This window comes from Perca fluviatilis, chromosome 8 (assembly GCF_010015445.1).
Source record: "Perca fluviatilis chromosome 8, GENO_Pfluv_1.0, whole genome shotgun sequence".
Taxonomy (NCBI): Eukaryota; Metazoa; Chordata; class Actinopteri; order Perciformes; family Percidae; genus Perca; species Perca fluviatilis.
In genome coordinates, this window is record NC_053119.1 from 6,631,447 (window position 1) to 6,919,804 (window position 288,358).

Consider the following 288,358-nt stretch of genomic DNA (forward strand, 5'->3'; position numbering starts at 1 on the left):
CCATGTAAACCTATTCTGGTACAACCTTAAAATACAGTTATGAACCTGAAAATGAGCATAATATGGGCGCTTTAATGTTGTGAAATGGTCGCAGATTGGTTATATTTAGGCACAAGAACTAAAAAGATTGTGGTTACAGACGTTACGACCAGGGTTAAAAAATTAGCACCATTTACTAGCCAAATGCTGGTAAAATATGCAAGTGTACATTTGCTTCACTCACCAGCCAAAAAAATAATGGTAATCTATTAGTTGGTCAAAGTGGCTGGTCAAATTTGAACATTCACTAGCCATTTGGCTGGTGGACGAAAAAGTTAATTTTGAACCCTGGTTACGACGCTGAACTTCGTTAAATAAAAAAAAAAACTCTCTGTTTACTTTTATTTTAAAACCCCTGCTTTGCCGGGTGAACCTCCCCAGCCTGTCTCCTTATATTGAAAACTAAATTGCCGCTCTTACATTTCATCACCTTACTTTCTGCTTTGCGCCCGTCATAACCACTACGGCAGCTGGAGGGCGCTGCTACCAGAAACATAAGTATAGTTCATAATTGCTGCTTGAACAAACGACATTTATGAGCATTTTTCGGGGGAGGAAAGTCTTTGCAATTTTATTCTATATCGATGGCGTTTCATTTCCGGGATTGTTCAGGTGCGGCTGGAAATTCCGCCAGATGTCCGTCACCTTCCTCTTTCTTTGTGTTGGCGTTCTAACCTCCGGTGGATTTGTGGGGACTATGGTTAACTGCTCCTCAGATCTCTGCAGGGTAAATCCAGACAGCTAGCTAGACTATCTGTCCAATCGGAGTTTTCTGTTGCACGACTAAAACAACCTTTGAACGTACACATGAGGCACCGTTGCTCCGTCCGGCACCTAGCGCCGTCTAAGACGATTGTGATTGGTTTAAAGAAATGCCAATAAACCAGAGCACGTTTTTCTCCCATCCCGGAATGCTGTGTGGACTTGCCAGACCCTCCTTCACAGCACTGTGGAGGAAGGTCTGGTAATGCAAGACTAAGGTGGTCTTGACTACAAGGCTGCAACACAATATTTTAAAGTGAGGGAGAACTTCAACGAAAATGAAACATGGAGGCATACACTAAAACATTTATTACAAATGTTCACAGGGTTAAAATTGTAGTCTGGATCGATTTCCCCCCTTCAGAGCAGTAATGTAGGTGAGCAGTCTGTCTTTTTATTCAAATTCGGATTTTTGGTCACCTCAGTGGGCTGAATTTAATTTTCATTTGTTGATTATTTTGGCAGTGTCCACCCTGGAGCTGATTACTTCCTGGCAGTCACTTCATAAATACAACCAGTGTCTTCTGCCAACCTGCTCGGCTGATTTCTTCCTCTTCGGAGTCGTCTGTCACATTTCTGTATCACGTGGTTCTTCTCTCGGTGCTGAGCCCAACACCCAGTGTGTCACTGCAGACAGCAAGTGCTGATGATTACTATTCATTATTGTTACTGGGTGGATTCATGCTCTCTGGGAGCGACTTTCTCTTTTTGGGAAACGTAGTGGCCCCACTGTTAGTCAGCAGATTTTAGAACTAGTGCATAGAACTATTGTTGAGTGCGTTAACTTTTCACCTTCCTGGCTGGCTGGCAAGACAGATGGATTCCGGCAGGACCACATATCGCACGAAAATCAATCTTGTCACGTTTGGAGAAATGCTTTCAGCGTCCGGTGAGGAACTGCCGGCAGCTACGGGCGTGGTTTAGGTGTGTGTGACGACCATGGATGTATTAAAAGATCTGGATGCAACGTTGATGGTGGAGCCCTGTTCATTCCTATGAATGAGTTGCTCAGTGGTGTATCCGCCAAAAAAGTTTCTAGACTCAGGGTTTACTTCCGTGATATGCGTCCACTGAATATGCGCAGTAGTCTTTGTCCCGCTGGCCCCGCCCGTGAGTTCCCACACGGCTACTTTGGTGTGACGACATTTCATTTACGGGATTGCTGCGGTGCTGCCGGAAATTCCGCTGGATGTCCCTCATTTTCGGCCGGATGTCTGTTATCTAACACTTCCTTTGTGTTGGCGTTCTAAACTCTGGATTAAACTGGATTTGTGAGGACTATGGTTAACTGCTCCTCAGATCTCTGCAGGGTAAATCCAGACAGCTAGCTAGACTATCTGTCCAATCGGAGTTGTCTGTTGCATGACTAAAACTACTTTTGAACGTACACGTTCCACCAAAACAAGTTCCTTCCCGGGGCTATTTTGCAGCAGCACAGTTGCTCTGTCCGGCGCCATTAGCGCCGTCTAAGACGATTGTGATTGGTTTAAAGAAATGCCAAGAAACCAGAGCATGTTTTTCTCCCATCCCGGAATGCAGTGTGGACCAGCCAGACCCTCCTCCGCAGCGCCGTGGAGGAAGGTCTGGCAATGCGAGACTAAGCAAACGTTAGCAGCAGCTCAGCTCACAGCCCCTCCGCCGACGAGGCGAACATCATCGGAGAAACAGATTTTTTACTCGGAATTGCTTGATTCAGTGTTTAAACCCGTTAATCAGCGGATGTAATTGTTTTAAAGAAGAGGAGACTTCTGTGGATAATTCATCTCCTGGTAAAAACCTCCTGAACAAAGAACACTGAAGGAATCCTAACCGGGAGAAGGTGTATGACGGCATTGCTCCGTCTTTTGCTATTGTTTTTATTAAGAGACGCCTAGTGGCAGAAAATGACATATGTTTAAGTCCAGTAATTGAGTAAATGTACTTAGTAACTTTCCACCACTGTTGATTTATTATATTCTCAGAAGCACAATCTTACAGCAACACCAAAAACAATACAAAATATTTGTCAGATAAATACAAGTAGAAATACAAACTCTTACCTGAAAGCTGTTAAAGTGTGAAAGAGCTAAGGTTTGAGGACAGCAAACTCCTGTTCAAACAGATGAAAAGAAAATAAGATTTGGAGAATTTCATCTTCAGTATTTTTTTCAGGGGGAGGACAGAGCTTTTTCTTTTATTTGGCTGCGAGTGTGCGTGAAATGAGAGCGGCATCTGGGGAAATAAAAGCAGGATGCCCACTGGGCTTTATCGCCCAGACTCTACCTGCCCTCGTCTTGTTCTTCTCCTCTGCCAGGAGATGCAGAAATATTCATTACATGCATGGTGAGTTCTCTCTGGCAGCTCCTATTGATCCGGCCTCTCCTGTTCCACAGCACATATCGATCACATCGACTGTCTCTTTTTTCTTTTTTTTTAAAGTCTGTAATGAGGTGCACACTAGGAGTTTCCTGCCAGACTTTAGACGTTTAAGGTCGAAACGCGGTGTGGATGGAGTTTCTGTTCATTTCCTACTCTGCAGATTCATCATGCTGGGAGATGGTGGAAGAAGTACTCTACAGCAGAGCTGTAATCAGGCCTTAAAAGTTCGGCCCGACGAGGCCTGAACCCGACAGAATTCGGTCCGAGCCCGACAAGTACATTTTGATTGACAGCTTTTTAAAAGCCCGAACCCGTTTACAGCCCGACGTTATTCAAAATGTGTGCACGAACGCACACGGCTCTTTTGTCATTTATACATTGGCTCATTATTCTCATTATGCACATGGTCAAAAGTTTTCCACACCTCAGACTTTGCTTTCTTTGCCGGTGCAACCAAAACGTAATCGCCAGCCCAGAGGCCGGCCTCCATTTCACGTCCTCAGCATCCATTTTCGCGCTAATCGTAACGCATCACCTGACCGCTCATTTACCGCGCAAGCCCGAGCCCGTGTAAAATGATAGAAATTAAGACCCAATGGAACCCGTATGGTCTCGTCAGGTTCGGGCAAAGATCTTCGGCTCTACTCTACAGCAGGGGGCTTTTTTTTTTTTTTCTTAACTGAGGGAGGTGGAGCAGGGACCCCCAACTACATATATTGTATAAAATGAAGTTGCATATTAAACTGGGTCTACAATAACATGTAGGGCGGCCTAAAGCCTCTATACATACCTTTTTAGTGCATAATACTAAGCTATTAAAATAATAATTGTTGGCATGATTTTATGAATCATGTTTTAATGTTAAACACACATATGGCAGAGTGAATATAGGACGAACTGTATCTGTGGATGGCTACCTTACCTATAGGCCAGTAAGCTTATATTCAATGTTTTTTTATTTTCATAAATAGGATGATTTATATTTGCTAATAATATGTTGGATTCATTCATCATTTGGTGGACCCCTGCAGTAACTCTGAGGACCCCCCTGTTGACACACGTTCCACCAAAACAAGTTCCTTCCCGAGACTATTTTGCAGAGGCACCGTTGCTCCGTCCGGCGATTGTGATTGGTTTAAGCCAATAAACCAGAGCACGTTTTTCTCCCATCCCGGAATGCTGTGTAGACTAGCCAGATCCTCCTCCACAGCGCTGTGGAGGAAGGTCTGGCAATGCAAGACTACATATAACCTGATACTCATGTGTTTCATTTTGAAATGTTCAGAACAAACTACTTAGCTTTCTGTTGAGCAAGGACCAGATTTGTCCTCGAGCAATGTGTAAAGAGATAACTTGAACCTAAAGCTGAAAACTTGAAATTTGCTTTTTGAAATTCTTGAAATCTCTTGCGAAAACATGTGACCTGCCGAATCTAAAACACATTTCTGCGCTGTATTATCGCTGAAATTTTAATAGAAACATTGAACGCGTCAGTCGTCCTCAGAGGCTTAACCAGTAAAAGTAAAAGTATGCGTTATGCAGAATTGCTCATTTAGGAATAATATGTATAATTGGATTATAATTATTAATGCATAGATATGCTACGGAGCCCCTAAAGGGACATGAGGATTTTTTTTTCTTTTCGTGCACACAAGAAACTTTTCTTGAGTAGCAGTCAGAATGGCTGCAGAGGAGAAGCTATTCATCTTCCTGAAAATATGATGAAATGCACCTGACAGTGTTATCAACAAACCTAAAGATGACAAGGTAACTGTTAACCGATTCAATGCTGTAAATGTAAAATATCAACTCTAGCCACATAACGTTAGCAGTACTTCGTTAGCAGAATTTTGCTAGCTATAGATTTGAGGGGGAAAAATTACCCACGTCTCTTTAGGGTACATCACTTTAATGTTGCAGCTGGTAAAAGTGGAGCTAATTTGAAATACTTAAAATGCTCATATTATGCTTTTTGGCTTTTTCCCTTTCCTTTATTGTGTTATATATCTTTTTTTGTGCATGTAATCGGTTTACAAAGTGAAAAAGCCCAAAGTCCACCCCAAAGGGACTTACCATCTCCAACAGAAAACACTGTTCACAAACTGCTCTAAACAGCTCTATTGTAGTCCAGCCTTTACTTCAGAGACAAACATGGTCACTTTGTAACACACGTTATAATGCTCGCCTAGCTGCTAGCATGGCACCCCCTCATACTCTGCTTCTGACTGGCTAGTAGTCCTTACCTAGGTACTGTCAGGGCACGCCCTCATACTCTGCTTCTGACTGGCTAGTAGTCCTTACCTAGGTACTGTCAGGGCACGCCCTCATACTCTGCTTCTGACTGGCTAGTAGTCCTTACCTAGGTACTGTCAGGGCACGCCCTCATACTCTGCTTCTTACTGGCTAGTAGTCTTTAACTAGGTACTGTCAGGGCACGCCCTCATACTCTGCTTCTGACTGGCTAGTAGTCCTTAACTAGGTTCTGCACATGTGCGACTCCCAACAAAGATGGAATAGAAGTAAGATGCCTCACTATATAGCTAAAACAGAGAGCTCAACACACAGGGTGAAAAGAGGAGCTGCAGCAATGTGCAGTACAACAAAAAGTTGGTGTTTTTTGAAAATTAAACCATGTAAACCTGTTCTAATACAACCTCTAAATACAATTATGAACCTGAAAATGAGCATAACATGGGCACTTTAATATACTGCTTAATCTATGCTAACATATCATAATTTATTAGTTGATTTCGATTTTGTATGTCTCACATAGCAAGACTGATCTCCACAGGTCTGCTTGGGTGGACATATAGAGGGAAGAAAAAAGGCTCTGGCTTGTTTGGATTTCTTTAAAGCAATCACAATCGTCTTGGGCGGTGCTAAGCTACGGATGCAGCGAGGCTGCCCTCTGCAAAAACAAATAGCGGAGATAGCGGAAGAGGAGGAGAACACATACCCTGTGTCAAGAAGAGTCTCCCATTGACGGATCGACGGCATCTTTGCAGCACAAACACTCCCGACTGACTGGAAAACCAAGAAGACGCTAAAACCCCCGACAAACACAACAACACAACCGTGACTCTCTCATCCAAACCCGCTCAAACAGACCCAAACATGGCACCAACGTGTGAAACATTCCTTTATTATAAATAGATCATTTGTATAAAAAACGGGCATGCTTCAAGTCAACCATGGCATTTAGACACTTCACAACCAAAATCAGTTTAGCCGAAAAACAGCAACGGACTCGTCTCGTAATGCAGGTTGACGGTCGGACGACAAGAAATTGTTACAACCACAAGTTTTTTTGTTTTTCTTTTTTAAAACGCACAATTAGAATAACAACAAATATGATTGGTCCCCACAATTATTTCTAAAACACTTGTATTTTTTGTTAATTATTTTTTTTTTACTTTCAGGTTACCATCCTCCTGCTTCCTTCGCGGCCTCTCTGATGGTTTATCTGTTGTGATCCTTTCAAGTCTCTGGCGCCGTTCAGGCCTGTTCCCCTGCTGTCTGTAAACATAAAAATGCCACAGATGTGTTGGTTCATTTTCTCACTCCTCCGGGTCCTTCGGATTGCTCAGAGCACCTCGCGATGACTTCTGGCAGAAATCTGCTTCTTTTAAAATGTCCCGGGACGTCCTCATGTCAAAGCCGTCCTTTTCTTCACATGGCGTGGTTGGTGTAGCTGACGTAGGTGGTTTTCGTTGGCGGCACTGAGGAGAGAATAGCAAACAGCAGATTAGTAAAGTGACACTTGGCTTCAATCCCCCGGAGTTAAACGGAGTTCAGAGGCTGAATTCTGATCAGTGGAAGTCAACGGATAAAAAGGCAGGAATTGTGTGGAGCAGATCTGCTGAGCAGCCAAACATCAGACGCTAACGATTCTTAAAAGGGTTCTCACCACCTTTCCTCTTTCCTCTAACGGTAAAGCTCTAAGAATAGCTAACTCAACATCAGGTTGTTTGCATGAAAGCTCATTCTGACCTTTTTAAAAGTATGTGTAAAGCCGGGGAGACACTCGGACCGATTCAAAACCTGAATTTGTCCTCCATGAAGTCATTTTAGAATCAGGACGAATATCTGCTAGATCGGTTATTTCACATTCAGTTTAATAATAAGTTGTATCTTTATAGCACCTTTTTGAAGTGAGACAAGGACTCTTCATGTATATATAAGTGCGGAAACAAATAGCACACAAACAAGAAATAGTGGTACTATGGTTATCTGCTCCTCAGATCTCTGCAGGGTAAATCCAGACAGCTAGCTAGACTATCTGTCCAATCTGAGTTTTCTGTTGCACGACTAAAACTTCTGAACGTACACATGTTCCACCAAAACAAGTTCCTTCCCGAGGCTATTTTGCAGAGCCCAAGACGATAGTGATTGGTTTAAAGAAATGCCAATAAACCAGAGCACGATTTTCTCCCATCCCGGCATGCTGTGTGGACTAGCCAGACCCTCCTCCACAGCGCTGTGGAGGAAGGTCTTGCAACGCGAGACTACTTTTTGAGAGATCATCAACTTCAAACATCAAAACTATGGCTAAACTCCTGCAAGCATCCCCTCGAGGCTGCAGTGTTCGTTACAGCCACAATATGAAGGAACGTCATGATAATTTAGCTAGCAATAGAGCCTAAAGGCCGTTACACACCGGGGGCGTGACCAATAAGCGATGCGAAAATGCAAAATAATCGCCTGCGAATCTAAATAGCCGTGAAGATATCAAGTGATTGTACAGTAGCTAGAGTCTGCAGTCTGAGCATAAATAAATGCTGCAGCTCCTCAAACCCACCGGAGGTGAACTGTCTAGTTTCCCCAGCTGCTGAGTGGAGTGGTGGGGGTTAACGTTAGCTCCGAAGACTCCAGCCCTGTCTCCCCCCGAAGCAGGAAAAGCTAACACAAAGCTACTGTACGCTATTTATTGACTTTCCTTTTAGCAAAATAGTCAGTGAATTTAATTCCCTGTGGAAAACAGTGTAGCCAATGCCTAGGGCTTTTATTGTGAAAAGTAAGAGTGGAAAGAAAGTCTCGCTGCCTTTGTAGTTGAAAGGAGTAATAAAGTTTTCCGTCTGTACAGTCTGTGGTTTCAGACAGCAGCCTCCGTGTTGTTGTATTATGATCCTCATAGGTAAACAACACAACGTGATTGGTTGATGTCTTTGGTTTGCGTCGCGAAAGCTCAGAAAAATCGACCTCGTTTGGGGAAAAAATTACGTTGCTTTATCGCTGTGAAATATTTGCGCTCTGTGTGAAAGTACTCGTGATAAAAACAACAGTTCGAAAAAATATACTTACGTGCGATTAACACGAAAAAAAGTGTGTAAAGGCCTTAAAACTGTAAAGTTTGTCCTGCAAGAAGTTAAAGCAACACCAAAGATTCTTTTGTACCTTAAAATAATGTTTCCAAAATCGTTCCAGTGGTTCATCAACTCGTAACAGGGTGAACGACACTGCTGCATTCGCTTTGCGGCCCTCTACCAGCTATAACCGCACTATGCAAGTTCGCCAGATCGGGTAGCGGATGTGTAGTTTGAATGATAACGGTAATGGACAATTCCGCTTCCAAACTGTAGGGGGAACGAAGAGGAAAAGTGCTTTGGTGTTGCTTTAAAGGTGCAGTAGGTAAGCCTTATAAAACTAACTTTCTGTCATATTTGCTGAAACTGACCCTATGTTACCGAAGTTTTTGTCACTTTTGCCGAAATCTTTGTCATTTTTTCTGACGTTTTTGCCACTTTTTCCAACATTTTTGGGTGCTTCTTTTCTATGATGGCTGAGAAACTTTTTGACTTCTTTAGGACTTTATGTCGACTTTTTCGATTAAATAAAAGCCTATCAATAAACTAAACATGTCTGGCCCTTGATGTGGTTCTTATTTTCCAGTGTGGCCCTTAGTGAAATTGAGTTTGACACCCCTGAGATACACCAATCAGGGGCGGGGGGGTAGGGTGTCTATCTGCGTGTCAATCACTGCTCATCCACATGCATTCATTCTCCCTTGTGGGGGGAGGGGCTTAGGAGACCGTTTTGGGCTTTAGGAGAAAGGGGGGAGATGGACTGAGGAGTTGTTGATGTTCAAATTCTTTGGCTAAGTCCTGGATCTTCAAAATCCTACCTACAGCACCTTTAAGTGGGTCACCAATTTTTTTGTGGATTTATCCTCTGGGGATCATGAACATTCAAACAAAATGTAAATGTAAAAAAAATGAGTCAGTTTTTGAGAGTTAAGTACATTTTTTTGGGAGGTTTGATTTGTCGTGACTCCCCCCCTCACCGAACACTCTGCAGGATAAAAGAGGTTCAGGAAGCTCTTCTCCTGTGCTTTGGTTGAGACAGTAACCCTGACGTGGGAGCTGCTGCTTGCTAGATTAGGCAGATCAGTTCAGTCAGCACATCTCCGATGAGTAAACAAACAGACGCCTCGCACTTTTTCTGCTGATGGACCGAGATGCAGCTTTGAAGTCAAACTCTGAGCTGTAAACACTTTTCATCAGATCTGGTCTCAGGTGACGTCCAAACAAACTTCAAGTCAACTTCCTGTTAAATCCTCATTACTGCAGAGAAGGCTGCACTTCACCTCCACATGGCCGACTTTACAGAGAAGTTAAAGTGCTCATATTATGCTAAGTGAAAAAGCCCAAAGGGACTTACCATCTCCAACAGAAAACACTGTTCACAAACTGCTCCAAACAGCTCTATTGTAGTCCAGCCTTTACTTCAGAGACAGACGTGGTCACTTTGTAACACGTTATAATGCTCACCTAGCTGCTAGCGTGGGACGCCCTCATACTCTGCTTCTGACTGGCTAGTAGTCCTTACCTAGCTATGTGCGACTCCTAACAAAGATGGAACAGAAGTGAGATGTCTCACTCTGTAGCGAAAACAGAGAGCTTAACACACAGGGTGAAAAGAGCAGCTGCAGCAATGTGCTGTACAACAAAAATATGGTGTTTTTTGAAAATCAAACCACGTAAACCTATTCTGATATAACCTCTAAATACAATTATGAACCTGAAAATGAGCATAATATGAGCACTTTAACACACTTCTTCTCACAGCACCTTTGTTTCAATTATTGTTCTTTAAACTTTTAGGTTAGTCTGGGGTTAGCACTGTTGGAATTAGTGATAGACCAAGTTTTTTTTGGCAGTTTTCAGATTATCGGTATCGGTGTTTAGGTGTCTGGTAAGTTAATTAATTAAAAAGTTAATTAATTAAAAAGTGGTGTACTTTGGCCGGGCTACAGATCTGTGTCCGTCCCCCTGCGTCGGTTTCACTCCCCACTGAGTCTGACTTAATGTCCCGCCCAAAACACTATCTGACTATATTTTGCTATGTTTTATGTTGAACGTTTTTAATTTATTAAATAAGAGCTTAGAGCATTTAAACCCAGTTTGTGTTGGAGTTTGTAACATTCCAAAATCTTAATTTTGACTTCACTGTAAATGCAAAAAACAGCAATGATTGATCACTAGTTGGAATATCAACTGAACATACTACGTGACAAATCCCAGTTTTAAAATCTCTTCCATCCAAGCACTGAATAGACTTCAGAGGGCCCAAAGAAACACGCAACAACTCAATATTTAGAGCCACATCAAACCGTTGGGCTTCATTATTGATCAAGGTGACGGACGCTTTTCTGGGATGAAAAAGTAATTCAACATCCAAGTTCCAACAGTATTCTCCCCTGAAAAATGTGCTTTGTGACCATTTGTTGGTTTGAAGATAGATACAAATAATTATTATATGCAGTCACATCCCTCATCAACAAAACGGAAATAAAACTGAAAAATGTTTTGTAAAATCTGAATTTCCATGAATTTATGACCGATTTATCGAGAGTTGTACCCGACTCAGAATTCTCAAAACTCAATCGAAACGGATTCGGCTGTTCAATCTGAATATTTGACTATTCGTTCCTTTTCTTATATAGACTTTCAAGCAAACCTTTATTTAATCGCCAACTATTTAACATGGTTTAGTGGGGGCGCTCAGAGTGACCGCAACGTTCACGTAATATAGTCAACGACCCTCCGAGCTAAGGGAAATGTGCAAAGAAATCTTTTGCCGACACGACAGACAAAAGAAGACACTATAAACAGAATCACCATCACTTCCGGGTAGACAAATGGCAGTTGATTGGAATTGCGGAGATGTATGAAATCGACAAATTTATTTATTTCTGTTGTCATTTTCAGCCTTAACTGTAACGTTTTGGGCGGGGTCATTTTCTTTAGACTGTGGTCCAACAGCTAAATTAGGTCTCCAAGCTAACGTTAGTGAAAGGGATGAGATATGAAAGCATCAAACATGCTTTTTAGATGAAAGAGATGAGAGTATATCCAGTTGTTCCTCGTCCCCGTTTGCTCAGCGCTGCTAAATTGTATGTACGGGACGCAGTAGAGTTTTCTACCGGGAAGTTGTGGTAAAGAAACATTGTGATTGGGTCTATTCTCCCTGTCATGCAACACTGTGAGGATATCCACTGTAGCCTAGAAATCTAGACGCACCCTAGTGTCAGCAAATGTAATTTGCAGCCAGGGGGTCTAGTAACTCTCCGTTGGCTTGCGAGCTGGAAAAGCCAAACTCTAGCCGGGCCAGTCACATCGTGTATAGAGTCGGTGGGCGGTCTTAACATAAGGACGGCAGAGTTCACGGAATTTCGCGCGCTCTTGTAATTGCTGCATCGAGGAAAGGGCTACTGAAGCAGCGTTTGGAATAGAGCTTTGGGGCGACTCTGCAAGCTTTGGAGTTAACTTTTTTGAAGAAAAGCATAAAAAAGCACTGAAGTATTCTTAAAATCGGTAGGGTTTTGCCCCCAGATACGGCAAAAGTTTAATCTATCAACTAGCTCCGCTACCTTCTTCGTTGCTCTGCCTGGTTGTAGCGCTATCCTATTACGTACAGAGGGAATTTGAAAGACAACCGTTTATCCCGCCCTCGGATTGAGCCCTGCCAATGGTGAGTTCCCAGACCCAACATCTGGATGTGGGTCTGGCTTGTCAGGCTATATCCACCGAATGCAAGTCTGAAACATTTCATTCTTCTTGTTTCGGAGGCAAAACTATTTACAATTCAAATAAAACATGGGGTGTCTGATTTATACTGTTTTAATCCAAATAAATGCTCCAAATAATTCAAAAGAATAGCCATTTAAGGAAAAAATAAAAACATCAACATAACCGCTGATTCCAAACTTTTGAACACTTGCGTGTTTAGAATACTTGAATACAAGTTTTATTATAATAACGTTATGTTTAATTTTCTATACTGTAGCCTACAATGACCTATCGTCACCAGTGCAAAAGGATTAAACCATGATGCCTGCTTTCAATCAGATTGTCTGCACTTTCAAAACATTCAGTTTACCAATCCCCTGCGCCCACTCACCGCTGGCCTCCACACCCTCGCACAGCTCCGTCTTCACCTCGCCGTTGGGACGCTCGGCCGCCAGCTGCGACAGCTTGCTGGTCATGGTTGCCACGGTGACGATGGCCTTGAAGCTACGCTTGCGTTTGGGGACGTTCTGCTCGGGGTGGAAGATGATGATGTAGACCTTGGGCATGTAGAGCATGCCCAGAGAGACGGAGGCGCTGAGGCTGAGGGAGACAGTCAGCGTGGCCGTCTGGATGTACATCTGAGGGGACGACAGAGGGTTGGTTACTGACAGGTGTCCAAGAGATTCAGAAAGACAGCAGCACCCAGTCTTTAACAATCACGAACATAACTCTATAGCTCTTAACTGTTGTGAAGTCCTGTTCTAGTGGTGTCTTAAAGGTACTGTATGTGATGTTAATCCAGTGGATTGGATTAACATCAAAAACCCTGTGACTGTGCCTTTTCTACCTGATCCAAGACGCTTTTTAAAGACTTTTTTTAGCTAAAGAAGGAGGAGCATTTTTCTCAACACATAAAGGAACACTTCATCATTCAGTTTATCACAAACATTCAACATCAACACATCTGGAGATACGGGGTTTTCACTGGACAGGAAGGGGAGGAAAAACTGTCATCTGAAAAGTAACTGAAGCTGACAAAATTTGTGGAGTAAAAAGTACAATATATTCCAAAATATGAAGTTTTACCAAAGTCAATGTACATATCCTTTGTTTTGGATATGTTCAATTGAAGGTGTGACTCGCACCACTGGACAAAGTCTTCAATGATTGGCTCTTCCCTCCCCTACCTGCAGATAAACCTGATGATCTGAACAAGCTGATGATGTTCTGAAGGACCGAACTCAGCAGGAATAATTCCATAAGTGTTCATTAAAACAAACAGATGGTCGACTGCTCGGCTCATTTACTGGCATCAATCTAGTGGTTAGCGTTTCTGGCTGATCATTTCGTCTCCTTGGGCAGATATACTTTGGCACGTAACCAAGCGTCGTTTAGAGTTTTTACTCTCCAGCTGACTGGTGGGAAAGTCAAAGCGGTGAATATTTGGCTGCGGTTTTTCACTTTGCAGCTTTTTTCGATCAATAAAAAAACATCAATTTCTTTTAATCAGAAGTTTTTGAATCAGGAAAGGGAGCCACTGAGACTTGAAATGTTAAAGATCTGTAAGGGATTAGTTTCACTGATCAAAACGATCACAAAATTGGAAAAGTGGAAGCAACTGGATATAAGGAGTGATTAAAAACTGTTTCAGTTAGAGGGGAACAAGTGTGGCAGAGTCCTGCAGCGGCGCAGGTTTCGAATCCGACCTGCTGCCCTTTGCTGCGTGTCATTCCCCATCTCTCTCCCCCTTTCATATCTATCCACTGTCTAATAAAGGGAAAAGCCCCCAAAAATAATAATAGTAATTAAAAAAAAAAACACTTATGCTTGATCAAGGGCCCGGCCCGGCCCGAGGATAGCTGCGGAAAATATCGGCTCAAGTTCGGGCTCGGGCAGAGAATCTAAACTCTAGAACAGAACAGCTCATTGACCAGAGAATCCACAGCGAGCAAGTCGGCGCGTTGATGACATTTCTATCAGGTGGCTGGCACGAAAGAGGAAGAAAATAAACATCCGAGGGTGAAGAAGAAGAAGGGTCACTTACATGGAGAGACCACGAGATTTAAGAAATGATGTTGCTAAGAGCCGACGCTGAAAAACATCAGACAGATTGAAGAACGGCAAGCGTCTCGGTTGTTCATGACCAAATTACGAACTGACTCCGTGACCGCGGTGTGATCCGTGTCATGTCCCGCCTCCTGCACGGACGTTCTCCTGTTGTGTGCAACATGTGTGAAACGGAAACTTCATATAATGTGCGGACCTGATTCTTCGGACATTCTCAGGAGTTCATATGTGAAAACATCTTATGATATGGGGAAAAAAAAATCCCATATCTGTATCCATATATGTTTATGTTGTTATCATTCATCAATCTACGAAATAAATATCCACAACAATACATTTTATTTTACATTAGGTTTGATGTTTGTATTTAAAAAAGCTAATAGATGTCATTAAAGGTCCCATGGCATGAAAATTTCACTTTATGAGGTTTTTTAACATTAATATGCGTTCCCCCAGCCTGCCTATGGTCCCCCAGTGGCTAGAAATGGTGATAGGTGTAAACCGAGCCCTGGGTATCCTGCTCTGTCTTTGAGAAAATGAAAGCTCAGATGAGCCGTTTTGGAATCTTCTCCTTATGAGGTCATAAGGAGCAAGGTTACCTCCCCTTTCTCTGCTTTGCCCGCCCAGACAATTTGGCCCACCCATGAGAGAGAGAGAGACATCATGGCTTTCAAACGAGCAAAGTTGGTCAAGGCCACACCCCCACCCTCCACCTTGCCCCCCTCCTCCTCAATAGCTACAGACACAGAAATGGCACATCCTAAGGAAAGCTCATTGTGGGACTGGCTCTAGTGGCTGTAATTCTGCACCAAGGCTGAATTTTGGGAAAGAGACTTCAGATACAGTATTAGGGGACCACTAAGGTCTATATAAAAGAGACTTCAGATACAGTATTAGGGGACCACTAAGGCCTATATAAAAGAGACTTCAGATACAGTATTAGGGGACCACTAAGGTCTATATAAAAGAGACTTCAGATATAGTATTAGGGGACCACTAAGGTCTATATAAAAGAGACTTCAGATACAGTATTAGGGGACCACTAAGGCCTATATAAAAGAGACTTCAGATACAGTATTAGGGGACCACTAAGGCCTATATAAAAGAGACTTCAGATACAGTATTAGGGGACCACTAAGGTCTATATAAAAGAGACTTCAGATACAGTATTATGGGACCACTAAGGCCTATATAAAAGAGACTTCAGATACAGTATTAGGGGACCACTAAGGCCTATATAAAAGAGACTTAAGATACAGTATTAGGGGACCACTAAGGTCTATATAAAAGAGACTTCAGATACAGTATTAGGGGACCACTAAGGTCTATATAAAAGAGACTTCAGATACAGTATTAGGGGACCACTAAGGTCTATATAAAAGAGACTTCAGATACAGTATTAGGGGACCACTAAGGTCTATATAAAAGCATCCATGTCATGGGACCTTTAACTAATAATGCAAAGATGAAAGATTTTATAATCAATAAAAACATCCAAAGTCGTGACGTAGCTGAAACGAGTCGCAGCTGCATCCACATGGACTTTGTGGGTAAATGGCAGAGAGCATCTGTGTGCTTTCCCTTGTGACAGAAAGCATTAAAGTGGCATTTGGTTTCTCTCTCCTCGCCACCGCTGAGGCAGATAAAACTTGTTTGGGGTTAAAACCGGTTAAAACCAAACGTCTGGCTGCGGCAGGAAGAAACAGTCACTCCTAACACTGAGATAACGCACCATGCACGCACGCACGCACGCACGCACGCACGCACGCACGCACGCACGCACACACACCATGCAGAGCTCAATCAGCTGGTAAAAACCTCTCCCCACCCTTCCAGCATCTGTCACAACCGACCTGTGCACTAACCCCAACACACAACGCCTACTGTTTCAACCACTCAGAGAGACCACCCGTGTCGCCATGGCAACCGCCTCACGTAAAGTCGAGGCTAATGCCCCCGCTGAGTGTCAAACGGACAGTGGGGAATCCTCAGCGGGGGCTCCGCTCAGCCACCAGGAACAAAGAGGAAAGAAGAGGCAGGAAGAGGAAGGAAAACATGGTGACAGATGGCGAGTTTCCCCTCCCCAAGAGCCCAAAACAACGGCGATTCCAGCGACGCATCAAAGAGTCATTATGAAAATGTATGACAGACAGCGAAGCATGAAGTCATTTGTGGGGCCTGAGAGAAAAAAACAAGCTCTGACGTGATTTATGTGGCGTCTCCGACACAAGCTGTTATCACGAAACCACGTTTGAAGGACGGAGAAGGCTGATGAAGAGTAGGGGAGGAAAGTGAGGAAGTGGTGAAGGGGCCACTCAGTCGAGCAGCTCATTGTCCGGAGAATTCACAGCGATCGAGTGGGCATGTTGATGGCGTTCTTATCCTGCGGCTGGCGCGAATCCGGAAGAAAAACCAACATCCAAAAGGCGAAGAAGAAGAAGAAGAGTGATTTACACGAAGATGCCAACGGAAATGTCTAACTGAAGAGACAACGAGATTCAGGAACTTCTGTCGGTAAGTGCCGACGGCTATATCGTCCGACAAATTCAAGGAACGGCAAGACACTCAATTGTTTAGGAGCAAATTACGAACTGACTACTTGACCGCGGTGTAATCTGCATCATATCCAGCCTCTTGCGCGCTCTACCCAGGCGCCACCTGTCGCCTAAACACAACGGAGTATTTCCAGTAGGTTAGAACTCATCTGAGACGGACAATCTACGGTTGTTAATGTCCGCACTTGAGTCTTCAGAGTTCGTATAAGGAAACGTCTTTCAGAGTCAATCGAACTTTAAAAGTTTAAGGTGAAAATGAAGGTTTCGGGAGGTTAATGGAGGGCTGGAACCCTGGGACTGTGCAGCTCTCATGTCTGTGTGGCCCGGACGCCACCTTCCTGGCCGATCAAAGCAGAAACGGTTTAATGCTCAGAACTGTGGGAGTCTGATCTGAGAGCAGCTGAGGCCTGAGAGAAACTGGAGCAGCAGATCTTTAAACTGAACGTCGGCAGCAGGACAGAAAGGTTATGGGTTATAAAACACTAAGACTATTCAATTTAATGACCTCGTTTTCTACCAGTTTGGAAGACATCAGTGAAGTCATACCTGCAGCCCAGGTTCTCCGTCTACTGAACCCATTTGCAGCTGATCAAGTTTCATGATTCAACATCATGACTCAGCACAGACTCTCTGCTATGTCCCCTGTCCTATATTTGCATTCTTAAATTCGGTCCTTTCTCTCAAAGTACAGACTGTACCTCAAGCGGAAATAGAGATCATTTTCTACATTCTGTGTTGGCATCGGTGAAATCTAAGTCACAGAACTTGCTGTACTTCAGTGAAACCTCCAACCCAGGCAGATTATACTGTACAACGGCAAAGAATCTGGATGTTCCTGCTTTTAATGTCACTCGTCTGTCATTTGTTGGACTGAAGCTGAAGTGCCCTAAAAATCAAGTTCAATGAAATGACATTTATAGAAAAAACTGCAGAAAAAAGCACTGCAGTAATCGTAAATCTCTCTAAGCAAATGTTTGTCTGTTTGATTTTTTGACATGACTCTCACCGGCTTCCCGCTAAAACACGGTCAGTTCAGACAGAGCATCACAAAAAATGTTAGATCTTTGGTGGAACAATGCTGCGTGCCGATTGGCTCACTGTATTGAAACTGGGTATTGAATGACGAGGCATTTTGCGACACGCGAAACTTTGGAGGGAATTCGGTCGGTGACTAAAAAGTTTTGAATTCTGTAGCCAGCCCTTTCGTTGGCAGTCATTTAGTCGTTTCCTGTATAACGGTAGTTTAATTTAAAAGAAATATAGACCATTTATGATCCATCTCTGTGTTAAAGAGAAGCCTCAGTCCCAGTTTTTACGCTCGTAGAGCAGATCTCCACCGAGCAAACGCGCCGCTTATGCGCCGCTCTCGTTTCCGGTGTAGCCACTTTCATTGGTTACAGTGGAAGCGTAGTTTGAAACATCCGTATCCGTTACGCGTGCAACGTAGCCGGCCTGTTCATTGTGATAATTGCAGTTTGTAGAAGTTTCAGTTTTAGGAGACATTAGTATTCCCGTCCCTTTCTCTTCTCTCTCTCTCTGCTGTAAACAGGTAATATGTTCTCTTTATTTGGCCAGGGCGACCTTTCCCCTCACACACAATAAAAAACAACAGCACTTAAACGACAGCTATGGATGCCAGGCAATAACACTGCGGCTGGTATTGACTTTCTCTCCACAAGTCTGAGGCTCATGAGGAGGATAAGCGGTGGAGCAAAGCTAATCCCTGCTCTCACACACAGGTTCTTTCTTTTTTTTTTTTCTTTTTTTAAGGAGGAGCAGAATTAATTGTTGAGGCATCAACAGCAGGTTTTTGTATTGTTCGCAAACCAAAAATAAACTTCTTAAACTTTTTTAATGATGCGGTTTGCACAGTTACTCAGCGCTTTATCACATAATATAATATTTATTAACCACTTAGTGTGAGAGTGGGCAAGTTGTGTTCTTATGCTTTTGTGTTATGGTTAGGACATGCTGATAGGAAAGACGTGATGGTATGAATGATGGGTGAGATGTGTGTGTGTGTGTGTGTGTGTGTCACGAGATCAGTTTGACATATATACTGTATGTTTTATAATGATGCACCTTAATAAGTTTTACATAGATACTGTATGTTTTATAATGATTCACCTTACTAGAGTGGCTCTATAATCTCATGTATGTATGTAAATGCAATGACAATAAAGGCATTCATTCATTCATTCATTCATTCATTCATTCAAAATAACACACATCTCAGTGAGCCTTGTGACTCTGTGTCAGGATCGTTTAGGGTTGAGACCTGTGGAGATATACAGGCCTATTTCAGAGACACAAACAAACTCATTCAGTTCTTAAAAATTGTTTTAAAAAGGTACTGTGCTCGAAATAACCGGAAGCGAAGTAACATTACAATCCATGATTTCGACCCAAACCACGACCTTTTTCTAAACCCAACCAATAGTTTTGGTGCCTAAACATAACCAAACTGCGACTGTTTTACAACGTTAACGACATGCTTAAAACCACGAGCTTACATTCTGTGGTTTAGATATGAGGACGGAAAACAGTCCTGTGGCTCGTATCTTCTGTCAACAACAGAGGCGCGAATTTATGAAGACGCTCCCATTGGTCATTTTAGAACAGAGGGGTCAAACTCAATTTCACTTAGGGCCACACTGGAAACTAAGAATCACATCAAGTCATGTGATTCTTGTTTAGTTTATTCACATGCTTTTATTTCATCGAAAAAGTCAAGGATCTTTTACAGGATTATTGCGTGTCTCATATAGCCTTCTCACTTACAGCTTGGTCCACATAAAGCCCCAAAGAAGTAACTTAGCCATCAAAGAAAAAAGCAAAAAAAAAATGCACCAAAAGCGTCTGCAAAAGTGACAAAACATTGAAAAAAGCTACAAAAACTAAAGCGGGCCAAAATTTATTGTGAACCTAAATTGATATGCGGGCTGGATCAAAAACTGCGAGGGGACAGATTTGGCCTGTGGGCCTTGAGTTTGACACATGTTTTAGAAGGTAGGAATAAACGGCCTATATAGTCATTTTAATCAGGAGAGACTTCATATAAGAGTGAAATAAGATTAATGAACATGGTGCATAATGGGTTGATATCTTTAGAATCTAATAATACGATTAGACTCCATCACAATGTTAATTTATAAGGGGTATAGAGGCCGTAGATACATAGGAATATACCCCGCCCCCAACCACCCAATGGAGTCTAGCCACTGGTGGAGGTGTTAAAGGGATAAAGGAAGCCTAAAGATCTGGATGGATGTGATTTGAAGCGGGGCTTGGGATGGAGGAACCCTGGGTGATGGGAATGATGAGTCAAGTCTGGTTGGTTTAACTGAAAGAGTAAACGCCCACATTCAGCTGATGACAATGCAGCTGATTAGGTTGGGAGAGAGAGAGAGAGAGAGAGAGAGAGAGAGAGAGAGAGAGAGAGAGAGAGAGAGAGAGAAAATGTGAAGCATAGAAGTCTTCCTGAAACAATTTACGCTGAGCGTCACGTGGTTTGGAGGACTTGTTGTTCCAGTCATATATCATTGGTCCAGAACTTGTGTAGCCTAGCTTAGCACAGAGGCTGGAAGCAGGGGGAAACTGCTAGCCTAGCTCCATCAAAAGAGAAGCAAATATGTGGTCTTCACATGTCATCTTGTGTGGTTTGTAAAGTAAGGCGATATAACCCTGCATATCAGAGAGGAGTAAAGCATATTTTGGTGTGATTCTTTGTCTCCTAAGTACTGTAAATCCTGGCAGTGTGAAGTGTGTGTAGACGCTGATAATAACAGTAATAATAGCACCGTAAGCATAATAAAGTAGCTCATCAGTTGAGGTCAGAGGAGCTGGATTCCCAAGAGGAGCTGCTGTGGGTGGAAGCTGCATGTTAATCTTCTCTGGGATCCTCCGGCTGAATATCAAAGCCTGGTTCATTATGGATGGAGGCAGCGTGGCTCTCTCCCAGAGGCCCCGACTCTCCTGCTCCGTCTACCTGCCTGTTTAGTGAACGCCTCCCCGGGCAGCTGGGGCTGCGTTCAGGAACCTAGCCCCTCTGATGTGCTTATTAGTGATTCTCTGGCTTCCCTCTGTGTTGGCCTCAGCTGTGGCCAGCACAGCTGCTACTGTAAATGTCAGCAAGTGAGCGTCCTCATAGATAATTAGGCCATTTTACACGGGAGGGTGTGCTTTAACGTCATGATTGGCACGACTGTGATGCCCTAAAGACCGAGGCGCTTGCGTCGAGACTGTGCATGTGCATTTGTGCTGATGTTCAATCTTGTAACCAGTTTATGCAACTGAGCAATCAGAAGGAACATGTGGTACTCAGTAAGGCCAATTTATAGCCTAGAAATCTAGACGCACCCTAGAGGAGGGTATTTTGAATAGAGAGGGAATTTGAAAGACAACCGTTTATCCCTCCCCTCGGATTGAGCCCTGCCAGTGGTGAGTTCCCAGACCCAACATCGTGATGTGGGTCTGAATTGTCAGGCTAGCCAATTTATGCTTCTGCGTTAAATCGTCGCCATGAATACATACATAGGTACATGGAGATCAGGGATCGACCGATACTGTTTTATCAAGGCAGATACCGATACGATTATTAGTAGTTAATGACACAGATAACTCCAACACAAAACTTTGTTTGAATGCTTTAAGCAATTATTTAATAAATCAGAAACGTTCAACATAATACCCAGCAAGAGATAGTCAGATAGTGTTTTGGGCGGGACATTAAGTCAGACTCAGTGGTGAGTGAAACCGAAGCAGAGGGACAGACACAGAGCTGTAGCCGAGCCAAAGTAGACCACTTTTTAATTAATTAAAGGTCCCATGACATGGTGCTCTTTGGATGCTTTTATATAGGCCTTAGTGGTCCCCTAATACTGTATCTGAAGTCTCTTTTATATAGGCCTTAGTGGTTCCCTAATACTGTATCTGAAGTCTCTTTTATATAGACCTTAGTGGTCCCCTAATACTGTATCTGAAGTCTCTTTTATATAGGCCTTAGTGGTCCCCTAATACTGTATCTGAAGTCTCTTTTATATAGACCTTAGTGGTCCCCTAATACTGTATCTGAAGTCTCTTTTATATAGACCTTAGTGGTCCCCTAATACTGTATCTGAAGTCTCTTTTATATAGACCTTAGTGGTCCCCTAATACTGTATCTGAAGTCTCTTTTATATAGACCTTAGTGGTCCCCTAATACTGTATCTGAAGTCTCTTTTATATAGACCTTAGTGGTCCCCCCCTAATACTGTATCTGAAGTCTCTTTTATATAGACCTTAGTGGTCCCCCTAATACTGTATCTGAAGTCTCTTTTATATAGGCCTTAGTGGTCCCCTAATACTGTATCTGAAGTCTCTTTTATATAGGCCTTAGTGGTCCCCTAATACTGTATCTGAAGTCTCTTTTATATAGGCCTTAGTGGGGGAGGAGCTAATTTTAACTACTTTATATACTTCATCATATTCGGATAACTCATCATGCAATTTGACAAATCTTTATCTGCAAATTTATTAATCAGAAACTCCAGATAAATGTCATAAAAAGTACAGTATTTCCCTCCGAAATGTAGCGTACAAGTGCCTCAGGAGTTTTACTTAGATCCAGTACTCGAGTAGATGTACTTAGTTACTTTCCAGCACTTGCTGATCCATTGAGCAGTTAGTGTAGTAAACAGTGAAAAGGTAAATGACTGCATCCATGGCAAGAAATAACCTCTTTAATAACAATAACAATGTCAATCAGTGAATGGGTGAGAATAAGATATGAGGGAGACCTCGTGCCTGGGTGTTCTTAGGCCTGAAATCATTCAATCTGGGGGTTGCTGTAATCCAAGGGAAGAGGTTTTCGACCCGACAAAAATCCTCCATTACCCTCCTAAATGCTGACTTTATAGTGAAGTCTCAAATTTGACATTCGTCTGTAAAAGTGTCCTCTTCTTTTTAGAGTGATGCAGAAAACCAGAACAGCTCGGCAGAGCGAGCAGTAACCTGCATCCTCAGGCCCAATATGTCAGAGAAACGATGATGATGATGATGAAACTCCAGGCAATTACTTTCGCCCAACGTGGATGTATAGCATTATGGAGTTCGACTTTTTCTGTTGATGGATGGAAGAGAAAAAAAAGTCAAAGAAATCTGGAGTCTGGCAGTCTGGAGACAAAGAGTTCTGGATGCTGAGAGGAAAGTCAAAATGTTTATTAATACATCGTTTTCTTCCAAGACATGTTACAGTGAAGTATTTGCAGAATGGCATTACAAGAGGATGGACTACGAGTCCAAATTCATCCGGAGTTAACATCATCTTGATCTACAAAACAATGGACTGCCTGCGTTGTTTTGTTTGGATCTTTTTCTCTTCACTCTCGTTTGAGGGCAGCAGCTGCAGATGTTGAAAAAGGCCAAACTTACTGCTGACCGACAGCACTGATCCCTCACTAAATGAACAGACTGACCTCTGACCTCCTGTGTATTTACGGCCCTGAATGCATGTCTATTTCCTGACTGTTGACATTTAACTTGGAGAACAACTCCAACATGACTTCATCTCTTTTCGTCCGGTGTACACCCAGTGAGCGAGACTTCATCTAAACTAAATCTCCTCTCAGCAACATTTGAACCGCCACTTCAGCTTCTTTTCATGACTTGCGGTTCAGCCGCTTTAGGTTTTCACTTGTTTTGTCTGAATCTTCAGTCCTTGCAGCACGTTTACTTCAACTTTACTCAGTGATTAAGTTTGATTTATGGTTCTGGGTTGAATCTACGCTACGGAACCGACATTACGCTGTGGCCTTGCGTTCACCTCCCGAGAAATGTAACGCAGACTGCAATAACTGTGATTGGTCTGCTTGGCCGTGTCTTGGTAGCGTCACATTTCCCTTAGTCAATATCAACGACGTTTCATTTCCGGGATTGTGCAGGTGCTGTCGGAACGTCCGCCGATGTCTGTCACCTTCTGCTTTCTTTGTGTTGGCGTTCTGAACTCCGGTGGATTTGTGAGGACTATGGTTAACTGCTCCTCAGATCTCTGCAGGGTAAATCCAAACAGCTAGCTAGACTATCTGTCCAATCGGAGTTTTCTGTTGCACGACTAAAACAACTTTTGAACGTACACATGTTCCACCAAAACAAGTTCCTTCCAGAGGCTATTTTGCAGAGGTACCGTTGCTCCGTCCGGCGCATAGTGCGGCCAAGACGATTGTGATTGGTTTAAAGAAATGCCAATGAACCAGAGCACGTTTTTCTCCCATCCCAGAATGCTATGTGGACTAGACAGACCCTCCTCCGCAGCACAAAATAAAGGAGAGGGTTAACTTTTCCTGCTACAGCTTTCTGACCGTGGTCAGAAAGCACAGGGGAGACACTTTGTTTCTCCGTCTCCGCCGATGGAGTCGGAACTCGCTCCGGAGCTAATCCCGTTCACTCTCTCACTCGCTCTACCGCACACTCCCCACACACACACGTACCGGCTTTGCTATACTCTTAAAAAGATGTGCTACAATGAGGCAGACACACCAGCGCACAAGTTCAAAACCTCTCAACGGTGTAGGCCACTTACGTAGGCTGCAGCATAGAGCCTACGTACAACTATATCCTTTACACTTAAACTGACACTTCAACTTCACTAGTGATTATTCTCTCTTCATCTGAGATTTTTGACTTTGCTCGTTTGAAAGCCATGATGTCTCTCTCTCTCATGGGTGGGCCAAATTGTTTGGGTGGGCAAAGCAGAGAAAGGGGAGGTAACCTTGCTCCTTATGACCTCATAAAGAGAAGATTCCAGATCGGCCCATCTGAGCTTTCATTTTCTCAAAGGCAGAGCAGGATACCCAGGGCTCGGTTTACACCTATCACCATTTCTAGCCGCTGGGGGACCATAGGCAGGCTGGGGGAACTCATATTAATGTTAAAAAAACTCATAAAGTGAAATTTTCATGCCATGGGACCTTTAAACTGACACTTCTTGGTGGTTACACCCTAAATCGAAACTCCAAACAGCACTTGACCACCATTTTAACTGCCACTTCAGCTTCTTTTACTTCTTTCAGTGCTTCAACTTGAGACAAAACTTTCTTTTAGAATCTTTAACCAAAGTTACTAAAGTAAATAATGTGCACTTATTGTTTTCAGAACTACGGATCCATCAGTGCTCACACTTCATTCAACACCGACATACTTCAACTTTGAGCAGTTCTGTTTCAACTGCCCATTAAACTTTTCCAGAACTTGTTTTCTAATACCTTTATCTTTAGCTTACACTGCCAAACACAGACGTATTTAAATCATCCTGTGTCCTGTGAAAGAATTGCTTCTGGTCTAATGATTTCACAGAATAAATCAACTTAGACGTGAACGGAACCAGACTTGTATTTACATTTTAAATGCTTTGTTGACGTACATGTTTTTATCGATTTACCAGGTCTCATTTTAATGAAACCCGCCACATTGTTTTCCTGTTTACTGCAGGCGGGACGGGTCAGCTTGAGCTGCAGCAGCAGATTAATAAAGAGTCGAACAGCAGCCACAACAGTGTTCACTGAATAATGTATAAGAACGCCCGAGGTGCTTGTTGGGTTTCTCTCAACAATTAACAATGTGGACGCTCCAAGGCTTTAAAACAAACAGTCTGTCTGCATTGGGATTTCTCTGTACAATAAAAAGTTCTTCTTAGGACATTGTATTCCCTTCCTTTTGGCTGCAGTTTTTCGGGGGAAAAAACCCTGAAATTTGATGCAGGAAAAAGTGTCTGGTGTCTGCAGACTTCTGTACTCTGAAGCCTCGAGGGGGTGGAAGCCGCCGGCTGCTTGATGTCACACCTCAGTCTGTTCGGGGATGGTGATGTAATCTTCATCTGAGCGTATCTACTTGGCTCAGTCTGAATCTGCTTCGTCAGTCATTTCTCCGTGCAAAAACAACCCGAGGTAAAAAAGCCTGAAGCCGCGGGGCGCCTGGATAGCTCACCTGGTAGAGCGTGCGCCCCATGTACGCTAGCGAGCTTACAGAAAACATTCAGCAGTTACATTGGATGTTTGGAGTCCAGCGTTCGAATCCGCTCAAATGACACAACTCAAAAGTTTGCTTTGCTTTCTGTCCGAACACACCTTCAGACCGCATCACATCCTTGTGGACTCAAAGTGAATGAATTTAGATGATTTTTGTCTGTTTCCAAGGTCAGGAATAAACTGTCCAACTTTTAAAATCAAAATAAACAAGAAGTTCTACAGGTGCTCAGAATCATGGAAAGTTCGAAGATGTCATCTGAGCAAATTCCAAACCGCTCTAAAATGTCATGGCCAGTCCATCAAATAGTTGTTGAGCTATTTCCCTAAATAACAAAAATTTCAACCTTGAAGCTGTGTAGGAAAATCAGGGGACAAAGTTAGTAGACTTTATCCATTAGAACGTCTGCACACATTTTCATGGCAATCTATCGAATATTTGTTGAGATATTTCAGTCGGGACCAAAGGTGGACAGACTGACCGGCCGATTGAATGTCTGAAACATCCCGCTTTGTTAAAGCTTTGGTGCGTAACTTTTTTTTATAATAATAAACATCCGTTACATTCAAGCCATTGCCAAATGACTAGGCTACAAAGCTAATTAAGACGGCTCCACAAAAGTCTCTCTGTATTTCTCAGCATGGCTGGGTTTAGAAATTGGTGTTGTCCGGCGACTTTCGCTCGCAGAAACTCTGAAGAGTCCATCATGTTTTTTGGAATCCTCCGTGTCCTCCTTGGCTACGTAGCAACTGCGTGGAAGGAGGGGTGGGGGGTTGTGCGCGATCACGGAAGGCTTGTATCATGTGGACGCGCCGACAGAATTGTTGTCATTAGAATTCCCCATGGGGGAGACAGAAACTACGCACTATAGTTTTAAGTATGCTTTAAGTATTGCATTGTTTGTATTGTGAGTTTTGCATTTGAAAGTATGTATCTATTGATGAGTTTGTGTTCTCTACTGTCTTTTCTGTAGGTGTCGAGTTTATTGTAAAAAGGTCCATTTAGGGACGTGCATTGCAAACTAGCTTAGGCTATAAATGCTTTGATGTGTGGAATAGGTCTATGCTACATACATGTGCCTATACAAATAAAGAAAGAAAGAAAGAAAAGAAAGAAAGCCACACAAGATACTTATAAGTTCAAGTCACAGAATGGTAACAGGTTAAATCGCTCCTAGGAAAAAGCTTTCTAACTTTGGACATCTATAATAATTTCATGCCTGACCTGTCTAGAACTCTTCAGGTCAGTTTCAGTCTGAGACTCAAACCACTGTGTCACTTTTACAGCTTTTCATCACACAATTTTAAAAATCAGATGTGACGTCCAAATTAGGGTTGTCATCATTCGCGCAGTGTGCCCCTGGTTTAAATCTGAAACAAAAAGTCCTTAGTTACTGAACAGTAGCAGCAGAAAAAAAAAAAGACAGTGACAGTGAATCGCTCCACCTGTCCTCGAGTTCTCCCCACAGACACGATAATGAGCAAAATCCTCCATCTGGCAGCTCGCTTACAGCAAACTCAACCCAAAAACTGTTTGTGTCTCTGAATGTGCTAAATTTAATTCTGCTCTAATTAGTTTTGTGTCGAGAGGCTGCAGAACAGGCTGCGCTGTGCCTGTGCTGATCAGAAACTAATCAATTAGTCAGTCAGATGGTTTGAGACAGTCCTGTCTCCTGAAAAGAAAAATACGTGTTACATGTGTATAAGGCAGAATACAAGACATTGTAGTTTTGAGAATGCACAAGCAGTTTGCAGGCGATTACTGACGAGCAGCTAGCAGTTAGCCCCTGTGACTGATCGCAGCTCTCCAGAAGTCGAAGGAGGATAGTATTAAGTTTAAGCTAATGCTAGCGGCAAGCTCCTCGTTGGATTTGGGGAAGGTTACATTTCAGCAACCTCAGCAAACGTTACCAGAGATAACATGTTAGTCACACATCACGAGACTAATGTTAACATCTAGCCAGCTAGAGCTGATTAAATCTGACAGAAACACTTCAACGGTTAGCAGTCCCCAGATCAAATGAAAATTTGATGCTGCTTCCGTTGACTACTATCTGAAATAAGACGGCAAGCACGCCCATCTCACAAAATCTAAGATTAATGGAGGCTTACTGGGATTAGTAACTGTAAAGCCTCAACCTTATTTGTTATTTATGCATATCAGGAAATTTACAGCGCTCTTGCTCAGATCATACCCATTTTTGAACTCTGCCTTTATTTTGATCTCAACTTCACAGCTGTAAATTTCTGTGACTGCATCTTGCATGGTTGGAGCGCTCTCGCGGTGACAAAATCTGGACGCAAACAGACATATAACCACATGGCAATGTATAAGGGTCACTGTCACGAATATGGCAATATTCTGAATTTAATACAGGTCATGTAAACAGCATATTCTGTTTGGATACATAATTTAAGGCCCTTTTCTGAATTTAGCATTATTCGATTCAGACGTGCGATATGCCGGTATTATTCTGATTTTAGAAGCATTATTTGGACATGTATACAGCGCATAAGGAATATGCGTCTCAATAGGGGTTTTTACGCTTTGCAGTTTGCAGGGCTGCGGTAGAGATGTATGCCCAAAAGAAAAGAAGGAGAAACACACAGCTACTTTTAAACATTATGAAAGACTTGGGTATCAACAGGTTTTTGGATATGCACACACATCGCAACACCAACATTTTCAAGAACATTGTTGAAGGAATGAAAAAGGGAGGCTGTGTGAGGCTTCGCACAGTCCAACAAGGGTGCCACCGGTGGAAAATCCTATTAAGCACGGCTGCATTTAAACGGGAATATTAGTGGCTTTCATTAGCCATGTTAACAGCTTAGTCGGAATATTGTCTTTTTTTGGAATAAGGGCAAAAAAACTGAATATTAAGGGCATGTAAACGTAGTCCGTGTAACACAAAAACATACAGTATGTGTGTGAGTTCATGTAGATGTTGCTGACAGTGTGCGTTCCCATTTATAAACTCTGCTGGAGGGCTGAACATTACATAAAACATGACAATGCATTATTTATCAGAAAAGCACACTCACCCGCTCTGCCGATTGTGCCGTGCCAAAGAAGATGGGGATGAAGGCAAGCCAGATGATGCATGTGGTGTACATAGTAAATCCAATGGGTTTGGCCTCGTTGAAGGTCTCTGGCACGCCACGCGTCTTTATGGCGTAAACAGTGCATGTGACCATCAAGAGGATGCTGTATCCCAGCGAGCAGATGAGCGACAGGTCGGAGATGTCACACTTGAGGACGCCACGAGCGTTCCCGGGATCCTGCGTGCGCTGCTCCCCGTAGTCCACAAAGGTGTGCGGCGGGTCGGCGGCGAACCACACGAGGACACCCAGCAGCTGAACGGAGATGAGCGAGAAGGTGATGGCCAGCTGGGACGCTGGTGAGATGAATCGTGGTGCTGTCACCGCCTTCTTGCCCTGCTCGAAGATGCGGTGGATGCGATTGGTCTTGGTGAGCAGCGCAGCGTTGCTGAAGCACATGCCGAGGCCCAGGAAGATGCGGCGGAAGGAGCAGACGACCACGTCGGGGGCAGCGATCATGGGGAAGGTGATGATGTAACATAGGAAGATGCCCGTCAGCAGTACGTAGCTCATCTCCCGGCCAGAGGCGCGAACGATGGGGGTGTCGTTGTAGCGGACGAAGGTGACAATGACAAAGGTGGTGGCGATGATGCCCAGGATGGAGATGAAGACGGGCAACAGCGCCCAGGGCGAGTGCCACTCCAGCTTGATGATGGGGATTGGCTGGCAGCCTGTGTGGTTCTGGTCGGGCCTCTTCTCGTATGGGCAGAGCTCGCAGGTGAACTCGCTGGCCTGGAAGTGGTATCCCTCGCAGCGCTCGCAGTGCCAGCAGCACGGGACGCCTTTCACCACTTTCTTCCTCTCGCCGGTCCGGCAGGGCAGGCTGCACACTGAGGCCGGCAGGGAGGAGTCGCCGGTGGTCCACTGCAGGGCCTCCATCTGAGGGGAGGGAGGAGAAGGAACCAGGGTGGTCAACATTCATCTTCAAACCGAGAAGCTGAACAGCTCATTTAACCTGGGCTAAATCAGGATATGGATAGGTCAGGATATCAGGATATGTATGCTGCAGGGATGTCACACAAGAGTATACATTGTTAAATGACTATAAAGACAAAAGAAAAAAAACAAACGGAAATTGAATCCAACAGAATTATATTGATATCACGATAATGACAAAGACTTTTGGCTTTTGGAAATTGTTCTCCCAAGTCTTGGCAATCAGGACAATAGCATGGACAGGACAGTTTTTCTCTGCTTCTAAACAAACCAATACGTCTCTACACTGTATTGATCTGAAGATATTAAATATGACATAAAACAACCCAGTCTCACGGCAGTTCGTGAAATGGTCACGTTATTTAATCTATTGATTTATGTTCACGGGGATGTTTTTGTCGTGATGGCCAGCACGAAAATGTAAACTGATTTAAATGGGAAGCATATGTCGTGGTCACAGCACGACTACGATAGCGAGTAGTATGAAATGCCGAAAATCCGCGTAAGGAGGTTGGTTGGGGCAGTGGTGGATGGGTCAAACAATTCTGGACTTTCACCCCGGAGGCCGGATCGGGCGTTTTGTTTCCCTGTTAACCGTCCCGTTATTGTTGCGCGTCCCCCGCGGCTGTGTCCCTCCGTGTGAGGCATCCTTCCCCCGGGGTGTGACGTTTGCTTTCCCCGTTAATCTCCATATAGACCATTTCGTGCTGGCCACCACGAAAAAAAACGCAATTGGGCGGTGGACTGAATGTACTCCCAGGCAGGGCTCAACCTTAACTTTTTTCACCATCCTCCCTGAACCGTCCCGAAATACAATCTAAGCCGTCCCGAAATAAATGTGGACATTCCCGAAATTAATATCCTTGTTTTTATACATTATCATTAGTTAGAATAATTCAAAGTGACCTTTAACATAAATAAAACATCATAAAAATGATTAGATGATTAATCATCAACCTTTTGGCCCAAGTTGGTAAAAACAGGACTGTTCTTTAAGAAGAAGTTGGCCCTTTTCAGGGCCCTATGCAAAAGCAAAACAAGTTTTACACAAGGCCTCCAAAAAGCTAGAAACGGCCCTGCTAGCTGGTGTATCTAAAAGTTGGAGGAGCTGCTGGTCAATATGCACCTGTCATGGGGAGATGCGTAGCGTGTTGCCAAGGATTAATTGCGATGGAGAGATCTATTTGCAGCCTTCTATCCCATAGGGGATGGAAAAGAGAAAGTACTTTAAGTAACGTTAAGTGTTAATGTCAGTGACATGATTTAAGCTATTTATAATCATGTTGGCCCCAATTCCATCTTCCACAGAATTATATTTAGTACCAACTCCATTATTAGGCTTTATACATTAAAGTTAAAATCATCATCATCACTTCAATGATGACTTGGTACACTCTGGTCAACTTCACTGTTTGACAGATGCTGACAAAATAAAAAATTTAGATGATTGGTACTTACGTTCAGATGCAGCTGATTGGTCCAGTGTCCGATGACCTTATACTCTGCCGTCGACATGTTGTTGATCTGATACTGGAAGATGTCGTAGCGTCCGGGAGCGTCGCCGTTCTCGTTGAAGGTGACCGGAGTCCCTGCACTTCCTGCAGAAACACAAAGAAAACCACAGACTGAAGCTCAGACGTTGTTGCCAAAGATTTATTTAGGTGTCTCTGTTAGCTGGGACAGTAACTTTCCATCATTTTGTTATTATCATGTGATTAAGCTTGTGAGCAGTATAGCTTCCTGATGCTAACCGCTTGTATCCTGCTCTTCCATGTGTCTGAACTGCTTTATCCTTGCAGGGCAGCTGGATTCTCGCAATATCACGAGATAACGCAAGAATTGTGGGATCTCATATTGTACAAAATAAAAATCCAACTGGTCAGGCTGCAAGTAATGCATTTGTGTCTGAACTACCAGCTTACCAAACCAATCAGCGTCCGGTGAGGAGCTACTGGCAGTTACGGGCGTGGTTTAGGTGTGTGTGGACGGGTGTGACTCTTCGTTCAGAACAACATGGCGGATGTGATAGGCGGAAGGTTCATCCCATCACCTGCCAGGTATTTTTTTTCTTTTCCAAACAGTTTCCAATGACGGCTTCTCAGATGGTTCTATGTTATCAAACCATCTGGCGCATTGGGTTATTATCCAACATCACTCATTGGCCAGTGTGGCGAATGTACCTTTGGCTCTTTAATCTGAGTTGTGGCTTACTGATTGGCTCCAGGTCCCTCAAAGTGCTCCTTCCTCTACAGTGTTAAGAAAACGTGAAATGCAAGACAAACAGTTATGCCAACAAATGGAGGTGTGGGATGAAATGTGTTTAGCGTGTTTAGCGATATTTTGTGGAATCTGTGTGTTAGAACATATCAAAGCACTCCAGGAGGTTTTTTTCCCTACCACATGCACACATCTAGAGAAATTTGGGGTTTGGATCTTGCTCCAGGACACTTCCACATGTGGAAAGGACCACCAACCCTGCAATGTATGGCATACTTATGATTAGAAATCAATCTAACGAACATGAATCCAAACTAACCACAGTCTCGGTTCTCTCTTGAAGACTCTTCGTGATGTGGTGAATGTGTGGTGAACAAAGTATTTGTTTTTGTATCTGTCTGTGTTGTCTTCTAAAGCAGTAAGCTCTTATTTTCTCTCAGGTTTTTGTGACGACGCAGGTTTGACTCATCTTTTCTTGCCGGCTCGTCACCAAAATAACCACATAAACCTCTTGTTGCCATATTGGCAAAATCAATCCTGCAAAGTTAAAATTGCATGCTGTTTGACACTGTTCACACTTAGCCTGCAGATTGATCATATTTTAGAAAATAAACATCTGAAACTGACTTCAATCAGTCTCAAAAGTTCTTGTTTCCAAAGTTCTCCTTAGCAGTGGAGTAAAAACTGCAATTTTCTGTTGGAACACTTAAAATAATGATATTCAGAGCTTTTACACCCTTATATTATCCTGTAAAGTGGTTTGTCACCTAAAATACTACACCGAATAAAGTCCTATATTCCCATGATTCATGACGCTTTAATTTGTTTAATTCATGAATCTACAAGTGATACAAACAACATCATTTTGATTCTTTACAGATTTTGATTAATAAATGCAATGTCTGGATGCTCAAAGCAAGTTTTGTTTCCTTCTGAGAGAGAAGTTTTATGAATGTCGAAAAAAATGTGTTTTTTTCAAGGTTGACAGGAAGACAAGGGACACTAAATATTAGTGCTGAGACAATTTTACAGATCCAGAGAACCTTATAGCACTCTGTAAGAAATCTACTAAAAACATGTATTGTACACTGACCATCTCACAGTGTTCATCCAAACCTGTCACTTAGAAATGAAATGTATATCTTACAGATTAAAGTTTTGAGGAAAATGTTATGCCTTCTGAATTATTCATTTTGTATTAACACATTTTCGCGGGAAAGGGAAGTTTGAGGTCCTCTGCTAAGCTGCTTCCCCTTGGGACCCGACCCTGGACATACGGATAAAGATGTATGGGTAATGACTCAACGAATTGACGCATCTGGCGATTCAAAAGTTGTTGGTACTAGGGGTGTGACGAGACACTCAGCTCACAAGACGAGACGAGACACGAGATTGGGTTCACGAGAATGAGAAGAGACAAGATTTTAACACTATTGTAAAGAAAACTTCAATAGAGCTCAACAGTGTGGTTCCGGAAGTAAAAATGCCACTGATTAGGATTGAGATTATCATCCATAATGTCTAAACCATCCGAGGTAGACTGACCACGAGCTACGTGGTTGTGAAATGAAAGTTTCTGCTCCTGTAGAGTCTGTATGAAATCAACCTTGTTTTAAGAAAAACGTGTTTTATCTGTGATTTTACGGAGAAAAACTACAGTACCCACAATCCTTAGCATAACACCAACGTCTCCGATTGGTCTAACTTGCTGTTACCATAGAAACGTTTACCGTACCCGTGAAACCGCGAACGGCTAGAGCGAGCTTCTGCCATTGGAGTCTATGATAGTTTCTCTACACGGTCTTGTACCTTTGCCTCTTTTGCTGATTTCAAAATGTTTTTTTGCACCAAATCAAATGTTTTATGCTCACTATTCATCTTGTAGCTTCTTGGCTTGGTTCCAGACTTCAACCAAGCCAACGTCAATGTAAGAACTGAATGGGGAAAAACGCTTCCGGAACCAGAGCCGTTAAAAAAGTGGGCAGTCACTGTTGAGCTCTATTAAGAAATATGACTGGAAAAATAGTCTCTACTCAGAGAACCAAGGTTACAACGTAACCAAGCGTTTCTTTGCAGGAGTAAACAAGGAAGAAGGCTGCTCTTGTATCGATTTTTAAGACGAGGGGAGAACATTTCTCTTTGTTTTTAACATCATTAAAAGTAAAGTTTGGTTTTGCTTTCAGCGAGTCAGCGCCACTGCACGCTGCAGTCCGTGTGTGTGTGTGTGTGTCGGGCGCGAGTATGAGTGAGTGAGAGAGAGAGAAAGAGAAAGAGAGAGAGAGAGAGAGAGAGAGAGAGAGAGAGAGAGAGAGAGCGGCCGTGTAGCATTAGACATTTCTGCAGCAGTCTATCGTTATTACAGTCACCAAAGTCATTAGCTAGCACTTTTATTTTATATTAGCAACACCTAGTGGCTAATATTCACAGGAGAAAAATGACAGACAGCCATCGTCTCTTTCGTCTGGGAACTCACTCCAACCGTTTATTGCATGCAGGCACACACGTTCTGATATGACGTCACTGTGTATTTAACATGGATTTGCTACTCATATTATCAAATATGCTTAACAGGCCGTACCCTCTAACGTTCTAACGCTGGGTTTTACCGGCAGCTTTGTAGAATTGCAACTCCGCTACCGCTCTGCAAAAGTGAGCTCAGAGTCAACTTTGGCAAACGGGTGGGGGATCTTCTATGCTAATTTAGAGGTCCAAGCCAGATGTATTATAAGACCAGCCAGGTCAGACTCCGTCTACTGGCGACAGCTCTGCACTTGTGACTGATATTGCGAGACTATTTTTACCTTGACGAGAAGTCTAATCACATTTTAATCTGTGTTCTTGTCACACCTCTAGTTTATACTGATTGTGTCTGCAATTCGGTAACAATGTATTTAATTTGTTTTCCTTTAATACCATCTGCACCTTGTCCTTTTATACATCTTGGGTGGATTGGATAGCTGTCTGAGCTCCAAGAAGCAAAGTGTAAATGCTTCCGAGAAGCATTCAAGATTGTTAAAGGTCCCATGACATGCTGCTTTTGGGATGCTTTTATATAGGCATTAGTGGTCCCCTAAAACTGTATCTTAAGTCTCTTTTATATAGACCTTAGTGGTCCCCTAATACTGTATCTGAAGTCTCTTTTATATAGACCTTAGTGGTCCCCTAATACTGTATCTGAAGTCTCTTTTATATAAGCCTTATTGGTCCCCTAATACTGTATCTGAAGTCTCTTTTATATAGGCTTTAGTGGTCCCCTAATACTGTATCTGAAGTCTCTTTCCCGAAATTCAGCCTTGGTGCAGAATTACAGCCACTAGAGCCAGTCCCACAATGAGCTTTCCTTAGCACGTTCCATTTCTGTGTCTGTAGCTTTAAATGCTATTGAGGAGGAGAGAGGGGGGGCAAGGTGGAGGGTGGGGGTGTGGCCTAGACCAACTGCCATGCTTCACTTGTTTCCAAGCCATGATGTCTCTCTCTCTCTCATGGGTGGGCCAATTTCTCTGGGAGGGCAAATCAGAGAAAGGGGAGGTAACCTTGCTCCTTATGACCTCATAAGGGAAGATTCCAGATCGACCCATCTGAGCTTTCATTTTCTCAAAGGCAGAGCAGGATACCCAGGGCTCAGTTTACACCTATCACCATTTCTAGCGAACTGGGGGACCATAGGCAGGCTGGGGGAACACATATTAATGTTAAAAAAAACCTCATAAAGTGAATTTTTCATGCCATGGGACCTTTAAAACTACTTAGGGAGCTGGTTCGAGACAATATATAATCAGTATGTATAGTCTGTTTCCTCCGTCATGCCTGTCAACACAATTAAGGCTTCACATTTTAAAATCCAAATTGTTGGGAGTGTTTTGAACATTGCAAAGAACACACAAATGTTCAGTGAATCCTCCTAAAACTTTATGTTTTGTTTTCAGATTCAGCTTCTTATTGTTTTCACTGTATTGTGTTATTATCTTACAGCAGTGCTGTGCTTCTCGCCGAGAGGAAGAGGAGCACACTGGAGCAGAACAAAAAAATAAAAATAAAACAGATTTATAATGAAGTGAGTGGGCGCCGGTTTGATTCTATTCTGCCCCGATTTCCTTCTTCAACATGAATAAAAGCATCACAAATCACATCAGCGTGGCGATGAATCACCAAAACTAGCCTCAGGATGTAAACCCCCCCCCCCCAACCACCATTACCACCTCTTCCTCTTTATCCACCCCAACTATCAGTTGATACAGAATTAACATCCTCGCTCCACATTATTTCAAAATATGGTAATCATGACAAATCTGTGGTGACACATGCTGCAGCTTTGTCATTAAACACAACAAGGCAAACCACAATCAAACAATCTGTTCCGTTGTTTTAAACAACACATACTTTACCAGACTGTTCTCATGAAACATTCGTACATATAGCTACGAAAAGTAAAGCACTAATTTGTAATTTGTATGCACATATTTATTGCAGTGAATGGATGGGTCATAAAACACAACACTTTTAAGCCAGGGAGCAGAATTCGCTTCCAGGGACAAACAAAATACTGTCACCGCTGCCAAAACGTAACCGTCGTCGCTGCATGACGCTCACTTTTTGTCGGCTAAACCCAACTGCCATGGCACCCGGAAAGGACCGTCATTTTGCGGTGTCCTGTACCCAGCTCACAGTGACCTTTGTCGGCTAAACTCAACTAGCAACGGACGCTGATCGGACCACCATCTCGCGGTGCTCTGTAACCGGCTACCAGAAACCAATTGTCGGCTAAACTCAACTACCAAAGGCCGCCGACAGCTTACGGAGCTCTGTAGCAGGCGTCACGTGACCAGCCTGCGGTAGCCTAATTTCGTAAGATATCATACGAATTGGGGTGCCTTAATTTTCGTACGATACCAAACGATCCTGTTCATGAGAATGTGTTGACTTTACAGACAGTAAGTTCTAACTAAGAACACGTTATGCTGAGGATGTTAATGTCTATCCATTTAGATCAAACTGTGAGGCTAAAAAGAGCCAACTTTTCTTCTCAGGAGTAAGTGGAGACCAACTCAGAGCTAAAATATAGTGAATATTGGACTTAGATTTAACATGTCTCCAATGAGACAATCATGTTGTGGTAGGAAGCGGTTTGCCAAATCTTTATAAGGTATGTCAGATGTTTTCAGCTTGTTCCGCTGCATCAAGTGGCCAAAAATCAATGAAAGCAGATTTAATTTATGAACCCAGAGTTTTGGTATGTTTTCCATGGGTCAGGTCCTACCCTGACTTGGGTCTCAGGTTGGGTCTTGGATATTAGTAACCAAGTGGTTACTACTCCAAATTGGTTGGATTCGTCATTTGAGAGCTATGAATATCCATAACAGATTTCGTTGAAATCAGTCCAATAGTTGTTGAGATATCTTACTCCAAAGCGTTGGTCTGATGGACGCACATTGCCATTCTTACGCCAGGAACAGACTGCCCGCGAAGCACCGCGTAGATTCCTGCCTGATCGGGCATCTGGCTATTCACACGGTCAAAAAGCGATCCTTCTCCTCTCCACTCTCCAAAACGTCTCTCTCTCTCTCTCTCTCTCTCTCTCTCTCTCTCTCTCTCTCTCTCTCTCTCGGTCCTCGTGTGTGTTTGGTAGTCATCCAATAACAACCCCCACCAACTCCAGCCAGGCCACTCCACACTGTGTGTGTGTGTATGTCTGTCTGTCTGTCTCTGGTGTGTGCCTGATTGCCTGTCTCCCTCTAGACACAGCTGATAAGTCAAGACAGGCAAAATCACCCTAAACCTGGGTGCTTTATTTTGATAAATGTTGTCCTTATAAAAAGGATCTGTGACGTCTATTATGTGTTTCCACCTCCAAGATGAATCTCTCGTCCTCCATGGTGTTGTAAAGGAGACGTGTACGGTACTGGGGGGTTTCTTTCGGTAAACTGACTGGATGCTCTCGCTGTTTCACTTCCTGCCCGGCCCCGCGACTCACGTGAAAATAGCCCTGGCGTGTACTGTGTGTTTAGCGGAGTGGAGTGGAAAGCTGCTTCACACATGCTTCTGGGACGCGCCGTGACGCGAGTGGTGGAATATCAAGCATTGACCTACATGGCCGTGTTTGCTTGCGGGGGTCGTGGCGCCTCCGGAACGCAGCGCAGATGCGCCGGGTGGAAAATGGGGGTTAGGCCGGTTACACACTGGCTGCGTGGCGTGTCCGTTTATATTTCGGCTTCCATGGTAACAGGTTAGAGCTTACACACTGCCTGCGTGACACGCCGAAAAACGCGTGCCTGCTAGAAATAGAACCGACGCCTATTTTTCACGCGACACGCAAGCGTTTTGGAAGCATTTCCAGGCAAAATAGAATAGGAAAATATGTTTATATGTCGTTTAGACACGAATACATATTAATAAATGACATTTTGATGTTTGAAAGTCTCTAGGTTTTGATATAAATGCAGATATATAAATGTAATAAAAAAAAATTCTAATATTGCACCTGTCAATACACAACGAAATATTCTGTAGCCTATTTTGCCGTCAATACTGCCGACGTTGTCTTTGCTGTAATCAAATCAGTATATATTTATGTTTAACATGGTATTTCATTTTATCAATGGGAAACATCCATGTGTCCAGACAAGGCTAGCAGCAGTAGCACCGCGTCAGACACCTTTCTGGTGTGTAAAGACAGAAAAATCCACGCAGCTGACAGAAACAGAAACGCCACGCTCACGCCAGGCAGGCAGTGTGTAACCGGCCTTAGGATCAGCTGTGATGCATATACGCGTTGTTTTCACTGAAGGGATCACCCCGCTTCCCAGCATTGCACGCTAGTGGGCTTGCCACCAGTTTCTCTTCACTGACCAGCAAAGACAACAGTCTACACCCTCCTACTACCGCGGTGGCTGCACCTGATTGGAAGATTGGTCTGTCTGCTCCCGGATTTTAAAACTCGTTTGGAATACGATCTCTTATTAAACGAAAATAGTTCACCGAGCCAGAGATAGGCCACGCAGTTGCTAAATCGGTCTTCATTTCAGATCGACAACGGTCGGTTTAAAAGACTTTCGCCAGCTTTTGAGGCGTCGAGCCGATGCTGGCTCCGTCGAGTTGCCCGCTCCTCATTTGCATTAAGTTGAATCCAAGCAACTTCATGCAAATGAGGAGCGGCCAACTCGACGCCCCCGCTTCTCCAAAGTCCTTGCGGCGCTACCAGTATGCATAGCACGGCTGCTCCCATAGAAATGAATGGGAAGCGTGGAAATGACGCCGACAGTAGATACGTACCATAAGACATATCTGATCGGTTTCTTAGAGGACCACCAACAATTACAATTTTTGCCAGCCTCTCTTAATGACAAATACGTTTTCCACTGAGGCTATGCCGTGATTTGACCCATAATATACTCAAGGTGACGTGTGAAGTTCTTACGAGCTGTGAACTTTATTTCCAGACTGTCTGGTACCTTGCTGCCGCCAGTGCTGTCACAGCTGCAGTTTGTTATCGAATCAGAGCAGAAAGAGGCCTGATGCTCCATTAATCCACTTGTTTGAACTGAATGGATCCGACAGCAGCAGCAGCAGCAGCAGCAGCAGCTCGTCTTCACTGAAACACAGCGGAGCGAGGCCTCTGAGTTTTATTGAAGCGGTCCCCCTGTATCGATTGTTTCCGTGAGACCTCGGCGGTCGGTCGGCGTGGGCGTTCACAGCTGCAGCCTGGCAGCTGGCCCATTCATCTGTGCGATAACCCGCACACACTCTGCTCTCACCTCTGCATCCTCGCTCTGACTGCAACTCATTCAGGTTCCTGAACTCGTCGTTCAGCCGTTTTGTTGTTCCGTCAATTTTTGATCCCGCACCCGATTACCGTAACGTTTTAGTCATTCCCCTTGAAATGTCTCGATCTCACATGAACAGTGAAATATTTCATTTCCATTCAAGCTCACACATCGGAGAAAAGCTGACATCTGCTTTCACCAGATTGTTGCCATGGTAGATTTCTAATTTTGGTAGATCACAGTAGGTGGCTGCTGATGGTAGATTTTGTGAAAAAAATATAAAAATAAACAGTGTTTAAAAGCCAAGCAGAGGGATTTCCTAAAATGTTGAACTGCTCCATATAATCGAGAGGTTCACATGGTGCAGGAACAAAAAAATGTCTCTTTTTCTCTCTCTGGCTGTTTCCTCTTCCTGCTTTGTTCAGCAGTTTATAAAAAGCTGCATATTTGAAGTGAAGACACAGCGGGAGATGAGAGCTCCTCACATATTCATCACTCACCTACAGTATTTGCACCCCTCCCCCCTCCTCCTCCCTCTCATCCCTCCATCAAGGATCTGACTGTAAAGGGTTTCTCTTCCTGCAGCTCCACAGGGGCAGTCACGTTGCATCCCTCTTAAAAACGGCACCAACAGGCTTTTATCGCCTCTTAGAAAGCATCTGCTGTCCAAATGAATCAGGGGGGAATCTCCCTGACATCCCCCCCCCCCACCTTTCCTTTACGCTCAAACAGGACGTTACAATAGGACGGCTCTAGTAAAGCGAGAGCTAACATTAGCACAAGCGTCTCGATTAGCCTCTCGACGCTCCTCTAAAAATAAGCACATGGGCAAGGAAGCACACGGGTGAGCAAGCGATAAGCCCCCCCGGCCGCTAACCGCCACAGAGCCCTCGCTTCGCCCTGGATTCGCCCTGGATTCGCCGCATTTCATACACAGAATTATGGGTAACCCCGCTGCCCCCGCGCTCAGAGAAGTGAAGCATAAAAAAAACAAGAGGAGCAGCTCGAGTTTGATTTATGTCAACGTTTGATGTATGTGAAGGTTTAACCGAGCATGCTGTTCACAGATTCATGGAGGGAAAGCCCCAAAAGCAGCGTGACGTGTGTGTGTGTGTGTGTGTGTGTGTGTGTGTGTGTGTGTGTGTGTGTGTGTAAAGGCCTTAATAAGCTCAATCAGGCACAAACCACACATGAACCGCCTGCTGAGCCAGGATTCAGTCACGATGCATGTGTGCTGCTGCAGAAGAAGCCGCAACCGGGAGCTTCACGGAGGAGATGTTCCCCGAGGCTGCACATTAACTCCTTATCATCATCTTCAGTTCAGCCCAGAGTCCACAAAAGGGAAGAATTAAGCCCATCTTTGGCCATCCAGAGTCAAGCTAAATCCTCTAGGTCAGGGATCTTCAACAGGGGGTCCAGGAGCCCCTGGGGGGGGGGGTCCTCAGAGTCAATGCAGGATCGGGCCTCCAAATGATTGTTAATTTTTGAAAGTTTTAAAAAAAAATGTAAAAGTCTTAACATGAATCCAACATATTATTAGTAAATATAAATCCCCACTGCTTACTGGCCCATAGGTAAGGTAGTCACTAAGGCCACCTACAGATCCAGTTCATCCTAAGGATTCACTGTGCCACATGTATTACATGTTTACATGTACATGTTTACATGTACTACATTATTATTTGAATAGCTTAGTATTCTATGCAAAAAGGTATGTATAAAGGCTTTAGGCTGCCCTACAAGTTGTTGTAGACCCAGCTTAATATGCAACTTCATTTTATACAACATATAGTAGGGGGTCCCGGCTCCGTCTCTCTTTCAGTTAAGTGTGTGTGTGTGTGTGTGTGTGTGTGTGTGTGTGTGTGTGTGTGTGTGTGTGTGTGTGTGTGTGTGTGTGTGTGTGTGTGTCAAGGTCTTAATAAGCTCAATCAGGCACAAACCATACATGAGCCGCATGCTGAGCCAGGATTCAGTCACATATAGTAGGGGGTCCCTGCTCCATCTCTCTTTCAGTTAAGGGTAGGGTTGGGTACCGAAACCCGGTTCCACTATGGAACCGGTTCCTACGCAACCGGTAGGAATCGGATCGGATTAGAACGCAAATTTTGGGTTCCTCATTTCGGTTCCACTTAATGTGTCGACTGAAATATTTTTCCTCTGTTGCTCCGAAACGGATGTAAAAATATCCCCCTTTCTCTGTAGTCAACCGTTAGCTAGCTACCGTAAATGGAGGCTACTTTTAAAAGGCCATATTTTCCCTCTGGGCTCACCAAAACGGACGTAAAATGCTATACTTATTATATATTTAAGTACTTTAAAACATTAATTAAAACAACTCTATAAAAGAGCCTTTCTTTGATGTCATTTCATTCAGTTTTTCAAGAAACATTTTCGGCATCGGAATCGTAAAAATCCAAACGAAACCCAACCCTAGTTAAGGGGTCCTTGGCTAAAAAACGTTGAAGACCCCTGCTCTAGGTACTGAGGAGTAGGCCAGCATCCTCTCAGATAATATTAGGAATGTTTGGCTCATAACTGAACTGATAAATAACGACTTGTTGTTTTAGCACTGATTTAGAATCTTTACGGACAGCCAACATCTGTTTTATTTTACAAATGACTCATATCCAACAATGTGCAACCTTCGTTGGTACACAATAAGTCATCAAAGGAATAATGGAGATTTTTGTGTTCTTTTGAATTTAATTCTCCGTTCATTTTTGCATTTTGTGTTTCCATTTTATCGTGTTTTTTTTCTGACATTAGGCCTAAAAGCTCAAACAAGTCATTGCGTATTAAATGAGAGTGTACGTCGCTGGTTTATGCCCTCCAGAGCGACAGATATGAGTTATATACGGATGTGTGCAACATAATTTCCTTCAAGCACTGCTGGGAGGGGCACTCGCTATTTCGTTGCATTCTTTGTAATATAATGACAATAAAGGCATATTATCTTATCATGTCTGCTTTCTGATCTGACGCCACTATTGGTTAAATAAAACCATATTCTGTGCTACACCTGCTCATGCCTTTCACCTCCTGGGTTTAACCCCCTCCTGCAATCCACAGTGCAGCCCCACTGACTGGTTATGTTACTATATTTGCAAAATCGTGTACTTACGTACATTTTTTATGCATTTTTACAGTGCCGGGAAGCAATTGATTTTTATCCATTTCTGCAAGCGTTACCAAGCAACAGTAATGCAACTTTGACAGGACTAATGCCGATACTTGATGTTCAAAGCGATGGATTACACACAACTTAAGTTTTGTGTATCAAACTGGTGTGCATTTCTTGAAGACAGCTGTGAGAAATTCTAACTTTTTTTTAAAATGTCCTGAAAATCTAAAACTATAAACCTCACACAAATAAAAGAACAGGAGCACGCAAATTGTCCTGAATTCCTCCTTAATAAGATTCCTCCTCTGGGCTTTAACCTGAAAGATGACTGACTAATCTTCCCGTCTCTGTCACGTTTCCTGTTTCCCCCCGCCCCCCCACCCGTTTGCTTTAATTCACTGAACGAGGCAAGTAGCCGTTTAATGTTTAAAAAACCACGACGTGCAGCGCCTCGAGCCCGGCTTCAACTGTGCACAGATTTACTGTTCCAGCCCTGCGGGTGAATCCCACCGCTGATTCAATGTTTAATGCCTCTCCTCCTCCTGCAGAAATAACATCCAGCAGCTCCTCACATCCATCAGGCCCGACACAGAGAGATGAATCCTTCGGAGCTCAACACATCAGCCACAGAATCAGCTCAATCTCCTCCTCTCTCCTCTGTCTTATGTGTGTCCTCTGTGCAGAGCAGGTAGATAGAAATATTATTCAAATTGAATCCCCCGTCCGCAGGTAGAAGGCTAGGAGGGAGGAAGGATATACACTTATATATAGGAATATAAGAGAAGATGTCAGAAATACTGTAATTTATTGGGAGGATCACAGCGGATTGGAAGCTATATAGGATTCTAACACCAGAGGAAGTATCAGCAAAACTGATACTGTCGAGATGTGGTCAGACACACAGTGACCAGGGGACGTCTTCAAATGTCTCGTTTTGTTCGACCGACAGTCAAAACCCCCAACAAATTACATTTACAATGAAAAAAAAAACAACGTAAAAATGAAAAGTACTTTGTGATGTCACAGAGACTATCCATCCATGTTTCACACCAAAACATTCTCACTGCCAGCGCGTCAAAAAGCAACGCTTGGTCAGATGCCCCTTTGGCGTTTGTTACGGACGCAAAAAGTCTCTTTTAGCGTCCAGCCCTTTGGCGTCACTTTTGGGGGTTTCAAAAAAAAAAAAAATTTTTTTTTTTTTTTTTTTTTAAAAAAAAAAAATTTTTTTTTTTTTTTTTTTAAAAAAATAATTTTTTTTTTTTTTTTTTTTATTTTTTAAATATTTTATTTTTTTTTTTCTTTTTTTTTTTTTTTTTTTTTTTTTTTTTTTTTTTTTTTTTTTTTTTTTTTTTTTTTTTTTTTTTTTTTTTTTTTTTTTTTTTTTTTTAAAAAAGAGACGGCCGCGGGGACGCGCGACAATAACGGGACGGTTAACGGGGAAACAAAACGCCACACGCGAGACGCGATCCCCGGCCTCCGGGGTGAAAGTCCGGAATTGTTTGACCCATGTGACGTCACGGAGAGTCTCTCCGATTTCGAATCGTGTCAGACTTCAGAATCAGAATTGACTTCATTGTTATTGTAAGTACAATACAACATTAAAAGTGCTAGTCTATGGTGCAAACATAAGAGCACACAGATTAAACTAAGAACATACACACGTTTGATTTTTAGCATTTGAAATCTTGTAGTGTGGAAAGAACAGCGATTGAATATTGAGCAGAAACCCGCAATAGCCAATGAGAGCGAGCTGACGGGGAAGTGCCACCAACTGGATGTTGCCTACTTGTGTAAAACTGGAATATGGGGCGCCTAGTTACCTCACCTGTTAGAGCGGGCGCCCATATATAAAGGCTCACTCCTCGACGCAGCGGCCGCAGGTTTGACTCCGACCTGCGGCCCTTTGCTGCATGTCATTCCCCCCTCTCTCTCCCCTTTCAAGTCTAAGCTGTGCTGACAAATAAAGGCCTAAAATGCCCAAAAGAATTATCTTAAAAAAAAGGGACATGGCTGCCAACAGCGCCAATACAACATTGGTTTCCTGAGCCAAGTGGACTAGAGGTCGACCGATTCATCGGTTTTGCCGATTAATCGGCACCGATAGTTGATTGGTGGAACTATCGTTATCGGCAAAAATCCATACCGTTGCTGGAGCGGCTGAGAAGCGCGCGCTGTCATTCATTACACAGTACACGAGAGCTGAGAAGGGTCTGCTGGCATCATGCATTACAATAGCGGCCTCTAGAGGCCAAATAAAAACCATCACTGATGCCTGTGTTGTTTATTTTCGACACGTGTTACTGCGCGCTGCACGGAGAGCACATGCTGTGCGGAGAAGGCTGACATCAGATGCGCGTTTAAAGCATCGGCACAAAAGGTATGTATACAGTACATTTTGTCATATCATTATAAAGTTATTAATTTGTTGAATAGATGCTGCATTAGTAGAGAAAGAACAGCACAGTATGTTTGTTTGCTTTCGAGGCTGAGATGACGCTAAACATTAGTAGTAGGCTAACTTACCTCAAGCGGTTAAACACTGACAAAAATAAACGCAAGTCCGACCCAAATGGATCGTCCACGATCCCAAACGGCACCTCTGATTCATATTTTAATAACAGTTAAACGTAGAGACTTGCTGCAGCTAAAAGCTAACGAATTAGCCGTCACGGGGGTGTCTTTGGTGTCTTTCTAGCCTTTACAGCTGATTTTCTATCCAGCCTGGAACTTGTGCCTTTTTTCGGGGTTGTTGAGCATTAAATCCAAACTGTTACATCCAAGATTTATCCACTTGATGTCCATAATTCAACAAGTTTTCGGTCATTTCTGCCGCTAACTCCGTGCTACCGACAAGGGAATCTCCCATGATGCCTTTGTTTATGTTTTGAACCAATGGGAAGGCAGGTCCGTCACATATTACGCCTTATATGGGCATCCAAGCGAGAACAAAGAGTATATAGTGGGAAAGATAAATCCCTCCAGGTCAGAGATCGTCTGTTACCGTTCTAAACCGTTCTACAGAGAAGAATGGCGTCACTGTTTTGAGATTTGGCATACATTTGGGCCTTTTTTGAAGAAATGTAAATAGTTTGTCCTTTATATGAATTATAATGCTCATTATGTTTATTTTTGCACCGGATGACTCCAAATATGTAGGAGAACTGTTTTAGGTTATCGGCAAATACGGCCCAACCTAGCTATCGGTATCGGTAAAATCCACCATCGGTCGACCTCTAAAGTGGACAGTAAGAAAAGGAAGATGAGCTTCATGGCGACAGCATGAATGCTTGTTTAATGTCTGGTGCAAAACGTACCACAACAGAACAGACAAGTAAAAGAGAAGAGTTGTGTCTTCCCCCTTAACTTCTTCGGTTACACTTTACTCTACATAAGAGTGACATGACACTGTCACGAACGTGTCATAAACATTATAAACAAGTCATAAACGTTTATGACATTACGCTGTGTCGCAGTGTCATTCGGTTTTGGTCATGACAAGTTAGGGTTAGGGTTAGGATTCATGTGTCATGACTGTGTCATGACAGTGTCATGTCACTCTTATGTAGACACCTTCAAGTAAAGTGTTACCACTTCTTCTGGAACACGAACTCCGTTCCCCTGCTTGAAAGCCCTGTGTTTTAGGACCCAACCATCCAGCACTGGGGACAAATAATAAAACTGACTTGACTTGATCGTCAAAAGTTGTAATAAAATGGTTACATCAGTAAAATCCTCTCTTGTGCACCAGGCATAAGGAGCACGCTCACCTTGAAAGAGAAAAGAGAACGTTACATTCAACTTCAGCCTTCAGTAGGAGTGAAGAGGAGAAATTCTCTCCTCGCAGAGTCATGAAAAAGAGAGATAAATGCCACCGTTCAGAAACCAGAGTGCGAAAATGAGCTTTATCAAATCTTTTGTGAAACCCACGGACGGCCTTGAGTCAAGCAGAGAGAGAGGGTTCATGTCACATGTTGAAACATGAAAACTAAATCAGAAATATTGCTTTTTCTTCTCTTCCTCACACATTTTCAAATCGTATTCAGAGGTCTCCAAACTCGATACATTGACCTTATGTTTCAGCAACAACAACAAGGGCTCCTCTGTTGTGTCCGCACAGCTCTGGGATCAGCTGGCAGTGGTGGAATATAACCAAATATTATTTACTCAAGTACATTTTTTTGCTGATTTATATTTCTACTCCACTACAAATTTGGAAGCAAACATTGTATTTCTTCCTCCGCTACATGTGTCTGACAACATTAGTTACTCTTTGCAGTGTGTATTGAGAGGGAACCCTAGTAACTGTTAACGCCGCAGAACGGCATGCTGGGTACAGCTCGCTCTCCATACATTGAAAGTATGCTAGTATGATCGGGAAAATTTACTTAAAATACTCAATGCGAAAAAATCAAAAGAAAAACAAAACCTCAAAATGACTTTAAATGTATGCACGAAAAAAATGACGTGAATGATTATTAGAATAGTCATTTCGACTAATTGTTTGAGCTGCATAAACTGTTGGATAGTTTGATTGATGACATGTTTTATAAGTTCTTCGTATGTTTTGTATGCATAAATCTTTTTTGTAAAGTAACTAAAACTAGGGCTGAACGATATGAGGGAAGTATCTAATTGCGCTTATTTTGACTGATATTGCGATACGATTCACGATGTTGGAAGGAATGATCATTTTTGCATCATTAATCTCATTTTCATTGAAAAATGTTAAAATGAAAATAATTAAAATGATTATACTGTGATTTATGAGAGGACCTGTACCAAACAAAGATTTTTTTCTTTAGTCTGTAGGATAGGATTTGTAGGCCTGGACGTCTCTGCGGCACCACAATACTTAAAGTTTTAGTGTGTAACTATTTAATATTAATGAATGTCTGTTACATTCAAGCCATTGCCAAATGAGTTGCTACAAAGCTAATTAAGACTATCAGCTCCACACAACTCTCTCTGGATTTCTCAGCATGACTATGTTCAGAAGATTGTGGCGTCCGGCGACTTTCCCGCGCAGAAACTCGAGTGAAGATAATGACCTCTTCTGAAGAGTCCATCATGTTGTTTTAATCCTCTGTGTCCTCCTTGGCTACTAGAAACTGTGTGGAGGAGGGGGTGGGGGTGGGGGGCAGTGCTCGATCACGGAAGGCTTGTATCATGTGGACACGCTGACAGTTTTGTTGTCATTACTGAAAATTACTGATGGGGGCGACAGAAACGACGCACTATGGCTTTAATTCAGTATTGAGAGGGAACCCCTAATAACTGTTATCACCGCAGAACGGCATGCTGGGTACACCTCGCTCTCCGTTGCTCACTACAGTCCTAGATGTATAATCAAGACCAGCGGCCCGTAGAGCAGGCGCACCAGGAAATCCAATGATTTAATCGTGCGGCTCCTCTAGTCTTTCCAAATGTTTTTGGGCCGAATGGATCAATTTCTGATATTTAAAGAGGCTTTTCATTTCAATGTATCCACTGATTTACAGACGTCTTTTTGCCATGTAAGTCTGTGGGAAAAGTCTGTTTCAGGCCAGAGGGCATCATGTGACAGACACGGAAGTTGTAATTCCACTGTGTGGCCGCTATGTTTAATTTACGTTAAAGCCTGGCGCACTTCCTGGGGGCCTGACTACAGCACATTCAACAACAGATGAAGAAAGAGAGACAGGAGATGTTCTATTGGAGCAAACTCAGAACAAGAAATACTACGCACATCTATAAAATGAGACAGGTGTGTTGGGGGAGGTTGAGCAGGTCAAAAGTTGCAAAGAAACTTCCACACACCGTCTAACTTGCAAAGATGAATGTAAGATATTTTACCTAAGAAGGTCTAGTACCGAAACGTTGTCAGCTATTTAATTTATCTTTGCAAGTAAGACGGTGGGGAGTTTCTTTGCAACACTGTAGCAAACTAAAACATTTCAGCGATGTAACTTTCAGAATGAACGCTTTTGAAAAGATTGAAATTGAATTGAATTTTGTTTCTGGGAAATAGCCTGGTCCCAAATAGATGGCTGGTAGAAAATGACGCGTGTACTCTTGCTTTGCTAGGGGACACAACTACATCTTGGCAAATGTATTGACAAAACGAAGCCCAGTGTCACAGCCAACACCAGAAGCCTTTATAGAAAAACACATACTTCCTCACATTCTCTTTGAAATGTGACAGTGGATCCGTAAAATTGATGTCTCAGCACATTCGAGGAGAGTGTGAGATCTAATATTCCACCGCTGTGCGAGTGAAGTTTTGTGATTATTTAAGTTGTGTGAGAAGCAGACAGATCATCAGATTGCAGCAGCTCCCACTGAGCTGAGAATAAGGAATCTGGAATTTGAAAACGGGAGGAAATAAAAACCCGGCGACCATATTTGGAGTTTAATAACGAGCAGGAGGATTCCCCGATGACGGCGTCAGCGTTCACACTTCCTGCTGACGAAAGGCCTCCGCCATGAGGAGGAAGGAGATGGAGAGGAAGGAGGAATGAAGGTAAGAAATAAAAGAAGTGTAAATGAGGGAGTGGTAAGTCTTCCTGCTGTTTTTCTTCCTGCATCATATCGTCTTCTCTCACATCTTCCTCCTGCGATTGCTCGTCTTTTTTTCCCCCAACGTTTTTTTCACCTCGTGCGTTAGGGCTGGGACGATATGCTTTTGTCCCTATTCGATTCTTTCACGAGACATGGGTGCCGATACGATTTATTGCAAATAGAGGGGCGGCACAATTGTGTTTCGCCTAGAGCGGCAGAAATGCATGCACAGGTCCTGTGAATATAGCTGCAAAATTTTCACCAATAATTTATTTCATTTGTCCTTTACCCTCTGCACCTCGTCACTTTAAGCATCTTGGGGCGGATTGGATAGCTGGAATTATGGAATTATACTGAGCTCCAAGAAGCAAAGTGTAAATGCATCCAAGAAGATTGTTCAAACTAGTTCAGGAGGTGGTTTGAGACGCAATATACCGTATAGTCAGTAGGGCTGGGACGAAATGCTTGTCCCAATTAGATTCTTTCACGATACATGAGTGCCAAATCGATTTGTATTGCCTTGCAATATTACCTGGCACATATTGTGGAATATGTTCTGTATGTCTGAATGATAAATGGTGCTAATAAAAAAACGTATCTAAAAAAAAAAAAGTCACAGCCAACCATATGGCTCCATCACAAGTCATACAGACTTATGAGATCAAAATGTTCTATACTTTACTGAGAGCAGTTGAAGAAGCTGTCTTGTACAAACGGTGGGATCTGTTGGCCTCTGGGCATCTCCACATTTATTTTGGTGGTTCTTGCTTTTTGTTATCACTGTAGATAATTTTCATTTGTGAAAATAGCCTTTCACAAATAGCCTTGATTTCCCTTGTGTGCATGTGTTGTGAATGTAAAGACTAAATGGTCACATCATCCAGCAAAACTGCGGCGCAGACAGCCCAGAAAAAGGATGTGATGATTCTGATGTGGCTAATAAACGGATATTGATCAGAGCAATTACAGAATGTAAACCATGTGTGAGATTGATGGTGTAGTGTGTGGTCTGGTAGATTGTGCAGAACATGGTGATCCATATCCAAACACAGTGCATCAGTGGTTCTATTGACCCGTCAGGAGATCTCACCGAAACAGGGTAAGACAATCTTTAATTTGTCCTTCGTACTGGCTTGAATCGAATGGGAGAAAGAGTGAATATTGGCAGAGATTGATGATGGAGTTGAAGTTAATTAGCAGGTTTTAAACTGGCCTGAGTGGACACATTTCCAATCAGGAGGAGGCGCGGCTGTGATGCATTTTTCACAGGTTTAAAAAATGTGCATAATACTAACAAAAACAGGAATAGTTGAATTCCTGTAAACCTTTCAAGTAGCACCTACAGTATTCACGTTTGAAGACTTCGTGAGCGTATGAAGTCTGTTGTGTTTATTTTTTACTTGAAAAGAGCTCTAGCCAAACAGTCGCATTATAAGAAATGTTAAAGGGTCATTTCTGTTTTTTCCAACCTGGACCCTATTTTCCTATATTTGTGTGTGTGTGTGTGAGACTGATGGTGAACAACAATCTTTGAAATTGGTCCAGTATTGAGCAACAACACTGTGATTGGCCTCTGCACACCAGGCTGCAATTTAATCATATAAGGCAAATGTGCATCGTCAATTTTCGTCCACTAAAAGTGCTGTTTTTGCTACTGACAGGTTCAGATTGTTAATACAAGTGTCTGACAACATTATGGAAAGGATCCCTACAGAAATATACCTTTTTATAAAAATGTATAGAAATTTTACAGAAAGTGCTCAGAGATTGCTATCATTAAATTCACCAGACTCCATTTAAATAAACATTACTTTTAGCGTGTATAGAGCCAACATATTTTCACATGAAGAAGAGTGGAGATTGTTGGAAAAGTAGAAAGACAAACCACAATTTTATTTTGTGTCTGTCTTTGAAGTAAGTACATTTTTTACGATGAAAAAATAACATGGAGTCTGGTGGGTTTAGCGATAGCAATTTCGTGGATGTTTTAATGTTTAAAAAAAGGATCTTACTCTTTAACAGAAAGGTCGACCCCCTTAGAAATCCTTTCCATAATGTTGTCAGACACTTAGCATAGTAATCTGAGCCTGGCAATGGCAAAACGAGCACTTTTGTGAACGCAATTGAAGGTGCACAATTGCCCTATTACTTGCATTGTAGCTTGTTTCGCTGACTGCCGACAGCAGCGGTCTGGACCAATTTCAAAGATTGTTGTTACCATCAGTCACTTAGACACAAAAACATAGGAAAATTGGGTCCAGGTTGAAAAAAAACGAAGTTACCCTTCAATAAATTGAAAAACACTCAAATGTGAGGGCGAATGATGATGCTGATGATGATTAACAGCTCTTACCGTTGAAGCCGACAGCACGGATGTGGGCCAGCAGCTCCTTGCCGTCGATGTTGGCCATGCGTGGGCAGAGGCCGGGGTATCCGGTGCAGAGCTCGCGGTGCATGTGGTGCAGAGCATGGGCCATGGCGTACACGGCGTCCATCACAAATTGCACCTTCCCCTCCTGCTCGTAGGTGGAGTCACGGCCGACTTTCTCCAACCCTGGAACAGAAACAGATAGGGGACCAATCACTGAAATGATCAAACTAAAAAAAAACAATAATCCATGGATGGTCATGAGATACAATCAAAAGCTCCAGAACAGCTATTGAGTGGATTTTGTGGTCAAATTGATTTGTCAACTGCTAATTCCAAAGTCAAGAATGAAATTTCCATCTCCACTTTAAAGTCAACATGGATGAGACGTATTTAAAGTAATCAGAAAAAAATCAGAATTTTAACATTTGCAATTCAATGATTCCTGGGCGACTCCATCTGCAGATGAAGATAACATCTGTAAGATCTTTACACAAAAACAAAGGGTCAGTTTTTAGATTCATTAATTAAAGTTCTGTTTTGGATTTTGGTTTCCACTGGATTTCACTCATTTAGGCCGGATATTCGGTACCTTCCGCTTTCTTTGTGTTGGCGTTCTAAACTCTGGTGGATTTCTGAGGACTATGGTTAACTGCTCCTCAGATCTCTGCAGGGTAAATCCAGACAGCTAGCTAGACTATATGTCCAATCTGAGTTTTCTGTTGCACGACTAAAACAACCTTTGAACATACACGTTCCACCAAAACAAGTTCCTTCCAGAGGCTATTTTGCAGAGGCACCGACATTGAGTACTTTGCTTAGCCCCACCCAAGACGATTGTGATTGGTTTAAAGAAATGCCAATAAACCAGAGCACATTTTTCTCCCACCCCGGAATGCTGTGTGGGCTAGCCAGACCCTCCTCTGCAGCGCTGTGGAGGAAGGTGTAGCAATGCGAGACTAACAGCATCCTTATGGAGCATCACAGGTTAACTCGCAGGGCTACGAAGTGCATTGACAAATGACCCAAATGAAAAAGCAGTATGTGACGACGTTGGGATGAGAACCTGTTGGTATTTCCCAGTGAATAAAGATAAAAACAGTAGCTTGATTTATTGAAACAGATACACATATTATTATGTTGTAATGAGATCTTCTAACAATGAGGTAATGTGCAGTCTTTCATAATTATAAGATGTTTCTTGATATTTTTATTAGATGTCTATCACAGTTACAAAATACAAAAGTCAAGCATAATTATCGTTTTTTTTTATTTTCCCCTCCATCAACAGACAAGACAATGTTCCTCTGTGGGATTCATCCTCCTCTCACTGTGACAATCACAATCACCGATCACTCATGACAATCTGAACAGTAGAAGTTGAGATTAAAGTGATCAACACACTAATTAATCATCATCTTCAAACTCTGCTTATGATAAGGTAAAATATGGCATAAAGTATTAACAATTGAGAAGGTAAAGCAGAGAGAACAGCGCTGCTTGTGTACAAATTTTACTCATTTCCCATCTGCGCTATTTCTGCCTCTGTGTGCTTCCTTTTCTTTCTTAAACCAAAATGTTTTGGCAGAAAGTAACTCACAAAGGATTATGGGAATGTAAAATGAGACACATTTCCTATAAAACTAACCCATTAACATGAAAAAATACATTTGGCTCCCCTCTCATTAACCGTGATTAAGAGACCGAGCGGAGAAGACATCGTCTTCTTTTACTTGAAAACTCAGTAAAGTCCTTCAAAAGTGTTCACTGAGTAATTAGCGTTATTAGAGCCGCGGCGCTCTGCGATCACTCCGCTGGCCGGAAAGCACAGAGGGAAGTGCAAGCGAGGAAACTAACTGCTGGACTGGACCCTCCATCAAAAGACAAGACTTCTCTGAATTAATAGGAGCTTAGAAATGAAATCCAATTTAATTTTAATAGCAGGCTGGCAACGATGGGGGATCTGTCTGAGGGGAGACATTTGCTCCGGCAGTAAAGACTGATTACACGTCTGTACGGTGGTAATAAACGATCCTCGACCGGCGAACGAAGAGCCAAAGATGTCAAGCAGCAGAAGCAGAGAGGAGATGTACGGCCGCGCAGCAGATGATCGCTGCTCCCTGCAGATGATGAGTATCCTCAATTTTTAAACACTACACGTTTGATCCTGGAAATTCAGATGGTGCCTGAACGCAGCAATTTGAATTTACAAGACGCTCAGTGTGTCTCTGAGTCGGAGAGGTTTTCCCGGGACGTCTAGGGCACGTTCAATCTGAAAACGGTGTGCACCGTTTTGCTACGGTTTTCGGAGTTATGTTTTCTCTCGTTTGGTGGGTGTGTCTCTCGTTTATTGGTTGTGTCACAGGTGATACCCAATCAGCAGAGACGTGTCTGTAAACTTGTGGTAAATAAAGCACACCACAGGGTGTTCAACGCACCTGTTTCAGTTTAAAAAAACGTTTTGCTACGTTTTGTCGAGGTTGAACGTGGCCCTGGTAAAGAAGCTTCTCTGTGAGGTGTTGAAAAAAAAACAGGTGATCAGTGCATCTTAAAGGAGAATTCCGGCCAATTTTACGTTAATGGCACTCTAAAACTTGCCCCGACAACTGACATTTTAGCTCAGTGGAAACTCATAGAGGTAGCTGCAACAACTCCAGTTTGCTAGAACCAATCCAGGTCTGGTTTTTTTCAATCGAAAGTACAGGCATATCTATAGTGATCAAGATTAACGTAAAAATTGGCCAGAAATCTCCTTTAAACTCATGTTTAGATTTAAATCTCATCTGATTTGTTTAGAGTACGGATTGAGTAATCAAGACAACGCATTCTCATGAACGGGTTTGTATTATATCGTATGAAAACTTATGCATAACAATTCGTATGATATCCTACGAAATTAGGCGACCGTGTGATGTGAGTCCCTACACGATGTGAGTCGCGCATTGGGCAGAACGGCCGCCATCTTTGACAGCTAGTTACGGCAAACCCCACCTGGACAAACCATAGTTACCGACCGACGCGATACAAAATGCAAAATATATATTTTCCTATTATTTTTTATGGGCAGTTGGTAGTTGTTTTAAGCCGCTACAGAGCTCCGCGACGCTGTTTACAGAGCTCCGTTGTATAAGCGGCAGTTGGTAGTTGTGTTCAGCCACCAACAGATAACTGTGAGACCGGTACAGGCACTGCCAGACAGGGGCTTTGGCAGTTGAGTTTAGGCCAGAAAAAGTCAGCGTCATTCAAAAAATATCATGTTTTGGATTAAAACACTCACGAAGCACAAACACGAATTTCCTGGGTGAAAGTATTTAGTTTTCGCACTTGGTCCAAGTGGTGTTGCCGTAGCTAGCCGTCAAAGATGGCGGCCGTTCTGCACATGGGCGACTCTCATCGTGTATGGGAGTAGCATCGTGTCTTGACAGACCGCCGGCTGGTCACGTGACGACCGTCACACTTAAGAGTTAAGACAGAAGATGACTGTCAGCTGGTACAGGGCACCGTGAAGTGGCCGTTGCGGTTGAGTTTTGCAGACAAAAAAATGACTGTCCTGCAGCGACGACAGTTAAGTTTAGGCACCAAAACGACTAGTTAAGATTAGAAAAAAGATTGTGGTTTGGATAAAAACACCGGTCCCCTTAAGTACTTCTACCTGGACACGAACTCCGCTCTCCGGCTTGAAAGCCCTTTGTTTTATGACCCATCCATCCGCCTGTGTTTGGTGTCTTAAGCCCCCAACGTCGCCTTCCAGGCAGCGCTGCCTGGAAAGCACTAGGATGTTCTCATTAGCCATCTAATCTTAACAGGTCATTTTGGTGCCTAAACTTAACTGTCGTCATCGCATTACAATCAGTTTTTGTCGGCTCAACTTGCAACGGCCGCTTAAATGACCAGGGCCTCATGGTGCTCTGTACCTGGCTCACAGTCACTTTTTCTCCGCTAGTCTCGCATAGCCAGACCTTCCTTCACGGCGCTGCAGAGGAGGGTCTGGGTAGTCCACACAACATTCCGGGATGGGAGAAAAACATGCTCTGATTTATTGGCATCGCAATTGTCTTGGGCGCCAAACTCAATGACGGTGCCTCAGGAAGGAACTAGTTTTAGAAAGTTGTTTTAGTCATGCAACAGAAAACTCAGATTGGACAGATAGTCTAGCTAGCTGTCTGGATTTACCGTGCAGAGATCTGAGGAGCAGTTAACCATAGTCCTCAGAAATCCACCAGAGTTTAAAACGCCAACACAAAGAATGCAGAATGTGGCGGAATTTCCGGCGACACCTGAACAATCCCGGAAATGAAACTTCGTTGATATAGACAATGCACCATCTAACCTTAACTAGTCCTTTTGGTGCCTAAACTTAACTGTCGTCATCACATTACAATCAGTTCTTTTTCCAACTAAACTTGAAATGGACATTGAAACGACCCGGACCTCACAGTGCTCTGTGCCCGGCTCACAGTCACCTTTCTCGGCTAAATTTTACTTTAAAGTCGGCTAAGCTTAACTGACATGTGACCGGTCTTCCTGTGACCGCCTGGCGCTCGTCGTTATTTCGTAGGATATCATCACGAATTGTTGTGCATAAGTTTTCATACGATATTGTGCAAACCCGTTCCTGAGAATACGTTGTTTTAGGTTCTGTCATATTAACATTGTATCCTGTATTTACATTGTACTGTTATCATCTTTTGTTTCTTTCCCCTGCTGTTTGCAAACCAGCAGGTTGATAGTGAATTGAGCTGATTTGAGCTGATCTACCAGAAATGCCTGTGTTTCTCTTTCACACTAGCCTGAGGAAGACCTTGTAGATCAAAATGCAGCCTTTATGTAAAAGAGAAATAAATAATTTCTGTGGAGCCTAACATAGTGCAGAAGTCTGTTGTCCCCTGGAGATATGAAAAGGAAACATTTTCCAGAAACTGTTTTATACAGCTGCTTTATTTGCACAAAAGAAAAGTTGTTTAACAGCTTCTCGCTCTAAAGACCCTACTAACTTAAACAAAAATCCTATGAATTATCCATCAGCCTCAGATGCTTCATGAATGAACATGATTGCTGAGAGAAAGTGGGAAGTGAGCAGCGTGTTCAGCCATGTGGCAACCTGAATGTCTATGATGGCGATGATGAGGATGGAGAAACACCAACACTGACTGAGGTGAGACAGACAGCTCCATCATGGCTGCTGGCATTTCAATTACACGTCATTTAGAGGGTAAATGTAATTCCTTCTTGACGTGTTTCTGTTTTCACGTCTCTCTCTTGCAGGCACCCGTCTGTTTCAATTAGATTTATAAATTAGATAAACGGCAAACTAATTACAGAGATTACCAGTGATGGGATGAGTCCAGGGGAAACCAGCCTAGCTGTGCCATCTCACACGGCTGAATATATTTACATTAATAGAGGGTTTTTTTCTTTGTTTTTTGTCTGTCGTTTGTCAGTAATGTCAGTCTGTCGGAGTAATGATGATGTTTTCCTCACTGATTCTGATTGAGTCATAAAACATGACAGACGCGACTGAGAGCAACTCAAGCATTTATGAATTCATCCCGCGTCCATGAAGACTATTCTTGACTTTGTTAAATTGCATTTTCTGCTTATTTTTATGTTTAGAAAGTGATTTGCATAAAAAAGCACATCACATGAAAAAATGAAACCACTGTGCGACATAAATCATCTGAACAGACAAATATTCACCGGCACAACATTTATCTTGTCTGTGACATTTTAGATTTCACACCTGAGGAAGACCAAATTGTTGGCTGAAACGTTGTGTGCCTTATTTGCACAGCATTAAGCTGTTGGACGGACTTCACCTTCTTTGAACATTCACTTTTTTGTCCTGCACCAGCAACTACATGGATGTGCACAATGTCGTCTTTTTTGAATATTTTAGATTTCAGACTGAACCATTAAAACCAAGTAACATGAAACATCTGCTTCTTTAATTCATTAATAAAAAAAATAAAAGACTAACAAGTCCCAAGTCAAGACCAAGAAGTCAAGCTAGTTAAGTCCCCAGTCAAGACTGTAAGTGCTTAGCAAAACCCAAAGTTAAGATAGGTAAGTCCAGAGACATGTTATGGTTTCAGCATTTTGCCTTGTGTTTTGTGCTATTTCTGTTGCTTCCTGTATGTTGTATGTTTTTGTTGGTCATTCTGTATTGTGTAGGTTTCGGTTAATTCCTGGGTTTTTCTGCTCTCCCTTGTGTTGTGTCAAGTGTCTGTGTTTAGTTGATTTCATGTTTTCTGTTTGTGTTCTGTTTCCTGTTTTATTTTGATAGTCTGGTTTTCTGTCATGTCTACTTCTGCTTCCTGTGTTTTCCCGCCTTTGTTGATTATCCTGCCCCGCCCTGATGTGTTTCACCTGCTGTATCACCTGTCCCTCATTTGTTCGTTACCTCGTGTATTTAGCCTCTGTGTTCCCTTTGTCTCCTGTCAGATCATTTTGCATCAGTTTGTGTCCTTGCCCTGTGTCTTTGTCCTGTCGAATGTGTTTTTGGAAATCTTCCCTGTGGTTTTTTTGTTAACCTTTTCTTTGGGGACTTTTTGGATTTGGGACTTTGCCTTTTGCCTGTCTGCCTCAGTTTGGACTCCTTGTGTTGGCCTTTGCTTTTTGGATCCCTTTTGTTGGTTTGCTCCCTGTTTTTGTACAAATAAATCCCTGAGCTCCAACCATCACCTGCCTGCCTGCCTTTCTCTCTGCATTTGGGTCCTTTAATATCCTGCACACAACAAGTCAAGTCCCAAGTCAAGACTGTGATAAAACTCCCTCTCATGTAGACTGATAAAGTTGATATGTAGTAGTAGTAGTTAGGGCGGCATAATATATTGTTTTTTTTATCTTCATCGCGATATCAAGCGGAGCAATGAAGACATGGCGTGAATCTGCGATATATTGTGAAAGACACAGATTTTTTTGTCTTAGTTGAAAGAAAATATCAGTAGAAAACTGCACTTTAAAATGTATCTGATGCAACCGGAAAAAAGAAAAACACAACTAGTCCTTTCAAGCTCAGCTGACAAATGTCATGATTGTGACATTTAGGGTCCTATCTTGCACCCGGCGCAAAGCCCGACGCAAGTGTCTTTGCTATTTTAAGACCGTCCAGCGCCCACGTCATTTAAATAACAAATGCACTGTGCGTCTTACAGGCAGGTGTGTTCAGGTGCATTCTGGGTGTATTGCTATCTTGAGCCAGCAGGAAGTGATCGCACCATTGACCAACAAAAACCTGGTCTAAAGTTAATAACAGCAGCATTTCATTGTTATTTTAACGCACAGCGTGCGCACACTATACTTGTTGCACACACAGGGAAGCGCAGCACCACACAAACATGCAGAAGATTAAAAACTAAAATATTACGGTGCAAATCTGCCATCATAATAGCAATGTGCCAAGGTACAAAGGCGCCTGGCTTTTAAAGGGAATGGGAGATGGCACTCTGATTGGTTTATTGCAAATTACGCCCAAAACACACCTGAATTATGAATTAATGAAGACACTAGAGGACCCTTTTTCCCGTCATCAAACTAGCAAAAGTGGATTTGGACACGCCCTTAACGTACCTGCGTCAGGCGCTTCACGCTGTGCGCTTAGATTGTTAAAATAGGGCCAGCAGTTTACAGGGGTTAAACAGTCCCTCCAGAAAAACGGGATTATGCGATCGCATAATTCAATGCATAATCAGCAAAAGTCTGCATATTTATGCGGGGGCCACATTCTTTCAAATACGCCGCACTTTCGCCGCTTAATTGCCAATTTCCGCACAAAATATGTGGGGCTTGCATGATTTCATAGTCCCCGCATTTTCGCTGCAAAAAAGTCACATATCTTAGCAGAAAGTTGAAAAATGTTGCGTTTACTTCACACAAGAGCAGCCATTTTCCCCCGTTACCATGGGAACGTTATGAAGTGACGTAATTATGCGACGTGAACATCATCGAAAAAGTAGGGTGTTGGGGGGGAAATCACTTTTTTTTCTCTTTTTCATCAAACCGCAGTTTTTGCAAGTTCCCGCAATTTCATCAGATAAAATTGCATAAATATGCCGCATTTTCCATCGCATTTTTTAAGAAAACGTGCCGCATAATCAAGGATTTTTGCCCGCAACCAGCAGCTCTTTGCTCTGCAGCTCCACGCCTGAGACATTCATGGTAAATTCATCACTGCAAAAAGGCAAAAAACTAAGCTACAGCCACTCTCTCATTTTCAAAGTGTCGACAAAAACAACACACGCTTTTGCAAAAACGTTTGAGTGTTGCTGAACGCTTAACAGCTGCCCGATCTCTGATATGGAGGCAGCGTTTCTCCTGCAAATATCATTGCTACTTTTACAGATGCAAGAGAGACATCCGGACTCTGTCTGTTCATCTGCATGACTTTTCAAACCAAACAAGCTGCAGCACAAAGCTAAGAGGAAGAGAGAAAAAACATACACAAGAAAACACAAAGACGTGTTCAAATGCAAATTTGGCTTTCTCATCCACTCACGTCTCTTTCAAGGGAATCTGCAACACAGACGAATACAAAGGGAAGGAGCAGTGTCGGAAGAAAGGTGAGGAAACAATGAGACTCTTAACTCAGCAAACACACCGTTCAACAAAGCAGAAGAACCGAATAACAAATTCCCGTTCTCCAGTGGAACGGTGTTTGTGGAGTCTCCGGGTGGAAGAACTGAACTTCGGAGTGGAAAACAAGGTTTCTGCTGAATAAAAGAAGCTCTTTATCCTCCACAACAGTTAAACTGCAACAACAAAAAAAAGAGGTGAAAGTGAACACAAACAAACGACGTTCTGATGACGTAGCTATTGTTTTTTAACTGTACACAATGAAAAGTTTGTCCTACAGGAAATCATACGACCATATGTAACTTTTTTTAATGTTTCTGTCACCTTTCATACAATGGTCTTAAGTGACCTGTAACCAGACTGATCTCGTATGCCGTTTTTGCGTGTTATCAAGACGCATAATCGCTTTTTGGCGTGTTTATCAACGCCGTTCGGCCGCCATTGACCTACATTACGTGTGAATTTCAGCCGTAGCGAGTAGTATGGAAGGACGTAAGTCCGCAGAAGGAAGGACTTACACCCAGGAGAGCCGGGATCGCGTCCCGCGTGTGGTGTTTGTCAACCGTTTTTTTTTTTTTAGGCCTTCCACAATGTTCTTTTCCTAAACCCAACCGTTTAATGTTTTCCTAAGCGTGTGACGTTGGTCACGTTGGTGACATTCTCGCGATAGTACGGCACGTTCTTGCGATAACACGCCATTTGGCTTTAGGAAAGTGGCGTGTATGTTTACGCAAAGTCACGATGCCATGTTGCTGTAACAGCAAATGAGATTAACTGTGAAAAGAACGCAACTTTTATATAGTTTTTAGTAAGGCCTCTGCCCGGGTCTGATTTTTAAATCACAGAATGATTTGGTAGATTTTTTTTTTGTAAATCTGTCTGCCAGTTTTAATAAAGGTATATGGCTCTGCACATATTGAACCTGATGTAACATCTCAATCCTCAGACTTGAAACTGTTATCCTTGAAGGATGAAATATGAGAATAAATATAAGGATTTTGTTTCTGCGGCAGCTGCTGCTGCTCCCGCACAAACAAACCCAACACTAATTATAGATTCCAATCAATGAAAGACTAACAGACGGCTGGAGGCTGCAGAGATCAGGGGCGTTCGGAGCCTCAGAGGTTCCGATCTCGACCTATAGACAGGAAGAGCAGATCGACTGTGAAAAGGCTTTAAGACGGACGCAGATTTATTTGGCTGCAATATCATTATGTTGCAGCTAAAACTAGTTCAGAGCTCCAATATGAACCGGAATCACATCCTTAATAACACCTTTAACTAATCCTTAAAGGGATATCTCAAATAATGTTTATATTAGATTAGATTAGACTTTATTGATCGAAATTTCAGTGCTACAGCAGCAAAATATGAGACACTCAGCACACATACAGAACATACAAGAAATAATCAGTAGGATAAAATACAAGAACTATTCTGAAGAGACCTCCGCTCCACCACACCTTCACATCTACTGCAAATCAAGAGATCAGGAGCTACCAAACACCGTGAGGTGAATTAAAGGTCAATTATGGGGATGTTTTATAGTTCAATTGTGAGGAGGGGATCGTTACATCGACGTGCAAAAGACGGAGGAGAGGGAGGAAGAAAAAAATTGATTTTCTAATGGTGGGGTATAATTACTGTATTGGATTGCGTTTTAAAAGCAACACACTTAATCTGGCAGGAAATGAGGTGCTCAGAGGCGGCGGCGGCTGAGAGCGTGCGGCGGCTGGATGGCGCAGAGTCGACATTAACCCTGAGATGAGGGGTGATAGAAACGTCGCCCTCTGACCTCAGGTCATCTTGTCTCGCCGGATATTTAATAATCCTAATTGAATTACATTCAAAGAGCGAGCGTCTTCTCCCGAGCCGTCTGGAGGGATCGTACTGAGCGCGCTCTAATCTCATGTCAGCCGGGGAGCCGCTGCTTCTCCTTCTTCTCTGCTGGGTAGATGGAAGCAGACATTTTGCTCCACTTAACGTCCCAACATTTATAGCAAAATTTAAACTTTGGGGCCACGATTCATTCAGGGCCTAATGTTATTTCATCTGGCTTTCACAAGAGACTGTCCTCACCTGAAAAATGCTCCCATAGGTCATTTGTTCAAGCAGCAATTACAGAACTCATGTTTAGGTTTCCAGTGGCGGCGTCCTCTAGTGGCCGTAGTAAATATGACCGGAGCAAAGAAGGAACTAACGTGACAAAGTATAGGAGCGCCAAGTGTCCTCGTAAGGAGGCAGGTTGGGGGGGGGGTGGATGGGTCAAACAAACAGAGGACTTTCACACAGGAGACCGGTGGTTCGTTTACTAAAAACTAAAAGTAAACGGCAAGCTTCACATTCAGCGTCACATGCGTAACCGGAAGTAAAGTAACGTCTGATCATAACACAAACCACAATCTTTTTCTAAACTTAAAGGTACACTGTGTAGTCTTTGAAGTATTTTATTAGCTAAAATCAATATTCATTCATAAATATGTCCTCATTGGTGTAAAATGACCTCTGCCAATGATCTGACTTATCCTCGTAAGCGAAGAATTTCTTATCTGTATTTACATTGGACGGGCAAGTCCAAGGAGGATTCCATGTCGTTCCGCTATTTTAAAAAACTATAATCACTGAGAGGGACACAAAATTACGAATTTTTCATTTTTTACGCCAAGACCCGCCCTACGATGCAGCCTGATTGGTTGGGGTTAGGCATTTCACCTCGAGTTGTTAAGGTTAGGATAGCCGATTGGTTAGGGGATAGGACCTGTACAAATCAGGTTACGTTGTCGAATGTAGTCACCTCATTCCGCTCGTCATTTCCGGGTGAGTCCCGACTGCCCTGCCGGGCAACCGAACACGTCAGGTCGGCCAAAATGAACGCCGACAGCCCCCCAGACGGACGACGGCACGGGACACACCGAACAGACTTGAGTCACTGACCTCGCCAGACTGTCCCACGGCCGATAATCGGCCTGGCGTGTCAGCGCCCTTAGAGGGCAGGAAGAAACGGCCCAGATCGCCGTAGGCTTTGAGGGACTTGTTGTTTCACAGATAGGTATTATATTCGTTGGTGATAAAAATGAAACAAAATAATATTCTATAATAATACAACACTTTGAAAGAAGCCATTCTGCATGAGCACTTTAAGTATATTTTGCCCAAACTCTGTAGGGTGATTTTACTTCAGTAGCATTTTCATTCCAGACTTTTACTTTCTAAAGGGGTATTTTTAGACTGTGATATTTCACGGTTTACTTTAGGTAAAGACTGCTGAGCTTACACCGCTCTTTACAGCTCTGAACAACAGCTGCAACGACAGGCACACGCAAAACACACACACACACACACACACACACACACACACACACACACACACACACAGGTGGACGCTGACCTGCTGACTCGGCCGGTTGCGTGATGACTCGGCTGCAGATCTGGAGTCTCTAACCCAATCAGTGGAGGGCTGCCTCCTGCCAGCAGCCGTCCACTGAGCCCAGGTAAAGACTCACAGCGCTATCAGCAGCTGGGACGGCCTGACAGCTATTTTCGGATGGCTGACGCCGTTTTTTTCTGCTGTTTCTACAGTACTACTGCACACCTGTATTTACCCAACACCTTCCACAAATCCTGTTTGGTGTGTCGGACATGTTTGTAAAGGATTTGGCCCTCACCGGCCCCCCTGTTCTACAAAGAAAGAGAGAATTACATCCTGCCGCAGGGTCTCTGCAGTCAGCACTCAGAGACTCAGCAGGCGAGAGCTGGACGTGATCCAAGAGAAGAATTCAGTTCCAGTTATAACAGATTCAAATTTACATCTGCTTTACGTTGAGCCCTGAATCCGTGATGCCTTTAAACAAGGTTACAGTAGAGGAAGAACCGTTTTGTTCAAATGCAGAAACCTTATATTTTTTTTTTTTTTTACAGGTGTACAGGTACAAAACTGTCCTGAGCAGAGACAACTTAAGGACCCCTTAAGTGAAAGAGAGACGGAGCAGGGACCCCTTACTACATATAGGCTACTGTATAAAATTAAGTTGCATACTAAACTGGGTCTACAATAAAGTGCAGGGCAGCCTAAAGGCTTTATACATACCTTTTTAGTGCATAATAACCTTACCTATAGGACTGTAAGCAGTGGGGATTAATATTTACTAATAATATGTTGGATTCATGTTAAGACGTTTTAAATTTAAACTTTGAAAAAAAAATCATTTGTAGGCCCCCCTGCAGTAACTCTGAGGACCCCCTAGGGGTCCCGGACCTCCTGTTGAAGATCTCTGCATTACAAGTTAGGCATACATTCTTCTTTAAAAACCCAAGAAGGTGGCCAGGTTGGCTCAATGGGTAGAGCAGGCGAACATATACACATATACGCAGAGGTCCAGGGTTCGAGTCCGACCAGTGACGATTTCCTGCATGTGTCCCCCCCCCCCCTCCCCTTTCTCACCTAGCTGTCCATTACAACGCGGAAAAGCCCCCCCCCCCCAAAAAAAATTAACTTTGGTGAACACCGAAATAACTCTCAAGGACTCATCTGCCCAATAAAAAAAAAATATTCAGTCGGCTGCTGAAGGAAAAAAACGTTTTGCCTGGCTTATGTTTTATGGAAAGCACTTTGAATTGCCTTGTTGCTGAAATGTGCTATACAAATAAAGCTGCCTCGCGTTGCCTCCATAACTCATAATTTGTGAGTCCTGTGCTTTGGCTTCCTGGCTGCATTTCTTAACGCGGGTTAGAAGCCGGTCTAAATGCATCTTATAGACCGGCTCACACAGTACATACAGAGGACACCAACCCAATGGCCAAAGCAAACTAGCTGATGTTCACGTGTGGCCAGCTGATCACTGTTCAACTCGCAGCTCTCCTCTGACACTCACGACTAACCTCCTGTATCTTATGGTGATTACAAACGCTTTTTCACCGTCATTGTTACACTCCGCGTGATTGCATTCTGGATTAATTACCGGCCGCAGGATGTCAGAGTCGCGGGGTTCTAAAGCCGAGCCCCAAAAATGATTATCCAGCGTGTTAATTGGCAGTCTGCGCCTGGCAGAAATCCACCTCATGAATATAAACGAAGGAGAGGTCGAGTGTCGGAGCGGCCCGAAGAGACAACAGACCCTGTTAACCCTGAGTAACACGCCGACGCTCTCTCAGGCTCTGTCAACATTTAAAATCAAATGAGTGAATATATAGAGTGGGTACTACAAGAGAAAGCAATCTTTGCTTTAAATTCTATTTGCTAGTCTGGTATCTAGGAATCAAGATGACTCATAACTTTTCTTTTTACTTATTTATTTAAAAAAAAAAAACTGTTATTTAAAGTGCACATATTCTGTTTGGCTTTTTCCCTTTCCTTTATTGTGTTATATATCTTTTTTGTGCATGTTATAGGTTTACAAAGTCCCCCCCAAAGGGACTTACCATCTCCAACAGAAAACACTTTGACAGAGAGGAGGGTGAGCCTGGGAGCGAACACTTTCCGTTGACCGCCGCACTAACGCACTTATTTTGACTCACGAAGTAACTTTACATTTGGTAACTGCAGTGCTAGTTGTATTTTACGTGTGGAGAAGTAAATCATTGCAATTATAATCTCGAGCGCGTCACAGTGTGTTTATGCATCTCTCGTTGTTTAGTCCCCCGCGGCAACACTTTGTTGGACTGCTTACAGCCGCAATAAAGTGCAAAAGCCCAAAGTCCCCCCCCAAAGAGACTTACCATCTCCAACAGAAACAGGCTTCTGACTGGCTAGTAGTCCTTACCTAGGTACTGTCAGGGCACGCCCTCATACTCTGCTTCTGACTGGCTAGTAGTCCTTACCTAGGTACTGTCAGGGCACGCCCTCATACTCTGCTTCTGACTGGCTAGTAGTCCTTACCTAGGTACTGTCAGGGCACGCCCTCATACTCTGCTTCTGACTGGCTAGCAGTCCTTACCTAGGTAATTCGTCAGGCGGGCACCTCATACTCTGCTTCTGACTGGCTAGTAGTCCTTACCTAGGTACTGTCAGGGCACGCCCTCATACTCTGCTTCTGACTGGCTAGTAGTCCTTACCTAGGTCCTGTCAGGGCACGCTCTCATACTCTGCTTCTGACTGGCTAGTAGTCCTTACCTAGGTCCTGTCAGGGCAAGCCCTCATACACTGCTTCTGACTGGCTAGTAGTCCTTACCTAGCTACTGCGCATGTGCGACTCCCAACAAAGATGGAACAGAAGTGAGATGTCTCACTCTGTAGCTAAAACAGAGAGCTCAACACACAGGGTGAAAAGAGGAGCTGCAGCAATGTGCAGTACAACAAAAAGATGATGTTTTTTGAAAATTAAACCATGTAAACCTATTCTGGTACAACCTCTTAATACAATTATGAAGCTGAAAATGAGCATAATATGAGGTCTTTAAAGGATCTGATAAACATTAGAAACTAGTTATTGGATCAATAATGTCCTCATTACAGTTAGTTTTAATCTGTTTTGTGCCATTCGACGTGTGCGACTTCAACTTTGTTACTTATGAAGAGCAGGAGCTCCACACACTGTGTACATTTACTGAAGTCACTCTGGGCCTCAGAACAGCTGAGTCAGGAACTCATGGTCCAACCTGATCATATAGTTCTGTAGTTCTGAGGCGTTTGCCTGCAGGGTAAAAACAGAGGAGCACATTTGATTTCCATGTTGTGATTTTGGCCGTCGCTTCAGGGGAGACGATTAATGGGGTGGGTGTGTGTGTGTGTGTGTGTGTGTGTGTGTGTGTGTGTGTGTGTGTGTGTGTGTGTGTGTGTGTGTAAGCAGAGAGAGTTTTTAAGGTGTCTGAAAGTATATGATTTATTTTCTGAGTCAAGTCATTTTTATTTGGTAGCCCCGAGATAAAAAAAAAATAAATCAGCCTCACTGGGATTTAAAGAACATGGAAACTGAGACTGTTGAAGGAGAGGGGGGGGGAGGAAGAAGAGGAGGAGGTGGAGAAGGAAAGGAGGAGGTAAAGGAGGAGTTAGAAGCAGGAAGGAGAAGGTGGAGAAAGAAAGAAGGAGGTAGAGAAGGAAAGGAGGAAAAAATAAAGTAGAGACGGAAAGGAGGAGATATAAGAAGGAAGGTGGGGATAGAGGAAGGAAGGAATAGGTTAAAAAAGGAAATAAGGACTTAGAGAGGGAACAGAGGATATAGATATGCAAAGAAGGAAGAAGGGAAGGTAAGGAGAAGCAAAGGGAGAAAGACAGACACAGAGGAGGGAACGAGGAGTTATTGACAGTCGAGAGAAGACGGAGATGGAGACGTTTTTGCTGTGTAACAGCACTAGTTTCCTCTAGGGTAGGAAGTGGAGAAGGAAAGGAGGAGGTAAAGGAGGACGTAGAAGCAGGAAGGAGAAGGTAGAGAAAAAAAAGGTGGTAGAGAAGGAAAGGAAGACAAGATGAAGTAGAGAAGGATAGAGGAAGGAAGGAACAGGTCGAGAAGGAAAGGAAGAGATGAAATAAGCAAGAAGGAGATAGAGGAAGGAAGGAAGGAGGAGGTAAAGAAAAGAAAGAAGGACTTAGAGAGGGAAAGGAGGAGACAGAGATGCAAAGAAGGAAGTAGAGAAGAGAAGGGGGAAGAAAGACAGACGTAGAGGAGGGAATGACAAGTTATGGACAGTAGAGAGAAGAAGGAAGTAGAGAGGTTTTCGCTGCTGTGTAACAGCACTAGTTTCCTCTCGGGGAGAGGACCTTTGCCCCCGCTGTTCCCACCCGTCTTTTCCTACCTGTGCATTTCTTGGGGCTGCCGGGTCTCTTGCCGTGCATCCCCAGCTTGCAGACAAAGTTCTCCTCCCAGAACTCAGCGAACCAGACATTCCTGCGGTTGTTGGACAGCGAGCGGCTCTTGAAGTACCGGTCGAACGCTGTGGAAAGAAGAGTTTAAAAATGTTACTGTTACGATGATTTTTTACGAGGGCCTGACTTGGGCCGGTCACAGACTGAGGGCAGCTGTAATGTAGAGCCCAATAGTTTCTGTGATCACAGAATCACTGACGGAATTGCGAAATTGAGAATTTAAAAACGCTATAAGCAGTCCCTCCTGAAAAACGCGATTATGCGATCGCATTATTCAATGCATAATCAGCCAAAGTCCGCATATTTATGCGGGGGCGCATAAATTGCCAATTTCCGCGCATGCAAACGCTTGCATGAAATCATAATCCCCCGCATTTTCGTTGCTAAAAAGTCACATAATATATCTTAGCGGAAAGTTGAAAAATGTTGCGTTTACTTCACACAAGAGCAGCCATTTTCCCCTGTTGCCATGGGAACGTTATGACGTAACGTAATTATGCGACGTGAACATCATCGAAAAGAAGGGTGTTGGGGGGGAATCACTTTTTTTTCTCTTTTTCATCAAACCGCAGTTTTTGCAAGTTCCCGCAATTTCATCGCATAAAATTGCATAAATATTATAGCATATTCCATCGCATTTTTCAAGAAAACGTGCCGCATAATCAAGGATTTTGCCCGCAACAATCACAAAAAAACTCCGCATTTTTCTGGAAGGACTGTATAAGACAGATTCCATAGGGGCATTCATTAAGTCAGTACTAAAAGCTAACTGGAGATTTGAAAATATGACTACGTCTAAGTTTCCAACCGTTTTTAAAATGTCTTAAAATATATTAACCCTCCTGTTGTCCTCGGGTCAATTTTGACCTCGTTTTCAAAGTTTCTATGTCAGAAATTTGGGTTTCTTTTCAACCAAATTGCCCAAAAATAACATGGATATTCCATACAATGCTCCTCGCAGGTAAAATTAAGGATCAGTTCACTGCTTTCATTGAATTATGGGCGTTTTTCTCTTCCAATTTTATAGCATTTGAAGAAAAAAAAAAGTGGTTTAAATGGTTTCTAGAACAGTATCCTGAAACTAAACTTTGACCAAACTCTCCCTCTGATCGTAACTCTTAGTCAAAATAATTCATTATTTCAGCTTTTCTAACACAAAAATTTGGTAATAACTAGTAACTTCATATAAAATCAGGTTTATTGACCACGAATTTGAAAAAATAAGTGTAAAACAAGTGGTGATAAGTTGCTGTAAGTGGTGTGTACAGTATACTGATGGCAGTGAAAAAAAGCAAAGGAAATGTTGAGAAAAATGTAAAAAAAAAGGGTTAAATTCCAGTTTTGACCCGAGAGGACAACACGAGGGTTAAACAAGGATTCCCAGAGGCTTAGGTCTGGTTGGCTCGGGGAAACCCTGATGATGATGATTCTTTTCGTTTGGTTTCCTTCTCACCGTCCACCGACGCCCTCTTGGGCAGGATGGTGATGGCGCCCTCGGCCACGCGCTCCTGCTGGACCACCGGAGAGATCTTGGAGCCCCAGCTGTCAGAGCCCACCCACAGGAAGTGACCCGTCAGGTTGTTGCGTTTCGCCGCATCCAGGACTCGCCTGTCAGGGATCACACGTGAGACAGCCGGGAGTCACTTACCCCCCGAAATATGAACTAACAGTTTCTGTTCATTTTTGGGAAACAGTTCTACAGCCAGCGTGTTTTATTTAAACACAGCGGTGTTCGAGCTAGGTACAGACGGAGACAGAGGAAGGAAGAAGGATGTATAGAGAAGGGAAGGAGGCGGTAGAGAAGGAAAGGAGGAAGTAGAAAAGGGAAGGACGAGGTAGTCAAGGCAAGAAAGGAAGTAAAAGAGTGGAAAGAAGGAGGAGGCAGAGAAGGGAAGGAGATGGAGGAAGGAAACAAACAAGATAAAAAGGAGAGAGGGAGGCGATAGAGATGGAGGTAGAGACAGAAAGAAGGTGATATAGGAAGGAAAGAATGAGGCAAAAAGGAGGCGAATAGAAAAGAAGGCGGTGGAGAAGGAAAGGAGATAAAGAAAGGAAGGACGAGGTAATGAAGGAGAAAGAGAGGGGAAGGAAAAGAGGAGGTGGAGAAGAAAAGAAGGTGATGGAGAGGGAACCGAGGAGGTAGAGGAAGGAATTATGAGGTAATGAAGGAAAGAAGGAAGCGGAGAAGGAGAGAAGGAGCCGAACCATATTCACAACCTTAGTATAGAGCGTTAGCATGCTTACATTCGCTACTAAACACTAAACAGTGAAGTAGAGCTGAGGCTCATGGGAATGTCATTAGTACTGAAACCAAACTGGCAATCCATCAAGTAGTTTCTGAGACATTTCACTGAGATGTGGACCTCGCCCCCTCTGTTTTCCTTTACACGTCAATAAATCATTCTAATAAATTATAGATCAAACATGAGATGATTCACATCTTCTTGCGTCTCCTTTTCTTCTCAGCGCGGTCCCAAGATGAGCAAGGTTTCTCTCAGAGCTGCAGATTAACATCAGCCATTAGACTGATAGCGAGTGTGTGCTTGCATGTGTATGTGTGTGCGTGCGTGCGTACGTGTGTGTGTGTGTGTGTATTTGTGTGTGTGCGTATGAGGCTCTCAACTCACTCAGATAATTGGAAGCTTGTTATCTTAATCTGCACCCAACAGCTGGAGGATGAACCGATTAGATACTTTAAGAACATACAGATACAGAAACAGTTTGTTTGTCGCACAGTAAGTCTGTTTGCATTCGCCAGTGTCCTTCAGAAGATGATTTTCAGTTTCTACTGTCTAAAAAAAAAAAAGTCAACAATTCTATAATAAAGAAATAATACCAAAAAAAAAAAAAGAATACTGGACCAAATGATAAAACTTAGGATTTAAACAAAAACTCACTGTGTACAGTCATGCTCAGGATGACAATGCTAACATGCTGATGCTAAGCTGTTTATCACGTGTACCATCTTACTGGAGCGGGTTTCATGCTCAAATTTGCAAACTCTCACAAAACACAGCCGAGCATAATGGGAGCGATTCGTTTTGCAGGTATTTTATAAAAAACCAAAGTGCACATTCATATTTTGACTCGATGATGGTGCTACGGAGGAAAACTTAAGTGATATCTAAAGAGATTAAAGTTCATCCTGAGGGGGAACCAGATTCCGTAGCAAATGTCGCGGAAATCCATCCAATAGAAATTTCACTCCAAACCAGAAATGTCAGGCTCGTGGTGGCGCTGGAGTAAAAGTCAGGGGATCATCAACCTCTGAGGACCAGGAATGTCTGAACAAAACGTCATGACAATCCATTTTACAGTTGTTGAGATATTTGAGTCTGGACCAAATGTCAAAGAACAACAGTCCTTACAAGGACTCGGGTTTACAATATTGTTTAAAATATGGTTGTTAAATATCACGATAGCAGCAGCTCATGTATGAGTTCCCCCTGTTTGCTCAGTATTTCTTTAACTCTCACTTTCTGAAGACAGAGTTGTGCTTCTCTAAGAGGTATCTGTTCCTTTAAACTAAGCGGTGTCGACTTGCAACAAATTCGGTTTGTGTGTAGAGACTTCAAATGAAAACTGATGCTCTTTTTTTTTTTTTTAACTGGGGCCATATCTTGAGAACTGAAAATAATACTTAATTTAAGGGACAGAATGCATCCCAAAACACTGCACCAATCTGCCTGTTGGTCTCTCATCTGCAATCATTACAGCATCAAAGTTTACACAATCAAAGTTTAACACAATCAAAGTTTACACAATCAAACTTGAGTCTGCGTGTGCGTGTTTGTACCGGATGTCGTCCTCGTTTGCGAACATGATGACGGCGCGAGCGTTGGGCGTCTCCAGCAGACGCAGGACGATCTTGTCGAATTCACCTTGTCTCGGCTCCCGGGGAATCTTCAGAGACTGAGCGATGCAAACCCCGCCTGAGAGAGAGAGAGAGAGAGAGAGAGAGAGAGAGAGAGAGAGAGACTAAATATTTAAAAAGCAAGACATTGTCTTTTTGAGACGTCTTTCACGTCCTGTTTGACGTACAAAGACGATCTGAGGTATAAGCAGCGATGCAAGATCTTTCACTTAAATAAAAGCAGCAATACAACAATGTCAAAATAGTTTATTGCAAGTAAAAGTTCTGCTTTCAAAATTCAACTTAAGTAAAAGTACAAACCCATCGAAAACTTGCCCATGTGGCTATATGTGTTATATATGACATTTTTACAATGGTGGAAGAAGTAGTACAAGTGGTATAGAGAACAGGGTTTGTGTTTGTTGACGAGACATTATCTGGATAGTTTTACGCCACTGGAGAAGGCTGATTATTAATATTCAAAGGTTAATTAAAAGCGTGTTTGACCTTTCAGCTCCAGAGAAAGAGATTTTCAGGTGATGATGTCTAATGCTCATATTATGCTCATTCTCAGGTTGATAATTGTATTTAGAGGTTATATCAGAATAGATTTACATGGTTTAATTTTCAGAAAACACCATCTTTTTGTTGTACTGCACATTGCTGCAGCTCCTCTTTTCACCCTGTGTGTTGAGCTCTCTGTTTTAGCTACAGAGTGAGGCATCTCACTTCTGTTCCATCTTTGTTGGGAGTCGCACATGTGCAGTAAGTAAGTGCAGTAGGTAAGGACTACTAGCCAGTCAGAAGAGAGTATGAGGGCGTGCCCTGACAGTACCTAGGCAAGGACTACTAGCCAGTCAGAAGCAGAGTATGAGGGCGTGCCCTGACAGTAGCTAGGTAAGGACTACTAGCCAGTCAGAAGCAGAGTATGAGGGTGTGCCCTGACAGTACCTAGGCAAGGACTACTAGCCAGTCAGAAGCAGAGTATGAGTACCACCTACAATATAAGTGCACAATATAATAATCAATAAATAATATCAATGAGACCATAAACAACATACAAGATGTGGCTCCTATACACAAACATATACCGTGCACAAAAAGATATATAATACATAAAGGTGAGGGGAAAAAGCCCAAAAAGCATAATATGAGCACTTTAATGTTCTGACTTGTTGTTCTGCTTCCTGCTGCAGCAATCAGCTGGTCTCCCTTAAAGGTCCAGTAATAAAAGTTGATGTTTCCTCTCTTGGTCACATCATTAAACTCTCGGCTTCGTCCTCCCTTCACACTCACGCCGCTATAAAAACACACCTGAAGTTCATGATGTTGTCCCTGCAGCGTTGCCCCGGGACGCATAAACGAGAGCCGGGGCAGGGTTTTTGAAGACGAACTGTGTGCCCCTGTCACGAAGGGAAGTACGGTACAGAGGCTGCAGATGAGCCAAACACACACACACACTGTAAAGCCGTTCCAACTTAATTGGCTCTGGAGTGGATTATTTTTCTTCTTTTTAGTTGTGGAAGACGGAGCGTCTCGCCGGCCGAAGGTGGCGGGCGAATCTCGAGGGGGGAAAAAAAGAAACGAGCTGAAAATAATGGCGACTGTTTTGGTCTGACCTCGACTGTTTGAACAGCAGAGCCGTCTTGAGTGTTTTTTTTTGTCAAAGGAGGTAGAACTGAAGCTACAGTTTAACGATTACCGCAGCAAAGAGATGAAAAGGTAAAACTATTTCTAAGCAAGACTCTTTACACAAAGTCAGACCTTGCGTGTGGGATAATCACACGGAGACCAATCAAAGCCCGTGTTTCTGTTGCTTGCTGCAAAACGAAGATGCAACTTCAAGCACACAGTTCAACATATACCTAATCAGCGTTGGAATGTAATAAAATACATATATCGTCGTGCGAATTAATCACACTTAAAAAGGCGTTGAAGCCGACAGGTAGCTGAAAAAAGACGGTAGAATATGACAGAAATGTCGTGGAGTTATCTCTGTTTAAGAAGGAGGAGCTGTGCGAGTTCAGATCGGTTCTGGCTGATCTCGGAGGATCCGGGGAAAAAGAATGGAGATAAAAATAATTTAAGACTCGGCTGCCATTGTCATCATCACACCGTCCACAGCGAGCTTAGAGGCTGTCTGCAGTCTCTCGCCCCTTGCGGCTTCAGTTAGACGATTTCAGAGTCATTACACAGGTCCATCGGGCCATCAGATAGGAGGTGGAGCAGCTCTCTCTCCTACCGGCTCTTTCTTTAAATGAGGTGTTTGGGATTTTATATTTGAAGGTTTGAAGGTCAGGCTGCTGAGAGCGTGAATCATCACATTTTTTTGTACTCTTTTACTCTCTGTACTCTAATCTTTGAAATTGGTCCAATATTGAGCGAGAACGATGTGACCTGGCAGCCGCAGGCCGGGCTGCAGAGGAACCCTATAGGGCAAATGGGCATCGCCAATTTCGTCCACTTAAAGTGCTGTTTTGCCACTGACATGCTCAGATTATTATTATTTTTTAACCCATACAACCCATACCCCGTGTTTTCACAACCTTCTACCCATGAAAGTGCCCTGGAACGGCGGTCAAACCCCTAACTTACTACCCGTGAACTAGTACCAGATGGTTGTACTCCCCAGTTACAGTTTTTGACGTCACACACACATAAACAACAATGGCGACCCCCTGTTGATGCTGTACAGACACCGGAGATGAACGGTCTGTTGATACACAACCATGTGTTGTTTTTGCATCATATATCACTGACTACATCTACGTTGTGGATTTTTCTGTTATTCTATATTTTTCTTATTGCCAACAAAAGTCATGAAAAAGACCCAAACAAGCAATGTTTCAGTCCATATCTCAATACTTTCTGACTTCCTGTCTCTGGCTCCCAGCTCCAAGCCCATTGGCTCTTACTTAAGACCTAAATCTTTTTCTTTTTTTTTATTATTTTTATTTGTACAGGGACAAGTATGCAGCATAAACCTATTCCACACACCACAGCCTTTATAGCGTAAGCTAATGTGCAATACCCGTCCCTAGATTATTATATAGTTACGTATTTTAACCTTACTTGGAGGAAACGGTGCATTTGTTTGGTGCTCTGTGAGTATTTGTGGCAGCAGGACGGTGTGTGTGGGATTGAGTCAAAACTACATGTCACCCAGTGCAACAGTGTGGCTCACTGATGCGTTTTCAACCGTTTTCGGTTGAGCTGTGGCCCTTTACAGCAGACCTTCAAAATAAAAGTCCACAGCGTGCCCTCCTCTTTTACATTCTCTCCGTACCCTCCTCTTTTACATTCTCTCGGGTTGTTCTGTCTTGTGTTAATAAAGTATGATCTGTGATCATCGCTGAAAAACACAACAAAGAACATGCGCACTTAACAATCAGCAATTCCCCCACAGCCTAATTACCTTCTTTCTTTCCATTGCTGCAACCGTGTGTTATCTAATAACACGTGGGAAACTCTTTATCAATAATAGATTCATAAGAACAAGGACACATTTCACATTAACTTTATCTTGATGATGGGGACACTCGGCTGACCTTCACTCTCCTGAAGTTAATGAAACCGTGAGCTGATTTTATCTCTCAACACAACACCGCAAAACAAACTCTCTACCGATATACACACACACACACACACACACACACACACACACACACACAAAGAGAATCATCATGAGAATACAAAGCCAGCACTTTCAGATTTGTATCTCTCCAAAACAAAAGTTTTCTATGATGAAATGTTTAAAGCAGTGGTGGAAGTACTGAATCAAATAAATGTAGTGGAGTACAAAGTAGCAGAACTGGAAATACTGAAACAGTGCTGCAGAGCTGCTGGTGGTCACTAATATAGTATAATAAGTGTGAGTGTTTTTCACAATTTTTGTTCCCAGCAATTAATGCACTTAGAGACCATTAGGACAGGATTCTTCTGGAAGCCATGAAAGTGATGACCACACTCGTTTTTGTGAACGTTATCTAACGGTGAAAAAAGGAACACACTCTCCATTAGGGCCATTAGATCAATTATAAAAGGGCAGCCGGCCTAGAGGGGTACGTGGAGCGTCTAACACATTCTCACTCCCAGCGCGTCAAAGGCGCTTGGTCAGGTGCCTTTGGCTTTTGTCACTGACGCAAAGAGTCTCCTTTAGCGTGTAGCACTTTGGCGTCATATTTAGATGGCTTGGTCAGGACTCTTGGCGCCACTTTATGGCGCTCTGGGTTGGGACGTACGTTTAACTGACGTGCGGGGCAAGAACGGGACAGTAAGGCTTAGGAAAAGACTGCGGGTGAGGTTACAAAATGTACAATTCAGTGACACGTGGGACAAGAACAGGACACGTACCCCGGTCTCCTGGGTGACAGTCCTGTGTTGTTTGGCTCCGTATGCGGATTTTCGGTCTTTCAAACTACTCGCTACTGTTGTCGCTCTTAATACTCAAGCTGCAATCCCCGGTGTGTTCCATACAGACGCTAAAAGGTGACTTTTGCGTCAGTATCTGACGCTGAGAGCCACTGACCAAATGTCAGTATTTTACAAGTTGGGAATGAGTAAGGGTTGGAGCATCATAGTTTGCCACGTGTAGTCTGATCAAGCTGCCGTATTTAACGAGTTTGGACTGCACGAGTTGAATATGCAGGCTTCCAGTTAGCATATTGTGTCAGTGGGTTCCTAATTATCAGTTTAGACAAAGAACAGAAAGTCGAGCTGGAAAAAACTAAACAATCACCAGACAGAACTGGTATTGATATTGGGCGATTCCTGAGGGAACTAACGCAGACAAATGTGTAAACAGTAAAGATGGACACACGCAACATGATGTTAACGAGATTTAGCTTCAGCGGAGACTTTTCCAATATGGGGGAAAACCAAAGTGGAAAATCAGCGACTGAGGCTTCTCCTGCTGCGCTCAAATCCATTAAATTAACTTTGGACGACAAAGTGGAAAATAATCAGTTAACAGAACCTGCATGAAATGCGCGCGCACAAGCACGCACACGCACACGCGCGCACACATACACACACACACAGACACAACTGTGATAATGTTGGAAAGTGCTCCTATTCACTGGGAAACAGATAAGGAAATCCCTGCAGCTTCTAACATCCTGAGGATTTACTTTAAGCTCTGCAGGGAACATCTCTGCTGTAAGCTGTGGCACTGAACTGAAACTCCTACAGATATACTGATTTAAAAAAGCTCGTCATTCAGCATCTCTTTCCAAAAACGAATAAAAACTCAAATTGTTTGTCATTTGGACTGAAGTTATCTGCATTCCGTTGAATACATTTGACATTATGGGTTTCACCTCTAGCTTTTCTTTTACTTTCTTTATGTTGGGACCTTCTGCTTTCTGCCTCAGGGATAAATCTACTGCAGCTCAACATTCACCGCAATTTCACAAAAATAGTTAAAGTAAACAAAACGGAAGACATTTTACACTCCTGCAGCTGCTTTTTATTGTCCCTACATACACAGAGAATAGGACCTTTTAGACATTTTAGAACATTTTCATGCAGGTGCAAGTGAAATGCACAAAGTGATTGATAAGCAGCATACATACAGGTGGTAATTGATTCAAGTGATTGTTTGCAACATTTCTGAAAATAGTCACACTTTCACAATGTCGACTAATTGTTCTCAGCTCTACATATATTGTTCAGTACAGTAGTTTTATTCATAACAAAGCATCATATTTTATAACATCTTTAAATGTTTCGTATGTAAGAGTCTTAATCTATAAAGGAACTGGTAACTAAAGCTGTCAAAAAGGCAACACATACCTACTTTAAACGTCAGAATAGGTTGATTTCCAATGGGTCCCAAAACGATGAACATGAGCATTTTATTAAACGCCGTAATACGGCCACACGGTGGCCATACTGAACATGGGACCTTAACACGTGACCACGATGCGACAGTTCTATTTAAGGTAACGGTCACACTTTTAAACACAAAATGTACGTTGTGAAACCGAAATAGTTAAGTTTAGGCAACAAAAATATTTAGTGTTGGTAAAACATCAGGGATTGGCTTAAAATAAGTGACGTAAAACTAGGGTTAGGGTTAGTCACTGAGTCACGGACTAATGTCACGTCTTAATTGTTTCCTGTTGGCCCCCAGGCTGATGTGGGTGTGGCTTGCCTGCATCGCAGAGTTTGCAGAGCGGAGGTGAAGTGACTGGGAGACGGGAGTCGATGAATGGAGAATGTGTTTCTGATTTTTAGTAGCTTTTCCCCACCAAGTTGTGTTAATGTTTGTCCGCGTCTTGTGTCTTGAATGTCTACAAATTACCTATCAATGGAGTGTCTAGGCTGATTGACACCACACCGAGGACCGGGCTGGTCCGAAGAGAAGAGCGGAACAGCGCCATCTACGACAAAGGTAGGTCTCTCATCCTTAACTTCAGTCTGGTGAATTAGCGTTATTTTCTGTACTATCTAATGCACGACTAAAGCCAAACCAGTCCCTTCAGAAAAACGTGATTATGCGATCGCATAATTCAATGCATAATCAGCCAAAGTCCGCATATTTATGCAGGGGCCACATTTTTTCAAATAAGCTGCACTTTCGCCGAATAAATTGCTGATTTCCGCTCAAAATATGCAGGGCTTGCATGATTTCATAAACCCCGCATTTTCGTTGTAAAAAAGTCACATATATCTTAGCAGAAAGTTGAAAAATGTTGCGTTTACTTCACACAAGAGCAGCCATTTTCCCCTGTTGCCATGGGAACGTTATGAAGTGACGTAATTACGCGACGTGAACTTCATTGAAAAGCAGGCTGTTGGAAGTTGAATTTGACATGTACTTTGAGTCTCTTAAGTTGGTATCAGAAAGCTATCTTAATATCTGATATTATCTGAAATGTCTTTGTTTAAGTATATATTTTTTGTATCTTGTTTGTTTACGTATTGCGATGACTGGATATTTGTAAACTATTTTTTGAAATAAAGTTAAAAAAAAGCAGGGTTTTGGGGGAATCCCTTTTTTTTCTCTTTTTCATCAAACCGCAGTTTTTACAAGTTCCCGCAATTTTTGCAAGTTCCCACAATTTCATCGCATAAAATTGCATAAATATCTCGCATATTCCATCGCATTTTTTAAGAAAACGTGCCGCATAATCAAGGATTTTTGCCCGCAACAACAATCACAAATAAACTCATTTTTCTGGAAGGACTGCCAAACCCTGTTAAAGCTCCTAGACATAAGGATGGTAGTCAGTTTCCCCAGTGGTTGTGGTAATGACGTGACACTAATGTCCATAAAACTTGGCTCATTTCAAAAAGCAACAGTTGACTTTTGGTTTCACATGGGACACGAACCCCCGTCTCCTGAGTGAAAGCCCTGTGTTTCTTTAAACCGTCCACCATCTCCTTTGCGGAATTTGGTGCCCTTATACTTTCTCACCTTATTTTCTCTTGCGATAATTACAAAGCAAGTGGTAGCCACCTAGAAACAAATATAAGTCATTATGAGCTGCTTGCACAGTCGACCTATAAGGTCGTCTTCTGGGTGAGGACGGGTTGCAAATGAGTTAAGATAAGATAAAACTTTATTGATTCCCAGAGGGGAAATCCGGTTTGCTGCAGTAGCACAAAGACAGCAATAGTAGGCAATAGGCAAATGGAGAAAGTGAAAAAAGGAAATAAGAAACTTAAACTTAACTTAAAGAATTGAAAACTCCAAAGCAAGAGCATATGCAGAAGACCGAAATTGCAAGGTAAAGTGAATGGCAGTGATGTGACAGTAAATACATACCGGAGTAAAAATGTATATTTCCCTGTGAAATGTACTGCAGAAGAAGTACAGTAGCACGAAAAGAACCTCAAATTTGTACTTAAATACAGTGTTTGAGTAAATAAAGTAACTTATATAAAAATAAGTACTTAGTGCAAACCTCATACATATGCAGATTTTTCTCTTTCCATAACGTCAATGTGTTTTTCAAACTGAGGCCTTTGCCTTTCACACACAAGCACAAGCTCTAATGCGATACAGATTTGATGATGTGGAAACAAATGAAGCGTATCAGAGGGACACGGGACCAAAGAGAGGGAATAATGCAATTTCACTTTGCTTTTCAACTCAGACGGGGAAAGTCTCACAGCGGGAAGCGACTCAACTCCAAAGCGGACCAAATAAGCACGGCCGGGAAAACATTCAAAGGCACGCCGTCTACTGGAATTATGGGTCATAACAAATATCATTAAAGCTAGCCTCTGGCAAAGCCTTCACGCTGACCTTTAAATTAACAGTTCACCATGTGTGTTTATCGCTGTGTAACCCCCGCTCCTTCTTCTGTACCAAATACTGAGTAGGAGGGACAGATAGAGACAGGACATATGTGCCCGCTCGCCTCTTTCATTCCTCGCCTTTGAGCCGCTGCACGCCACACCATGAAAGGTTTCCTGGGTAACCACATGCCAAGCCTTGACTTGAAAGCCAGATGAAACGAGCAAAGCGGTGTGTCAACAAAGCTCTCAGTCCACCCCAAAAGCAAAAGGTTTTCTCTCATGAGTCGAAATCTCCAAGTTTAACTTTCAATTCATGTCGACATTTATTTAAACTGATCAATTTAACTTTTCTTTATCAGGAATGCCAGTATTCAGTCATCAAGTGTTCAGTCCCTCTGAATTGGTTCATTCTTTAAGACCCACCGTTTTAAACTGATGTTCAAAAGTCATATCGGAGAGGAGAATTTACATTAACACTGGCTCTGCCAACATAATGGATCAGATATTATCAGAACCAGGAGGTATGGACTTAAACTTCCTCCACACCTCTGAAAATATCCACACAACAGGGAATAAAAGTCAGAATTGGGACACTTTCAGCTGCAGTGTGAATGGTCTTCTTTTTGCCCAACTCTGGGCTCGTTATGAGGAGCAGCAGTTTTGGCTCAACTGCTTACAGCGTTATAAGTCATCTGAATAGTGCAGAGGTATGGTCTGCCAATTTCACAAAATGAGCACCATGTCTTTAAATGCAAATGCAAAAGAGAGAACTGTATTTCACCTGCAGAAAAGATTAAAGTGGAAGTAGATTGTGGCCGTGTTGCCACTTGCCAACTCGTTTTCAATGAAAGTAGCTATAAAGCTTAGTGGTTGTGGTGGCTGACTGCCTGCTGCTCACGGAGCAAGACGAGAGGAAGAGTGACAGCGTGCTGTTGGCAGAGGAGCCGTGGACTGTGATTACTCGGAACAGCATACATGGAAATGAAATATAATATATCTTGCTTTTCCCTGGATGGTCTGAAGTCACTACATTTGTCACTAGTCGCTTTTTAGAAATAAAGTCACTAAGAGGGTTGGAAAAAAGTCCCTAAATTTAGCAAGAAAGTCCCCAAGTTAGTTGGAAGTGAGGGGGGCGGTCACCTTAAAGTTGCCATGCTACACAAAACCGTTTTTACTCGCATTTTTTGAAATATGTTAGGTCCATATGTGTTTGTGTTATGTGGTGAATGTGAAAATGAACTGCTACCTCCTCTGTCAGCTCTAGCCACTGACAAGAAATAAGCAGAGAAATCAGACCAATTACAAAAGCTGGTCAGTCTGACATCATGTTGCCTGAGCTCATTACTAGTCATGAGCTCGCCCAGTTGCGCTGGGTAAAGGATGCTGATAGCCTCTCTCATTGGCTAGCAGTTGGCCAATCAGAGTCAAGCAGCTTAGCTCGTTGAATATTAATGAGAACTGGCACAAATCGAGCCAAGTCATCCTGCAGGCTTTCTATACCACGCTAGAATGGCTTGAAACAAGGTAACCACAATTTTTTTACAGAGTCCATGGTAGAACTTCAGACATTACCACAAAGTAATGACATACGTGTAACAGGGCACCTTTAAAGTCTGACAATCAAAGTTCAACAAGTCGTGACAAGCTGTGGTGACTCATCTGCTGTGAGGGATGTTTTAACTGCTAAACTCTTAAATCAAACCTCTAGCTAACCCGAACCAAACTGTTTTAACTGCTAAACTCTTAAATCAACCCGAACCAATTCTGACCACAAGCACAATCATCAGTTTTTCAACTAGACCAGATTTCCACATAAAAATACAACTTTCAATGCCTTTAACACATTGAAATTAGAGGTATTTGTCCGTAGTTTATTTTAACCGTGAATCCAGTCAGATCTCTAGCTGGTGTTTGTAAAGGTAAATAAAAGGAGTGGATTGGAGTGACTGTCATCATTGAAATCGTCAGCTTTCATAGAAAAAATGCTTTACAAAAGATGTCAAACCTGAAACATTTAGGAACCAGTCTAACAAAATATAAAATGAAATGAACAAATGAAAAACCGTGTTAGCTTGGCAGGTGTCATCGAAGGAACAAAACCATAGGTTGTACACCCAACTTACTAATGCTCTCCAATAACAAAATAAAAAAAATAAAAAAAAGAGGATGTTAAAGACTATTTTGTTACCTGTTAGATATGTTACCTGGTAGATATGTTGTGTAAGGTGGCTTTGTACAAAATAAAATATTCCGTATTAAATTCAGGGGGCTCAATTAGATTACATCAATCTGGTAACTTTATCCACTGATTGTGCCTGTTAAATATGGTTATCTTTGACATCCCTATGTTTAAATATCAGGAATACTCTTGAATGCTATGCTCTGTTAATTTGTGCATGGTATGTAGAGTTGGGCATCGAGAACAGATTCCTACTTGGAATTGGTTAAAACATTTATGATTCCAGTAGAATCATTTCTTTATTGGAATCGTTTGGAATTGTTTAGAGGATTTGGTTTCAAATCTGATCATCGCTTCCCAATTTAACATGCGCAAGTTTTGGTTTCCGTAGCGGCCAGCGGCTTGTTGTGTTGCAGCCATGGAGCACAGTAAGCGGCGCTCTAGTGTGGCTTTATTTTACATTGAAAAAGCTGTAAAACCGCAAACCACCATTGAATCAAAATGAAAGTTTCCTCTTATTTGTGAAAATAGGCATGTGTCCCGTTTCAACTCCACCCCTCAAAGAATCGGAATCGACAATCGATAACAACCGGAATCGAAAGGAAGAATCGGAATCAGAATCGTTAAAATCCAAAGGATGCCCAACCCTAATGGTATGGTCCTTTCATCGGAGGATCAGGGTCAGATAAGGTCCTCCTCCTTCATGTGAGATCAAAATAAAACAAGATCTTCCATCGTTACCGGAGGCTTGATCCTTTTGTTTGAAGCCTGCGAGCGCTCTGCAGCATCCACATCCATTACACTCGTTAGCCTCTGCCTGCACTTCAAATACTGCTGCTGCTGCTGCTGCTGCTGCTGGGTGAAGCGCCAGGGCGGCATGGGGCGGCTCTGTCCTCTTGCACTGAGAGGGAGTCGGTGATGAAATCTGCCGCAACACTGTGACTCAGGACCCGTGTGATGTTGCTCAAGGTTGTTCTGTGTGTCCGGTACACGGAGGAAAAAAAAATTAATCCCTGTTCTGTTGACACACAGGGAGAAACGGTCTGCTGATTGATGCGGATGCCAAAACCATTTCTTTTGATTCGCAAGTTTTCATCGACCGTATTTCATAACACTGTCACAACTTTTTTCAAAAGACAGTTGATGCTCGTTGATGCTGGAGAAAAAAAACGTCAGCGGCATCAACCCTTAAATTAGATTAGACTTTATTGATCCCACATTGGAACATTTCAGTGCTACAGCATACATATAGAATATGTATAAAATACAAGAACAACTATTCAAAAATACAAATAAAAAATACAAAGGAAAGAATGTACAAAGGTATATACAAGTGGCATATAAAAATGTACAACATAAATATACAACATAAATAGTATTTATAAAGGTGTAAGTTGCACTATAGTGCAGTATTGTGATGTGTATGAGTCTGAGTCAGTGATGAAGTGTTTGAAAAGTTGTACTGCCTGTGGTAGTCTGATGATGTCACTTTCACGCTCTGGGTCGGGACGTGCTGACTGACATGCGGCACGAGAACGGGACAGTTAGGTTTAGGAAAAGATGGCGGGTGGAGTTACAAAATGTACGTTTCAGTGACACGCGGTACAAGAACGGGACACAAACCCCCGGTCTCCTGGGTGAAAGCCCTGTGTTGTTTGACCCATCCACCCCCCACAGCCAACCTCCCTACGCGTCATTTCGGTCTTTCACATAGACAGTATATAATGGACCAACAGACCCCGTTGCTCTGGACGGAGACCAGTGAAGGATATTAGAAGCACTTTTCCGGTGATCTCTTGCTTTACTGTGCAGCCTCCAACTGAGAGAGACAACGTAAATGTGACGTGAGCAGCGTGTCTGAAAGTTGTAAGTCTTCTGGTAGCTGTGCCAAGAGAAATCTCAATCATTCCCAACAGAGACGGAGAGCGTAGGTATATGTAAGGAGATAACATGGGCACAGGCTAATTATTGCTAACTAAAATGCTAGTTAACATTAGTAATTAATCCTAAACAGCTCATGTAAGTCGAAACTGCCTGCAAGCTTATCCTGTACTATACAGCAATTCCTCTACTGTGCGACACAATCGTTAGCCTATTTTTACAAAAGCGTCTGCTACGGAGCCATAACGTGAGGTACAAGGTAATGGAGCCTTTTATACATTATTGTGTTTCTTTAGAACTAAACAATGGACAAATAGAGTCTTTAAATGCTTCAGATGTAAAGTTATTCGCTGTCAAGTGGCACCAAAATGTATGATAGTCAGTTGAATGCTAACGGGAGGTGATGGCCAGGTAGCAACAAAATGGCGCCATAGGAGGTTCGAGTTCTGAAGCGAAGCTTACCCCCTTGGTCTTTCATGGTACTCGCTACTGTCGTCGCTCTTAATACTACATCATCTTCAAGCGCCGCGGTCGCGCCTCTGCTCTGCCCTGTGCGTCCCATACAGACGCTGAGAGGTGCTTTTTGCGTCTTATCTGACGCTGAGAGTTACTGAGACATTGACAGCTTTTGCACAGCAGGTCTGAACCAAAATTCAGAAACACGATGATGATATTTTGCTTCTTAAAAGAAAGAAAAAGCTTTGGGTTCAGGCAATCTTTGCGAGGTTACGAGAGGATGTTGCGTTTGAGTGTCAGATGATAAGGTTTTATAAATCTTTGTTATAGGAATGAAAAGACTCCTTCTCTTCCTGTTAATCAAGGTCATTTGACGGTTTTCGTTGTGTGCCGGTGACGTCAGCCTGTGCCGATGACTCAGACCATTCAGTAAATAAGATGGGGACGAGCTAGGTGGAGAAAAATATGTCAAACTCATCCTGGGGTCTTCTTGCCCTCAGTCTCATAATGTCATTAACCCTCCGGTTGTCCTCGGGTCAAATTCGTTTTCAAAGTTACTATATGAGATATTTGGGTTTTCTTTCAAGCAAATTGGGCAAAAATAACATGAATGGTTCCACACAATGCTCTTCGCAAGTAAAATTAATGATCAGGTCAACACTCTCATTGGATTTTGGGTGTTTCATTTAATTTTATAGCATTTTAAAAGAAAATGAAATGGTTTCAAAACAGTATCCTGACTAAACTTTGACATATTATACCGTACCAGTCTGTGATTATCCATATCAACATACGTTCCTCTTATCCTAACAATGAGTCAAAATAATTCATATAATTTCATATAAATGAGGTTTATTGACCATGAATTCCAAAAATAAGTGTAAAACTAGTGGTAATAGATTGGCAGTAAAGTTAAAAAAAAGCACAAAAAATGTGACAAAATTGTTGAAAAAGGAAAAGAAAAAGTTAAAAACAACAAAAACCAAAAGTGTTAATTTCAACGTTGAGACGGGAGGACAACACAAGGGATGAACAGACAACTAAAACTTCAGAACAATACAACTCTGACTTTTTTTTTTTTTACCCGTTGCATAAAATAACATCTTTGGTTCGAAAGAAGCCACAGAAACGCGAGGAATTAACTCCCTGCTTGTCTTCGTACAAATATCTCTCACGTAAATTCAGTGGGGAATTACCTTTACATGAGTTTGCATTTCTAAAAAACAAGGGGGAGTTTCCAGTTCACTTCAATAAATTCTTACTTTCTTTACCTTCTTTGTTTGCATTTGTTCTGAGAACAGTTTTTTAAAGTCCAGAGACAACGCTCCCAAACGACCAGCTTTCTCCTCTGAGTGCAGCCGTATCTCACCTAACCATATTTGATTGGCGACCGTGAATGGATGGCGAGCTTTATTTGCTAGAGTAAAAGGTGAGCTGCTGACTACAGATGATTCACTTTGCTCTGGAAACTTGTTCTCGAGGGAGGAAAGGTGGAGGGATCCCTCGCCATGAAATATTCATCCTCTCCTCAGACTGCATGCAGAGCTGGCAGAGGGAAATAAAAAAAATGAAAAGAAATGCATAACAGAAAGGGATATCACTGGGATTGAACATATTTTGTTACTGTATTAGAACTACAGTTATGTCGACAGCCAGTCAAGAAGCCAAGATGTTAACAACGTGAAGGCGACAAACATATTGTCTTGTTCCATTTCTCCTCTGTTAAACAAAAGATGCAGAAACTTTATCTTCTAGACACATAAATGGTGAAGAAATATTGATTCATCATAGTGAGTGATTCAGAGTGCAGTGTTAAAAAAAAAATTTAATTATTATTTGACTTATTAGTTGGGGGGGGGGATTAGGAACATTATAGGGTAGCTTCAGCCCCCCTAAAATGGGCCTAACGAGGTCCAGGATAACAGATGACACCAAATTTGGATGACAAGGAGAAGAAAAACTTTCCTCTTTGAATGGACACAAGTTAAAAAAAAAAATTTTTAAACTTTACAGACAGGTGAGGCGAGACGGAGAGTATTTATGTCTCATACGAGAGGGCGGAAGAACAGAAAAGAAATAGTTGAAAGAATACAAAAGTACAGAAGGATAGATGGAAGAGGATGAGGAGCCGAGAGAAAGAAGAGGAAGAAAAGCACATTATCTCCTGCAGGCGTTCGCACTTCTGAGGAAGAAAAAAAAGAAAAGGTAGAGTTCTTTCACAGCGACTGATCTGACAGAACGTCAGCGAAAATACAACACCATCACATCCTCCATTTAATCTGCTGCACGCACGCACGCACGCACGCACGCACGCACGCACGCACGCACGCACGCACACACACACAGGACAACACAAAGCTACTATTTGACTGAAAACTGTTTGAATGTGAGGAATATCTGCTGATATGACTTAGAAGATGAAGAGAAGAATTCTTTCCTGTGACACTGTGTCTTTATTAAAACATCAAACGTTGAGTCTGAGTCAAGGAGAAAGACGATAAATCACAAACTGTCAGCTGTTCTTTGCATCATTCATGTTTACTGCAAGATACCTGAAGCTCTCAGACTCATGGCAACTCATTTTTAAAGTTATTACATTTCGATTTTTAGCATTCATTAACTAAAAGTAACGGAGGAATGATAAGAATAGTTCAGTCCGGAAAAGAGAACTTCTGGACACCCAAACATTTTGGTGTTTGTTTTTCGTACGTCCTACGCAGCCTTCATTCATGTGTTTAAAATAAAAGTGCGCAAGAACAAATGTTACTCTTAGTAAAGCATGTTCAGCGTATTCACGGATGAATTAGTCTGGAATCAACGGAAGTACATTTCCAGGATAATTGCCTGGATGTCCCTCACCTTCTGCTCTCTGTGTTGCCGTTGTCTAACTCTGTTCGCTTCAGGGGAACAACATCAAACCTCCAGCTAGCAAGCTACATGCTGAAAATGGCAAGTTTTGAAGAACATTTGGATTATGCAACAAGGCAGGCCTGCTTGGTTCTGTCGGTTATTTATTGTAGTTTTTTTTTTTTTTACAAAGAATATGTTTACGGCATTTCCTCTCTAACTGGGACGTTTTTGGACCGATTGGTGGGATTGCTGTGGACGAAGTACACAGGGCGATGCACTGGTACACAAATTATGATTAACCATGTATCATGCTAATTTAAATAGCTCACGTTATTGTAGTGTGTCAACAGTTAATTCATTTAATATCGTATGTGGCGTTTTCCTTTGCGGGGTGCAGCTGTTCCACATAAAACAAGTTCCTTCCCGAGAATATTTTGCAGAGCCACCGTTGCTGCGTCCGGAGCTTAGCGACGCACAAGATGTATTTTTTTTCTCTCCTATATGGTTTGCCTTACAGAACAATTCCGGCGCAAAATGAACCTAGGGGTTAATAACATATGTGTACCAAGTCGAGCGTTCTCTGGGATATGGTTTCATGTTAATCGAATGTGTCTCTAGCTTGAAACAAGCTAGCACAAACCGGTGATTAGCTTATAACGCTAGCCTTCGGGGCAGAGGGTAAAGTCAAAAGAAATCTCTATTTCTACACCACTAACAACGCTCAAAATAGCGCCACACTTCCACGGTAACATAACGAGGGTCCCTACATGTAAACTGACGCATTGAGAACTTTGTAAGTGTACAGACAGTTTAGAAAGATAGTTTAGAAAGACTGTAGCTTTCATGTATACAAGCAGGCGCCATCTTGGGAAAACAGTCATGACCAGGCGAACGACAAATGCCGTGCAACCAGTAACCAGTAACATAGCTCAAACAAGCCTCGAATAAGGCCTTTTTCCGAATATAGCATTTTACGATTAAGACATGTGGGATATGCCGTATTATTTGGGTTTTAGAGACATTCTTTGGACATGTATACAGCGCATTCAGAACAGGCGTCTCAGTCGGGGTTTTTACCGCACTTTACGGCCTGTTGCCTGTTTACGGCTTATGGTCAGCTCTGCGTGTTTCTATGGTTGCTGCCTGTACACAAATCAACCAGCCAACAGTTTGCAAGGCAGCAGACGAGAAAAGAAGGAGAAACACAGCTACTTTTAAACATTATCAAAGGCTTGGATATAGACAGGTTTTTGGATATGCGCACAAATCGCTACGCCAACCTTTTAAAGAAGCTGGTTGAAGGAATGAAAGAGGGAGGCTGTGTTCGCACGGTCCAATAAGCCCACCACTGCTTGTAAACTTCGAAAAAATCCTGTTTTGCATGGCTACATGTAAACGGGAATAGTAGTGGAATATTCACTTACATTAGCCATGTAAACAAATTAGTCGAAATATAGTCTTTTCGGAATAAGGGCAAAAAACAGAATATTATGTGCATGTAAACGTAGTCAGTGACATTGTCCTCTTAAAATCTTGTTTTGTTCCTTAAGGAACTTCTCTTGATTGGGGGGGGCTTGAAAGTTGTACAAACCGATGACGTTGTTCACCTATGTTCACAACATTTCCTGGTCTTAAACTTATGAACTCCTTACAGAGCTCCTCTTGTCACGAAGCAGCTGCTATTATCATATTCTGCCTCAAGACGACAACAAATGACACTCGAGATGCAAAAAAACATAAGAGAAGCTCTCTGAAAACCCTCCGACGAGCCGCGGTATCAGGCGACACAATCCGCCGCAGCTTTTCAAACCAACATCTGCTCGCAAGGTTTTGAAGATTGAACTTGGACGTATAATTAAAAGCTGTGGAGCTGAATTTAGCTGCGAGCCGGGAGTTCAAACAGGAGTCAGCCCGCTGTCGGCCCAGAGTTCCCGCTGAGAGAGCAGGAGGATTCCGGTGCTCCTGAAGGGGAAGCTCTCGGCTCGACTGCGCGGGAAGACTGGTTTCTTTTTTAACTCTCAGAAATCAGACATTTAAGTCCTGCTGCTCTCCTCCTTCACAGGCACCATGGGGGCATCTTCAACTAAACGCAGGAGGACAATCTTTTCTTTATGCATCATTAGTCTTAGCAGCATCACTGTGGATTAGCGTCATTAGTAGTCTCGCATTGCCAGACCTTCCCCCACAGCGCTGCGGAGGACGGTCTAGCCAGTCCACACAGCATTCCAGGATGGGAGAAAAACGTGCTCTGGTTTATTGGCATTTCTTTAAACCAATCACAATCGCCTTGGGCGGCGCTATGCGCCGGACGCAATAACGGTGCCTCTGCAAAATAGCCTCGGGAAGGAACTTGTTTTGGGGGAACGTGTACATTCAAAGGTTGTTTTAGTGATGCAACAGAAAACTCAGATTGGACAGATAGTCTAGCTAGCTGTCTGGATTTACCCTGCAGAGATCTGAGGAGCAGTTAATCATAGTCCTCAGAAATCCACCGGAGTTTAGAACGCCAACACAAAGAAAGCGGAAGGTAAAGCACATCCAGCCGAAATGAGAGACATCTGGCTGATCTTACAGCCGCACCAGAGCAATCCCATTTGCCGGAAATTAAACGTTAGTGAGAGTCATTCAAAACATATCAAAATTGGCCAAAAAATATATTTATACTCGAGAGATCATTGAGGGGCGGCCCTCATTTACAAGGACGTTGAGTTACAAAGACAAAGAAAACAACACAGAAAAGGAAGCCATCACAAGAAAAATAGAAAGACACTAAAACTTTCTGAATTGTAAAAATTGATTCGATAAACAGATCAGAAAAACCAGGATGCAAAAGAAATACAACTATGTTAAGCAATTACAAGTAAAAGTTAGGAGGTCCGAAATCAGTCTTCTAAAATGTCCAAAAGGCACAAGTGAGTTGATTTTTAAAAAAAAGTGCTGTATTTTCTTCCATGAGTCAGGTGCACTGAAGTTAAAAGCAATTTTTCCAAGTTCAGACATGGAACATGAAGTAAAAGCCAGACATTAGAGTGAGTCTGATAAAGTCCCTCTGAATGACAAAGTAATTATGTAAGGTAGTGTGGTTAATATACAAATATACAATGAAGTTTCTATCTATCTATGTATGTATGTATGTATGTATGTATGTATGTATGTATGTATGTATGCATGTAATGGCCGGCAGAGTGACTGCAAGGCATTGCAGGAATACTGTAATAACCCAAATAATAATTGTTACGGAAAACTCAGGAGCAGCTCGACTTCTGGATCCATGGAGAAGGTTCGGGGGACTTAGATGACTTGAAACAGAAGCATTTAATGAACTCTCGATTGAGCAGAATGAGAGAAAAAAATCTCGTCCCAAATCTAGTCTCTGTCTCTTTCCATGAGGCATATATCTCCTGCAGAAGCTGAAATGTTTGGGTTATATAACGATGTTCACAGATGCTCACTCAAATCTTGTTGTTTTTCACCTTCAGTCTGTCTCATGATGACAATTAATAATAATAATAATAATAATAATAATAACTGGTGATTCATCAATCCATCACACACTCTCTCCCTCTCTGTGTTAACTTCCGTTTCTTTCCAACAACGTGTTTCCTTCATCAACTCTCTGTACCTCCTGACTCAGAATAGAAACCTGTGAATTGAGTCTGCACAGCGTGATCCAGTCAGAGACAGACAAAGTGGCGGCAGTTTTCCGAGCTGACAGCGGGTCCCTGAATGTGTCCTGAAGCCATTTTCCCTCTCCACTGTGGTTCCTGCTGTTCCCCTTGCAAGGTTTGACTTTTACAAAGTAAAAAGGTGAAAACTACAATTCCCTGAGACAGAAGGAGAGAATTAACTTCTCAAATCCAAACTCTGATGCTCTGAACGTTTTGAGCTTGAAGTTCTAAACTGAGTTAGAGATTTCGGAAGTCGACAGACTCCGCAGATGATCTCCTCCAATTTAAGGCTGAAGCGCACTTTTCCAGGCTGATTGTGAGCAAACGTGTGCAGGAGATTTTCAAGTTGCTGTTGCTTTTATACTTGAATAGTTGGTTACACGTTACTTGAAGGTATCCACATAAGAGTGACATGACACTGTCATGAACGTGTAATAAACATTATAAACAAGTCCTAAACGTTTATGACATAACGCTTCTTTTAGGAAGTGTTGTTCGTTTTTTGTCATGACAAGTTATGGTTATGGTTATGGTTATGGTTAGGGTTAGGGTTAATGTGTCATAATTATGACAGTGTCATGTGTTCATTTCAGTGTCATGTCACTCTTATGTAAATACCTTCAAGTAAATTGTTACCGAATAGTCTCGCATTGCCAGACCTATTCCACAGTGCTGTGAAGTAAGGTCTGGCTACACCACACAGATACGTTCTGGGATAGGAGAACATTTTTTTAGCATTTCTTTAAACCAATCACAATCCTCTTGGGCGGCGCTAAGCTCCAGGCACAACAGCAGTGGATCTGTAAAATAGTCTCGGGAAGGAACTTGTTTTGGTGGACCATTTGCACCCCGCAAAAAATGAAAAAACGCAACATACAATATTAAAATGAAGTTAACTGTTGACACAATACAGTAATGTGAGCTATTTAAATTAGCTGATACATGGTTAAACCTCATTAGCCGTGTGTATTTTGTCAATAACATATCCCCGCCAATCGGTCCCAAAACGTCCCACTTAGAGAGGAAATGCCGTAAACATATTCTTTGTAAATCTTTACGATCCTTCCCCTAAAGAACCAAGCAGGCCTGCCTTGTTGCATGATAAAACTTTTCTTCAAAATCTGCCTTTTTAGGGTGGAGCTTGCTAGCTCGAAGTTTCCCGAAGAGAACAGAGTTACAGTGAAAACACACCGGGCGCGTAAGCATAGCCGCGTAGTTCAGCTATTTTCATTTCGGCACCCATGTTATTCAATCTGTCCGTTCGCAAGGGGCGCAACCGTTTCGGCGTCACCTCTATTTCTTGCGCGAGACGTGAGCAAATGTGTCAAGCCAGGCAGGTAATCACAAACAGGAAGACCATTGTGCAGCCGGATACTTTACAAAAATAAAACACACACTCACCTAAAGGATTAATAGGAACACCATACTAATACCATGTTTGACCCTATCCTATAAATATGGGCTGACATTTCTAAAGAATATTTCCAGCACCTTGTTGAATCAATGACACAAAGAATGAAGGCAGTTCTGAAGGCAAAAGGGATCCTCCACACCATTACACCCCCACCACCAGCAGCCTGGCCAGTGGTAACAAGGCATGACGGATCCATGTTCTCATTCTGTTTACGCCAAATTCTGACTCTACCATCTGAATGTCCCAACAGAAATCAAGACTCATCAGACCAGACAACATTTTTCCAGTCTTCAAGTGTTTTTTGGAGAGCTCGTGCAAATTGTAGCCTCATTTTCCTATTTTTAGTGGAGATGAGTGGTACCCGGTGGGGTCTTCTGGTGGTGCAGCCCATCCTCCTCAAGGTTGTGCGTGTTGTGGCTTCACAAATGCTTTGCTGCATACCTCGGTTGTAACGAGTGGTTATTTGAGTCAAAGTTGATCTTCTATCAGCTGGAATCAGTCGGCCCATTCTCCTCTGACCTCTAGCACCAACAAGGCATTTTCGCCCCCCCAGGACTGCACCATACTGGATGTTTTTCCTTTTTCAGACCATTCTTTGTAAATCCTAGAAAAGGTAACTGTAACTAAGCAGATTGTGAAATACTCAGACCAGCCCGTCTGGCACCAACAACCATGCCACGCTCAAAGTTGCTTAGATCACCTTTCATTCCCATTCTGACATTCAGTTTGGAGTTCAGGAGATTGTCTAGACCTGGACCACATTGAAGCAGCTGCCATGTGATTGGTTGATTAGATAATTGCATTAACGAGAAATGTAACAGGCGTTCCTAATAATACTTTAGGTGAGTGTAGGTTCATGGTGGTTTTGGCTGTCTTGATTTCTTACAGCACATAAGAGAAATGGGTTTAACCAGCTTTACTCATGAGGGTCACACCTGTGGCCCTGCTTGGCCCCATAAACTGTAAATGGAAACAGAAAATGTGAGGCCCGAGGACGAGTGCTCACACGGGCTGGAAAATGTTTCTGGTGATGGAGCGTTGTAATGTCATCTTTCTCCGTTCCCTGTCCGTATTCACTGTAATAAAACCCAGAATAAACCTTGAAAACCAGGTGAAAGTATGGATATCAGCGTGACCCAGCTCAACGCGCGGGAGGTCGAGGATTTCTGGAGTTCAGGCCTTAGAGGAAAAACCCTGCAGCAGCTGATAGCAGAGAGAGAGTTCAAAGACTTCAAAGGCAAACAGACAAGAAAAGAAAATTTAATCTACGGTTAATAGGATTATAAAGCTGAGGAAATGATTATTTAAAGACATTTTCATATTTCCTACATAATCTTAGTGAAGTGTGATCGGGGAAAGCTCAGACGAGGAACTTCCAGGGGGGGTGGGGGAGTACTATTTTTGCAGCGATACTATGTAAATGCTCCTTTAATCTGTGACAGCTTCTGTCTGCCAATCAAGTCACTGACTCCGCTGACTGGGGGAACTCTGCTGTGAGCGGCCAGCTGGCCCGGCACAGAGCGGCACGGCTCGGCCTGGTGGAAACAGCCACTTACAAGCCGACCCACCCGGGCTCATCGCAGAAACACAACGGGAGGAACAAACAAGGTCTTTTTCAGCCCCTGCTGAGTTTTAGGTCCAGGTGTGTAGCAACGCAATATGTGATAGCAACGCATGATGTAAAAAAAAAAGTCAAAATGTAATAAAATGTCACTTCATTATGTAATAACACCCGCGTTATGTAATCTGCCGTATTTTGTAATAAAACCCCTCAACGCAATGTGTAATAACTGTCTCCGCATTTTGTAATTAATTATTACATAATGCTCTATGTCCTCCTTTCCTTCTCTACCTCCTCTTCTTTCCTACTGTACCTTCTCTTTCCTTCCTATACCTCGTCTTTTCCTCCCCCACATTCCCCCTTTCCTTCTCTCCCTCTCCTTGTCCTCCTCTATGTCCTCCTCTACACACAGATCCTGTTGTGGTCGAGTGTAAAAACCCTTAAGTAGAGGTGAAGCAACCTCCCAGCATCCCACAGGACCAGCTGGTGACATCACAGATGGTCACATGCCTCGTAGCGTCGCCCCCCTGCAGGTAAACACACACCTGGCCCCCCCCTCGAGAGGAAGAAATCACAGAGTGTTCATCCATCTGTGCTCGAGATGCACGCTGAGGGGGAGATCTGCAGCTGTTGTCATGGAAACGGGCTTCACGACGGTGGCTCCGATCCCGTGCTGTGTTGCGGCTCCTCGGCAGGGCCTCAGGTGACATCGGCAACATCTGTTGACGTTTCAGCAGCTGGATGACATCATTGGAGGACGCAGACATTTACCTCACAGATGTTCTTTCACTCGATATCGGCTCCTTTTCTTCCTCCTCCTCCTCCGCTTTTTCTCCTCCTACTCTCCCCTTCCTTTCATCATCTGTGTCCTCCTTTCCTTTACCACCTCCTCCTTCCCTCCTCCACCTCCTCCTTTACGTCTCTACCTACTCCTTCCCTCTGTACTTCTCTACCTCCTCCTTTCCTTCTCCACCTCCTAATTTCCTCCTCTGCCTCCTCCTTTCCTTTTCTATCTCCTCTTTTCCTCCTGTATACATGTTTATCCTCCTTTTAGTCTTTACATTCTTCTTCCTACGTTACCCACAAGGCAACTCCACGGTCGACAGTTCAGTTGCAGATTTGGGTGTTTTCAATGCTAGTCAGCGGCTAATGTAGCCTGCAGCAGAGATGAGTGGCGGGCTAACAGAGGTCTTCTAATCTTTCTAACACCACACCTCCAGATTTATTCCTTTTTTAAATTTGTAGTCTTGAGCCGACGCTGACTCAAGTGACATCACTTGAGGACATTTATCAGGCGTCACACAGACACTTAAGGCTTTATAAATTTAGATTACGTATGCAGTAGCACTCCCCAACACCTGTAAACACTCGTCGTAAAATCAATAAAAGAGTTCCCTTTTAAAAAACATTAAAAATAAAAAACAGAGCAGCCTGTAACGGTTAAACAGCTGTGGTAATAAACCGTTATGAAGCTAATTATTGCCGTGAGACAATGAGGCTTTTCACACCAGGAGCTTAAATAGACATTTAATATTTATTTTTTCAAAGTCGGCCTGATGAGTCATCATCTGTTGGGTTAGAAGATAATTCAAGAAAGACAACTGCATATTAAAAGGACGTGCTTCCCCACAATCTACTCATTAAAAGCTAATCAGCTATCAGCTCTAATCAATACATCCTCTGATCACGTTGAACATTTCATCCGTGAACTGTTCAGCCGGCAACAGCCAGGAGGCTTCATGCCATCAGACCTCATTCCTGTTGATAGAAATGCATATGCAGGCTGCAAATTAAGCCACGTGTAGCAGAGTGTGTGTGTGTGTGTGTGTGTGTGTTGTGTGTGTGTGTGTGTGTGTGTGTGTGTGTGTGTGTGTGTGTGTGTGTCAGCAGCAGAGATGAAAGCTCATTGATGCCCACAGAGGAGCCACAGCTGCTCTCTGAACAGCATCTCGTTATTAATCTGAAGCTTTTTAAAAAACATCGACCGCATCCGTTCTTCATGATTACCGCTGCTGCCGTTTACACACAGATTACAGCCCTGTCGCAGGTAAATACGTAGGATGTTACAGCGGCAAGGCTCACTCATAACCACGGTTACGGTGGCAGAGAGAACCAGAACAAGTGGCAGGCGGATTAAAAATGTAATTGTATTATATCTTTTTCATTAGATTTCATGTTCAAAAACACCAAACTTTTCTATTATCTTATTACAGTGTTGTAAAGTTGTCCTGCGTACTGCACTACATGTTTGTTTCTATTTTATTTTTATTTTTATCTTACAGGAAAACAGCCTCACTGTGTAGTCTGAATGTTGCATCATTCATTATTTGGGTTTTGCACCAGGGGGACTTGTTCTTTGTGCTGTGCTGCACGGTATACAGACAGATGACACTAAAGTCTTTCTTATGGTTTTTATTCGTGGCGGAGTCCGCCTTTCCCACGCTGGATTTAAATTGCCTTCGCAGGAAAAGATGCAACATCTAATCCATGTGTTGCTGGTTTTTTTTCGTGGGAAAACAGTCATGACCAGTCGAACCACGAACGCCGAGCAACCAGTAACATAGCTCAAGCACGGCGTTCGTCGTTCGACTGGTCGTGACTGTTTTCCCTAGATGGCGCCCGCCTTTATCTTTTTAATAAACTGTCTGTCCACTTACAAAGTTCTCAATGCTTCGGTTTACATGTAGGGACCCTCATTATGCTACCGTGGAAGTGTGGAGCTATTTTGAGCCTTGTTAGTGGTGTAGAAATAGAGATTTCTTTTTACTTTTCCTTGTGCCCTGACGACTAGCTACGAAAGCTATTATAAGCTAATAAGCGGTTTGCGCTAAAACTGGTCACATTCGATTAGCATGTAAACATATCCCAGAGAACGTATTAACCCCTAGGTTCATTTTGCGCCGGAATTGTCCTTTAAGTTGCCTCTAATGCTAACCAAACATTTCTTCAAATTAAAAGTGTTGCAACTGGCGAAACACGGGGTGACTTTTATTGTGAAACAGACACAGGAAGTGTGATGTGTTTGTCGCTGTGGTTTAGTCCACATCGCTATTGTGCATCTGGACGCAAAATTACGAATCCCACTATGGCCACGCCAAGACCCGCCCTACGAAGCAGCTCGATTGGTCGGGGTAAGGCATTTCACCTCGAGTGGTTAAGGTTAGGATAGCCGATTGGTCAGGGGATAGGACCTGAACAAATGGGGTTACCTTGCGTAAGCATGGACGCCTGGCCAATAAACGCTATTGAAGGGCGGGTCTTGGCGTGGCCATAGTGGGATTCGTAACATCGCCATCTGGAATGCATCTACAGACAAGATAACGGCCATTTTTGGTGTTTTTAACCCAAACCACAATCCTTTTTTTATAATATTAACTAGTCGTTGGCACAGGACAGTCACCTTCTGTCAGCTAAACTTAACGGCAACGGCCTCTGAAACAACCTCACGGTGCTCATGTTCACCTTTTGTCGGCTAAATGTGACCGTCATATGACCGGTCATCGTGCAACCGGCCGGCAGTCGCCAACATTTCGAAGGATATCATATGTATTGGGAAAAACGTTTCATACCAAGATATCATACTAACCCGCTCATGAGAATGCATTGTAGTATTATACTACACTTGCTGTTGTTGCAAGCTCAAATCCTGGTGGAAGTGTCTGGCTTTACATTCCTCTTTTTTATGGCAAATTGTACTACAGTAGTTGCTGTAGCTACAGTAGACCAACCCGCTTTCACTCCCAACTCGTAAAATACGAACACTTGGTCAGTGGCTCTCACTCACGCCCTTTAGCGTCTGTATGGAACGCACCGGGCATAGCAGCAGCTCGCGCTGTAAGATGACTTTTTAAGACGGTACCAAGTAGTATGAAAGACCGAAAATCAGAGTAAGGAGGTTGGTTGATGGGTCAAACAACACAGGACTTTCACCCAGGAGACCGAAGTTCGTGTCACTGAAACGTACATTTTGTAACCCCACCCACCATCGTTTCCTAAACCTAACCGTCCCGTTTTTGTGCCGCATGTCAGTTAAACGCAAGTCACGCCAAGGGGCCAGACGCGAGTCCCGAGAGCGTCCAAAACTGTCGCCAAGAGTCCACGATGATGCATAAGGAGACTTTTTTTTGCGTCAACAACAAACGGCACCTGCTTTTTGACGCCATGGGAGTGAGAATGTGTTGAGTAGACACATCCACATCAACTGCTACAGGGATAGAAACAGCCCTAAAAACAGAAAACTGCTGGAAAAGTAGACCAAGCAATAGCCACACTCGCAGCAATTTAAGCACATCTGTAGCCACAGCCACCACTGACGCATTTGTCTGTTGACATACAGTATCCCAATGCAGTATTTTTTTTCCCAGCTTCAATTCTCCGTCACTGATCAGATCACTGGATATTATGTAAGAAATAGAAGTAGTTTGATAGAAACAGAAATAATCGAGGTGGAGCACTCCTCGGCTTTTAAAGTTGGATTGCTTTTCTCTTGATCATCACCTAATGCGGTCAGTGGTCAAAAAGAAAACCGAATCTGAATTCAACACACACATATCGCTGATCTCCAACATACATGTTACCGCTGATGAGTCTCACACGCACCCTTAACAAATCTCATTATCATCATCAGAGCTCGTCTTGGTGTGATACCATTTTAATCAGCGAAAGCAGAGAGTCTGATCACCTCGCAGTGACCTGCCGAGGAGAAAACAGCGTCGACTTCTGCTGTAATTACATCAAGAGTCAATTACACGACCTCTCTTCCTGTTCGCTCGCCAAACACACGGCGAGTCTTATCAACCAACAGCTTCGAAAACCACAGTGGCTGTTCATCCTGCCTGTCCTCCATCGCTCTGGGGACATGTGTAGCAGAGAGAGAGTGTGTGTGTGTGTGTGTGTGTGTGTGTGTGTGTGTGTGTGTGTGTGTGTGTGTGTGTGTGTGTGTGCGTGCGTGTGTTTGTGTGTGTGTCAGCAGCAGAGATGAAAGCATGAAAGGTTTTTAACCCTCGTGTTGTCCTCAGGTCAAAAGTTTTTATATCAGAAATATAGGTTTCTTTCAACCAAATTTCCCCAAAAATAACATGCAACACTAAAATAAATATCGATGATCACTACTTTCATGTTCTACTCGGGTCCAAATCTGTGATAATACATAAGCATATGTTCCTTTGATCTTAACTATTGGTCAGAATAATTCAGAATTTCTGCTAATTTGACTCAAAAATTAGGCATCATTTCATGTAAATGAGGTGCAGTGACCATACATTCCAAACAGAAATGTAAAACGAGTAATGGTAATAAGTCGGAATCAAGTTGGCTAAGAAGACGTAAGACAGACCTGGGGGAGACTTTACAGGCTACTTTAGGCTTTATAAAACAGGCAAACCAAACCAGGTCCATGTTGGTCGATGGGAAGACAACACAAGGGTTAATTCATCTCAGCGGATTTTCAAAGTAAAACCAAACTCGCAGATCTAAACTTCTCGGCTTTCGCGGGCTTGGGTTCCTTTACCTGACTCTCTGGAGATCTGGACGAAGGCCTCGACGCCGCTCTCGCCGTAGTTCCCCTCGGAGGCGAGCGTGGACACGTAGTTCCAGCTCATCGCCGTGACGATGTCCAGCATGGCCTGGGCCTGGTAGGAGTCCGGAGGAACGACGCGCGAGAAGAAGTCGTAGCGGGTGTTGTCGCTGAGCTCCGGAGCCGTCGAGGCGTAGCTGATCTGAGGGATCTGTGGAGACACGCAGGGGTTAACCGTTAGCTTCAGAACCACGGAAACAGCAGACACAACATACGGAAATGTTAAACTTATAGATATTTCATATAGGAAAGTAACGCACGCAACGTTTTAGTCAGTTTTTTTTTTACCTCTGATGCTTTTTCTGATGTTTTTGTTTCAACATTTTTTTTCACATGTTCTGTATTTTAAGTGAAGCTACATATAATTTCCGTGTTTTAATTACGGAGCGAAGTCCGGGTAATGAGCTGCCAGAACATTATCTGTTATTTTACGGATTTATTTTCTAGAGTGAAGGGCTGTCGAGAGGTGCTGATCAATGGGAGTAGAATTGAAACTAAGAAAAAAAGTGTTCCGCACTCTGGCTCTATATGAATTTCTTTATTCATACAATGTTTTAGCCCTCAGGCCTTTTTTATGTTGATTTAAAGAAGGCCTGATGGCCGAAAAGTCATCAAAATAAAGAGAGAGAAATGCATATAGAGCCAGAGTGTAAAAAAACTACTAATAGATATCACCATAAAACTTCCCAGGTGATTTCTTACTTTAACACGTTTTTTGTATTATTAGTTTATTGTTGATGTAGTTTGAATATGCAAATGAGTCATTATCTAATGCTAACGTTTTGGTGAATTGAAGAGAAATCTACAGACACAAATGGACAAAGTCAAACAAACGTGTATTTTGAATGATTACTGTACTTTCCACTTGTCTGAAAGAAGACATGTTATGAAGGCATAGGTGTAATTTACAGGCAATAATCAAAACAGGTCAATGCAACCCCCACCAAAAAATGTATTATAATTTCCTTTACATAAATAAAGACATTTGCTACATATATTGTTGCAGAAAAATTCACCAGAATGCAGAAAATTAAGTGTTGGATGCTCAAAATATTTTATTTTCCTCAAAAATGGAGATCTCAACCTCCCCACCAATGTTGAACCCAAAGTTACTCCCTTTTATGAAGGCAAAATAGCCCCAAAATCTCAAAACTGCAGTGCACGACAAACCAACTTTCGTGTCCCGCCTTTAAATGTTGTTCAGTATGGCTCCCGGACATCCTGCAGTAGATTTTTTGAGATTTAAAACCAATCGAGCTTGACCCTTAAATCCCAACCTTCCCCAGCTTCCTGTTGTTCGCTTTTCTTGTCGGAGTCGAGTTTGCGAGCTCTGCGGCGTGAATTAGGGAGGCGGATCAGGTCATCCGTCCTGCAGGCTGACAGGCCCGACAGGCCCGACAGGCCCGGCGGGGCTGCATAATGGTCCTTTACAGAAAGATTGAAGGCCTGATTGATTTCACTTCAATCCGAGCTCAGAGGTCGCTATGTTGGGACGAGCGCCGCCGGGCGCCTCATCAGGATTCACAGGAGAGGAGAAGGGAAGAAGACGGACGACCGAGGGCCAGACGGCAATACAAACGTCAATCGGCTCGCCTGGCTCGGCGACAGGCGGCAAATTAAAGCCCAGCACTGTAAATACAAACCTGTCTGAGAGCTGACGCTATCACACCGCTGCAGGTTAAACCGCCAGAGAGGACGTTTATTTCCAACACAAAGAACACGTCTAAGGTTCCGATGCCGTTTTTTTTTTTACAGACTTTAAACTTTTCCTGTTTATCTGATGGCTGTGTTTCGGATTACTTTGATTCACATCTTTGATTTGACACGAGATAACAACAAGTCCAACAAAGTTTTCTAATCGGATGCGTCACTTTATATTTATATAGCATTATATTTTCACATTATATTTTTTATATATATTTTTCTTTTTATTGTATTTCTTCTGATATTTTGTGAAGAGCTGACTCTAAGAGCAATGCACAAAAATGTAAATGTACCTGAACACAGCATTCTGGGATGGGATAAAAAAAAACGTGCTCTGGTTTATTGGCATTTCTTTAACCCTCCTGTTGTCCTCAGGTCTAATTTGACCCATTTTGAAAAAGTTTCTACATCAGAACATTTGGGTTTCTTTCAACCAAATTGTCAAAGAAAGTAAGGTGGATGGTTCCGTACAACGCTCTTCACAAGTCAAATAAATGATCAGTCCACTACTTTCATTGAATTTGGGTGTTTTATTCAATTTTAAAGCATTTGGAGAAAATAATGCAACGTTTTAGTCAGGTTTTTTTTTACCTCTGATGCTTTTTCTGATGTTTTTGTTTCAACATTTTTGAAGCTTTTTTCACATGTTCTGTATTTTAACTGAAGCTACACATAATTTCCGTGTTTTAATTGTCCTTTACCTGACAAGTCATATTTTTATCTCTGAGGCTGTCCTCCTCCTGAGAACAACGAGACCATCAGTCATTTCAGCAAATGACCCAAAAACAACATTTGTTTTAAGTTCATGTGCCAAAGCAGCCACAAAGTCCGCAGAGGGAGGGAGGAGGTCCGAGTGGATGGATGGGTCAACAGAACGCAGGAATTTTGCCGTTTGTTTCCATCAAACGCGAAGGAGGAAAGATTTTCGGCACAACACTGGGATGACTTCAGCAGTTTGTCCCAATGAAACCTCCTCTGATTCTGGGGAGCGTTTACTCCCCAGTAACCACTGTGGAACGAAGCTCAAAAGACAATTGCTTATTGCCTCCTTTCGCGTTTGATGGAAACAAACGGCAAAATTCCTGCGTTCTGTTGACCCATCCATCCACTCCGACCTCCTCCCTCTCTCTCCCTCTGCGGACTTTGTGGCTGCTTCGTCACTTGAACTTAAAACAAATGTTGTTTTTGGGTCATTTGCTGAAACGACTGATGGTCTCGTTGTTCTCAGGAGGAGGACAGCCTCAGAGATAAAAATATGACTTGTCAGGTAAAGGAAGTTGTATCCAAAATGTCAACTACTGTGTTCAAAACAGCTTTGTCTCAGAGGCTTTTAGACGTTATCTAAAACATTTGAAGGCCATTTGTTTTCATCACGTCATAATTTATATGCATATATGCCTTTATATATGTATATAAATGACATATGGTGAGGATTTTTACATCTGACATAAAAACTGACTAAACTAAAGAAACCTAACTCATCCAAAAAGAAGACAATCACGTGGTCTATTCTTTTTTTTTCCTGATACAAGGTCTTCCCCTGACATTGAAACTATACCGAAAATATCTTAACTCAATATCCACTTACTAGATTTTGGAGACAGATGGCCCGTAGTGTGGAAGATTTAAAATGTCTAAATTTAGACAAATCAAGTGAATTGTGTGGTGGTTAATAATTTACGAAATATTTGTCATTTTCAAATGTAGTTTTCATTTAGTTATTAAATGCATAAATAAAAAGCGAAAAAAAACTGTGTTTCTTTGCTCGATTTGTTTTCCTTTAAGCTTTTCAAAACTTCCGTAGCAAACTCCTTTCTGGAAACCTCCGATCCAGTCAGTGGAAAACTGTAGCGTTTGTTTCTGACTCAAATGTGTGTGGACAGTCGGTGGAAAACTTGTTTCTGACAATAAAGTCAACCGACTGAGACAGACTGTGTGACAGCAGCGACAGATTAGATCAGGAATCATGGAGATTCATGGAGTTGACGCTGAGATGAACGGGGATATTTCTCTCTCTCTTACACACACACACACACACACACACACACACACACACACACACACAGAGTACAGTGTTAAAATACCTGTGATATTTCTCACTCGTATGCGCGATCATGCACACACACGCGCACACACACACATGCACGCACGCACACATGCGCACGCACACACACACACTTGTGTGCACACATACTCGCATGCACACACACACACACACACACACACACACTAAATAAAGACTGCAGCTGCATGAGAATATAATGGGGACCACCATTAGCATTAATGATGCATTGTGGGCTGCTCAGTTAGCTGTTGCTCCATTAAAGCACATACACTACTCTTGTATTTATGTAGAAAATGTCACCATGCTGTGATCTGAGCAGAAAAATAACATTATGACTCCAGCTTTGTGGGTACGTCATCAAGTTATGGCATTAATAATGGCTGTACCTGTAAAATCTTAAGTCACAGAGTTCCACGTGTTATTAGATCAATTGCAGAGAGACTCTCAGACAGAAATCAAACTTGTGCCCCGCTGGTGGCTTCTGAAGGACTTCCTGCTATGACCGGAGGACTGCAATTCTAATTAGCGGCCTAATTGGCCACCCCGCCGTCAGCTCGCCGCACACTCACATCTCCGTCCTCACAACAGCTCAATAATCAGCTCACAAACTTCACTGTGAAGCAACGCAGCGGGTCTTCAATGTCTGCTTTTACTGTCATGGCTGCTGCTCCACACAGAGCTTTTATTTTGAAAAAAAAGGTAAGAAAAGCTCAAGACTGAGCAGATCTGAAGCTCTTATCTGTAGGTTGTAGCCATTTTGAGAAAATTCACTCATTGTATTCATTTTAGGGTTGCTATCAAGGTTGAAAACATAAACAAAATGTTTAAAATTCTAGTCTCAAAGATACCAGAGATATCAAATGTATCAAGCTGAATTTTGAGGGGAATGGGTTTAAAGTTAGCAGATGGCAATCTTATACATGCAAAAAGAAACACAAATTCATTAACTATAGTATTTTTGGAAAAAGGAAAAAGACGACCTCCGTTTTCATCTTCAGTCTTCTAACAACAGTCTTTCCTTGACTTAAAATACCATAACATTCAAGTCCAACATATGACCTCACAAGTTCCTTTCTGTTTTCAGGCAGCATGTGTCATTTTGGACCATATCTTTATTTATTTATTTTTTTACCTTTATTTATTCAGGGAAGGTTCACTGAGAACAAAGGCCTTTGACCGCATTTTTTTTTTTTACCTTTATTTATTCAGGGAAGGTTGACTGAGAGGAAGCCTCTCTTTTGCAGGAACGCCCTGATCCCATTCCCACAGTTCCACATTCATACCTGGAAGCTGCCCAGTACAACCACAGTCTGATCTGCTGGCCACTGAGCAGCTCCACTAGAGCGGTTGGGGTTAGGTGCCTTGCTCAAGGGCACCTCAGTGGTGGAAATGAGGGAAGTCCTGTTCTTTCACTTTCCCCACCCAGATTTTATCCTGTCGGTCTGGGGATTGAAGCTTGCGTCTCTAACCTTTAGACCACCACTGCCCCCCAAATATAATATACAGATTCTTTCAAGTAATGTTTATTATAATAATAATAATAATAATAATAATAATAATAATAATAATAATAATAATAATAATAATAATGGTAAAAATATTATGGTAAAATATTATAATATTGGTATGGTAAAATATAATATTTTCAGAGAGAGATTTTTGAATTACATTTATATCTGCATTTATGTCAAAACCTAGAGCCTTTCAAACATCAAAATGTAATTTATTAATATGTATTTGAGTCAAAATGACATAAAAATCTTTTCCTATTCTATTTTGCCTGGAAATGCTTCCAACGCGCTTGCGTGTCGCGTGACAAATAGGCGCCGGTCCTATTTTTTAGCATGCACACGTTTGAGATGTGCGTGTCACGCGGGCAGTGTGAAAGCTCTAACCTGTTACCATGGGAGCCGAAATGAAAACGGACACGCCACGCAGCTGACACGCTCTCGCCACGCACCCAGTGTGAAGCCGGCCTAAACTGTTTACAAAGCAACGTAAGGTCACGGTCTTTTCAGCGGCCGTTGCAATTCAATTTAGCCGACAAACTGCCGGGCGAGCGTCGCCCTGATGGATGGCGTCCTGACAGCGCCCATTACCCTCAACACCAGACCTTAACTTCAGCTCTCTGACACCCGGCGGCTGGATCAGACCGGGGTCACACACCCAGGACAGATATCGGTGTGTGGACATGTTTACACGTCTTTGCATCGGAGAACACGCTCTCCGTTTCCTGCCGTCTCAGGGTGTTTCCTGCGACAGTGATTGATGCTCGTCATTCCTGCGACAGCCTTGAGCTTTCTGCCCGACTGAACCCGCGAGAGAAAGAAACCCATCTGCGGTGACAGCACGCGTCCATCAACGTTCACTCTGCGCTCCGATTGTCTTATTTAAAGTAAAGCTCTCTTTACTGTCATCTGTCTCTTTCGTGGACAATAAACAGCTTCGCCCTCAGGGTAAAATCCTACATGACTCCTGCTGCTGCTGCTCTGCTTCTCTTAATGTTTCCTTCCCGCAGTTTAAGTCAGAATGACTCAACAAAACTCGACAACCAGGCAGGAACTCCGTTTCTACATGTTGTAATACCTCACATTGAAGAAAACACTCCATTTGTGCTTTCTGGGTCCTCTAATTTCAGAATATTTCTCTAAAAGGAGTTTATTCTGTATCCCAACATCTTCAAGTACATTTACTTAAGAATATATGCACGGTGTAATGTAGCAGCTTGGTCAAAATATTAATCAGAATCATGAGAATGAAGCTATTCAAAATGCCGGCTGCATCATTTTAGACACATTCCCCAAAGTCAGCCAGGCAGATTGGGAATCTTTACCTGAATTCAAAATAAAGTTGACTGAAGTGTGGACAAACAGTGTGAGTTTGTGAAGATGTTGAGCAGCATCATCAGAATTTACAGTCGTACGCTTCGTGTTTCCTTTCACTGCTGTTCTCCACCCGATTTAAAAAAGATGCTGTTTTCATCTATTTTCCTTGATTCTAAAAGTCTGACATAAATATCAGAACAAATGCAATGGTGTCGTTTTCTCCTAAAAATAACTCAGACTGCTTACTGCCACATTATTCATCTGAGAAACAAAACCAGCCAGAAATCGATGGACTGAACCTGTCCTGTCCGGGCCCGAGGACACCGTGTGATGTGTCCGACCTGCTGCCGGCTCTGCCTGCCAACCCGATGGTCCTGAAGCGGCCGGCCGGCTTTCTGGCTTCCGAAATAAACCAGCAGCGAGGAGCAACAGATGGTGCCTCGTCTCAGATGGCCAGTCAGCTGAGTCAGCAAACAAACACACCAGACATTCAAGGTCCAATATTGTGAAAAGAAAGACTTCCATATAAATATCCTACATAAATATAGTGAAAGTATCAAAACGCTCAATCCACAGAAAGACGCATTAAGGCTGTATTCAGAAACTGCCTTTAAACGAGCCGTCAGGACTTCTGTACAGTTGTGATGTCACACACATATATACACATATTACATATATATATATATATGTGTCTAAAATGATGCAGCTGGCATTTTGAATAGCTTCATTCTCATGATTCTGATTAATATTTTGACCAAGCTGCTACATTACAAGTGCAGCTACAGCGCTGTTACAGTCTTTCCCCGGCTGCAATGACGGTGCAGAGACTTCGAGAGTGCAGACAGTGTTGCCAACTCTTTTCCAATGAAAGTAGCTAGCACCAGCTCCAAAAGTCACTAGATGACGTTATACGCTCATTTGCATATTTGTGACATCATTACGCAACCATTTGCATAAAGCTTAGTGGTTGTGTCAGCAAGGTAGATAGAAAGAAATAGAAATCTTTAGCCAAATAATCACAAATTCAATACAGGAATTTAGGTAGTCTTTGAAGTAAAAAAAAACAATTCTACAAAGGGAGGGAGAAAGATTGATAAAGAATTCTCAAAGAAGGCTGGCTTGCCCAGGGCCAGGCCAGCTCAGCGGCGTCTTTCTCCTGTCGCGTGCCGCTGTCTCTCCTACCTACACCGGCCCCCGCACACCCTGCCCCCCCCTCTGCTCCTCTGCTCCTCAGTCAGAGAACAGAAGAGAGAGGTGACCGTTTTGGCGGCCACAGGAGAGAAATACATTGCGTGTTCGCTGGACAATATTGGCGTCTTTTCTACAGAAAGTCGCTAGATTTGTCGCCAGTCGCTTTTGTGAAAAAAAGTCACTAAGGGGGTCTGACAAGTCGCTAAATCTAGCGACAAAGTCGCTAAGTTGGCAACACTGAGCGCAGATGTGGAAGACCTAGAAACGCTGACCAATCAGAGCAGACTGGGCTTTTTTGGAGGAGGTCTTAAAGAGACAGGCGCTAAAACGGAGCGTTTCACACGGTGAATTTAGGTATATTCAGACAGACAGTATGAGAACAAAATTATGTGTTTTTTGAACATTAAAGCATGTAAACATGTTCTAATAGAAACCTAAATACAAGTATGACCCTGAAAATGAGCATGGTATGGGACCTTTAAAGCACACTTCGAATGTCTCAGCTTTAACGGAAGAGTTCACCCAAAAGCATAAATTGTAAATCGTAACCACCTCCCTCGGCTCTCTATGAGCCCAGAAAATGTTTCTATGGAATGGCGTTAAGGAGAGCAGAGCGCCCAAAAATATCAGTGCAAACAGACCAAACACCCGCACAACATATTCCTTTACGGGAGGGTTATCCAAAAACGCTTTGTTTGGCAATTTAGACATTTTATAACCCTTTTTGCTCCTTTATTTGTTAAAGTCTGTTTGCTGTTTGCAGCTGGATTCTCACAATGTATAACCAGATCATGCGACAATCGGAGGACCACAAGATCACACAAAAGTCATTCAAGTAATGCACTGCAGCTGTTTGGTTTCGGTGTGTGTGTCAACACAAAAGTGACTGTTCGAGGTTAGCGTAGATGCTGCAATAGCATCAGTTATATCAGAACCTGAGAGTATTTCTTCTACATTCCATTCCATTCCATTACATGTCATTTAGCTGAGGCTTTTATCCAAAGTGCCTGTCAATTAAGTGTTTAAAAACCTTGAAGGTACAAACTCCAGACAACAAGAAGTAAGTGCAAGTACATTAGCTTCAAATAAGCCAAACTACAAAGAGCCATATGAAAGGGCAGCTGTAATTTTTTTTTCTTCAATTTAATTTAATAATTTAGTTTTCTTCAGTGAAAAAAGAGCAAAGAACGGCACTGAAGGGTTTTCTTCGGCAACAGTTTGATTGACAGATAATTCATCCAATCACCTGAAAGGTATTATTTTGAAAGTGCCTGCCCTTTTCCAAACAGTTTCCAGTGACGGCTTCTGAGATGGTTCTGTGTTAACAAACCATCTGGCGCCTCAGGTTACTTCTTAAACGCCATTGGACAGAAAACCTTTTCTGGGAATTGTTTTTTGGTGCGCTATTCCTTTAACTTTAGATTATATCGTCTCCTCTCCGTCCTGAGGGGATTATGTAAAGTACTCAGCTTTAATGACGGTCCTTCAGTTCAGAAACATTTTCTCCACTTATGGTCGTCTGCTCAGTGGAGAGTTAAGAGGAGCTGCTGCATTATGGATACGCAGTCAGATACTGAGGTATGTCCGTGGGTGTTTCTCGCCCGCAGACGGAGTGGAGTGGACTGATGTTTGAAGAGGATGTGAACTGTGTGTACTTCATGTGTAAACGGCTGTTTTACAGGTTGTCGTCGTTGCTGCGTTCACATCTTCGATCTGTTTTACAAATGAGACGTCTAGTTCTCCCAAGATGTTTATACTGCAGGTGTTTGTCCAAAATGTGGACTTAATCTGAAACGGACATGTGGAAAACCAACCACAACGCAATGAAGATCAGATCAGATCTGAAATGGACCCGAAGACACTTGGAACCGGCCTTTATTAGAGCCGAGGATAATTAGACCCGATCCAAACTGCAGGATCCAGGAGGGACCAAGAGAATCCGTGATGGCCGCTAACCAAAATCAACATTTCAGAAAAGAAACCAACTGCTGGAATCCACAGCAACGACATTGCCGTCTCAAAAATAAAAATGCTCTCTGATCTCACACCTCTCCCGGCCGACCTTCGGCAGAAAAGGCTGCCTCCCCGAGTTGGTCAATAAAGTGCCTCGGAACACACCGAAGCGACGCCGACTTGAGCATACGTTCTGCGCGTGCGCGAGACGTAATACGTCTCTATGACAGCAAGTGGCACTAATGTGTATAGTCGCCCAAAAAATGAAAACCGGCAGCTGATTGGACGAACGCATCACGTGGGTCTGGCTTCTCCGGAATTTCAAAGCCAGACCATAATAGCGGTTGCTGTGTTTCTGAAAACATTTTAAGCGAGAAATAGGCCATTCAGTTGCTGAATCTGGTCAGTTTAAAAGATTTTCGTCAGATTTTGAGAGACTCTACTCCCGCTCATCCCGCTCGTCATTTCTGGGTTAGCACCCCACCAATCAGATTGGTCATTGAGTCCGACTGCCCGCCTTCCGATTATACATGTCAAATCGGCCCAAATGAAGGCCGTCGGCTCCTCTGACTGACGACGGCATGGAACACCGAACAGACTCCAGTCACCGACCTCGCCAGACTGTCCGACGGACGATAATCGGGTTGGTGTGTCAGGGCCTTTAGTTTTGGACGTGTTCCAGTCTGGATCGACAGTTCATTTCCAGGATGTGTGTTGTCGTTGCCAACGACGTTCTCTTTGGGAAACAACAACAAACTTCGAGCCAGCAAGCTACACACTGATAATTTGGATAGTGCAACAAGACAGGCCTGCCTGGTTCTTTCAGGCAATGATTGTAAAGATTTACAAAGAATATGTTTAACTTTACAGCGGTTACTCTCTAACTGGGGCGTTGGGGGGCAATTGGCGGGGATTTGCTACGGACAAATTACACAGCGACATACTGGTAAGAGCAAATGAGGTTCAACCATGTATCCAGCTAATTTAAATAGCTCCATTTGCTGTATTGTGCAGTAACAGTTAACTTCATTTAATATCGTATGAATAATGTTCCATGTGTTCAAACAAGTTCCTTCCCAAGACTATTTAGCAGAGCCACTGTCGCTACTTCTGAAGCTTAGCGCCGCCCAAGACGATTGTGATTGGTTTAAAGAAATGCAAACAACCCAGAGCATTTTTTTCCTCCAATCCAGGAATGTATCTGTGGTGTAGCCAGACCTTACTCCACAGCGCTGTGGAGATAGGTCTGGCAATTGGAGACTAGACATGTTCAGACAGGTGAATGTAGGATTGTACCATTTTGGGCGTAAATCGCTGTTTCTTGCCTTCCCACTGTAAAAGCTTCCCACTGTTGTAGTCTTCTCTCGTTATAACAAGTATATAATAACGTTTTGTTTTTATCTTAAAAGTATTCAGTTTGAGTAGCAAGAACCTGCAGGAAACACTGGGTGTTGCATTGTCCTGAAAAAACTCCTTAATAATTCCAAGTTAAACAGTAGATTGATTTAATGTTTGAAGTAGAAACTTGTTTTGCTCTTTAAATCAGTTTTTCTCACAGCGGGTTGAGTCGACAGGGGAATAACCAACACAGACATTCTCTCTCTCTCTCTCTCTCTCTGTCAGCAGCTGACAGCAGAGAGAAGCTCCAGCAGCCTTTTCTGCATTGTAAGTAGATTTTTTTACATATTATTTATATGGGCTGTCCCACTTTATCACATCCAGGCCTCAAACAATGACTGACCCACTTGCTGCTGTGAAGGCTAAAACACTCTCAGAGGACAGCAGTACTATCTTGATACTTAAATACTGGTTTCTAACATACAGAACTTTACTTATATACGTATACTGTTAGTTTTCATACAGTCCAGGCAGAACAACGTTCATAACAGGCTCAAACACATAAGAACAATAAAGAAAACGACTACGGGGGCTTTCACACCTGCCTCACTTAGTCTGATTGAATTGCACTTATGGAGAAAAAGAAAAACAATTTTGTGCTCTCGAGTTAATCATTATTTTTTGTGAGATAAAGCCGCTTTCAAGCTCTGTTTCTCACTCTCTTCTCGGCCACAACAAAGTCACAAAACCACTGCTTAATGAAAGATATACAGATTTAACGGCTGCCTCCGCACACAGAACAACATCACTGAACAGACAGCTTTTTGTCCCACATTCCTGCTCCGAGACAAAACCCACAATTTGTGTGGCTTTCGTTGGCCGAGACACACACACACACACACACACACGCACACACACCTTTCCAAAGATTACAAAACACCTTCATGTACAGTATGTTGATCTTTCATCCTCTTTCACTTCACTGAGTCTACGTTCACTGAACAATCAGTGTATTATTAATTTTTAAACACATGTAGCAGGAACGCTACGTGGAAATGAACAAGTCTGCGTTTTTATGCACAGCAGCTTCAGTTATTCTTTAAAAAACGGACATTGTTGGGGTCGGGAGGGACTGAAGCGTATATTGTTTATTTAATTTTTAGAAAAAGAAGCAAGACAAGCAAGCAATTTCTTTGGACCCTCTACCCTTGACTTAGAAAAAATACTGCAATACCCTCTGTCAAATAACTCAACATATGGTTTAATAAAGTCCTCCTAAATAAACAGATATTACAGCAGGTGAATGAGGGCACCTGGCACAGGCTTTTAAATGTACAGATATAATAAACTAGTAAGATTTATTAATCTAAAGCATTACAGACTGTACGATTTGAATGTCAAGAGATGCCGTATATATGAGATATGAATGTGTACATGACATATAGAATGCAAAAGTTTTATTTTGACTCATGAAATCAAATCAACGTCATAAGATTGGATCAGTCTATGATCAACTTCTCCCGTACTGATTTATGTGAAGTTATGTTGGGGGGGGGGTTACAGCAGCTGAGTCAGCAGAGAGGAACAAACGAACAAACAAAGTTCTGCAGAGAATAATCAGGTTCACTCTGCGTGAGGACATGCGGCTTCACAGCTGCTTCAGTGCTGGAATGTAAGAAAGTACATTTAATCGAGTACTACTTAAAGCGCCCATATTCTGCTCATTTTCAGGTTCGTAATTGTATTTAGAAGTTGTACCAGAATAGGTTTACGTGGTTTAATTTTCAAAAAACACCATATTTTTGTTGTACTGCACAGTCTCACACTCTCTCACTGCTGCAGCTCCTCTTTTCACCTTGTGTTCAGGTCTCTGTTTTAGCTACAGAGTGAGACCTCTTTTCTTCTGTACTATCTTTGATTGCACTTGCACATGCGCAGTAGCTCAGATCCTAGATCATGTCAGCTAGCTCCATAGACAGTAAAAGAAAGGCTGTTTCTCTAACTTCGGTCAGTTACAAGGCAGTATTAGCTGGGAGACTTCTTCTAAACGAGGGCGCACATGTAAGTAGTTCTTTTGTAGATTATGGTGAACTTGTGTGTGTTGTAGCAGTGCTTTGCTATTGAGAACGATGTAGCATGCTAGTGCTAGCATGCTAGCGTGTGGAAGCAGCAGAGACACAAAATAACACTCCAAATCCCAGAAAAAGTGATTTTTTTCATAATATGGGCACTGCAGAGTACAAATGTGAGGTACTTTGTCTGACAGCTTTAGTTTAGATAGATTAATAGATTTTTGAAATATACAAAGTTGTACAGTACAACATGTACAAGTGCAGCTCAAATGATTAATCAACTGACTTACTGGCAACTAATCATGTTAATAGTTGTACTGTAGTATTCAATTCAATTTTATTTAGAGTGTCAAATCCCAACAGGAATTATCTCAGGACACTTTACAGATAGAGTAGGTCTAGACCTGCTCTAATTTACAAAAACCAAACAATAGTAACAATGTTGAGGTTTGCGGAGTTTTCCCTTCCGTTATAAGGCTAAAGTCGCCTACACATGATCGGCGGCACCGACGCGCACTCGGATTTGCCGCTCTGCGCTGCGCTCAAAGTTAAAATTATTTCAAGTTTGACCTAGTTGCCACTGACTTTTTTTCGAAGCGCAACCAATGAGATGACAGCTGTACGTGACGTAATAGCCAGAAGCGACACATATTGCCAACGATATCAGAAACCGGGAAAAAAAGCTCATCCCCCGTGTCTGAACTGTACAACACCTTTTTAAAGACGCATCACGGTCGAGGTCATTATCTTCACTTGAGTTTCTGCGCGCGAAAGTCGACGGACGACAACAATTTCTAAACACATCCAAGCTGAGAAATAGAGAGAGAGTTGTGTGGCGCTGATAGTCTTAATTAGCTTTGTAGCAACTCATTTGGCAATGGCTTGAATGTAACGGACGTTCATTAATATCAAAAAGTTACGCACTAAAGCTTTAATGAGATGCGTTGGATCATTAGGTAACATTTTAAAGTGCTCATATTGTGCTTTTTGGCTTTTTCCCTTTCCTTTATAGTGTTATATATCTTTTTTGTGCATGTTATAGGTTTACAAAGTGAAAAAGCCCAAAGTCCCCCCAAAGGGACTTACCATCTCCAACAGAAAACACTGTTCACAAACTGCTCCAAACAGATGTTAACACATGTTATAATGCTCGCCTAGCTGCTAGCGTGGCACGCCCTCATACTCTGCTTCTGGCTGGCTAGTAGTCCTTACCTAGGTACTGTCAGGGCACGCCCTCATACTCTGCTTCTGACTGGCTAATAGTCCTTACCTAGGTACTGTCAGGGCACGCCCTCATACTCTGCTTCTGACTGGCTAGTAGTCCTTACCTAGGTACTGTCAGCGCACGCCCTCATACTCTGCTTCTGACTGGCTAGTAGTCCTTACCTAGCTACTGAGCATGTTCGACTCCCAACAAAGATGGGACAGAAGTGCTATGCCTCACTCTGTAGCTAAAAGAGAGAGCTCAACACACAGGGTGAAAAGAGGAGCTGCCGCAATGTGCAGTAAAACAAAAATATGGTGTTTTTTAAAATTAAACCACGTAAACCGATTCTGATATAACCTCTAAATACAATTATGAACCTGAAAATGAGCATAATATGAGCACTTTAACATTTTAAATGCAGAAATTTAACTTGTAACCGTATTCTTTACAGTGTGGTATTAGGATCTGAATAAATTACCTCCATTACTGCCTGTCTCACTTCCTTAGGAGACAGAGAGACAGTTGATCAGAGAGACAGGTTGATCAAGCCACAGGTTGCTAGTCTTCTGGTTTCTTTGTGAGACCAAACTCATCAGCAGGTCTAATTGAAATCGTGCTGCATCTCAAACTCATTAGCATATGAAAAGGCTGAGCTCTCCGCAGTGAGATGAAAACACAGTTTAACTGTTCCATTACACGGCTTACGTACTGATCCTAACTGAGATGTTGTTGGTTTATCTATCACTTCACCTTGACACGAGCCGGGGATGTTTACAACATTAATCTTCATCGCTGCCGCTCATTAGCTCCAGCGTTAGCTTCACGCCGACAATTTTAATTTATGACCATGTAAAGAAGCTGCCTGCTCTCCCTTCTTCTTCCATTTGAAATCTCTCCATCCTGCTGATGGAAACCTCTTTCTGTCGGGTCCGATCATTTCTCAGCTGTAATGATTATCTGGAGCTGCTGGATGTCATTTCACAAAGTCTGGACTTTTCCTCCTTCAGGGGAATGTGAGCAGGTTAAATGAAATGTCCTTCATGAAATCTGTTGCTATTTAAAAAAGCATTACAGCAGTGTTGCACGTTGAACACCATTTACTGTAAAGGTATACCATGTACAGCCTCAAATACTTTCTCTAAACTACAGAGAGAACCAGACTGACGTTGAAGACTAGCACTGCAACTGATGAAAATGATTATTTTCATTATTAATGAGTACTTTCATGATGAATCGATTGATCTTTTGGGAGGACAGTCTCAAGAAAATAATCAGCTGATTAAGCAATACTCAAATACATGTAAATTGTTAATCCTACTTGCAGCCCTCAAACTATCATCACCATTATCATCATCATCGCAGTGTTTTCCCTGGCTTTTTGTGGAAGGCTGATTTATGCTTCTGCGTCGATTCAACGGTGTACCCCCGCAGACCCCTCTGCGTCGCCGTGATATGTGTTGATATGTGCACCACAAACAGTTACCTCCTACAAAAAGATGGCTTCTCAGGGTGTAACACCATTTGCCTGATGGTCTAGTACCGAAATGTTGGCTATCCTTAAAACTTTTGGTTACACTTTACTTGAAGGTTTGATAAGAGTGAAATGACACGAACGTCGTGAACGTGTCAGAAACATTATAAACAAGTCATAAACGTTTGACATAACGCTTCTTTTAGTAAGCGTCATTCGGTTTTTGTCATGACAAGTTATGGATGGGGTTCATGTGTTCATGACAGTGTCATGTCACTCTTATTTAAACACCTTCAAGTAAAGTGTTACCATGCTTTTATATATTTTTTGCAAGTTAGACAGTGTGCAGGAGTTATTATCACCATATCTGTGTCGAAAAAGTTGGAAAAGCTAGAGCAGATTTCACAACGACTACCTTTGAAGTCACTGTTCCATTATCTTTATTATGACTATTATTGCCACTGTTCATCACACCCCCAACCAAAGAGTCTGGGTCTGTCCCAGGTTTCTTCCTAAAAGGGAGTTTATCCTCGCCACTGTCGCAATAGCCACTGCTAATGCTTGCTCTTGAGAGAATTACTGTAATTGTTGGGGCTTTGGAAATTATAGAGTGTGGTCTAGACCTACTCTATCTGTAATGTGTCTCGAGATAACTCTTGTTATTATTTGATACTATAAATAAAATTGAATTGAATTGAATTAAATACACAACACTCAAAAAGCTTAAAGACAAAACACGCTAAAGAAGTCCAACTACAATTCAGAAGTCTTTTAGTTGCATTCATTCGGCTTAGGTAGTGCCCAGAACGGCTTGGGTGCTGCACCTAAACCTTCTAATGGCAGGGAAGAGCGTGCATCATCCGGCCTGTCAAACGTCTGCTTGTCCTCCTCATTCACTGTTGGGTAACGTTAAGGATTTTAGTCTCCACCGTGTTCGGATGTACGACTCTGCGGAGCGAACACACAGTTATTAGCTCAGCTCAATACAGCTAATTACTGACCATTCTTTTGAACAACAAAAGGCTCCAACAGCAGGCAGATGTAATTGTTGGGTTTTTTTGTTTTTTGGGGGGAGGGGGAGGGGGGAGAGGACTGTGATGCGAGAGCAGAGTTCTCATTAAGTGTGTGGGTGAACGCTGGATTTCTGCAGGGTTTTACAGGATTTATAGACGGGGGAAGAGAAGAAAGAAAATTAGCACCTTTTAAAGAGAAACAAGGACGTGGTAAGTGTCGCTGCAGGTGTTTCACATTTTTAAAGGAACGAGGAGTTACAGGAAAACCTTCCCTAAAACCAACTGTACAAAATGGGAGAAAACATGTGGGGAAACCAATCTGACTGGTCTGCAGTGTAGGGTGTTGGCTAGTGTTGATTCACAGATAAAAACACATACATACATATGTGTATGTATAGATATGTGTATACACACACACACTAGGTTTGAACTAAACCTTTCATAATTACTTTGACCAAATATTTAGAAACACTTTGGGTGTCACTTTATTTTACGGTACATTTTTTAAACTTAATAAGACGTACTTTGTCAAAATCAAATTAGACCAAAACTAGAAATAATGTTTTTATTAGACAGTAAACAAACAGTCATACCCTAATTAAAGGCCGAACACCTAAATATTGCTGTAATTAATACATTAAGAAGAAGACATAATAAGCCTCACTTTGTATCAAATTAGACCAAAACTAGAATTGATGTGGTCTTTATTTACGTATTTACGTTGTAACTAGTTGCTATAACTAGAAATGCAAATATTTCTGTATTAAACTCAAATACAAAGTAAGATTATATCTTATTAATGTACTAATTACAGCATCATTTCATCATATTTCACCATGTTTTGGTCTTATTTGATTGAAAGTATGGCTCATTACGTCCTTTTAATGTACCGTAAAATAAAGTGAGACCACACTTTGTTTCAGTCTGTATTTGTTGTTGTACATTTCTTCTTGGATAAAAAAGAAAACACACTAAAGCCCCAGTACACACGTTTTACACCATCTGATCTGACACCCCACTGCCTCCTGGAAAGCACTTTAGGATTTATAGGATACTTTCTGTTGTGATGATATTTTTTTGGCCGGCTAAAAGGTTTTTCTAAAAGCTGGGCTCGTCTCCACGGGGGCTCTTTGAAGTGGGCTCTCTCTTTGCCCTCCATCATCGTGTAATAATCAGGGAGGGGTTTGATGGCCAAACAGCAATAGATAGTCACGCTGCCCTGCAGTAAAACCTGCCGGGTTAGGAAGCGGACAGGAGACGGGAAACAAGTCGACACCGTTTGTAGTGCGGTGGAAACGCGGATCTACACACTTTGGCATTTGAATTCATCTCGAGGAGTCAGACGCTTGGAGATCAGCCATCAGCCGAGGAAATGGCTTAATCAGAGTTTAGGAAGTCAAACACATCTCTTTGAAAATGGTAATTAAAAACCAGCATACCTCTATGAAATTCTTTACGTGTAATATAAATATTTGACCTGCTCATTTTAAAGCTTGAAGGACTTTGGTGGTACTAGAATAACAGTAGTAGTAATAAAAAGTACAAAATTCACCGTTGGCGTTGGTCCCGATGGAGCTCATTTGGACTAATTCGTTTAACCTGCAACAATGGATCATACTTCATGAAAGGATCACATTTAGTTTGGAAGATCCTAATTTCAAAAGTAACTATAGCTGTCGGGGTGCCTGGTTAGCTCACCTGGTTGAGCCTGCGCCCCATGTGCGGAGGCTCTGTCCCCACTTTTCTGTCTTAATGTGTCCTATCAATAAAGGCAATAAAGGCAAGATATTAACACAATAACTAAATGTCTCTGGATTCTTCTTTGCTTTTAGACCACCCAGTGGCCCGTCGCCAAGAGGGAGCGGTGGAGGAAGAATTCAGATCATTTACTGACAGAAAAGTACTAAGATCACTGTGAAAATGCTCCACTACTAGTTAAGGTTCTGCATTCAAAAGTTTACTGAAGTAAACGTCTTAGCAACATAACGTAGGCTACTTAATGTACTTTAAGTAAAAGTACTCGTCACAAACATTCAACATCAACATTCACTGGACAGGAAGGGGAGGAAAAACTGTCCTCTGAAAAGTAACTGAAGCTGTCAGAGTAAAAACGAACAATACTGACCTCTGAGATGTAGTGAGATGTATGTAGTAGAGGTATAAAGTTGCATAAACTTTACTCTATCCCGCAGGAGAAGTTTAATTTCACGTTGTTGTTGGGTTATTTAAACAGGGGTTCTCAAACTTTTTTCAATAATGTACCACATTTGAATTGTGTTTTTAAGCCAAGTACCCCCTGACCAGCGATAGATTTACCAAACAACAGCCATGTGACTGAAAAACATTTAAATGGTGATGAAAAAAAGGCAACAAAAACTTAAAAAAATAAACAGTAAAAGCATGGAAAATGTCGGTAGAAATAAGGAAGTAAGGCAAGAATAGGTGGAAAATAGTAGCCTGGGAAAACCCTGACGAATTTCGGGCAAATTTGAGATTTGCTCTACAAGTCAGTCTGGCCAAGAGCTCATTCAAGCCCATTTCCAATTTTTCCAAATTGTGGCACCAATCACAACCGTTGAGGCGGGCTTTACACCAATCACAACCGTTGAGGCGGGTTCTACACCAATCACAACCGTTGAGGCGGGCTTTACACCAATCACAACCGTTGAGGCGGGCTTTACACCAATCACAACCGTTGAGGCGGGCTTTACACGATGATGATAGCGCAGCGGCGGCGAGCAGTTTTTTTTTTACATTCAACATGATGGCTACCGAAGCGCAAGCGACCCGTTGATACCGCTGTCGGCGCTACGTCACCCGGATCGTTGGTCTGATTGGTTGAAGCCCAATTGCGCCCAGAGGCATTTGAGCGGCGTCTGTTGGCGACGCCCCTTTGGAAATGGGCTGCGAATTAAGCTTTCCCAGACCCACTGGTGTCAACCAAGCTAGGAAAATAGTATCAAAAACTTAGAAAACAGCGACAAAAACTTTGTAAAAACTGACAGACTTGTAAAAAAAAAAAACACAGTAGACAAGAACCTTGAAAAAGGAGGAATTGTTTTTTGAAAAAAGCGACAAAAAATTCGACAAACTAGGAGAAAAAAAGAAGACAGTAGAATAAAGGAAGGAAGGAAGGCAAGAACAGGTTGAAAATAGTGACAAAAAAAATGCTCACGTACCCCCTGCAGTCCTCCAAGGTACCCCTTGCCGTACACGTACCCCCATTTGAGAAACACAGATTTTAAAGGTGATCATGATGATGACAAAAACAAATCGGTCAAACATTGTTTCCTACAAAGTTGCAGTCGTATATAAATGTAACTTCCTGGAGACAGGGTTTGGTGTTTCATTTATTTTTTTGCATCTCATTTTCTCTAAAGAGCAAAGAAATGTGGAAATGCCACCAGAAATAATTTAAACTCTCCTAATGCTACAATTAAATGACCCCCAGCAGGCATTTTAAAAAGGAAATAAATTGCCCTGGTTCTGCTAAATACATACATTGTCTGTCTCTCCCTGTTCCACGAGTGGACTCATTTCTGTGCGTGCTGCCTGCAGCTCATATGTCACCGGAACGAACCCGTTAACGTCTCCGATGAATAAACCTGATCTGAGTCAGTCTGCAGGATTTTGCTGAAGGTATTAAAAAGTGTTTTTACCCCAGAGAACAAACTGAAATGCCATTGAAATGCCACAGCTCTGCTCGCTCTATATTTGGCTCTTAATTTAGCTAGTCGAAGGGAAGCGGCGGCGGCTCGCTCTCGTCTTCTTCTCCTAATGATGCGTTTTTAAATGAGCGCAGGTCAGAGGTCGCTTTAAAGGAAAAGGCCACGACGAAGCGGCTTGATCTCTGCGGACGGTTAGTGTGACTCAGGTAGGAGTTGATGCAGGAAGTGACATCATGTAAAGGTAAAGTGTCCTTTAGCAACATGCTGATGTGAGTGACGAGAGCGTCAGGTAGACGGAGAGAAAGGTCCTTCCTGGGTTGTTTTTTTTAACTTTGCGTGGAAAAATCTGCCAAAACTGACTTATTAATAACCCTTCTGTAATTCTGTTTTGTTTTAGGCCGTCTTTTGCAACACTTTTGTCACTTTAACCACAAGGTTTTGTCACTTTTTTTTATGTCTTTTTCGATTTTTTTATGCGCCTTTTGACGTTTTTGTGTTTTTTTTCTTCCCACGTTTATTAAATCTTTTTCCAACATTTTTGACTTTTTTCAACGTTCTTTTATGATTTGTTTCTCTCCAAATGGAGCTCAGCGTAAATTCTTGCAGGAAGACTTCTAACCCTAATCACATTCTCTCTCTGCTACGCTGAACAGCTGTTAGAGGCATTCACGTTCATCTAACCAATCAGAAGCAGCCTCGGAATTTCACGAGCCAATCACAGCATGACATCCCTGTTTTAAACCTGTCTGTCTCTCTCTCTGCTGCTCAGTTGTCATTCAGGCTAAGAGCACCACCCTCCTCCTCCCCTTGCTCCTCCGGTCTTCATCTTCCACGGCTCCTGGTTCCTCCTCCGGGCAAGAATGCCATCGGCTCCTCGGTTCGGTATTCGGGTTCCTCACACCACCATCAGTGTCTAGACTCCATCCGGGTGGGGGGAGGGATCAGCTTCTGGCTTTCCAACCCCCTAAATATTGATATCATTTTATAATGATGGAGTCTAATCTCCAAAGACTGTACATGTTTTTTTTAATCATGCATTTGTACAATAAATCTTTGCATATCTGCAACGAAGTCTCTCGTGATTGAAATGCTATTAAATTGAATAAAACACCCAAATCCAATGAATGAAGTGAACTGAGCATTTATTTTACTTGTGAAGAGCGTTGTAGCGAACCATCCACGTTAAATTTGGTTAAAAGAAACCCAAATTTCTGATATAGAAACTTTTTGAAAATGGGTCAGATCTTACCCAAGGACGACAGGAGGGTTAAATTAAACATCACACAGAAGCCGAGAGTTGCTGATATTTGTCCATCTTGAGATAACAAATTAAGTTTTTGTTCTGCTCATATTAAAATGTGCAGTAGATAAGACTTATGAAACTAACTTTCTGTCATATTTGCTGAAACTGACCCTATGTTCCAGTAGAACTACATGAAGCAGGTCAATTAAAAAACAAATCCGGCTCCTCTGGCTCCACCTACAGCCTGTAGTGTGATTTGCAAAAATCCACCGCTCCCTGTTCAGATGCACCAATCAGGGCCCAGGGGGTGTCTAACTGCGTGTCAATCACTGCTCATGCACACGCATTCATTCTCCCTTGTGGGGGGAGGGACTTAGGAGACCATTTTGGGGCTTAGCAGAAAGGGGGGAGGGACTGAGGAGTTGGCTTTTTTTTTTGGGCTAAGTCCTGGATCTTCACAATCCTACTTACAGCACATTTAATTTGTTTAAAAAAAAATTAAAATTAAAAAAACTAATACCAAACTAATGATTTAAATCATCTAGATCCTGCTCTCTGACTGGCTGCTCAAATCATATCAGGTGTTCACTTTAAACATCAGCAGTTCAAGCCACTGCTCTATTAAACAGCAGGTAACCATAGCAACAGGACTGTTGCACCAGATGTTTTTAAGCGAGGTAAAACCCCTCAGCGCCTAATTGTCACAAATCGGACTCCTCAAAGTCATAACTCGGTCGAATCTGAACACACAGACAAGTTGCACATATCTGTAGATTCAGTGGGACTCACACTTCCACACAAGGCATAACTTTTTAACCGATTTCCGTCACAAATTAACATCCGTAAATCCGCTTAGAAATCATAGCAAAAAAAAGACACTCTGTACTACAGCAAAACTTGCCTAAGACTCACGACATTTTCAAGTTTTCTTCAGTATCAAAGTAATACAGTGATAGTTGTCCGTACATCCATAGGTACACAGCAAATAGGAACTGCTAATAGCTAATTCGGCATGCCTTTAATGCAGCCATTTTGCCAAAAAAATCAAGTTGGAGCCCACAGCGTACCCAATTATGTAATCACTTCACACAGCGTACCCAATTGTGTAATCACTTCAGAAACTGTTAACTGTTAACTTCAGAAACTGTTAACAACTGTGTATGTGTGTTTGTTGTGTTATGGTTGTCTGTTGTACTGGATGTCTAAAATTTCCCTCGGGATGAATAAAGTATCTATCTATCTATCTATCTATCTATCTATCTATCTATCTATCTATCTATGTATCTATCTATCTATCTATCTATCTATCTATTGTATCTTATACATCCTGTTTACATTCCCCTACGAATTATGGGATCCATAATTTCAAAACTTAATTTTTTGACTAATTATCCCTCAAATAGAAGTACTGTAAGAAGAAGAATTAATATTGGGATACAGAGCGTTAATTAGTGGGCTCCAAAAGGTTCTTTTGACAGTCAGGCTAGCTGTTTCTTCCTGTTTCCAGTCTAGGCTACCCATGTCCCAACTCCAGCTCCGTAAACACACAGACATGAGATCTCTTCCCTCATCTCACTCTCAGAAATAAAGATAATAAGAGTGTTTCCCAAAACGGTGAACTATCCCCTTAAAGTGCTCATATTATGCTCATTTTCAGGTTCATAATTGTATTTAGAGGTTATATCAGAATAGGTTTATGTGGTTTAGTTTAATTTTCAGAAATTAAATTTTTCTCGTACTGCACATTGCTGCAGCTCCTCTTTTCACCCTGTGTGTTGAGCTCTCTGTTTTAGCTACAGAGTGAGGCATCGCACTTCTTTTCTTTTTTTAGGGGGCATTTTCAACCTTTATTTTTGACAGGACAGCTGAAGACATGAAAGGGGAGAGAGAGGGGGGGAATGACACGCAGCAAAGGGCCGCAGGTCGGAGTCGAACCCAGGCCCACTGCGTAAACCATATGGGCACTGCTCTACCAACTGAGCTATCCGGGCACCCGAGGGATCACACTTCTGTTCCATCTTTGTTGGGAGTCGCACATAGCTAGGTAAGGACTACTAGCCAGTCAGAAGCAGAGTATGAGGGCGTGCCCTGACAGTACCTAGGTAAGGACTACTAGCCAGTCAGAAGCAGAGTATGAGGGCGTGCCATGCTAGCAGCTAGGTGAGCATTATAACGTGTGTTACAAAGTGACGCACGTTTGTCACGGTAGTAAAGGCTGGACTACTGCTTGGAGCAGTTTGTGAACAGTGTTTTCTGTTGGACAGTGGCGTAACGAGCCAACCCTAACCCCCCCTATGCAGGATTATCAAGGCGGGCGCCCCTACTACAGCACGTGATGACGGCGCAATGACCACGAGTAGGCTACCATGAATAAGACTGGATAGGATCATAGAGACACAGCATATAAGAGATGACTGACAAAATCAGGAGTAGCCTACGCGCACCACAACAACAACAACAAAAACACTGGTGAATGCGCACCATAACACATGAAAAAACACACAAGGGCAGTCCCTCCAGGATTTCGCGGCCTTTTTTTGAGATTGTTGCGGCCCAAAATGCCTGATTTCACGGGAGCTTTTGTAAAAAATTGCCATAAAAGTTTGTTGCAATGAAGTTGCATAAGACAGTGAAAGTAGCAAAAAAAAAAATTCTTATAGTTCTTTAAAAATAAAAAGGAAACTTGTTTTGGGGTGAATAATAATTATTCCTAATGAATTACTCTGGGCTGAGATTTCCTAGGGAACCTTACCAAAAAGGCTCAGGATGCTGCAAATGTTGGTATAATATGAAAACGGCTGGTGGATTTAAGACAAAAAATAGTAATTTATTGAATAAATCAAATTCAAACATATGTGTCACTGTCAGTGGCTTGTTGATCTTGACATTGTTAGTTAATTTTCTATCCTGGCCACACACACACAAACACAGCCGACAGTATTGAAACAGCAGCTTCGGTGACTTTAAAGTGAAAAATACGTTACAGCGTACATTGATGTAAAAATGTATAGCCTACAGGTTGGCAGGACGGTCTGAAATGTTTTGCATGGTCTTTTGCTGTAAGTTTTGTCGGTAAATGGGAGATGTTCGAGTCACACACACACATCTCGTCTTCATAACAGAAACAAGGAAATTAATTTGACCCGTTCTCACTCCCGCTTGGTCAGTGGCTGCACGTGGGACCGCTCGGATTGTCGCGAGTAATGAAAATGCGATAGGGGGCCCCTGCTGTCAATCAATATCTTCCAGTGATGCGGGCCCCTGATTGGTCCGGGCCCGTAAGCACCGCTTACCGATAGTTACGCGTCTGCTGTTGGAGATGTTAAGTCCCTTTGGGGTGGACTTACTTTGTTAACCTATACCATGCACAAAAAAAGATATATAACACAATAAAGGAAAGGGGAAAAGCCAAAAAGCATAATCTGAGCACTTTAAATTAAATTGTGATTCTAAAAATAATGGACTGAATGTGAACTGTAAGTTCAGCGTCTCTCTGCGTAGGACAGTGACAGGGTGATGACAGGCAGCAGGTTTTCAGCTGATCTGCATCAGGCGGGAGGACCGCCCTAGGACGGGGGGGGACGGGGGTGTAAATGGGGGAGGAGAAGGGTTAGTACACCAATCAGCAGCAGGCAGCTGTCAGGACCAATGAGCATCAGCGCTGAGGCCGATCTGACCTGGGATCAGCGGTGAATTGTCATCGCTGAGACGTGTCGAAAATCTGAATCTTAGCGTCAAATTCACATTCAAGTCGCTGTTAAATGTTAAATAAAAGAGATGTTACCGCCTGAAACTGAAACTTTAATATGTCACTCTTTATATTCTTATAATTAGGGACATTTTTTATACAGTGAGGATAATTTGGACCCTTCTTAACCAACAGAAGAGCTGTGGTGAGTCACTTTGGGATCTGAGCCGTGATCAGACCTGAGCAGTGACCTGCTTTATGATTACAACATAGTTGACAAACTGTGATGTCATCCTGCTAAAAGCAAGTCTGTTTCTTATCACTATTAATAAGCTCACTATTTTAGAGATTTTTAAATGATCAGCCTGCTCTGTAAAATGTCAGATAATACTGAAAAATGCCAGAGGAAAAAACGTCTTCAAATTGTTTGGCAACCTTTACAAAAATGTCCAAAATTGAAAGACAGCCAAAGAAAAGCACCACATTTTCACACTGAGAAGCTTGAACATAGAGTCGTTTTGACAGAGGGATAACCCTGGAAAGTCAAGTGTGGGTTAAACGTGCACAGAATAATCCCAAATCTGCACAGAAATAGCCACGACAATTTAGAGGTATCCCAAAACATCCTGGCTCAAATATATAAAATCAAAAATCCAGAGTAAGACTTAACCCTTCTGTTGTCCTCGGGTCAAATTTCACCCTTTTTTTTTTTTTTTTTGTCAAATTAAAATTGTCAAATAAAAACAACGGGGATGGTTCCATACAATGCTCCTCCCAATAAAAGAAAGGATCAGTTCACTGCTTTCATTGAATTTGGGTATTTAATTCAATTTTATAGGATTTGAAAAAAGATTGCAAAAAAAGAACATTAAAAATTTTTTAAATTTTGAGCCAGAAAAACAAAACGTTGCATGGTCGACGGGAAGATGACACAAGGGTTAAGAGTCTGGAACGACCCTGAAATAAATGTAAAACTCGAAAGCCCAGAATAACCCTGATAAGCCTCATAGCTCTGACAAGTCAACCACTGTGTGGTTAGCAACAGATTAAAAGGGCTGAATTCTTTTTGCAGACTCAGTAAAAAAACATCTGATTCCTGTAATCTCTAACTCAGATTTGCAGCGGCCGGTTCTCCGTCGGTCAGGCGGTCCACACTGCGAGCTGAACTCTACATGCCGGCTGAGCTACGGCTCGGTGTCGGCAGACACCTGTCAGCGAGCATCACGTCCCGCAGCAAAGCGGGGGGGAGCGCCGCCCTCCCACAGCTTAACCCCAAAATGTCACGCCGGCGCTCGGCTGCCACAGAGAGACGCGAAGAGACGATCTGAGGCGCCGGTTGATGGTAATCTGGACGAACAACGGTAGCGACGGCACGCTGTGACTGAATCCGTCCCCGAGGCTGGGAAGAGAAGCGGCGCAACCCGTTTTTCAGTTTTGAACCGGCGTCCTGCGTCCATCTGCCTGAAGCCTGAAGCTGGAAACATACACACATTTGTGACTGGTGCCATGTTCAAGACCAAATAAATCCAGAACAGCAAAACTAACACCCGACACAGCTCCTGCAAAGATGGGACGAGCAGAAAAACTAAATGCTGACGTGAAACTGGAGCTGATGTCTCAGTGACATCAAAAACCTATCAGCTATCACCACTGCCATATCACTACTAAATACAAGTTATTTCATTTTGACAGTTTTTTTACATTATCTAGATGCCTGCCTCGTTTTCAAAATATTATGTGGGCTTGCACCTCCACCACTGGGTGAATTTATACAACAGAAGAACAGCAGTGGCAGGGAGACTAGGGCAGCCACCAGGGGAGACTACTGTACAGTACAGACGTAGTAAGTTTGGCCAAACAGTCTTCTCAGTACAGGCCTCAAATTATTGATATGCACTGTCCCTTTAATAATAATAAAAAAATAAAATAAAAAAATAGTGGAACGATCTCCTTAATATGTTTTTATAAAGTCACCAACAAAACTTAATTGTGTGAAAGTGCACACACTGTCAGAGTAACTGTTCTGAGTCAGTGATGGAGTACTCGAGTCCTGGACTCTGACTCAAGTCCAACTCAAGTCGCCCTTCTCTGGACTCATGACTCGACTTGGACTTACGCACTGATGACTTGGACTCGAGGATTTATGAAATCGAACTCGAGCATTCATACAATTGGACTCAGAAGTTGGATGAACTTTCGGACTACTTTTATGCGTTTGTGTTAATTGCATATACAATATTGATACATATTTAGTCTGTTGCGAAGCAAAATCTATTTTGCCTGAAGACGGTCTAGTACCGAATTGTTGCCTACTATTAATATTTTTGCAAGTTAGACGGTGTGCGGGAGTTTTCTTCGCAACAGTTGACCTGCTCTTCCCCCGCCGACGCACCTGTCTCACGTTGTAGATGTAAAAAAAAATTTCCTGTACATATTTAGTCTGTAACTGGGCCAGTGGGGCCAGTGGGGCCGGTGATGGAGTACTCGAGTCCTGGACTCAGACTGGAGTTGCTATTCTCTGGACTCGTGACTTCTTCTTTGGTAACTCGGACACTGGGGACTTGGCTCGAAATCCTCTGTTGGCGACACGGCTACAACACTGGACCGAGTCTCTGCAGGTGAATGAAGACGTCTGGCTGGGTAAACGTGTGTTTGTGGATTCTGATCATTTGTGTTTGTGTTGTCAGAGGTTTGTGCCAGAGACTTTATTAAAGTCACAGTTCATCGCAGCGTGTTTGTAGATCCAATCGGAGGTTATCTTCCTCTGCAGCCTCTGAAGTGAAGGAAGCTGTCAGATAACTGACTTTATTCCCTCATGCTCACGGATTTATACTTAATCTCATCTGAGTCCCACAGGAGTCATCCAGTGATTCTTGTGCAACAGACACACTGTTGAATACACATGAATACATTGAAAAGATTATATTATGGATCAAAATACAGAAGAGAAAATCTCTGACAGAACACCGGTCTCTATACTGAATGCTAAAAAGGTCAGGAACAGCGCTGAAATTTTAGTGAGAAGCCTGAGCAGTCCAGAACAAACCATGAGAAGTCAGAAATAACCCTGAAAAGTCAAGTAAGAAGCTGAAAAGTCCAGAATAAAGCTAAAAAGTCAGAAGTAACTGTGGAGATAGACGTGAAAAATTGGCACTGAATTCCCAGAATAACCTGGGAATAACCTATAGGGTCTGGGGGGGGATTCTGAATAATCCTGAGAAGTCTGAAATAATCAAAACGAAAATGGGAAAAACTCCAACAAAAGCGCATCACACAATCTCAATTTCCAAAATAGAACTTTAAATATCTGGGGTATAACTCTGTAAAATCAAGAAAAAAGGCAAGGCTAATCCTGAAAAGTTTGGGTTTACAATGAAAACGTCCAAAATAACCTTGAGAAGAGAGTACGGACGACAAAAATGTAAGAATAACCCAGGAAAATAACAACTTGAGAAGTCCGGAATAAAACAGTAAAGTCCTGAATCTGCATAAAAAGATGAGAATTTGTACTTTGATGAAAACATTTAAGGAAACATTCAGAGAAGCAACAGAATAACTTGCAGGAGTTCGATGTTCAGAAAAAGTCAAACTGGGGGGGGGGAGACATGGTGATTAAACCGTCAGTGAAGGACTCGTCCAGGTAATAGCCTCCTCCGCACAGGAAGAAAACCATTTAGCTGAAAGCCGGAGGCATCGCGGGGCGAGGCGTGATTTGTTTGGCTATTCGGAAAAATGCTGTTAAAAGGTTTTGTCTCTGTTGTTGAATTACTTTGTCTTGTCCTTTCCCCCTAAAGCATTTTAACAGCAACAACAGCTCAAACCAGACAGTGGGTGGGATTCAGGATTTAACCAAACAAACTCAAAGTTCGTCTGAAATCCAAAAAACCCAGCAGGGACATCCAACGGTCAGAAATAATCAACATGTCTGTCGTCGAGACAGGCGGCAGGGTTTTTAGTAGTTGTGTGGAATGACAAATAATAATAAAGGTTAAAGTACGGCTGCACAATTAATGGCACTTCGCAAAATGGACTAGTGCAGCATCCAAATCTCATGGGGGGCACACAATATTTGTTAAAGGCAAAGTATGGGTCAAACCTTTCTAAATTAAGAGTTGCGGTTAGCGGAGCCGTCCCGGCCTACAAATCGTATACCACGGACTAAATTACACAAAATGTAGGTAAAAATTACACTAAAAAATGAAAATTAGAATAATGATACCAAACTTAACATTACCTCACATTACCGGACTACCCAGCTACCAGGTCTGCTAGCCCTCCGAGCAGATGCTGCTCTGTCGGGTAAGACTCGTGGAGGTGGGCTGTGTTAACACGGACACGGACTGGTGCAGAAATGGTGGTGCTTTCATCCAACTAACTGCTAACTGCTGGTGGAGTTTGTGACTGTTAGACGTGACCATTCTACATTTCACGCAAATTCACGTCTGTGTTTGTACCCGGTGTTTACAGCCCACCAAGCATTGGTAGCATGCTAATGCTACCAATGCGTTAGCGGAACTTTACGGAGCCTATAATGTGTGTGCACTAAATGTAGCCTGTTTCGTATGTCGTTTTTTATATAATGTTTTTATATATTTTAAATGTGTAACACCATGTGAGCCACGGTGAAAACGTTGTTTCGTGTATATGGTTGAAATGACTATAACCCACATTTGAGTTGACTTGTCTCACTGTCTATTACGTCTGTAAACGGTAGGCGAGGCTTGGGAGTGGACTGTAAAGCAGCGAAGCAAGTGCATTCTTGGAGTTGTCGTCTTTCACCCACATGAGCCAAAAATACATTTTCGGGTTTTTCTCGGTCTAGAAGGCACCAACTTCTAAAAGAAAATTCACATTTCTACTACATAAATGACCCAATTTAATACATCTTTCCAGCGGTGAAATATCCCTTTAACAAGAGTCTGTGAGGCTTTGCATCAAGCCAAATGCTAATTCTAACATGATGATGTTAAGCGGTACACGCAAGAAATGATTCTGTGGTCATGTAGATTTGAATTAATGTATTAGGTAAAATATATTCAATATAATTGTGTTTTTGATTTTGAGGCAAATATTTAATTAAATTTCAAATAGAAATGTTTGAAATAAAATCCACCCATTGTAGTTAAATAAAACATAAGCATTATATTTATCTAATCCCAAATAGAGAGAATATTTAGTTAATTCAAATTAATGTAATCAGGCAAATTTTAATTGAAAAGCACTTCCTGTATATTTAGCTAGCTAGCTAGCATAGATATATAGCTAGCTAGCAGCTATAATGTTACCCAGCATGCCATTCGGCTGTGTAAATTTGTAAATGTAAAATTATTAAGTGTTAGAAATTGTTAAAGTCACAAATAGTTGTGTGCTATGGTGTTTTATCCTGTTAAAGATAGTTAGTTGTGGGTTATTCATTTTAATATATATATATATATATATAAAAATAAAGTTACAACCATGAGTGAGAAGGGTACGAAGTTAACAGGGCTCCCGTTCTGAAGTCACTCGCAGATTAATTTGGCCGTAGTGTTCTCTGCAGCAATGCACCGGTATTACGGTATGTGAAAAATTCATATCATACGTTAACACCGTTATGGTACAAACCGGTAATACTGCCCAGCAGTTATACCGGTTCTGTAGTTTCTGGGCCATAGACTAGTTATTCCTAAGAAAGAATATTTAGATTTAATTCATTGCATTGATTAAATTCAAATCGATGTGCAGATTAATGTAGATGATTATTACTCAATTATATATCATTGATATGTAGAATTAAATAAATTTTTATTAGTACTATTTACACATTAGGGAGTTTATCTTTTTCAAATCAACTCAATATTTTTGTTTAGGTTATAATTAATTCTGTAATGTTTTCTATTTGAATCTACTCATATTAAATGGATAAATATTAAGGGTCTCATTTAATTAATATTTACTCAATACCAGACCATGTGAAATTTTATTAATAATATTGCTTGTAATCTGTTGCCTCATTTTTATTGAGTAGATATGGTGTATTTTTTCTTACAGTGTAGATGCTAGATCGGATCCACTAGACGTGTCAACGTCACAGGACATGCCTCATGGCCCGCCCCATTTTTGCCTTATTCTGCCTCTGATTGGCTTACCCTGGTATTCTTACCCTATCCCTATCCCTTCCCCACTCCTCATGCCTACACCTAACTACGTCGACACGTCTAGCAGATCTCATCTAGCATTTACCACGTTAAGCAGATGTAATGTTCACCATCTTAGTTTTGCATGTTAGCATGTTAACTTATGCCAGTTACCAGGCTAATTTCCTCTTTCCTCTCCTTGTTTCATTTTGTCTCTTCTTTCCTTGTTTCCTCCTTAACTTTTTTTAACTCTTTACTCATATTGTTTCCTTTGCTCTCTCGTTTTGTCTTCTCTTCTACTTGTGTCCTTTCCTCTCTCCTTACTTTGTTTTCTATCCTCTTTCATCTTTTTTTTCTACTTTTCTTTCCTTGTTTACTTCCCTTACACCTCCCCTTGTTTTCTCTTCCCTCCTTGTCTCCTTTCATCTCTCCACTCTGTTTCCTTTGCTCTTTTCTCTTGATTTCTTTCCTCTTTCCTTTCCTTGCTATCTTCCATCGCTCCTCTCCATGTGTTCTTTCCTTGTTCCTTTCCTTGTTGACTTCCCTTACGCCTCAACTTGTTTTCTTTCCTCGGCTTGTTTCCATCCATATCTCCTCTCCTTGTTTCATTTTCTCTCTTCTCTCCTTGACTCGTCTCCTTTCCTCTCTTCCCCTTGTTTTCTTTCCTTCCCTCTCCCTTCCCTCTCCCTTCCCCTTGACCCCTTAGCCTCTCTCCTCCCCTTGTTTCCTTCCCTCTGTCCTCCCCCTGTTGTCTGTATGTCATCAGATGAAGATAAAGAAATGGCATACGGCATGAAAAGCTGCTGACGCGGACAGAGAGACGTGACGGCCAGGCAGCAGAGAGGAAGAGACGAGCGTGGGAGTGTGCAGGAAACACAAATGAAGCATGAAGTGTGTACAGAGACAGGAGACGAAGATGGCTCCTCCACCGAGGCGACAGCTCCTCCTCCGACCGACTCATTCAGGCAAAAAACGATTTCCATCTGCAGCCCAATAAATGTCAGGTTACCGCCTGCACCCAGCAGCGTCACTTCACGCTGTGAGTCAACGCGCCGCACATCACAAACATGTCAGACAGGACGAGAGCGGGGCCTTGGGCTGACCTGGAAAACCAGGGAGCAGAGAGCGCGACAAACAAACAACATCCCGCATCCAAACTGCTGCGGGAGAATCACTCCGAGGCTCCATTTACATAACCGTTAGGAGGTGACAGTGTGATTGTTTTTGACCTCACTTTTGGCACAGATTCATGCTTTTCACCTAATATTTCTTATCTATGTTTTGCACTTCAGGGTGTTTTCAGACACATTCCCAAACAGATTATTCAGGTATAATACATAAATATTTAGTGTGATTCAAAGCGTAGTTGTTTTTGCTGTTTAAGAAACTTCTTTACACTGGGTTTTTGACATATCGCACGTCAAGTGAGCACTGTTCATCTGGTGGTGCCAAGTCCACCAACAAATGTAATGATGAGAACTGCTCTTTATAGGGCTTCTTCTGCTTGCTATATGCTCCCCATGAGAATCAGACTCTTTTAAAAAAAAGTTACTTCAACACCAATTAATGAAGATCTGCAGTAAATGTGCTTATTGATTACTTTCAGTTACTATTGTTTGTTGAATATGGTGTCGTTTCACTAAGTCACTCTTTATTATATTCTGGGATGGGGAGAAAAACGTGCTCTGGTTGATTGGCATTTATTTAAACCAATCACAATCGTCATGGTCGTGTCGGATGGAGCCACGGTGTCGCTTCTGCAAAATAGCCTTTTAAAGATAATTTTTTGGGGCATTTTTAGGCCTTTATTTAACAGGACAGCTGAAGACATGAAAGGGGAGAGAGAAGGGGAATAACACGCAGCAAAGGGCCGCAGGGTCAAAGTCCAAACCGGGCCCGCTGCGTCGAGGAGTAAACCTCTATATAAGGGCGCCTGCTCTACCAACTGAGCTATCCGAGCGCCCGGGAAGGAATGTCTTATATTTTAGATTCTTCAAAGTAGCCACCCTTTGCTTTTTTTGATAACTCTGCAAACCCTTGGTGTTCTCTCAATGAGCTTCATGAGGTAGTCACCTGAAATGGTTTTACCTTCACAGGTGTGCCTTGTCAGGGTTAATTAGTGGAATTGTTTCCCTTATTAATAAAAAAGCAAAGGGTGGCTACTTTGAAGAATCTAAAATCTAAGACATTTTTTCAGTTATTTCACACTTTTTGTTAAGTACATAATTCCATGTGTTCATTCATAGTTTTGATGCCTCCAGTGAGAATCTACAATGTAAATAGTCATGAAAATATAAAAGAAAACGCATTGAATGAGAAAGTGTGTCCAAACTTTTGGCCTGTACTGTACATCACTGAGCGGTTTCACACAAAACTAAGTGGTCGTATGACAAAGCTACGGCTAACTGAGACTTTCTTCGGTTGAAAAATTTTCTTTTAAATTGACGAACATCATATTTGTAATCCATGGCTCAATTCAAACGGGATCAAAAAGTAATTTGCCTCTCCCCGTTCACTACCGTTCATATTCTTTCCGAGTTAAGGTCCCACGAGGTCCACCAGACTTCAGCTCTCTATATACTAGTCTTAGTGTGGACAGCCCTTTAGGCTACAGCAGGTCAAAGGTCAACAACATATCCCCCCCCCCGCGGCTGCTGTGACTCACAGTGGAGGGTTTCTCCTCCCTGAGCGTGTCCTGAACCAAATCCAAGACAACAGTCTGAGGAGACCCGAGGAGGAGTGGGTGTGTGCGTGCGTATTGTTATTACGTAAGCAGACGCCTGTAGGCCTCCCCCGCCCACCAATCAGGAGCGGAGAAGTCCGTTAGTGATGCTCAGATTCACCGCAGCAAAGCGCAGGCAGCGAGACCATCCATCTGTGGGAAAACCCAAACAAGCTGCGCCTGGTGCTGCTGTCGAGATGAGACGATAACACTACTCAAGACGTTTACGGTCGAGGGCTGAGAGAGATGTGATCCCTCCTTATCTACACTGGAACCGGCGCTGAATCTCAGCACATCTGGAGCGCTTTATAAAATCAAATATATTAATTTTTGAATCAACAGAAACGCACGAGAGGGATTGTAAAATCTAAATCTCTAGCCCAATTAGTTTATAAAAGTCTGGTGTCCTTTACTTTTTATTTTCCATTTATAAAATCCTGCAGTCCTGTAACATTATTGCTGCTCTGTCTGCAGTGTTGGAAACAAAAAAAGGACAGACACCTGATATGTTTTCTTTTGCCACCCCATGAAGATATGATGGAAGAAAATGTTAATGTGACACGTGTTTTAGGTAAGAGGACTTGTTGGATTGGGATCAGGCTTCAGCCAATCATAAAATTCGTACTTGCCATTAATAAAATCCTGCAGTGGTATGATCCAGTGGTGTAGTCTAATGTATTGTAGTCAAAGTCAAAGTGTGGGGGTTATTTTGAGTGTCAAAGACTTCCTTTCCTGCATTCTGAGACACCTTTACGCACCAATGTATAGTGGGAACACCTTTATTTATATTTTATTATATTATGTTTATTTATCCTATGAGAAGGAAAACACAGATGACATTCAAAATATATCAAAAATATAATGGAATATAAAGCATTAAGGGGGCTTTCACATCAGGGACATCAGCCTGGATCACAAAAGTTGACCCCAAAGCTACGAGGACGAAATAAAATCGGCTACTTATATTTGTCTTAAATGTGCGGTGAAGGGAGTATACTGGCGTTGGCGTTGGCGGAGCATTTGGGCCCGGCGAGGTGCGGGGTCGATGAAAGATGGGAAAGGTCTCTCTGCATGTCCTGCAGTGTTATGGTGCGTTCATGCCACTGTGGGAATATCAGGGACCGCCCCCCCCGTGATTACGTCGTTTTTCCGACTGCCAGCGTTCACGCGGTCGGGATGCGTGTTCTTCTTCTTCTGTTATATTGGCGTTTGGTATAACGACTTGTTGCATGACTGCCACCAACGGTCGACCGTAGCCGAGAGCATCAGGTGTGTGAAAACATGGAGGCCACAATAACAAAAGATCTGCTTATGTTTTCTTATGCGAGCATCTAAACAGCACATGGACAGGGGTGTGCTTGTGTTATCTGCAGGACAACCAACGGGAAAGGACACGGATAATGTGTTTTTTTTTTATACATGGGCCTATTTATGAATAATCTGAAACATTTTATGTCTGTGTATGTTTCTTGGCAGAGGCGTTTGTAAACAATAAACAGTTTATTGTCATTGAAATATGTTCAGTGAACCAAAGTCGCCTCCATCAAAACGTCAGTTGTCAACAACGCGTCACCAACTGGGAAAAATCTAGAGTTTCCCACCTCTGATTCCCACAGGAAGTGACGTTAATGGTGACGTTTTCACTGGGAAAAATGTTTTTCCGATGTCCATGAACGCACGGTTAGCTTAGTTTGCTGTCACATTACTGTACCCCGTATTTGTGATTCAAATATCTGAAGTGAAAGTAGGGCTGGGCAATGTATCGATATTATATCAACATCGATATACGAAGCTAGATATTGTCTTAAATTTTGTATATCGTAATGTCGTGATATGACATAAGTGGTGTCTTTTCCTGGTTTTAAAGGCTGCATACAGTAAAGTTATGTCAATTTTTAAACTTACCAGACTGTTCTAACTGTTCTATTATTTGCCTTTACCCACTTAGTCATTATATCCACATTACTGATGATTATTTATCAAAAATCTCTCATTTTGTGAAAGCACCAATAGTCAACCCAATATCGCCGCAATATCGACATTGATATATTTGGCCAAAAATATCGTGATATTTGATTTTCTCCATATCGCCCAGCTCAAAGTGAAAGTTCTGTCACAAAACTGTGTTTCTGCGTATCATTGCACATTTTTAGGTGGTTATATGGAAACCCTGGAGATTTCTTAGTGGGTATACTGCGTATACCTGCGTATCACGTAGGCTACACCACTGGTATGATCTAATTTCTGCTCTGCCAGTGGTTTTGGAAACAGAGCCCAAGATTGAGTTCGGGGGACACAACAACTGAACAGTTAAAAAAAAAACTTGTTTTAAGGGGTTCATGAAGATATGGAGGAATATCTCTGAAAAGAGACAGTGAACACATGAACATTTCCTGGGCGCCTGAATAAAATATGTAATCATCTCTTGTGTGTGTAATAACATTTTCCTCTGTGATGAACGGAGTCGGTTGCTGATGAAACCAGCTGACCTCTGACCTCCCCCACCGCTCGGCTGATGATGATCTGCAGCGGTCACCCTGACTCCGCAGCACTCTGGAATTTCAGATTATCACCTCAGCGTTTTTACCAGCACATGGGTCAGATTTCTTCATCGGGTGGCAGAACGACGACCTTTTTTTTTTTTTTATATTAAAATTATACCTTCAACACAGACATAAACCAAACGGACAACATGGACCAAAAGCTGAATACTTTCACTGCGAGACTGCAAAGGTCTGATGAAAAGAGTTGTTCTACCAGCAGTCCAAAACTCAAAGATACTCAGTTTTTAATGTTTCGGTTACACTTTGTGTCATAAACATTATAAACAAGTCATAAACATTTATGACATAACGCTTCTTTTAGTGTCATTCTGTTTTTGTCATGACAAGTTATGGTTATGGTTATGTTTAGAGTTAGGGTTCATGTGTCATGTCACTCTTATGTAGATACCTTCAAGTAAAGGGTTCAAATCAAAGTTTCTTATAAATTAATGACTTAAAGGTAGGGCTGGGTGTTAATACGGTGACTTTGATACCGGTTCCTAATCTATACTTTTTTTCGATAAAAAAAATAATCTTTTCATCGATTGTTCAGCTCCTACTATGTGAGCCCCATCTCTGTGCGTAACGTAGAGTTTATGCTTCATGCTTATTGGCTCCCTGATGATGAGATTTACTCCTTAGGGATTGAAATTGGGCATTGAATGACGAGGCATTTTTCAATACTCAACACTTTAGAGGCAATTCGAACTGTGCCTAAAAAGTATTGAATTCGGTACCCTGCTCGACTTAAAAAAGGTGTAGTAAGCAATGTTAATCCAATACACTTTTTTGTCAAATTCAGTGAATATCTCCTCATGGTCACCTAGCTCTTTTAATTTAAAATAAAGAAGGAGTGATGGGGGCGGGAGGAGAGGGGGGAAGGCAGCAGCCGGGCCAGGAGTTATCAACGAGAAGAGATGGCAGATAAAAAGCAAAATCAGAAAAGAGCTGAAGAATACAAATTGTTGGTACGCATGCGCATAAATACGTAGTAGAAAACGTGACTTTTTCCCTACACTATTTGAAACACGGTTCATTATGCAGTTCACGGCGGATCTGTTTTATAAAGATATTTAAATGAAGTACTTATTAAATTAAGTACTTATTGTCACTAGGGTTGCTAAGGGGCGAAAAGTTTTCGTTAAATTTTCGAAAACTTTAGCTCGGGAATTTCGGAAACATTCCAATTTGGAAACTTTCATGGGAATTAATGGAAATTGGAATTTGGATGGGATGTAGTCATTGGGCTAAAATGCAGTACTGTCTTCAAACTGTCTTCAATCAGCTTCTGCTGTAGAATGTGGGATTTTAGAAATGATCTGTGCAGTGGGTGTGGCCTCAATAACAGTTTATTCCCATTAATTCCTGTTTATTCCAGTTAATTCCCGTTAATTCCCATGGAAAGTTTCCAACTTAGAAAATTCCCAGAATTTTGCAACCCTAATTGTCACTGATCAAAACCGCATATCGATGTCTGTGTACTACGCCTTGGCAACATTGTTATTTTTGTGACACGTAGTGTGGGGATGTTGTGATGTTTTTAAATGTAGCTAACGCTATGCATTACGAGGTGTTTACGTGGTTGCCAATCCAAAATAATAAAGGAGTTGTTACATGTTACTTTCTGTCACTGCAAACCTTCAGTTTCCTCCACTTTTTTCATTGCTATATGGATCGTAGATCACAGATCGTACAGTGTCGTAAATTGGCGTAAAACTGCGCATGTGCGAACATCTTGCGCATGTCAGATCGTGCAGGCAGCACAGATCGCGTACCCACACAAATTAAAAAAGAAGTTGTATGAGCGGGAGAGGAGGAAGAGCCTTGTTAACATCGGTGAGGCTTTTCAACGTTACAGAAACATCAGACATTTCAAAGGAATGAAAACTGATGACGGGCTCTCATCATGATGGACAAGTGAGTAATAACGCTAGTTTCACTGTTTCACTGTGTGCTGTTTTCAACAGGTCAGTTTAACCTCGTCCGTTTGCCATTGTTCGTGTAGGCTGCTCCCAACTGGCTTTACAGCAGTAGCAACGGTTGGCTCAGTCAGCTTCCCTTCCGAGTTATATCAGAAAGCCTAACTTACCTGGAGATAGTGGTCTAACATCCCTACCTTGTTAAACAAGCTTCAATGCAATATCCATTTCTGGAAAACACTCCCAATTTCTTTGATGGGTAGAATCAATGCCATTAAAATGTTTTTTCTGCCACAATTCTTTATCTTTTCCAAAATGTACCTATATATCTTACTAAATCCTTTTTTAGGAAACTGGACTCTGTCATTCTTCCCTTTATATGGAATTATAAATCTCACAGAATTAAAAAGGATCATCTCTGCAAGCACAGGGCCAATGGGGGGCTTGCATTCCCTAACTTTATATTTTATTATTGGGCCAAAGGAGTACGCTCTGTTGCTCATTGGTTAGATGACACCCAGTCGCCATATGATGGGCTAGAGATGGAACGTGAGGACTGTCTGCCATATTCTATTAGGGCAGTTATATTGTCACCTGTGCCACTCAATAGAACATGCTTTAAGCATAATCCTATCATTTAAGACACTATAAGGATATGGAAACAACTGAGAAAGCATTTCAAAGCTCAGTGTGTTGTCATTTTTGCTACATATTGCAGCAAATCCCTCCTTTACCCCCTCCACTTTGGACGGGACCTTTAATATCTGGAAGCCAATGGATTGGAAACGTTGGTGACCTTTATGTAGGATGGATGTTTGCATCTTTCCAGCAACTTAAGGAGAAACATAACCTGCGTAAGAATATTTTTTTCAGATATCTTCAAATTAGAGACTATTGGCGCTTTACATTACATGGTACCTGCTCGACTCGCCTCGACTCTACTCGACTCTACTCGCCTCGACGCGCTGTGCGTCCGTTTTCCATTGCAGATTTTAGTACCGCCTCAGCGTGGCTGGTCGTCATAGCGACTGCCGTGGGCGTGGCTTAGTAGCGTTGCTTTAATGGCTTTTCCCCGACTCATTTCCTGGTTCTCCAGGATATCAAAGAGATAGTTTACGTTTACTGCTCCAGATTTCCCACCGTGGTCAGAAAGAACAGGGGAGACACTTTGTTTCTCTCACATATATATGACTCTAGAGTCGCTACTCGCTGCGGAGATAATCGCCGTCACTCTCTCACTTCTCCCTCGCTCACCAGCTCCCCACACACACACACATCACACATGCACACACCAGCGCACAAGTGTAACCATCAGGCCACTTGTATGCTACGTAGAAAGCTCTGCGTGGAGCCTCCGGCAGCAAAAAAACACCGCTGGCTAAACTATTTAAAAATGCCGTCTCTCGCTAGCAATGCAGTGATCAGTGACGATTCTTTCCGACCAGTCAGCAGCCTGCAGGTTTTCACGTCACCTTTTCGGCTCGCCTCAGCTCGCTTGGAACCTCGACTGAGGTGGTACTAAAAAAAAGTATCTGTTAGCAGCATATCCATGACTGTTCCATTAATGCTCGACATTGCTTAATACGGTTTAAAATTCTTCACAGACTTCACTATTCTGAAAGCAAAATTGCATAAAATATTTCCAGAAATCTCACCTCTCTGTGAGAAATGTGAACGCATGGAGTCACATGGGTCTGGCTTCTCCAGCCGATAGACGCTACCTTACTTCATAGCTATGCCCCATGTCCCAAATTGCAAAAGTTCTGGTGCAACATATTTCATTTTCTCTCTATGATCTTGGAAGTACAGATAGAGCCTGAACCTGTTTTAATACTTATGGGTATATCTGAAGAGTTAAGGAAATTAAGAGTAGCACAACAGCGTCTTCTGGGATATGGTGTTATAATCGCGAAAAAAACGTATCTTACTTACTATCTTACACAGCATGTAAATGTATTTACTTTTCCCATGTGATTGCAGTAGATCTACATTTAAAAAAAAAAAAAATTGTAAAAAAAGATTTAAATCGATTTTTGTAATTCTATGAATCAATTTTGAATCGGTAGAGCTTGAATCGCGATTTGAATGTGAATTTAATGGTAAAATAGCAGATTAACAATGTATACAATTTCTGAGATCTGCCCGACCTAGATTCAGAAGACTACCTGATCTCAGGCCAGTTGTGTAGCCTTTGTAAATGTTGGGGCGTGACAAACACAGAGACTAGAGCCAAATGAGGAGGAGCCGCCGAATTGACGTCAACTTGGCGGCTCGTTGAGATTTGCCCGTTTTCAGAGTTTCAAACTGTGAGATTTGCAGAGAAAAGAGGTGTCAATGGGATTTAGAGGTTCTATGTATGTCCTAGTTACCCACCAAACTGTCATTATTCAACTATGAAAATCGGTTTTGCATTCTATCACCCCTTTAAAGGGAGGGGAAGGTAAGCTATGTCAGGTTTTATTTATATATATATATATATGTTTTTTGTTGTTATGATCATTCTTAAAGAAACATGTAAATGCCATGCAAACTTCATTGTTGAATGAAAATGTTTCACTGTGGCTGTGACTGTGGTCCCTATTTATCCCCTGAGGGTTAATTGGCTCCTACAAGTGGTGATAAGTACAGTCATTTAAGACAAGTTTTTAATCATTTAAAAACACATCAGAGTCAAGTCTCAAGTCATATGAAAAAAGCCAGAGGCAGGTTTGAAGTCATTTAAGGAAAGACTTAGCCACTTAGTCATTTTAAAGTCGAGTCTCAAGTCACTGGAAACAAGTCGGAGTCCAGTTTCTCATTTGAGATTATTCCAAGTCAAATTTTAAGTCATGAGAAAAGTCCAAGTCATGTCTCAAGTCACTGAAAACATTCACGACAAGTCATTTACGACAGATCAGATTTGAGTCTCCAGTCATTTGGGGGAAGACACACACACACACACACATACACACAGTGGTTTATTGAAAACTGGATGGATTACAAATCGAGGCCATCAAAATGAGCATAAAGCACAAAAAGCTTCATTAACACAGACAGCCAGACAGCTTCAGACAGCTTAACGAGGTCGTTATTATCAGTCGCACTAATGAATTGCCGCTACAATGAGCAAATTCCCCTCGATTAAATTCCATTATCCACCCTCTCCTACATCCTCTTTTTCTCTCGGAGAGAAATTACATTTGGTAGCCAACAACAGAGCTATCAGGTAATCGAGACAGATCAGCCGGCGCACGCCTCCAGCTTACACTAATTTTTTAAGAGAAGGTGGAGCATTTTTCACCCCCACATTCATTTAGAGCATACATATGATATGAAGTTACTGATTGGACGTGATGCTGCTGCTGCTCAGGCATGAGATGTTCAGGTCATACTGTCGGTTTATGAGACGCACATGATTGGCCGTCGTGTGATTGGCTGAGGGACATGCAGTGACATCACCTGGCACTGGATGAGATTAGGTCAAGATCAGGATTTTGGTTCAGAAAGAGATGTTTCAAGTGTCATGTCATTTAAGACCAAGTGGGAAAAAAAGTTGAGTCGTCTTGGGTCATTGCAGACAAGTTTTATTTTATTTGAGTCAAGTCATTAAGCCAAGTCTCCCATTATTTAAAACAGAGTCCAGTCTGAAGTAATTTGAGGCAAACCAAGTTAATATTTAGGTCACTTGAGACAAGTCTCAAGTCATTTAAAACAAGTCCAAGTCAAGTCTCTGGTCGTATGAGACTTGTGTCACTGAAAAGAAGTCTAAATTAAGATTTAAGTCATTTGAGACGAGTCCAGGTCAAGTCTCTAGACTTTGGAGACAGGTCCGTGTCAAGTCTCAGGTAATTAGGACTTTACTCAAGTCGTTGGGTCAATCAAGACTCATTTGAGATCAGCGTCGAGTTGCAATCCTTTTGGAATAACACCTATTAAAAAGCAACAAATCTGGTCTAATTTCCCCAACTTTTGTCAATGCATCTACTTATCAGAAAAGCAGCAATTTTACCACATTTGCTCCACAGATTGGTTCATCCCAGCTACTGTACCTCGACTACTTCTTCTGTCTGTACAACGGCGCTTTACGAGGCACTTTAAGCTTACAAGGGTTCATAAAATTGACGCCTCCATTAGAGCTACTAAAAAGAGCAACGGACTGCAGACAGTCAATATTTGAGTGTATATTAAGAGTGTATATTCATGACCCTCTCTGCTTCCCTTTTGTCCCACATAATGATGTGTTTATTCCCTCTTGCGAACCATCTGCTGCTTGTTATCAAAGAGTGGTGTGATTTTTAGGAGGCGGCACTTCAGAGAGTGAAAACCACCCTCTAGATTCACACGTCTTCAAACTGTGCAAAGATCAGCTGCCTGAAAACTAGATGAAACAAGCCCTGGAGGGCTTTCTGAAGCTTCTCAGCCTCGCACTACAAGACTCACAGAGAACATTTTCTTTTGCTCAATCTGGAAACGTTTGGTATCATCAAGCACGATAATAATGTCTGTTTGGTTGTTGCTGATCTTCATCGCCTCATTCTGTCAAATCAGCGGGAATCAGAAAAAAAAAAAAAAAAAGAAACAAGATGATACAGGAGGCAACAAATGCTTCAACTCTTTACTTCCTACGTCATCTTCTTACTGAGAAGTCTTTCAAGCATGGAGGAATTACTGGGAATGCTTTGCAGCTGGCACCAATATCTGACGAGTACATAAACATTGTATATGTTGTCGGTTATTGTTGTTTCTTTTGATTCAGTGGTGGAATGCAACTAATGGCCCTGACTCACCAAACCGATAATCGGCCGTCGGACAGTCTGGCGAGGTCAGTGACTTGAGTATGTTCGGTGTGTTCCGTGCCATTGTCCCTTGGATCTGATTGGTTAAGTGCTAACCTGGAAATAACGAGCGGGATGAGTGACGAACACCTCTCAAAATCTGACGAAAACCTTTTAAACTGACCTTTGTCGATCTGAAATGAAGACAGATTCAGTAACTGCACGGCCTATTTCTCGCTTAAAATGTTTTCAGAAACACGTTTCAGTGAACTATTCCCGTAAAATACGAGATCGTATTTCGAACAAGCCACCATTACTATCGACTGGAGAAGCCAGACCCACGTGACGCGTTGTCATTTTCGGTTTTCATTTTTTGTATTACGTCTCGCGCACGCACAGAACGTACGCTCAAGACGGCGTTGCTTCGGTGTGTTTCAAGGCACTTTTTTTGGACCTCGGGGAGCCGACTGATCAGTCCGACTGCCTTTTCCGCCGACGGCTTAAGACTACGTTTACACGACAACGGTCTGGCTAAAAACGGAAAGGTTTTGAATATGATCTTATAGAATATGATGCATTTCCATAAATTAAACTACCCAACAGTATATAAAGGACACAACCTTAAACATCTACAGCAGTAAAATGCAACATAGACAATTAGGCAGCAGGAATATTAATCCAGAAACATCAGATAGAAGAGGAAAACTCTGAGAGGGAACATTATACTGCACAATGACTACTTTTATTAACGCTGATAATACTTTTACTTCCATATTGTTTTGAATGCAGGAGACTTAACTTATAGTGGAGTATTTTTACAGTGTGGTATTAGCAGACATGGAGGACTCGAGTCACATGACTTGACTCGAGTTAGACTCGAGTCGCAAATTTTAGGACTTGAGACTTGCTTGATTAACATTCATAAAAGACTCGACTTGACTTTGACTTGATATTCATGACTTGAGACTTGACTTAGACTTGAGTCAAATGACTTGAAATGACTTGATTTTCTGTTTAATAAATATATTTTTTCCCCCTCCGATATTGAGGAGGAGTTAACTTTACGATTTGAGTGCTGTTGCATGCGCAGGAACCGTTGATATGATGAGCGCCGCGCGCCGTAGCGAAGCACACTGCGACGGTACTGGCTTGGCTAGTAACTTAACGTCATGGATCCCTCTCATGGGCGCCGATACCGTGGGTGCTCTGGAGCTCGAGCACCCACGGAAAATACTGACCGCCCACTTGTGCCAGACTGCCAGTTCATTTTTACATTGATCTAAAATTAATAATTTAACATGGCTATGTATGCAACTTGGCTATGTCGGTGACATTGATTCTTAATTTCCCACGAAGCTGATCGCGGTTACGTGCCAGTTAAACTTTTCATCTCCAATCCTATCTGTATTTGTGAGAAGTGGCGCTGTCCTGAGTTGAACGATAGCCTATAGGCTAGGCCTACTTTATGGCTTTATTATGGCGTGTGTGTGCGTGTCGGCCGCTGTCCATTTCCTAAGGTTCTGAAATGCAAACACTTTTTTTAAAGGGTGTGCGCTTGTGAGCACCCACGGAGGAAAACATATATCGGCGCCTATGTCCCTCTGCACAGAAAATAATAAAGTTTGGCTATAAGGATTACACATCTGATCAGGCAAAGAAAAAAAAACGAACAGCAGTTTGCAAGGTATGCAGTACAAAAATTTCCGACGTCGAATTTCATCAGACACTTCAAATCGGGAGAGATTCGGGTTCCAGTCCCCATATTCAGCTGAACCACTATTTGGACGTTTGTGATGGACAGAACTCCCTTCAGTTTTTGGTCATATACGACATCCTACCGTACATCCCCTCTTTGTTCAAGGTGGCGGTAAGAGCGAATAAAACTAGGCACACATACACACACAACACAAACTGCTCTCTCTCTCTCTCTCTCTCTCTCTCTCTCTCTCTCATAAACACACACACACATGCAGACATAAGTATGCGAATAAAGCTAGGCACACATACAACACACTGCACTATCACACACGCACATTCACTCACCAATATTAATAACTTTTCACTCACTCTTTCTCAAACACACACACATTCACTCACAAATACACTGACAAATATCAACATATACTTTCCATTCCATGTGATAAGCAAATGTGGTGGGATTCAGCTCCTCTTAAAGAATGTGTTTTGTTCTTTAAGAGAAGGAAAGGTTAAAGGATGTGTTTCTGTCTCATAAAAGTGAGGCATGTTTGAAGAATATTATTTGACTTAGGAACCATTATACTTTACCATTACCACTGTAATTTCATGATTTGATGTCATGTTTGAGGCATATTGAACAATGTTGATTTATTGTTGGCCTAATATCAGTTTTAGGCTGTGCTTTTTTATCTGTGTTAATTTAAACTCTTCAGATGTATGTGGACGCAATGTCTTTTGAATATTGAGTAAAAAAATGCAAATAAAACTCCAGCATTTCATAATCACAGTCTTTAGCTTGTTTAAAAATGGAAACTTTGGTATGACTTGACTTGTGACTTGCTTGACCAAAGCTATGACTTGACTTGTCTTGCTTGATTGTCACAAAAAATGACTTGGACTTGCTTGAGACTTGAAGGTTAAGACTTGAGACTTGCTTGTGACTTGCCCATGTGTGACTTACTCCCATCTCTGGGTATTAGTACTTTTACTTCAGTAAATTATCTGAATATCTCTCCCTCTTGGAGAGGGGCCACTGAGAAGTGGAGCAACACTGAAAGAGGAGAGCTGCAATGTCACATTTTCTGAGTTGAAAGTGAAAGTTTGTCTGAGTGACAGCAGAGCTCTCCAGCAGCTTTTTCTCAATAATAGCAGAATCTCTGCCAAACACTGGCGAGTACGCTGCCTTACACTCACACTCACTAAATATTCTGTCAGAGCTGAGTTCAAACCAGAATCTGTAACCATATAAAAATATTACACCATGGAATGTGTCGTTTTAGATAAAAACATGTACATTTAGCCAGAAATACAAAACAGAGGTAAAAACCAAACCACAGTGACTTAACTCCAGCTAGTTAAGGTTAGACAGAATACAGGGACAGCTAGCATTAGCTTGTTGACTGAGGTCCATCGGGGGCTGTGGGGTTGTGGAGAGAAATATATACCTGTATATCATAATGTTATCAACAACCAAACTTAGTCAGATTTTTGGAAAATAGTCTCAATCGGTGGAATTGACAGAACGCTCAGGTAGTTAGGCTCTATTTTTATCTATGAAACAACACTAGCCAACACCCTACACTGCAGACTCTCTTCTGTAAGACCGACCAGATGTGTGTCTGCATGCTCTGCACATATTCAGACCACAAGCCACATGATGTTGTTCCTCTGAAAGAAGGATATGAAGGAAAGAAGGCCGAGCTGGGGAAGACAGAGGCTGAAATTCAGCAGGTGATCCAGAAGAGACGACTGAAGATTCAGGAGATCAAACACTCAGTGGAGCTCAGTGAGGAAGATGCAGACAGAGAGATAGCAGGAGGTGTTCAGGTCTTCACCGCTCTGAAGGAGTCTGTTGAGAGAAGCCAGGCTGAGCTCATCGACACGATCAAAGAGAAGCAGAGAAAGTCAAAGAAACAGGCTGAAAGCTTCATCAAGGAGCTGGAACAGGAAATCTCTGAGCTGAAGAAGAGAAGCACTGAGGTGGAGCAGCTCTCACAGTCTGAAGACCACTTCCATGTCCTCCAGAACTTTACGTCCCTGAACGCTGCTCCACCCACTAAGAACTGGACACAACTCAGCTTCTGTCCACCATCATATGAGGGGACTGTGCTGAGAGCTGTTAATCAGCTGTGAACGGATGAATAAAGTGTTTGAGGTCAGGATGAGGAGGGTCCAGAAGGCTGTAGTGGATGTGACACTCGATCCCGATACAGCAAATCACAAACTCATCCTGTCCGATGATGGAAAACAAGTACATGACAGTGGTGTAAGTAAGAATCTCCCAGAGAATCCAAAGAAATGTGATTGTTGTGCTAGTGTCTTAGCAAAGCAGAGTTTCTGTTCAGGAAGAATTTATTTTGAGGTTGAAGTTAAAGCGAAGATTAAGTGGGATTTAAGAATGGCCAGAGTCGATCAACAGGAAGTGAGGAATCATACTGGCTCCTCAAAATGGTTACTGGACAATATGGTTGGGGAACGAAAATGAGTATAAAGCTCTTGCAGACCCTAGAGTCTCTCTCTGAAGTCTCGTCCTGAGAAGGTGGGGGTGTTTGTGGATTATGAGGAAGGTCTGGTTTCCTTTTATGACGTTGATGCTGCAGCTGTCATCTATTCCTCTACTGTCTACTTCTTTACTGAGAAACTCTACCCACACTTCAGTCCCGGTCTTAACAATGGGTTAGGGTTAGGTGAAAACTCTGCCCATCTGATCATCGCTACAGCAGACATACATTTTTCAGATTCCGATCAATGCGTTTTATTTCCATGTTTTTCACGTAGCTACTTACTACTACAAAAACAAATTTTACGACACTGATTGATATTATCTAATGTAGTCTTAATTTATTCTAATGACGGCATTACCTGCCTTCAAAACTGTTGAATCACCAAAAACAATGTACTCACCACTCATCTGTATTTAGTAATGTTATTTTTGTTTGTATTATTATTATTAATATTTTATTTTCTTGTAAGGTGACCTTGAGTGTTCAGGCAGGGAGAGTCAAGGTGCAAGGCGCCCATAAATAAAATGTATTATTATTATTATTATTATTATTATAAATAAAAAAATAAGCATTTTTACGTTTGTTAAATGTGTGGTTTGGTCTGGGTGTCATCATCTAATCATTGTTTATATAAGAAGTTTGTTATGCTGACACAAATGACTGAGAAAGTCATGCACCACTTATTTCTTACTAAGTGCTTTTCTAAATAAAGTGTTTTAGGGATTTTGATTGTTTAGATTTTAAATTTAAGGACAAATTAAGGCATCTCTTTCTCTAGGTTTTCACAAGTAACTAAGGATTAAGTCTTGATTCATATTGGTAAAATATTGTTGCAACATCAACTAAATCTTATCATAAAACATTCAGCTTCAGTGGTTTTAAACAGCAGCGAAAAAGAAAGGTTTTGTCTCAACAGTCTGTAGTAGGGGTGGTACGGTTCATGAAAAAACATCCGAACCGTACCTGAGTAATTCCATTTTATGATGCTATACTGAAGTAGATACTTTACTCCATTTTTCAACAGCTATACTACGTTTTTGAGTTAAGATTTAACAAACAGCACATCAGTTTCAGATTAGACCAAACAACAACATTAAACAATAATGATTAACACTGTAGTAGTAGTAACTTTGCATAACGAGAACTTTTACTGTTGATACTTTAAGTACATTTTGTTGCTCTGTACTTTTACTAAAGTGAAATTTTTACTTATTGAATATTCTTCAGTGGTGGAATGAAAATTAAGAACATTTTATCCAGCAGTGTACTTAAGTACAAATTCCAGGTACTTGTACTTGAGATTTTCCATTATATGCTTTTTTTATTCTTTCTGTAACTTTGTACCTGCAGTCCTCTACATTTCAAAGGTAAATATTGTACTTGTTACTCCACTACATTTTTCTGTCAGCTTTAGTTACTTTTCAGATGACAGGTTTTCCTCCCCTTCATGTCCAGTGAAAACCCCGTATCTCCAGATGTGTTGATGTTGAATGTTTGTGATAAACTGAAGGATGAAGTGTTCCTTTATGCTCTTTTAAAAAATCTTTAAAAAGCCTCTTGCTTCAGCTGGAAAGTGCATCGTCACAAAGCTACAAACAGGGCTGTTTTTCTGACACCATTAAAGGTTTTAAAAGTTTTTAGAGATATGTGGTTCTCACAGGCTTATAGAATATGATGCATTACTGTAGATTAAACTACCCAACAGTATATAAAGGAGTTAAAACTGAGCACAACCTTAAACATCTACAGCAGTAAAATGCAACATACACATTACTGCAGCAGGAATTTTAAAGCGCCCATATTATGCTCATTTTCAGCTTCATAAAATCGTATTTTGAGGTTGTACCAGAATAGGTTTGGTTTAATTTTCAAAAAACACCATCTTTTTGTTGTACTGCACATTGCTGCAGCTTCTCTTTTCACCCTGTGTTCAGGTCTCTGTTTTAGCTACAGAGTGAGACATCTCACTGCTGTAACATCTTTGTTGGCAGTCACACATGCGCAGTAGCTAGGTAAGGATCTTATCAGCTAGCTAGCTAGCTGTTTCTCCAACTTCGGCCTGTACAAGGCAGGATTAGCCGGGAGACTTCTTCTAAACGAGGGCGCACTTCCAACTTTGCGTGGAATACCTGCAGAACAGGGACATGGAAGTAGTTCTTTTGTAGATTATGTTAAACTCGTGTTTGTTGTAGCAGTGTTTTGCCATTGAGAACGAGCTAGCATGCTAACGGTTAGCCCCCTAGGAACCTTTGTTTCGGCTACTGACATAGAAATCCGTGCAGATTTTGAACAGCTCACCCGGAGACTGAAGGCAGGACACATTCAGAAACCGTATCTCACTCAGAACAGCATGGATGTTTTTTTCAAAGTTTGTATGCGTGTGGAAGCACCAGAGACATAACACCCCAAATCCCAGAAAAAGTGATTTTTTTTTCATAATATGGGCACTTTAATGAAAGAATCGGAATACTTCCTCGGCCTCTCAGTATAACACAATACCACCGATGATACTGACTGACAGTGATATTGTTCTTTGTCTATGGTTTGAGGCGTCCGTTCCTCCCTCTGACAGTTTATATGGAACTATGTAGGAAGAAGGTTCCCTCTGTTTTCATTCCTCCCTCTGTCATTTTCTCACCTCTTTCCATCACCTCTTTTTTTTCCATTTGGTGTTTTTTGGCTGAGCCTGCAGCGAGCTCATAAACAGAGACGCTGTGGCTTCTGTCTCTCCCACGCAGAGATGGAAATATAATGCAGCAGCGTGAGCCGCTGTCGCAGCAGAGCGTCCTCCTGGAGAGCGAGGCCAGGCTCACACTGCGTGATACGGTGTGAAAATGGATGTGCAAATATTATGCAAATGCGCCGAGAGGATATCACAGTTTCAGATGAAGCATCTCACCTGTGACACTTGCCGTTTTATTAACGGCGAAACTCCTGTGAATCAAGACAGGACAGATACTGATGCTTTATCTGTTATCTAATGAAGCTCAGCGTAAATTCTTAAAGGAAGACTTCATTCACTTTTCCATCACTCATAATGATAAGCTTTTTCACGGTACGTCACTGGTCAGTAGTAATCAGAACAGCTGTGTTGTTGTTAGTTAAACCAATCAGGGTCGACCATTTGTCGACGAGCCTATCACAGCTTGATACCCTGCTTTAAATCTGCTCTCTCTTCCACGGTTGGCAGTTGTCGTTTCAGGAAATAGAGTGCGTCCCGCCTCCTCCCCTTCTGCCACCGGTGGTCACGCCCTCGGACCTGGGTTGCATCTCGGCTTGGCTGTTGATGGTCCCTCTATTTATTCTCCACCACCAGTGTCTGGACTCCATCAGGGGATTTGTTTGGGTTCCTTAAACCCTTTAGGATATTTGGGTTCGATGGAGTCCAATCTCCAGAGACTCGTACATTTACATGTTGTATGTACAATAAATATGTTCATAATTGCAAAGAAGTCTCTCCTGATTGAATTAGAGCCGGGACATTTCAGGGATATTGGGACATTACTAGGGCAAAATTAACAACATAACGAGTTGACGCAAACAATTATTATTTTTGAATGCACCATTAAAGCCCGCGCATTCTGTGATTTGGAAGTTTGGTCACCAAAATGACTACATTTTGAAAAAGATCATGGTTTGAATTAAAACACTACCAAGTAAAGAACACTCATTTCCTGGGTGAAAGTCTTTTGTTTTCCCGGGAAAGCGAACGTTGCTCCCCAGCTTGAAAGTGCTGGGTTTTATGACCCCGACCTCCTCCCTGTGCAGTCCGGAGCATTATACAGCAGCAATCAACGTGCATACAGCAAAAAATAAGGTGAATACATATACAAATTACAGTAGCTATATGTACAAATAGTTCATTAGAACAGCCTGGGATCTGAATACTTTTCATCCGACTGGAGTTTGCATTCAGAATAATTTAATTTGATGTAATGGTGAGTCCTGAGTTTAGTTTAGTTTTGTATTACATTATCTTAAAGTGCTCATATTATGCTTATTTTCAGGTTCATAATTGTATTTAGAGGTTATATCAGAATAGGTTTACATGGTTTATTAAAAAAAAATAAAAATAAAAAAAACATCTTTTTGTTGTACTGCACATTGCTGCAGCTCCTCTTTTCACCTTGTGTGTTGAGCTCTCTGTTTTAGCTACAGAGTGAGGCATCTCGCTTCTGTTCCATCTTTGTTGGGAGTCGCACATGCGCAGTAGCTAGGTAAGGACTACTAGCCAGTCAGAAGCAGAGTATGAGGGCGTGCCACGCTAGCAGCTAGGCGAGCATTATAACGTGTGTTACAAAGTGACCCACGTTTGTCTCTGAAGTAAAGGCTGGACTACAATAGAGCTGTTTGGAGCATTTGGTGAACAGTGTTTTCTGTTGGAGACGGTAAGTAGCCTGGAAATCCAGACCCAAATCCGAAAGATTACGGGTCTGGCACCGGGTAATGAAATCTCACTGCACGCAATAACACTACGACCAATCACAACAATACACAGAGTGGCGTATCCAGAGCGTACCCATACGCTTAGCTACCAGCGGAGCTAACTGGTAGATTAAACTCTTAGTTACTACCAGCAGAGCTAACTGGTAGATTAACCTCTTAGCTACCAGCGGAGCTAACTGGTAGATTAAACTCTTAGCTACCAGCAGAGCTAACTGGTAGATTAAACTCTTAGCTACCAGAGGAGCTAACTGGTAGATTAAACTCTTAGCTACCAGCGGAGCTAACTGGTAGATTAAACTCTTAGCTACCAGCGGAGCTAACTGGTAGATTAAACTCTTAGCTACCAGCAGAGCTAACTGGTAGATTAAACTCTTAGCTACCAGAGGAGCTAACTGGTAGATTAACCTCTTAGCTACCAGCAGAGCTAACTGGTAGATTAAACTCTTAGCTACCAGAGGAGCTAACTGGTAGATTAAACTCTTAGCAACAAGCGGAGCTAACTGGTAGATTAACCTCTTAGCTACCAGCAGAGCTAACTGGTAGATTAAACTCTTAGCTACCAGCAGAGCTAACTGGTAGATTAACCTCTTAGCTACCAGCGGAGCTAACTGGTAGATTAAACTCTTAGCTACCAGCAGAGCTAACTGGTAGATTAACCTCTTAGCTACCAGCGGAGCTAAATGGTAGATTAACCTCTTAGCTACCAGCGGAGCTAACCGGTAGATTAACCTCTTAGCTACCAGCGGAGCTAACCTGTAGATTAAACTCTTGCCGTATCCGGTCGGCAAAACAGCAAAAACGTCCTTCTTGCAAAGAAACGATTCGAATGCCATCTTCTGCTCGTTCATTGTAGCGGCCAAAGCCGTTTCACACAACTGGTGTTCATCCGTGGCCATCTTTCAATGTTTACTAGTGACTTTGACGTCGCAGCACTGTCGTCATCTGTTTAGCTCGCCTCTGGCCCGCCTACATCAGATATACCGATGTGATTGGTGCAGCTCGGCTACAGGGGCATAGTTAATGAGCAGCATTACTGAATGCCAGAGTGACTCGCTGAGCAAATTCAAATTGTGCTCTCACGAGAACTCTGGATTTCCAGGTTAGATGGTAAGTCCCTTTCGGGTGAACTTTGGGCTTTATCACTTTGTTAACCTATAACGTGCACAAAAAAAAGATATATAACACAATAAAGGAAAGGGAATGAATTCGGAACCCAGCCCTATGGAAAACATGTTACCGACTATAAACCTAGTCTGCAGTCAGTCCCTGTTACCTGTCAGAGTGTCCGCTGCAGCTGAAAGGTTGTGACAGCGCTGGTGAGCGACAGCAGGGTGAGAAAACCTCTGCATCAGCTAAATCTGGTTAACACCCCTCCTCCTCCTCCCATCTCCAGCTAATTTTAGATAAGTGATGGTGTTGGGCATTTTTCTGTCCTCATTACGCAGGCTGGGCTCTAACACATACACATGAATCATAGAGCTCATCATCGCTAATTTAACGCAGTGGAATTGGTTTTTCTGCCGTGCATAGCAACACCGAAACATGCCGCCTCCAGAGAGTTTGTCTGCATGAGCCGAAAGACGATAAGGCAACAGCTGGGATCAACTTGTTTACATCGACGACAAACACCCGTGTGAAAAGGCTTTCTATGCTGCATCCAGCTCAGGGGGAGGATGAAGCTGATGAAAAGCCAGAGACATGTTTCCTCCACCACTGAGTGACATTTTCGGGCTGCCTGTCAGTTCTCCCTCAAGTCAAACCCACAAAGGACTCTTGACTCAAACCACTGAGATATACAGACTTCTGAAATGAAACCCAAGGACATTTCCAGTTGGGCAGTCAATATATCATTAAAATATCCAATGTTATTATCTATGAAATAAAAAAAGTAGAGAGGCAATTGTGGTTTCAACAAGAACAACATGATTAAGATGTAAACCGATAGGCTCTGCTGCCCAATCTGTCTTGCCATGTAAAATATTATTTTATACTTGCGGGCTGTTTTTAACAAACAGTTAAAAGGCGGGATTGGCTTAAGCAGGGGACAGGCCACCAAAAACAGGGACTGCATCCACAAAAAGAGGACATCAGGACACCCTATTGTAACTGTATATTTTTATTTATTTGTTTTCACCTGAACTGACCAGAGAATGTCTTTATTTTGATTTTCAGACCTTCTCTGGTCAGTTTTACTTAGTTTTTATCGGTCAATAATGATGTTTTGTGTGGATGTGTTGAAGTTGTGTTCGATGTTCTATGTTGCTGCAGAACAGGAACCTGCTGTAAACCAGTTTTTAAACTGAGCCAGGCCCGTTTTATTGTAACTTAATTGTTGCTTTTAAAATTTTCCTGTAAAAAAAAAAAAATGAGGTCATGTCAAAAAAAATGACACACAAAGAAAAAACAACCCACTAATAGGGGTGCACAATTAATCGCAAATGTATCAAAATCGCAATATGGACTAGTGCAATATCCAAATTGCATGGGGGCGCAATATTTGTTAAGGGCAAAATATGTGTCTAACCATTCTGAATGAAGTATTATGGGGCTGCAGAGACGTCCCGGCCTACAAATCGTATCCTACAGACTAAAGAAAAAAATCTTTGTTAGGTACAGATCCTCGCAAAAAAAAAATAAAAAAAATCACACTATAATCATTTTAATTTCTGTCAATGTTAATCATTTTCAATGAAAGTGAGACTGATACAAAAACGATAATTCCCTCCAATATCGTGAATCATATCGCAATATCAGTCAAAATAAATATTTTCCTCATATCGTGCAGCCCTACTCACTAACTTTGGTTAGTAAAGATCGTCACGAGTCCGATTCGAATTGTTCGTTTAGTTTAGTACAGTTCAAAGATGCGTAGTCACTGGCGGTGTAACAGCGCTCTACTGACAAACATGTTTTGGAAGTTCGTGGAACCAATACAAGTCCAAACTTTTCTGAGCTACAAGTTAACTGAGAAAAAGGTCACGGTGCTTTCTCACGAATAACCGCAGACACGCCGTTCAGATCCACTCAAAAGAAAACCTGGTCGCCTCTTCTTTTGCTCTCAAACGGCTTCAGGATATTTAAATCCACTCGACACAAGATTTATCCAGAGTGTTAAAACAACCAGCTCACGTTAATAGCACACCTGTCTGTCTTTAGTTAAAGCTGCCATTTTCTTCAACCACATCTGCTGAAGAAGACAGCAGATGTGGTTGATAGCAGAGTTTTTACATTAATTACAATCCCCGAGTGAGGAGTGCGCCATCTGGAGTCTGAAAAGCTCTTCAGCCAGATTCTCGTCCTGTTTCAGTGGGTCAGTCGCATTACTGAAGAGTGCACGAGTTGCACTTTTTTTTTACTGCATTTATCAACGCATCAACCCTGCTAGTGACAAAACCTTGAGGAGACACGTAATACCAGTTCACCTGCTCAATCCTCCAGGTTCTCGTTTTCTTTTTCGACTCTAGGCTCTACTGTCCTGATCACCTGGTCAGTTTGCAGCTGCTAAGCTATGTAAAAAAACTTCACCCTTGCTTGGCACTTTAAAGGTCCCATGACATGGTGCTCTTTAGATGCTTTTCTATAGACCTTAGTGGTCCCCTAATACTATATCGGAAGTCTCTTTCCCGAAATTCAGCCTTGGTGCAGAATTCCAGCCACTAGAGCCAGTCCCACAATGAGCTTTCCTTAGGATGTGCCATTTCTGTGCCTGTAGTTATTGAGGAGGAGAGAGGGAGGGGCAAGGTGGAGGGTGGGGGTGTGGCCTTGACCAACTGCCACTTTGCTCGTTTGAAAGCCATGATGCCTCTCTCTCATGGGTTGGCCAAATTCTCTGGGCGGGCAAAGCAGAGAAAGGGGAGGTAACCTTGCTCCTTATGACCTCATAACAAGCAAGATTCCAGAACTGCCCATCTGAGCTTTCATTTTCTCAAAGGCAGAGCAGGATACCCAGGGCTCGGTTTACACCTATCACCATTTCAAGCCAATTGGGGACCATAGGCAGGCTGGGGGAACGCATATTAATGTTAAAAAACCTCATTAAGTGAAATTTGCATGCCATGGGACCTTTAAGCCTTTTGAGTGAGTGAGTGAGTGAGTGAGTGAGTGAGTGAGTGAGTGAGTGAGTGAGTGAGTGAGTGAGCGAGTGAGCGAGCGAGTGTGATATGAAGACGAGACGTGTGCGACTCGAACATCTCCCATTTACCAACAAAACGTACAGCGAAAGACCGTGCAAAACATTTCAGACCGTCCTGCCAACCTGCATACATTTTAACATCAATGTACGCTGGAACGTTTTTTCACTCTAAAGTCGCTGAAGCTGCTGCCGTTTCAATCCTGTCGGCTCTCTGCAGCGGGCGGGGCTGACGAGCGCGCGCACACAAACACACACACACACACACAAACACACATGGTGGATGCAGGAAAAAAAACGGAGATGAGACGACACGATGACCTAAATTGAGGACAGCTCCCCGCAAAATCAGGCATTTTGGGCCGCAACAATCTAAAAAAAAAGGCAGCGAAATCCTGGAGGGGACTGGTTAAAACGCGACAGATAAGAAGCAACAATGTTTGCAAATATACACTGTAAGGCTGGCTGCACAGATTAGGCAGACGCCAGCTACGATAGACTGACACACACACATTGTTAAAATCATACGCTGGACGCTTTATTAGTCTTTCTACATGGGTTTAGTTAATGATTGGGCTATAATAAGACCACGTCGGTTGTGTAATCGCTGACAACCGGGACAATTTCATAGTGGTTGGTGTAAACCGGGACATTTTAGTGTCCCGACAGGCTTTTGTCGGGACTCGGGACACGCAACCCAAAATCGGGACAGTCCCGGGTAAATCGGGACTGTCCTGGTCAAACCGGGACGTCTGGTCACCCTAGTGTGTGTGTGTGTGTGTGTGTGTGTGTGTGTGTGTGTGTGTGTGTGTGTGTGTGTGTGTGTGTGTGTGTGTGTGTGTGTGTGTGTGTGTGCGAGAAAGTGTGTGAGAAAGCACTTTCTTAGGTGTTCTTAGGCTCGTCGAAACTATTGTGATACTGTGATTAAACTAGTTTTAATGCATTTTTTTTAAAGTCCTTTCAAAATGTATTGCTGTGATGTCTTGTTTTAACCCTGGAATGTTAAAGGTCCCATGACATGGTGCTCTTTGGATGCTATAATATAGACCTCAGTGGTCCCCTAATACTGTATCTGAAGTCTCTTTTATATAGACCTTAGTGGTCCCCTAATACTGTATCTGAAGTCTCTTTTATATAGACCTTAGTGGTCCCCTAATACTGTATCTGAAGTCTCTTTTATATAGACCTTAGTGGTCCCCTAATACTGTATCTGAAGTCTCTTTTATATAGACCTTATTGGTCCCCTAATACTGTATCTGAAGTCTCTTTTATATAGACCTTAGTGGTCCCCTAATACTGTATCTGAAGTCTCTTTTATATAGACCTTAGTGGTCCCCTAATACTGTATCTGAAGTCTCTTTTAAATAGACCTTAGTGGTCCCCTAATACTGTATCTGAAGTCTCTTTTATATAGACCTTAGTGGTCCCCTAATACTGTATCTGAAGTCTCTTTTATATAGACCTTAGTGGTCCCCTAATACTGTATCTGAAGTCTCTTTTATATAGGCCTTAGTGGTCCCCTAATACTGTATCTGAAGTCTCTTTTATATAGACCTTAGTGGTCCCCTAATACTGTATCTGAAGTCTCTTTTATATAGGCCTTAGTGGTCCCCTAATACTGTATCTGAAGTCTCTTTTATATAGACCTTAGTGGTCCCCTAATACTGTATCTGAAGTCTCTTTTATATAGACCTTAGTGGTCCCCTAATACTGTATCTGAAGTCTCTTTTATATAGACCTTAGTGGTCCCCTAATACTGTATCTGAAGTCTCTTCTCTGAAATTCAGCCTTGTTGCAGAATTACAGCCACTAGAACCAGCCCCACAATGAGCTTTCCTTAGGATGTGCCATTTCTGTGTCTGTAGCTATTGAGGAGGAGAGGGGGGGGGGCAAGGAGGAGAGTGGGGGTGTGGCCTTGACCAGCTGCCACTTTGCTCGTTTGAAAGCCATGATGTCTCTCTCTCTCTCCTGGGTGGGCCAAATTCTCTGGGCGGGCAAAGCAGAGAAAGTGGAGGTAACCTTTCCCCTTATGATTTCATAAAGGGAAGATTCCAGATCGGCCCATCTGAGCTTTCATTTTCTCAAAGGCAGAGCAGGATACCCAGGGCTCGGTTTACACCTATCACCATTTCTAGCCACTGGGGGACCATAGGCAGGCTGGGGGAAACGCATATTAATGTTAAAAAACCTCATAAAGTGAAATTTTCATGCCATGAGACCTTTAAATCTCCCGTCTGCACAACACTTTTTACCCTTGGGTACTACTAAAGACACCTTGAACCTTGAACTTTTCGACTCCTCTGGTCCAACAAGAGTAGAAAAATCAAAGAGACAACAGAGACATAAAGAACCACAAAAGTATTTTTGCAGTCGTTAGTTTCTCAGATGTTGCAGAACAACGCGTTGCAGAACAGAAGCCAGCACACCGATTCAAACTCAATTCTCTTACCTTGAACAGTCGCAGGATGTTGGCCACCATGATCGACACGGAGCTGGCCGACGCGCCGATGACGCCCACCACTTTATCCGGCTTGGCGAAGATAGGCGGTTCTCCGTTGGCGCAGCGGACGTCGGAGCCGTCCCTCTCGATGAGCGCCTGGACGAAGGTGAGCGACTGCTCCAGGGCGTAGGTGTCTCGTGAACACGTGTCCAGGATGCGCGCTCCGAGCGTCACGTTGGGCAGCAGCTCCGGGTCCTTGTTGATGAGGTCTATGGCGAACAGCATGGCCTCCAGCCGGTGGATGCCCTTCTCCTTCTTCAGCTCGCCGCAGGGGATGCCCCTCTCGCCGCGAGAGTGCACGGGGAACAAGCCGCCCAGGATGATGTCGCCATCCAGCCGGATGGAGTGGCCGTACTCCTGCAGGGGCAGCTGGGAGTCTGCCGACACGGCCGGCTTCTGGCCGGCTGAGCCTAGCAGCCAGGAGATCTTAAGCATCAGCAGAAAGAGGACGCAGTGTCCCGTGACACTCGGGGGCTTCGAACCCCTCGCCATTTTCCGGTAAGTCGAGCTGCAGGGAAAAGGTAGCAGGGATGTGATCGCAGAATCAACAGGCAGGCGCCGGCGGTGCAGAGGGTGGGGCGAGCCAGACCATGGAATCCCCCGTCACCCAGGGCAGGGTCAACCACAGCGGGCGGTCCCACCTACGAACGCTGACCACGGAGTTTTCCTGCGGTACGGGTTCCAGTGTCGGGCATAGCTGTCTGCAGAGAAAGAGGCGGAGCTTCAGAGTCTCAGCAGTTCCAGTTTCACATTCTTCCTGTTGGAGAGTCAGACAGAGGAGGAAACCATCAAAACGTGATCATCAAACCAGAGAGTCTGGACACAGGTGCACTGCAGGGATGAAGACTCGCCCAATCACGACTTTACACGCCCATATTCACACATACCAGAAGGACCAGCAGTGACAGATTTTTTTTGTCAATAACCTAGCTTGGAAATTAGGAACTCTGCCTTCCGAGTGAATCTTTCCACACACCTCGCCGTATTACAATCTTGAATATTTGTGGCTGCATGCATAAATTAACTTATCAAAATCAACCAAAGACAAATTAACAGTAGTGGCCCATAGGGGTCCATACGGGGGGCGGCCCTTCTGGCATGTGCCCAAATTCCAGATGGCCAGTCCGTCACTGACAACCAGTATGTATTGTATCATATGTCAACTGTCGGGATATTTTCTCTTACATGATTACGAAGTTTGGCATAATTTGGTTTGTTTCTATTGAAAGTGTTCTACCGGTTGTATCTTGTTTAATCCAGTGGTTCCCAACTTCTTTGGTCTGAGGTCCCCCCCACAGCCCTTTCAGATGACCTCATCTACCCCTTCATCGATTCCCAATGTGTGTTCTAAATCTATAACTTTTCATTATACAAAAGTGGATATTTTTTTTAAATGCAATTAAAATGTGAATATTTAGGTTGGTTTGGTCAGCAAATGTGCTACTACTACTACTTGGGTGACGCTGAATATTTCAACTGTTTATCCATTATTTTTTATTTTTTTAATTTCTACCATGTATTCATTGCCTTTAGCTACTTGTTTAAAGTTCTTTGCTAGCTTGCTAACACTTTTTATCAAACACTCTTGCATAACTGCAACATCTAGTGTTCAGGTATTACAGCTGATATTCTATTTCTTTTTATGTTTATGTTTCCTGGCTCCATGTATTGAGGCGTCCACCAAGACACTTAAGATGGCCTCTTATACTCTGACAAGCAGGAAGTGGAACCATAGACAGTATATAATGGACCAACAGAGCCCGTTGCTCTGGACGGAGACCAGTGAAGGATATTAGAAGCACTTTTCCGGTGATCTCTTGCTTTACTGCGCAGCCTCCAACTGAGAGAGACAACGTAAATGTGACGTGAGCAACCTGTCTGAAAGTTGTAAGTCTTCTGGTAGCTGTGCCAAGAGAAATCTCAATCATTCCCAATCTTACAGAGACGGAGAGCGTAGGTATATGTAAGGAGATAACAGACACAGGCTAATTATTGCTAACTAACATGCTAGTTAACATTAGTAATTAAACCTAAACAGCTCATGTAAGTCGAAACTGCCTGCGAGCTTCTCCTGTACTATACGGTAATTCCTCTACTATGTGACACAATCGTTAGCCTATTTTTACAAAAGCGTCTGCTACGGAGCCATAACGTGAGGTACAAGGTAATGGAGCCTTTTATACATTTGTCGTGTTTCTTTAGAAATAAACAACGGACAAATAGAGTCTTTAAACGCTTCAGATGTAAAGTTATTCGCTGTCAAGTGACATCAAAATGAATGGCAGTCAATGGAATGCTAACGGGAGGTGATACCTTTGTAGCATCAAAATGGCGCCATAGGAGGTTCGAGTTCTGAAGCGAAGCTTACCCCTTTGAGTGGAACAGAACAACTGTCTGTGATCAGGAAGGGGGGGGGGGTCCACCACCTGGAATCCTTGTTAAAATTGTTAGATTGTTTTGAACTCCAAATGTTGATCATAGTTAAGAGACAGGTGTAAATACCTTCTGCTTTAAGTTTTTGTGATAGATGTGTGCAATAAAGGTCTGCATGGTATTTATTAAATCCAAAATGTTGTTCAGAAGTGCTGCAGTAAAATAAATGCAGGTTCACTGTGGGCTCATTTGTTTTAACTTCATATGAACCACAATGTATGTTGGAGATTGACAAATACTAGGTATCAGGTGAAAATGTTGTTTTAGTGTACATCGCCATGTTTTTGGCCATGCTAGCTATAGCTCAATCCACCACTTTGGTCCAGACTGAAATATCATTAACATGCTAAACTAAGGTCAGTAAAGAACATGGTTGCTATTGTTAATGTTAACATTGTCATTGTGAGCATGCTGATGTTAGCATTTAGCTTAAAGCTACACTGTGCCGAAGTACAGCCTCACAGAGTCGTTAGCATGGCTGTACCCTCTTCATGCTTCTTGTGGGCCATGCGGCCCCCAGTGAATATGTGTCCGATTGCAGTCAGAGCAGCTCCAACCCCTTTTTATATTATCGGACCTGCTCAGCCAACATTTCATGAAAGCACTCCATTTTAAAAGTGGCGTTACATTTTGAATTGGCGTATACCCACTTTAATCGGTCCTGTAGCTAGCCAATAACTGCAACATGGGCCGTGCGCCCCCACCCCTGTTGTAACAATATGTCGGGAGGTGCCCGGCTCGGTGCTCAAAACCTCAGGGCCCAGTCTCCGAGGCCGGAACTGAAAAAACTTCCAAACCTGTCCAACTGAATGAAGCACCAGTTAGATTTGAACCTTTCGAAGTCATCCGTCATGTCGTATTCTTAATTTGAAAACAATAAAGTGAAACGGTGCGTTTTACAAGCTTTGGAGCTTTAGTATCATCAGCCCATCATTAATCGTAACAATATGACATAAACACAGGGCACTGGCGCCATTTTGAGTGGCCTCAAATCAGGTCCTCGAAATTAAACAATAAAATGTTCCCGGCCTCAAGAACACTTTCTGATCTGACTCCCCGATAAGCAGGACAGCACCATTTGTCAACGACCTCCTGAAACTGTAACAAACATAGGTTTAATTAATGTGGGGATGGGGGGTTATAATCCCCTCAATAATCAAAACTGGGCTTTTTCTGAAGTTTTTGGCGCTTTCTTTGGAATTATTTTGAAATTTTTGGGGTTTTTTCCAAAACGCCTTTCAATGTTTTTGCCGCTTTATCTTTTTTCTACAATTTTCCGATTAGATGTTTTTGTCGCTTTTTTCAACACATGCAGACATGTCCAACGACCACCCTAGGTAGCTGGAGATCTCAAGCCCCCCCCCACCACCACCAAATGTTGAACCCAAAATTGTGACAACACATTTTTTAACCCTTGTGTTGTCTTCCCGTTGACCATGCAACTTGTTGTACTCCCAGGTAAAAAAAAAAAAATCCCTTTTTAGATGCTTTCACTACCACCGGATTCACCACTAACATCAACTTATTACCGCTAGTTTTACACTTTTTTGGGAATTCATAATCAATAAACCTCATTTATATGAAATTATACCTCATTGAGTTAAAAAATTATGAAATTATGAACTATTTTGGCAAATAGTTACGATTTAGTGGCTAATCACAGACTGTCACGGTTTAGTCAGGATACTGTTTAGAAAGCAAGAGATTTCACAGTTTTTTTTCAAGTGCTATAAAAATGGAATAAAACACCCAAAATTCAATGAAAGTAGTGAACTGATCTTAAATTTGACCTGCGATGAGCGTTGTATGTAACCATCCATGTTATTTTTGGGGCAATTTGGTTAAAAGAGACCCAAATTTCTGATGCGGAAACTTTGAAAATGGGTCAAATTTGACCCAAAGACAACAGGAGGGTTAAGGTTTTGGCTGTAGGTTTAGGCACAAAAACAACTCAGGGGATCAGGGATCCATATTTAGGAAAATCTGTACTGCCAATTTCCCACCTCAAGACCTGGTAACATTTCAGGGAACAACGCTGTGTTGTAAATGAAAGCTGTAACATTGCAGGGACAAGCACATACAGGCTTACGTCGGTTTTATGAAAGACCCTTTCACATGGAGCAAGTCAACCTATCACAAGACTCCGCTGATGGCGTATCACTGCGATGTTTCTGATTCAAGTAGACCCCGAAAAAAGCATTACTTGTCTCTCGCAAACTTGTTGAATATAAACACATTACAGGAACATTCGGTCGGAGTAGAGCCGCTGCTTCTTTCTGTTGAAAGGAGCCAAGCTGAGGTGGTTCGTTGACTTAATGTTAATATCTCAATATATTCTTGTGATCAAATCATAAATTCTATATTTTTCCAAATGAGTTGAGCTACACTTAAATCTGTCTCCGCGTACCCCCTGGCAACTGCAGAAGTACCCCTGGTTGGGAATGACTGAGCTAAGGGACCCTGGGGACAAAAACTAGATGATGCTTAAAAAGAAAGCAAAGTTGACTGTTGGAAACAAACAGCTATCTTATATCTCATATTGGAGGTTTTATGTTGGGGGTTTTTTTTTTTTTTTTTTTTAAAGTTTGGTGTGCTGGTGACCCATCCTTCTCCCTGACTTCTGGAACTAACTGGAGCCAAAGAAATACATCAACAAATCTGTGTTTGGAGGACTACACAAGGCTGGGGTCCACATACTTTTGGCCATGTAGTGTATTTAAACAGATGGTTAAATTGTGAGTTTCTTTCTATCTGAGCTTCTTTTAATAGTCTACACATCTTTCTCTCTCCCTCTCTCTCTCTTAAATATAATCTCACACACACACACACACACACACACACACACACACACACACACACACACACACAGCGTTTCACTATCTTTGTGGGGACCCGTCATTGACATAATGCATTCCCTAGCCCCTTACCCTAACCATCACAACTAAATGCCTAACCTTAACCCTTACCCTCACCTAACCATCACAACTAAATGCCTAACCTTAACCCTTACCCTCACCCTAACCATCACAACTAAATGCCTAACCTTAACCCTCACCCTAACCTTAACCTAATTCTATCCCTAATCCTAAAACCAAGTCTTAACCCTCAAACAGCCCTTTAAACTTGTGGGGACCAGCATTTTGGCCCCACAAAGCTGTGTGGACCCCACAAGTATACTGGACTCCCAGTTTTTGGACCCCACGAATATAGTTAAACAAGAACACACACACAAACACACACACACACACACATACACACACAATCACTGTGGCAAACACAGCTGTAATCTATGCCTCGCGCACACCCTCCACATTTACAGATCCACCCGCATAAGTGCGCACGAACAAATCAGCAGGAGCTCAAGTTGCATTCCAGCCGAGTCAGCTGATATCAAACAATGAATCTGATCTGAAACCAGAGGAAACACACACAGCAACGAGTGACCAATTTGCTACTGATCGGCACATTACTGATTGATCGATTGATTGATTGATTGTATAGGTGGATTTACAACAACAATCTGGAGGATGTCGCAGTGAGAGCTCATATCTCCAACATGGTCCCATCCCAAGACACCAAGAATAACACGGATTAATATTTTAACGATCTGCAGGCATCCTCTTTAATTGAACACTGATTGGTTGATTGATTGATTGATTTATTGGGCTATATCCTGTAGGCTACATTCTGTTTAAATGATGTGTCCAGATACCTTTCCTCTCCGCAGCAGGAGCAGGTGTTTCCTCTCTCGGTGTCACAGGTCAGACAAATGGTTTTCTGTCTCCAGCTGTTTGTCACATCACACAAAACACTTTCATCTAAATTCCTCCGCGGGGGTCTCGATCTCCCTCGCAGCTGCCCCACAACAACCCGCCCCCAAAACAAAAAAGAGAAAAAAGAAAAACGAAATCCAAATCCACTTTTTGTTTCTTCTGTAACCGCAGTGACAGAGCACAGCTGCTCCTGATCTTGATGCTGAACGAGAGAGGCGGTTAAATTCCTCTAAACGAGCAGGTTTGTGACGCCCCGGATCACCTGCAGGACTGGTGTCGGTTCGACTCCCCCCGCCCCCCTTTCCCGCTCCGGAGCCCGGGTTCCTCTGCTCCCAGCAGACAGCACCGGTCGCTCTCAGATCAGCGTGTCGGACTGGAGAGACCTCTCCACGTCGGGGTCCAGCGGTTCCACAAGTCCGCGCTTCTGTCTCGCTTTCTCGCAGCTCTCTTCGAAGTGCGCGGTGCGGCGCGGCTGTCCTGCGTCACAGGAAACACGGGGAGGCTCTCATGTCACACCCGCCAGGGTCCGGGTCCAGACTGATGGGAGTCCGAGGGTCGCATCAAGTGTCCCCCCCCGCTCACACTGCTGCTCTCAGCCCTGAGAACGGAGGCTTAAAGGGGAGGGGAGGGGGACGGGACGGGCTAACATGACCCCGGTCCTGATGGAGAAAAGAGTGCGTAGGACCAAACCGGCTCGTGCGGTAACAGATGAAGTTAACGAGCTCCATCGTGCAGCCGCGTGAGAGGCGAAGCGACAGAGGTGGAGGCAGGGCGCCCCCCTGCGGAGCCACACCGCAACTACACCCAAACACCTGCTGCCAGGGGCGGATCTAGAACAAATATTTATGGGGTGGTGAGAGGGGGGCAGGAATTTTTGAGGGGTGGCAACATATCGTGAGCTTAGAATTATAAGGTTCTATCTCCGTTTAGGGTAGTTCTGAGATATTGAGCATCAAAGTGTTTACATCCCAGCTGGCAAAACTGTTATGTAGTATAATCTACTATTAATAACTAACAAAATATTTGTTTTACAAAAATAACACCACACAGGCATTAATAAACACCTAATGGATCAGATTATGTCAAAAACTCAATTTCGACCAAAAGTGGAGATAGAACCTTATAATTCTAAGCTCACGATATGGCAGATGTGCATATATACTGAATTGAATCAGTTATCACAGTTCGATGAGAAATAGTATGTACACACTACAAAAGGGCACAGGCTGCCATTTACAAACTCATACAGACAAACTTCATCTCATGCAATCAGTGTCTTGCATTTGAGGCGACCATACAATAGTGATCTCACTTAATAGGAGATAGACGTATGATAGAAGTATGTAAGGGGCATTATCACAGGGAAGGCATTAAGGTACGGCACAGGTGACGAGAGGCAGATGTGTGAGAGGGGAAAGCAAACAGTTTTTGACTGACTGCAGTCGGACTTTGGAGATTCGCGCTCGTAAATGGTCAAATTGGCCGTAACTTTTAATTCGTTGCTGCCAACTGGGGTGGCGAGGCTTTCTTTTAGGGTGGCATTTGCCACCCTATGCCACCCCGGTAGATCCGCCCCTGCCTGCTGCACTTGTTCAGAAGAGAAGAGAAGATAAACTTGTTTCCACATATGTAGCCATTTCACGGTTATAATTTTAGATTCGTTTTTATTTTGCACAATTTAAAATGACAAATAAAGCACATGACAAAAGTACAGAGCAGGGAGAGGCAGAGAACCCAAATGGCTTATTTGAACACGCACTTTACAATATGCATGGACAATAGTTATCAGCCTTTTGGGTTTATTAATTTGTTTACAAAGACATAATCATGACGTCATTTCAAAAGATTTAATAATAATAATAATAATAATAAATTGAATTTATATAGCGCTTTTCATGAACTCAAAGTGGCTTTACAGGGTAGGTATAGATAATAAAGACAAAACACAAGATTCAGGCACAGATGAAAAGGGGAGGGGCGTGGGGCTAGGGATAGGCAGCGGTGAACTGATGGGTCTTGAGGCGAGATTGATTTAAATTCTATTACAAAAAAAGGCTTATGTTGGATACAGTGCTGTCTGTATTAGATGCCATGCATTTTCTATAAATCTTGCTAAGACAAAAAAAAATCTCCACATTCTCAATATCTGCCCAAAGGAATACATTTTTTTTCATCGTTAAAAGGGTGTGACTGTGTGACTTTCTGTGTTGCTTGCTCTTCACATTTTGTTTGGGGTCAAATTGACTTGCAGGTTGTGGTGTTAAACAGTCCTGAACGCCCAGCGTTCTCAACAGATTCTTTTCCTTAAAGCCTCTTGTTAGTCACCGTGAGTTAGGTCTGTTGATATTGGATTGTCACTAAACAGTTCCCCCTTGTGTGTGGCCTGATGGCGCCGCTTCCCGCTGACTTTGTGACGGGCCGCAACAGGGCGTAACACAAAATTCTGGGCCCTGTGGAAATGCATTTTCTATGGGCCCCTCCCAACATTCACAGCTATTCATTCTAGCATCTTTTTGGGCCCTCCTCACATGAGGGCCCTGGGCTACTCAGTCCCCTTTTCCACCCCAGTCCGACGCCCCTGGGCCACGATGCAGAACTCCCTCAAGGAAACTGCCAATTTAAGGCAACTAGTGATTAAAGTGCTCATATTATGCTTTTTCCCTTTCCTTAATTGTGTTAATGAGCATAATATGAGCACTTTAAAGCTACATTGTGAAAGAATTTCTCCCATCTAGTGGTGAAATTGTATATGACAACCAACTGAATATTACTTTCTAACCCCTCCCATAGACCATTTCACAGCAGACATGTTGACATGTCATAGTAGGAAAAGCACAGGTGTATTCAAAACCATTAATGATGGCTGCATTCCACTTAGGAGAGGCCCTGGTATTAAACCATTACTGATGGCTGCATTCCACTTAGGAGAGGTCCTGGTATTAAACCATTACTGATGGCTACATTCCACTTAGGAGAGACCCTGGTATTAAACCATTAATGATGGCTACATTCCACTTAGGAAAGGTCCTGGTATTAAACCATTACTGATGGCTGCATTCCACTTAGGAGAGGTCCTGGTATTAAACCATTACTGATGGCTGCATTCCACTTAGGAGAGGTCCTGGTATTGTGCATGCTGACTCACTGAAATAGCTCACTGGGACACTTGATGGAATTGAGCCATCATTAAGGTTATCAGTTTGAGCTGAGCTTGTGAAAAAGGTCCATTCTGAGCGCGTTGTAACTCCTACGGTGGCTGTATTATTCCATGAAGTACGACTTGGTCTGTGAGAGTTCCTTCCAGTGTAATAATAGTTTTACGTTATTTTTGTACCATTTCATTCAACATCAGCTATCAGGTTCCCAAACATATGAACCGTCGGCTGCAATGTTGGAGCAGCCGATGGTTCTGGATCTGGAAGGGTTTTTCCCTAATCTGTATTCCCATTTCTTTAAACAATACCCTCAATGGTACTTAACACAGAAACACAGGACTCTCCCAGATGATATAATGAACTTGTATGTCTAAGTTATGGCCACCAGTTTTGATTAATTCAACTTTGTGTCTGAAAAACAAAGTTGATCAAATACTTTTTGTGTTCTTTGTCAATATGTAATGTACTTGGAATTGCCTTTCTGTTTGATATGTGCTATATAAATAAAGCTGCCTTGCCTTCATATTTTCAAATGCAGTAATTCATCTTTTGATTGATGATTAAAATCAGGAAAATGTCATGTCCTTTAAAGCTGTCAACTGTCAACCCATTACATCATCTATGGGGATTAATTAACGGGACTCAACCAAAGACTCCTGAAGTAGCTCTTCCCATATAGAGACTATTTGACCATTAGCTGTCGCCTTGGTTACAGGTTGGAAAATGAAGCTATGCCGGTGTTTACGCCGCCGTACAGATTCGCCCTCAGAAAGACCAGCGTCTTCCTCCAGGCGTCTTCCTGAGCTCGAGAATGTGCCGCCGTCTCTCCGCCCCACAGCGCTACCACTGTAAAGACAACAGGAAACAGACGCAGCAGTCAAAAACCTAAAAGTCCTGATTTTGGCACTTTGAACTTTGAATGATGCAGAAATGAAGCTTCCAGGTCCCTACGCTTCTGACGCGAGGAGACTGCTCTGAAGCTGCTGGCTTTGGCGAAGGGCGTGAACGGAGGCTCGATCAGGTGACCGGTGTCGGGGTACGACAGCAGAGTCAGCAGGTGGCTGTTCCCCGCCCGCTCCATCATCTCCTTTATCTGGAAAAACAGGAAGTGAAAAAGAAACCTGATCCCATAATTCCCAGATGCAGTGATGGAGTCCGACTCAAGTCTCTAATCTCTGGACTCGAGTCCGACTCGAGACTCTATTCTCTGGACTCAGGACTTGACTTAGACTCGCGGACTGATGACTTGTACTTGGACTCGAAGGAAATATCAAATCGGATTGAGAAGCTTGTTAATCGTTAACTCACTTTACATCGTCTTTGGGATCTCGTTTCTCTCGCTTTTTATTGCTCTGCTTGCTTGACAACACACTCACTGGCGTCGCTCACGTAACGCTGCATTATCGCTCATACTTTCACTCCTCTTGTAACTAAGGAATTGATATTGATATATGCAGCTGTAGTGCAGGATTCGCGGGCTCCCTACTACGTGTTCACATTTGGAAAATGCAGAGAGATGCACCCTGGATCGTGAAGTTCGCCTACATGGATTTTACAGCCAATGCTGGAAAGAGCACCGCTAAAAGTTGTTTAGAAAAAAAGTCAGTAAATAAACTCCCTTTGCAATCGTGACAGTGGTGTCATTTTTGTTTAATTTAGACCCTCTTTTATTAGTATATCAGCTCTTTAAAAAGGTGCCAGAGTGGAGAAATGTAGGCACAGACTCAATTTTGATGACTTGACTCGGACTCGAACACTGGGGACTCGAGACTCGACTCAGACTTGACAGTTGGTGACTCGACTACAACACTGCCCAGATGGCTTCATGACGCGTTTCTTCTAAGCTGTAGTAGTGTCTCATATTAGTGTGAGCGCTGCGAGCTGGAATCATTTGGATCAAACTTTAATTCTCCAAGAGCCGTCATCACGGGCACAGAGACCAGGTCTCCTGCTTCTCTGAAGGCCTCGTGAACCGCTGCAAGATAACCTTCAACCCATTACCCTTACCCTAACTTTAGATTTGTTGAACCTTTTCAGAACAGTAAATTGAATCATGACCTGCTTTTACATCGTAAAACTGAATCTGCTGTCGGACTGCAAGGAACCATTTACAGTGCTAAACATACACTACCGGTCAAAAGTTTGGGGTCACTTAGAAATGTCCATTCCAGACAGAATACCAGCTGAGATCAGTTGCATTGTTTTTTTAATCAGGGCAGCAGCTTTCAGATTACATTATGTGCTTACATAATTGCAAAAGGGTTCTTGACTGTTGTAGAAAGAAGTGGCTGAAAAACGCTTGAAATTCATGCTTTTTGGTCTAAACCTCATACCTATATTAAAAGTTGTACAGCTCCCATATACTTTGACACTCAGGGGTGTGATATCATTGGAAAGGAAACAATCTCAAGTTATTGTTACAAGTGTCAGGGTGATTCTAGGCCTTACTGACACAGAGATAGCATGGAGGTTTTTTTATTTCCGTCCAAGTCATACATCTGTAAAATGATTAGAATACTCTGCTGTAAACACATCTGACAGGTGACCGACAACACAGGGCATTAGCTACATGTCTCAGCTTAGTACAGAAAAAAATCAGAAGCCAAAAGACTGGATTTTATATGAATGTTTTTCTACAGATATATATGTGCATTTTTTTCATTTCCATTTGAAAAGTGCAAAGAAAAAAGGCAAAAAACTACAAAATACAACACTTCTCAAATACACAAACAAACCCACATCAATCACCTTTCCAATGATATCAGGCACACCCCAGAGTGTCAAAGTATATGGGAGCTGTACCACTTTTAATTTGGGTATGACGTTTAGACCAAAAAGCATGGATTTCAAGCGTTTCTTCAGCCACTTCTGTCTACAACAGTCGAGAACCCTTTGGCAATTATGTAAGCACATAATGTAATCTGAAAACTGCTGCCCTGGTTAAAAAAAACAATGCAACTGATCTCAGCTGGTATTCTGTCTGGAATGGAAATGTCTAAGTGACCCCAAACTTTTGACCGGTAGTGTATGTGAATACACCCATGCTAAAGTTGACTAAAGAGAGGAATATAAAAAAAAAATCATCTTTTGGAAATTGATCTTAATGCCTTAATTAAAAAAAAAAAAATGAGGAAAAATACCCACATCTATTCCCATAGAGGCAGGCAGAGTTTTATTTTTAAAGGCCAGTTATTTCATGGATCCATGATACTATGCATCCTGGTAAAGTTCCCTTGGCCTTTGGAATTAAAATAGCCCCCCCCCCCCACACACACATCATCACATGCCCTTCACCATACTTAGAGTGCTGAAAGAGTTTATCTCATTTCCCACATGCAGATTTTGATTCTAACTGCTGAGACGTCCAGTCTGGAACATAATGTGAGCACTGTTTGTCTGAACAGATAGGGGCTACAAGGTCACCCTAAAACTATCGTACAGGGAGGAGGAGGCGAAATGGCTCCGAGATGTCTCTTGTGTTTTTTCTGATTGTCTTCATGTGTATCAGATTGCCTGTAAGAATTGTAGCGTCATAATATTCCAAGTGCGTGTGTGCTGTCACTCTGAAGATGCATATAAGCCTAGTGTTTCTGTTCACTCATTTGAGAAACTGACTCCACACTGGGCTGCGGCCTTTTGTGAAATCATGTTGCTCCTATATTTGCAGATATATCTTTTTTAATAAAATACAAAAACCCAACTTGGTTTTAGTCTCAGTCTGTCTTATTTGTTTCAATTTACTAAACTCTGAAATTTCCCCCCCTGCTGCAAAGGAAACTTCCACTACAGGTACTTTCCATGAGATCGTCTCTCAATGCAAATCAAACCAGCTATTAGGCTAACTGAAATAAAACCATGCCAAGCTCAAAGCGGGCGTGCGAGTTATAAAATAGTCATCCATTTGACTTCCAGGGCTCCGTAGCATTTATAAATATGTACATCACTATTCAAAAGTTTGTGATCCAGCTTGTTTTTCACACCAGGTGTCATCATGTCAGTAAACTCACGTCCATTGCAGACTCGTGGGTGGGCCAGTTCTGATCGTCCTCACCTACAACCAGCAACAGAGGACACTGGAGTTGTCCCACCTGCTCAGAGACAAACAGCAGCAGCAGCGTTTCAGCTTTTGTTTATTTATTGGATTTATTATATCATTCCTTTAAATCTTTCGATCTATCTTTGGGTGCACCAAAATGATGTGCTGGTGCAGCTAAATGAAAAAGTTAGGCACACCAGTGCAACTAATGTAAAAAGGTAGCCTGAAGTTCTGATCGTGCACACATACAATTCCCAAATGTGTCCTGTATCGTGAAACAAATTAAATAAAGCAAATGTATCTCTGTGAAAGACCAGAGCAGAATTATTTGTTACATACTGTACATAACATGTTTTTACACCTACCATCACCTGAAAAATTATTATGTTGTTATGTTTCTATTTTTTTCATAAACAAAAATAAAAGAATGCAAAAATCACCAACATTGCGGTGTCACAAATTCACAAATAACTTCCACAGAGAAGCTACAGGACAAGTTGTTCACCTGTTTGGTTGTTAAAAAAAAAAAAACACAAAAAGAAAAAGAAAAAAAATGATGGGGCGCCCTGGTAGAAATATTGTAGTATCAAATGAAGGCAAAAAATACCATAAAGAGACAAAAGACGCTGGCTTTTTATGACCAAAAACACAGTGACCAAATAGAAAATGAACTGTATCAGGAGGTATTCTGTCCAGTGGTACTCACATCCACTTTGAGTGAGGGGTCGGTGGGGATGGGCAGCAGCAGATCGCGGCAGATCATGTGGTTCTCATTGTTGAAGCGAGTCTTCTCAGCGTTTCTGAATCGACAAGGGTGGTGTTAGAGGACAGATCATGGGGGTCATTAAAATCGAAGGTTCATTCTGATCAGTTGTAGTTAAAGGACAATCCCGGCGCAAAATTAACCTAGGGGTTAATAACACATGTGTACCGAGTCGACCGTTCTCTGGAATTTGTTTTCATGCTAATCGAATGTGACCAGTTTTAGCGCAAACCGCTAATTAGCTTATAACGCTAGTCGCCGGGGCACAGGTAAAGTTTATTAAAAAGATAGTTTATCAAGACAGTAGCGTTCACGTATACATGCAGGCGCCATCTTGGGAAAACAGTCATGACCAGTCAAATGATAAACGTGTAACCAGTAACCAGTAACATAGCTCAAGCACGTCGTTCGTCGTTCGACTGCTCGTGACGGTTTTCCCAAGATGGCGCCTGCCTGTATACCTGAACAGTACTGGCTTTCTAAACTATCTTTTTAATAAACTGTCTGTACACTTACAAAGTTCTCAGTGCTTCGGTTTACATGTAGGGACCCTCATTATGCTACCGTGGAAGTGTGGTGCTATTTTGAGCCTTGTTAGTGGTGTAGAAATAGAGATTTCCTTTTTACTTTTGCGTGCCCCGATGACTAGCTTTACAAGCTAATTAGCGGTTTGGGCTAAAACTGGTCACATTCGATTAGCATGAAAACGTATCCCAGAGAACGGTCGACTCAGTACCCCCTTATTAACCCCTAGGTTCATTTTGCGCCGGATATGTCCTTGAAGTAGTTGGAAAAATCTAAGTAATCTAAAGTAACTAAAGGCAGATCAGTGTTGGGGAGCAACGGAATACATGTACTAGCGCTATGTATTCAGAATACAAATTATGAGTAACTGTATTCCGTTACAGTTACAATTTAAATAGTTGGTATTTAGAATAGTTACATTGTTGAAATCAATGGATTACATGACGATACTTCTCTGTTTCACGAGTTTATTCACTCTCTGAATAAATTAAGGCAACTCTATGCATTTCCCAGAAGCCCCGATATGAAAACGAAAAAATGAGCTATTTGCGTGATCACTCACAATGGAGTCATAACCGGCACAACAGAGCCAGGGCAGGAATAAGTTTCTATCTTGGAAATTCAAACAGCATTTCACATTAAAGAAAGGACAGGGAGTAGGAAATATAACTGTGCAGTGCAATTTCTGCTTGCCAGCAACCAACCTCCTTTCAGCATCCACATTACTCCACCTCCAACCTGAAGAAGCATCTTAATGTAATTTTTGTTTTTATTAGCCAAGGGTAGTCGTCTGCTGTAGTTTTACTGGTCAACTTGCTATTTTATAGTTGACGTTAGGGTGACCAAACGTCCTCTTTTGCCCGGACATGTCCACTTTTACGTACTGTCCGGGGTGTCCGGGGGGGTTTTATAAATTCATGAAAATGTCCGGTTTTCACCGTTTTTCATGGGACCATTAAGCGTGTACTTAAATTGACTGGCGCTTTGCACACAATGCTACGGTATTTTTTTGTACATAATTCCTGAGAGGCTGCTTTGTGGGGCACAGCATACACAGGGACCAGAGCAGACAGCGGAGAGCATTGCACACAAGATGCCGGCGTTGTCTGCTAAAGATTTCCACCGTGGTCAGAAAACACAGAGGAGACACTTTGTTTCTCTCACTATGACTCTAAAGTCGCTTGCTCGCCCGCCACTCTCTCACTTAATTCTCCCTCGCTCTATCACCCACTCCCCACACACACAGACTGCCGCTCCCACACACACCACGCACAAGTATTAACATCAGGCTACGCGAAAAGCTCGTGGAGCCGGGCTACAACCATAAAATAACTTGTCCGGTCCAGGCGGAGTGCACCATGTGCAAAGCTGGCACATACGTTTCAGTGTCTTTATTATTTATCTTATTACACTGAAAAGGTATTAAGAGATATTTTGTTGAAGCTGGATTTTCTAACACAGAAGATGTCATATTTACAACATTATTTCATATTATTTATTTATTTTAAAAGAGATATTATTTTGTTACAGGTTGTTACAGATTTTATTTTATTACAGAAGTTATTTTTGCACCATTGAGGCATGTTCATTAACCGTTAATTAAGCCTGTCTGAATTTGTGTCTCGAGGTCGGGCCGAGTGTCCTCTTTTTTTGGAATCAAAATATGGTCACCCTAGTTGACGTGCTACTTTACATTCTCCTACGTTCTAATCCAAGTATTCAGAATACGTTACAAATTACATTTTTGGGCACGTATTCTGTATTCTGTAACGGAATATGTTTTGAAAGTAGGCTATCCTTCACAACACTGCAGGCAGATGAACTTACTTGTTAAAGAAACTCATTATTTGTTCCACAGATCCGTCAACTGGCTGCACATGACTCCCACTAATACACACTACACACCTGAGCTGGAAGAACACACACACACACACACACACACACACACACACACACACACACACACACACACACACACACACACTTTAAATAGACAGATTATTTATACATGATGATTAGCTTACACCAGAAACTGAATTCATTTTAATGGAAAAGAAAGATCTAGTAGTAAAGTAAACTTTCAGCTATAGCCGTCTTACCTTTGCAACTTGGGAGTAAACAGCCATTTTAAGGGTGATACTGGTGCCGAGGGAAAGACCGATTATGGCGATCCTGCTGCTGAGGATCTGAGGATGCTGCTCCAGGACTTTATAGGCCCTCTGCAGTCGTTGTTGATGGAATTGCAATTTGTTTCAGTTAAACATTTTAGTGGATTTTCATGCTCTACATTAACATGCATATCAGATAGGATTGCCCTCACCATTTGTGCTTCTTTCTGCATTTCTTGCGGTCTACATCCTTTTATCAGTGTTGGATGTCACAAAGCTGCTGACAGCTATACTAACTACCAACTCAAACCTGAAATCTTTTTAATTGGAAACACATTTAATCTTTAATTCATAGCTTTCCTGTCAGGTGACTAAAATTGTGAAATTATGTTTTAAGCAACTCCCAGTTTGGTTATCTTTTTAGTATTTAAAAATATAATTCAATCCTGTGTTGTTCGTCTGTGGGGTTTTTATTTATCTGAACTGAGGGTCTAAGGATTGAGGGTGTCGAGCCTTCTGAGGCAAATTTTTGAATGGTGATTTTTGGCTGTATGAGTAGAAAATTAACTTTACTTGACACAGCTGGACAATAGTGTCCTCTCTGTTCAGAGATAAAGTCCAAAACCTCTCTTGCCTCCAGCCAATCAAAACTGCTGCTGCCTAACCTAGTTAACAGTTATGACTTTGTTACACCATTGAGGTTAATCGTTGATTTTAAGATTTTATGGATTTTCATCAAAGCCTTGGCGGGGTCAGGCTCTGTGCTAAATATTTTTAATAAACTGACATTATATGAAAGTAGAGATGTAATAATAATAATAATAATAATAATAATAATAGTAATATAGTGTGATATCAGATTTATTTTACACCAAGAAAAACTTTATTTTGCCACTAGAGCGGTCTCTAGTCTGTAAAGGTAAATTAACCTCTGAACCAGTTTCTTATGGGTTTATTGCCACATAAACACACAGATAACACACACACACAAGCTGGTGTATGCAGCAAAGACTTTAAGCCAACACAAGCAGGAATATTGTTTTCATTAAAGTCCTTGGATCTGAAGATATACTCTTCAGAGCCAAGGACTGTGGTTAGAGTTGAAACGTGTTGCTGCTTAGCCAAACACTGGGCCTCAGAGGATCAGGAAAGGCTGTAAATACTTTAGTCTCGCATTGCCAGACAATCCTCCAAGGCGCTGTGGAGGAGGGTCTGGCTAGTCCACACAGCATTCCGGTGCATACACGTGCTCTGGTTTATTCGCATTCCTTTAAACCAATCACATGCGGCAAAGTGGAGGTTACCAAAGCAGCACCAAAGCAATCCCAGAAGTGGAACATCGTTGATATAGACTATAAATACTGTAACTTTGCTTTGGCGAAATATGAAGACTCTTATTGAGTGAATATTACGTCTATCAGGTGGATACAAACACACGGCTGCAATGGGAGGATCATGTTGCAGCTGTGTCTGCTGGATGTGGCTATTTGCTAACTTGTTTTGGGATGTTTTAAAGTTCCTATGACATGCTGCTTTTTGGATGCTTTTATATAGGCCTTAGTGGTCCCCTAATACTGTATCTGAAGTCTCTTTTATATAGACCTTAGTGGTCCCCTAATAATGTATCTGAAGTCTCTTTTATATAGACCTTAGCGGTCCCCTAATACTGTATCTGAAGTCTCTTTCCCGAAATTCAGCCTTGGTGTAGAATTACAGCCACTAGAGCCAGTCCCACAATGAGCTTTACTTAGGCTGTGCCATTTCTGTGTCTGTAGCTTTAAATGTGCGGGCCAAATTCTCTGGGCGGGCAAAGCAGAGAAAGGGGAGGTAACCTTGCTCCTTATGACCTCATAAGGAGAAGATTCCAGATCGGCCCATCTGAGCTTTCATTTTCTCAAAGGCAGAGCAGATACCCAGGGCTCGGTTTACACCTATTGCCATTTCTAGCCACTGGGGGACCATAGGCAGGCTGGGGGAACGCATATTAATGTTAAAAAACCTCATAAAGTGACATTTTCATGCCATGAGACCTTTAAATAAATGCTGATTTTGTTGTGATCTAGACACTCATGGGTTTTACCTCAAAGTACTGGTTGTCCACCATCTTCCCGGTTTCTATGGTGACTTTTGCCGTCAGGTAGTCGAGGGCCAGGGAAGCGAAACCGTGAGAGGCCAGCAGCGCTGAGCGGTACTCCACCAACTTCCCTCCACCCCCCCACAGGTCCAGGAGGCCAGGGAAAGGTCCCGGTCCTTCAGAGACACGAAATCACCAAAAACAGTTCAGTTTACATGACGATATTGTTCTTTTCTCATGTCCTCTGGGATTACATCTGATGGAAACATAAGCCTATAAACCTAACCCTAGTCTGGCTCAATGTTAATACATTTCCAGGATAAAGCCTGCAAGCTACACTCTGAAAATGTCAAGATTTACAAAGAATATGTTAATGCCATTTACTCTCCAACTGGAGAGTTTTGGGACCGATTGGTGGGATTGCTGTGGACGAAGTACACATGGCGATATATTGTTAAGAGACAGTGAGGTTTAAGCATGTATCCAGCTAATTTCAATTTTGTTGCATTCCTATGCAATGACAATAAAAGGTTTTCTGATTTCTGTTAAAGGCTGTAGATGATCCCTAATCTGAACGGTTTAGTCTCGCTGATCTTGTGAGGTTACCGCTGCCCACGTGTGCATGACGTCAGAGCAAGATGGGCTAAAGTCGGACACATATCTAACCAGCATGTATTGGCCGGCGATCGCCAGGTGAACGACTCTGCGCAGGCTTGGCTAATTGCGAACAAGCCTGATGTCACACCTGAGCTCCACCCAGAAACCTCCCTCCCCGAGTCTCCCCTGGTCCTACCTGGGGGCAGGAAGAGGGTCGCAGTTAGTCCGGCCTCTGTAACCGGGATCCTGCGGACGCCAGGCGCCATGTACCAGCGCTCCACCACCACACCGGCCAGCGGCACCTGATCCAGGAAGCCCTCGGTCTGGTAGCCCGGGTACACCGAGATCGTGACCTCCATGGGAGTCTGGACGTTCATCTTCCTCATCCTGAGGGATGATGGGAAAGAGGCGATTCTGACACTGATTCGGTATTCACTGCCATCATCTGAACAGCGCCTACTCTTATGGACCTACCTGAGCCAAGGTTTGCTGCCTGGAACTGGTCTGAGGCTCCACAGAAGACCCATCGGTTCAACCCCGGAATATGTCCCGCCCAGACTGGGATCCTCCGAAACTGTAGTGTAAAAGGCACGAAAAATTTATTTCTTATTTGGATGTTCATTCTTTCAAATCAATTCCATCATTTTGTACCAAATGTGGATTGCTGCTATTCACAAACCTTTATGATGCCTGCAATCATTTCTGATTTCCCTTTTCTGAACTTTCTAGGTCTAAAGGGCCGTTCACACCAAGAACGCTAACTATAACGATAACTATAAATCTATATGTATACGTTTTAAAAATCACTCTAACTCAAGTGGATGGCCTAGTCCACCCCACAACTATAACGACAGTGGAGAACGATATCGCTGGGATCACTTTCAGAGCTATTTGATGAACGATAGAAACACTGGCAGCCAATCAGAATCCATCTGAGTTTACAGAAGAGAGAGATGGGTTTCACACAGGTGGTCAGTGGCGTGACTTTTCCCTTCCTTGCGGTTACGATCCTTTAGCTCTGTGTATTTTTGTAAACATCAGTACTTTAAAAGTATTTCTCGTGTCGGAGAAACCACAGAGAGTGAATATTGTATTTTAGATGGGATTATCATATGGTCTGTGTTTTTGTTCCGATGCTCAGTGCAGATCTGACACCGCCCGCCCGGGTCTCCTCCCCCCGGCTCTATGGAGCTCCATGTGTGCGCCGCTGTTTCCTGGAGAAGGCAGCGGTGTCGGCGCCGCGGGGACCGCCGCTCAGCCTTTTTTGGTCCATAAAATGTACCCGAATTCACAAATATGTAGGATATTACTACGGACATTCCTGTAAATCGTACGTTGCAAAGTCTGCTGTATGTATTATTATCAGCCGGAGCGTGCAGTGCGTGCTTGACGTCGCCGTCTGCAGAACGTTATCGCTCAGCAGTGTGGATGCTCACATCGTTATAGTCATGGTTATAGTTATCGTTCTTGGTGTGGACGGGCCTTAAGCATTGAAAGACGTAACTGTTCACAGTCCCGATGGCGCTGGCGGTGTAGTGAGCGAACGCCTCCCAGCTGTGTCCGTCTTCACACTTGTAGAGGGCGTGGAGCGTCAGCTGGAAACCAGGGAAGACGTTCTGCACCAGGACGATAAACTTCTCATCCATGAGCCCTCTGGACGGCTGGACCGACAGCTTCACACAACACTGCTTCCTGTCCATTCTGAAACTGGCCCAAATTGAAACTACCTGAGACAGATATGACCAAGTAATGAAACCAAAATTGTCGGATCTGGACAGATACCTTCCTAATAATGGCAGATGGTGGATTGTCCTATTGTCTCTAAATGCAGCACTTGAAGCAGTTCAGCATACGTTGTGAAGTTGATGTAGTTTTTGATGTAGGATTCTTACAATTCTTGGGTTGTATCCACATGGTAAAATGTAGGTGGCTTTGGATAAAAGCGTCAGCTAAATAAATGTAATGTATAATAGTTTTTTTCTCCACATTTAATTGCCAAAATGGGTCCATTAAATCAATACATGGAGTGCAAAAAACACAATTTGTGTGGCTTCATGTATGTTGTTCCTAATTCCTAATTCACAACAAATTGAAATATCCATATAAATATACAACTTTTAGGGCAGAGACTGTGATGAGATATACAAATGAGATGTTTCAATGTAACCCGATGTTGGATTCACGTAGGGTACAGATTTGATCATTGGCAAATTATCAAATATGTTTTATCAATATTAATAAAGTTATGAATATGGTTATTAATAACTTTATCAAATCAACAAACAATCAAAACGGGGCACCACCCTGCTTGTCAGGGACCAATAATCAAACTGTGGAACAGTCTCATTTCTGTAAAAATCCTTTAAAAGGAATTAAAGGAAGGGGTGATTTTGAGCGCGACCCGTTCGACCAACAATTATCACAACAAATACACAAATAATCACCAGCAACTGCTAATTAAGTATAATCGAATTTATTAACGTCACAATTATCAGTAGCCAATCAATAATCCTTCAATAATAAAACGTATATACATTTTACAATATCACAACCAAACAAAGCAAAAACAAAAGCAACATGTCTTGTGGACACGTCTGTGTGTGTGTGTGTGTGTGTGTGTGTGTGTGTGTGTGTGTGTGTGTGTGTGTGTGTGTGTGTGTGTGTGTGTGTGTGTGTGTGTGTGTGTGAGAGAGAGTGAGTGAAAGGGGAGGGGCGGTGTCGAAATGTAGTTCTAATACAAAAACAACTCCAAAAATGGCTACTCCTGTGAGCTGCACAAAACCATTTAGCCTCAAGAGGGCGGTAGTGGTGCTGAGTGCACGGATAGGGCTGAAGAAGCCGAGGTGGGGGTTGCTAGGCAACGCGCACGTTTATACCATATGCTAAATCACCTATTAGCTCTATACAAACCCCACGTGGTTAAGTTAGCAGCGTTAGCTTGGGAGCTACGTGGCTAGCTTATATGTCCGTGTGTGGGTTAGTAAAAGGAACAGAATAAAAGGAGGAAAGGAAAAGAAACACTCTGATCTAGTTATCGATAACGGCCAGCTCAGTGGCTAACAGCTGATTTCCGCGATTGTCTCGCAGACAGTAACTAAAACTCCGTGAAAGGAGTGGTTTAGCAGGTAGCGCTTACGGTTTTAACCCAGCTACTTAACACAACAAAATCAAACGGTATAATGATCAGTTATACATTCACAGCAACAGATTAATAACCAGATATGGCCAATACATGATTACAATCAGATCACATTAAATGGCACAAGCGGTAGCGAACCCTTTGCTCATTAATAACAAACCAAAACGCACTAGTTCTAACATCTGCCCAGAACTGTGTAAAGCCTTACGGTGTGCGTTGTTTGTCAGTTAAATCTCTCGCCAGAGTTTAACGATCCGTTTCGTCCGGAGCAGGGGACGATACGTGATCCACGTCGACAAGCGAGAAACAGAACGCCGTCCTTTTCTTGAATCCAGGCTGATTAAACCCGCTGCAGATAGAGGGAATACTCGGCCAGTATTTCCTCGGATCCCCTTTGTATATCAGACCGATATAAAATTGTCCCAGCTCAAACTCGACCAGCGAGGTGATGCTAGCTAGCTAGTCCGGACTAGTGCTTCCTGTCAGCAACCGGGGGTTACCGTGAAAGACGAAGAAACACACGCCCCGACAGCTTTTATCCTTCCGCCGCCTCCTAGTGGCGGGGTGGTGCATTGAAAGACCCGACAGCCAATGGGAAAGCTGCAACTTTGTCACAGGTGTGAAGCAGTTCTTTGTCTCACCACCAGTCTGCCTTGCCTAGCATGTGGTGAAGGTAGAATCTCCATCTTGGCGACTCTGCCTGTAGGAGTTTGGTGAAACTGGCTTTGGGATTCACATGTAGGCCAAGATCCTTTGTCCGTGCCTTCCCTGTGTCTCTGCAGTCAGCTCAGTCTGAGCCAAATCACTGTTTAACCAGCTTCTTGGTCCCCAACACAGAGGTTAACCTGCAGCCATCACACAAGCTCGGTTGATTGGTAGAAGAAAAAAAAAAAAAAAAGAGCTTGCGATGTATCTGGATAATCACTTTATAAAGTGGCCGTGATTGGTGTACTGCCAAAAATCGGCAAAAGAATCTGACTAGCACTTTATTTGAAGCAAACTGAGACCTAATCAAACTTTAATAGAAAAAGTCTGCATTACTTCAAGTCTATTTTAAACCAATACTGATGCCCATTTGTACACTGAAAGAGGGTTGCTGTAATTTGCCAGTAGAACAGTAGTATGTCACCAGCAGTTTGGCACCTTGTCAGATCTGTAACCTAAAAAAAAAAATAGTGTCAGCTGTCTTTGAATTATTCCAGACATGCCCTTGTTGGAGCTATATCTGTAGGTGGCTCTTTTATAATGACTGCTTGTAGATTGTCGCTTGCAATATGCTATTTTAATTTAGTTTTTACTCTGCACTGCTTACCAAGCTAGCCATTATATCTGCTGGCTGCCTGAGGCTAACGTGCTGCTAATGCATCATTCTAAGTAAAGCGTGATTTATGGTCCTGCGGAGGCTCCACGCAGAGCTTTCGCCATAGTGGCCTGGAGTTTATACTTGTGCGTCGGTGTGTACGTCGATCTAATAGCAGGGCCGGCATGTGTGTGTGTGTGTGTGTGTGTGTGGTAGAGCAAGTGAGAGAGTGACGGTGATTAGCTCCGGAGCGAGTACCGACTCTTGAAACAAAGTGTCTCCCCTGTGTTTTCTGAGCACGGTGGGAAATCTGTAGCAGGAAAAGTTAACCCTCTCTTGATTTCATTTTTCGAGAGGTGCACGTCAGGCTACGGCGTAGGATCCGTGTCTCCACGTACGTGGCCACGGCGTAGATTTCACACAGAGGCATAAATCACGCTTATGGGTTAATTTACTGTTGTGTATTTTACACTCTGTATTTTTATTGGACTTGCATTCCTTATCCACATCCTGATCTGATGCAGGTTACTGATTACTGTTGTTAGGTCCCTCTGCTTCACTAAAATACTTTCCTTCCTTGTCTGTGAGCATTATTGGACAGTAAGGTGATTTTCCAATGACGCCCTGATTACATGCCATGCAAAATTACAACACATACAAAACCACCAAACATATTATATGGGGCATAATATTCAAATGCAATTTTGCGTAATTATGCCCGTACAAATGGAATATTTAGGACCAAGAAGTCACTAGTGCGAGTGCCATAGTGATAAGATTTATAATTCAGCAAGCTGGTCAAGTATACAGGCATTTTTTTAAGCAAGGCTTTGTAGATAAACAGAATGCAGTGTTGCTCCCTTCTTAGAGCCAAGAAAGTCCAGCCATCATTTTGATAAATGAGACAGTGGTGGGTACTAAATCCATCACCAGATATAAATCTCAGGGCAGAGAGATAAACTGCATCAAGTAAATAACCAGCATCAAAACATCTTCGACTTTTCACACCTGATGCGAACCACACCTGAGTACGCATGAACTATACTCAAGAACACCTTTTTAAGCCCAGGTACGGTACACAGTGTTCACATTAATAAAATTGACTGGACTCTGGGGTCAAGTGTACTTGGATCCGGGCCCAGGTCCCTGATGTGAAAGCCCTTACTGTAGGATATTATATTCCATCATATATTTTTTTTGTTGTCACCTGCCTCCTGAACTTTGTGTTTTCCTTCACATAAAAACATCCATCAGAATGCAGGGATTTAAAGCTATAGTGCGTAGTTTCTGTCGCCCACATGAAGAATTCTAAGTAATGACAACAAAACTGTCGGCGCATCCACATGATATACAAGCCTTCCATGATCGCGCACCACCCCTCCACACAGTTGCTAGTAGCCAAGGAGGACACGGTGGATTAAAAATACATGATGGACTCTTCAGAACAACAACACAGCCATACTGAGAAATATAGGGAGTTGTGTGGAGCTGATAGTCTTAATTAGCTTTGTATCAACTCATTTGGCAATGGCTTGAATGTAACGGACGTTCGTTAATATCAAAATGTTACCCACTAAAGCTTTAAGTGTTTGACACTCAAAATGTGGGGGTCCTCTCGCAGGAAATTCCTTTCTCCACATGCCACTTTATACTTTTACTCCACTACATCCCAGAGGGAATACATTGTTCTTTTTTCTCCACTACAGTTATTTGAAAGCTTATGTTACTTTACAGATTAAGGTTTGCATACAAAACAAAAGAGGACATTTTTTTTCTGTTTTAAGTACTTAAATTTTGAATACTTAAGTACATTTTCCTGATAATACTTAGGCTACATACTTTTCAATGCAGGACTTTTACTTGTCACAGAGTATTTTTTAGAGTGAGGTATAAGTACTTTAACTTCAATAATGGTTTTTCGTTACTTGAGTAAATGTACTTAGGTAGGCTACATACATTCTAACGTTACACTGATAACGTTGGGACCTTCAACACAACAGAAGAATCAATCATTTACAGAGACAGAAAGTTTCTTGTACTGTTAGACAAACGACTAAAAAAAAACTTAATTATGTGGATCTCTGTACTCACATTACATATATATAGCTAAGTTGCAAAATTATTACTTCCTAACTTATGTGTGTGAACCAATTCCTGTTCAGCGAGAACATACCTAACGTTAAGCTGCTGTCTTCAGGTTTAACGTCTTGTTGTCGGTTGGTTTCGTTGAAGATGTCTCGGAGTCTGGGAACCAAGCTGCGACTGAATCAAACAACTCTGTAACAACCGTAGACGGTAAAGACAACAACACACACAGACTTACAGCTGAGACTCCAAGGTTCAGCCTCCCCGTGTGGAGCTTTAATCTCCTCCCACAGCCACAGCCACCACCGTGTCCGGACACAAGATGGCGCCGTCGACTCACCGGCACTCCAGTTTCTGCCTGTTTGGTTTTTAACGGTTCAAACCATAAACATAATATAGAAACATCATTGCTTTCTGCAAGTCTCTGGAAGTACGCTACGTAATAAAGTTGAGGTTTTTTTTTTAGCTGCGTTGTTGGGACTGAAGATATGGAATGCCGTTTTATTCAATATTAAATAAATGAATAAATACATTAAATAAATGAATAAATATGCCTTTGAAATACATCATGAAATAAATAAACGAGGCAATAAATAGCCTACATAAATAACTAAATAAATGTAAATATTAATATATAAATGAATCAAGGTTTTACTTTTATTTATTTCATGGTACTTTAATTTCATAAGTCCACAATTATTTATTTCAAGAGACTTTTATTTCATAAATGCATATTTATTTATTTCGGTGGACTTTTATTTCCTAATGCCACATTTATTGATTTCCAGTTCTTATATGCAAATCAGGGGGCGTGGCTATCTCATATTCACAACAGAGCCGTGGGCAAAAAAAAGGCTGGCGAAGTGAGACTCACTAGCGGAGTGAGAGTCGGGAGAGTCAGGACTTTTCCTGGTGGGCCGGTAGTGTTTCAAGGCCGCGAGGGCCGGTCTGATAATAGTTATACATTGCAAGTTCATAACAACATCATCCGGCGGCCTGGTGTGCGGCCGCTGTCCGCTGATCAAACTGTGCAGCCTCTGCTGAACCCGTACGGCGGGCTGCAGCAGCCTCTTATTTCAATACAAACACAGGCTGTATATGTGGCTAAGCTGCTGCCTAGCAGGTAAAACCAAGGGGGTAATCTTCGCTTCAGAACTCGAACCTCCTATTGCGCCATTTTCATGCTACAAAACGATCACCTCCCGTTAGCATTCCATTGACTCCCATTCATTTTGACGTCACTTTGACAGCAAATAACTTTACATCTGAAGCGTTTAAAGACTCTATTTGTCCGTTGTTTATTTCTAAAGAAACACGACAATGTATACAAGGCTCCATTACCTTGTATCTCACGTTATGGCTCTGTAGTAGACATTTTTGTGAAAATAGGCTAATGATTGTGTCACATAGTAGAGGAATTACCGTATAGTACAGGAGAAGCTCGCAGGCAGTTTCGACTTACATTAGCTGTTTAAGTTTAATTACTAATGTTAACTAGCATTTTAGTTAGCAATAATTAGCCTGTGCCCATGTTATCTCCTTACATATATCTACACTCTCTGTCTCTGCAAGATTTGGAATGATTGAGATTTCTCTTGGCACAGCTACCAGAAGACTTACAACTTTCAGACACGTTGCTCACGTCACATCTACGCCGGCTGTAGCATAAGTTAGCTTGGCAGTCAGTTCCAATGCGCTACTTGCGTTGGGCTAGTGTGGATCGTGTTGCTGTGCTGTGTGTCCGAACATTTGTGGATTTAAAAAATAAAAGTCTCTTGAAATAAATAAACGTGGACTTATGAAATAAAAGTACCATGAAATAAATAAAAGTAAAACCTTTTAATATATTTATTTAACTAATTGATTCATTTATATATGACTATTTACATTTATTTAATTATTATATGTATTTATTGCCTCGATTATTTATTTCATGATGTATTTCAAAGGCATATTTATTTATTTATTCATATTTTTATGTATTTATTCATTTATTTAATATTGAATAAAACGGCATTCCGTATGAAGACGTTTGAAGTTTGAAAATAAATAAAAAACAAGAAAAAGACAGAGTTTACTGTACCGTGCTCCTCATCTGTCTCCTTTAAACTAAAGGCACACAGCAACGGGAACCTCCCACCCAGTCAGCGTTTGAGTTGCATCATGGGTAATGTAGGCACAAGGGGACTCATCACAGAACTTCCTATTTTAGGATTTTTGGTATTTCAGAAATGTTTCCCAACAGCATATATGAAATAAACATTTTTTTTTATCTTAAGCTCGAAATAGCTATTACAGAACCGTCCTGATTTAGGTATTTCCCAATTTAGTAATCTTAATTCAGTATGGCATAGACCCTGTCCTAAATTCAAAATAACTGCCAAAAACTGGCAGCAGCACTGTTGTTAGGTCTGTATAGCAATGAAAATGAAAATGAGGAACAACGTGAACACTGAAATATAATGATTGAAAGGCTACTCAAACCGATTGCCAAGAGGGTTACATTTGAATTTGAAAATTGAAATGCGATCTTTGTTTTGTCCATGATAGCCCATGATAGTCAGCAGCTATGGATAATGTACGCGGCGGGTTTGACAATATAGAAGAAGGCATAAAATAAAAAAGACAATCTTTTATTTCTTTTTCTGCTGACAAAAGGAATGGATAGGAATATTCAATGTTTAATCATAAGGTTTAACACCATTAATTACAGAAAACAAATGAGTACAATACATCCAAACAGATGATTTATGTATGAATAAATGAATAAATGATGCTGATTGAACTGAAACCACTGTCAGTCTCTTGTCTCCCCTGACGACCCTGCGTGTCCTCTGACCTTTGACCTCTGTAGAGAATGGCGAGGTGGGGGGGTGTGGCAGTTACCCAACTGAGCGCACAACAACAAAGTGTCGTCGGCTGGTTGTCATCCATCTGTCCCTTGATGCCCCTCTGACTTTATACGGAGCCAAAACATGAACATGTAAAGTGTACCGGGTTCTTCTGGATCTTGTCATTCATTTGCCACCTCTGCTTTCTCTAAGGAACGAACACGCATACATTTTAGGAAATCCTATCTGGAATTTTAAGGTCTTTTAACACCGTAACTCCACATATTATTCTCTCAGTTTTCCCCATAACCTGTTAACTTCCTCCATTGGGATTTGAGATTAAAATTAAAAACTCATTCATCAGACTTATAGCATTCTGTTTGTCAGTCATTAGTTGCTGTACATTTCTTATTGGTCACGTAGATAGGTGAACAGGATAAACTACCTGTAAATAACTAAAACATATCAGCACCAGAACTTTCCCAGTTTGAGTTGAGAGTCTTTCCCCCTTAAATGTTTGGTATAAATACTGTATGTAGATTAATTTAGAAGAAATCTACAGGTGCAGCCTTAAAAAAATACCATCTAAATATGTATTTTGGAAGTTTGATTTCAATTAGAGTAAAAGAAGACATGGAAGCAAAATAGACCAAAATCTCAAAAGTGACCAAAACATGTCGTGCATTAAACAGTAACTTCATCATTTTGATCGTAGGCTCCTCATCTAATAATAATTCATTATTGGTGCAAACAGAAGAAGAGCAACGGATACAATTTTGAGAGGATGTAGCTCTGGAATGGTACAATGTAAATGCCTAGTTGGGCGGCACCGCTCTCCCCATAGGAAATCAACGGAACACGCCAGCGCAAAGCTGTTTTGCCGCCTATCATGTGTAGACGACTTAATATGAAACTATGTAGGACCAAGTGAGCATATAGAGAACATAGGACCCTAGGAACGTAGGGCCGGATCCTTCATGGGAGAAGACGTTAGTCAGTTGAGAAGATACACAATTAGGTTCAGGATGTGTTTACATTTGCATTTATTTATTCGCAGGGGCGTTGCACCAAATTCTGGGCGCTAAAATGCATTCTCTATGGGCCCCTCCCCACATCCACAGCTATTAATTCTAGCATATTTTTGGGCCCTCCTCACATGGGGGCCCTGGGTATTCAGTCCCCTTTCCAACCCCAGTCCGACACCCCTGTTAATTTGTAAATTTGTCCAAAGTGACATAGAAAATCCAACCAACAGTAGATCAAGGATAAGCCTTTTGAGAATAAGGGCCTAGCTTAGCACAAAGACTGGAAGCAGGGGGAAACTGCTAGCCTAGCATCATCAGGGAGAAAAATACTCCTCCAAAGTTTCAAAACACTGTTTCAAACCGAGTTCTTTTTCAGAAAATTAGAAGCTACAAAGTGAGCAATGGGAGAATTTACTGTTTTGAATGATACGTAAGCTACACTAGTTAGCAGCTTGCTAACCTGCATGTGGACCAGCCTTCTGACCAGACGCTCCACAATAAAAAAGATGGATGCGGGTCTATTGGTCATCCTGATTTATTTCAGCAGTTTGTCTTTTAAACACAAGACGCTCTGATAACGAACGACCGCCCTGAACGCTGCGACGCTAAGCATGCTAACAACTCAATGTGAAAAAAACATATTGAGACGAGTTAAGAGGTCAAAGGTCGGCCTGGTGAGAAATGTCTTGAGCCACGCCTCCTTGCCGCCTCCCCGGCTGTCCACACACTCAAAACACACACACACACACACACACACACACACACACACACACACACACACACACACAAATCACTCAAACTGGTTAAGGAAAGCAGATTTTAACGATCGGCTGCTTTAAAATATATTCATTCATTTAATATTTATGGGAGTCACACATCAATGTCTGCTTATTCTGACGGGTGGGAGGGCGGGGTGCAGTGTGTGCTGGTGGAGGTTGGGGTGGGGGTAGGTCTCATTCACAACAAAGAGACACAAAGGAGGGCACACCTGTTTCCATCCAGTGTGTGTGTGTGTTTTGACTGAAATTTGAGTAGCCTAGTTTGAGGAAAACTGAAATGAAGCGTGAATGGGTCAAACTAAATTTTAAAAATACCACATTTAAGGACATTGTTTTATTAGAATTTTGCACATTTTAGAACCAGTGCTAAACATTTCTCAACATTTTCCAAATCATCTATCCATTTAAAGATTGGAGAGGTTTCCTGCCATTGGTTTCACTTCATTACTTTAATAATCTACTTGCAGAGAGGTAGTTCACAAGAGGCAGCGTTCATACTGTACTGCCAAAACACCATTATTACCAACATTAAAGCTGTGTAATAACCTTTATTTCTTTTTTAAGCACTTGGGTTTAAAAGGAAAAGAACTTGGGCCCCCTCCGGTCTACATGGTGGCACCATGCATAGCCTCTGCCACCAGTGTATGACTGTGTTTCAATTCAGTTAAATTCTATTTGATTTATAGCATCAAATCACAACAAGATTTATCTCAAGACACTTTACAGATAGAGTAGGTCTAGACCACACTCAATAATTTACAAAGACCCAACAACTTCCCAACAATGTGTTGAAACCAATACCAACTCTTCAGTCTCTGTCTCTAAAAAGAAGCCACGTTGATGTTGCAGAGCACGGACCGTGCCATGAGTGCAACTTCCCTATCAAGCATCTTGATGTGGGCGAATCTACAAGAAAGATGAAGTAACTAGTTACCACTGAAATACCATTCTGAGAGTCATTCTTGTTTGCTGTGGAACAATCTGATCAAGATTGATCTGTGGTTCGTATCCTATCATATACTGGCTTGACCCGAGATGGAGATGGTAAGTCCCTTTGGGGTGGACTTTGGGCTTTTTCACTTTGTAAACCTATAACATGCACAAAAAAGATATATAACACAATAAAGGGAAGGGAAAAAGCATAATATGAGCACTTTAAGTGTAAAGGTGACTACACACCGAGCTGATAATCGGCCGTCAGACAGTCTGTTCGGTGTGTTCCGTGCCTTCGTCTGTCTGAGGGGCCGTCGGCCTTCATTTTGGCCGATTTGACAAGTATAATCGGTGGGGAGCACTGCGGGCAGTCGGACTCAAATGACCCATCTGATTGGTGGAGTGCTAACCCGGAAACGGGGAGCGGAATGAGCGTGACTAGAGTCTCTCAAAATCTGACGAAAATATTTTAAACTGACCTTTGTCGATCTGAAATGAAGACAGATTCAGCAACTGCACGGCCTATTTCTCTTTTAAAATGTTTTCAGAAACACGTTTCGGTGAGCTATTTTACTACAATATGAGATCGTATTCTGAACGAGCCGCCATGACAGTCTGTCTTTGAATTTCCGGAGAAACCAGACCCACGTGACACGTTCGTCCAATCAGCTGCCGGTTTTCATTTTTGGGCGACAATACAGATTAGCGCCGCCTGCTGTTATGGAGACGTATTAGCCGAGGGTCGGCCATCTTGTCGGTGTGTCTGGGCCTTAAGACTCTTTTTACTGCTGCGAGCGATTGTCACTCTCAACATATCACACCCTTAAGGCTCCTTAATGGTGTGATATGTTATATATAGATAGATAAAAAGCATAATATGAGCAGTTTAAGTGTAAGACTCTTTTTACTGCTGTGAGCGATTGTCATTCCCAACATATCACACCATTAAGGCTCCACATTTGTTTTATAGAAGATCAACTTCATGTTACTTTCACTCTGCGGTCTATAAATAGGCTATTTTTCTCCACTGAGAGAGGCAACCATTAAAAGTCTGAACTCTGCTGATGAGGAGACAACACTCGTCTTTGTGATGGAGGCCGTAAAGAGGAGGCGCTGGTGGGGGGGGGGGTTATCTCCTGATGGATGAACCCCTTTTCTTCTAATTCATGAATGTACAGAGCTCAGAAAATCTACTCTACTTACAGGCTATAAAACATGTACGACCTTTAGTTTTGTATCAAACTAATTGGCCTGATTGGATGGTTACGCAATTTATCAAAATGGACATTTTTGCTGTTTCCTTTCCAAAAACCAATATTAACCATTGTGTTGTCTTCCCGTCGACCATGCACCTTTTTGTTTTTCTCCATAAAAATTTGAAATTAAAATGTTTGTTTTTTTTCCAACTTTTTGGTCGTCTTTTTCGACACTTTTATCCAAGTTTATTTGTCACTACTTCCAATGTTTTCTTGTCACTTTTTTTTTATGTTTTTGTGTTTTTTCCCCCCACGTTTAAGAAGCTTTTTTCTGACATTTTTGTGTCGTTGTTTTCTAAAAAAAAATTTTCAAATGCTATAAATGGCAACACCCAAATTCAATAAAAGTATTGAACTGATCATTTATTTTACTTGTGAAGAGCGTTGTATGGAACCATCCACATACATTTTTTTAGAAAATTTGGTTGAAAGAAACCCACATTTCTGATATACAAACTTTTTGAAAATGGATCAAATTTGACCCGAGGACAAAAAAAAGGGTTAAACTGAATCCCTTACTTTAGTTTTGACTGAAAATGTAAGTTAACTTACTAATTAATGACAATGCCTAATCTTAATGGGATTACGGGGGCTAATACATTAGAGTTATACCTTATAAAATTGCCTTAATTTTATCAATTAAAGTGAAAATACCAGGGATGGCTTTCATGTTATTTGATCAGTTTTAAGGTTATTTTAACCCTTCAAAAATCCTTAAATCACTGATAATCTGCAAAAAGGAAAAACCATAATATACAGTATATTATTACAGTCCATTTATTTATCCATTAATGAATGGGTTTACTGTAACTGCTGTTGCTGCAGATTTAGGACACACAGACAAAACAAGTAACACAAAGTCAAGTATCTTTTAAAAATAATTAGATAATTAAGGGCTCTGGAAATGACATTACAATTTAAAACCTTGTATTTCTATACCATCTAAAACACATTAAATGATAGTAAGGAAATTGACTTTTCAAACTAAAGGCACGTTAAAGAGGGTATTTGGTATTTTTTGGGACGAAAAAAAGATTAACGATATTTTAATGGTTTATTTTTTGACCGCGAAGCAGCACGGAGGAAGAGGGGCTGGTGGTCGAACAAATGAAAAATCAGGGTGAGGAAGGGCTGCGGGTCAATGTGTGTGTATGTGTGTGTGTATTGTGTGCATTGTGTATATGTTGTGTATATATATATATATATATATATATATATATATATATATATGTGTGTATGTGTGTGTGTGTGTGTGTGTATATATATATTGTGTGTGTGTGTGTGTGTATATATGTATGTGTGTGTGTGTGTGTGTGTGTGTGTGTTGACAGCCTTGAAGAAAGACAGTCAAAACAACTCCTACGCATTTGTAATAAGCCAATCGGAATGTTTTAAAACTGAAATCTGGAAGGAAGTGGAAGGAATGGAATGAAGCAAAATATGATCAAGACTACAGTATAACGCTCTGTTCACGTCATATTGTATTGAGTAGTATAAAATGCTCGCGTCAGCCTCCTCTGACCAATTTGACAGCGTTCTTGAGCAAAAGATCTACAGAAGTTTAAACAATGTGGCCGCAATATTAACACCAATGGTGTAAAGTCACAAAAAACATTTACTCAAGTACTATATTTAAGTACAATTTTACGTACTTGTAGGCTACTTGAATATTTCCATTTTATGGTAAAGGGCAAGAACCTCAAAACTGTACTTAAGTGCTGCACTTGAGTAAATTACTCAGTACTTAGTTACAGTCCACCACTGTAACATGGAGCCAATACAAACAACAACAACAATAAGTGATTTAAAAAGATTTAACTCATTCTACAGTTCCTGCAGAAGGAGTCACATCAGTAGGTTTATTTAGTTTTCATGTTTAAAAAAACGGGGAGAGGAAGGACAGGTTTAACAAAAGCAGATCATTGAATTTGAGTATTAACTGTAAAAGACAGCCACCGCTCATATATAATGTGCTCAGATAGAAGCTCATCCACCACTGATTCTCACACTCTGCTTCCTCGCTTCGGTCCCAGACTCAAGCTTGGAGGTTGTGGAGGGCGTCGGCCTGAGCACCACGTCCCGGCCTGAGCGCCACGTCCCAGCCTGAGCGCCACGTCCCGGCCTGACCCTGGCCTCTCTCTCTTTTTTTCTGGGTCAGATTTAGCATCGCTGGCTGCTGCTGCTGGCGTAGCGCCCGGCCGCTGCCCGTGGTGCCTGGCTCTGCCTGCCGTTAACCCCCCCATCATCATCATCGTCGTCGTCGCTCGGTGCCAACAGGAAACAGAGGCTGCTGCAGGAAACAGAAGCTCTGTGTGCGGACAAACACTGCAGTTCACATGGAGCCAGCAGCACTGAGAGACACGCTGACTGTATGAGATGAATCAGATTTACATTTATAACACAGATCCTGATGATGGTGGAGGGCATAAAGTCTAGTTTCTCTCTTAAAAGTCCCTTACAATGACTGATATATACCGTATATATATATATATATATTTTTTCTTTTTTTTAATTGACCATAATGGAAAACATCCTGGTTTCTGTTCTTTTTTAAGCACTTCTGAACCTTTAATACACAAACAAACAAATTATTATGAATGAGATCAAGATCCCTGTTACAACAAGAGAGACCTGAGAACAAACACATATACGTAAGTGTTTCCCTTTACCCTAACTTAAACCCAATCTTACCCAAACCCTAGTCGATATCCACGACCTTCCACTTACGGGATTGTTCTGTTGCCGCTGAAAATTACGCCAGATGTCCTTGTTTTCGGCCGGATGTCTGTTACCTAACGCTTTCTTTGTGTTGGCGTTCTAACCTCCGGTGGATTTGTGAGGACTATGGTTAACTGCTCCTCAGATCTCTGCAGGGTAAATCCAGACAGCTAGCTAGACTATCTGTCCAATCTGAGTTTTCTCTCGCACGACTAAAACAACCTTTGAACGTACACATGTTCCACCAAAACAAGTTCCTTCCCGAGGCTATTTTGCAGAGGCACCGTTGCTCCGCCCGGCCAAGACGATTGTGATTGGTTTAAAGAAATGGCAATAAACAAGATAACGTTTTTCTCCCATATCGGAATGCTGTTGGGACTATCAAGACCTTCCTCCGCAGCGCTGTGGAGGAAGGTCTGGCAAAGCGAGACTACCCAAACCCCCAACCACCAAGAGAAGCAATAGGAAACACTTTGAACTCCGTATTATTTTTGGAGATGCCACCAAAGATCCAGATCTCAACAAATAGCTTGGTGAGAACATTATTGGAGACTGTCCTCCCCTGAAAAACACTTCCATAGGTTGTTTGCTCAAGCAGCAATTACAAATTATCTTTATACACGTTTATAGCGGCGTCGCCCTCAAGTTCCTCAAAGGGAGAAAGGTTGGGGTGGTGGATGGGTCAAACAAACAGGACTTTCACCCAGGAGACGGGGGTTCATGTCCTGTTTAAAAATAAAAATAAATTTTTACTTTACAGAACAAAACTTGCGTAAGTGAAGTAATGTCTAATTTTAACCCAAACCACGATATTCTGCTGAACTGAATGACGCCGAAACATAACCAAACTGCAACCTTTTCACAACTTTAATGATGTGTTTAAAACCGTGACATTACAATCCCCGTTTTAATATAAGAACGGAAAAAAATGCTCCTGTGGGTCGTATTAGAGGGCAGGAATAAACAACCCATGTCGGTTCGGAGGACTTGTTGCATCGCATGATAGAAACGATGGACAAAACTGCAAAGCCCCGAAGAAGTTAAAAACAGGAATTATCCTTTACATTTATTGAAGCACATGTCTGAGTGTAAAACGATGTTGACAATCCAATAAGTCCCAGAGCAAATGAAGCCGTTACTGCAGCACGAGAGCGTCTGGCAGCCGGAGCAGAAACGTCCACACAGATCCACTTCTGGGGAAACCCTTCATCTGCCGTCGGGGCTTCCAGGTTTTACCGTCGACGGCGAACTCCAGAGTCGTGGTCCTGTTGAGCGTGAGCACAGAGTCGCCTCTCACCACCGCCGTGAACAGCGAACCTTTGCTGTTGGCGAAGTGTCCCGGCAGAGACGACCACTGGCCCGAGCTCAGGTTGTAGCAGTCCATCAGGCATCTCAGGAAGTCGTCCGACGGCCCGTTTCTCACAACGTACAGGTTGTCCCTGTGGCCGATCATGCAGTGGCCGTAGCTCTGGTGCCTGATCAGCGTGGTGACCAGCCGCCACTCGTCTTTCCTTGAGACGTACTCGTAGATCTCCGTGGTCTCCATCGGCCTCCATAAACACGCAAAAATCCTGCCCATGGCTTTGGTGCATGCCGCTCCCGCCGCCGGTCGTGGTAGGTGAGCGGCAAACTCCCACCTTCCTGTCTTGACGTCGTACGTTTCCACCGATGACATTAACTTCCGGTCGTACTCTCCTCCGATGGCGTAGAGTCGACCGTCTAAACCCACGAGGCTGAGATTGCATCGGAGCTGCGCCGGACTGGAGATCTGGCTCCAGCTGTTGTTTTCGACGCTGTAGCAGAAACAAGAGTCCACGACTTGTCGATGAAGTCCATGAACTCCTCCGACGATGTAGAGTTTGTTGTCCAAAACAGTCACTCCAGCCATGGAGGTGCTGGCCTCTAGTGGAAGATCTGTCAATACTTTCCAAATGTTGGCAGTTTCATCCAGGTAGCAGACCGTCCGGGAGGCAGCGTGGACCGTTTCATCCACGCCGCAGGTCACATGTGCCCCCACAGCTACGAAAACACTCGGGGTCAAAGACTCAACGTAGGAGATCAGCTCTGACGGCAGGGATTTCTTGACCTCCGCTTCCACGTCGGCGTACGTGTTCCGGATGAACAGCGCAGCAGCGCGGTAAAGATCCATGAGGCCGAAGTTGGCGGCGGTGTGATACATCAGCAGACAGTTGTCAGAATCGATGAGGTAGATGAGATGCTTAGTGAGCGGCGCCACCTGCAAGAAAGCAGCACATTCGATGGCTTCGACGATGTCGTCGGCGTCCAGGGCGGGCATCTCGCCTCGTAACACCGCCAAGGCGATAAGGAAACCTCGAGCCCGCAGAGACTTGAGGTGGATTTCATCTTGCCGACACTCCTTCATTCCGGAGCGGTACAGAGCTCGGAAATAGTCGCAGCTCTGAACGAGAAACCTCTTCTCCTCAGAGAAGTGGGTGTCTCCGACCACGACAGTTAATTTAGCTGAGGCGAGAGCAGAGGCGCAACATGGCAGATATCTTTCGTCTGCACTGTCACAGCTGCTGCCTTCCTCTGGTTCACGGCAGTGCGCTGACATTACAGTTCTCTGACCGTGACACTCGAGGAAATATCCTCCATGAAAATTAAACCAGAGGTCGAAGCGTTTCCAAAAGTCCTAGAGAGGAGCTGGAGAGGACTGAGTCAGTGCGACGCCGCTTCACTCTGTTCTTTCACAGCGTTCAAAAATAGACGCAGCTAAAAATAGAAGAGAATAGAGTGACCTGAGTCACATTCATGTTGTGGAGTACATGAACACAGGGCGAGTATAGTATCTGCTGCTGCAAACTTAAAGGACCAGTTCAACCATCACACAGAAATGTATTTTTTCTCACTTAATGGCATCTAGTCATGACAGCTTTTTAACCAAAATGCAATGGAAGTAACAAAACATTTTAAGCATCAAAACCTTAAAAAATCTCTTTTAAAGCTCCGTTGTGAAATGTTTTGAGTTGATTCTTAGCAAAATCCTTTGTTCTTTCACAAATATGTGCTCATTCATGTGTAATTACTTCCACCAACTAATCAAAGTATTCTCTTAAGTGTAGAACCTGTCATTTAGAATCATTCAGAATACTTGCGAGCGAGTTGCTCGAATGGAGGCAGCCATGTCGCGCCTCCATCTTTAAAATAGATCAGCCAAAGAGGGACATACCTCCGCCTTTCGCGCTTTTCACTCAGTGGCACCGTGACGAATGCCAGGTAGGGAGGGGGAGAAGATTACTCACCGACTGCCAGCAGATTTGAAAGCCTGTTGAAGATGGAGGATCACACCTATTCTCGAGGACATGTAACGGAGTTGCCATGGAAGTTAAAAAGAGAATTAAAACGACAACGCGACAAGACCAAAGTTAATATTGGAGTGGCTTTTCCGAGATGGAAAGAGCTCATAAGGAGCAAGGATTTTAAAAGGGACGCCGAAGTTGCCTGCTTTCTTCTCAACAGATAATTCGTGAATTTGTGTAAATTCTAAGTTTTATAGTTGCTTGGCTAACTATAGCATGGTTGTGCATAACGCTGAACGATGTCTAAGGATACTTTTCCTCGCGTCAATGATGAAAAAGGATTGTCTACCTTGTAACATAAACGTAATCATATGTGTCGTGATTTCGCTGGCAGACAACTCACGTCATGTGCAGTTGTAACACAGACTAGCTACAGCTAGAACAGCTGCTGTCGTGGAAGTTTCCTTTGCAGCAGGGGGAAAGTTTCCAGAGTTTAGTAAATTGAAACAAATAAGACAGTCTGAGACTAAAACCAAATTGGGTTTTCGTATTACATTATGTTCCAGACTGGATGTCTCACAAAGTTAGAATCAAAATCTACATGTGGGAATGAGATAAACTCTTTCAGCATTTGTGAGGGAATTAAAGTACAGATGAAACATAAAAATATAAGGAATTGTGCTTAAATGTAATTTTCCCATTACACTGCGTGTAAACAATGGAGATTCTACGAGCTAATTTCGGTTTCATTGACATGATTGTTCATACTGCTCCGAGAAATAAATTAAAAACACAACCCTCCGTTGCTTCTCTACTAAACATTGCCTTACACTATTAATCTTGTACAATATACAGAATAACGATAGCACTGATACTTTACTAACATTAGCTTGCATATGTTTGGGAACCTGATAGCTGATGTTGGCAATGAAATGGTACCAAAATAACGTCAAACTATTATTACACTGGAAGGAACACTCACGGACGAAGTCGTACTTCTTGGAATAATACGGCCACCGTAGGAGTTACAACGTGCTCGGAATGGTGGGGGGGGGGGTGGGCTAGAAAGTAATATTCAGTTAGTTGTCATATACAATTTCACCGCTAGATGGGAGAAATTCTTACACAATGTAGCTTTAAAAAACAATATCCACAACTTTACTGAGATCATTTCTCACTGGAAATTTTTTTTTGGTAGAAGATAACCATGGTTTTGAAAGGTGCTTTATAAATAAAGTTTATTACTGTTATTATTTATTATTAAGATAGTTCCAACGTAAAAGATCCAAACTGTAATAAATTAAGACCTAAGGACATTGAGGTCTCAGTATTTTATCTACAAATGTGGGCATTTAGCAACATGCAATTAAAAAAATATACAGAAGGAAGATTTCACTATTTTTAAACTCCTTATAATTAAAGTATCTCGCCACCAGGATTGTGTTCCTATTAGTGTGAAGTCTTTCAAAAAACATTTAGCGTTCATGTTGGGAAATAAAATATTAGAACGGTTACTAATCTCTAACACTTTTACATTTGGGGAATATCACATAGAATGGGACTCTGTATTGAGGCAATAATTCAACATGAGCAATGATTGTCCAAGCCATAAATGGTTCACAGTTCTCGTGTCTAATTGAATGAAGTGGAATCAAAATCTGTCATTGTCTTGAGATGCAAAAGATGTTGTATGCACATAATGCAAATGTAAATAGTCATCATAAAAATTATATTTATTCAGTGCCTGAAATGGGCCACTACTGACCAGTACTCTTCAGATTTTTGTCCCTCTGAGTACCCTTACTTCTAATTGTTAACAGTATAGGCTGATATTTATACCAATATAGGCTATTTACCATGATTTATTAGAAAAACATAAACCAAACATTCAGCAACCCATATTGCCGAAAGGAATAATCTTTTGTTTCATAACCACATTTACATTTGACTGTGAGATTGGCAAAGAAGGCTCCTTAGATCGAATCATCGAATATTTGACTAATTTGGGTCACTCAAGATATACGTATGAATATAAATACATCCATGACACATGCGATGATGTAACTGCTGAATAAGGATACTGACACCTTTTTTTGGTCCAATTCAAGCACTGGATTTACCAGATCTAACTATCCTAAAATGTTTGAACTATTACTCCTTTAGTGCAGAGGTGTCGAACTCATTTTAGTTCATGGGCCACACAACTCTAATTTGATCTCAAGTGGGCTAGACCAGTAAAGCACTCCAGAAAGATCAGAAACTTTATCTGCCACAAGATATATCCTTCCAAGATTAAAGTCGTAAATTTACCGTAAAAGAACTTGGATATTCTCTGAGATTTAAGTGGCATATTTGGAATTGGAATTAATTACTTCTCTGTAATTTTGACACTTTGCAAAGTCATCCAGTGGGCCTGATTGGACCCTTTGGCGGGCCGGTTCTGGCCCACGGGCGGTGGGGTGTAGCACTTAAAGGAGTGGAAGGTTCAGCGATCGTGACACAAACACAAGATTAATACAAATAAGACAATCAAATTTGGTGTGTGTCGATCTGTCTCTTTACATTCACGTATAGTGAAGCGGAGGAGGGGCTGACCCACATTCGGGCTTGGTGGGGGCAATAATACAGCAGGTCCTCATCAAAACAATCTCACCGGCTCCAGTGAGCAGGCAGAAGGGATTGTGGGAGCGTCTCATCGGCTGCAGGTGCTCCACTTGGTTACAGCATGGCCCGAGAAGAAGAGAAAACAACAAAATAAGAAGATTACACAGACAAATGTACTGCAATAGGCCTACTGCAGGGTGTTGTTTACACCATGTAGAAATACCAGTGCTGAGACCAAGTCATCTTTGCTCAAGTCCCAACTAAGTCATTTGTTATTGTTTTTTTGGGCAAGTCAAGTCCCAGGTTATGTCAAGTCAAGTCTCAAATCAAGTCACTTTTTTTTACACCCAAGATAAGGCTGATAAAGTTCATTAAATTTATATTTTTTGATTATTGATGTTTCATGTTGCCATAGCAAGGAGTCATCCAAATCATGACAATCACATACCGGGGGAGCTTTTTAAGTCGTCCAATCATGATTCACAGTTTGCGCTGCTGCCACTGCATAGCATACTTGATAGTTAGACAAAATTGTGACATATGTCACAATTTTGTCTAACTATCAAGTATAATATAAAATAATATAATATAAATATTATAAATAAAATTATATATATATAATTTTATATTTCACAGCTAAACATTCAAATCTTATGAAAACATGCAGGTCATCTGAGTAATCATGCCTTAAATCAAGTCAAGTCTCAAGTCATTAACTTACAAGTTCAAGTCGAGTCTCAAGTCATTTCCTTTTTGTCAAGTCGCAAGTCATCAAAACAGTGACTCAAATCGACTTGAATCCAAGTCACCAAGTCTCAAGTCATTTCCTTTTTGTCAAGTCGCAAGTCATCAAAACAGTGACTCAAATCGACTTGAATCCAAGTCACCAAGTCTCAAGTCCACATCTCTGTCTCTGAGAAATACAATATACTATTTTGAAAAAACAAACATAGGGATGCAAGTAAGTTATTATTACATAATCTTTGAATATTGGACTGACATTCTTCAGGTGGTCACTAGTCTCGCATTACCAGATCTTCCTCCACAGCGCTGTGGTGGAGGGTCTGGCTAGTCCACACAGCGTTCCGGGATGGGAGAAAAACGTGCTCTTGTTCATTGGCATTTTGTACTGTATTTATCATTGTAAATATAACGTATGTGTATGGAATTGAAAAATGATCAAAATTGAAACAGCAGGATAAGTAACATACCAAAAGAAAAGAAAAATATTTAGATTTTATAAAAACATTAAAAAAAAACTAGATATGTACAGTATGTGTTGTTATATGAATGCTATTTGTAGTGTATCTTTCATTTACCTATCAGTTATATGAGTGTTTTTGAAAGGCATTCTGGGAAATGTAGGAAACCACTGCAGATGAGTCAGGCTAAGGGAAATGGGTTCATCTGAAAGTAAACAATGAGATTTTGTCAATTTATATAATATTCACTATTATAATAATATTTCTCACACCCTTATAGTAATGTCATTAGTATATTTATTTAAAAAAAATGTGTTTCCTTGTTTTATTATTAGTTTTAGATGAGAGGTTTTCTGAAGTGATTATTTTAAAGCCTCTTCTTTTCTCCCTGATGAGCCACAGCACTGCCGGAGTGACCCTCTCTGAATCCTTCCGCCTGTCATACTACGTTAAACTAGTTCGCCTTTTCTAATTCGTTTTGGGCTCTCTTTTTCACTTCGCCAACTTCTGATTCACCGTGAACCGATACCACTCGTTACACACCGCTTTTTATTCGTGTGTAAGGTTGGATATAAAGCATTTAACATTTAGCTGGAGGCAGGCGGAAGGATCTATCTGATCTTTGTAAATATTGGCAGCGGAGATCGAGGCAGAGTGGCGCGCTTCTCTGGATGCAGCAGGGACCGTTGTCTGACTTTTTTTTGACCGGACTACCGATGGATTTCCCCCGCATAACCGTTTAAATTTGCCCGTGAGAAGAAGCGAGGACTTCGCTGTTATCTGGGATCTTTACGTGAATATTTTCCCGCTGTGTTTTTTATTTTTATTGGGACAAGTTAGGAGCAGCATGCTGCTCTCTAAACTGGGCTCCTTGTCTTACATCTCGTCCAGCATGGATCTGCCGGCGAAGCTGCAGCAAGGTAACGACAGCATGCAGGTGCTAACGGTACACCGTGTTCCGTGACCCGGTAGATTCCGTGACACACTTTCTCTTTACCTAACCTCAACCGGTCATCTCCAATACGCATCACCGTAACGTTAACCTTAAGTGGATATACCACAAAATAAATGTCTTATCGGGTCAGCGAATCTGACACATAATACGACGTAACACGTGTACCGGCCTTAACTGGCGAAAAATACATAAACTAACGGACATTTTGTAGACGTTATTATTAGCAAGCATTTCAAAAATTCAGCCGATGGATTTAAACGCATCGTATCTTCTAATTGGAGAGGTTAAGACCAGCTTAAGTTTTATATTCTTACAGAAGACTTAAATAATTAATACAATTCACACATTTTCATCCACTCATCTGTTAGTGGCTCTGTGCTGGTGTATGACCTTTAAATTAAACAAGTCTGAGACCATTTTGAAAGCAAGGTGTTGTGCCAAAACGTGTAGTGTGTATCTCGTTATAACAACTAACAGTTATACGCCCTCTGTTAAGACACCATCTGTTTATTTTTTACATCAGTCATGTAGCTAACATCGTTGAAATAGATGATATTGGAGATGAGATGCTGTTATAACAGTCCACCATTTTTAAACGCCTGACACGAGGACAACAGGGGTCGTCTGAGGACGTTTGGTTATTCTGTTGTGTGTATTCATTCAGTAATGCGTATTGTTTATTTTTTATTATTATTAGTTATGGCAGCTTTTATAATAAACATATTATAAACGTATAGTAAGAGGCGAGCTAAGTGTTTAGCTAAAGCTGCGTAGACAACACGCAGGAGACGAAACACACCGGCATTTGTTTTGTGTTGTGGGTGGGGGGCGGGGGAGTTACAGATTTTGGCGCAACACCACAATGTCCCAACTGTCCAAATTACATAGTCCTGATTTATATTATGTTTTTTAATTTTTTTTTCAGCCAAAACGGAGAAGCAGCCGTTTGAGAAGCTATACCGGCTGGGTTCGGTGCTCGGCAGCGGAGGATTTGGCACGGTCCACTCGGCTGTCCGCCTCGCCGACGGGCTGCCGGTAAGAGCGGGGCGCCGCTTTGTTTTGGTCCCAGCACATGGTCGCGGCACGCAGCATCAAGTTAACTGCAAGCAGCTGCGTTTCCGACTCCTGCCTTCAAAATAAAAGCCGTGCTAATGTCTTCATCATTGGCGTGAAAGTTCTTGAAATTGGAAACAATAGGTGACAAAACAATCGGTTCACAGTTTTTAGATCGTCTTAGCTTCCTCGACATATATGTGTTCAGATTTCCATTTTTCTGAAACCTATTTTCAGATTGGTACAGCAGCTGTACCCAAAGCTTGTGCTTTTATTTGGGAGGCAATGTCTATTTCCTTTACTCTTTTACTCCTGTAAACTGTTCAGCTTGACACAGCCCAGTCCTGCCTGGCATGTGGTCTTTGTTTTGACAAAGAAATGTAGTTTTGGAAGCTTTCCTTTTCTCATTTTATTAAAAAATAATCTTGGTATTTTGCTGTATACTCTTTAAGGAACAAGTAGTGGGTACATCATTGATAATATTTTCATGAAATCACCAAAAGTGGTGGGAAAATAATTTTAATTAGTAAAGAAAAAGAAAAAGCGTCATGTTACTGTTAATAGTCCCAGATTTTTTTTTATTTATTTGGCGGCTGTTTATGTGTTTTTACATAGACATTTCATGTTCTATCTATCTATCTATCTATCTATCTATCTATCTATCTATCTATCTATCTATCTATCTATCTATCTATCTATCTATCTCATCATACTGTATGGAGGCTGTGTGTTAATGTTCTTTTTGTTTACATGCAGGTAGCGGTGAAGCATGTATGCAGGGAAAGAGTGACTGAGTGGGGCTCTCTGGTGAGATTATACCTGCAGATTAACTGTTTTATAAAAACTTCTTGTCAGATAGTTTACCACTTCAACTGCTAGTTAATCCTTTTAATTAAAAATTAAGGTCAATACCCCTTTTTTTTTTTTTTTTACAAGAAAAGCTATATTGACAATACACACTATTTACATACACAATAGAGACATTAAGAATTACAAGTTGTATTCTGAGTACCTGAGCATGTTTTAACATCTTCAAATGGAATAAGAGATTTTAACTTAAAGCAACACTAGGTAACGTTTTCCATTTCGGTCCCCCTACAGGTTGGAAGCTGAGTTGTCCATTACATTACATTGTCCAGTTCATTCCAACTACAGATCCGCTACCCGATCTGGCAACCTTGCATAATGTAATGTAATGGACAATTCTGCTTTCAACCTGTAGGGGGACCGAAGCGGGAAAAGTTACCTAGTGTTGCTTTAAGTTTTTCTAGCTCTTTCTTTCCCTCAGGAGTGTGATTATTTAAAGACTCACGTGTTACAGCTACAGTAACACTTTGACACTTTGACTTTATAAATACTGGATTTGGACGTAATCAGAGAGCAGAGGCAGTTTCTCGGATGAGTTTTATTTTTATTTTTTAATTTTATTTAACCGGGCAGGCCGTTGAGAACAGGTTCTCATTTGCAACGACGACCTGGCCAAGAAAAGCATAAGCGTGCAGGACAACAAACAGTTTCAGATTCAATACAATACAGGGATACAGAATACAAAAGGCCACATAAAGTGCAGATTAAGTAGGCATTACGAAGCTGGTGCAAAGGGAGGTGTAAGTAAGACGAAGGATATGTGAAAGTGATATGTTGATAACACAATATACATGAATAGACAGTCTATAACACGCTGAGATGTAGTGTGGAGCCAAACAAAACAAGAACAGTTTTATATTTTACATTATATTTATATATATATATATATATATATATATATATAAAAATGCTGAGATGTAGTAAGTAATACAGTTAGTGCAAAGTGTGGTCTAGATGATCAGTAATATCACAGTATATGTATGTGTCTAAATATACATTTGTTTAAGTTGCACATAAAAAACATGAGTTGTAAAAAAATTATTTCATTATGTGCATTTTAAGTACTTTTTACATGGCATCTGTCATTTCTACATGATTAAGTGTAATGTTTATAAGTTCTGGGCGGTGAGATCAAGATATATATTTCCCTTTCAGTGCGGCGCGGTGGTTCCTATGGAGATCGTGCTGTTGAAGAAGGTGGGCGGGGCGTTTGGCGGCGTGGTGCGCCTGTTGGACTGGTGGGAGCTGGCGGACGGCTGGCTGATGGTGATGGAGCGCCCCGAGCTGGGGCAGGACCTGTTCGACTACATCACGGAGCGCGGCCCGCTGGAAGAGGCGGCGGCGCGCGGCTTCCTCCGCCAGGTGCTCGAGGCGGTGCGTCACTGCCACGCCTGCGGCGTCGTCCACCGAGACATCAAGGACGAGAACCTGCTGGTGGACCTGCGGACCGGACAGATCAAACTCATCGACTTCGGCTCGGGGGCGCTCCTCAAAGACACCGCCTACACCGAGTTCGATGGTGAGTCGGGTCATCTAACGTGTGTGTGTGTGTGTGTGTGTGTGTGTGTGTGTGTGTGTGTGTGTGTGTGTGTGTGTGGTGTGTGTGGTGTGTGGTGTGTGGTGTGTGGTGTGTGGGTGTGTGTGTGTGTGGTGTGTGTGTGTGTTCTTGTACTTCTATCCTTGTGATTAGAGCCCGACCGATAGTTGTAGTTGTTTAGGAGTCCTCACTAAAATAATACGATAATGCAGTTTAAAAATGAACTTGTTTTTATTGTCACAACAGAACAGAGGAACTTCAACATATATTAAAATTCTGATGAATAAAATGTATAAAAATACAAACTTAAGATATGAAACTTAAAGTCCTTTTGATTTTATCTTTTTTTTTTTTTTATTGTTTTTGTTCAGTGTTGCCAACAGGGCGGTTGTAGTGCGCCCTCTGGGGGACAAACTACGCAACGCCAACACTCACAACATGGTTGAAGGGGATTCGTCCGTTTTAATTAAATTTTTTTTTAAATATTAATTTATTGGCCATTAAAAATGCCGATACCGATAGTTTGGAAAAGGCCTAATATCGTCCCGCCGATATATCGGTCGGGCTCTACTGGTGATGGCCAATTACAGTTTTACAGCGTCTGTTGGAGAGTGAAAATGTTTGTTTTGGGAAGGTGAGGATGTAAGTGGGGACATTTTGGAACATATGGAATTATTTTTGTATAAATTATTTTTGTAAAGTAAGGATGTTTTATGTACACACTTTAAAAAAGTAGGGGTCATTTTAAACAGGACAATATTTAAAAATATTTTTTCTTTTTAAAGGATGGCATCATTATGAAATAAGGCCCTTTTTTAGAATTTAAAAAAGTAAGTACAGTTTTGAAAATTGGGGATATTTTCTTCTCTCTACTTCTCTGAAGAGCTTCTCTTTTTTTTTTTTTAAGAGTTTTGACTTGATTTTTAGGGGTTAAGGTCATACTTTTTGGTGTGTGTGTGTGTGTGTGTGTGCGCGTCCTGTAATGTAGTGTGAGGACGGATGATGGCAGCATCTTGGTTCTGCTCAGGAAGTATTTATCCAGAAACCCCAGCAGCCCTTGCTAGCGAGCAGCGTGATCTCTCCCCTCCTGCTGCACACACACTGCACCCCTTCGTGATGCTGTTGTCATGACAACTGCAGCGGCACAGGATTTGCTGTTAGCTCTTATGAGCCTCAATCAGAGCTTTGTCTTACGTTATCCAATATGATAAATACCTCCTCCCTCGTCCCTGCAGGTACGCGGGTGTACAGTCCCCCGGAGTGGATCCGGTTCCACCGGTACCACGGCCGCCCGGCCACCGTCTGGTCTCTCGGCGTGCTGCTGTACGACATGGTGTGTGGGGACATCCCCTTCGAACAGGACGAGGAGATCCTGAGAGGACGGCTCTACTTCAGACGCAAAATCTCCTCAGGTCAGTCCGAGCGCGGCGAGTCTGCTCCGCTTAGATCGCAAGATCAGGTCCTACATCGATTGGCGTTCTAATCCGGTCCGGTTCCGGTTTCAGTACCCAACCCTACTGGCGCCCTCCTTATCCTCTTTTAAATCCCTTTTTAAAAACACATCTTTATAAGTGTGCTTTTACAGGGTATGTGGCCTGGATGGTACTTTTATCTGTTTAAATCTATTTTATACATAATGGCATTATCTTATTTTAAATAGCTTTCATCATTGTTGGTCTGCCATGTTGTTATTGTCTTGTTAAGCACTTTGTAACTTTGTTTTGAAAAGTACTGTATAAATAAAGTTATTCTCCCTTTTTGTATTTGTGTCACAGAGTGCCAGCAGCTGATTGGCTGGTGTCTGAGCCAGCAGCCGTCTGACCGGCCGACCCTGGAGCAGATTCTTCTCCACCCCTGGGTGACGGGCGGCGACGGGCAGCAGGCGCACGACGACGCCATCACGCTCCACGCCGTCGCAGTGGACTCCTCCTCCTCGAGCCAGCAGGGCCTCTGATTGGTCAACGCGAGGCTGCCAGGAGGGGTGCGTGGCATAGACTTGATTGACAGGTGCCTCTTGTTGTTGGCGTTTGGATGTCCTCGTGCGTGCAGCGCTGACGCTGCGAGGAAGGGTTTTCTGGTGTCGGGGGCGAGTCGTCCCAGTTCAGGGTTGGGGTGACTCAGCGACCCCCCCCCCCTCTTGTTCACAGACAGTAGAGCCGCTCTTATAGAGCCTGTCTGGTGTTCGTGTTTCAGAGTGCCTTGAGTTTGAATTAGGGATGCACCGAATCTAGATTTTTGGGGTTCGACCGAATATCGAATCCACTGGTTAAGATTCTGCCGAATCCGAAACCGAATCCTCCTCCCACCCTCAGTCCATTAACACGGTAAACACATTAATGGTCGTCTGGTTAACACCAGTTTGTAGCTGTGACTGTCCTTCCTTTGCCGTACCTGAAGTTGCTGCATTTCGGCTGCTGTCTGTAGATTCCTTCATGCACAACTCGTATTCTTTCAGATGTTTCGTACCAGATGTTTTAACAGCGGCCATGTTGTGTATAGTTTAGGGTCCTCGCCACCACCAGACAAAATCAAGCATTGCAAACTGAACATGTAGCTGGACTTGAATGGCCTTCTTTTGACTGAAAGTACTGCCAAACAACAACTTTTTCTGCTCACCAGATCCATTTTCACTTCCTCACAGCCTACTGCATTGAACGCTCCACCTACGTAAACACCTTCCTTTGATCAACGGCGCTGTCGTCACGGCGACCAGCGTAGCGCGCGTAGTCCAAGCGTAGGGGTCGGTTCCGTGGAAAAAAAAATTCTAAGGTTCGGCAGAAACCCAACCCCGTCAAAAAGCCCAAAATTCGGGCCGAAAAGCGAAGCCTGGATTCGGTGCATCCCTGGTTTGAAAGATTGCTGTGGGCGGAGCGTCGCCACGGTAACCAACTGCAGTTCGGAAGTCGGTCCGGAGGGTTCTTCAGACGTTCCTTTAGTTCAGATGATAACGTTTCTAAACCAAAATAAACCTGGTTAAACCGCAGAAGAACCCAGCCAGGTTCTTTTCCAGTGAAACCAACCTGGCCAGGAAGAGTCGGCAGGCAACCAGCAGAGACAGGAAACGGTCCGTTACGTAACCGCCCTGTGAACCGGTCAACGGGAGCTTTTTGGTTCTTAGGACGTGTGATGTCAGCACTGACAAGGGCGAAAGACCCTCGTCTGCTGATGTGGGGATTTTAAAATCACGAAAATATCTCTCAGGTTCATCAAGACAGTTGGTTGTTTTGTTGATTGTTGTCTTTGTTTAAACGGGCCTTCTTATTGGTTGTGTTTTGTTTTTTTTTTACATCTGTGTCCATACGATACCAGAGTTTTAGTATCGATGCCACGACCATAGCTCATCTCATCACTATGTCTGAAAACATTATGTCCTCCATCTTCTCTCTCTCTCTCTCTCTCTCTCTCTCTCTCTCTCTCTCTCTCTCTCTTCCCCCCCCCGGGTGTAAAATGCACAGTCAATGCAAATATTCAGTTTTGTATTTGTGAATATACTGTATGTATTTTTGTTCTTACATTTCCATATATGTTGTACATTTCCTAAGTGTTTTATTTATTTAGTAAACTGACATTCCTCGTCATGTGATTATTTATTTAAGTTGTCTTTAAACTTTAAAAAAAGAGAATTCATGTTTCTGTCATCCTGAAAATAAGAATAAAGTCTGTTTTTAAGTTTTGAGTTTTCTCAACGCAGGTTAAGGGTGGTAGTTCTGAGTGTTCTAAAAAATTCTGACAGGAAATTTTATTTTTTTTATGGAAACTTTTCAAATAAAACCTGTTTGTATATAAACTGATCTTCCGTGTGATGTGTTCGCTCCTTTCAGACTCGGACACTCATCCACAAACCACATTACATTCAAAAATAACCTCAGATCTACTTTTATTTTCTTCTCCGAACCTCATTTCTATTGGTCCAGGGAGTCATTAATGGAGGAAAATAGACTCATCTGACATTACATTACATTTGAAACCACCTTGAACAACAACTTTGTTTTGTGACCATTAACTTAATATTAATGAAATGAAAAATCTAGGTAGACAAAACTTTCCAATATAGTTAAAAAATGACTTTTTTGGCTTGGAATCCCATTTCAAATTTGAACTTATTCTTTTTTTTCCCCATCTGCAGTATTTTCATTTAAAATAATCAAATTTCTCCTCAGTGACATTACAACATATCCAATCCAATATTTTTGGTTTGTTTCTTCTTTAATAGAGAATGCTAAAAATTTCCTTTTACTTGGACCCATTACTTAATCAGTGATATTCCTTCAGGTGGTTTTTACCAAAGAATTTCTAATATAGACCGGCTTTGGTTTTTACCATAGACTGTTAACATAATAATATACCCTCCTGAGACCCAGCCCATTGACTTATGTCCACTGTAGTGGACATTTGAGTTTCATTTCTCTCCTTGAAATCTTTTGTGTAAGTCTCTTAATTCCTGCTGTACTGTACAGAGGACATCCTGGGCTTTTCAGTGATGTGTTATTTGATTGGCTGGGAGGCCGGGAACCGCCTCTATCTTTCAATCCAAAATGGACAGCATAGGAACAAGCACATTTTATGGAAAGATAAGAGATGAGTCAAATATTGTTTGTCTATGGTTTTGTTACTATGATAATCATATATTTTCTTGTTCATTAAGGTGTTAGGAATCATATATTGAGTTCTGATAGCAACTACATTATGTATCTTTTGAAAAATTTGCCATTTTATGAATGTCAATTATAGTGGACATCAGGACTATCTTCATGTAAATAATGACTCCACAACTACCAAATTTGTCTGTTTTCGTAATCAAATGATCCTGTTGTCCACTACAGTGGACATCCTGTAAATAAGATGGTTTTTTTTAACCTTAAACAGGTAGGGAATCACAAAAAATATGATTAGGAAAAACAAAATTTTCCTCGGTTCTCAGGAGGATACAGTCAATTGTTTTTACACACGTTGTTTCTATAGAGAGCACTTCCATGTGTATGCGGCGACACCGTGTGGCCACTACCAACAATATGACCAACAACAAAGATGGTTGATATATGCCAACGTCATTTTAAACAGGCGCCTCGGGGACAGCTACCAGCAGCCAGGGGTCCTTCCATCGTCAACACCGGAACTGCACGTGAACAGTAAGTAAAACAGTTTCTTAATGCTTAATAAAGAATGTTAAAATGACGAAACATACTATTGTTTTATATGTAGAGTTTAGTTAAAGTGTGTATATATTTAACCCAGAGACATTACCGCGCTAACGTCATGAAATATGAAGTTTCTTGTGCACTCTAAGCCAAACCCCGTTTAAAAAGTGAATTAGATCAAGTTAACGGGTCTTCAGCACGATAACATTGTTTACGAATTCATAACCAAATGCATTTTTAGATTCACCAAGAGGTGCTCCGTAATTCGGCTAATAAAGAATAAACCAAATGTCAAACCTTTTTAGTAAAATCTTGACTTTCTTAGTCGGTTCACACAGCACGGTTTAACGTTTTTGTTTTTGGTTGGAACAGACGGACTGATATTGATAGTGGACACAGGTAAGGCTTTAAAGGTATTTGGTAATGTTGGAAGTACTATTTGCATTGACCAATACACAAGAAATAATAATTTACAATACAATAATGGTAAAAAATAGTTTGTTTATCACAACGTGTCATCACATCATTGCAGAGATTCCACTAAAACAAAACCAGTATGTATATTGTATGTGTATATAATATATGGTATATTGTGTCTGTCTGTCTGTCTGTCTGTGTGTGTGTCTCTGTCTGTCTTTCTCTCTCTTTCTGTTTGTGTGTGTGTGTGTGTGTGTGTGTGTGTGTGTGTGTGGTTTTTCCAAACTGAGGGGTCCGAGGTCAGCATGGGTCGCTCCTCCAAAGACAAGCGGGACATTTACTACCGTCTGGCCAAAGAGGAGGGCTGGAGAGCGAGGAGCGCCTTCAAGCTGCTGCAGCTCGACCACGAGTTCAACCTGTTCACAGGTGAGACCCGCAGGACGCCTGATGGGCTCCACACACCTAAATATCCCGCCTACATTACGCCCTCCTGGAGAGGGTATGAACTACAGATGGTCCGATACCATTTTTTGCGTCCTGATACCGATTCGATACCTGAACTTGTGTTTGTGTGCCAACACTGAGTACTGATCCAATACCAGTGTGTTGTATATTTAATTATGTTTTAACTGCTGTGTACTACTACCCCTGTATGGATGTGATACGATTTCTATCTTTGTTGTCAGAGTTATACTAGGGCTGGGCAATATATCGATATCGTGATATGAGACTAGATATCGTCTTAGATTTTGGATATCGTAATATCGTGATGTGACGTAAGGGTCTTTTCCTGGTTTTAAAGGCTGCATTACAGTAAAGTGATGTACTTTTCTGAACACACCAGACTGTTCTAGCTGTTCTGTTATTTGCCTTTACCCACTTAGACATTATATCCACATTACTGATGGTTATTTATCTAAAATCCAAGTGTGAAGATATTTTGTCAAAGCACCAATTGTCAACCCTAGAATATTGCCGCAGTATTGATATTGAGGTATTTGGTCAAGAATATCGTGATATCTGATTTTCTCCATATCGCCCAGCCCTAGGTTCAACTTTTTGTGAAACAAGAACAAACACAAACAATGAGCCCCACATTACTAACTTTCTTTTGTTATCCAGTTTGACAGCCAGTCATAATGGAAAAAGAACTTAAATAAACAACTTTAAAGTAGATTTTCTTCGGGGCTAAATGCTGAATGGTATCAGATCGGTGGATAAACTCCAGTACTTTCCGATACAAGCATTTAGGCAGTTTCGGAGGCTTTTCCGATACTTGTATTATTATCATCGGAACATCTCTAGTACAAACTGAGTCGGGTTCTGCCTCTATGGACCCTTTGGGCGCCTGTCTCTGACTGTATTCTTCTGCTGTCTTTAAATAAATGGCTGATTTGACATTAATTTATGTTTTTTTTTCTGCCTTAGGTGTGAATCGAGCAGTTGATCTGTGTGCAGCTCCTGGCAGCTGGAGTCAGGTCCTCAGTCGGAAACTCAGGTTTTACTTTTTTTTTTTTTTTTTTAATAAACATACAGTCACCTAGAAAGAAACTAAATGGAACAGTATTGAACGAATACCAATAGTGAACTGATTGATTGTTTTTCCACTCAGAGGGCAGGAGGAGAAGGCTGAGACGGGGGAGGAGGTGAAGATCGTGGCGGTGGACCTGCAGGCCATGGCTCCTCTGCCCGGAGTCACTCAGATCCAAGGAGACATCACCAAGGTGACGACACCATGAATCTGATCATGTGACTCTAATCGCCCTTTTTCCACTGCAGGAATTAACAAAACGTAACTTGTAACCACCGTTGCTGGCTCCTCTTTTATGCCACTTTGGCAGGGGCGGGGCTAGAAGGGGGGGCACGGGGCGGGGCTAGAAGGGGGGGCACGGGGCGGGGCTGGAAGGGGGTCATGCGGTGGCATATAGAACCACACAATCCAGAGAACAAACACAATTACAACTACTGCTGATGCGTTCTAATGTGCGTCTATGCACCTTTACCTGTGTCTACTGTGTGCGATACTTGGGTTATGTTTTTGTCATGCCATCAACCTGCCAGTTGTCATGGAATAGCACTGGAATAGTGGTTGTGTCATTTTACTTGTCTATGCCTATGTCTTTCTTGTTGTATCTGCATTTGTTGTAGTGTTGTAGTGTATCTATTGTTTTTAAGCCATCAACCTGCTAGGGGCTGCAGATGAAAATTAGCCTGTGTGGCTAAATCTGGATACATGTTGGACTCTGTACTCTTCATTAATGTGTGTTGTCCCTTTTTAAATAAAGAAATAATTGAAAGGAGAAAAAAAACAAAAAACATCCTGTTGCAACTGTAAGGAGCAGGACAACCAATCCTTTTAAAAAGTTGTTGGTGTTTGTCCCGCTGTCGTCTGATTAATGACGTAAATCTGACTCGTCCCGGGTTGGAAAACACAAGAAGAAGTGCGTCAGTGCTTGGCATGACCTGTTTCTTCTTCTTCTTAGGTGTCGACGGCTCAGGAGATCATCCGTCACTTTGAGGGTCAGCCGGCCGACCTGGTGGTGTGTGACGGCGCTCCAGACGGTGAGATGCTCACTTCCTGTCTGTCCTCACCAGGGGCACGTTCAATCTCAAAACGGTGTGCACCGTTTTGCGAAGGTTTCCGGGTTCCCCCCGTTTCAGTTTTAAAAAAAACGTGTTGCTACGTTTTGTTGAGGCTGAATGTGGCCCTTTTATAAAAAAATAAAAAATAAAAAAATACAGCTGTCTGTAGTTATTTCCTGTTCTGTTTCCATAGTGACCGGGCTCCATGACGTGGACGAGTACATCCAGGCTCAGCTCCTATTGGCCGTGAGTACAGAGGTGTGTTCTGAGTTCACCTGTCGGTCTGTGATGTCATACTCACACCTGTTTTGTCTCGCAGGCGCTGAACATCACAACTCACGTCCTGAAACCCGGAGGGACGTTTGTGGCCAAGGTGAGTCCAACTTTTATTCATAGGATTTATTAATAATCCATTTTGTAATGTTACGTTAATGTTATTCAGTATTAAATCTAGTTTTGACTCATTCGAAGCTGCAGCCTGTTAGCTTAGCTTAGCACAAAGAATGGAAACCGATGGACACCTATCGGCACCTCTAAAAGCTCACTAATTAACACATTATACCTTGTTTGTTTGTCCAAACACCAAACTCATTGGCCTAAAAAACACATCCTGGATGAGGCCGTGTTCAGACAGCCTGCGTTGGCCAACCGATGGTCCGGTCAAAATGCAGGTCTTTCCATTCCTTGTTGAATGGGGCTAATGCGTTTAGGCTGCAGCGGGGGTTGCCGCTTGTGAGAGCGTCCTGATCTGGCGAGCTCCAGTTTTGCACTCGCGGATCAGTCTGGCATCTTGAGATAGAGAAAATTTGGAGCCGTTCGCCAAACGACCGACCAATCAGCGTTGGTTTTGAGGCAGGTTTAGGTGTGGCCCAACGAGAAGCGACTGTTCAGTCTAAACAACGTGGCGGCTTCCACGGAGGAGATGAGCGTAGCTATCGCGCAAGTTTTATCCGAATTAGAAAGTATTCCTTCATTGAAAGAAGAGCAAAAAAACGGCACTGGACGCTTTTCTCGGAGGAAAAGATGTTTTTGCTCTTCTCCCGACTGGTTTCAGCAAGAGTTTGATCTGATTGGTTGATTTGGCCCGTCTTTCGCCGACATAGGTGGTGATAGACAGATGGTTTATCCAATCAGCTAACCAGTATCTCGCCCCTTCCCAAAAGTTCTCCAACGGAAAGTTCCCAGATGGATATGCCGAGCAAATGCGAAGCGATCCATCTGGCGGAGTCAGGTTAGGTTGCCGCCGGGGGGGATAGGCAAAAAAACTCATTACCCGATGTGAGTCGAGTGCAGATGTGAGTTGCGCATGCTCAGACTTAAACGCTTTACGGCATAACGTGTCATACTGACATTTGTGAAATCCATAAAATAATAAACAGAAGATGGAAATCATTTCAAAAACGTTTTTAGCCATCTATGACTGTTAGATTGCTAACGTTAGCTCAAAACGCCATTCACGTGACAGCCTTTGTTGTGTGTGATTGCTAACTTGTAGCCAGCAGTGAACCAACTTCGTCACGTAGGTCCATTTTTACTGTATTGACATTACAGAAGTCTCTCGTTGGCAGGTTCTTGTCGGCTACTCGTCGCAGAGCGACGCATGCGCAACTCACATCTGCACTCGGCTCACATCGGGCAGTGACAGCGGTGTGAGAGTCCCGTACAGGAAACGGGAAACATCGCTGCCTCTGTCGCTGCCACAAGAAAGTTTAAAACCACTATGAGCTTAAAAAAAAAAAAAAACGAAACACAAGCACTGAACTGGCCGGGAGTTTGTGTAACCGGTGAATGTCTCCTGCAACAACAAAGCACTCGCTCTGTCTCGCCCGTCTCTTTTCTTTCTCTCTCTCCTGTGAAATAAAGCTGCCTTCAAGTGCGTTCGGAAAAGTCGAGATCTCTAAACCATCTGACGGAAAGCAGTAATTGGGAAATATAAAGTCTACTTGTGTTTTGTTGGGTTGTTTTAAGAACCCAACAGGACGTCACACAAACGGGCCGTTTCATCGACACTACCCCTCCCCGACAAATTGCCGGATCGTTTTTTTTTTTGGTCTGAATGCCCCGTAACTCCCACGGTAACAGTAGTTTAATGCAGTGGTGCATTGTGGGCTGAGGTAACGCTGTGTCTCACTGTATTTTCCCCTCGTGTCTCAGATCTTCAGAGGTAAAGACGTGACCCTGCTGTACTCCCAGCTGAAGATCTTCTTCAGCAGCGTGACCTGTGCCAAGCCTCGCAGCAGCAGGAACTCTAGCATTGGTGAGCCACCCCCATAATTTGAAGTCAAAGTCCAAACAGAGTTGACCACATTAATTTGCATCTGGGTGTGTGGTGTTAGCTTGAACTCTGTTGACAGAGTACTTACAGTATCTGTCTGTCTGTCTGTCTGTCTGTCTGTGTGCAGAGGCCTTCGTGGTGTGTCAGAATTACTCTCCTCCTGAAGGTTACGTCCCCAACATGTCCAACCCTCTGCTGGATCATTCCTACGGTAACTATGAGCCTTTTCGCTGTGTGTGTGTGTGCTCTGGATATCCGATCTGATCTGGATCAGGAAAACCCAACGCGTGAACGCAGTCAGAACAGAATCACGATGCCCCTGGGAGATAGGAGCACTTCTTCCCTTCAGTCAGACGGCGCTGCTTAACTAATTTCTCTATTTGAAAGCTGTTCTAATAATGCAAACAAGTGTGTCATGGTTAGAAAAAATCCTTAAAACAAGCATAAAAAAAAATCATATTCTTTGATATTATTTATTTTTTTTTTTTTATACTTGATCTTTTAGTTACCTATTCGGTCTTTAAATTGTCTAAAGAAAAGGGAAATATGTCATTTAAAGTCACGATACCCAGCTCTAGTCGCAGCCTTTCGCGATGTGTATATTACGCCAGTTGATATCGCGATGACGATAATTTTTATTTATTGTGCAGCCCTATTAGCAATCTCATTTCTTATTTCAAAAAGCTTGCATATGGGTAGTCTCTGTTTCCGTAGATGAAATCTGAATGGGATCGGTCTTTAGTTCCCCTGCGTGCCCTGCTCCTGCTTCCCCTCAGTGTGTTCTGGTCTCTGTCCTCCAGATGTGGACTTCAACCAGTTAGAGGGTCCGAACCGTGTCATCGTTCCCTTCCTGGCGTGCGGTGACCTCAGCGCCTTCGACTCAGACAGGACCTACCCTCTGCAGGTGACCAGACACAGGTTTATCTTCACGGAGTTAAACTGAAACATTGTTCTTACATTAAAACAAGACTGGTTCAATCATTTTTAGTAATCTAATAATTGTGCTTATTTACAGTATTATAATTAAGGTATTTTACTGGATTTTTAGGGAGATGATTAATAGACAAATGAATTGATTGTGATATCAATTCTTTTTGTTAGGAGTTTTAAAGGGGTTTAAAAGGGTTTTTAAGGTGTAAAAATGCCTCCTAATTTTCAATTGCATGAAAACTATTCTAATCAATTCATTTATCCGTTAATTAACCCCAAATGTTTCAGCTCCTTCTGTAAATGTCCTGTCACTTTTAAAAGATGGATGAAGCCAGCAATGTAACGTGTTCCATGTCTGAAAAGGACTTAGAGAGAGAGTTTGGATTTTTTTAAGTGTGGTTGTATGAGTTACTTACCCATAGTCAATGTATTACTAGTCTCACAATGCCAGACCTTCCTCCACAGCGCTGCGGAGGAGGGTCTGGCTAGTCCACACAGCATTCCGGTATGGGAGAAAAACGTGCTCTGGTTTATTGGCATTTCTTTAAACCAATCACAATCGTCTTGGGCGGCGCTAAGCGATGGACGGAGCAACGGTGCCTCTGCAAAATAGCCTCGGGAAGGAACTTGTTTTGGTGGAACGTGTACGTTCAAAGTTGTTTTATTCGTGCGACAGAAAACTCAGATTGGACAGATAGTCAGGCTAGCTGTCTGGATTTACCCTGCAGAGATCTGAAGAGCAGTTGACCATAGTCCTCAGAAATCCACCGGAGTTTAAAGTGCTCATATTAGGCTTTTTGGCTTTTTCCCTTTCCTTTATTGTGTTATATATCTTTTTTGTGCATGTTATAGGTTTACAAAGGGAAAAAGCCCAAAGTCCACCCCAAAGGGACTTTCCATCTCCAACAGAAAACACTGTTCTCTAATGGCTCCAAACAGCTCTATTGTAGTCCAGCCTTTACTTCAGAGACAAACGTACGTCACTTTGTGACACACCTTATAATGCTCGCCTAGCTGCTAGCATGGCACGCTCTAATACTCTGCTTCTGACTGGCTAGTAGTCCTTACCTAGCTACTGCACATGTGCGACTCCGAACAAAGATGGAACAGAAGTGAGATGTCTCACTCTGTAGCTAAAACAGAGAGCTCAACACACAGGGTGAAAAGAGGAGCTGCAGCAATGTGCAGTACAACAAACATATGGTGTTTTCTGAAAATTAAACCTATTGTGTTACAACCTCTAAATACAGTTATGAACCTGAAAATGAGCGTAATATGAGCACTTCAAAATGCCAACACACAGAAAGCGGCAGGTGACCGACATCCAGCCTAAAAGAGGAACATCTAGCGGAATTTCCAGCGGCACCTAAACAATCCCGGAAATGAAATGTTGTCGATATAGACCAGTGTGTTACCTACAGTAGATGACAGTCGGCCCACTCCCAGTTTAGAGAGGCAGGCAGGAGTTCTGACACGGAAGCTAAGCAATGTCCTGCTGTGGACGGGGGCAGCAGATAAACACTGAAAGAAAGGCCCATCTAAAATAATGATTATCAATTTATTTGTATGCTATATTTAGAATCTTTTCACCGCTTTTCCTTGCTGTCAAGACAGCCCTTTCTAATAGGGGACTTAGCCGTTATATCCGTCTATGCTTACTTCAAAAGTCACCAGACCAGTTTAAAACCCTTAAAGTGCCCATATTATGAAAAAATCACTTTTTCTGGGATTTGGGGTGTTCTTTTGTGTCTCTGGTGCTTCCACACACATACAAACTTTGAAAAAAATCCATCCATGCTGTTCTGAGTGAGATACGGTTTCTGAATGTGTCCTGCCTTCAGTCTCCTAGTGAGCTGGTCAAAATCGGCTCGGACTGTGACGTCACAGTCCGAAATGAGCTGGCTAACCACAACCATTAGCTCGTTAGCATGCTAACCGTTAGCATTAGCATGCTAACGCTAATGCTAACGCTAGCATGCTACGTCGTTCTCAATAGCAAAGCACTGCTACAACACACACAAGTTCACCATAATCTACAAAAGAACTACTTACATGTGCGCCCTCGTTTAGAAGAAGTCTCCCAGCTAATCCTGCCTTGTAACTGACCAAAGTTGGAGAAACAGGCTTTCTTTTACTGTCTCTAGAGTTAGCTAGCTGACATGCTCTACATCTGAACTACTGAGCATGTGCGAGTGCAATCAAAGATAGTACAGAAGAAGAAGAAAAGAGGTCTCACTCTGTAGCTAAAACAGAAACCAGGTGAAAAGAGGATCTGCAGCAGTGAGAGAGAGCTGTGCAGTACAACAACAATATGGTGTTTTTTGAAAATTAAACCATGTAAACCTATTCTGGTACAACCTTAAAATACAGTTATGAACCTGAAAATGAGCATAATATGGGCGCTTTAAGTCACACAACAAAAATAAACTAACCAATCAAGGCAGCGGTAGACCAGCAACTTCCGTGTTCTGCGAGGTAAAATTATGTTTTTGTCAGAGGGAGTCTGGTGGCTTTGAAGAGAGCATAGATAACGTATTCGGTTCTCTGTTGGAAATGGCTGTGTAACAGCAAGGTAAAGGAGCGAAAAAATTATAAATAGCGTACACTTAAACTAACAATGATGTGTTACCGGTGGCTATAATACATTTATCTGCTGCCCCCGTCCACAGCAGGACATTGCTTAGCTTCCGTGTCGGTACTCCTGCCTGCTTCTCCAAACTGGGGGCGTGCCCACCACCATCTACTGTAGGCAACACACTGACTATGGAGACGTAGCTCATACAACCACACTTCAAAATATCTGAACTATCCCTTTAAGAATCCCTTGGATTTGTCAGATACTTCTAACTAATATGTGAATTAAGGAGAAAGTAATGTATCAGTAATGTTTCTCAAATTAAAGGATCTCTAGCTACCAAACACCTTGATGTCGATTAAAGTGTTTGGTGTGTTTTCAGGGGTAAATTACAGATAAAGGGTATTTTAAGATTTATTATAATATAATATAATATAATATATATTGTATTTTTTTTTCTTCAACCACAATCTCACACCCGTTGACGGTTTTCTTTCTTCAGCTGGATGCTGGTAAACAGTACCAGTACACGCCCCCCACCCAGCCGCCCATACGCCCCCCCTACCAGCAGGCTTGCCACCTCCGCAAAAACAACCTGCTGTCCAAAGAGGACGCTCTGTCCAACCGTCCCAACCAGAGCCAAGACGAGACGGATCCACCGGCCGAGTCCACCTGATTCATCTGACAGCTGCGGATTGGTGGGGAAAAGAAGCCGAGTTATCATTAAAGCAACACCAAATCACTTTTTCTCTTCGGTCACCCTACAGGTTGGAAGCGGAATTGTCCATTGTAGTTTCTTATGTCTCATCCGAACTACAGATCCGCTACCCGATCTGGCAAACTTGCATAGCGCGGTTATAGCCGATAGAGAGCCGCAAAGTGAATGCAGAAGTGCCATTCACCCTGTTACGAGTTGATGAACCACTGAAACGATTTTGGAAACATTATTTTAAGGTACAAAATAATCTTTGGTGTTGCTTCAAAAGGGACGGTCTGGCATTTTGGAAAAAGTCAATTATTTTCTGTCTGATAAGAAGATGGATACCACTTTAATTTCTGAACAGTGCTAGGTCCAGAGCATGATTAGGCTAGCTAGCTTAGCACAAAGACTGGAGGCAGGACGAAACTACATGTAGATGTTGAATAGTTTCCTCCTGCCTCCAGTCATTATGCTAAGCTAGGTTAAACATGCTCTGACTGATTGCTGTACTGGATGTTTTTCCAATCAAAGGATACGTTTTTACTGTTTTGTCTGATTTTATGTGGAGTCTTTTGTGACTGATTCTCCACTGAGGAATTGTAAACCTTTTAAAACAAAATAAAGTCATTTCTTGGAGGCAAACCAAGACTGTGGTTAACATGGATTGTATTTTAATTAATTCAAATCTGAGTTATGTTTTTTTTTGTCTCTTACTACTGTAGATGTTTATGGTTGTGCTAGTTTTAACGCCTTTATAAACTGTTGGGTAGTGTAATCTACAGCAATGCATCATATTCTATAAGACCATCATATGTTTGTAGCATCGCTGTCCTGTGAGAACCACGTATCTCTAAAACGTTTTACAACTTTTCATGGTGTCAGAAAAACCGCCCTGTTTTCAGCTTTGTGACGATGCATTTTCCAGCTGATCCAAGAGGCTTTTTTTAAAGACATTATTTTGTATTTATATTTTTTACATTTTATATTTTTAGGAGAATTTCTATTAACACATTAAGGAGCACATCCTTCAGTTTATCTCAAAACATCTGGAGATACATGGTTTTCACTGGACAGGAAGGGGATGGAAACTGTCATCTGAAAAGTAAATAAAGCTGTCAGACAAATGTAATGGAGTAAAAAAAGTACAATATTTACCTCTCCGATGCAGCTATATAGTGCAGTTGAAGTAAGGTTATAAAGTTGCATAAAATTAAAATGCTCACGTACCTCTAATTACATTCTGCTGCTAGTAGCGGCAAGTATTTATTTTATTTCATTATTTCAGGACAATGCACATTTGATAAACATGTACAGCAGTACACGTAAAAGTGCCAGATTGTAGCCCAAAGGCTAATTTCCATCTGTAGTCCATTTGGCAGGTAGAAATTACAATAAAAAGGACAAAAGAGTAACATTAGTAACATTTGCTATATATAAAACTGAGTAAACAGGACAATTCATTAGTAAATGTTAAAACTGACACAACATACATATGCTCTACTGGAAAACTGCAAAAGATCCTTCAACGCACCAAATAACCAAGTAACGTTCCTACGTGTACCGTGGCTGTATTAAGAGAACTTGTTACTCTCATAGACTGTTAATAATATACAGATGGTTACTCTACAGTTCCATGGTAGTGAAGCCAGAAGCCACTTCCGGGTTTAGTTTGTACGCGGTGACGTCAGGACGACGTGAGATCTCACACAACCGCATTGTTGTTGGGGGAAGAGAAGCTCGGGCAGCCGCTGAGCTCTGCCGCTTCTAACTGCTTCCGAACAGCCCTACATTGATCAGTATTTATCCTGATCAACTGATCAATAACGCTCTGAAACTGGCTCCGTCGCCCTGGATACCTGTCGGCCACTCTCAAGTTTAACTCGGTTCAGCGCGAGCCGCAGCCGCTGTTGGATGAGCGGACTGAATGTGGATTTAACTGCCGCTTCGCTCCGCAGGCCGCACCGCCATTGCTGCTGTTTTTATAAGCTGAATTCGTGATAATACCGAGGTAAGTTCAGCCTCACTCCGCCCATATCTCTTTAATATAAACACCCTACAGTCTGGGCTGGTTTGAATCCAAAACCAGTCCGCGCTGCTCTTAGGAAAAGCTCCTTTTTTTCCAAACGAGGCAGTTTCTTGTTGTGTTGGTCGCCATATTTCCTTCCCCCTTCAGTTGTAATGCTAGCAGGCTAACGTTAGCCCAGTTTGTGGACGGAGTGTCCTAATGCGTTTAACTGGCCACCAGAGAGGCCGCCGCCTGATCCGAAGACGCCACCAGGTCGTCTTTTAGTGTAACAGATCTGTGTTTGGCACACCCCTTCAAAGCTGTCTCGATTAATAACGAAGATCAACGTTGTGGTTTAGTAAATGGGTGCTAACGTTAGCTTGGGTGGCCAGCATGCACAATATGACCGAGAGAAACCGAACGAGCCGCAGCTGCTGTTAGCCGATAATATCCGACAACAAGCAGCTCTCGGCGGCTTCAGTCAGGCTAGCTGAGCCGCCCGTGGGCTCGGTGCGGAGGTGTGCTGCTCTGTGCGTTTCTGTCATTCACCCAGCGAACCGTTATCACAGTCGGTTTCCGCCCCCTTTAAAGGGATACTTTGCCCGATATTCAAACAACTGTGTATGATAATAATATTGGTAGTATATTTAAATGAATTATGTTAAACTTTCCTCCATCTTACCAGCCCCCAGATCTCCCTACTCACAGGTTAGCAGAAAACAACTCCAATGATGCGTTTTGCATCACTTGGAGTATTTCTAGGGCTGTGCTCGATTAAAGAAATTCTTAGTCAACACTCATTCAATTGTATTGACTAATCGATTAGTTGATTTAATCGACAGATCTGTAAATCTGAGTTTCTCCGCAAAGAATCATGCAAAAGCACCACTTTAATTCTTGTGTTTACCAGAGATGTGCTTGTACATTTCTTGGAAATAAGTCGTTCAGCATGAAAAAAGCATAAAACCTGACTAATCGACTAAAGAAATCTAAGTTGACTAAGACCAAAACGACCGATTAGTCAACTAATCGACTAAGAGGGAGCAGCCCTAAGTATTTCTACTGACCCTACAGCTGTTGCTGCATAGACTGTAACGTTATATAAAGCTGGAAGACGCCTCTCTGTGTTAGATTTCACATACACTCTTGGTTGCCGATGTTGTTAATAATCTCTTCCCAATTTTGGATCACATTAATGTTGCAATCCATAGACTGTACTATACCCACGTCCTCCCAATGTACAAAAAAGTGAAGCCAAAATATCCCGGAAACGGGCGCTGCCAACTTGTAATTTTGAAACTAGACGCTGTGCGGTAGTCATCGGCGGTGAACAACTCTAAGGGACCGTTTGGTATTTATGGAATGGACCACTGGAGGAAAATAGGGGAGGGTCATGTCTTTTTATTCTTTGTTGATGGGAGGGTCATCCCATTTTTTTTTTTGTCTGGGGGGGAGGGTCACCCAACTTTTGTATTCATGGGAACATCAAAATTTCAAAGTGGCTTGTTTGATGCATATTTATCCATGTAGCTCTCTCAGTCTCTGCCCCTATCACTAGCAGATGGGTCCCTCCCTGTTTAATCAGCCAGACAATTTTGAGTTGTAGCTTTAGAGACCGTGGGATTTCCCATACTGAATAAATCCCAGTCGCACATATAAACACAAAACTGCTTTGCTAGCTCCATCGTGTTGTAACTAAGACATCTTCTGAAAAAAAAATGTCGCCGCCATTCTATCGATGCTTTCAATGCAGACAAGCTCGCTCGATTGGGGATTACATTTCACTGGAATTGTACCTTCACATATAAAGCTGCAAGATTAACTTCAGGGTACAATTGCATACTGGTTTTAGTTGCGCAAGAGAACAGGGTTAGAAACAACTTCATTGGCCAAGTATGTTGACACTTTGTTTTCAGGTGCTCTCAACCAGTGGTGGAAGAAGTACTCAGATATTTTAAGAAAGTAAAACAAAAGAGCAATACCTCAGTTTACTGCATTCAAGAACTTACCTACAAGTATTGGAATCAAAATATACTTGACGTACCAAAAGTTCTCATTATGCAGAATGACCCATTTAATTGCTCAAATTTGAGGATTTTAATACTTGAGTCAACAGTCAGACAGTGCTATGTAATCCCCTTACATGGACTATAAAAGGCACAGCAGTTTTTTCAAGACTTCTTACAGTTGTTTTTGTACAAATCACTATACGTAGCGGTCTAATGCTCATGTGGAAACCCTCTTATATGAAGGTGCGGTAATTTAGTAGTCTTTTTTTTGCGTTCTTTGATTTATATTAGTGCTGTCAGTTAAACGCGTTAACACAAACCCATTTTAACGGTGTGAATTTTTTTTATCGCGAGATTAATGTTATTTTTGGCCTAGCAAACGTTTTTTTCACATGCTGTTGCAACAACTAGTAACGTAAGAAAAACTACAACACCACACCGGATCTAGCTAGACCGGAAACAAAACAACAGGCACGCCGCACACAATTGTGTGGGCTTGCGAGCCGGCCAAAGAGTAGCAGGCTAACTTTACGTTTTGAGTGGATTTTTTAAAGTATAATTTTAGAAAAACTAATATTTAAAAAAAGACATGATGTGCATAACAGTCAAAGAAGTTTACTTTAGGTAAACAATTCAGTACACAGAAAATCAAACTGCCAGTTTGGGATTGTGGTTCCCAGGTTCTTAGTGAGCTAATGTTGATATGCTAAAGTAGGCCAAAGTTCAGCCATAGCTAGGCGAGGACACTAGTGGTGTGTCTCAGCATAGCCATCTAGCGGTAGGGGGTTCAAACACAACATAAACGTGAACCACTGTCTTACATGAATATTTTTTAATGTTTAAAAAAAACATTGCCTTTTTGAAAATCGATACAGTATTGCAAAATAAAATATCGCGATACTCAAGTGTATCGATTTTTTTTCTTTCTTCTCTTTCTTACACCCCTAGTCCTGTTCTCTTTATTTGTTTTTATACTGTCCAACCAGTAAAACATGTCCTGTTCTGTAGACATGGTCCTTATTTATTTATTTTATATATTTATTGACCAGTTCAATATGACCGTCAGTTGAAATAAACCTTGTGTTGTATTTGTTGTGAATCTATTTTGATGCGTTTTCCCATAAGTTTTGTAATTTTACATATGTTTCAAAATATCTAAATTAATATCGATATCGCAATATCACATTTTCTCAATATCGTGCAACCCTACTGACAACGTTGTTCAAATGTGTCTGGTGTTTCAGGGTCTTTACGATATCAAGATGAAGAAGAAGAGTCGACATCACAGACCTTCGGTGCTGAAGAGGGACTCGTCTCCCATCAAGCCGTCGCCCAACCGGGAGACGCTGACGTACGCCCAGGCCCAGCGGATCGTGGAGCTGGAGGTGGACGGCCGCGTGCACCGGCTCAGCATCTACGACAAGCTGGACGTCATCGCCGACGACGACCCCACGGCGCAGGAGATCATGGAGTGCAACAGCAACAAGGAGAACAACGAGAAGCCCCAGCAGGTCCTGGTGCGCTCGGTGCGCCTCAAAAACAACCAGCAGAAGAAGAATGCGGCGCTCGTGGCCTCGCACGCCAGCGCCGGCACCGGCACCACCACCACCACCGCCGCCACGCACGGCAGCACCGGCGGCCTGTTGGAGCCAAAGGTTAGAACGGTTGAATACAACCTGCCGGTGGTGCCGAGGCGGCCGGCGGCGTACTTCAAGTACACGGAGCGGACGGAGGAGGAGCTGGACGACGAGGTGGAGTACGACATGGACGAAGAAGACTACGCCTGGCTGGAGCTCCTCAACGACAAGAGGAAGAGCGAGGGCGTCAGCCAGGTGTCCTACAACCTGTTCGAGTTCCTCATGGACCGCTTCGAGAAGGAGTCGCACGCGGCCACACAGGGCCAGAGCGACCTGCAGTCGCTGGTGGACGAGGACGCCGTCTGCTGCATCTGCATGGACGGCGACGGCGCCGACAGCAACGTCATCCTCTTCTGCGACTCCTGCAACATCGCCGTGCACCAGGAGTGCTACGGCGTGCCGTACGTCCCCGAGGGCCAGTGGCTGTGCCGCCACTGCCTGCAGTGTCCGTCGCGGCCCGCCGACTGCGTCTTCTGCCCCAACCGAGGCGGCGCCCTGAAGAAGACCGACGACGAGCGCTGGGGCCACGTGGTGTGCGCCCTGTGGGTGCCCGAGGTCGGCTTCTCCGACACGGTTTTTATCGAGCCCATCGACGGCGTCCGCAACATCCCGCCGGCGCGCTGGAAGCTCACCTGCTACCTGTGCAAGGAGAAGGGCGCCGGGGCGTGCATTCAGTGCGACAAGATCAACTGTTACGCCGCCTTCCACGTCAGCTGCGCCCAGAAGGCCGGCCTCTACATGAAGATGGAGCCCGTCAAAGAAGTGACGCCGTCCGGCGGCGCCACCTTCTCCGTGAAGAAGACGGCCTACTGCTGCAGCCACACGCCCGAAGGCTGCGACTGCCGGCAGCTCAACATCTACGAGGAGCCCCATCCGAAAAACGGCGCCTGCCACAAGAGGGCCGACAAGAGGGGCAAGTCCCGGGCCAAGGGCTGGCACAAGAAGAAGAGTAAGAGAGGGGAGCCTGAACCAGAACCTGAACCTGAGACCCCCAACAGCTCTGGGCCCAGTATCACTGCCTCAAGGTAAGCGGCAAACACAGTTTATTCAGTTGAAGTTAAAACTGAGAGAGAAAAACACACTTGAGTGGACTGAGTATTGATTATTAATTCATGTGAGAGGTGCATTCTGGGAGTCTTGTTGTCCTCTGGTCAAATTCGACCCATTTTCAAAAAGTTTCTATATCAGAAATTTGGGTTTCTTTCAACCAAATTGATCAACCAATAAAATAACGTGGATGGTTCCGTGCAACGCTCTTCACAAGTAAAATAAATGATCAGTTTACTACTTTCACTGAGTTTGGGTGTTTTATTGAATTTGAGAGCATTTGAAAAATAACCGATGAAAGAATGTTGAAAAAAGTGTCAGAAAAAGCTTCAAAATTTGTAAAAAATGAAATCGCAGAAAAAATATTCAACAAAACATTGAAAAAAAGTGACAAAAACATCAATTGCCCAAAACGTTGGAGAAAAAAAAGTTTTAATTTCACATTTTCGAACAAGACTCCCAGAATGCATCTCAAGTGTGTTTTTTTTCTCTCTGTTTTAACTTGAACTGAAGAGACTTTCTAACTCCTGATTGTTAACAAAAAATGCACTGGAATAAAAACCAACACAATCCAAAACCATCCATAAAATGGACATTTTTCCGGCCGCGATAATTTCCATTTAAAAATGATCGAGCTCATTTTTATTTGTCATGCGATTAATTGATTTATTGCATATTGCGACAGGCCTATTTGTGTGTTGCATGTTTATGTGGTGGTCTCCAAAGTTTTTTAAGGATGTCCTGCCTCTTAGACTGTAAGCCTAGTTTACCTACGGGTACCAATAAAGGAACCTGAACCGGATGAGAGGAGGCTGTGTTTCTGCTCAGGCTGTCCCTTAGGAAATGATGAGTATTTATTGATTATTATCTCCCCTGTTTCCCCCCGTGGGTCAGTTTCGACACCATCCTGAACCAGGTGGCGGTCCAGAGGAAGCGGGTGTTTGTGGAGCGGGTGCTGAGCTACTGGGTGCAGAAGAGGCAGTCGAGGAACAACGTGCCGCTGATCCGCCGGCTGCAGGCCAACCCTCACCCGCCCAAAGTCAAGCCGATGGTCAGTTTTTTATTTTTTTTATTTCATTTCAGGACAATGCACATAAGATGAACATGTACAACAGTACACGTAAAAAAATGCCAGACTGAAGCCCAAGAGCTAATTTCCATCTGCAGTCCGTTTAAAGTTGCAATAAAAAGGAAAAAAGATATACAGTAGTAACATTTGCAATAAAACAGGGAGAAAAAGGAAGAAACAAAAAGGAAAACAGCACAATTCAGTAGTAAGTGTTAAAACGGAGACACAATTCATTAGTATGCTCTACTGGGCTAATACGGTTAGCTAACATACAGTTAGAGGTGGTTGCACGTTTGGATAGCTCTAAGCCACACCTTTACTTGGCTCTTAAAGGTGGCCAGAGTGGGACATTCCCTTATAATTGGGGGTAGTGTGTTCCTTAATGCACTACCTTTTAATAGATAGTGCATTATGGCTGAAGGAGGTTTTTCTAAAAGGAACCTCACAGTCCCTGTTTACAACAGCTCTGGTGATCCGAGTCTGTCTGTATTTAATAAACTCTAACAGAGGGGGGGGCGCCAAGCCATGTAGTACTTTAAAGACTAAGCATACTGAAGAAAGTGCTGCCAACGCTCGCCGCAGAACAATATCTTTTAGTAGGGCCGGGACGATGGGCTTTTGTCCCGGTTCGATTCTTTCACCGTGCACGGCAGGGTCGCACGATATCGACAAAATGTGATATTGCGATATCTATTATGAATATTGCGATATCGATGGGGCTGGGTATCGTTCAGAATCTGTCGATCCGGTGCCAATTTCGATACCTCAGTTTCGATACCGATTCCTAACGATACTATTTTCGATACCATATGTTTTAAAATCCATTTCAACATCAACAAAAATACATCAAACACAAAGCTTTTATTTTCCACCTTAATTGTGAATCAAAACAGTTCTCAAAATTAAAAAAATTCTGGTAAAACTGTTCACTCAGAGTACCATCAATAAAAGTGCCTTGCCTTGCAAGCTCAGCCTGTCAGTCAGTCATCAGGGCAGAGAAACCACCGTTGTGGCTGCTTGTCTAAGAGGAAGTGTAACGTCAACAGCACCGCGACCGCTTTCAGCTCGCCATTAATATCACATCGCAGCAAACGCTGTCTGCGTCAAGTTTTAAAAAACGGTAACCACACTTGAAACCAACCGTGACTCTCTGTGACTTCAACAAGACTGCAGACACTACTGCAGTACTCCGTCCACACCTCTCCGTGTGTGTGTGTGTGTGTGTGTGTGTGTGTGTGTGTGTGTGTGTGTGTGTGTGTGTGTGTGTGTGTGTGTGTGTGTGTGTGTGTGTGTGTGTGTGTGTGTGTGTGTGTGTCAGAGCTCCGCTCTGTGTCAATATGCAGAGAGGACAGATACGCTTGCGCTTATGCGCTCAGACGCTTTTGGAACCGAAATTTGGCACCGAAAGAGAAAGAATTTTTTGATACTCATAGGATTGGAGTATTTTTCGATACCATAAAAGTATCGATGTTCGGTACCCAGCCCTAGATATCGATATTAATTTAGATATTTTTAAACGTATGTAAAATTACAAACGTTATGGGAAAACGCATCAAAATAGATTCACAACAATACAGTGCACACTGAGACTTATGGACGGCTCCGTGGTGCGGCTGGACCACAGTCCATATTCGGTCGTGGATGAAAAATATTCAATCTGTCTGACTCCAAACTCTGCCTGCAGAGCCTTTCTGCACCGTTTCTAAAGTTGCGGGATGGGGTTACTTTTGGCCACTAAAGTTTCCTCTTCAATCTCTGTTATTTTGTCTTCTCCCTGAGCAACACTCATTTTCTTACTTTTGCATTTCTTTCTTTTGCTCCACTGACTCCCTTCGCTCTCTCTTTAGGTCCTTTTCTTTTCTTTCGCTTCTCTGATTTGTTCCGTTTTTTTTGTCTGTCTATCTATTTCTTCACTTACACTGTCACTCTGTCGAAATACGCACCCATGTCCCGTGGTACGCCCCGTAGAGTTTCTCACGTAGTGGACCCGTGCGCGTGGCACGGTAACTGGCCAATGAAATGATCATTACAGCGTTTCAAGCGGGCTCTAAATCAAACAACTAAGCCACACAGCCAACGCTCCACAAAATAAACAAAATATTGCATACTTATCACTTTCGATATAATATTGAGCAACGTGATATCGCAATAACGATATCGAGTCGATATATCATGCACCCCTAATACACGGGTGCCGTTTCGATTTGTATTGCGATTTTCATCTATTTGCAATTCTAGAAGTATTGCGGTTCGATAGCATTGCGAGTTTCTTTTCCTTCTTTAACAAAAACAAAAGTTGAATAATGCACTTTTAGAGACAATAAATCGTGAGACATTTCTCAAAAACTAATTGTACGTGTTAGGGACTCAGTCTGACATTTATTTCATTTGTCAAGAAGTACATAACGGATTTTCTGCTTTCTGTTCGTTTTGCTGGAGACGTCCAAAGTAAACTGTTGAGTTGTGGAAATTGTTGAGTTGAATCACTGGTAGATAAAATAAATATTGATTATGGGCAAAGAAACCATATTCCTAACTGTCTCAAATGAAATCATGACACATACGTGAATCTATTTCTCTCCCCCCCTCCCCAATGTTCTTTAGTGTCACACTTTACTGACTTGAAGTTTGTGCGTTCTCCGCAGGACCGCGCCGAGTCGAACCAGGCGCTGAAGGAGCAGCTGAAAGAGTGGCACCGCCTCCGCCACGACCTGGAGCGAGCGCGCCTGCTGCTGGAGCTCATCAGGAAGAGAGAGAAGCTGAAGAGAGAGGAGGTTAGAGTCACGTCATCATTTACCGCTTCCCCGTTTTCTCCAGCTCAAAGCTTTTATTTGAAGTCAAAGTATCTGCAGATAATGACGAAAGGGCTTCCTGTCTGGATTAAAAAATGTTTTTGTTTATTTCCAACCACCTGCCTGCAGCCATAAGACATTTCTTTTAGTAAAAGGTTTGTTGTTCACACTTTATCAGCTTAAATAAGTAACGTTATTCAGTGTTTTCCCTAGGTTTGTGGGAGACTTAGGTGCATATATTTGGTGGGGGGTTTGGGGTAGATATGGCCTGATACCATTTTTTGCTTCCCGACACCGATTCCAATACCTGAACTTGTGTATCGGCCGATACAGAGTACCGATCCGATACCAGTGTGTCATATATTTTATTATGTTTTAACAACTGTATACTACTATCCCTGTATGGATGTGATATGATTTCTATCTTTTTGTCGGTCTGGCTCAGGTTAAACTCTTTGTGAAACATGAAAAAAACACAAACAATGAATGCCCCAGAACTTTATTTTATTCTCCAGTTTGACAGTCAGTTATAATGGAAAAAGAACATAAATAAACTACTTTAACGTAGATTTTCTTTAGGGCTTTACTACGTGGTATCAGATCGGTGCATAAACTCCAGTACTTCCCGATACCAGCGTTTTAAGCAGTATCGGCGCCGATACCAATACTAGTATCTGTATCGGAACATCTCTAGTTTGGGGGTCTTTCCTCAAAAAAATTTAATTTTTTTAATTGAAAAAAATATGCAATTTGACATAATTTTGGACAGTTATTGCCACCATATCTGTGTCTAAAATGTGGGAAAAGCTAGAGCAGATAATACGTAACAACTTAAAGACAAAACTTGCTAAAGAAGTCCAACTACAATCATTATATCTGAGAAAAGTCTTTGTTAGTTGGATTCTTTTTTACACTGTTTTTGGCACTTTTCGCATTCCTTCAGCTGAGGTGCTGCACCTAAGACTTATAATGGCAGGGAAAACCCTGTAATGTATTCATCATGGCATAGTGGCTGTCACTTTCACCAAAACCTCCAAGATTTCGCAGACCTAAATGGGATCTGCGTGGGGTTTCTCAGCAGTGATCCAGAATGAAAATCTGCAGAATTGTCTGTGTGACTACTTGGGGCGGACATGTGATCAACAAAGCAACATTTTTTTTTTAAAGCAAAGTTTAACTTTTCTCGTTTACTTGCAGATTTTGTGTGGCCCTGCTGATGAGTTAGGTGTATTCAGACTTGAATGTGAAGTGAGCGTTGCGCCTCACAAATGTGACCTCAAAAGCCCCAATGTACTCCTGCTGTCATCGACTGTTTGTACAATAAACACTGACCTCGGGAACATTCCCAGCAAAGAAGGGGGACACAGTTTGACTTTGTGCGCGTGTTCTCCCGCCAGATGAAGCTGCAGCAGTCGGCGCTGGAGGGCCAGCTGACCCCCTTCAACATCCTGCTGAGAGCCGTGCTCAGCCAGCTGCAGGAGAAGGACCAGTACAGTATCTTCGCTCAGCCCGTCAACGTCAAGGAGGTCTGCCACCATTTATCAATTAACAATCTGCTTTACTGTCCCTCGATTACATTGTGGCACGCTGTGGTCCAATAACGGTCAGCAGCCAGGGTTACTACATCTGGTATATAATGTGATTTACATTCAAGTCCTGGAAAGTAACTAAATGGACCAAAGTGTCCAGGAAACGCTTAGTCTGGCTCTCACCAGACCAAGCTCAACCTATTAAGGTTGAACATTAGTCTGGGGGAGCCTGCTCTGTATTTTCTACTGCACAAGAGGCGTGATCAACGGGCATAGTTCAAATGACTCTGTGCGCGAGTGGATAGTCCTTCAGCCAATCGGACCAACGATCCGGGTGACGTAGCAGCGACAGCGGCATCAACGGGTTGCTGCGCTTCGGTGGCCGCGCCACGTTGAATGTAATCAAAAAGCTGCTCGCCGTTGCTGCACTATCGTCATCGTTTTAAACCCGCCAATAGCGCGCCAGATGGATAAGCCAGTTTTTGCCAATATAAAATACTTTGTAGTAGGGCTGCGCGGTATGAAGAATATATCTAATTGCGATTATTTTGACTGATATTGCGATTGCGAAATCGGAGGGAATGATCCTTTTTGTACCATTATTCTCATTTTGTTTGTGAGGATCTGTTTTAAAAAACAGTAACTTTAGTGTGTAGGATACGATTTGTAGGCCGGGACGTCTCTGCAGCACTGAATCCTTAATTCAGAATGGGCAAACACATATTTTGTCTTTAACGATATTGCACCCCCCCTTTTCATTCGGATTTTGCACTAGTCCCTATTTCGATAAAATTGTGATTGTGCAGACCTAGTTGGTAGCTGTTACTTCCGTTCGGTGGGAGCTGCGTTGTGAAGAGAGACAGCGCTGGGTGGGAGAGAGAATCACTTGAGTAACTCAAGGTTAGTTGTGCAACTCCAGTAAGTAGACAAGGCTATTTTATTCACTTTAAAAATCGGGTGAAGTGATTATTTTCACTGGGTCCTTAATAAATGAGTCATGACAAAAGAATTTTCCATGAATCCTCTATGTTAGCGGTTATAACGTTACCTAGCATGTTTGGTAGCTTGTTGGATACGTTAGCTAACTTGCTAATTCCACCCAAGGGGGCAAGGGAGCGTCTGGAATGCGTAGCTCCTATGGCGCCATTTTGGTGCTAAGATCACCCGCCGTTAGCATTCCATTGACCGCCATTCATTTTGACGTCACTTTGACAGCGAATAACTTTACATCTGAAGCGTTTAAAGACTCTATTTGTCCATTGTTTATTTCTAAAGAAACACGACAATGTATAAAAGGCTCCATTACCTTGTACCTCACGTTATGGCTCCGTAGAAGACGCTTTTGTAAAAATAGGCTAACGATTGCATCATAACCACGAGACTTACTGTCGCACAGTAGAGGAATTACCGTATAGTACAGGAGAAGCTCGCAGGCAGTTTGGACTTACATGAGCTGTTTAGGTTTAATTACTAATGTTAACTAGCATTTTAGTTAGCAATAATTAGCCTGTGCTTATGTTATCTCCTTACATATACCTACACTCTCCGTCTCTGTAAGATTGGGAATGATTGAGATTTCTCTTGGCACAGCTACCAGAAGACTTACCACTTTCAGACACGTTGCTCACGTCACATTTACATTGTCTCTCTCAGTTGGAGGCTGCGCAGTAAAGCAAGAGATCACCGGAAAAGTGCTTCTAATATCCTTCACTGGTCTCCGTCCAGAGCAACGGGGTCTGTTGGTCCATTATATACTGTCTATGATTCCACCCAACAAGCTTTCACTGGTTACAGAAAATGCTAGTTAGTTAGCTTTCTTCAGGGTTCATACGTTTTGAAAAAAACTGCAAAAGTTATGGAATTTGAAAAATGCAAATTCCAGACCTGGAAAGGTTTTGGAAACATAAAAAGACCCAGAAAGTTTTGGAAAAGTCATCGACTTTTTTTTAACTCCGTATAATATGTGATTAATAAATGTATTTCACGTCGTCCTAACCTCAACGTTCTATTACGAAGCCCACTATGAACCACATACATTATCATTCATTTTATTGTTAAACCTCTGAGGGTAAACTTTAACACAGATTTTTATTGTTATTGTATAAGGTCGACTGACATTTTCAGGAATACATAGTCATGGAAATTTGCCAAAAAGTATTGGTTAAAATACGAATGAACCCTGTTTCTTGCTAGGGGGTTCAGTTCTCAGTTCAGCATCATCTGTATTAGTGAGAAAATTTAAAGTGAATAAAATCGCTTGCCAGCCTTCTTACTGGAGTTCCATAACTAACGTTACACATACTGTATTCTGTACAAGTGTAATTTTGGCTGTATTATTTGTGTCCCCTTCAAACATTTCTCGAGAAATTTCATGTTTATTGTCCCCTCCCCCAACTGTTAGATGAACACATGGGTGACGTTTAATTCTACCTGAGAACCGATGTCTGTAACGAATGTGAATCCCTGTAAATCTTCTGCCGCCCCCCCATCATGTCCTGTGCTCCGTCTCCGGCAGGTTGCGGACTACCTGGACCACATCAAGAACCCCATGGACTTCTCCACCATGAGGAAGCGCATCGACGCTCACGAATACCGCAGCCTGGAGGAGTTCGAGGCCGACTTCGACCTCATCATCTTCAACTGCATGAAGTACAACGCCAAGGACACGTTCTTCTACAAGGCAGCTCAGCGGATGCAGGACCACGGCGGAGCCATCCTGCGCCGGGCCCGCAGAGAGGCCGAGCGAATCGGCTTCGACTTCCCCAGCGGGCTGCACCTGCCCGAAGCCCCAAAACTGGAGACGCCACCCCCCTTCTCCTGGGAGGACGGTAAGTCGAGTGATCGTCAACCCTGGTGTTGTCTTCCTGCAACTTTTTGTTTTTCTGGGTCAAATTGTAATTTTAATTACATTTTTCAACGTTTTTGTCGTCTTTTTCAACACTTCTGTTGCTTTTCCACCAATGTTTTTTGTCACTGTTTTCAACGTTTTTGTCACTTTTCCTGATTTTTATTTTTTATTTTTTTCACTTTTTGTCATTTTTTTCTGCACCTTTTAATGTTTTTGTGGGGTTTTTTCCCCCCGTTTTGGAAGCTTTTTACAACGTTCTATTGTTTTTTTTCCTCCAAATTCTATAAAATTGAATAAAACATGTGAAGAGCGTTGTAGGAAGCCATCCACGTTATTATTATTTATTTTTTTATTTGGTTAAAGGAAACCCAAATTTCTGATGTAGAAACTTTTTAAAAATGAGGACATCAGGAGGGTTAAGAAAAAAAACAGAAAAGCTATCAACGACGGGTGTCCAGGAAAATCTCCACTGCAAAGATTTGTTTGTTAAGTTGTCCAACGTTTTAAACTGAATCTCTGTTTTTCTGGGTCAAAATTAAAAAATAAAATTGGTCGACACTTTTTCTCACTTTTCCTGACGTTTTTGTCACTTTTTTCAAATTTGTTTGTCACTTTACCTGATGTTTTTGTTGGGTTTCTTTTGCGTTTTTTTATTTATTTTTTTAACGTTTTTGTTCTTTCTTTTCACCCCACTTTTTTAAAACCCCCCCCCCCCCATATTTGTAGTCTTGTATTTAACCTGATTATATCCTAGACTTTATATAAAGATGGGCGACGCGTCTCCGCTTCCTCCCACTGTACCAAAGTACAGTAAAGCCAAAATAAACCGGCTATGGCCACTGCCAAGTTTTACCTTTTGGAGCCAGCTCGGCTGTAAGAGCGCTGCAGTGTTGTAATGACTGATGATGTCACCGTCTGTCTCTCAGTGGACCGGCTGCTGAGCCCCGCCTACCGCCGGCTGACCCCTCTGGAGGATCAGCTGAAGGCGCTGCTGGAGAAGCTGGACCTGAGCACGGCCATGAAGCACAGCCCGTCCCGCAGCAAGAGGCTCAAGCTGCTCAAAAACCATCATGGAGGTCCGCAGCGAGCTGAGCCTGAAGAAGTCCCTCCGAACGCCGCCACCCGCCCCCCCGGAGCCAAGCCCGCCCCCCGCCGAGTCCGAGCAGAAACCACTACCCGAACCGCTGGCGGAGCCCCGCACGCCTCCGGAGGAGAAGCCTTTACCTCCGCCAACGTTAGAGCTGCTAACCTCACTGTCGCAGCTCGGCAGCTCGCCCGCTGCCTCGGAGCCGCCCCCTCCGAAGGCCGCCAAACCCAGCACGGACCACGCTCCCGCGGAGCTCGGCGGCGACACCGACACGTCTACCTCAGCGCCCGCGCCTAACGGGCACGTGCTTCCCAACGGCGTCATCCACACCGAGGCCTCCGGCGCCTGCAACCGACGGAACAACGTCCTCTTCCGCAAGTCCAAGAGCGCCAGCCCCCAGAAACCACCCAAGACCCAGGAGGCGCCGGCTGTGTCGCCGCTGCCCCTGGGCACCAAAACCTTCCTGTCGGTGGTGATCCCTCGACTGGAGACGCTCCTCCTGCCGAAGAAACGAACGCGCAGCAGCAGCGCCGAGGAGGACGAGGAGTCGCCGATAAAGCGCCTCGGTACAGGTAAAAGACTCCGAACGGTTGTCCGTGTTTCAGCAACAAAAAAATAAATAAAAAAATCCCCCGTGACAAAACATGAACTTACATGTTACAGAAATCATTACTGTTGTGCCCATAACCCTAATCTACGCTGTGCCACGTTCCCTGCGTCTGGTCCCTTCAGGAATAGCAAACGGTTTCGTGGTGGAGGAGGAGGAGGAGGAGGACATCTCGCCGTCTCCCCGCCTGCTGGAGCCTCGCCGCCGCTGTGCCTCCGAGTCCAGCATCTCTTCCAGCGGAAGCGTCCTCTGCAGCACGAGGTGAGTTTGGGGTGGGGGAGGAAACCTCCCAGAGTTCCAGTATCGCTGAAAAATAAAATGCACAACTACACAACAAACCATTCCAGGGCTCGAACGATACAGTTTTTCAGGACCGATACAGATTATTAGTTGTTAATGAATAAATAAAAACAACGTTAATTTACACAACTATTTAGCAACAGCAAGTAACAGTTGAAAATAGGGGCAAGGTTGCGCGACTTTGACTTTGTGCGCTTAGATCGTTAAAATAGGGCCCTTTGTCTGTAAAAGGTGCTATATCAAATAAACTGTGGGAAACTAAGCATGTTTTATTTGTAATGGTGGCAGCAATAATGACATCAACTCAAACCAACAGGAGAGACCTGAAACTTGCTGCAGAGACGTAATCCATCCCCCGTCATCATTTAGTCTAAACTTCGTCCTTTTGACGGATTTTAAAAAGAGCATTTTCCTTATCTCGCTTTTCTTCCGGGTCTCTTTCAGCACCGTCATCGTGTCTAAAAGCGGTAAAGGGCGGTCGCCGGCGGCCCGCCGGAGCACCGTGGACGACAAAAGCACCCTGGTGGCCTGCATCGAGAACGGAGAGTTCCCCAAAACCGCAAAGATCTCTCCAGGTGAGCAGAGCAGCGTCGGCTCCGTGTCGTCCGATGAATGTGCATGAAACTGCATGGCACGCTTTGATTGGTCAACTCTGTCTCTCTGTCTGCCAGTTTACTAAACTAATTAAAAATACCTTTTTTTTATTTTTTCCTTACATCACTTTTCTCTTTTTTTGCTGTTCCACCTGTGTGACCCAAAGAGCAGTGAAGTCGATTCTTCAGTCATGGTTCTGATCTTAAAAGTCTTTTTAAAATATAATCTTGAAAATGGGATTTTACCAAACGCCACTGAGTCTCAAACTGAAGTCCAGGGGCCTCCGAAGTCCTGGATGAAGTCAGCAGCAGTTTTTGTTTTTTAGCCGTATAGGAAGTGGTAAATGTGCAAAGAGTCCAGAAACAGGAAACCTGTGATTGACAAGGAGGAAGTGAAGGGGACGCCCGTTATTTTCTGTGGGTTCCGTGGATTATTAGCTCATGTCACAGCCACTCAACAAACCCCACCAATCCATTTAGTCATTTAGCTGCTGTGCCGATTATCATAACATTTAACATGTAAAACTCTATTGTTCTTACTGAGGTCCGACTGGTGGTAAAGCATCATCATCAGCATCATCCGATTAAAGGGCTACATCCGGTGGAACATTAAAACCCAAAATACATAGCAGCAGAACATATGAAAAGTTGTTTAAAAGAACCTGCTAAATATGACACTGCTGGCAGTTCACAAGCTCCTCAGTCCAAATACTAAAAAGGTCCTGATTCAACTATGAAGTCGATAAACTCCAATTATTTTTCATGAGACGAATAAAAGTTTTGATCCCAAAAATGGGGAAATTACAGTGTTACAGCAGCAAAATATCAGACACACAGCATACATACAGAATATACATGAAATAATAAATAGGATAGAATACAAGAACAAATATTTTAAAATATATACAAGTTGGGAATAAAAATGTACACCTACTTAACTAGTATTGATAAAGATGTAAATAAACCTATTGGGCAAGTTGCACTTAGTGCAGTTGTCTATGATATTCAAATAATTGTCATTTTTCATGCAAAAATGGCAGAAAATGCCGTTTTCAGCCTCTCGAATAGAGATAGAAAAAAACATGAATGTCCCCGAGAGGCAGTTTGTTGTACAGTCCAGGCATATTGACACATAATCCACAACACAAACACTGAACCAGACTTCGACAGCACTATTTATCAAACACATAACATGCACACATCAATAAATAGAATACAATAAAAAGGAGTAAGTTTCACCTCCCTAAAAGGCCTAATGGCCTAAATAAATGAAACTACTGCAGTTTTTTTCTCGAATATTGGTCGGGGTTAGGCATTGACCTCGAGTGGTTAAGGTTAGGATAGCCGATTGGTCAGGGGATAGGACCTGAACAAATCGGGTTACGTTACCTTGCGTAAGCATGGACGCCTGGCCAATAGTAGTGTGTGAATGCTATTGAAGGGCGGGTCTTGGCGTGGCCATAGTAGGAAAAGAAAATTTGCGTCTAGGACGCCCCCGTCTGTCGCTAGCAATGATGACGCAGTGATAAGTGACGATTCTCTCCGACCAATCAGGAGTCTGCAGGTTTTCACGTCACCTTTTGGTATACTATACTACTTGGAACCTCGACGGAGGTGATACTAAAAAACGTACCTGTTGGCAGGTACCAGGGACTTGGAAAAACTAAAATGGCGAGTAGAGTCGAGTCGAGCAGGTACCATGTAATGGAAAAACGCCATACGTGACTCATCAGGAATCTTTTCAATTGCTTTTTTATTTTTTTATTTTTTTTAAGGTAATCTTTAAAAACAAATGTGTGTGTGTGTGTGTGTGTGTGTTTGCTCTGGTGTGTATGGCTGTGTGTTGTAGACTGGTTGTGCTCTGTTGAGTTGAATACTTGATAACTTGCTTATCGTTGTTCCTGTAGAGGTGTGGAAGCCCTCGGCTGCTTGTCCATTTGTTCTGGAGCCTCTTAAACTAGTTTGGGCTAAATGTAGTGGATATCCCTCCTACCCCGCCCTGGTGAGTGAGTGCTGGTCCCTCTCTATGTTCCATTACCCATCAGCCCCCTCTGCCATCGTCCGTGCGTGCTGTAGCTCGTGATTTGTGCTCACACAGCCATGCGGGAGCTTCCAGCTGGCCGATCATGGACTGCTTGTGTGTGTGTGTGTGTGTGTGTGTGTGTGTGTGTGTGTGTGTGTATGTGTGTGTGTGTGTGTGTGTGTGTGTGTGTGTGTGTGTGTGTGTGTGTGTGTGTGTGTGTGTGTGTGTGTGTGTGTGTGTGTGTGTGTGTGTGTGTGTGTGTGTGCGCATGCTTGTGCCTTCTGAGTGCTGGCTTTTTGCTCTGCGGCTGCCTGGCTACCCCCTGTTACTGTGAGGAAGCGGCTTCACTCAGTCTCCCCCCCGCTCTGTTTTTTTATTGGCCCGTCACAGATCATGGACCCCAGAGCGCGGAGGACGGGGTGTCAGCACAACGGGGCGGAGCTTCCCCAGCCGCCGCCGGACGTTCTCAAAGCCGGAGAGCGGATGCAGTTCAGGTCCGCAGAGAAACTCTTCCTCGTCCACTTCTTCGACAGCAAGCGCAGCTGGTGAGGAACTCGCCGACTCACTCAAAATTAAAAAAAGAGGATTCATAAAAAGGCGTTGTTAAAAGTCTGGCAGCTGCATTTTGGACACGTTTTGATAACCAAAGTATTTACAGTGTTTTGGTAGACCTGAGAAGAGAAAAGACTTACTCGAGATGAATGCATGGATCCTGCTTTGACTAAGTCCTCTTACATAACTGAAGATGAAAGGCTGACCGTGATTATTTTAACCCTTGTGTTGTCTCCCCATCAACCATGGAAAAAACACTTTTGTTGTTCCTATCTCTGTTTTATTCACTTTTTTAAAAGTTTATTAGATGTTTTGTTTTTGTTTTTCAAAATTTGTATCACTTTTTCTGACTTCTTTGTCGTGTTTATTCTTTTTAATTATTTTTTTTAATTATTTTTTTTTTTACATTTCCGGGGCTTATTTCGACATCACATAATTTTTTTTTTTTTTTTTAAACCGGGTCAAATTTGACCTGAAGACAACATGAGGGTTAATACAACTGGTAAAATGTAGATCTGCTTCCAAGAAAACACCCAAACATGACACCTGACTCTTAAGTTTTTGTGTTTTTCATTATGGGCTACACACATAATCAACTCAGTTTTGTTATATTTAAGAGATAAGACTGGTTAATCCACTCCCTTCTTTAATGCACGGACATGGTGAGTCACAGGACCATAGTCATCTGGGGGAAGAAATGCATCATCAGCATACAGGTGGTAATAAATGCTAAACTTACAGTTTACGGGAGCATCTGTATTACATTGTACACATTGACATTTCTTTCACAGATGTCTAATTTTATATGATCTTCTAAATGAAAACACTTTGTAGCACATTTCATATAAAAAGATGAAATAACGTGCTTTACAAAAGATAAAATAAATAATAGGAACATTTAAAAACAGCAAAACGCACTAAAAATAAATCAAAAAGGGTTTTAAAGACAAATACAGCTAAGTGGGCCCTCAGAGCGCAGACCTCCGCCAAGGCGTGCCCTATGTTTGAGGTAATGCACTGTGAACTTTCCCAGTCGGGAAGTAATTTTTCCGATTTAATCGGACGCCACGTGAATCCCAGGCAAACGCGCTTGCTCGCAATGTTGATAAAAGCCTGTATCTTGGCCCCATGCGACACCCTTCCACCGTATTTCATGAAAATCTGTCGTTTTTCTGTAATCCTGCTGACAAACCAACAGACAGACAAAGCGTGCCGAAAACATAACCTCCTTGGCGGAGGCAATTAATAAATATAAATAAATGAGTTCAAAATACAGCAAAAGTTTCTTGTTCGAAGAGATGAGTTTTCTTTTTAAAGTTGCCAGTGTGGAGGAACGGAGGAGCCGTTATCGCGAGTCAGCAGAACGCAGTGATTTGACAGAAACCTAAAAACTCTGAGGTCACTCATGTCGTCACGCTAGGGTTGCACGATATCGATTATGAATATTGCGATATTTTGATATTTTTAAACATACGTAAAATTACTAAACTTATGGGAAAACGCATCTAAATAGATTCAACACGAGGGTTATTTCAACTGACGGTCATATTGGACTGGTCCAACATGAATAAATAACTAAGGAGCATTTGTACAGAACAGGACATGCTAAAAAGAAATATAAAAAACATATTGCGTACTTATCTTTCAATATAATATTGCGCAACGTGCTATCGCTATAACGATATTGAGTCGATATATCATGCACCCGTACGTCACGCTGACCACTTGTTTCCTCTCTCCTCAGGCAATGGCTTCCTAAATCCAAGATGGCTCCCTTCGGGGTCAACCAGTCGCTCGACCAACTCAAGCTGACGGAGGCTCGCTCCTCCTGCATCCGAAAAGCTGTGCGGCTCGCCTTCGACCGAGCCATGAACCACCTGAACTGTGTCGGCGGCGGCGGGCCGGAGCCGAGCACCGGCCTCGCCGTCACAAACTGAACCCTTCTTCCCCCTCCTCCCCCCCCCCACACACTTACGAAATCCTCTCCATTATCCATCTCTCGTCTTTTAGCTTTGTCTTTTGAAAACCATCGCAACAGAGACGCTCAGTTTCTGCCTCATACGCACAACAAACACACACATACTTGTCATGTTTACCATTTCCTGCAAACTGGAACCACATCGTTTTCATGTCACACACACACACACACATACGCACACACACACACACACACACGTGTCTGTCCTCCCTCCCCCCCCCCTTGTCCGAAATACTGTAGCTTGTGACGTCCATCTTGTTTTGTCAAAAAGCTATGCAACGAAAACGACTCGGTTAGCGGGTGCAAAAAGTAGAAAGAGAGGGAGAAGAAAAAGAAATTCAAACCTGGGCTGTGAGGACTGAAAAAAATCACAGGTCGAAGCCTGTTGAATGTGTCAGTTTGACCTCTGACCTCCTTAAAAATGTGCTGCAAGACTGCTGCAACAATCTCACTGCCATGAAAATGTCCATCAGTGTGCGCGTGTGTGCGACTGCAGCAGCTCCTGTAAATATCCTGTACAAGGCCTGACACTAACTTATTCACTCCCTCAGTTTGTTCTTTTTTTTGGTACATTTGGTGTTCACATATTTATACGGTCGGAGGTGACGATCCACTGACGGTGTCGGTGTTTCTGCTGGTGCTATCTCTACACAGAGAAAAAAAACAACAAACATGCATAACTGTAACAAACATTTTTATTTCAGCTCCTTTTTTTTTACGGTTTTTGTAAGTTATTGAGTTCTCAAACTTCGAGATCTCTCGTCTTTGGCATTAATTGTTTTTGTGTGTTTGCATCATTTTTTTTTTTTTACCTGAATGTTTTTACTGGACTACTTTTTTTTTTTTTTTTTTTTTCTTCATTTGTACATATTTATATAAAATCTATATAGATGCTCTCAAAGTTTAAAATGCCTAAAGTGCATCATTCACACCGAAACCAAAAAATCTGCTGCCCACAAGTTTCCCACTAATTATTATTTTTTTTTTTTACAGTTTTTCAGGTTTTTAGCCTTTTTGTTTGTGTGCTGTGATGAGTTCAAGTCCTCCTATAAAACATCACAGAATCATCTTTTCCACCCGATCGGAGCTACAGGCGGCTGTAGGAGAGAAGAGAATGTGCCTGTACTAATTTATTGTAAAGCAGAAAATGTATATGCATTACTTTATAGAGAGAGTATTGTAAGAAAAATACTGCGGGCACACGAGGGGGGGCCAAATGTAGAGGCCCTTTCCTCCTCTTCTGTTTTGTGAGTTTTTATTTTTTTGGATTATTAATAGCATTAAATCTGAGAGGTGAGGTGATAGTGTTGATGTTTTATTTGGGCAGGGTAGCAATGGGTAGACTTCCTGTTTTGTTTGGCCCCTCTGGATGTGGATGTTGTGTGTAAATAGATTTGGTACTTTAGCTGATTCTCTGGGAAAAACCACAGTTATAGCCAACGGGAGCGGAAACCAGCCGACAGCAGGTCGGGATTTTTATACTAAAACACTGAAAAATTAAATATGTTATTGAATCACTGACTCAGCGTGTCCTGGTTTTATTATAATTATTAAATTAGATTTCAATACATCTTTCCCCTGCTTTTTTTATTTCAATCTTTATTATTACACTTTATTATTTTAAATTTATATTTATTATTACAATTTTTAAGTACATTTTATGAAAAACATATATTGTATTCATTACGTTTAGCTTTGAAATATTACCATTTATCTTTTTATTATCCTGGTTTTTATTTATTAAATATAATTACTTAAAGTTTGGGAGAATTATCTTGAAAATTTTTTTATTATCCTGTTATATTTTATTATGTTTTTTAAATTGTCTTGCTTTCACTTTATTTTTTTAATACTCTTTATTAAATGTAATTTTGTATTCTTCGGTTTTACACATTTGAAATTGAAATGTGCATGTGCACTGCCATAATTATAACCTACTTTAACACATTACGCACTAAAACTGAAAAGAGTAAAGTAAAATTACAAAAAAATACCAACATTACATACTGTATAACACTAAACCCCAAAAGAAACTGACGTAGGACTCATATCTGACCACACGGCGGCGCTGTTGTTCTGACTGTGAAACAGCTGATGACGCAGAAATGAAGAGGAAACTGCAGTGTCACTCAGCAGGACATGTTCCATGTGCTCTTCAAAATGATCGGAATCTTAAAAGGTGTTTTCAAAGCCAGACAAACCTGAGACGACGTGTGAACAGGAAGTATAATGTTGCCATGGAGTCCGTTAGTTAGCGGTGATCCCCATTTTAGCCTACTTTCTTTACACTGTCAGCAGTTTGCAAAAGTACTCGTGAAGAGCCTATTTTCAAGTCCAGCCGCAGATCCTTGATTGGACGGAGATCAGGGCCCATATATATCAAGCTTCTCAAATTGCCATTTCAAGTCTTAAGTCAACTTCAACTTTATTTGTGTCCCTGAAGGGCGATTAGGTGTGCAGCAAATATAAACACATACAAGACACATGAGCACATACAAGTTCTACACACAGTCCAACTGGAACACAACCGTAACAGTACGAGGACAAATAAATAGCAGTACAAGGTGCGTGGATAGCAGCGTCAAAGTGACCTACACAGGGTAGGAGAAAGTGCATATCAGCCTACAGAGTTGACACAATATAATCACCAACGACCATCGTCGACGACATCAGCATCCAACACCAACCTGTGTCAACGTTTCTGACATCCTCAACGCAGTCAACAGACTAGAATATATAACCAACCAAGGAATAAAGAAAGAGAGTGCTGAGAATTCAGGAAATTTACTCCTACTTTCAAACTTAAAGTATGAAAAGAAGTTATCAAATTTCTTCTCACGTGGTTGGGAGTTGCCAGTAGGGGCTTGTGGTGGCACGGAGGGGACAAGAGACATGAGCAAATCTTTCAGGAGACGAAGAAGGAAATGGTTGACGATGAGCAGTTAATCAAACGGTAGGTTTTGGACAGAGCAGGCATAAAATATACAGTAAAATCTAGGCTATATATAATGTATATAGGTCAGTTAACAGCACACTGCTTTAAAATGTTATTAAGACATTTCCAATGTTTATATCATAATGAGCTCTCTTGAAAATTCTTTATCATCAAATGTGTGTTGAATGTAAACTCTTAGGAATTTCACCATTCAATGTGAATTTATCTGAGAATATTCTTAAATACGGAAGTCTATTCAGTGATTGGTCCGTGCCTATGTCGTTATCCAAAATCCTGTTTGTGGCACAGCAAAGTGTTGTGAATCATCTCCAAGAATGACACTTACATAGTTATATCGTCTTATTATACTTACATAGTCCTACACTTCACTTAAACTACGACTGAGATGCTTGATAACAAACTTTTAAGCGCAGCTTTGAGCCTGCACCCGTTCTGTTGAACTGTAGCCAAGATGTCACAGGAGCTTTCTTTAAAGCGCCCATATTGTGCTCATTTTCAGGTTCATAATTGTATTTTGAGGTTGTACCAGAATAGGTTTATCTGCTTTAATTTTCAAAAACACTGCACATTGCTGCAGCTCCTCTTTTCACCCTGTGTGTTGAGCTCTCTCTTTTAGCTACAGAGTGAGGCATCGCACTTCTATCCCATCTTTGTTGGGAGGCACACATGCGCAGTAGCTAGGTAAGGATCACATCAGCTAGCTGTTTGTTTCTACAACTTCAGTTAGTACGAGGCAGGATTAGCCGGGAGACGAGGGCGCACTTCCAACATTGCGTGGAATACCTGCAGAACAGGGACATGGAAGTAGTTCTTGTGTAGATTATGGTGAACTAGTGTGTGTTGTAGCAGTGCTTTGCCATTGAGAACGAGCTAGCATGCTAGTGCTAGCATGCTACGGTTAACCACCTCTTCTCGGCTAGTGACGTAGAAAGCCCTGCCGATTTTGACCAGCTCCCCCAGAGACTGAAGGCAGGACACATTCAGAAACCGTATCTCACTCAGAACACCATGGATGGATTTTTTTCAAAGTTTGTATGTGTGTGGAAGCACCAGAGACACAAAATAACACCCCAAATCCCAGGACCTCTCCTAAGTGGCGACCGGCCGGTCATTCTGACATATGCCGATTTTATGCCGGTCAAATGCTGTAAATAAATAACATTGTAAAGGCAATGTTGTAGCAAATAACAATAAACCCACTATTAATTACATTGTCTTAATTCAGTGTAACTACTGTAGCATGTAAATAATGCACCTAAAATACAAACGCGAGCAAGGGCGTTCAACAATCACCATTATATCGAATCAACAGCCACGTGCAACCTAGCTGACAGGTGAAGAACACAAACAACGAAATCACCAGCAAACAATGAACTGACAACATAAGTTATACGACTTACAGTTGTCAAGGACGCACACACGCAATCTCCACTGACTAGTTATCCACAGCGAGTCTCTTTTTCTTTTCTCTACCTTTTCCCGCCGGGTGGCGCGCGTGCCCGCTCGCGGTGTGAAGCGTGTGTCCGCGCTGTTCTCCGACATGCACTCTAACAATCACAGAAGTTTAGTTTGCTATCACATTTTTTTGTTGTTGTTGGATATAGACCTTTTTCACGGCAGACATGTTGACATGTCATAGTAGGAAAAACACAGGTGTATTAAAAACCATTACTGATGGCTGCATTCCACTTAGGAGAGGTCCTGGTATTAAACCATTAATGATGGCTACATTCCACTTAGGAGAGGTCCTGGTATTAAACCATTAATGATGGCTACATTCCACTTAGGAGAGGTCCTGGTATTAAACCATTAATGATGGCTACATTCCACTTAGGAGAGGTCCTGGTATTAAACCATTAATGATGGCTGCATTCCACTTAGGAGAGGTCCTGGTATTAAACCATTACTGATGGCTGCATTCCACTTAGGAGAGGTCCTGGTATTAAACCATTACTGATGGCTGCATTCCACTTAGGAGAGGTCCTGGTATTAAACCATTACTGATGGCTGCATTCCACTTAGGAGAGGTCCTGGTATTGTGCATGCTGACTCACTGAAATATCTTCCTGGGACACTTGATGGAACTGAGCCATCGTTAAGGTTATCAGTTTCAGCTGTGCTTTTCCTACTATGACAAGTCAAAATGTCTGCCGTGAAAAAGGTCCATTGGATGTGAAAAGAAGGAAATGGTTCTTCCATAACATTGCACTTTAGATGTGTCTGAATTTCCCACACCAGGAGTAATTTATATAGTTCTATTTTATAGCGATCGATTATCTGTTCAAAAAAAATTCTATGTTCTGTGCAAAATGTAAAATGTTCTATTAAAGAAAAGATAGAAAATGAATATTTGTGTGTGCTGTAAAGTGGTTAGAAAAAATGAAATCAGAATCGGCTAAAATCGGTATCGGCAGGTCAAACTCAATGAAAAATCGGAATCGGCCTGGAAAATTGTAATCGGTGCATCTCTAAGCGTTAGTATGACTTTAATTTAAAATCTGTATGTACTGTTGGTTCCAGCATCCCTGCAGGTCCAGCTTTCTCAGTCTTGTATCTTGCGAATATCTCTGAATATTTTGCTGATGACTTGACATTTTCCTCTAATTAGCAGCAGATAATTCCTGAGCTCATCGTCCAGCTCAGGCACACACACCCTCTTGGTGTCTGGGGGTTGGAATATCTTTGAAGTTGGAGATAATTATCCAAGCACGGAGCAGGGGTAATTAACAGCGTCCAGCTCATAAATAAACACATTTCCACTGCACACACGCAATTAATGCAGCCGAGACAGACAGTCTTCTGCAAAAAAAAAAGTACTTGAGTAAAAGTACTTTGTTACTTTTCATCAAATTGTCTTTTCATTCTGTATAGTAATTCTAGGAAAGTTAAGAAATGCTTTTATGAATCATTTAAACCACTGTATGCCAACTGTGAAATGTAGCCACTAATTAGTGAATTAGTTCACAAATAGCAAATAGCAAATTCAGAAATCCAATATTAAAAAAATTATTTGACCCAAAACACAATTCAATTTGTTACCTAAAATTTGGGACAAAAATATCAAGTTGCTCAAAATTCCAGTGAAATTATTCAACTGAAATCGATCAGACCTCTGTGCTATCAGGCTACGATCTGTCAGTCACATGATCCAAGAAACAGAAGTTCCAAAGAGTGACTGGACATTATTGAAGTGAATGTTTCACACTGGAGTGAATCGTCTGCAGCAACAGTCCTGAGTAGGACCAGAAGGACACACACTCGTACACACACACACACACACACACACACACACACACACACACACACACACACACACACACACACACACACACACACACACACACACTGACATTGTGGGGACTAGCAGCCAGTCCCCACAAGGCAAACTTAAATATTCGAATTAAGACTTCTTTGTGTGACAGAAACAATCTAATGAGCAATATTCTGCGCAGACCTGCAGTCAGACATCGAAACAAAATGTCCTCTTGCTGAACACAAAAGAAATTGTCACTTTTTGTTGTGTGAAAACCTCAGCTCCCTGCCATCTGCGTCCTCGTGAATATTAACGCGCTTCACACCTTTGAAGTTTTGATGTTATTAGCAGGAGAGCTCTCTCGGCTGAAAACTCCACAATGGAGGAATAATTACACAGCAATTATGGCTTTAGAATGAAATGAAAAATAGTGTTCCCGGGCCGTGTTCGGCTGCTGTTAATCGTTTGGAGTAAACAAAAAAAAAAAAAAGCAGGAACGCCGGCCGCCTCAGGGAACTGCGTTGGTGGTGGCAAAACATTTAGTGTTTGTATTGTTTAAGGCGGTCCGAGTGTTACAATGTCGTGTGAACAATGACAATGAATAAAACATTTTTTTCTGGCATTCATTATTAGTGTAAGAGATATTTGTAAAGGTTATCAACAAGAAACATGATACATAACAAGGCAAGAGAGAGAAACAACGACAGCAACCACGTAGGATAGAAATACAGATAAGCTTAAAGTTATGGTTCGGAGTAATTCACCCTAGGGTCCTTTGCACCATGACCTCGAGCCAAACACCCCCCCAGAAGCTTTTTTCACCTGGGTCTAACATTGGGAGAGTTAGCGTAGAGTAGCGTTATCAGCTGAATAGCTTAGCGCAGGGGCTAATGGATCCACGTTTGCATCTTGTAAGTTACCCCACTAATAATGCCCGAAATGATACCAAACGTCTACAAGTAGTACAAATAGGTTATGTACTCATAAAACGATGGATTGGAAAGTTTGTAAGTACACCAGAAGTTTATGAACACTTGCCTGCTCTCTTCAGCTCTCTGTTGCTGCTGCTGCCGCTACCTGCAGTTAGACGAGTGCTTAGGGCCCGCTACAAATTACTACACCGAAAGAGATACAACAAAAATATTTATTAATTTAATGATTAAATAAGGTAATCGTCCGAACTTACCCCAATTATTACTTGTCTCCTGCTAGTTATACTACAGCACTTACTTTAAAAAAAAGTTATTTTGGTTGCATCTCCTTTCGGTAAGTAATTGTAGATCGGCCCCTAGCTTACTCGCTCGCTTACAGCAGCAACAACAAAGCAGAGAGCAGAAGCCAGCAGGCAAGTTTTATTTACATAAACTTCTGGTGTACTTACAAACTTTCCAATCCATCATTTTATGAGAGCATAACCTATATATACTAGTGTAGACCTTTGGTATCATTTTGGGCATTATTAGTGGGGTAACTTGCGAGATACAAACGTGGGTCCGTTAGCCTCTGCGCTAAGCTATTCAGCTGATAACGCTACTCTAGCTAACTCTCCCAATGTTAGACCCAGGTGAAAAAAGCTTCAGGGGAGGTGTTTGGCTCGAGGTCATGGTGCAAAGGACCCTAGGGTGAATTACTCCGAACCATCACTTTAAGTAATCAACATGAGGAACCTCCAACGGGGCATCTCAGGTCGGGCACCAAGAGGCGTCAGGGTAAAACCGGGACAGGTGAGGACAGCTGGGTCAGGCCACGGTTTTATTTACCCACTTCTAATTTATTTGCATCCTATCTAGTCCATAGCAGTGTATTTTTCATTTTATTTTATTTTGACTGTAAAAACACTGTTCGGTATAGGGCTAGCAAAGCTGGTAATGGTAGTCTGGTTAACACAAGTTTGTAGCTGGGACTGTCCTTCCTTTGCCGTACCTGAAGTTGCTGCATTTTGGCTGCTGTCTGTAGAATCCTTCGTGCACAATTCGTATTCTGTCGGATGTTTCGTACCAAATGTTTTAACAGTGGTGATGTTGTGTGTTGTTTAGGGTCCTCGCCACCACCAGACAAATCGGCATTGCAAACTGAACATGTAGCTGGACTTGAATGGCCTACTTTTGACTGAAACAACAACTTTTTCTGCTCACGAGTTCCATTTTCACTTTCTCACAGCATACTGCGTTGAACGCCTACGTAAACACCTTCCCGTAATCAATGGCGCTGCCATTACGTCAACCAGCGTAGCAAGCGTAGGGTTCGGTGGAAAAAAATTCTAAGTCAAAAAGAAACCGAACCCCGTCAAAAAGCCCAATATTCGCCCGAATCCGAAGCCTGGATTCGGTGCATCCCTAATCCTATCTTGTATTGTTATTCATCTCTTTACACCTTCCATAGTCTACAACTGCCCAGAAGGGGGCAGCTCTGGGAGCAGAGGGGGGTTTGGGGGGAATGGACAAGTATGGGACAGCGTGGTGAAAGAGGGCCTGACCGACAAAGCAAAGCTAGAAAGGACGGAGGAGGGAAAATAACTAATCAAAATCAAATCAAACTAAAATAGACAAATACATGATAAATAAGTATGCAAATTAAACTGTAAATCGTGAATAAATGAGTAAAATCATCATCAGTGAATGAAATCAAATCAAATTTTTTATAATGAGGTCCCCAAATATCGGTCTTTAATACTAATTGAATCACTTCAGAGACAAACAACTATGCAACAAGATGCAGCTCAACAGATTCGATCCTTTTTAGACTCAAGAGATAAAAACATTGGGCAAAAATGCCTTTTTATACACGGCTGCATTTGAATTAAATAAACCAATCCAGAAACTCTGAAAGTCATTGAAGCAGAGAGAAATTTTAAGCAGGCTATGAAGAGACGGCTCATAAATAGTCTCTCAGGATAGGGACCTTGCACAAATTAACTCAGTGTTGTCACGTTATGTTGTTATGTGATTAAATGGATATTGTATTTGTACCTGTCGGTCTTGCCAGACTTGGCATCATGGCAGTGTGGTGCTAATGGACTAGTCTAGCCTTTTAACTCAAGGTTTTTACTTAAACATGACACTTTTTGACCGAATTTGAACTGGTTCCTCTTTTCGAAATTTCTTTTAAAAAAACAATATCACTGGACATAGTCCTGATTCTCTGGCAGCGTGAACATCCTCTAACTTGACCACAGTTACTGCCGAAGCCTGCATCCTGTACGTTTGTGTGTCGCTCCTCTGTTTAGTCGAGCAGTTCTTTTAATTGCAGCCATAACGAGCTAGAAGAGATGAAGTTTCAGGCTTCATTAGAAACACTCGCTCACCTTTTAACTACTGTGAGAGCAAGCTGCTGGAGGGGGCTGATTGACAAAACGCTAATTAACCAATCAGGCACCTGTGTGGTCACTCCGAGCGCAATTACCTTCTGCCTGCTCCCCTGCTTCCTGTTCAGCCAATCTGTCGGCCTCTGAGAGCCTAATGACCCGCTAATAAGACAAGCGCTCCAGAGTCCATCTTAATGAAAATCAACCGACCCCCCTCCCCCCTCGCTCTCCTCTCGACGGCTCCGTGAATTCGTGAAGCCGGTCCTTGACCTTTCGCCACCTCGGCGTGCTGGGAAACCAAGCGGCGTTGGAGATCATTAAAAAGTAGAGGTGATTTCCTGAAGAGGCCGATGGACTTAATTTCTCTCCTCTGAAAGAGAAATGAGTCGGCGGAGGACGGCGGCCTCTCAGCACGAAATCAAAAACCTGCTCTTTGATTTTTGATTTTTTTTTTTCACCCTCTCATCTCTCGATCCCCAGGTCATTATCGGGCGTGATTGGATGAAGCTGCCGGGTCCACCTGTCTGCCCTGCTGCCTTGGAGACGGCTTCATGCCAGGGGGGAACCTCGTCGCTCTAAAACGTCCAAATCTGGACCGTTTGGTTGGAAATAAGAACATAAGTTAGTTAGCGAAGATCTTGACTGTTAAAGCTTTCTGTCAAACATCTGCTGTAAATGCTGAATCCTGAATCCTGAATCCACTCTGCTGGAGAATTAAAAAGCTCTAAAACTATTAAAAGGTGGTAACGACCATAAACGCACATTCAGCGGGATTAAATCTGATTTGATCCTGGAGATAAGAATCAAAAATGATTAAAAAATGTAATTAAAAATGATTTAAAACAATTTGTACAAATCCAGTTATTGCCTATTAGTTGGCAAAACAATCTCACCTCAAGGTCCTTTCAGTAGCTGCTCTGGCGCTGTCAGTCGTATCACAGGATCCTCCCTCAGCAAATGCAGTTCCCCGGTTGTCATGAAAATGTCCTCTGAGCAATTTCTCGTCCATGTTGGTTTTAATTCTTGATATTCTATAGGTTTCTTCTTGTCCACAAATCTCATGTGCAGACTCAAACCAACCACAGCCGGATATGTCGTCTTCCTCTGTGCCATAGAGCTCCATGGTTGTCCAAATTAAACTATTAAAATCACACTGAAACAAGCAAACAAGACTAAAAGGACACCTGGAGCATCATGGGTAACTAGTCGCCTTATTACAGCAAGTGAGAGAGGCTGCAGCGTTTTGGGGTGACAGTGATCAACGGGCAGTTACGGTCGTACAACCTGCTATTAAATCTAATGGGATGTTGGACTATTGCATGTTTGTGTGTGTTGCTGGGAAAGTGACAGTATATTTCGCAGAGGTATGAATATTTTATGGAGTGAACTCATTAGACGCTCGGCCTCTCGGGAGCTCAGGAGAGTTTGTTTTGTTCCACATTATTTGCGTGATGAATTATACATCTCTGGGATTCAACAATATGAAAACAACACAGCTACAATTAGATGGAGGGTGGAGGGCTATATTTACACTCCACACATCAAAACGCTACCTGGCCCACTTTACCGCCCACCAGCTCACTTCCTGTCTGTGAAAGACACTTCAAAATCTGCTTTTAATTCATATTTATTAGTATGAAATAATATCTCCTTATGTAACTTGTTTAAGAACTATTTGTACAAAGTACTTCATATTTTAGATAATGTTTTCTGTTGGTTTTTCACAGCTGATACAAGATGTTCAATCCACACCAACGGCGACCTCTTTTAAAGGAATAGTTTAACATTTTGGGAACACTCTTTCCACTTTAGAGCGAGATGAGAAGAGAAAAAAGAACATATAACCCAATAGGCAAGTCCCTCCTCTCCTGGTGAACCGCATGGGACCTTAATTCGGAAAAAATATATATACGATAGTGAACTGGGAGCGACTAATTATTTTTTTGTTTTCTGTTTGAATTGAGCCATGGATTACAAATATGATATTCGTCAATTTAAAAGATAATTTTTCAAGTCAAGAAAGTCTCAGTTTGTCATAGTACCACTTGGTTTTGTGAAACCGCTCAGTGAACTACATCTTTCATTTCGCAAAAATCTAGCTTGATGCTCGGCTTGCTCGCTCGCTAGCTAGCTAGCTTAGCTATGTTCCATAACACATGAGAAGTTATCGTACCTGATGTGTTTTATCCAGCAAAGTTTTACCAGCAGAGAAGCAAAAGAATGAGCAAGATCTGCTGCTCGTGTGAGTAACTTTACATCCTGGTATCAAACGCACAGACGTGGCTTCGGCGAGACGTCAGCCATGCGACTTTGACGTGTGTAGCCTTTCTAATCGCTGTACGTATCTCTAACTTCACCGAGTTTACGACAAACCAAGACTGTCTTGACTTGCAAAATTACCTTTAACTGACGGACATTATGTGTGTAATCTATGGCTCAGTTCAAACGGGATCAAAAAATAATGTGTCCTTCCCCGTTCACTATCGTTCTTTTTTTTCCGAATTGGAGGTCCCATGATGTTCACTGGAAGGGGAGGGACTTTGCCTCTCTATGGTGCTCCCTCTCGTTGCATTAACAAGTTATAGCCAATCATTTCATTTTAAATAATATTTGAATGAAGCCACTAAAGGTGCAGTAGATAAGACTTATAAAACTAACTTTTTGTCATATTTGCTTAAACTGACCCTATGTTTGAGTAGAACTAAATAAAGCAAGTAATTAAAAAAAAATAATCTGGCTCCTCTGGCACCCCCTACCCCCCTGTAGTGCGATTTGCAAAAATCTACCGCTCCCTGTTCAGATGCACCAATCAGGGCCAGGAGGGTGTGTGTCAAATTTTCAGAAAAATAACGCAGATTGTTCCACACAACACTCTTCACAAGTAAAGTAAATGATCAGCCCACTGCTTTCTTAAAATTTCAATGTGTTATTCAATTTTATAGCATTCAAAAGACGTTTTTATGAAAGAACGATGAAAAAAGTGAGAAAAAAAAAAATGTCCGCAAAAGCTTCAAAAGCGTGGGGAACAAACCCACAAAAAAAACTACAAAAGTTTTGAAAAAGACAACCAAAACGTTGAACAAAAAGTTTAAATTTTGACAAAAAACAAAAAGTTGCACGGTCGACGGGACCGTAGCTGCACCGCTGCAACCCTACAGTCACAATTAGCTACAAAAGAGAGCGACATGCACAGTAAACAGAAACTCTCCGGTGCTACCCTCAAGCACGTCTTAAAAGTTACTTCAGAGGTATTGTTAAGTCACAAGAACGATGTTTTTAGATTTAAAAGTATTTATTTCTTGATAAAAGTAACAAAATATATGAGATAAAATGCCAAACATATCCGATATATACAGAAATACGATGTCCTGAAGCGTTTTCCGCCATCTTGAATTATTTTCTTCGACTCGAGCCACTGACCTACGTCACGCTGCCTTCGCTCCGATTGACAGTCGCTTTGTCGCATCGCTCAGCATTTGCATAAAACAGACTTCTTGTCTATTTTGGCCCCGCCTTGCTTGTGGCAGCGGCCAGCTCATCGCTTGTCGCTGGCAAACGGCCACTCCCACTGAAAATGAATGGTAGCCTGTCGCTTTGTCCCTGTCTCTTGTAGCTAATGTGACTGAGGGGATACAGGCCTCAGCCTGCCAGCTGCTGTCAATCAAACAGACACGCCCACTGTAAAGGAACATTTCTGATGTTTCCCCAGAAACCTTTTAATATTAACAAATCTCTCTTTAGTTTTTCAACAAAGGGTTGACTAAATGTGATAGGGTTCTGATTTGTTTCTTAATGGCTTGACACAGGAAGTGATTTACAAAGTAGATGTTTATGCTGTCAGAGAAAAACCTATAATTTCAGTTGGACTTCATCAGATAAATACCTTTAGTAAAGCTTGAACACTGCAGGCAACATGCTGAAGAAACTCAGTGTTAACTTTGTAATAGTTTTTCTGTCTTTATGGTTGACTGTACCTTTAACAGTGTGAGGGGGGAGGGGGGGGGGCGGGGGGGGGGGTTCGTCTCCAATCTCCACCGGCTCCATTAGAGAACTGACAGGGCTGTGAATGGGCTGGAGGCCTCGTGGCCTCGGAGCAATCACCACGGCCATTTCACACCCTGCTGATCCCCTCATCTGCTGCAGAGACGAGAGAGGGGCTCCGAGGGCCCCGGAGGCCCCTGATGAAGTCCTGACCTCGCTCTCCAGAACCCGCGGGATTGAAAAAAAATAGTACTCCTACTTAAAGTGATGACGGCCGCTCAAGTTCTTCAATGGACAAATTGGAAAGTTTTATTGCAAGATGAGAAAAGTGACTCTGGACTCACCGGACCACACAAAATGAGTAGAAACTTATAATGCACACATTTAAATACTACATATTTCATGTCATAGAAGAGAAAATGTATAATTGATTTTTCTGCCGAATTTTTCTGTCAAATTTCATTTTATTTTTAACATTTAAAGTTGGCAAGTTCACATATGAAGTTCCTAAAATTGATTCTTTGAGGTCTAGCAACAAATATGTTGGTTAAAGGGTCTCTATGCAGTTTTGGCCATTTCTTCGCCGTTTTCTTGCTCTTTGCTGGCAGGTTTCTCTATAGAGCTCCCCCTATAGCTTCAGAATAGATATTTTGGCAGCTCCTATGTTTACTTGTGTCCGATTCCTCCCTCGGTCAGTCTGCCGTTTTTTCTCTCTCATGAAATATTTGGTCCTACAAGCTTATTTGTCTCTCTGTTCCCTCAAAGGTCAGCGCTGTCAAGGCCGTTTGCTAACAATCAACGGCACAAATGTGAATGTCGTAGTTCAAATTTGAACTTGAACATGTAAAAATTCACAAATTCACAGATATATTTCAATCCTGCAAGCAAATCCACTGATCACAGTAATTCTATATATATATATATATATATATATATATTTTAAATGCTGGTGTGACTGGGTATTTATGTTAAAAGCAATGCCAAAATATTGTTAAAATGTGACAATTAACCTTAATCTCATTCGCTGTTCCTTACATAGCTCTGCTTGGTTTCTTTGGAATTGTACATCTTATACGATGCTAATCAAGTTCATAAAAAAATGTTTAGCCTGACAGATTGGGTATCTTTGGAAACTTTGTGAACTTCACTAAAATTCAAACGTATGCGTTTTCCTAAACAATGTTAGTGTATAAAGACGGCTCCAGCAGAGTCAATGTTTCTCCATGTTCTGCAGGTTCAGTATGTGTGCTGATAAACAGCATTAACAGCAGCCTGTACATGTGGATGCAGACTTTAATGAATCTCTCCGTCTGTGGTGGTGTGGGTCCAAGATAACCAGCAGGCCTCTTCGCTGTGTGCAGAGACAAGAACAGCTGAGGAAAAACACAATCAGAGCAGTAAATGACAATCGGCTGCCTGATAAAACCAGAAATGAGCTGGCAGAATAAAAAAAAGAAAAGAAATGCCACATTCAGAGGCCGGTGCAGTCCCACTCATGTAATGATCTCGAATCAGAGGCCACTAAAAGGACAATTTTCCTCCCCGGGCTTTAATGTGTGATACTCATCAGCCTCTTTGCCTCAAATAGAAACTGACGTGCCGGGTCTCTGCCTGTTTCTTGGGAAAGTGAGAATTTCAATTACCTCGCCTCAGCGGCGGCCAATCTTAATAACTTCTTTCTTAATTCGTGTTCGCGTCGGCGTCGAGGCGTTGCATCCAGGCGTTTCCCCTCACAACGGGCTGCCGAATACGAGACTGGCACCACTTAGCTCCATCAGGACCCCCCCTCCCTCACCTCCCAGCTCCTGTGGAATAAAGGTCAAGTAATCAGGCATCTGGAAGGACAGCTCATTTGTCATCCCTTGATAAATGCGTCTGCGGCTAATCTGCAGAGCAGGACCCCGCCGCGCAGCCCCAAACAGAAAGGTTAACCGATTCAAAACAGGAAAGCGATGGAGGACGATGGCACGGAGGGGCGGCAGCAGCAGCGGCGGGAAGAATAAAGCTTCATTTTGATTCAATTGTTTGGGGGGCTATTTCTGGACCAGTGGATTGTGGGAAGGCTCCGACAATAACCTCCACCCCGCCGCTAAATGACAGCAGACTGCAGCGAACATTAACTGTGACAAGACATTAGCAGCGATGAGGCGATACGTTTCTCTGCAGGAAAGAAAAGCTGCAGACCTCCATCGCCCCTCGCCCCTCTCACATTCACTTCTTCTTCGTCTGCCTCCCAACAGATTCTCCTACCGTCTGCTGAAAGTCAACTTGACAACACTGAAAGAAAGTGGGGTTAGCCTTTACTTGAAGGTATCCACATAAGAGTGACATGACACTGTCATGAACGTGTCATAAACATTATAAACAAGTCATTTGGGGTGGAAATAGCTCAGTCCGTAGGGACTCGGGTTGGGAACCGGAGGGTCGCTGATTCAAGTCCCACTACGGACCAAAGTACAGAGTTTGAATTGGTAGCTGGAGAGATGCCAGTTCACCTCCTGGGCACTGCCAGGTGCTCTTGAGCAAGGCACTGTACTCCCGCAACCGCTCAGGGCGCTGGTCCAGCACTGGCAGCCCACTCACTCTGACATCTCTCCATTTGTGCATGAATAGGTCCTTAGCATGTCTGTGTGTATTTCAGGCCTGTGTGTAGTGATTTCTAACAAACAGAGTGTAAATTGTAATTTCCCCACTGGGGATCAATAAACAGTATAAATTAAATTAATTGTCATTTGGTTTTTGTCATGACAAGTTATGGTTATGGTTATGGTTATGGTTAGGGTTAGAGTTAGGGTTCATGTGTCATGACAGTGTCATGCCACTCTTATGTAGATACCTTCAAGTAAAGTGTTACCGAAAGTGGTTTCACTGTAAAAGATTGTAGTTTGGGTTAAAAAAATGTAGGTTAGGTTATTTAATTTAGGTACGCGCGTAATAAGTCAACATTGACCTTTGGTTTTACACAGGACACCAACAGCGGCCTTCTGAGTGAAAGTCCTGCGTTTGTTTGACCGACCCGAGCCGCTGGCTGTTTTGGTTTCCAAACTTACTGAAGTGTTTTCAGACAAGCCGAAAGTCAGTGAGGGTATTTTTATCTGTAAACTGAATTACCTCGAAGCCCCTCACATCGATGATTTATGGGATAAGATTTGCATCACCAGTGGGCACGCAGGGACCTAATTTCTGGAGGAACACCAGCCGTATTATCCCCACTACAATCATCTCTCGGCGCATTCACGATGAAAAAACAAAGTGGCATAATTAAATTAGTCTTTATTAAATTCTGATTGGATGGAATTATTTCCTCCCGTCTGTAAAGCTCTGAATCACCTGGAAAGTTTTTCTCACGGATTCCTCAAAGAAGAGACAGTTTCCCTGTGTGAGAAAAAAGTGGACCACTAAGACTTTTCTTAGGTTTAATTTCATCCACTACATCTCAAGAGGTATATTTTGTACATTTTACTCCATTACATTTGTCTGACAGCTTTAGTTACCTGAAGGATGACGTGTTCCTTTGTGTTGACAAAATTCTCCTACTTCTTAACGCTTGTGTTATCCTCGGGTCAAATTTGACCCGTTTTTAAAGGTCCTATGACATGCTGCTTTTTTGATGCTTTTATATATAGGCCTTAGTGGTCCCCTAATACTGTATCTGAAGTCTCTTTTATATAGACCTTAGTGGTCCCCTAATACTGTATCTGAAGTCTCTTTTATATAGGCCTTAGTGGTCCCCTAATACTGTATCTGAAGTCTCTTTTATATAGACCTTAGTGGTCCCCTAATACTGTATCTGAAGTCTCTTTTATATAGACCTTAGTGGTCCCCTAATACTGTATCGAAGTCTCTTTTATATAGACCTTAGTGGTCCCCTAATACTGTATCTGAAGTATCTTTTATATAGACCTTAGTGGTCCCCTAATACTGTATCTGAAGTCTCTTTTATATAGACCTTAGTGGTCCCCTAATACTGTATCTGAAGTATCTTTTATATAGACCTTAGTGGTCCCCTAATACTGTATCTGAAGTCTCTTTTATATAGACCTTAGTGGTCCCCTAATACTGTATCTGAAGTCTCTTTCCTTAAATTCAGCCTTGGTGCAAAATTACAGCCACTAGAGCCAGTCCAACAATGAGCTTTCCTTAGAATGTGCCATTTCTGTGTCTGTAGCTATTGAGGAGGAGAGAGGGGGTGGCCTTGACCAACAGCCACTTCGTTTGTTTGCAAGCCATAATGTCTCTCTCTCTCATGGGTGGGCCAAATTGGCTACATGCCAACGGCTGTTGTGACGTACTTCCGCTGAAATGTCAGCCAGCGCGAATACTTCCGGTAGCCTCTAGCCTACGCGTCCGCTAGCTAGCTGCTACTACATGAAAAAGTCAAAGTTCAAATACCAGAGAGTGTCTGGTACAACTGCTGAACACTGCTGTGTGCCACAGTGCCAGGCATCTGCAAAGTACAATACTGTTCTCAGTTTTTTTACTTTTCCTGCCGATGAGGAGCTGAGACGTAAGTGGATTGTCGCTATCCGCAGGGAAAAATTCACTGTTACGCCTCACACTCGGGTGTGTAGCCGACACTTCAGAATGGAAGACATCAGTGAACCAGCATCAGAAACAGGTCGACGGCTGTTAAAAAAGGGTGCTGTTCCTATGTTATTTGAATGGAACAACTTCTCCCTTCCACCTACAAGACCGGGGGTTTGGGAGAGAAGGGAAAGACCGCCTCCAGATGATGACAGGGAGGATACACCGGACCACGTAATATTCTGTGTTCCCATGCAACACGACTACGCGTCGAAACCTGATGCTGCAGTTGTTGATTTGGTGTTAGAGGAAAATACGTCTCTCCGGGAGGAAAATCGCCTGTTACGCCAACAGATCGAGGGCCTTACACTGAGGCAGCGATTCGGCATTCACCGTTTTGCTGCCTCGGACAAGGATATAAGGTTCTTTACAAGGTAAATCTAGACATGTAGGCTAACGTGTGTGTGTCTGTGTCTGTGTCTGTGTCTGTGTCTGTGTGTCTGTGCGTGTCTGTGTGCGTGTGTATCTTTTATATATGTCAATGGTGTGTATGCGTGTGTGTGTGAGAGAGTGTTATGATGTGTGTGTGTGTGTGTGTGTGTGTGTGTGTGTGTGTGTGTGTGTGTGTGTGTGAGAGAGAGAGAGACTGCAGAGAGAGTGTTGTGACGTGACTGAGGGATGGGGGAGGTTGTAAAGTGCAATATTAAAAAACGATTGTAAGAAGCAGTGAGTCAGGAGCACACTGTATATGGACGGGGTTTGTTGCTGTATTTGTATTATGTCATAAAAACTCTTGTGGTGTAACAGTAACACAGCCACCCATGGGTGGAGGCTCCAGGTGCAAGTCTTGGCAAGAGTTCGACATCCATTTGGGTAGCTAGTCAATTAGTTTTGTACCAAAACGCCTTAGTGTTTTCAATTTTGCACAGATACATTTAATTAAAGTTGTGTGTGTACATTTTGTGTAATTAATTATGAAGAGTTCTGTATTCAATTTCTTTAGATTTGCTTCATATGATCTACTGATGCGTTTCTGGGGCTTGATTGCGAACTCTCTACCATTCATGGTCAGTGTTCGACAAGCACAAAGAGGAGCTCTCACAGAGTCAAATGCTACAACCCATTCCCTGCAGCCCATTGATGAGTTTTTCTTATTTTTGAATTACCTTGCCCTTGGGTCCAAGCAACAGGACCTTGCTGACCGGTACGGTATCCATCAGTCCACGGTCAGCAGAATCATAACAACATGGAGCCAACATGGAGGCAGTGTAGGGTTGGGTACCGTTTGGATTTTTACGATTCGGATGCCAAACCGGTACTTTTATAACGATTCAGATTCCTAAACTGATTCTTGAGTCTTCCGCCGTCCGGAGCGACAGAGGGAAAATATTTCAGTCGGAACCGAAATGATGAACCGAAATTTCCATTCTAATCCGGTCCAAATACTACAGTTTGCGTAGGAACTGGGTCCATAGTGGAACCGGGTTTCGGTACCCAATCCTATAGCAGTGCAGGTGTAGATGTGCAACTGCAATGGGGCGTGACAGAGATAATGGAATAAGGGTGTGCAAAACAGTGCATGAATGATGGAGAACAGTTAGCATGTATTTACACTGCAATCAAGTCATTAATTGGCCAAGAAGGCATTGAGGTAGAAATAAAAAAAGAAATGGTCAACTTTTTCTTTAATGGTTTGTATGACTTCCAAGTCATGGGGAATTCTCTGAATGAACATGTCATCTTCTGTGTAAATGACAAAGTCACACCAGTCACATCCAGAAATCAACATTTGTCCCTGGACCTGCCAGTAATAAGGATGGGATCGCCTGAGTGTATGTTTTCCCTCTTTTATCATAACGTAAGGGCAGTCCACATAGCTAGTTACATTTGGGCATTTAATTTCTAACAGGCCAAACACAGGCTGCCCCTCAGGATCAAACACAATCCCATCAGGTGTTGACCCCATCCATGGTGCCTCAGGGTGGATCAAGAACCCACAAGGGTAGTGGTTGACTTCCCTCACCTTACAGTACTCCTCTACTGCTATAGACTCCAAGGCAAGACCCCGCTGCATGTCAGCAGTCTGATGGCAAGATCCCAGAAGCCTTTTTGCAAGGTTTTCAGCAGAGCTTTCCCCCCTGGTGTGGCAAACCTCTCTGAATTTGGTAGAGGTGATGCGGCACCTCCTTAGTTGGTGCCACTCAACGCAGGAACTCTGCTCTTTCGTGCTCTTTTCAATTTTGTGTGCTGTCTCCAAAGATGTCGCAAGGGTTGCCAGATGATGGTGCTGATGTTCAGAAAAGACAAATGCACAGGTAAAGGGTCCCAGTCTGTAGTTCGAGAGTGGCAGCTGTGGGGGAGAAGGGGCATCTGTGTGTGGACGGGTACTGGGGACTGTCCTTACTGGTAGCTGATAGGAAAGCACACTTCCCTCTTGCACAGGACCGAACTTGGACTCAACCAGCGGTACATCACTGGAGATAGCCATTGCTGTGATCATGGGAGCTTCGTCTGCACTAAGTCCATGGTACGCCTCCTGAACTTTCAGAGAGGAGATGAGTCCGGAAGCATCAGAACGGAAGTCCGCAGCATTTAGCCAATTCTCTGGGCGGGCAAAGCAGAGAAAGGGGAGGTAACCTTGCTCCTTATGACCTCATAAGGAGAAGATTCCAGATCGGCCCATCTGAGCAGAGCAGGATACCCAGGGCTCGGTTTACACCTATCACCATTTCTAGCCACCTTAGGGACCATAGGCAGACTGGGGGAACTAATATTAATGTTAAAAAAATCTCATAAAGTAAAATGTTCATGCCATGGGACCTTTAAAGTTTTTTATATCAGAAATATGGGTTTTGGTCAACCAAATTGCCCAAAAATAACTTAGATGCATGGATGTACGTTTTATGGATACAACGAAAAGTTGACACCATGAAAAGTTTTAAAAGTTTTGAGAGATACGCGATTCTCACTGGACAGCGACGCTAAAAACATATGACGATGTTATAGAATATGATGCATTGCTGTAGATTAAACTGACCAATAAACCCCAGAAACATCAGCTATAATACAAAAACACTGACAGGGAATGTTTTTCATTGTTAGTACATTTTGCTGACAATACTTCAGTAAGGTTCTAAATGCAGGACTTGTACTTGTAGTGGAGTATTTTCACAATGTGTTATTAGTACTTTAAAGGTGCTGTAGGTAGGATTGTGAAGATCCAGGACTTCGCAAAAAAATTTGAATATCGACAACTTCTCAGTCCCTTCCCCCTTTCCACTAAAGGCCAAAACGGTCTCCTAAGCCCCTCCCCCCACAAGGGAGAATGAATGTGTGTGCATGAGCAGTGAATGACATGCAGTTAAATTCGAAAAAAGGCTCCCTTTTTAACGTTAACGTTAGCTGCTATGGTTAGCTGTTTATAAAGTGGAAGTAGACAACTTATCAACTAGCTAGCTAATCTGTCTGCTTATCAACTCCTTGAACGTATTATAGTAACTTTTTTTTTAAGACATTGGATCATTGATGTTTGTTTGACTGACGATGCGCACATGCTGCATTCATGTCCGATGGCAGACAGAATTGCAAAATAAAAACCATTCCAACAGCACATTATACAATGTAAACAAAGACACGTTTTCTTGCTGCGGCATTTATAAAATGAGCAGTGGGGAAAGTTGTAGTCTATCATGTTATGATCGGGAGTGACTGAAAACTATGCTCTTCTTCTCCATTTTGGGTGAATTTCTGTAGCAGAAACAGTGCCACCTATAGGCCTGGAATATGAAGTAGCGTGTTGAGTCTTTTACAAATGGATCCGTTTGGACGCACATTTTTTTGACACAGTGTCACTGCCCAATGTGAGTCGCGCAAGCGTCACTTTGCGAGCGACATGTAGCCTCCAAGATGCTATGAGCTAACGTTAGCAATCAAACAATCATAGATAGCTAAAACGTTTTTGAAACGACTGCTGCTGACTACAAGTTAGCAATCTAACACAACAAAGGCTCTCACTTGAATGGCATTTTGAGCTAACGTTAGCAATCAAACAATCCAATACCATCTTCTGTTATTGTATGTAAAGAGAAACGTTTATTATTTTATGGATTTCACAAATTTCAGTAAGACACGTTATGCCGTAAACCTGTAAATCTGAGCACGCCCAACTCACATCTGCACTCGACTGACGTCGGGCAGTGACACGCGGTTCCAGGGAAGATAAATAAAAATAAAAACGAGGCATTACAAAAAAAGATAACTAAACTAAAACTGTAATGTCTGTTTGCAAAACTAACTAAAATGAAATAAAATTATCGAGTAAATGTCCTTAGTTTTCGTCTTTGTCAATGTCTTTCACAGAGCAAATAACGTTGAGTTGACATTTCCGACCTCTTTTATTCAGTCTATGCCGTAGACATATCAGTTTCCGACTGGGAACCCAGAAATTCCGCCATTCCACGTCAAATTGAACACAACACAGTCTATGCCCCTCGCCTGGCATCATGGCGGTACCGAAAGTCGGGAGAAAGCGGCAGAGACTTATTTGATTATGACTGTGTCAGATAAAAGCATGTGCCTCACAGTTGAAGGTGGTAAAATAAGTGGACAATTCCCACGAATTTGAAAGTACATTTGAGAAGCGCGCACAAGGAGGCTAACCTAGCTTACCTTAACAAGCAGTGACCGGGCAAGGAGAACGCAAAGCCCCCTTCCCCCGAAACAGAAGCTAACCCTGGGCTGGTAGCCTACATGGCATGGATGTATGGATACAGGGCCAGGCAGCATGACAAAGACAACCGCAGGACAGAGAAAGCTACAGGCGGGCGTTCACCAGCATAGTATCCTGAATCCATGAAATAACTGGCCTTTAAAAATATAAATCTGCCTGCCTCTATGGGAATTTAACATAGGGGTGTAGTGACTTTTGTTGCCAGCAGTTTAGACATTAATGGCTGTGTGTTGAGTTATTTTGAGAGGACAGCACATTAACACTGTTATACAAGCTGTACACAGTGTAATTTCTTCAGTGTTGTCCCATTAAAAGATATAATGAAATATTTACAAACATGTGAGGGGTGTACTCACTTTTGTGAGATACTGTATTTGTGCTCATCATCATATTTACATTTTATGTACTGGTGATATTGTTGAATACATTGTGAATACATATTTCTAAAATTGTATGATGTTTTTGTTGAGTTATTATTACACAATACTTTTTTCAGACCTTTTTGAATCTTGCCCCAACAAATAACCCCTATTACAAAAAAGACTAAAATTAAGACTAAAACTTATAAAAACTAAACTAAAACTAAGCATTTTCAAAAAATAAAAACTAAACTAAACTAGCAAACCCGCTTTAAAAACTAATTAAAACTAAACTGAATTTGAAAACAAAAAGTCAAAACGAAATAAAAATAAAAACTAATGAAAAATGCAAAACTATAATAACCTTGGTGTGGACGTGGCCTGAGTTACCTACTGCATCTTTAACTTCAGTAAATGATCTGAATAAGTCCTCCCTCTTGGCGACAGGCCACTGAGAGGTGGAGCAACACTGAAAGGGGAGAGCTGCAATGTCACATTTCCTGAAATGAAAGGGAAAAATTGTCTGAGCGACAGCAGAGCAGTCGAGACAAGTCTCTCTGTTTCTCTCTAAAGAAACATTCAACTGATCAGCAGCTTTTTCTCAACAACAGCTGAATCTCTGCCAAACACTGGTGAGTACACTGCCTTACAGAGACACAATACACTCACTGAATATGTGGTCAAAGTTTAGTTCAAACCAGAATCTGACTGTTTTACATCTGTTTGACCATTTAAAGAATAGTAAACAATAGAAATGTGTCATTTTAGAAAACATGTACATTCAGCTAGAAATACAAAACAGAGGGTAATAATCAAACCACAGTGACTGAACTCTGCCTAGTTAAGGTTAGACAGAATAAAGGGACAGCTAGCATTAGCTTAAGCTAATTTACAGGCCCATTTTGTGTATGAACTCAAAACCTCAGCTCTACTCGGACAGGAAGGTACACTCAGGACAAATGTATAACTGGAGGTCCATCGGTGGCCATGGGGGTTGTGGAGAAAAATTATATTATATATAATTTCCTGCAGTCCAGAGGAGTTGTTTATTTCTGCACATTTAAAGGGGTGATAGAATGCAAAACCGATTTTACCCTGTCATAGTTGAATAACAGTTCGGTGGGTAAATAGGACATACATAGAAGCTCAAAATCCCATTGACACCCCTTTACTATGAAAATCTCATATTTTGAAACTGCCGCTGAAAACGGGCGAATCTCAACAAAGCTGGAAGTTGACGTCAACCTCCCAAAAACCGGAACCTTTGTCAGCCCATGGGTGTATTAAGAGAACGGTCATGCCCCAACATTTACATAGGCTACACAACTGACCTGAGATCAGGTAGACTTCTGAATCTAGCTAGGTCACGCAGATCTCTGCTATTCCATTACAAAATTCACTTCTGAAACTTTTTTATGCGAGAAATCAACTATGTAAAGCTCAAATATGGGCCGCTTTACGAAAATGGATGGCTAATTGCAAATTTTGTCCGACTGTGTGTCGGAGTTCAGCGTCGGGGCTGCCTGTGTTGCTGCCTCGCCGCCCGGCCTGCCTTCCCTCACAGACCCGGCCTGCTGTGAGGTACTTGGAGCTGCGTCACGACTGGCAGCCCACTGCAATCCATACCCGTGCAAAGTCACCGTCTCTTGGGCTAATGACAACCAAATGCCCCTGCCCTGACAGAGCTCCAGGGCCGGCAACTCCCCTCTTCCTGCTAGCTAAATGCCCGGTGTATGTGAGTGAGAGCGCGGTCAGCGAGCTTGTTACGCCAGCAATCTCTTACCACAGGTTTCAGTTAATCTTTTAATGTGTGTAATTATAATGTGTTGAGTTATTTAAACAAACGATTGGGGAAATAAACGCCGCTTGTCCGCGAGTCTCATTGATAGAGCCTGTCAGTCGGACAAAATTTGCAATTAGCCATCCATTTTCGTAAAGCGGCCCATATTTGAGCTTTACATAGTTGATTTCTCGCATAAAAAAGTTTCAGAAGTGAATTTTGTAATGGAATAGCCCGATAAACAATGTATAACTTTGCAGTGTCTGAAATATGAGAGTCTCCCATGTGTTTCTATGTAGTTTGCTCAAACCAATCAGCACGTAGCTCATTCGGAATATTAATGAGCATGCCATATTTGGAAGAAAAGCTCTTGTTCCAAATAGAGCCATATTCACAGGGTAGTTAAGGACCTAATAAAATAGCATTCGGGCAATTTTCAGCCCAACCAATGTTACATACCCTATTAGGAGACCTTAAGGAACAGTGTAAAATACCCTATATAATCATTCTATCACCCCTTTAATGTGTCTGATTTTCTGCTCAGTTTAATCCTCCTCTCTCTCTGAACTTGCTCTTTGTCTACGTTGACTCTCTGACACTAAAAGCCTTTGGACAGAGAAGGACATGTTTGTTTTGCTCTGCTCCTTCAGAATATTTAATCTGAAACAACACCCTACACTGCAGACCAGTCAAACTGGTTTCCCAACATGTTAGCACATGTCGGTACAGGCCATTGTTGTTACTGGGACAAGCAATTAATGCCGGTCCAAATAACCTCTGGGGAAATATGGTTATCCTACATTCAAATACTATGGCAGACCTGCACAAACACCATATTTATCAGGTTAAAGACATTACACAAAATGTCTGACGTCAATCAATCATATTGTTCTCTCTTCCAACCTTCTTAGTCACTTTCCTCTCTTCTCTCTCTCATGTTTTGTTTCTTTGTTTCGTCTCATTACGTCTCTTTGCTTTCCATAAATGTGTGCGAGTGAGAATTTTTATACTCTAGTGATCCATTTTGTAAGTGTGATCTGAACCATTTCCTCTCATGACTTAAAGGAACACGCCGACTTATTGGGACTTTAGCTTATTCCCCGTATCCCCCAGAGTTAGAGAAGTCCATACATACCCTTCTCATCTCCGTGCGTGTCGTAACTGTCTGACTCACCCACCGCTAGCCTAGCTTAGCACAGATCCTGGAGGTATGCATACTGGGAACTATATTCTCAGAAGGCGAAGCACTGCTACTTGGGTGGAGTGATAAGCGCAACACCTGAAAAGCACTGTTGTTACTCTCTGCTCCTCACCAGAGCGCTTCTCAGGTGCTGTGAGCAAATCACTCCGCCCAAGTAGCAGAAGTAGCAGTGCTTCACCTTTCTGAGAATATAGTTCCTAGTTTATATACAGTTAGAAGATGGCTGTATGTCATGTGACCTTGTTATTTGTACATGCTGTGACTCTACAAATCACAACATGTAAATAGGAAAATGTTGGCGTTATTTTGTCACTTATTGGGAGCAGTAGGCTAGATGGAGCCAGTTACCTCCAGGATCTGGGCTAAGCTAGGCTAGATAGAGCCAGTTACCTCCAGGATCTGGGCTAAGCTAGGCTAGCAGTAGGTGCGTCAGACAGAGTTACGACATGCACGGAGATGAGAAGGGAATGTATGGACTTATCTAACTCCGGGGGATATGGTGAATAAGCTAAAGTCCCAATAAGTTGGCGTGTTCCTTTAAGAAAAGGTTAAAAAAAAGGTCTTGCCAGGTGATTTTATTCAGTCAGGATTCATTTGGTTTGTTGTTTGTTATTGCAATACTCATTTCAGCCACAAGAGGCTGAAGAGCGCCATGTTCTAAATAGGCGTAAAATGGCAAATTAGGAATGATTAAAACACATGTCTAGCCAAAAGAAAGACATGACAGTGATACATAACTTGCTAACACACTATATATTTACGTAGTGTTTAGATTACATGGAGAAATTAAAACTCACCTATTTAGAACATACACTTCTTGTGGCAGAAATTAATATTGCAACAAACACAAAAATGAACTTGAGAAAAAATAAATTCACCTGCAAACATTTTTAGTCATCTATTTGACAGAGGGGATTTTTTTTGAGGAACTTAAGTTTCCTGGTAAAACCTTTGTCACCTGTTAGTCATAAGCACAGGAGAGAAAATGTAAAGCAGACTTTGAAAATGGATCATTCATCATCATTCATCACTTGCCTCTAAGAGCTTCCATATTAGTGTTTGCTAATGTATTAATTATATTTAGGCTCAAGAATACAATATTTTTCAAGTACATTTTTGAGAAATTGTGTTTTTTCTGCAAGCAATCAAAGTACTTTTTGTAACAAAGATCTCCATGTTATTTATTTTCTGAAGTTGGTGATTTCATAGAAATATGACCACTGAACTGCACATGTGAGTTCTTTTTCACTCGCAGCAAATTCAGTTTGATTTTATGAATACATAAAATATATATATATATATATACACATATATATACACACACATATACAGTGCCTTGCGAAAGTATTCGGCCCCCTTGAACGTTTCGACCTTTTGCCACATTTCAGGCCTCAAACATTAAGATATAAAACTGTAATTTTTTGTGAAGAATCAACAACAAGTGGGTCCCAATTATGAAGTGGAACGAAATTCATTGGCTATTTCAAACTTTTTTAACAAATAAAAAAACTGAAAAAGTGGGCGGCAAAATTATTCAGCCCCTTTACTTTCAGTGCAGCAAACTCTCTCCAGAAGTTCAGTGAGGATCTCTGAATGATCCAATGTTGACCTAAATGACTAATGATGATAAATAGAATCCAGCTGTGTGTAATCAAGTCTCCGTATAAATGCACCTGCTCTGTGATAGTCTCAGAGGTCCGTGTAAAGCGCAGAGAGCATCATGAAGAACAAGGAACACACCAGGCAGGTCCGAGATACTGTTGTGGAGAAGTTTAAAGCCGGATTTGGATACAAAAAGATTTCCCAAGCTTTAAACATCCCAAGGAGCACTGTGCGCGATAATATTGAAATGGAAGGAGTATCAGACCACTACAAATCTACGAAGACCCGGCCGTCCCTCTAAACTTTCAGGTCATACAATGAGAAGACTGATCAGAGATGCAGCCAAGAGGCCCATGATCACTCTGGATGAACTGCAGAGATCTACAGCTGAGGTGGGAGACTCTGTCCATAGGACAACAATCAGTCGTATACTGCACAAATCTGGCCTTTATGGAAGAGTGGCAAGAAGAAAGACATTTCTTAAAGATATCCATAAAAGTGTCGTTTAAAGTTTGCCAAAAGCCACCTGGGAGACACACCAAACGTGGAAGAAGGTGCTGTGGTCAGATGAAACCAAAATCAAACTTTTTGGCAACAATGCAAAACGTTATGTTTGGCGTAAAAGCAACACAGCTCATCACCCTGAACACACCATCCCCACTGTCAAACATGGTGGTGGCAGCATCATGGTTTGGGCCTGCTTTTCTTCAGCAGGAACAGGGAAGATGGTTAAAATTGATGGGAAGATGGATGGAGCCAAATACAGGACCATTCTGGAAGAAAACTTGATGGAGTCTGCAAAAGACCTGAGACTGGGACCGGAGATTTGTCTTCCAACAAGACAATGATCCAAAACATAAAGCAAAATCTACAATGGAATGGTTCACAAATAAACATATCCAGGTGTTAGAATGGCCAAGTCAAAGTCCAGACCTGAATCTAATCGAGAATCTGTGGAAAGAACTGAAAACTGCTGTTCACAAACGCTTTCCATCCAACCTCACTGAGCTCGAGCTGTTTTGCAAGGAGGAATGGGCAAAAATGTCAGTCTCGATGTGCAAAACTGATAGAGACATACCCAGCGCGACTTACAGCTGTAATCGCGCCAAAGGAGGCGCCGCTACAAAGTATTAACTTAAGGGGGCTGAATAATTTTGCACTTCAATATTTCAGTTTTTTATTTGTTTAAAAGGTTTGAAATATCCAATAAATTTCGTTCCACTTCATGATTGTGTCCCACTTGTTGTTGATTCTTCACAAAAAATTACAGTTTTATATCTTTATGTTTGAAGCCTGAAATGTGGCAAAAGGTCGAAAAGTTCAAGGGGTCGGGGCGAATAATAAGCACTGTATATATATATATATATATATATATATATATATATATATACACACATATATATACATATATATATACAGATATACATATATACACAGTATATACATATATATGTATACATACATATACATATATATACATATATATATATATAAATAATCAAAAAATATATATGTAATAACATTTTTTTTTTTTTTTTTTACACTTTTTGTCCTCAGAGTGTCGATATGTCTGCTGCCAGCTGTCTGCTGACTGAAGATCAGTTTCTGTGCTCCATCTGTCTGGATGTGTTCACTGATCCAGTCACCATACCATGTGGACACAACTTCTGTAAAACCTGCATCACTGAACACTGGGACATTAATGTCCCGTTTCAGTGTCCCAACTGTAATAAGGTTTTCTACACAAGACCTGAGCTGCAGGTCAATACTTTCATCTCTGAGATGGCTGCTCAGTTCAGACAGTCAGCTCAACAGAAAGCCAGCAGCAGCAGCAGCTCAGAGAAACACATGTCCAAACCAGGAGAAGTTCCCTGTGACGTCTGCACTGGAACCAAACTGATGGCCCTGAAGTCCTGCCTGGTGTGTCTGGTCTCCTACTGTGAGACTCACCTGGAGCCTCATCAGACAGTTTCACGTCTGAAAAAACATCATCTGATCGACCCTGTGGAGAACCTGGAAGGCAGGATGTGTACCAAGCATGATAAACTGCTTGAGCTGTTCTGTAAGACCGACCAGATGTGTGTCTGTATGCTCTGCACCTACTCAGACCACAAGACACATGATGTTGTTCCTCTGAAAGAAGAATATGAAGAAGAGAAGGCCAAGCTGGGAAAGACAGAGGCTAAAATCCAGCAGATGATCCAGAAGAGACAACTGAAGATTCAGGAGATCAAACGCTCAGTGGAGCTCAGTGAGGAAGATGCAGACAGAGAGATAGCAGATGGTGTTCAGGTCTTCACCGCTCTGAAGGAGTCTGTTGAGAGAAGCCAGGCTGAGCTCATCGACACGATCAAAGAGAAGCAGAGAAAGATGGAGAAACAGGCTGAAGGCTTCATCAAGGAGTTGGAACAGGAAATCTCTGAGCTGAAGAAGAGAAGCACTGAGGTGGAGCAGCTCTCACAGTCTGAAGACCACTTCCACGTCCTCCAGAGCTTCACGTCCCTGAACGCTGCTCCACCCACTAAGGACTGGACACAAGTCAGCGTCCGTCCACCGTCATATGAGGGGACTGTGCTGAGAGCTGTTAATCCGCTGGAGAAGAAGCTCAGTAAACAGATGAAGAAATTGTTGGATGTTGAGCTGAAGAGGGTTCAGCAGTTTGCAGTGGATGTGATACTCGATCCTGATACAGCACATCCAAAACTCATCCTGTCTGATGATAGAAAACAAGTTAAACATGGTGATGTAAAGAAGAATCTCCCAAACAATCAAGAGAGATTTGATACTTGTCCTTGTGTCATAGCAAAGCAGAGTCTTTCTTCAGGAAGATTTTATTATGAGGTTCAGGTTAAAGGGAAGACCAAGTGGGATTTAGGAGTGGTCAGAGAGTCGATCAACAGGAAGGGAAAAGTCACACTGACTCCTCAGAATGGTTACTGGACGATATGTTTGATGAATGAAAATGAGTTTGAAGCTTGTGCTGACACCCTAATTGATCTCTCTCTGAAGTCTCGTCCTGAGAAGGTGGGGGTGTTTGTGGATTATGAGGAGGGTCTGGTCTCCTTTTATGACGTTGATGCTGCAGCTCTCATCTACTCCTTTACTGGCTGCTCCTTCACAGAGAAACTCTACCCATACTTCAGTCCCTGTACCAACAATGGTGGTAAAAACTCTGCCCCTCTGATCATTTCTCCTATTAATCACACAAAGTAGAACAACCATCTGATTTTCTACAGAAAACTTCACTTTCATTTAATGTAAAAAGAAAAAAGACATGGTGATATACATGGTTGATTTTTCAGATTCTGATCAATGCGTTTTTTCCTTTTTTCTGTAAATGTTTTTCTGATGCGTCAAGTTACATTACACAGATTTTACGAAACCGATTGATTTGAAGGGTTTTAAGGTTTTACATTTCAGATTAAAAAACACATTAAGGGATCTTTGTCTGGCATCTTTTCAGGGTTAAATAATTATTAATTCATATTGGTACAAAAGTGTTGGAACATCAACAACATTTTATCATAAAACTTTCAGCTGCAACGGTTTCAAACATCAGTTCATAATATGATCCATTGTTTAGATTCAGCTACCAAAAGTATGAAGCAGTTAAAATTTTACACTCCAACGTGAGCAACCATATAAAGAACAGCTTACATATTATTACATCATTAACAATTATACTTGCATATTAATACATCAATAACAATTCAATCAGGACATACTTCGTTTGCAGATATGCAAAATATTTATTGTACAACTGTATAATGAAATGTACAAAGTCTTTTGGAGATTAGACTCCATCAAATTAATAATATTTTTAAAGGGGTAGGGAACAGGGACATAACCCCCCGATGGAGTCCAGACACTGGTGGCGGCGGAGAAAGAGACCAGAGACCGGACCAAAGAGGCAATGGAGCGGTCAGCCGGGAGAAAGAGGGTGGAGCGCATTTCCTGAAACGACAGCTGACAGCACATGGAGAGAACAGATTTAAAGCAGAGTTGTAATGCTGTGAGTGGCCCTTGAATTTCGTGGCCAAGTCTGATTGGTTTAACTGAAAGTATTGCTTCTAAACAGCTGATTTGATTTAAAGGAACACGCCGACTTATTGGGAATTTAGCTTATTCACCGTAACCCCCAGAGTTAGACAAGTCCATACATACCCTTCTCATCTCAGTTCGTGCTGTAAAGCTGTCTGACGGCTCCAGTGGCATCAGGCCAGCAGAACATGAAGGTGAATGGTTCCACCAATCCTACTGCTCCGAATAAGTGACAAAATATCGCCAACATGTTCCTATTTACAGGTTGTGATTTGTAGAGTCACAGCGTGTACAAAAAACAACGTAACATGAGACACAGCCATCTTCTAACCATAAACAAACCGGGAACTATATTCACAGGCGGAAGAATATAGTGCTTGGGCGGAGTGATATGCTTGCAGCAAGCCTGTCTGAGAATATAGTTCCCGGTTTGTTTTACGGATAGAAGATGGCTGTGTCTCATGTTACGTTGTTTGTTGTACACCCGCTGTGACCTCTAAATCACAACATGTAAACAGGAACATGTTGGTATTATTTTGTCACTTTTGTCATAATTAGAGCAGTAGGCTAGTTGGAACCAGTTACCTGCAGGATCTGTGCTAGGCTAAGCTAATGCTGGAGCCGATCCAGACACGCGACGCAGAACGAGAAGGGACATATTCTGTCTAACTTCTTGGGATACGGTGAACCATAAAATTCCATAAGTCGGCGTGTTCCTTTAATAAGAAAGAGTAGTGATTGGGTTAATGACGTCTTCCTGAAAGAATTTGCGCTGAGCTTCATTAGTACAACTAAAAAAGTTCTGCATGGAATTTTTACTGTGTGCCGACTATTTGGTGCACATCTCAATAACTTGTCTCGCATTGCCAGACCTTCCTCCATAGCGCTGCGGAGGAGGGTCTGGCTAGTCCAAAGCATTCCGGGATGGGAGAAAAACGTGCTCTGGTTTCTTGGCATTTCTTTAAACCAATCACAATAGTCATGGGTGGCGCTAAGCTCCGCAAGGTACCGCTGCAAAATAATCTTGGTGGAATGTGTACATTTACAAGTTGTTTTAGTTGTGCAACAGAAAACTCCAGACAGCTAGCTAGACTATCTGTCTTGATTTACCGTGCAGAGATCTGAGGATCAGTTTACCATAGTAGAGGATGGATACCCGAACAGAGCCTGTCGGGCTGGGCCCGGTTCGGACAGATATTTAGAAATTATGTTTGGGTTTGGGTCGGGCTCAGTCAAATCAGCGCGATAAGGCATTGAAAATTTTAAATTAAACAGCTTATTAACATGCGCTTGTTGCCCGTGTGCGCTGATGCGCTCATCTGTTGACATTTCTGAATGCCTTCCTACAGTTGCTTAATAAATGCGGGCTTTCCACACAAACAAACGTACATGTGTCATTAGTATGAGAAAAAAAATTATCGGGCTCTCATGTTGATGTTTTTATTCAAAAGCAGTGAGTCCATACACCAAAATAGTATCATCTACAGAGAGCTAAGAGTCTGCCGAACGCATTGATGTGGTTTGGTGTGCTTATCATGTCAAATTTGCGTGACACAGAGCAGGTTATAAAAAGGGAACCGTCAGCCTCCTTCAAGAGGTTTCTTGTCCATGTTTCTATTGGGGCCTATATGGCAGTTGGTATGCACAGAGCCAAAAGTTTAAGTCCAGTGGATTCCATAGTAACATGCGACCGGTATAAATTTCCCTACATTTTGACCTAAGATGAAAATTGTAGGGGACATAGCAATTTGTTTAGAAACATTTCAGAGGAACTTACAGCACCTCCCCACTCTGTCTATGGGAAATTAAGGGTGTTTTTTTTTGCAACTTTCATAAAACCCGCTAGGTGAATCTCTAAGAAATGACTTAGCACACCATTTCCCATCATTCCGCACTTTTAATTTTTTGTGCATGTGTTGGCAACGCTGCGTGACTAGTAACGGGACAAAAATGAGGCAGAAGATGAAGAATATTATTCAGTGTGCCGTTGTGCTGCCATAGCAGTGTGCATCATCACAATGACTATTATTCGTCATACTTAATAATGTGAAGCAGCTATAAAAAGCTTAAAGCCAAGTGATGAGCAGAGCAGGAAATGATGTGAAGACAAAGACAGTTAACAGATAATATTATCACTTTACCTTAGAGTGGACAAGAACGTCAGAAATATGAAAAGGACAAGGGACACAATGAGTTAAGATGCTGTATAATGGAGGCTGTCTTGTCCTGACTCATCTCTGAACTAGAGAACCAAAACTGTTCTGGTCTGTCAAACGTCTGAGTGACTTCTGAACTTTTCTTCAGGGAAAAAACAGTCAATGTCAATTCAATTTTATTCATAGTATCAAATCATAACAAGAGTTATCTCAGGACACTTTGCAGATAGAGTAGGTCTAGACCACACACTATAATTTACAGAGACCCAACAATTTCAGTAATTCCCCCAAGAACAGGCATTTAGTGCGATAGTGGCGAGGAAAAACTTCCTTTTAGGAAGAAACCTCAGACAGACCCAGGCTCTTGGTAGGCGGTGTCTGACGGGGCCGGTTGGGGGTGTGATGAACAGTGGCGATAATAGTCACAATGAAGATAATGGAACAATGACCAGAAATGAAGCTCAGCGCAAATTCCTTCAGGAAGACTTCTATGACTGCAATCACCACTATTTCTCCCTAATTCTATTCAGCTTTTAAGAGGCGTGCTCTCTTCAGTAAACATGATCCAATCACAGAACGACATGTGTCCCTCTCTTGCTATCAGCTGTCTTCTCAGGCAAAAGTGAAACCCTCCTCCTCCCCTGTAGCAGCAACCCGAGTCCCTTCTGGCAGACGGGTCCTCCGTTCGACCTCCTGGTTCCCTCTCCGCCATCACCAGTGTCTAGGCTCCATTGGGGGGGGAATAGGCCTGTTTCTCTGCCCCTTTAAATATTTACTATGATGGAGTTTAATCCCCAAAGACTGTCATCACTATATCATATCATGCTCATCTATAATAAATATTTGCATATCTGCAACGAAGTCTCTCCTGATTGAAATAGTAGTTGCAGTAGTTCATGGCATAGCAGGGCACTGCAGGGCGTAACAGGAGGTAGTGGGGTACAGCAGAGAATAGCAGGGTGTAACAGGGCATAGCAGGGCGTAGAGTAGGACCACCGGGACAGCTGCAACCATGATTTAGGTGCCACCCTAAGCCAAGGAAAAATGCTAGGCGAAAAAAAACGTAAGGACTCCGGGGAATAAGCTCCCCAAAGCTAAGTTAGTAACAAGCATTTCTGGGACAAGGATGCACACAGATGGAAAGAGAGAGCCGAGATAAGCTCAGTGTGTCAAAGAAAGTCCCCCGGCAGTCTAAAACTATAAAGTCGGGTTTCTCAGCTCAGACGGCCTCATCCTGCCTCTAAAGTGCGGATAAATCACTCGTTCAAACTTTTGATGCCCAATCCATCTTTCTCCTGCCAGTGGATGCTGGAGTCAATAGGTGCTTATATTGCCGAATCACAGAAGGTCTTATTAAGCACAGGCAGTGATGGAAACAGCTGCGGAGACATCAATACATGGATAAGACAGCAGAGGGAGAGAAAGCTGGACAGTTACAGGCTTCTCTTTAATACAAGATGTTCTGTGTCAAGCACAGTCCTTATGGTGGCACAAAAGAAGGACTCCCAGAAACTCCTGAATAACCACTAGATCCATTTTGTTGTTTGCCAACTGTCATTAAAGAAGCTGAAAATATCTCACAGTTTTCTGTTTTGTCTCAAGGTTAACAGAACTTTTAGGACAGGATCTGAACATGCCAACGTGTGGAATTTTGGAGGCAGCACGTCTCAAGAGTATTAAGAAGACAAATATGGAAGCCTGTTTGTGCCAAACCATGGAGAGAGTTTGTCAGACGTGTTTTAAGTTCACAGGTGGTTGGCGGGTTTAAAGACCTGTCAATCAATCAGTCAAAACAACAGGATCCAATCACGATTCAGTCCCTCTTTACTTGTACACCTGTAGGCCAGTTTGTGTTAAAGCCAAAGTCATCCATTTACAGAGCTGTCAATCGCACACGCAGCGTGGAGTCAAATGACTTATTGATTGGCTGATTCATAAACACAGCAGGAAAATATTCAGCTGTTCCACATTTGCATGATGAAATGAACATTGAATATCTGTCAGCCTCCACATCGACTCATTAGCATATTTCACACCTTCAATTAGCTCTGACACTTGGCTACTGAGCTTGCAAAATATAAAATCTTTGTACAAGGTTACTGACTGTGTGTGTGTGTGTGTGTGTGTGTGTGTGTGTGTGTGTGTGTGTGTGTGTGTGTGTGTGTGTGTATATATATATATATATATATATATATATATATATATATATATATATATATGTATGTGTGTGTGTGTGTGTGTGTGTGTATGTGTTTACAAACTGCAGTCTAAGCAGATAAGATGCAAAGCAGCTGATAAATGACAAACTGAGTCAAACTGAGCAGTTAGGCTGTATTTCTTTGATCATTTTAAACTTTAATTCAATAAACTTTCATGATATTACTGGAAATGAGAGGAGAACATGATACAAGGTAGTTTGTAGCGATGTCATAGTAATGACAAGATGTCTAAGAAAATTTCTTGTTGTCAGGTGCCAGTATTTCCCAAATCTTCATTAAGGGCATTCTGTCCAAAGCCAACAAATAAATCTACTCCCATCCAAATGTTAACTATAACCAACATACAGCAACACCTAGCTGCATCTACCTTCTGCGTGACGTACAGCTGTGGTGTAATTTAAGGGCCGGAGCAGAAAAAAATGCAGAAAACAAACACACACAGTCTGATAATATGTCTTGACACCTATGGGTGACATATGTCTGCGAGGCTATAAGCATGATAGCATCTCCGCCTCGCCGACCCAGCTTCGAGGCGAGGGAGGAAGGTGTTAACGCTTTGGAGGCTGTTTATTGTTGACAGGTGACATAATCAGGGTGAGGTGGACGTGAGGGACTGTATGGCAGGCAGCTAGAGCTGTCTCATAAAACACCAGCAGTTTTCATAACAGAATCTAGGTATAAAAACATGTAGCAGCATGAGGACAAATAACACGTTACAAGCAGGCCTACTGCTGCTTTAAAAGCACTATTTCATGGAAATAAAACTATAAAAAAGTGCAAAATATTAACCGTTAACTGAAAATGTAACTACATCATTAAAAACGCACACTTCGAGGAACTTCACACACACAAAACAGCACAAAACTGTCTCTGGAGCTTAGAGATTGATGCAGTCTTAACCAAATGCAAGCTTAAAGCGTAATAAAGAGTAATCTCCAATCATCTTTTGCCACATGCAACAAAGTCACTCAATGGCTTTGCCTTCCTAACAGTAACTCTGACCAGAGTACAGACGTACGAGGACCTTTACTGACAAAATATTCTCCCCAACCCTAACATGGCTTAATCAGAACATTTTATATTCGGAAAAAGGCCTTATTCGGAATATCCAAAATGGAATATGCTGTTTACATGACCTGTATCAAATTCAGAACATTGTCATACTGGATAATAGTGGAATATTAGTGTGCGAAGCAATGGCTGAGGTTTTTGAATTTCTGTTCCGTTTATGAATTAAACATGATACAGCAGATGTAATATCACACATATTTGGTGTAGACTTCAATATTCTTAAAATGTAGGGTTTGTGATTGTTTCTCAATCAAAATGTCCCACTTCACTTTCTCTCTGAAAGCATTTGGAGAGAAAAAAAAACAACCCCGTCCTCCTCCCGACCTCGAGTTCAGACCACAATCTTCCAGCGAGAACGCCGCCTGTCACTGAATAGAGCGGCGGCCGCTGTCATCTTTTCGATATTCAATCGGTGACCGGCTCACTTTATCTGCTTTCATTTCTTTCCTCCTCTGTAATGAAATGAAGAGCAAACAGGCCGCCTGTCCTGCGCGCATCAATAAGGGCGCTGACGAGAGGATAATGAAATTGTTCATTTTCAATTTTTCATTTCTTTCATTATTTAAAAAAGCGCTGTCAGCGTCTCGGCCTCAGGCTGACCTTCACCGATTAGTATTTGTGCAACACTTTCTCCGTCAATTCTCCGTCTCTTTCCTCCTCCTCCTTTCAGCCGCCTGTCAAACCTTCATCTGGCCTCTTTACACTGAAGAGTAAATAGCCACCATCCCATAAATCTGTTCATTAATTTACATTACATATTGTAATATAAGTTGGCATCTCAGTTCTCAGTATGATTCATATTGTGCCTTTGTTTCTTATTTTTTTTCAGTCACTGCGGCCACGCTGGCTGAAATAAACGACTGGTGAACTTTGATTAAAAGTTGTATTGTGGCTAAAAGTGTGATGAAACGAAATGTCAACACAATTGAAAGAGCACATTTAAAAACCAAAAATGTCTGATAAATAGCGCTGGGAGATATATTGATTGAATTCAATTAATTCAAATTATTAGAGTTATTTCATCGTTAGTCTTGAATTGCCAGACCTTCCTTCCCTCTGGCTAGTCCACACAGCATTCTGGGATGGGAGAAAAACGTGCTCTGGTTTAATGGCATTTCTTTAAACCAATCACAGTCGACTTGGGCGGCGCTAAGCGCCGAGTGGACTCACGGTTCCGCTGCAAAATAGCCTCAGGAAGGAACTTGTTTTGGTGGAACATGTGTACGTTCAAAAGTTGTTTTAGTCGTGCAACAGAAAACTCAGATTGGACAGATAGTCTAGCTAGCTGTCTTTATTTACCCTGCAGAGATCTGAGGAGCAGTTAACCATAGTCCTCAGAAATCCACCAGAGTTTAAAATTACAACACAAAGAAAGCGGAAGGTAATGGGACATCTGAAAATAGACATCTGAAAAAAGTGACATCCGGCAGAATTTCCAGCAGAACGAGAGCAGTCCCGGAAGTGGAACAATGTGGATATAGACTATTTCAACATGCACAGAAAGTTTTTCAGTTAAACGGTAACGTAGATGGTTGTTGGCTTTATTAGCGCCTCAATTCCTGGCAATCCCATAAACTCAGTGGTAAATAGTTAAAGGTCCCATGACATGGTGCCCTTTTGAACGCTTTTATAGACCTTAGTGGTCCCCTAATACTGTATCTGAAGTCTATTTCCCGAAATTCAGCCTTGGTGCAGAATTACGGCCACTAGAGCCAGTCCCACAATGAGCTTTCCTTAGGATGTGCCATTTCTGTGTGTGTAGCTATTGAGGAGGAGAGAGGGAGGGGCAAGGTGGAGGGTGGGGGTGTGGCCTTGACCAACTTCCACTTTGCTCGTTTGAAAGCCATGATGTCTCTCTCTCTTTCTCATGGGTGGGCTAAATTCTCTGGGCGGGCAAAGCAGAGAAAGGGGAGGTAACCTTGCTCCTTATGACCTCATAAGGAGAAGATTCCAGATCGGCCCATCTGAGCTTTCATTTTCTCAAAGGCAGAGCAGGATACCCAGGGCTCAGTTTACACCTATCACCATTTCTAGCCACTGGGGGACCATAGGCAGGCTGGGGAAACGCATATTCATGTTAAAAAACCTCATAAAGTGAAATTTTCATGCCATGGGACCTTTAAACCTAAATGTGCAACTGCTGCAGTTTAAGTGACCATTGTGAATCCAGGGGCCTCATGTACTGCGCAGCTTTCATACTAAAAGATGGCATATGCAGAAAAACTGGAAAAGTACGTATGAATAGAAATTATCAGATTTTTAAAACTGGGCGCATGCCAAGTCCTGCGCACATTTCCTTTATACATCACAATCAACATGAAACTGAGCACACATGAACGGCCACTGACCACGCCTTGCCTCCTCCCATAAACTACTATGCAAACGACTATGAGTACTCCACTGACGTCACCTTTGTCCAATTACAAGGCTAATCCTACTGCAAAACAAGCACAAAAAAAAACTGCACCGAGTTGAACATGAAGGTGGAAGCGAGGAGAAAATGTTGTGTTTGGAGAAAATATGCAGAGTGTGCAGATTTTCTGTTGTAGGTTGGTGTGTGCACCGGGAACCGTGGCAGAAATAAAAAGGTCTGATATCGAAGTGGAAATCAATAGAAGAGTGGTGGCGCCACACCAGTTACAAAAACAAACAAATTATGCACAATCAGCAGTTTGAAACCACTGATGTAATGCCATTTATTTATAGAGTGTATTGTGGAAACTGAGTCCAGCGCAACGGAGACCCAAACCAACCCGACCCGGGAGGAGAGGGGGGAGCCAGTGTGTCCACGGCAGGTGATAGTGCACACCCCTGGATCTGCTGCGCATGAATGAAATAAATACAAATATGTGCAGGATAAAGACAAATTAACAATGTTCTAAATAACATAAGCGAATCCTTTAAAGAACTGGTTAAAAACGTTAATGCCAAGTCTCCTGCCACACTTGTTCATTTTCTACACCTTGTTCACTTACTAACACATCATCCAAGGGATCAATTACGCATCACACGAGTTTGCCCACCGGACACTGCGTTTCTTTTTTGGGGAGATGGATCTGTGAGTCTCGCTTCCTGTGCGTCATGGACGTCTGTGAGACAATTACATTGTCCCGTGTCGATCTTGTTGTTGCACAGTGAGTGAGATATTTCCATCTGTAATAAGCTGGGGTGCGCACAATGTGGCTACGTATATACAGAGGGTGGATGAAAGTATTTTCCAAGTGGCTTTTTCATACATTTGACACAGTCATGTTGAACCAAAGTTATTTCAATCAGGAGAGACTTCGTTGCAGATATGCAAAAGGTTTATTGTACATATACATAATATGAAATGTACAGAGTCTTTGGAGATTATAAAATAATTTTTAAAAGGGCAGAGAAACCAAGGCATATCCCCCCGATGGAGTCTAGACATTGGTGGTGGTGGTGGTGGTGAAGCAGCCCGAAGACCGGACCGAAGGAGCCGACGGGAGCGGTCTGCCGGAGGAGGACCATGGGTGCCGTGGGTGACGATGACTGGAGGTGGAAGGGGAGGAGGAGGAGGGTTGTACACTTTGCCTGAAATGATAACTGCCAGCAGCAGAGAGAAGAACAGATTTAAAGCAGGATGTCATGCTGTGATTGGCTCGTGAAATTCATGGCCAATTCTGGTTGGCTTAACTAAAAAGTGAACGCCTCGAAACAGCTGATCAGTTTTAGGAAGAGAGAGAGAGGTGAATGAAGTTTAGAAATCTTTCTGAAAGAATTTACGCTGAGCTTCATTAAGTAGCCTATGAATTAAAAAGATTAAAGCATTTCCCGTTTGGGTTTTGGTCTTTTGATGTGAAACATTATCCACATGAGTGATCAAACCTTTATGGTGTATCATTGGATATACTGTAATTATGTTTTTTTCTTAAACAATGTTGTAGACGTATGACAGTAACTGGAGTCGAAACTTTATTTTGTAATATTTGGTGAGTTTCTGTATTTTTCAGTTAGAATTCGCCAAGTTACAGAGCCGGACAAGACTTTGCGGATGGCCCGCACATTCTCACGTGTGGGCCATTCATTTTTATACATCACACCGTGTACGTGACAACCTTTTCGTGGATACGCTACGTTTATACATGAGGCCCCAGGTGTCTTGAACGAATTTGCATGACGTTGACATTAGGTGCAAGGACTTTTGTGTCAAAGACTTTTCACATTTCTAAACACCGTGCAACATGTCAATATTTTTATTTCACTGTTAAATGAAGTCTCTCCTGACTGAAATAGTCTTTGTTGGTAATTCTGCCACAGACCATCCACTCTCTCTGTTGAACAGACCATTTAACTGGATGTCTGTATTCTACTTAGTTAAAACATCTGGTACTGACCTGCAAGTGCCACAAACATTGTTACTATCATGTTTAAAAGTTCATGCATTTTGCAAGAAAATCTAAATCGATAATTGTGAAATCGGCCCCAAGTTTGAAAAACAAATAACAAAAAAAGGGAGATAACAATGATAGGCGAAGAAAAAAATCCAATAGCCGTGTCAAAGCTACATGTTTTAATACGAGGGAAGAGAAAGATCTAAAGCTTGATAACCAATTTCATCCTAATGGGGTTAATTACAAGATTGGCTTCTGAAATCAAGCTTACAGCTTTGGTTTGTATTAGTAATATTTCCAGTGATGAAGTGGGTGTCATTGCCCTTTATTTTGCACTCATCCTGCCTGATATCTGATGTTCTGTCCATCTGCTGTCAGTGATGTTTCAAGGGGAATCATTCACGTCTTATTTCAGATGATAGAGCAGCATGACAGTCGGTGTCTGCAGCCCCAAACCCTGACTGACAGATAAATGCTTTTATAACCTCCACCCCCTCCGCACCTCCACGGGCTGGTGGTGATTGAGCGGGGCGGCTGCAGAGGTCAGAGGTCAGGTGCTGGAGGAATTAAGTCCATCAGTTCCAATGGTCTGAGCAGAGAGGATGAAACCAGACATCAGCCAAACTCCCAATGGAGACAAATCTATTAGAGGGAGAAGGATGGAAGAAGAGGAGGAGATAGTTCTACTCTCCATCACCGTGGAAGCAGAGAAAGACCATAATCTTAAAATGTAACCAGTACTGAAGAAATGTATTGCATTGAAATATTGTTCTTACATACGTCTGAATTTATGTGGTTTGGATTCTATTGAAAACTTCCACATGGTAATTTCATGTTGTGCAATAAAAAAAAAACGAGACAAACTGATGGAGTATAAATTGCAACAAAAATAGTTCACAAATATACAAAAAAAAGAAATTCTGAAAAAGTTGTTCTTTGCTATTTTTCAGGTCAACAAATTAAAGTCAAATAAATAAATAAAATGTATATCCCAATAATTAATTATTCAATGAAACCAATAGATATCTGTCCAACAATCAAACGCACCCTGAATACCAAACCTACCCAAAGAACCGAACGCATGCAAACAACCAAACATACCCAAAGAACCGAACGCATACAAACAACCAAACATACCCAAAGAACCAACCATACCTGTCAAGTTTTGGATTTGAAAATAAGGGGAATTTTCCGGCGCCCACCGCGAGCAGTCCCACCACCCCAACCAAGCTCCAGTATCCCTTACATATTAAGACAGGTGTAAAAGAAAGCTAAAATCACCACTTGATGCAGAATGTTGAAAACATTTACAATATATAACATTGCTTGTCTTTACATTTACATTTTATTTTCATTCCACACATTCTTTTAATTTCATATTGCTTTTCTTTTATAGTTTTTCTTTTCATTTCACATAACTTTTATTTAGTGAGTTATTGTACAAATTTGTTGCAGACTTTGCATTCTTTAAGACTGTTTTGGAAGGAGTGTATTAGTGGGCGGGGCCAGAGTGGTTAATTTTACATGAAAGTAGAGCGCAAACAGTTCTGTTGTCTAACGTCATCCTATTCTCTGTAACAATCTTTTGTACCATGCTAAACACCCTTTCTGAACTTGCATTGCTGTGGGGAATGCATAGTAAAGCCTTCAGAAGTTTTGGCAGCGCACCGTCTCTGTCGTAGCGTCCATCATCCGTCTCTGTTTTTTTTTCTTTTTTTTCCCCCGCGTTGTCACTCATCATCTGACCTCACACACTAACCTCGCGACAACTGCCACCTACAGTATCTGTAGTAGGCTACTGCAGGTGGCAGTTATCGCGAGGCTAGTGACAGAGCTCAGATTGGGAATGTTTTTTTTTTTTACTCCGTTCGGGTATTATTATTTTTTAATAACGCAGGTTAAAATACGGGAGATTTATGGGAAAATACTAATACGGGAGGGCGGCGGGAAAGAAGGGTAAAATACGGGACTTTCCCGGCCAAAACGGGATACTTGACAGGTATGCAACCAACCGCTCTACAAACAACCAAACGCACCCAAATGTACGGTGGCCCTGAAGTGCAAATCACAACAGCAAATAGAAAAACACAATGGCAAATAGGAAAACAAAACGGCAACTTTGTGTTTTATGATTTGCTGTTGTGTTTTTCTATTTGCTGTTGTGATTTGCACTTCAGGGCCACCATACAACGCTTTACAAACAACCAATTGACCCAAACACTCTACAAACAACCAACCAATCGACCCAAACAACCAAACACTCCCCAAACAACCAAATGTACCCCAACAACAGAACGCTGTACAACAACCAAAACGCACCCCAACAACCAAACTACCACAGTTTGACTGCAGGACTTACTTGTTAACACACCTGAGTTAACTGAGCCAGTTATCAGGATCAGTGAAGCAAGACGACCGAAAGAGAGACAGAACTCAATCTCAGAACGAATCAAGATCAACATGCCCTGGATTGATTTCAGTTCCCCAGCTTCACCAAACCTATCAACTGCGGTCCCACAAAAGCTGTCACGACGCTGGTTATCAACTAGTTCAGTCAACCATCAGGGTTTCCCAATCCAGCGACGTGTGCCTTCACATAAAAGAGGCGGTGTTTGCACATCATGACCAATCGCAAACATCTACCAGAGTCACATATTTTACATAAGAAGAGCAAACTATAATTCTACATAAATATGAAGAACACAGACACAGTTTTACAGGAAAAACACAATACAGACGCGGCTTCCTAAAACAGGAAGAAAAGCTGGCAAAAAAAAACACTTATTAATATCACTTCCCCTTCAGTCATGACCATAATTACACTTGTGCATTCAAAAAAAGGTCGTTGCTTTAGCCTATTATTTCAGTTGCAACCCTGGCAGTGGTAAACGATCGCGAGAGCAAATAAAATATATAAACACATAATTCAAACCGATGTGCGCATTGGCAACACACGGCTCAAGAAGCCAACAAATATACGTAATTCCCTCCGCTGAAAATCTATCTTTCCTAAAAATACCCATCAGGGAATGTTACGGGGTTATAGGTTTCTAAATGTTTTAACTTTTATGAGTCTCTCTCTCTCTCTCTCTCTCTCTCTCTCTCCTCCCCCCCCCGGATCTTCCAAGAACGGTGACGCCGTTATCAATCGAGTATTGATTGGTCAGTAGGCGGGGCTTTAACACCGGTTGATCTCTAATCTCCAACATAACCTGCTTCCGAGCAGGTTAGGTGTTCAGCATGAGTTACCACGGCGATTTAACCCGGTAACAAGTGAGCCACCGTCGTGATGCACAAAACCCTGGGTTGAACCTGAACTTACATCGGTATCCCGAAATCTTGCTTCGTAGTACAGGCCTCTCGTCTTTTCATTACCTTCTCCCACCAGTTTTAAATTCTCCTCCATGTTTTCCCCTCTGCTGCCCTAATAACTCACTGCAGTTATAAATATATGAATCAGAAGCTTATGAATTATTATCCAGCAGGCTTGTCTGAAACGGTTTGTGGCATAATTCATCTTCTGAGCTCATGATCGGGTTATGTAAGTAAATATGGGAGCAATCCATAGCCGGAGACCTTGTTAGTCACCCCCTAGGTCACCGCTAATTGGTGTTGGGAACGAGCGAGTAAGCGAGTGCCGTCCGACTGCAGGCGTCAATAAAACGATTTCCTGCTACCGCACAGTGCAGCACGTACCAAAAACAGAGTTCAGCGGTCAAAGGTTAAAACTAATTAAATAGATTGTTTTCTTCTCTTGCTCTCTAGCAATTTTTATTTCAGTTGCATTTGTTTCATTTTTCACCAGTTAATGTAAGAATAGTTTTATTGAAGTGTTATACTAGAGAGAGAGTGGAACTAAACATTCAGAATTAATTTAAAATAAAGACAGTGTATTTGTGTCATATTTTGAAATGCAGTGACACAGAAGTGCACACACACACACACACACACACACACACATACACACACACACACCTTATGACAACCTATTAAACACTAAATTAACAGCGTTGTTTGTTCCACCAGAGGACTTTTTTTTCTCAAAATGTTCGCCATTTCCATTCTGAGAAGCTGTATGTTCACCTTTTCTTCCTGCCGTCAGAGCGCTGAAGAGCTCTGCGCCGCCACTTCAGAGATAAATGGCCCGTCAGCACGGATGTACACAGTGCGACTCGGACAACCCAGAATGTGTTGCGTTGTCGGTGTGTGAAGGGGCCGACTGATTGGCTGTGAAAAATGAAATGTCACTTGACTGTAACTGAGTGTTTGCTGGTGATGGCATCACGCTCCGGCTGTCAGCGGCGGTCGCTTCCATGCAACTACATGACAGAGTGAAAGCTACTGCTCTGAATATTGATATATATGAACATTACAACACAGAGACTTTAAAATAACTCCCTGATCAGTCATTGGTGCAAACAAACCTGCCGTTCATGCAGGGACGGACTGGGGCTAAAAAACAGCCCTGGAC

At 42.3% G+C, this 288,358-nt stretch overlaps 7 protein-coding genes across 14 annotated transcripts; 4 read left to right on the top strand and 3 right to left on the bottom strand.

The window, feature by feature from the left end:
- Window positions 1-6,285: 6,285 nt before the first annotated feature.
- Window positions 6,286-164,941, bottom strand: grm8b (glutamate receptor, metabotropic 8b). Its single transcript, XM_039809785.1, has 11 exons — window positions 164,797-164,941; window positions 158,601-159,408; window positions 99,817-100,033; window positions 71,995-72,130; window positions 69,652-69,806; window positions 68,129-68,266; window positions 51,815-52,015; window positions 31,285-31,424; window positions 28,834-29,769; window positions 12,559-12,805; window positions 6,286-6,878 (listed from the first exon to the last, which is right to left on the bottom strand). The coding sequence occupies exons 2-11, from the start codon at window positions 159,141-159,143 to the stop codon at window positions 6,829-6,831; spliced, it is 2,763 nt and encodes a 920-aa protein (XP_039665719.1). The 5' UTR covers window positions 159,144-159,408; window positions 164,797-164,941; the 3' UTR covers window positions 6,286-6,828.
- Window positions 164,942-167,996: 3,055 nt separating this feature from the next.
- LOC120564636 (peroxisomal succinyl-coenzyme A thioesterase-like) lies at window positions 167,997-184,897 on the bottom strand. Of its 6 annotated transcripts, none has more exons than XM_039809789.1 (11): window positions 184,728-184,897; window positions 179,620-179,816; window positions 178,590-178,689; window positions 178,312-178,502; window positions 177,525-177,694; window positions 175,436-175,555; window positions 175,164-175,246; window positions 172,755-172,848; window positions 172,020-172,100; window positions 168,964-169,105; window positions 168,722-168,858 (listed from the first exon to the last, which is right to left on the bottom strand). In XM_039809789.1, exons 2-11 carry the CDS (start codon window positions 179,813-179,815, stop codon window positions 168,722-168,724), a joined length of 1,314 nt encoding a protein of 437 aa, XP_039665723.1. In that variant the 5' UTR covers window position 179,816; window positions 184,728-184,897. The 6 variants fall into 6 exon arrangements, with proteins under 6 accessions (XP_039665724.1, XP_039665726.1, XP_039665725.1 ...); XM_039809787.1 differs by having other exon boundaries at window positions 179,620-179,822; XM_039809788.1 differs by having other exon boundaries at window positions 179,620-179,842.
- A 10,320-nt stretch (window positions 184,898-195,217) lies between these two features.
- LOC120564637 (kelch repeat and BTB domain-containing protein 13) lies at window positions 195,218-196,875 on the bottom strand. The gene has a single exon (XM_039809793.1). The coding sequence runs from the start codon at window positions 196,754-196,756 to the stop codon at window positions 195,317-195,319; it is 1,440 nt and encodes a 479-aa protein (XP_039665727.1). The 5' UTR covers window positions 196,757-196,875; the 3' UTR covers window positions 195,218-195,316.
- A 4,899-nt stretch (window positions 196,876-201,774) lies between these two features.
- LOC120564638 (serine/threonine-protein kinase pim-3-like) lies at window positions 201,775-207,967 on the top strand. The gene is made up of 6 exons (XM_039809794.1): window positions 201,775-202,167; window positions 203,128-203,237; window positions 204,012-204,062; window positions 205,278-205,641; window positions 206,895-207,071; window positions 207,435-207,967. The coding sequence occupies exons 1-6, from the start codon at window positions 202,095-202,097 to the stop codon at window positions 207,611-207,613; spliced, it is 954 nt and encodes a 317-aa protein (XP_039665728.1). The 5' UTR covers window positions 201,775-202,094; the 3' UTR covers window positions 207,614-207,967.
- Window positions 207,968-210,374: 2,407 nt separating this feature from the next.
- ftsj1 (FtsJ RNA 2'-O-methyltransferase 1) lies at window positions 210,375-220,935 on the top strand. 2 transcript variants are annotated; one of them, XM_039809796.1, is made up of 12 exons: window positions 210,375-210,788; window positions 211,170-211,196; window positions 211,505-211,640; window positions 212,643-212,712; window positions 212,827-212,938; window positions 213,698-213,776; window positions 213,991-214,043; window positions 214,117-214,170; window positions 215,952-216,054; window positions 216,200-216,283; window positions 216,873-216,976; window positions 220,080-220,935. In XM_039809796.1, exons 3-12 carry the CDS (start codon window positions 211,520-211,522, stop codon window positions 220,251-220,253), a joined length of 954 nt encoding a protein of 317 aa, XP_039665730.1. In that variant the 5' UTR covers window positions 210,375-210,788; window positions 211,170-211,196; window positions 211,505-211,519; the 3' UTR covers window positions 220,254-220,935. The 2 variants fall into 2 exon arrangements, with proteins under 2 accessions (XP_039665730.1, XP_039665729.1); XM_039809795.1 differs by lacking the exon at window positions 211,170-211,196 and having other exon boundaries at window positions 210,377-210,788.
- Window positions 220,936-221,977: 1,042 nt separating this feature from the next.
- Window positions 221,978-243,874, top strand: LOC120564641 (bromodomain-containing protein 1-like). Its single transcript, XM_039809797.1, is given in 13 exon segments — window positions 221,978-222,285; window positions 225,536-226,953; window positions 227,870-228,026; window positions 230,690-230,818; window positions 232,234-232,362; window positions 234,881-235,193; window positions 236,140-236,278; window positions 236,280-236,872; window positions 237,033-237,168; window positions 237,652-237,782; window positions 239,708-239,802; window positions 240,214-240,368; window positions 242,120-243,874. Coding segments are annotated over 12 exon segments (3,570 nt in total). The 5' UTR covers window positions 221,978-222,285; window positions 225,536-225,553; the 3' UTR covers window positions 242,313-243,874.
- Window positions 243,875-265,926: 22,052 nt separating this feature from the next.
- LOC120564642 (E3 ubiquitin-protein ligase TRIM21-like) lies at window positions 265,927-273,483 on the top strand. 2 transcript variants are annotated; one of them, XM_039809800.1, is made up of 3 exons: window positions 265,927-266,091; window positions 269,635-269,673; window positions 271,600-273,483. In XM_039809800.1, the coding sequence occupies exon 3, from the start codon at window positions 271,609-271,611 to the stop codon at window positions 273,253-273,255; it is 1,647 nt and encodes a 548-aa protein (XP_039665734.1). In that variant the 5' UTR covers window positions 265,927-266,091; window positions 269,635-269,673; window positions 271,600-271,608; the 3' UTR covers window positions 273,256-273,483. The 2 variants fall into 2 exon arrangements, with proteins under 2 accessions (XP_039665734.1, XP_039665732.1); XM_039809798.1 differs by lacking the exon at window positions 269,635-269,673 and having other exon boundaries at window positions 265,928-266,091.
- Window positions 273,484-288,358: the final 14,875 nt, after the last annotated feature.

Excerpts from the sequence above, each read along its gene's own strand:
- LOC120564637 (XM_039809793.1), bottom strand. The coding sequence starts at position 196,756 with ATGTCAGCGCACTGCCGTGAACCAGAGGAAGGCAGCAGCTGTGACAGT.
- ftsj1 (XM_039809796.1), top strand. The coding sequence starts at position 211,520 with ATGGGTCGCTCCTCCAAAGACAAGCGGGACATTTACTACCGTCTGGCC. Across the intron at positions 214,171-215,951 it reads GAGGGACGTTTGTGGCCAAG|ATCTTCAGAGGTAAAGACGT; the intron begins GTGAGTCCAACT and ends CTCGTGTCTCAG. Across the intron at positions 216,055-216,199 it reads CAGCAGGAACTCTAGCATTG|AGGCCTTCGTGGTGTGTCAG; the intron begins GTGAGCCACCCC and ends GTCTGTGTGCAG.
- LOC120564638 (XM_039809794.1), top strand. The coding sequence starts at position 202,095 with ATGCTGCTCTCTAAACTGGGCTCCTTGTCTTACATCTCGTCCAGCATG. Across the intron at positions 204,063-205,277 it reads TGACTGAGTGGGGCTCTCTG|TGCGGCGCGGTGGTTCCTAT; the intron begins GTGAGATTATAC and ends TTTCCCTTTCAG. Across the intron at positions 205,642-206,894 it reads CGCCTACACCGAGTTCGATG|GTACGCGGGTGTACAGTCCC; the intron begins GTGAGTCGGGTC and ends TCGTCCCTGCAG.
- LOC120564642 (XM_039809800.1), top strand. The coding sequence starts at position 271,609 with ATGTCTGCTGCCAGCTGTCTGCTGACTGAAGATCAGTTTCTGTGCTCC.
- grm8b (XM_039809785.1), bottom strand. The coding sequence starts at position 159,143 with ATGGCGAGGGGTTCGAAGCCCCCGAGTGTCACGGGACACTGCGTCCTC. Across the intron at positions 12,806-28,833 it reads CGGCACAATCGGCAGAGCGG|ATGTACATCCAGACGGCCAC; the intron begins GTGAGTGTGCTT and ends TCGTCCCCTCAG. Across the intron at positions 6,879-12,558 it reads CGAGGGTGTGGAGGCCAGCG|TGCCGCCAACGAAAACCACC; the intron begins GTGAGTGGGCGC and ends TTCTCTCCTCAG.
- LOC120564636 (XM_039809792.1), bottom strand. The coding sequence starts at position 179,815 with ATGGACAGGAAGCAGTGTTGTGTGAAGCTGTCGGTCCAGCCGTCCAGA. Across the intron at positions 178,690-179,619 it reads CGCCATCGGGACTGTGAACA|TTTCGGAGGATCCCAGTCTG; the intron begins GTTACGTCTTTC and ends TTTACACTACAG. Across the intron at positions 172,101-172,754 it reads ACCCCTCACTCAAAGTGGAT|GTGGGACAACTCCAGTGTCC; the intron begins GTGAGTACCACT and ends GTCTCTGAGCAG.